This window comes from Nomascus leucogenys, chromosome 2 (assembly GCF_006542625.1).
Source record: "Nomascus leucogenys isolate Asia chromosome 2, Asia_NLE_v1, whole genome shotgun sequence".
NCBI lineage: Eukaryota > Metazoa > Chordata > Mammalia > Primates > Hylobatidae > Nomascus > Nomascus leucogenys.
In genome coordinates this window covers 150094974-150375849 of record NC_044382.1, presented here as the reverse complement: position 1 = coordinate 150375849, position 280876 = coordinate 150094974, and the positions used below count along the sequence as shown (strand labels likewise).

General features: G+C 50.0%; 9 protein-coding genes across 16 annotated transcripts in view; 5 read left to right on the top strand and 4 right to left on the bottom strand.

Annotated features, from left to right (window-relative positions):
• Positions 1 to 17428, top strand: part of KCNG4 (potassium voltage-gated channel modifier subfamily G member 4) — an 18709-nt gene extending 1281 nt beyond the window's left edge. The window contains exons 2-3 of the mRNA XM_003272491.2: positions 933 to 1728; positions 15557 to 17428. Of these exons, the coding sequence (XP_003272539.2) occupies positions 973 to 1728; positions 15557 to 16360 (1560 nt within the window). The 5' untranslated portion in view covers positions 933 to 972 and the 3' untranslated portion in view covers positions 16361 to 17428. The remainder of the gene's footprint in view (positions 1 to 932; positions 1729 to 15556) is intronic.
• Positions 17429 to 39341: 21913 nt separating this feature from the next.
• Positions 39342 to 45315, bottom strand: ADAD2 (adenosine deaminase domain containing 2). Of its 2 annotated transcripts, XM_003272489.4 has the most exons (11): positions 44839 to 45247; positions 42244 to 42486; positions 41909 to 42049; positions 41511 to 41558; positions 41297 to 41422; positions 41051 to 41231; positions 40800 to 40967; positions 40453 to 40682; positions 40128 to 40371; positions 39731 to 39851; positions 39532 to 39636 (listed from the first exon to the last, which is right to left on the bottom strand). In XM_003272489.4, the coding sequence occupies exons 1-11, from the start codon at positions 45245 to 45247 to the stop codon at positions 39532 to 39534; spliced, it is 2016 nt and encodes a 671-aa protein (XP_003272537.3). The 2 variants fall into 2 exon arrangements, with proteins under 2 accessions (XP_003272536.2, XP_003272537.3); XM_003272488.4 differs by lacking the exon at positions 42244 to 42486 and having other exon boundaries at positions 39342 to 39636; positions 41051 to 41201; positions 44839 to 45315.
• Positions 45316 to 49220: 3905 nt separating this feature from the next.
• Positions 49221 to 58483, top strand: TAF1C (TATA-box binding protein associated factor, RNA polymerase I subunit C). Of its 4 annotated transcripts, none has more exons than XM_030819411.1 (15): positions 49221 to 49390; positions 51233 to 51442; positions 52515 to 52596; positions 52786 to 52883; positions 52965 to 53049; positions 53144 to 53217; positions 53846 to 54084; positions 54233 to 54349; positions 54433 to 54550; positions 54633 to 54704; positions 54878 to 55013; positions 55155 to 55298; positions 55997 to 56171; positions 56258 to 56395; positions 56491 to 58483. In XM_030819411.1, the coding sequence occupies exons 4-15, from the start codon at positions 52870 to 52872 to the stop codon at positions 57399 to 57401; spliced, it is 2223 nt and encodes a 740-aa protein (XP_030675271.1). In that variant the 5' UTR covers positions 49221 to 49390; positions 51233 to 51442; positions 52515 to 52596; positions 52786 to 52869; the 3' UTR covers positions 57402 to 58483. The 4 variants fall into 4 exon arrangements, with proteins under 4 accessions (XP_030675271.1, XP_030675269.1, XP_030675270.1 ...); XM_030819409.1 differs by having other exon boundaries at positions 52960 to 53049; XM_030819410.1 differs by having other exon boundaries at positions 49235 to 49390; positions 51394 to 51442; positions 52960 to 53049.
• Positions 57584 to 90807, bottom strand: DNAAF1 (dynein axonemal assembly factor 1). The gene is made up of 13 exons (XM_030819413.1): positions 90586 to 90807; positions 87023 to 87158; positions 85822 to 85913; positions 81392 to 81613; positions 80445 to 80611; positions 76219 to 76340; positions 70389 to 70555; positions 66296 to 66490; positions 65837 to 66139; positions 63819 to 63934; positions 61480 to 61533; positions 60044 to 60410; positions 57584 to 58614 (listed from the first exon to the last, which is right to left on the bottom strand). Exons 1-13 carry the CDS (start codon positions 90707 to 90709, stop codon positions 58586 to 58588), a joined length of 2094 nt encoding a protein of 697 aa, XP_030675273.1. The 5' UTR covers positions 90710 to 90807; the 3' UTR covers positions 57584 to 58585.
• Positions 90808 to 90954: 147 nt separating this feature from the next.
• On the top strand, positions 90955 to 112407 carry HSDL1 (hydroxysteroid dehydrogenase like 1). Its single transcript, XM_030819408.1, has 6 exons — positions 90955 to 91070; positions 100384 to 100445; positions 103616 to 103841; positions 104509 to 104954; positions 105165 to 105392; positions 109948 to 112407. The coding sequence occupies exons 3-6, from the start codon at positions 103622 to 103624 to the stop codon at positions 110044 to 110046; spliced, it is 993 nt and encodes a 330-aa protein (XP_030675268.1). The 5' UTR covers positions 90955 to 91070; positions 100384 to 100445; positions 103616 to 103621; the 3' UTR covers positions 110047 to 112407.
• Positions 112408 to 117704: 5297 nt separating this feature from the next.
• On the top strand, positions 117705 to 181738 carry MBTPS1 (membrane bound transcription factor peptidase, site 1). Its single transcript, XM_003272484.4, has 23 exons — positions 117705 to 117912; positions 132430 to 132916; positions 135496 to 135753; positions 139030 to 139233; positions 140976 to 141086; positions 141500 to 141609; positions 142948 to 143064; positions 143852 to 143919; positions 147344 to 147446; positions 149694 to 149845; positions 152922 to 153083; positions 160365 to 160509; positions 163742 to 163930; positions 164480 to 164652; positions 166100 to 166215; positions 166731 to 166887; positions 168262 to 168386; positions 169110 to 169187; positions 171454 to 171594; positions 174090 to 174221; positions 175466 to 175592; positions 179339 to 179469; positions 180853 to 181738. The coding sequence occupies exons 2-23, from the start codon at positions 132754 to 132756 to the stop codon at positions 181047 to 181049; spliced, it is 3159 nt and encodes a 1052-aa protein (XP_003272532.1). The 5' UTR covers positions 117705 to 117912; positions 132430 to 132753; the 3' UTR covers positions 181050 to 181738.
• A 9964-nt stretch (positions 181739 to 191702) lies between these two features.
• On the top strand, positions 191703 to 224403 carry SLC38A8 (solute carrier family 38 member 8). Its single transcript, XM_030819407.1, has 10 exons — positions 191703 to 191891; positions 197002 to 197200; positions 200426 to 200567; positions 201866 to 201967; positions 204322 to 204379; positions 210978 to 211092; positions 216681 to 216828; positions 217240 to 217448; positions 220808 to 220859; positions 224012 to 224403. The coding sequence occupies exons 1-10, from the start codon at positions 191703 to 191705 to the stop codon at positions 224103 to 224105; spliced, it is 1308 nt and encodes a 435-aa protein (XP_030675267.1). The 3' UTR covers positions 224106 to 224403.
• Positions 224404 to 231094: 6691 nt separating this feature from the next.
• NECAB2 (N-terminal EF-hand calcium binding protein 2) lies at positions 231095 to 265024 on the bottom strand. Of its 4 annotated transcripts, none has more exons than XM_030819403.1 (13): positions 264807 to 265024; positions 261486 to 261510; positions 255583 to 255691; positions 253281 to 253306; positions 253018 to 253115; positions 243265 to 243401; positions 239475 to 239593; positions 239204 to 239283; positions 236584 to 236637; positions 235532 to 235644; positions 233069 to 233146; positions 231959 to 232050; positions 231095 to 231541 (listed from the first exon to the last, which is right to left on the bottom strand). In XM_030819403.1, the coding sequence occupies exons 1-13, from the start codon at positions 265005 to 265007 to the stop codon at positions 231513 to 231515; spliced, it is 1161 nt and encodes a 386-aa protein (XP_030675263.1). In that variant the 5' UTR covers positions 265008 to 265024; the 3' UTR covers positions 231095 to 231512. The 4 variants fall into 4 exon arrangements, with proteins under 4 accessions (XP_030675263.1, XP_030675264.1, XP_030675265.1 ...); XM_030819404.1 differs by lacking the exon at positions 264807 to 265024 and adding an exon at positions 261902 to 262538; XM_030819405.1 differs by lacking the exon at positions 264807 to 265024 and adding an exon at positions 261908 to 262538.
• A 2442-nt stretch (positions 265025 to 267466) lies between these two features.
• Positions 267467 to 280495, bottom strand: OSGIN1 (oxidative stress induced growth inhibitor 1). The gene is made up of 6 exons (XM_030819400.1): positions 280354 to 280495; positions 275984 to 276082; positions 274337 to 274473; positions 272975 to 273166; positions 272663 to 272754; positions 267467 to 268738 (listed from the first exon to the last, which is right to left on the bottom strand). Exons 2-6 carry the CDS (start codon positions 276048 to 276050, stop codon positions 267793 to 267795), a joined length of 1434 nt encoding a protein of 477 aa, XP_030675260.1. The 5' UTR covers positions 276051 to 276082; positions 280354 to 280495; the 3' UTR covers positions 267467 to 267792.
• Positions 280496 to 280876: the final 381 nt, after the last annotated feature.

The window sequence follows — 280876 nt, the reverse complement described above, 5'->3', positions numbered from 1 at the left end:
TCCTCCATCCCCTTAGCAAAGGCCTCCCCAAATGAGGAAGCAACCAAGAGGGATTAAGCGAGACTGGTGGAGCTCCTCCTGAGACCTAGATGCTGAGATGCTTGCTAAGGACAGTCACATTCCTGGTCTGCTCGAACCTTTAATAACAGACCCTCGCCGAACCTCCCTGGTGTCAGGTGCTTGCTAAACAGTAGGTAAGACACGCAAGCATTCCACGCATCAGTCTCCTTATCTATAAAGTGGAGCTCTTATGTCTACCTCATGAGGTTGTTGAGGTGAGTTAGGGGAAGCCAGGCATGTCAGAAGCATCTAAAAGTGTTATTAATACACACTTTCTTGTATATTACTGCATATAACCCTTGCCATGCCCTATGATGTGGGCACTCAAACTGCCCCAGTCATACGGATAAAGCAAAGGACTCAGAGACACTGAGTTACCCACCTGTGCTGGCAGTCCATGAGGGGTCGGTCCCTGCCAGTGAACTTGAGAGCCTACATTCTTAAGCTCTATTTTTAAGCGCCTGTATCTTGCTAAATTAGTATGAGTCTTGTCATTTGAATGAATGATGCTGAGATCAGAGAGGTTAAGCCACAAACCTGAGACCACAGAACCCAGAAGTGGCACCACTCTGACTTGTCCAGCTCACGACTGAATTACTCAAGTCCCCATCCACGCAACGTCTGTTCTGGAGACATCCTTCTGAGATGTCAGTAGATGTTCCACCAGGGAAGGGTTTTGTTCACTGATGTATCTCAAGCACGTAGTAGGTGCCCAATAAATATGTCTTGAACTAAAGGTTAAAGGAACAAGCCATGCAGATGCAGTCACAGGAAAGCACATGCAAGAATATCTGCAGTCGTGACATCCAGGACTCTTTGCCCCAAGACTGACTTCCCTTCCTTTTTCTTGCTCTTTGTCCTTTGGGTGTCAGACTGGTAAACCCAGCGCTTCCCACCTGGCGGTCTTCAGCAATGCCCATGCCTGCCAGAGAACGGAGCCTGCATCCCAGACACCACCACTATGGTTCCCACAGCCCTTGGAGTGAGCTCCTGTCCAGCCCCATGGAGACGCCGTCCATCAAGGGCCTTTACTACCGGAGGGTGCGGAAGGTGGGTGCCCTGGGCGCCTCCCCGGTGGACCTGAAGAAGGAGATCCTGATCAACGTGGGGGGCAGGAGGTATCTCCTCCCCTGGAGCACACTGGACCAGTTCCCTCTGAGCCGCCTGAGCAAACTCAGGCTCTGTCGGAGCTACGAGGAGATCACGCAGCTCTGCGATGATTACGACGAGGACAGCCAGGAGTTCTTCTTCGACAGGAGCCCCAGCGCCTTCGGGGTGATCGTGAGCTTCCTGGCGGCCGGGAAGCTGGTGCTCCTGCAGGAGATGTGCGCGCTGTCCTTCCAGGAGGAGCTGGCCTACTGGGGCATCGAGGAGGCCCACCTGGAGAGGTGCTGCCTGCGGAAGCTGCTGAGGAAGCTAGAGGAGCTGGAGGAGCTGGCCAAGCTGCACAGGGAGGAGGTACTGAGGCAGCAGAGGGAGACCCGCCGCCCTGCCTCGCACTCCTCCCGCTGGGGCCTCTGCATGAACCGGCTGCGCGAGATGGTGGAAAACCCGCAGTCCGGGCTGCCCGGGAAGGTCTTCGCTTGCCTCTCCATCCTCTTCGTGGCCACCACGGCCGTCAGCCTGTGTGTCAGCACCATGCCCGACCTCAGGGCAGAGGAGGACCAGGTGAGTGGCCTCTGATGGGACCCACAGCTCCATCCCGCAGGGTGCCTGGGCAGAGATGTCTTTTAGGGGCCCACGAAAATGCCTTCAGGTCTTAAAATAAGAAGAAAAAAATGAATATTATCCAACGTGGGTTATATTCGTTATTAGGCCATCAGTCATAAAAGATAATTTTTCATCTTTTTTTTTTTGGAGTCCTACAAATGCAAAAGTGCCTAAGGCTCACCATGAAAGTCATTATGTGGCCCTCAGCCATGCATGGACACAGTGGGCCAGACAGACTCAGTGTCACCTCTCCCGGCTCTCCCGATTCTGTGACTACAGGCAAATCACTCCACCTCCTCTCTGAGGCTGTCTCCCCCTCTGTGAAATGGGTAACATCACCTCGAAGGTTTACTCACCCAGTGAACTCAACATGTGTTTACTGAATAGCACTCTGTGCTAAGCCTTAGAGCAGGTCAAAAACATAAAATCCCTGCCTTCTTGAGCTGACATTCTCCTGGGCATCCCCACTCCATTTTCAGATGAGGAAACTGAGGCACAGGCCATTTATTTTCCTCGGAGCTCCACGGTAAAGACACCAATGATGCAAAGGTCCCCGGCCTCAGTTTCCCTGCAGTGCTCAGTGTCTGGGCCAGTATCACTGGTTGGGAAACTCACAGATGAGCTGATTTGTAAGTCGCTCTGCCCCAGGAGGCCAGAGCAAAAAGTGTTGCTTGCCCACACCTTCATCCCCTTTGCAGGGAGTTACCGGAGACCCTGAGACACCCTCCCTCCCCCCGGGGGCCAGATGGTCTGAGAAGCGAAATAAGAACCTAGCACTTGGTTGAGAGGGTTATTGGAAAGCTTCAAACAGAGAACTAGATTGTTTCCTGATTTAAAAAATCACTCCTCTCCAGCACCGAGCTCCCCCAGGGCTGCCCGTCATCTTAAGGTTTGGAGCTTACCTTGTAATCAACAGAGAGAGAAAGTAAACACATACATAAGATTGTGCTTGCTCTATTTGGCTCATAACAGTTGCCAGCCCACCTAAGTTCTTTTCACTTAAAGATATGTCCCAGGGCAAGACAACAGGATCAGAGAACTTGCCAGATAGAAAGGACTTAAATGGAGAACAGCCCATGCCTCACAGACAGCAGGATCCCAGTACATATGGGTTGAATAAAATGTGTCTTGTCCAACCTACAAAAGTTTGGCCCTAAAAAACCCCACAAAATATTTGGACCTTTAAACAGCTTGCTTTCCCATGGAGAAGACGATAACGCCAATCACAGGCATTTTTTCATTCTACAGCATAAAAGCATGTGATTTAAGAGCCTGCTTTGTTTCACCAGGAAATAAATATTTATGTGTGTGACTTACCGCAGTATCACAAAGATTGAGACAAAAACAAGTGGACCTTCCGTACCCCATTTCACTACCCATTTCTTAAGGGTGCCCTGATCCCAGTTAATAAAGAAAGGCCCCTGGATGCCCACAAGCCTGTTCCTCTTAGACCTTTCCAGAGAGGGGAGAAACTGTGTAGGAGCCAGGATTTCGGTTGTGCAGAGGGCCAAGATCTTTTCAAAACCTAATGCTTTGAAAATTACGCAGGGTATGAACCCAGGCCCGGCTTGACAGTGACTCGGGAAATCAAATTAGAGGGGAGAGGCGGGCCTGCAGACCTGTGCAGCCGAAGTTTCAGCCAAGGATCAGGGAGCCAAGTCTCCTCCTGGGACAAGAGAGATTTATGCCCGGGCCCAGCCACAATAGCTTTATGCTTTCTCCTTAGTGAAAGCGCCTTTGTGTGCGTGCCCAGAGACAGGCTGAGGTGCTGCCTGGAGAGTGTCTGTGTTCCTGTTTAGATAATAATTCAGAGAGCAGGGAGGCTGAGGATGGAGCAGTCTTTGTTCTCCCAAGACGGTGACCTTACATTTACGTGAAAGGATGATGGCCTCTTCCTGGACACGCGTGCTTTGTATTCCTTATTTGCCCTCAGGGAATGTCAGTCTGAGAGGGACCAGCTGCTTCTGGGGACAGGCAGTGGCCGTTGAGTGTGGGGCCTGTGTCCTGTAAATTGATCCTGATAGCATCCATGCTGAAGAATTAATGTCACGATGGGTGGGGGAGCAGACCCCAGGGCTATCACCCACAGAACTCTTCCATCAGAAACAGAAACAATGGATGGACATTTGCTGTAAGCAGTTTTCTGTTTTTCTGCCTTCTCATAGCAATGTCTCTTGGCGTAAACCTGATAGTGGGGTAAAAGATCTGTGCCAGAGATTGCAAGTTACAATGGAGGCTGGGTGCAGTGGCTCACGCCTGTAAGCTCAGCACTCTGGGAGGCCAAGGCTGGTGGATCTCCTGAGGTCAGGAGTTCGAGACCAGCCTGGCCAACATGGTAAAACTCCATCTCTACTAAAAAACACAAAAAAATTAGCCAGGTGTGGTGGCATGTGCCTGTAATCCCAGCTACTTGGGAGGCTGAGGCAGGAAAATCACTTGAACCCTCAGGCAGAGGTTGCAGTGAGCCAAGATTGTGCCACCGCACTCCAGCCTAGGCAACAAGAGCAAAACTCCATCTCAAAAAAAAATTACAATGGAGAAGGGAAGAGGCAGTGTAGACAGGAAGGACCAAGCCATTACCTGAGCTCTTCTAAGGGGCACCAGATTTTAAAATTCTGGATTTCCCAGGGGGACTCTTCCCCAAAAGGATGAAAGAACCATTGCCTCCTAACTGCCGCTCATGAAGCTGGCATTTCACACCATGGACTGATTTCATCCCTGTGGCAGCAAGGGTAAGTGAATACCACTTCTACCCCCATTTTACAGATGAGGAAACTGAGGCTCAGAGAGGTTTTATCACTTTCTTAAGCTCACAGTAAGTGGCAGAGCTAAGATTTGAACTCACCTCTGATTGGCTCTAAAATCCGACCCCCTATGACTGCACAACACTGATACTATCTTTCTTTCCTTTCCTTTTCTTTTGTTTTCTTCCTACCTTCCTTTTCTTTTTCCTCCCTTCTTTCCTTCTCTTTCTTTCTCTCTTTTTCTAAATTTGAGACAGTGTCTCACTTTATCACCAAGCGAGTGTGCAGTGGCATGATCTTGGCAGCTCACTGCAGCCTGCGTCTCCTGGGCTCAAGTGATCCTCCCACCTCAGCCCCCCAAGTAGCTGGGACTACAGGTGTGTGTCACCACACCCACCTAATTTTTTGTAAAGACAAGGTTTCCCCATGTTGCCCAGGTTGGTCTCAAACTCCTGAGTTCAAGCAATCTGCCTGCCTTGGCCTCTCAAAGTGCCAGGATTACAAGTATAAACCACCGTGCCCGGCCCTAACTTTCAATTCTGGGCCACTTCGCCTCTAGTCTAGAACCTCGGCATCGGGGGCACTTTGTGCTTCTGAGGCAGCCAGAATTTGTCAAACAGCTCTCAGGCCAGCATGATGGTGCGAAGGCCAGAAGCCCTGGGTTTCAATCTTGGCCTCAGCCATGACTAACCCAGTGAACTTGGGAAAGTCACTTAACCTCCTTGAGCCTCAGTTTCCTCCTCTATGAAATGGGGGTGCTCTAAGCACTTCCCTCAAGGGGTCATGTGGTGCATAAAGCAGCTGGGACAGTGCCGACACACAGAGGTGCTCAGCGAACATCTGTCATACTGATTGTCATTCATTCATTCATTCGGTAGTAGTTAACAGGAAACCAAACATTCATCCTTTACCGTCCTTCAACAACAGTCATTGACTGCCTACTGAAGTCCATTCTTCTGGGTGCTGGAGAGAAGACAAATTTCTTATTTCCTTGGAGCTTAGATTCTGAGCAGCCCTGCTCTTTTTTTTTTTTTTTTTGACAGGGTGTCACTCTGTCTCCACCCAGGCTGGAGTACAGTGGCACAATCTCAGCTCACTGCAGCCTCCGCCTCGCGGGTTCAAGCGATCCTCCCACCTCAGCCTCCTGAGTAGCTGGGACCACAGGCAGGCATCATCACGCCTGGCTAATTTTTGTACATTTTGTAAAGATGGATTTCACCATGTTGGCCAGGCTGGTCTCAAACTCCTGAGCTCAAGTGATTCTCCCACCTCGGCCTCCCAAAGCGTTGGGATTACAGGCATGAGTCACTGCACCCCAGCCCCCTGCTTCATTTTTGAGTTGACATTTACATAACATGAAATTGAGCACCTTAAACGGAACAATTTAGTGGCATTTAGTACAATCACAATCTTCTGCAGCCACCATCACCTCTATCTAGTTCCAAAGCTTTTTCTCAGCATTCCAAAAGAAAACCCTGTCCCAACTAGGCAGTCTCTCCTCCTTCCTCTCCCGCCAGCCCCTGGCAACCACCCATCTGCCTTCTATCTCCATGAATTAGCCTATTGTGGACATTTCATAGAAATGGAATCATGCCAGGTGTGGCCTTCTGTGACTGGCTTCCTGCTCCAGCATCAAGTCTTCAAGGTCCATGCACTGAGCCATGTGTCAGATGTTCGTTCCTCTTCATGGCTGAATACTATTCCACTGTATGTATATGCCACTATTGGTTTATCCATCCAGCGCTGATGACCTGCTTCATCTTGATAGCTGAACATAGAAAGACACACTCCAAAGACCGACCCCCACCTCCGAGGAACAAGATGGATTTGAGACATGAAGCCAGGATTCTGTTCCCACGGCTGCCACACAGACCCCTTTGAATAGGCAGGATTTGAGATCTAGTCCTGACGCTTTTTTTTTTTTTTTTTTTTTGAGATGGAGTTTTGCTTTTGTCACCCAGGCTAGAGCGCAGTGGTGTGATCTCAGCTCACTGCAACCTCCACCTCCCGGATTCAAGCAATTTTCCTGCCTCAGCTTCCCAAGTAGCTGGGATTATAGGCACCCAACACCATCCCCAGCTAATTTTTGTATTTTTTAGTAGAGATGAGGTTTCACCATGTTGCCCAGGCCTGTCTCGAACTCCTGACCTCAGGTGATCCGCCCGCCTCTGCCTCCCAAAGTGCTGAGATTATAAGCTTGAGCCACCACACCCAACCCTGACTCTTGCTTGAATGCACTGGGAGATCCAGGGCAGGTCACATCTGCCCCTGGACCTCAACCTCCTGCTGGTAAAATGATGGTCTGGACTTGTCATTTTACAGGCTGACTGGTCCCTAATGTCCTTCCAGCCCTGGGCACCTGCAGCCTCCTGTCCTGGTCTATTTGCTGCAGTTTCCCAGGTTCTTTCTTTCCCTCTGCCTTCATTGTCCTCCCTGCCATTCATCCCTCGCACCCTCTCCATGTGGCTTCAGCCCAGGCCTGGCAGCTCTGCCTTTCCCTCCCTCCTGGCAGCCTGAACAGCACTGGCCACCTGCAGTGGACCGTCTTTCTTCCTCTTTCGTGCTACTAAGACATCCCAACCACAGCAGACAGTATCAGGTCGTGGAAAGGGCCAGCATCTTTAATCTGCTCATCCTGGGTTGAGTCCCAGCTCTCCCACTCCTGGCTCTGCCCTTGGACAAGTCCTTTTCTTTCTCTGTGCCTCTATTTCCTCACCCAGCAAAGAGGACAATCATAATACTATTCAAAGGGTGGTGCTGAGGACTGAATGAGAGCCTGTATATCAGGGGCCAGCACACAGTGGACGCTTGTTGTTTTGCTCCCCCTTGGGGCTGGGCTCACACCCCTGCACCTGCTCTGCTGCTCTGCTCACCAGCCTCCCTCCCTGGCTCCCTTCAACCTGAATAGCAATGGCCAAGTCAGGGGCCGGTGGCTCAAATATCCTCTCCATCCCCTTCCAGTGTCTGCCCCCATTCCTCCTCTGTTCCAGCTTTCAGTGCGTCTTTTCTGAGGGCCTACCCTGGCTGGAGACCCGGTGGGAGAAGTAGGGGAACTCGCCACGATCAGGACCAGCCCTGCCAGCCTTCCCACAGTTCTCCTCCCACCTTGGGTGCTACTCCTGCCCCATAGCATTGCCTGGGGCTTTCAGGGATATTGTCAAAGGGACACGCACACCCTATGGCGACCGAGTAAAGTGCCCTTGGTGATGTCTCTGCAGAACCATGGTGGGGTTAGGGAGCAGAACCGCGCGGGCTCTTTGGTCCTCGCCTTCCCTCTCATCCTGGACTGTAGACATTTCAGTGTCTTACTAAGGTGGAGGGCTGGGGAAGGAAGGCACAGAGAGAGGTTTGTTTGTTTGTTTTGAGACAGAGTCTTGCTCTGTCACCCAGGCTGGAGTGCAGTGGCACAATATCAACTTACTGCAACCTCTGCCTCCTGAGTTCAAGCAATTCTCCTGCCTCAGCCTCCTGAGTAGCTGGAACTACAGGCACCTGCCACCATGCCAGCTAATATTTGTATTTGTAGTAGAGACGGGGTTTCACCATGTTGGCCAGGCTGGTTTCAAACTCCTGACCTCAGGTGATCCACTAGCCTTCGCCTCCCAAAGTGCTGGGATTATAGACATGAGCCACTGTGCCTGGCCCACAGAGATTTTTCAAAGACCAGGCGGGACTCTTGGGGCCCCCTCCCCGGGATGCAGCTCACCTTTCGGGCTACCATTTCCACCTCCCTGCCTCCTCACCCTTTAGTAAGAGGCCCCGTACGAGAGCCAGCTCCTGCCTCCTCCTGTGTCTCTTTCTCGGACCATGAATCAGCTTCCTAAAGAACTGGCCTGCTCTCTGGAGCTTCTCTGTGCTCGGTGGCATTTGGTAATTGCTCTAGCTAACTTATCCTAGTTTTGTTGCTTTTGGTTTTTTTCCTACAGCTGTGTCTCTCTCTATGTCCCGGCCAAGAAGCAATATTCCCTGTTTCCTGGCCCGGGGCCTCCCTGATGCTCTGCAGGTGACACTGTTTCCCCTGCCTCCGCACATTCCCCCCACCTCTGCGGGTCCAACTCCCAGCCCCCCGCAAATGCCCCGTGCAGACGCCGCCACTCACACTCATTCACGAGTCGTTCAGGAAGGGCCCCCACAGGCCAGGCCTGTGCTGGACACTGGGAGAGTCCCTAGGTCTCTCCTTCGGTGACTGCTGAGGGGACACCAGCACAGAGGCGATGGGATGGCGGCCCGCCCTGCCCACACCAGGAGAACCACTGTGAGATTCAGAGTCAGTGGATACTTCTTAGACCTCTGCTGGGCTCCTGGCCCTGTGCTGGTCACCCTGTTTCCTAATTTAATCCTCACCACTATCCCATTCTACAGATCAGAAAACTGGGCCTCAAGAAGTTATGTAACTTGCCTGACAGCAGCTAAGCTAGTAATGCTCCCTCAGTGGCAGCTGCTTTTTTTTTTTTTTTCTTTTTTTTGAGACAGGGTCTTGCTCTGTTGCCCAGGCTGGAGTGCAGTAGTACAATCTCAGCTCTCCTCCAACCTCCTGGGTTCAAATGATTCTCCTGCCTCAGCCTCCCGAGTAACTGGGATTATAGGCGTGCACCACCACACCTGTCTAATTTTTGTGTTTTTAGTAGAGACAGGGTTTCCCTACATTGGCCAGGCTGGTCTCAAACTCCCTTGTCGCAAGTGATCTGCCCACTTTAGCCTCCCGAAGTGCTGGGATTACAGGCGTGAGCCACCATGCCCAGCCCAGTGGCAGCTGCTTTCTAAAAAGAATTTGCTGGAACCTCTAGAAGAGAAGTCAGCCATCCAACCCGCCCAAGGTGAAGGCCATGGAGAGCCCATGATGGATCAGCTGCAGGGCCTGAACCGGAGGGCAACAGCGGGAGAGGACTGAGCAGGAAGAGAAGCAGCGTAGATTGGGGAAGCTCCTACACTGCAGCATCCCTGAGCAGGTCTCCTCCGTGCCCACAATTGCCCTGTGAGATGAGAGTGACCTTCCCCATTTCACAGAAGGGAAGACACCTTCAGAGAGATGACTCATGGGCCAGGTCCCACGGTGGCGCTGACCCCGTCTGGTTGGTTCCAGCATTCTCAGAGCCCTTGTGTCCCAGGGTTGGGAAGGGGGGACAGCTGCTAGAAGGAGTGGGCAGGGAGTGGGGGGCGGAACCTGGGGAAGAGGGATTGCGGCTCAGGGTGACTAGTGCCTGGGGGGAGGCCCATGGGAGTGGAATAAAGGAGGGGAGGGTAGCGGAGGGCACAGCTGGCTGAGAGAAAAGTGGTTAAAGGAGTGGGCAGAGGAGTGAGTCAGCACATCCAGGCCCCAGGAGAGCCTCAGAGGAAACAGCTCAGGGCCTCAGGCCAGGGCCAGAGGCACAAATGGTGAACTCACAGCAGGAGCAAAGGGAGGGAGGGATGCCGAGCTGCGGAATGGACCAGCCGTGACTAAGGAGCTGCAGAAGTGACAGGTGGCCACGTTCCCAAGTGGGACTGGCAGGATTTTGCTGGAAGGGACAGAGCGGGATGAGGAAGTCTCCAAGGTCAAGACTGTGGGCCCTGAGCCCCTCCCAGATGGAGCTTCCAGAACTGGCCCTCATTGCACCTGCAGAGCCCCCAGGGCAGCGGCTTTGCCCTCAGGAAGCCCCGCTCTGCTGCTGCGTGAAACAGGTGCGGGCCAGGCTGCGGGATCCCCACTACTCCCACTTCCTGCCTCCCCCAGGAGTGTTCAGCCAGCTCAGACTCAGACTATAACTCCCATACCACAGTACTGGCCCTTTTAAAGTGCACCATTCAGTGATGTTTAGGATCATCACGGAGCTGTGCAGCCATCACTGCTACCTTCCTCCTCCATCCAGCCCCGGACACCCACCCCTCTGCTTTCTGTCTCTGTGGCTTCGCCTGCTCTGGACATCTCACATAAATAGAATCATCCAACACGTGGTGTCTGTGTCTGGCTTCTTTCACTCAGCATCGTGTTTTCAAGGTGCATCCATGTTGTAGCATGATTTAGCCCTTCATTCCTTTTCACAGCTGACTACTATTCCATTGTATGGATAGGCCGCATTTTATGTATTCACTCATCAGTTTATGGATGTTTAAGTTGTCCCTACTTTGGAGCTATTATAGGCTTTTGTGTACAAGTTTTTTTGGGTTTTGTTTTGTTTTGTTTTTTTCTGAGACAGAGTCTAGCTCTGTCGCCCAGGCTGCAGTGCAGTGGCACAATCTTGGCTCCCTGCAACCTCCACCTCCTGAGTTCAAGTGATTCTCCTGCCTCAGCCTCCCGAGTAGCTAGGATTACAGGCACCTGCCACCATGCCTGGCTAATTTTTGTATTTTTAGTAGAGATGGGGTTTTACCGTGGTGGCCAGGCTAGTTTTAAACTCCTGACCCCAGGTGATCCACATGCCTCAGCCTCCCAAAGTGCCAGGATTACAGGGGTGAGCCACCACACCCGGCCTGTGTACAAGTTTGTGTGTGGACATGTGCTTTCATTTGTCTGAGCTATACACCTAGGAGTGCAACAGCTGGGTTGCATGGTAACTCTGTTTAACCTTTGAGGACCTGCCAAACTGTTTCCACTGCCACTGCCCCATTTTACCTCCATCCCACCAGCAGTGATGGGTTCCAGTTTCTCCACAATCTCACCGACACTTGGCTGTTGTCTGTCTTTATGATTCTAGCCATCCTAGTGGATGTCAAATTGTCTCTTATTGTAGTTTTGATTATCCTTCATTTTTGTTTTTTAACTTTTCATCGTGGAGAACTTCAGACATTTACAAAGTAAATAGAATAATATAAGGAACCTCTGGGAAACCGTGACTCCATCATGACTCAGCTACACACAATGGTCAATATTCTGCCCCCCCCCTTTTTTTTTTTTTTTTTGAGATGGAGTCTCGCTCTATCGCCCAGGCTGCAGTGCAGTGGTGCAATCTCGGCTCACTGCAACCTCCGCCTCCCAGGTTCAAGCGATTCTCCTGCCTCAGCCTCCCAAGTAGCTGGGATTACAGGCATGTGTCACCATGCCTGGCTAATTTTTGTATTTTTAGTAGAGACAAGGTTTCAGCATATTGGTCAGTCTGGTCTCGAACTCCTGACCTCAAGTGATCCACCTGCCTTGCCCTCCCAAAGTGCTGGGATTACAGGCGTGAGCCATTGTGCCCAGCCAATATTCTGCCATTCTTGTTTCCTCTCTTTCCTCCCCCTCTCCACCTCAAATCATTTATCATCATTTGTTACTATTTTTCTTTTACAGTTGTACAGGTAAAATGTACATGCAATGAAATGCACAAATCTTAGGTGTAGAATTTAATAAACGGATACACCCGTGTCAGCCTCTCCCCTGTGAGTATAGAATATTTCTGCGATCGCAGAAAGCTCCCTCGTGGCCCTTCACAGGCCATCCCTTCACTACCCAGAGGCAGCCACTGTTCTGATCGCTTTGTGCACCCTAGATGAGGCTGCCTGTTCTCGAGCGTCCTGCAAATGGAAACACATACCCGGCTTGCTTTGCTCTACCTCATGCCTGTGGGATTCATCCGTGTTGTTTCATCTTTCACACCCTGGGCCTTCTCCGGGCCGACACTTGCTCTTCTTCATTGCAGGAAGGAGCCAGAACACCCCTCGCTCTGCCTGTGACAAGGGCTAGGAATAGGGTGACCAACCATCCGGGTGTGCCCAGGGCCCAGGGGGTTCCTAGGACCTGGAACTTTCTGGGTTTAAGCACAGAACTTCCACAAATGGAGAAAGGAGAACTTTTTTCTTTCCTTCTTTCCCCGTTTTTCTTTTCTTTGAATGTTTGCTAAGCTGGGAATTATTTCCTCTGCCCACACTCCATAAACACCCCCTGCCCCAATGCTGCCATTTCTGAGGGACCAGTGCTGGGAGGCTGGATTTAGGATGCACAGCAGAGCCTGATGCAGGTGCAGTGACGTGGCAGAGCAGAGCCCTTGCTGCAGTCCAGAGAGGTGGCCAGAGGGCCAGGCCAGGGGAGGGGAGGAGCCGGTGTGCATGGCTTGAATGTCCAAACGCCAGCCCCACAGGCAGGAGGAGGACCCAGCAGAGCCTTCTCGGCCTCTCAGGAGTCACCTTCCTGAGCTATCTGGTCATCGGTGTGGAAAAGTTATTCCCAGGCTATAAGTATTTTAAGCCTAGGGAGAAACTCCCAGGATGTCTGCAAAGAAAGAAACCTTGTAGGTAGAATATAGCTCAGAGTCTGAAAACCTTCCCGGTGCCTCAGAATGAATAGGGGAGTTGCCAAAACATAGATTCCCAGGCCCACCCTAAGGTTTGGATTTTACGACGGGGGCCCAAGAATCTGCGTTTACAACAACCACCCTGTGGGCTTCTGGTGCCCGGGTTTCCAAATCAGCTTTCAGAAATACCAATTCTGTTCCAAACTCTGCATTGGAAACTGAAGCACAGAGAGGGCCAGTGGCCGCTGCAAAGTCACACAGCAAGTTCGTAGCAGGGCTGGGGAATCAGAACCCAAAACTTCTGAGCCCTTCAGGATCCTGAAGCAAACCTTGGGGAGTCATGGCAAAGACCTCTCAGTGGGTTGGAGAATCCCTCATCTTCCTGTAATACCCAGCAATAGGAAGAAGTCATTGCCACCCTTACACTGACCAGGCAGACTGTGGTCCATGACCAATGTATGATTGTGTTAAAATGGCTACAGTGCATCCTGTGCCTGCTAGGTACACGGTCCTGTTAATGGCCTTATATGCATAATTTCCATTAATCATGACAGCCCTTCAGAGGTTAGCCAACTGTAAGTCCAGAGGAGACAAGTGATTTGCCCAAGTAAGCAGAAGAGATGGGATTTGAAACTGTGCTAGGCTCTGAGAGTATTGTAACTAGACAAGCAGACATGGTTTCTGGGGGGCTTGAAGGCTGGTAGGGCACAGAAAGTTCCTGATTCTCCAATCTTGCTAAAAACTTGCTGTGTGGCTTTGCAGTGGCCACTGCCCCTCTCTGTGCTTCAGTTTCCAAAGAAGAGGCTGGAACACTCTGGACTTCACCCCTTGGCAGTGCTGCCTCTGCCTCCCACCCCTGCAATAGTCCACACAGAAGTCCAGCCAGAAAGGTGCCCTGCCCTGGAAAGGCAAATAGAACCTGGCATTGTTCAGTCTGTTTCTCTTTCTCCAGCAGCCAGGCATAAAGAACATTTCAATTTATGATTTCTGTGGGCACTGGAAATAATTTCTTTTTCCACTTCAGAGCATTTTAATCCAAAGAAAACTGTGGTTGTCAACATCTTGCCTTTTACACAGAGAAGTTGCTTCAGCCATTCATCCATTCATCCATCAAGTATACGTATGTGTGTGTGTGTGTGTGTGTGTGTGTAAAATATTTATAGCAAAGCTTTCTACCCTGGCTCCACATTTGAATTATCCATGGGGGTTCTGGAAAATTCTACTGCTCAGCTCACACCTAGATTAATTAAATTAGAATCTTGGGAGGACCCTGCCCAAGCAACAGAATGTTTCAAGAAACCCGTAGGTGATTCCAACACGCAGCCAAGGTTGAGAACCACACACTAGAACAGTGCCTGTCAAACTTCAATTTGCATGAGTCACCTGGAGATCTTAACTGCAGAATACGATTCCGTGGGATGGGGTGGGGCCTGAGATGCTGTGTTTCTAACAAGCTCCTCAGGGAGGCTGATGCTTTTGGCTCAAGGTCCACACTCTGAGTGGCAGAAGGGCTGGTGGAACTACCCTGAACTACTGGGGAGGAAGAACAAAATACAGAACGCAGAATGGCACCCACCCAGCTGAAACGGCTGAGCTGGAATCCCCCATGTCAAAGGCAGCAATCACACATCCCAAGGGCTGTCTTGGGGATTCGGGAACACTCTCTGCCCCACTAACCTTCAAGCTATCAGAAACGATATCTGTTTGTCTAGTCACAGAATGCCCAGGGGTTAGCACCGTGCCTGGCACAAAGTGGGTCCTCCATACATTTCTGTTGGCTAAGCGAAGGAGGGGTGGCAAACAACAAAGTTACAGAATAGCCAACAGTGGCTAAGAGACCCTGGTACCACCTCCCATGTATGTGAGCTCAGGCAAGTCACTTCACTGCTGTGACCAACTTCCTGGGCTGTCAAATGGGGTCACGCTGCCTGCTCACAACATTGCTATGTGGCTTGAGTAACAGCAGGAGAGCAGTGCATGATCCCCCAAAGTACTTAACGTTATTAAGGTAGAGGCTGGCAGCTATAACAAAGAGACCCCAAACTAGAATAGTTTTAAACCACATTTCTCTCTTGTGCAATAGTCCCAAGGTGAGGGAGGTAGGCGAGTATAGACAACTCTTATTCCAGATTCTCTCGCCTTGATGTTCCCTCCTCCCGTGGGGCGCTGGTCCAGTCCTCTCTTCTAAGCTGGGTTGCAGACCCATCTGTGCTGTCCCTGCTCACAGGAAGGATGGAAAGAGTGTGCAAGAGTCAGACCTGGCCGGGCGTGGTGGCTCACGCTTGTAATCCCAGCACTTTGGGAGGCCGAGGCGGGCGGATCACGAGGTCAGGAGATCGAGACCACGGTGAAACCCCGTCTCTACTAAAAATACAAAAAATTAGCCGGGCGTGGTGGCGGGCGCCTGTAGTCCCAGCTACTCGGAGAGGCTGAGGCAGGAGAATGGCGTGAACCCGGGAGGCGGAGCTTGCAGTGAGCCGAGATTGCGCCACTGCACTCCAGCCTGGGCGACAGAGCGAGACTCCATCTCAAAAAAAAAAAAAAAAAAAAGAGTGAGATCCAGAGGTGGTTTGCATCACTTCTGTTTCCAGTACAGAGGTGAGGACTTAGTCATATTTTGCCACACCTAGCGGCAAAGGAAGCCACAAAGAACGGTCTCTGACCTGGCCGATCTGCTGTGTACCCAGCCACAGCTGGAAAACTGTGTAAAAGGAGGTTCTGGTGGACGACTAAGTTTACAGCCCAAAGCTCATGGGCATAAGGTTACAGCACAAGGCTCAAAGTTTTCCCCCGATTTCCAGCGCTGTTGCAGGTCCTCTCTCTACCCCGCATTGCTGCCTCTTCTCCCTGCAGGGCGAATGCTCTCGGAAGTGCTACTATATTTTCATCGTGGAGACCGTCTGCGTGGCCTGGTTCTCCCTGGAGTTCTGCCTGCGGTTCGTCCAGGCCCAAGACAAGTGTCAGTTCTTCCAGGGGCCCCTGAACATCATCGACATCCTGGCCATCTCCCCATACTACGTGTCGCTGGCGGTGTCTGAGGAGCCCCCGGAGGATGGCGACAGGCCGAGCGGGAGCTCCTACCTGGAGAAGGTGGGGCTGGTCCTGCGTGTGCTGCGGGCGCTGCGCATCCTCTACGTGATGCGCCTGGCTCGCCACTCGCTGGGGCTGCGGACGCTGGGGCTCACCGTGCGCCGCTGCACACGTGAGTTTGGCCTGCTCCTTCTCTTCCTGGCCGTGGCCGTCACCCTCTTCTCCCCTTTGGTCTACGTGGCCGAGAAGGAGTCTGGGCGGGTGCTGGAGTTCACCAGCATCCCCGCCTCTTATTGGTGGGCCATCATCTCCATGACAACGGTGGGCTATGGGGACATGGTGCCCCGCAGCGTGCCAGGCCAGATGGTGGCCCTCAGCAGCATCCTGAGTGGGATCCTCATCATGGCCTTCCCGGCCACGTCCATCTTCCACACCTTCTCCCACTCCTACCTGGAGCTCAAGAAGGAGCAGGAGCAGCTTCAGGCCCGCCTCCGCCACCTCCAAAACACTGGTCCAGCTAGTGAATGTGAACTCCTGGACCCCCAAGTGGCCAGTGAACACGAGCTCATGAATGACGTCAACGACCTAATCCTGGAGGGCTCGGCCTTGCCTGTCATGCACATGTAACTCAGCAGCCCCCGTGACTACATGGTAACCTCAACCCATCACCCTGCCTGAAACACACTCAAGGGTACCCCGCATAGACCACCTAGTGGTGTTTCTAGAGCCCGGGGAGGACTCCCAAAGCTGGAGGGGCATAAGGCCACAGAGGCTGTGTGTCTGTGATCCTTGTCCCTCGGGGCCCCGATGTCCCAGGCTGACTGTGTCCAGCCTGCTTGCCTTGTCCTCTCTCTGCCCATCTACTGAGCACGTCCAATCTTGCTGGAGTAGCTCAGTCTCCTTTCGTTCTCTTTTCCTTCCCAGCAGAGGCTCTAACATCCCAGGCTGGGTTCTGGATGCCCGTAGAACTGGTAACCATTGGTATTTGCATAGTGAGCCTACAGAATTTCATGATTTCTCTAAGACCCTCTTTCCTGGGCCATGCCACCACTGGAAATCAAAGGTCCAGTCACTGCAAACCCCTCTAATCAGATCTCCCCACCCAACCTTTCCACGGGTTGCAGAAGGAGCAATATGTTCTCCTTCCACTCACCACCACCAGTGGTATTTCCCTAATGCTGCTGCCTCCTGCCGGCTCTGAACACTTGTAGCTAAGAAGGCAGAATCAGCCTTTTTGCAATAAATCCCATGTTGAGGCTGATGCCCGCAAGCCTGCCATCCCTTACCTGAAGCTCAAGAAGGAGCAGGCATCCCCAGGCACGCCTGGGATCTGGGACGTGGGACCTGGGACCTGGGCAGAAACTCCACTTGCCAGCACAGCCAGGCTCTCCTTGGCCACCTGGACTCTTGGTGTGGTGTTCTCCAGTTATCCAGTCCTTAGCCTTGACAAACTATTTTGGGGTCCACGTTGTCCCTTGAGAGGATTGTTCCCGCTGCTGGTTCCTCCCACACTGCAGGGGACCTTGGCTTTTCATCCACAGCTGAGCCCCCATGGACTCAGTGTAGCTTTAGCACAGAAACAAGGGGAATTGTAGTCACTGCCACTTGCTGGCTTCCCAGACTACTCTTCTCCAGGGAAGGATAGACATTCTTAGCTCACATTTCAATGTATTTATTTGTCCATTCATCTGTGAACAGTCTGTCCTTTGCATCCAGGGGAGGAGGCAGATGGAGGTCTGAGTCACTGGAGATAAAGCAGCATATTCTGAGAGCAGGCAGGAAGGAGCAATGACTTCCAAGCCGTGGGCTCCCAAAGGCCTCACAGAGACGTGGGCAGGGCTGGAGAGTAGAGGTGTATTTTGGGAGCTGAAGCTGAACAGGTGGGTTGGGATGAGAAGGCGTGGGCCTTGAATGCTTTATGGAGGGTAGAGTGATGTGCACAGGCTGTGGGTTAGGGAGATGATGAGGCTGGATTGGGCGTGAGAAGCCCAGTTTGGGATGAGGAGCCATTGAGCCATTCAGGCAAGACAGCCCTCCCTCCTTCACGGGTTTAATCCTACAAGATTCTGTCAAATCCTGGCTTCTCCCAGCAGGACACACCTTGGAGACATCCTGATGGCACTTCCTCACAGTGGCATGGCCTGCACAGGAGTTTGCTGTTGGCTGCAGGACTCCTGAAGAAAGTGCACAAGATCCAAACAGGTGACAGTGAAGTGGTTTGGGCCCTGCCACTCTGATGTCGTGTACGTATGAGAGTGGTCAGCATTTTACCACTGGTAACAAATTCCTTGCTGTTCATTCATTCTGCTAGTTTTTTGCGATTTCCTGCTGTGTGCCAGGCATAGTCCTCCGCCGATGGCAATGCCAGACAGCAGCGTGGCAGAGGGCTCTGACCCAGGAAGCACCCTGCACTAGCATCTAGTGTCCAGGGAGCCTTGGCCTCCTGCGGAGCCCGCCTTTCCTTGGAGTCCTCCAGGTGTCCCCCACGCTGATACGGGCACATGTCCCCATTCTTTTAGACCCCAATCTTTCCCAAGCTGACATGTCACCAGGTGACATAGTGGTCCAGTGGCCATGACACAAGGAAATCCCCTGCACCCTATAAAATCCCCAGCCTGGATGGCCACTCCACTCCACAAAGTGACAGGCAGATTCCCATAAGCGTTGGGTAGAAATTCCATGTCACAGGCACCTTGGACAGTAGCCATAGAAGTGTTTCTGTTCCAGACTAACATTTTATTTATTATTTATTTATTTATTTATTTACTGACAGTCTCACGCTGTCCACCAGGCTGGAGTGCAGTGGCTTGATCTCAGCTCACTGCAACCTCTGCCTCCCGGGTTCAAGCAATTCTCCTGCCTCAGCCTCCCAAATAGCTGGGATTACAGGCACCCACCACCACTCCCAGCTAATTTGATATTTTTAGTACAGACAAGGTTTCACCATGTGGCCGGGCTGGTCTTGAACTCCTGATGTCAGGTGATCCGCCTGCCTCGGCCTCCCAAAGTGCTGGAATTACAGGCACGAGCCACCGCGCCCCAGCCCAGACTAAGCTTTTTTTTTTTTTTTTTTTGAGACAGAGTCTTGCTCTGTCGCCCAGGCTGGAGTACAGTGGCTCAATCTCGGCTCACTGCAAGCTCCGCCTTCCGGGTTCACGTCATTCTCCTGCCTCAGCCTCCGGAGTAGCTGGGACTACAGGCGCCACTACCACACCCAGCTAATTTTTTGTATTTTTAGTAGAGACGGAGTTTCACCGTGTTAGCCAGAATGGTCTCCATCTCCTGACCTCGTGATCCGCCGCCTCAGCCTCCCAAAGTGCTGGGATTACGGGCATGACACACCTTGCCCAACCCTGACTAACATTTTAGTAACTACTCTTAGGCAAAACAGTAAAAGGACAAAGTCTCCCACTTACTCTCTTTCTGGGGGCTAGCTGGCTTGGGCGCTGGCTGAAACCCAGTGTCTTCATTCCCTGTGTGACCTCGGGCAGGCCCCTCCCCCCTCAGTCAGCTGCAGGCAGGTATTGGACTAGATCTGTGGTTTTCTGACCTGGGTTCCACAAAGCAAGCTCAGGGACTGTTCTGTGGATGAAGACCAGCAGCAAAGCAGGCAGAGCTCTGCCCCCTGGGGCAAAACATTTGCAATTAATGACGCTGAAAAGAACGTGCGAATCCCCAGTCTCCTCTCCTTCCAGTCAGTGTCCAGCCCAGCCCTTTGAACTGGGTGGTAAGCTCATTCTGGAACCAGAGACAAAGCCTAAACAGCCGCTGGAAGGTCCGGGACCCACATCAGCCCCCACATCTGCCCTGCCTTCTCATTGAACACATTTTTTGTGCTGCATGCCTGGTGCAAAACTTCTTAATGACAGCTCTGCCCATCCCTGTAACTGGCTTCTACCCAGGCATGTCCCTTCTCTGCTTCACCTACCAGGCCTCTTCACCAAAGTGTGCCAGCACTAAAAGAAACATTTAAAATCAAAATTAGGTGAAGCACCACCAGCATTATGAGATTCTATAGTGTCTTAATGTTCACCCAGTTGAGATTCTCTGCTAAATTAGACATGGAAAATTGGAATTGATTGCTCGCATGTGGGGCTTAATTAAACGTTCTATTTTTTCTCCCTGGTAATGTCCCAGGAGATGGGTCTAAATTGTTTTAGTCTAGCCTTGACAAACCGCCTTTCCTTCATGCTGAGTGAATGGGGTGGAAGTGACAAGCAAGTTACCAGGCAGTTTCTTCACCCCTGTTGGCTGAAAGGTCCCTTATGTTACCCAGAAGCGCTTGTTTTCTCTGAGGCCAGTGGGCATGACTGTAGCCAAAGGTGGACATCTTCCAGCTGAAGGCAAAGAGAAAACAGCCCTTACGGCAAGCCATTTTCGTGTTGTGTTGTTGATGTGGTTGCCAGAGGTAACTGGGAAACTTTGACTCAGCGTGTCCTAGCCAGACAGAGTTGAGCCCAAGAAGTGAGCTGGGGAAGGATGAGTTAATTCTTCAATGGCATGAAAGGGATGCAAGACTATATTGGGGACCCATTGACTCTATTTTGATGGCTTTAGGACTTTAGAATATGGTAACTGGGAGTCCCGTTGGAAGACAGTCAATCCGAGCAGGGAGTTTCCACGAGGGACCTGTGCACCTCTGCAGATGATGTGCATTTCACAGTGCAAAGTGTCCAGTGATTCCATCGGATTCTCAAGGGAATCAATGACCGCTCCAGGAGGGTAACAAATTCTTAAGTAAATCAACTCCCTCATTTTAAAATGGAGATATTAAGCCTGGCGCAGTGGCTCATGCCTGTAATCGCAACACTGTGGGAGGCCAAGGGGGACAGATTACTTGAGCCAAGGAGCACAAGACCAGCCTGGGCAACATGGCAAAACCAAATCTCCACAAAAAAATACAAACATTAGCAGGGTGTGGTGGCGCATGCCTGTAGTCCCAGCTACTCAGGAGGCTGAGGTGGGAGGATTACCTGAGCCTGGGAGGTCGAGGCTGCAGTGAGTTATGATGGCACCACTGCACTCCAGCCTGGGCGATGGAGTGAGACCCTGTCTCAAAAAAAAAAAAAAAAGATGGAGAGATTAAGGCTCAGAGAGGGAGGGCCACCAACCCAAGGCCACGCAGCCAGTTCATCTAGTTAGATCCAAGTATCCCAATTTCCAGCAGAACACTCTGTCATGCTGCTGCTCTTAGGCTCATCTAAAACAGCGTCCAAGCCCTCAAAGAAAAGATTCAAGATGAGATTGTAACAACACTTTGCCATGTTGTCCTGAGCAGACGTCTTGGTGTGTCCCAGGTAGTTTGTGTAACACAAAGTTACACAAATCAATTTCACCAGACTTTCGTTTTCTCATTTATCCCAGGGAAAGTTTAGATGAGAGGATTAAAGTCCTTCCCAGTTTGGACAGTCTATGACTCTGGGAAGTAGGGTTCATTGCCATAGTTGATACTATGGAGACGGGCAGATAAGAACACGGAGAGAGGTGACAAAGAAAAACAGACTCTGTCCCTTGACTATCCACAAAATTGCTCCCTTGGCCAAAATTGGCAAGTAGTCCAAGTTTCAATGTAAGTTCACTAAGATCTCTTTCCACCACCCGCCCACCGCATCAGGGCACCTCACCCACCGTGAGGCCTCATTCTGGAAGCGCCTGGCTACCTGGCTGCACACACTCAGCGGCCTGCCTTCCTCCAGCAGCGTATTAAACTCCCTGCCTCCTCTTCCTCACAGTGACATGCTAACCCTGAGGATCACCTAATGAAAGATTACTAGTCGCCAAGCAATTGATTTTTTAACATTTTACTTGCATAATATGTCAAACCCACAAAAAAGTTGCAAGAACAAAAATAGCGCATAAAACACCTGAACACCACTTTTTTTTTTGCATTTTGTCCATCTGCTTTCTCCTTTGCTTCATTTATATTTTTGTCATATCTACATGGTATTGTTAATAATATGTTTATTGAACAATTTGAAAGTAAGTTCCCCACATCGTGGCCCTCTGCTTTCTAGGTGCACCTTTATTTTTGATTAATTGATTGATTGATTTTTTTTTTGAGACAGGATCTTGCTCTGTTGCCCAGGCTGGAGTGCAGTGGCACAATCTTAACTCACTGCAGACTTGACCTCCTGGGCTCAAGTAATCCTCCCACCTTAGTCTCCCGAGTAGCTGAGACCACAGGTATGCACCACCGTGCCTGGCTAATTTTTTTATTTTTTCTAGAAATGGGGTCTCACTATGTTGCCCAGGCTGACCTCAAACTCCTGGGCTCAAACAATCCTCCTGCCTCAACCTCCCAAAGTGTTGAGATTACAGGTGTGAGCCCACCATGACCAGCCTAGATGTCACTTTAGAATGTGGTGACCAGAAGGCTTAGCAGAAGACTCTCAGCCCGAGGAGTCTTAGCTGAGAGTTTCCATGAGGTTCCAGAGGTCTATGAACCTCTGGGGGTTAGGTGCACTTTGAAGTGTTAAGTGTCCAACAATTTCATCAGATTCTCAAAGGAATGCTTGACTCCTCTCCCTGCCCCTGCAAAAGGGTAGGAAGCTCTCAAGTAAACCAGTTGCCTCAGTTTAGGATGGAAAGCCCAAGGAGACCCTAAATACATTAGTGTATAGATCCTTAGAAGGAGATTCTTACAGAACCACAGTTCAGTTCTCAACTTCAGCACAATTAACTTCCATGCACTACTTTAATCTAATCTACTGTCAGTTCCAATTTTGTCGGCTGACCTAACAATATCCTTTACGCCCTTTTTTCCTCCAGTACAGGGTCCAGCCTAGGGTGGGATATACCAGATATATGTACGGATCCTATCTCTTTAGTCTCCTGTAATCTGGACCATTTCCCCAGCTTTTGACTTAGATGGCATTGAAATCATGACTTGAATATAGCATGCACACAAGGACGCTCATTTTGTGTTTGTCCGCTGTCTCCTGGTGCTTTGAGGCCATGCATTCCTGGCCAGGACATTACATAAGTGAGGCTGTGTCCCTCTCAGGGCACTGTGTCTGGGAGTGCCATGTCCTAGTCGTTTATTTAGGAGATGAGCCCAAGAGTATTGGGGAAGTGACCCCAGGACATGCTCGCAGGGCAGTGGAGATTGAGGGGAGGAAAGGGGGTCTGGGGGAGTGCCAGGCTGGCCTAATGACATTCAAATAAAAAATGAAATTATTGTTGTGCCTGCCCCACTCCAGCAGGCAGATAGAATGTGACAGCAGGCTAGGTATGTGCCAGCCACCCAGACTACCTCTGAGGAGGACAGCATGTTCCCCTTGCAGATGAACAAGTCCCCAAGGCTCAGAGCACATCACCTCTCTCCAGCTGTGACAAGGAGGGGAACTTCCGTTGTCCCTCCGGACCCTGGCCAGCTTAGGCACGACCTGCCTCACACATTCTAATAGCTAAAAGGACCTTACTGGTCACCGGCTCCATCCTGCCCATTTTACAGGTGTGGCTGTGGAGGCCCAGGGAGGAGGCATAATTTGGCAAGCTACACAGCCAGGGGTGGCCATGCCAAGACTCAAAACCCAGGCTCTGAACACCTAGCCTGGTGTTCTCAGCAGTGTGCCACCCAACCCCCGCCCAGCGCCAGCCTCTATCCAATGCTGAGGTCTGTACTTGACGTCTAACCAAGGGGCACCTACAGGAATCTAATGTGAGTTAAAAATAAAACAAAGGGAAGCCGCTGTCCCCGCAGGCCCTATGGCCTCCTTGTCGTCCGCAGCTGTCCGTTCTGAGGCGGACTTTGCTGAGTTGGGCAGAGCGCAGCCCTGCCTCCAGGGCAGCCTACTTCCAGATGACACGTGGAGAGCCGCAGAGTCAGTGGCTCAGCTGCTGCGCGGCTTTCATAACTCACCTTTGCCATAAGGGGAACAAAGCCGAGGGGAACACTGGGGTCCGTGTGATGTGACTTGGAATGAATTCAGGTGCCCTGAGCTAAAATTAGCCAATCTTGCAGCTTCCAAAGGCTTCCATTTTACTTGGCCAATGACCAGCCTGAAATAAGATCCCGTTTGGGAAGTTCAGAGCTTCACTTTTCACCTTCTTAAGCATTCAGGGCCCCCACCTCCCTCCAAATCTCAGAGAAACATTAAACGATATTAAGAAGTGATGCTGTGGCATGTCTGGTGTACTGGGGTGGGGCCACTCATGAGGCCTGCTGGGGTTGACTTTGAGGATGTGAGAGATTCTCCCTGGAAAGCGGGTAGCAGGGGCCAGGTATCATTCACCTCAGCCCACCACGAAGACTTGAGTCAAAAGTTGGGCCTATAGGCCGAGCATAGTGGCTCACGCCTGTAATCCCAGCACTTTGGGCGGCCGAGGCGGGCGGATCACGCGGTCAGGAGATCAAGACCATCCTGGCCAACATGGTGAAACTCTGTCTCTACTAAAAATAAAAAAGAATTAACCGAGTGTGGTGGTGGGCACCTGTAGTCCCAGCTACTCAGGAGGCGGAGGCAGGAGAATTACTTGAATGCGGGAGGCGGAGGTTGCAGTGAGCCGAGATCACACCACTGCACTCCAGCCTGGTGACAGAGCAATACCCTGTCTCAAAAAAAAAAACAAAAACAAACAAACAAACAAAAAAGTTGGGCCTAGAATCGTAGCACTTCAGGAGGCCAAGGCAGGAGGATTGCCTGGGCCCAGGAGTTCGAGACCAGCCCGGGCAACACAGCAAGACCCCCTCTCTACAAAAAAAAAAAAGTTATTTCTAATTAGTTGGGCACAGTGGTGCCCAGCTATACCTGCAGGCCCTGTGGCCTCCTTGTCATAGTCCTAGCTACTTGAGAATGAGGTGGGAGGATCACTTGAGCCCAGGAGTTTGAAGCTGTAGTGAGCAGTGATCAAGCCACTGCACTCCAATCTGGATGACAGAAAGAGACCTTGTCTCAAACAACAAAAAAAAAGGTTGGTGGGGCAATGGTTGGTTTCTGGGGTAGTATCTCTTAAGTACCCACCATGCGCCAGATATTCTCACACTTCGGAGACCATAGTGAGAAAGACAGATGCCTGTGTGGATCTCGGGTGGCAGATGGAGGGGAGGTAGGAAGGCAGGGCACAAATACATAAAATAGGCAATGGCTGGATGCAGTGACTTGCACCTGTAAGCACTTTAGGAGGCCGAGGCAGGAAGATCACGTTAGCCCAGGAGTTGGAAACCCACCTGGGCAACATAGCAAGACTCATCTCTATTTTTAAAGATCTTTTTTTTTATTTTAAAAAAGTCCATCAACAAGAAAAGTGGCCAGGCACAGTGGTTCACGCCTGTAATCTCAGCACTTTGGAAGGTCGAGGACAGATCACAAGGTCAGGAGTTCAAGACCAGCGTGGCCAACATGGTGAAACCCCGTCTCTACTAAAGATGCAAAAATTAGCTGGGCATAGTGGCGTGCACCTGTAATCCCAGCTACTTAGGAGGCTGAGGCAGGAGAAACGTTTCTTGAGCCCGGGAGGTGGAGGTTGCAGTGAGCTGAGATCACACCATTGCACTCTAGCCTGGGTGACAGGGCGAGACTCTGTCTCAAAAAAAAAAAAAAAAAAAGACAAGCACGACTTGTGACAAGTCCTAGGAAGAAAGGAGGCCAAGTGATTACGCAGAGTCAACATATGTGGGGGCACGGGGTTGCCACATTCGCACAGGCTCCTGAGGAGGTGCTTCTTGGTTCTCCCAGATCTTGGAGTTCCCCGAGAGGCAGACCCTGGGGCAAGGATTTGAGTGCAGGCATTTCACCTGAAGATGATCCCAGGAAACACTAGTAGGGGAGAGGGGACTGAGCCAGGTCTATTAGTCTGTTCTCACATGAGACATACCTGCTAATGAAGACATACCTGAGACTGGGTAATTTATAAAGGAAAGAGGTTTAATTGACTCACAGTTCAGCATGGCTGGGGAAGCCTCAGGAAACTTACAATCATAGCAGAAGGGGAAGCAAACACATCGTTCTTCCCACGGAGGCAGCAAGGAGAAGTGCCAAGCAAAAGGGGGAAAAGCCTCTTATAAACCCATCAGATCTCGTGAGAACTCACTGTCATGAGAATAGCATGAAGGTAACTGCCCCCATGATTCAATTACCTCCCACCAGGTCCCTCCCACAACACATAGGGATTGTGGGGACTATAATTCAAGATACGATTTGGGTGGGAACATAGCCAAACTGTGTCAACAGGGCAAGGAAGGCAGTCAGGACACAAGGGGTGTGATCAACCCTGTAGACCACATGGGTAAATACAGTTCAAGCTCCTGTGGGGACTCTGGGAGGCAGAATACACAGGAGAAATGCCAAGGGCTTGTCGCACAAAAGTAAATTTCACTCTCATACAAGACTCCCATTCCCATGTCCAAGGGTAATAGCACTGAGAACTTTCTTTCTAAAATGCACCTGTAAATATCACTTAGGAATGATTTCTTTCCAAGTTGAAGAAACTCTATTCAGACTTCATTAAACAAACAAATGAACAAACAAACAAAAGAATTATTGGCTCTTGTAACTGAACATCCACATGGGAGTTCAGGTGTGGTTTAATCCAGGAGTTCAGCCAATGTCATCAATGTCAAACAAGCGAGCTTAGATTTGCATCTTTCCCCTGCTTCCCTGGGTGTGTCAGCTTCACCCCCAGTTTGTCTTCATGGCCAGAAGATCACTGCACAAGCCCCAAGTCTCACACTCTCACTCCACAAAGACTTCTGGGAAGAGAAAGTCTCTTTTTCCAATAATTCCAAGCATGTGATTTTGGCCTTATTGGTTCTGCAGTGGGTTGCAAATACATCCTTGAACCAACCACTGTTGCTACACTGATTGATTTCTGGGAGTCAGGGTTCACCCTGGAGTAGGAAACAGGTTCAATCCCACCTAAACCCTGTGGTTAAGAGTGGAGAGGGTGAGGCTGGGCATGGTGGCTCATGCCTGTAATCCCAGCACTTTGGGAGGCTTCGGTGGGCGGATCCCCTGAGGTCAGGAGTTCGAGACCAGCCTGGCCAACATGGTAAAACTCCAATTGTACTAAAAATACAAAAATTAGCCGGGCATGGTGTTTCACGCCTGTAATCCCAGCTACTTGGGAGGCTGAGGTGGGAGAATCGCTTGAGCCTGGGAAGCAGAGGTTGCAGTGAGCCGAGATTGCACCACTGCACTCCAGTCCAGGTGACAGAGCGAGACTCTGTCTCAAAAAAAAAAAAAAAAAGAGAGAAATGCAGAGGGTGAAGTTTCCCAGTGGAAAATCGGGACATTATCCCAAAAGAGAGGGAAACGTGCAGGGCAGCAACCCGGGGCGATGATCACAGAATCTGTGGAGCATTGGTGGCATATTGGGTCCTGTCTCATGGCTTCACAAGCATCACTGGGCTTCCTACCAGCAACCGTCTGAGGAAGGTACTATTATCCCCACTTTACAGATGAAGAAAGAGACACAGGCAGTTTAGGTAACTATCCCAAGGTCACATGGCTGTCAGTGATGGGTTCAGGATTCAAACCCAGCCTGTCTGGCCCCACACTCCCCGCTCTTAACCTCTACTTCCTACTCCCTCTCAGAACCCCCCACCTCATCCACCTATACTCTCCAGTGGGTTCTTTGGGGTTCTGTCTCTCGCTACAAAAATGATGTTAAGATTGGCCAGGCACGGTGGCTCATGCCTAACCCCAGCAGGCAGGCAAATCACCTGAAATCAGGAGTTCAAGACCAGCCTGGCTAACATGGTGAAACCCCATCTCCACTACAAATAGAAAAATTAGCCAGGCATGGTAGCGCACACCTGTAATCCCAGCTTGGGAGGCTGAGGCAGGAGAATTGGTTGAATCTGGGAGACAGAGGTTGCAGTGAGCCGAGATTCCGCCACTGCACCCCAGCCTGGGTAAGTGATTCAGACTGTCTCAAAAAAAAAAAAAAAAAAAAAAAAAAAAAGAAGCCACCAGCCCAAAGGCATTGAAAACTTCTATCCACTCTAAAGGTTGCACGCAGATGTTTATAGCAGCTTTCTACATAATTGCCAAACTTGGGAACAACCAGGATGTCCTTCGGTCGGTGATGGATTTAAAAACTGTGGCACATCCAGACAGTGGAATATTACTCAGCAATAAAAAGAAATAAGCTATCAAGCCTGAGAAGACATGGAGGAAACATAAATGTGTTAAAAGATAAACTTGGGCACGTTAAAATTTTCATGTGTGTGTTTGAGGAGACAATGATTCAGGAATCGGGCATTTCCAGACCCCAGGTGGCTCAGGGCTCTGCCCAGGGGGCGTTGTGGGTAGGAAACTTTTTTAGAGATGTACATAGAAGTAAAAAAAGAAAATATTTGATTGGCTAAAGCGGAAAGTCCTTACTTAGAGGTTACTTGGAGGCATCTGATTGGTAAAAGCTCCAGTTAGAGGTTAATTGGTGGTTTCTGATTAGTTAGGCCAACGTTTCATTTTACTATTTCCATTGAGTCAGGGTTTGGTTTGCTTATGTAGGAACCCCAAGCACTGGAGCTGACTCGGCCTAATGGCCTCACAATTAATTATTTTGACAAATGTGTTTTACCAAGTGAAAGAAGCCACTCTGAAAAGTCCACCTACTGTACGATTCCAACTACAGGGCATTCTGGAAAAGGCAAAACTATGGCAACAGAAAAAAGGTCAGTGTTGGGCCGGGCACAGTGGCTCGCACCTATAATCCCAGCACTTTGGGAGGCCAAGGCAGCCGGATCACCTGAGGTCGGGAGTTTAAGACCAGCCTGGCCAACATGGTGAAAACCCATCTCTACTAAAAATACAAAAATTAGCTGGGTGTGGTGTGTGCCTGTAATCCCAGCTACTCAGGAGGCTGAAGCAGGAGGATCACTTGAACCTGGGAGGCGGAGGATGCAGTGAGCGAGACTCTGTCTCAAAAAAACAAAAGGTCAGCGTTGCCAGGGGTTGGTAGGAGGAAGGATGCATAGGCAGAGCACAGAGGGTTTTAGGCAGCGGAACCACTCTGCAGGCCACTATAATGGTGGGTGTATGTCTGTATGCATTTATCCAAACCCCTAGAAGGTACAACACCAGGAGTGAACCGAGTCTCTGGGTAACAATGATATGTCAGTGTAGGTTTATGGATTGTGACAGATGTACCACCATGGTAAGGGCGTATATGGGAAATCTCTATACCTGCCTGTCAATTTTGCTGTGGACCTAACACTGCTCCTATAAAGTCTTTTTAAAAAATGACCAATCTCTGAGAGTCTGCCATGCATAAAGCCCCAACACAAGACCTTGCACACCTTATTTCATTTCATCCACAAAGCAATTCTTCAAGGGAGGCCCTCATTTTACAAATGAGAAAATCAAGGCACAAAATGTTCCATTGATAGTAGAGAAAAGTCAGGATTCAAACTCATGTTTACTGGTTCCAGGGCCCGTCCTCTTGTTATCAAACTGCACTGCTGTATTAGTCTGTTTTCACATTGCTGATAAAGGCATACCCGAGACTAGGTAATTTATAAAGAAAAAGAGGCTTCATGGACTCACAGTTCCACGTGGTTGGGGAGGCCTCACTATCATGGCGGAAGGCAAAAGGTACATCTTACGTGGCAGCAGGCGAGAGAGAATGAGAACCAAGTGAAAGGGGAAACCCCTTATAAAACCATCAGATCTGATGAGACTTATTCACTACCACGAGAACAGTATGGGGGAAACCGCCCCCGTGATTCAATTATCTCCCACCAGGTCCCTCCCACAACACGTGGGAATTATGGGAGCTATAATTCAAGATGAGATTTGGGTGGGGACACAGCCAAACTGTATCATCTGCTATACACTGTGAGGCTGTTCTCTTCCCTTCCTGGTGGCAGAGACTGCAGTGGGTTTGCCAATACCTGATTCTTCTTCCTCTGTGCCATCCGCTGGGCCACAGTTCCAGCCTCCCTGCAGGTTGGGGTTCTGGTCAGTGGGGTGTGCGGAAAGGGCACAGGGCACTGCCAGGTCTGGCAGCAAACATCTTTTGCATGACCCTCTGCCCTCTTCCTCCCCTCCACACGCCTCAGCTCAATGTAGAAGATCCCTCCAAATGCTCCAAAGCCGTAAGGCAGAGGTCAGCAAACTACCTCCCATCTGCAACCTGTTTTTGTAAATACATCTTTCTTGAAACACAGCCAGGCTCTTCATTTGGGCATTATCTCTGGCTGTGTTTGTGCTCCATTGGCAGAGCTGAGCAGTCACAACTTAGAGTCTATGGCCTGCACTGCAAGCTGAAAATCTTTCTTCTCTGGTCCTTTACAGAAACATCTGTGGGCCTGCCCTAAGGGAGGAGGGCTGCCAGAGGAAGGCGGCAGCCCCGCTGCTGATGCCCTGCGCTGGTAGGTTGCCTGAGCAAGACGACTCCTGTAGGAAGTCCCTGAAACTGTGGGCTGTCTGTTCCAGCAGCTGGTGCACCCTGACTAGCACGACCCTGCATGTCATGGATAAAGAGCTCACGTCCCACAGACGCTCCAGGTGCTCCCAAACCAAGGGTTGGGCTGATTATTTCTCGTGGCCCAATAACAAGATGCAGATGAACTGGGAGAGAAGGGAATTTTTATTTCTGTCACGGGTCACAGGGAGAAGGCCTGGAAATTATCACCCTACCAACTCAAAATTACAGTTTCCAGAGCTTATATACCTTCTAAGCCATATGTTTTCCTGTAAGTATGCATTCATCTAAAGACATAAGTGATTAACTTCTTTTAATTTATGACTAAGATCTGAGTTCTGAACCTCTTCCTCTGCAGCCTCAGTAAATTTACTTAACCTAAATGGGTCCAGGTGCTGGGGTGATTACCCTTATCTTTCCTGCTAAATCATGGAGGTTTGGGTAGGTCATTTAGTCCCCAGGAAGCCTTGTTTGTGGAGGCCTGGGAAGCTTCTTCAGACCCACAGTAAGACTTCTTTGAATCTAAATGGGTCCCGTTAAGAAGTCCTTCATGATCCTGTCATGCTTCAAGGCCCAGGAAAGGCCCAGGCAAAGCTCTTGGTGGGCTTTTGTGACATTCCAGCCTTTGCAGAAGGGCACTGGCTCTCTCAGCTTTTACTATTTCACTGAACCGCTCGGTCAGTGCTGAAACTGTTGTTACGGAGGCCTGCGTGAGTGACACCTGGCCTGCCACACCGAAGCATCCAGACCAGCACTGGCTTCTGACCCTGGTGGGGGTGAGGAGTCTGGGCTTTCCAGCTGCCTTGGCCGGCCCTGCTGCTCTGCCGTTCTGGGAGGGAGAATCTGCTCCCAAAGCGCATTAGCAAATACTCACAGGGAGAAACACGCACTCAGACCCAGTCGCCACCTCACCCTGCCATCCACGTTTGATGTCTTCTCAGCCAACACCTCCTCTGTTATGCAGTGAAACATCTCCTTTTCGTAGTGACCTTGGGAATCATTGTTCAGCTGTATGCGTGTGTCCTAAAGCCTTCTCCCTTCAGGGCCCGACGCGCAGGAGGTGTGCTGTGAATGTGAGTGCCCATCCCTTCCCTGGAGCGGTCCCCGCTTCCCTCATCTTGCCAAGTGCCACTGTGCACCAGCCCCGTGGTCAGCACCAGGGACAAGGCAGTGAACAGAGGAAAGGACACAGTCTCGCTCACAAGGAGTGTTTGGCCCCTGCCTTCCTACCTACCTGCCTAGGAAGCCTCACACCCGCTCTTGCGTGCTGGATACTTGTGTTTGAGTTGGAGACCCTGGGGTCTTTGGAAAATAAATGAGCTAACTCCAGGGTCCCTGGGAGAGTGTCAGGACTAGCTGGCACGAGGACTCCAGACTGGGAAGAGGATACTGGGCATGGGTGAGGCCGCAGAAAGTGGCTGGGGTGCCAGACTGTGGCCGCTGGGCTGTGGCATTCCCGGCACTGTCGGCTGCTGTTGCTCTCAAATGTATTCTGCGTTCATTCACCCGGAGTCTTCACTGTGCCAGACACGGTTCCAGGCCCTGGGTGGTCCAGCCAGGAACAGAAGAGACAAGTAACCATGAGGAAGAAAGCAGGGACATGTGGGGGTTGCTAAGCAGAGGTTGCAATTTTGCAAAGGGTGACCCTGGAAAGCCTCACTGTGCCATGACATTGGAGAATTCCTGGAGGAGGGAGGGCAGTGAGGTGTGGGGGCCTCTGGAGGACACACTTTGGGGAAGGAGGAACAGCACATGCAAAGGTTCAGAGGCAGGAACATACTTGATCATGGCAGCCATTGTGTCTGGAGTAGAGAAAGTGACAGAGCAGAGTAACGAGATGAGGTCAGGGCAGGAGGGGATAGAGGGTGGCACCCCCCAGGGTGACACTGGGCATGCGACCTGGGTCCATGCAGCCAGAAGGCTCCCTTGCCATGGCCAGGCCTCTCTCTGGGGTCCAGCAGGGTAGGGCCTGGCAGTCCTTCCCAGCACCCTGTGAGAAAGACCACTGACCCTGCCAACACCATTCCCCAGCACCGCGCACTGTCCTGTTAGTAATGAAACATGCGGAGCTGCAGTTAGACTCATTTCTCAGCCACCTCTGTGGTGAGGTATGGCCTGTGACTAAGTCTGGACCACCAGGAAAGTGAGCAGGGGGATGAGGAACCTGTGGGTCAGCTATAAGAGGAGGCCACTTCTCAAGGTGAGGGCAGCGGACACCCGTCCAGTCCCGGGCCGTCTACTCCAAACTGCCTTGCGGGGAATAAACTCCTATGAGAGCCGCAGCACCTGGCTTTTGTTGCCATAGCGTCCGAGCATGCACCCAAGGCAGGCACAAGGACATCAGGAAGATCAGGTCTTTTTTCAATTTGAGACCGTCTCACTCACTCTTTTGCCCAGGCTGGAGTGCAGTGGTGTGATCCTGGCTCACTGCAACCTCCGTCTCTCAAGTTCAGGTAATTCTCCTTCCTCAGCCCCCAAGTAGCTGGGACTAAAGGGACATGCCACCACACTCGGCTAATTTTTATACTTTTAGTAGAGATGGGGTTTCGCCACGTTGGCCAGGCTGGTCTCACGTGATCTGCCCGCCTCGGCCTCCCAAAAGTGCTAGGATTACACGCATGAGCCACCACGCCTGGCCAAGTTCAGGTCTTTCAAGATAGCAATGCGTGGTAGTAGAAACCCTGGCTTTCAAGAAAATGGAATTTTAAGTTGTTTTACATAACCACTTTACTGAGATATAATTAACATACCATTCACCCAAGTGTACAAATCAATGGTTTGTTGTTGTTCGAGATGGAGTCTCACTCTGTTGCCCAGGCTGGAGTGCGGTGGCACCATCTCAGTTCACTGCAACCTCCACATCCTGGGTTCAAGTGATTCTCCTGCCTTAGCCTCCTGAGTAACTGGGATTATAGACACCTGCCACCACGCCCAGCTAATTTTTGTTTTTGTTTGTTTTGTTTTGAGATGGAATCTCGCTCTGTCACCAGTTTCGAGTGCAGTGGTGCAATCTCAGTTCACTGCAACCTCCACCTCCTGGGTTCAAGCGATTCTCCTGCCTCAGCCTCCCAAGTAGCTGGGATTACAGGTGCACGCCACCACACCCAGCCAATTTTTGTAATTTTAGTAGAGATGGTGTTTTACCTTGCTGGCCAAGATGGTCTCGATCTCTTGACCTCACGGTCCACCCGCCTTGGCCTCCCAAAGTGCTGGGATTACAGGTGTGAGCCACCACACCCAGATTGTTTGTTTGTTTTTTGAGACAGAGTCTTGCTCTGTCACCCAGGCTGGAGTGCAGTGGTGCAATCTTGGCTCACTGCAACCTCTGCCTCTCGGGTTCAAGCTATTCTTCTGCCTCAGCCTCCTGAGTAGCTGGGACTACAGGCATGTGCCACCACACCTGGCTAGTTTTTTTGTATTTTTAGTAGAGATGGGGTTTCCCCATATTGGCCAGGCTGGTCTCGAACTCCTGACCTTGTGGTCCGCCTGCCTTGGCCTCTGGGATTACAGGTGTGAGCCACCACGCCAGGCCAATTTTTGTATTTTTTAGTAGAGACGGGGTTTCTCCATGTTGGTCTGGCTAGTCTGGAACTCCATCCAGGTCAATGGTTTTTGCGTATTCAGAGAGTTGTGCAGCCATCACCATGTTCAATTTTAGAACATTTTTCATTACTCTAAAAAGAAATCCCACATCCATTAGCAGACACACACACACACCATTCCTCCATTCCCCCCACACCTAGGCCACCACAAATCTGTCTACTCTGAATATTGTAGGTAAATGAAATCATCTAATACATCGCCTTTTGTGTCTGGCTTTCTTCACTCAGCATGAAGTTTCCAAGGTTGACCCATGTTGTAGCATGTGTCACTATTTCACTCCTTTTATGACTGGATAGTTCCCATGATATGGATGAACCTCATCTCCTTTATCCGTTCATCAGTCGATGGCACTTGAATTGTTTCCATTTGAGGGCTATTATGAATAGTGCTTCTGTGAACTCTGGTGTATAGATCTGTGAGTGGACATATATTTTGTTCTCTTGGGTTTACACCTAAGAGCGGAATGGCTGGGTCACATATTAACTATGTTTGATCATTTGAAAAACTGCCTAAGTGTTCCGCAGAGGGTGCAGCATTTTCCATTCCCACTAGCAGTGCACGAAGATTCTAATTTCTCCATATCTTTACCAACACTTGCTATTATCTGCCTTTTTTATTATAGCCATCCTAGTGGGGGTAAAGTGATACCGCATTTTATTTAAAAGAGGATGTCACTTTGTCATCCAGGCTGGAGTACAGGGTAACAGAATCATAGCTCACCGCAGCCTCGACCCCCTGGGCTCAAGTGATCCTCCTGCCTCAGCCTCTCGTGTAGCTGGGACCACATGTGCACACCAACACCCCCGGCTGTCATTTGCATGGTGATGTGCATTTCCCTGATGGCTAATGGTGCTGAGCATCTTTGCATGTGTTTTTTGCCATTTGAGTATCTTCTTAGTTAATATTATTTGTTTTTGAGATGGAATTCTGCTCGTTACCCAGGCTGGAGTGCACACAGTCTCGGCTCGCTGCAACCTCTGCCTCCCGGGTTCAAGCGATTATCCTGCCTCAGCCTCCCGAGTAGCTGGGATTACAGGCACCTGCCACCATGCCGGGCTAATTTTTTCCTGTATCTTTAGTAGAGATGGGGTTTCACCAAGTTGGCCAGGCTGGTCTCAAACTCCTGGCCTCAGGTGATCCACCTGCCTTGTCCTCCCAAAGTGCTGGGGTTACACACCCGAGCCACCATGCCTGGCCTCAGTATCTTCTTTGGAGAAATGTCCATTCATATCCTTTGCCTATTCATTGGGTTGAATTTATTACTGAGCTGTAAGAGTTCTTTATATATTGTAGGTATATGCCCCTTATCAGATAAATGATTTGCAAGTATATCCTCCCATTCTGTGAGTTTTCTTTTCACGTTGTTGATGATACCCTTTGAAACACTAAGGTTTTTATTTCGATGGAGTCCCAATTTTTCTATTTTTTCATTTATCATGATGCTTTTGATGACATATCTAAGAAAGTTTTGCCTAACTCAAGGTCATAAAATTTTACTATTATGTTTTCTTCTGAGAGTTTTGCAGTTTTGGCTCTTGAGTTAGGTGTGTGTTCCAATTTGAGTTAATGTTTGTGTGTGGCACAGAGGGAAGGGTACTTCATCCTGCTGCCTCTGGATATCCAGGAAAATGGACATAAAAAACATCTTTTAGGCCGGGCACGGTGGCTTATGCCTATATTCCCAGCACTTTGGGAGGCCGAGGCGGATGGACCACTTGTGGCCAGGAGTTTGAGACCAGCCTGGCCTACATGGTGAAAACCCATCTCTACTAAAAATACAAAAATTAGCCAGATACGGTGGCAGGCACCTGTAGTCCCAGCTACTCAGTAGGCTGAGGTGGGAGAATCACTTGAACCCGGGAGGCTGAGATTGCAGTGAGACAAGATCGTTCCATTGCACTCCAGCCTGGGCTACAGATAGATAGATAAATCTCAAATATATGTATCTTTTAAAACAAAAAGGTAATTTCACCACTAAACGATGAGGCAGGGTAACAATGTGCTTTCCTCTAGACTCTCACTAACTTTCCTCTAGGTCCTCACTGACTGCTCCAGGGCATAGGAAAAGGGCTCAGAGCACAATAGAAATTTTCAAAGTGTCTTCAGGGTTTTGAGGACAGGGTTTCTGGTCTCTCTATATAGGGGTGGGTTACACTCCTGCCAGTGATCCTCTAATTAACTAATTTTCCATTCAGTGCTTGTTTGTTGGGCACCTTCTATGTGGGAGACCCCACAGGACGAGATGGAGAGAAATGCACAAGGCCCCGTGCTGGGAGCTGATGGCATACAGGCCTGAAGACAGTGACTGCTGAGGGCTGCCGAGAGAGCCACGAACAGTGCCAGGCGCGCTTCCCACCTCATCTCACCATGGCCCTGCAGGCTGCATGTCTGTGATCCTGTCTCAGTTGGCAAGTGGGGAAGCTGAGGACTGGGGAGGCAGAGCGGCGCCTTGGCCTCCCAGAGACTTCCCAGGTCCACGCTTCCACTCAGCACACTCTGTCCCGGAGTGAAGACAACACACAGGTCAGCACGGAACAGAGAGTGCCCTGAGCTGCAGGAGGAAGGACGGAGTGACGGGATGGCACTCAGAGGAGGCAGAACTTGTGCCAAGTGAAATTACATCACTTCCCAATTCAAATATGCTACTGTTGGCAAAACTTACACCCAGAGGAGATACAGCCAACTGGACATTAACAGATCCGCATTTCAAAAGTAGCTTTCATCATCACCCCGCAGTAATGAACAAGCTGAGTCCAAAGAACTGAGCGACTCTGATGTCATGAAAAGACTGTCTTGGGAGGAAAGCATTGGACAAGCAGATTTATGCAATGTGAGGACAAATATTACTTATTTGGTGGAACACAACAGAGTTAATGTCGATTTGAATAACTTGTTTACCCAGTGATTATGTGATTAATGAACACCAAAAGGCTCATTGCCTCAAACTGAAGTTTGAAATGGCTGGTATATTTCCAGATTTGGTTGTAGTTACTACTGCAGTACAAAAAGTAAATCAATTTAAGTTATGTCCTGGGGAAAGCAATGTGTAACACACAGGCTAATAGGCTTGGGTGTTTTTAAACCCCCCGCTCCATCCCTGAAAGAAAAGAGCCATGAGAAATCATTATTTCAAGGTTGGCCTGAGAAGTGTTTTTTGTTTGTTTTTTGTTTTTTTAAAAAAGCAAAAACTAAAGGTAAAAATCCTTTCTTCTCAAACAAGAAATCGGTGCTTTCCTGGCTTTCCAGGCCCCGTGGACCCTTCCGGCTGGTGCAAATGCCCCTCTCTGTAGTCCTCCTCCCTCAGCAAGGGCTCACCTCCTGTCCTTTGCACGTGTGAATTGCAGCTCCTCCTGCCTCAGCTCCCCTCTCCGGCCCTCCCGCCTGCCATTTTCCCGGCCTGATGCCCCCAGCTCCAGCCTCGCCTCCCCGCAGCCTGCCAGCCTGCAGCTCTTCCCTGTAATAGCACTGGGCATCCTCCTGACCTCCTGCAGCAGTCGGGAAACAGCAGAGCACAGAACGCGAGGGAACCTTAGGAAGGATATCACCTAGTCCTTGTTTTATAAATGAGCAAACTGGGGCTCAGAGAGGTTCAGAGTTTCATCTAAGGTCATGTAAGGAAATCCAGCTGCAGCCCTGGGTGGTGACTGCAATTGAAGGGCTTGGAAGCCTGGCAGCCTGCACATTACCCCAGCTCCAGCCCACCTCAGGTGCTGGAGGCTCTTGTAGAAGTTACCTAAGTGCACCTTGCCAGTTTCCTCACCTGTACACTGAGGCAATGATTGCATCTATCATGGTGAGCTGTGGGAGGTTAAAACAGAACAGATACGCCACGCATCAGGCCGGGGCCTGCTGGAGCTATCTGATCTGTCCACTGGTGCTGTTTCCTCTACCCCACCTCCCTCAGATTCTCCCATGTCATCGTCACTGTGGGGAAAGGAGACAGCATGAGCCCAGTGAAAGCAGAGGGACAGCCCAGGCCCGCGGATGGGCAGGCTGGCCAGGAACACACCCCTGAGACCAGCCCTCTGATTATTTCTCAAGATGAGTCAACCCACATGCACGGAGGTTGAGTGGCTGGCCATGGCCACGGCCACACACACACACCCAGTGGCAGAGACAAAAGGGGGTTGGAGGGAGAGGACCCAATCTCACGACTTCAACATCAGGCCTGGCCCTGAGTGACAGCTCTGGAGGGAGCTGTCTGCATTGGTCAGGGTTCTCCAGAGAAACAGAACCAACAGGATATATAGAGATGTATTGCAAGGCATTGATTCACATGATACGGAGTCTAAGCAGTCCCACCATTTGCTGTGTGAGTGCTGGGGGCCCAGGTGGTGGTGTTCTAGTCCAAACTCGAAGGCCTGAGAACTGGGAGAACCAATGGCGTGAGTCCTGGTCCAAGTCTGAAGGCCAGAGACCCAGGAGTTGTGATGTCCCAGCTCAAGGGGAGAGAGTGAATTCACCTTCCTCTGCTTGCTTGTTCTTTGCAGGCCCTCAGTGGATTGGATGGTGCCTACCCGCATTGGGGAGCGCAATCTTCTTACTCAGCCCAATGATCAGATGTTAATCCCTTCCAGAGACACCCCACAGACACCTAGAAATAATGCATTACCAGCCATCTGCGCATCCCCTGGCCCAGTCAAGTTGACACAAAATTAACCATCACACCATCTTTGATCAGTGTCCCAAGGCCCACATGGGAGAGCAGCCTGTGGTTCTGAACCCTGCAACTGCTGGGGATGCAGGGAGGGAGTCACAGGGTGGGGGTCACAGGGCTGGCCATGGTCCTCTACCATCCCTGGCCCCAGGTCCCTGGACTTCAAAGCTGTTGTGCTCTTGGCTCAACGGATATAGTGCCCATGCTGGAGAGGCTCCAGGTGTGTGTGCATGTGTGGGTGTGCACGTGCGCGCACATGCTTTTAGTGTTACCATCTTCTCTCCCCGTCCAGAGTCAACAGAGTGCCTGCTTGCCATGTGGGCTTACTATGCTACCCTGGGGGGAAAGGAGAGAGAACTGCCGAGCCCACACCGGGCAGGAGCACTGTCCCTCTCCACGGTGGAAGACGCAGGCTCTAGCAGTCCAATGCCTCGCCCAGGTCAAACAGCCGGGCAGCCCAGGGAAAGGACTGATGCTGCTCATGCCCTCCCCGCGCCCTTCAACATGGGGCTGCCCAGACCCCCACAGCACCCTCGACGGCCAGGGCAGCTGAAGCTCTGACCAGGGAAGGGTGTTCTCTGCCGCTCCCACACATCCTGGGGGCCCAGAAAGGTAAGGATTTGGAGGCCCAATAGTGGCCAGAGAACCAAATAAAATGCTCACACCCCCAAGCAGCCTGCCCTCCCGCCCTTTCCAACACCCACCACCCGTGGCCCCAGTGGTCTCCTCCAGCACACAGGCTGGAAAACAGGAGGAACCAGGGGAGGTCATCTCCCCTCCTAAACCTGCCTCCAGCCCTGTGAACAGGGGCTCTGGTGACAATTCAGTGGCTCAGTGAGAGGATCCAGGTGGGAACCCAGTGAACACAGGGCTTCCCAAAGGAGGAGTGAGGGGCTCTCCCCGCAAACAAAGGGCCCCTGGCCGCCCCAACACACACACACACACACACACACACAGAGCCAACTACACACACAGGGACCAGAAATACTTCTTTATTCAAGCCCAAACGTGCAGCAGCAGCTTCCCAACCACAGGAGGCCCCTCCTTCCCTCCAGCCCCAGTTTCACCCTGCACAACCCATGTTCTCCCCACAACCCTCCTCAGATAGGGCACTCCCCCAGCAGGGGTACAGCTTGGCTCCGGGACCTTGGTCCCGCCGAGGCCGGCTTCAGTTTCTGAATTTGCCCACCAGTGGCTTCGAGGGCCAAGCCCCCAGGCCCTCCTGGTTCAGGAGGAGAGACAGCTGCCGGCGAGCCTCCCGGTAGGGCCCAGCCTAGGGCGGGAGATGAGAGGTGGGGTGAGAGGGGTACCTGCATGGGGCAGGGACTGCAGGGCTGGAGAGGGACCGGGACTTGGGGGGGACCGACCTTGGCAGCCTCGTAGGTCTTCAAGGCCAGGAGGTAGGGCTTCCCCACAGCCCTGGCCGCCTGGTGAAAGGCCCGGAGAAAGGAGGCCTTGCAGAGACGGGAGGGAGGCCCCAGGGTGGCACTGGATGAAGAGAGGATGCCACTGAGATCAGAGAGATACAAGCTGGACCAGCAGGCCTGCTACACACCTCACACTACCTCCTCTCACACTGTGACAATGTCACAGGAGTCACAGGGCAGGCAGAGGTGTGGCCACCACTGCAGAGCTAGTAAGGGGTTGAGCCAAGGGGTTGAGCTACCGGGTTGCGCTGGGATTAGACTGAGGTGAGGAAGCTCATGCATGGAGCCCTCCATCACCAGGACCCCTCCTCAGCCCGGCCCCAGGGGCCCGTCTTACTTGGCCTTCACACGCCCGGTGGCCACATCCACAACCTCGATGCCAGGGTCCCCCAGGCTCCAGTTGAGGCTCAGGCCATGGCAGGTGTCAGGGATGGGTTCGGAAGGGGCCACCGGGGGCCCTGCAAACAGGTGCAGGGCAGTCCGGATGTAGGGAGGTGGCAGGCATGGCCCCAGGACACTGTCCAGGCAGGGCCGGGTGTGGATGGCCCTGCTCAGAGTCGGAGGGTCGTGGCATGAGTCAGCTGCAGGGCAGAAGGGACAGGACAAGGTGAGTGACCTCCGTGCCCTCCCTTCTCACCCCCCAGCCCTTGCCACGTGCTCACCCAGGATGAGGCTGGTGCTGTAGAGTGGGGACACCAGGTGGGCCAGCAGGGCACCACCCAGCCCCAGCACGGCCCAGCGTGCCAGCTTGTCGCTGGCTGAGAGGCAGCCCACGTGGGTGTCACAGAGCGACGGCGCCACGTAGCACACAGGCTTCAGCTGCCCGAGCATGTGGGCCTGCAGGCGCATGGGCGGGCTGTGCGGGAGGCCACCTTCCGAGGTGGGGGGCAGGCTGTGGGCCGGGAGGGGACAGACACCAGCGTCACGGCCGCTCTTCTGACCCTGGCCCCCACCCAGCAGCCCAACCAAGGGAGCCCCATCCCCCGCCTGCCCCAGGTGCCCTGCATACTAGATGTCACGGGCCGCGCCCTTGGGGGTGTTGCTGATGTAGAGGTGTAGGAAGATTCGGGGCTTGAGGGTGAATGGGGGTCCGGGCCCCGGCTGGGGGACCAGCACGGACTGCTCCTTGCCCTTGGGGCCCCCTTGTGTGGCCAGCAGGAGCTGCCGGAACAAGAACCTAGGAGTGACAGGCAGAGGGCGGTTGGGAAGACCTTGTCCTGGCGAAGGCTGCTGTCAGGCGCCCATCCCACTGCCCCTCACCTCAGCAGGGCCCTGCGGGCGATGACCAGGCCATGGCAGTCGTGGAGCTGCTGGCCTGAGAACTCCAGCCAGCCAGCACAGCAGCTGCTGCCGGTGCCCAGGGCCACCAGCTTATAGATCTCCTTCACGTGGCCCCTGGCACCCAGGATCTCTGTGCAGGAAGGGGCAGAGACAGCCCAGCCTAAGGCAAGGAGCTTCAGGGGGCCCTTCCCAGGGGGCCAGGGCCGGGGCTGGGGCAATCCCTACCCCTTTCCAGGATGACTCCAGCCACGGTCCCCTTACAGGCCCAGTATGGCGAGCGCTCGTCCAACAGGAGGTCAAAGCCGGCGCTCACCAACGCTGCGCAGCGCTGCTCATGGGTCAGGATATTCTCTGCGCCAGGGCGAGAGAGTGCAGGTAGAAGGGGGGCCCACGCCTCTCCCCTCGACACTACAGCCTGGGTCCGCGAGAGCTCACCTACCTACGCTTAGCGGGGCCAGTGGAGGCCGGCTGGAGGTCTGCGCGGACTCTGGAAGAGGCAAGGAGGGCAGGCTGGTGTGGGTGCCAAGGCCCACTCTCCATCCCTCAGGAAGCCAAGGAGGCGGGGAGAGGAAGTTTTCATCTTCCAGACACAGGACATTCCACGAGCTGCTCTTCTAGCAGTCCCCACCCCCAGTGTCCCCAGAGGACATGAAAGCAGGGACCGGCACATGTCCCCCGCCCCAGCTCCCTGCAGGTGATGTCCTGATGCTCAGATGGTTCATGCAGCAACCCACCTCCTGCTCACACGCACAGTCACTTCAGCCTCCCCACAAGACTGCCGGCCTCAGGCCTCTTGTCCCCAGCTGCGGCTCAGCTGCCTGGCCCTCCCTCCATTACCTGGGTTCTCCAGCTGACTCCGGATGTAGCAGAGGGCAGAGAGCGCGGCCTGCTGTTTGGCCTCTGTTTTGCTGTTGGCAGTGCCTGCAGGGCAGACCACCCCATCCAATTCCACGCTCACAGAGAAGGGGAAGCAGGGACCTGGGGAAGGAGCCAGGTGAGGAAGGAGCCCGCTGGCCTTTGCCCCGTGACAGGTACCACCTCTGCCTCCTCCTGACACCTGACATCGAGGACGGGCCAGAATAATGAGACCCTGACCGCCCTTCCCTTCCTCCACCGGGCTCCATCGCCACCCCATGCAGCACACATCCTTGGGTGCCTCTGCAGGCTGTGACCCATCGCCGACTCAACCAAGTCCTCAGCCAACTCCTCCACAACAGGGATGCATGACTCCATTTCACAGATGAGCAGAAACGGCAGGCGGTTTGCCCAAGTTGTGTCAGGACCCAAATCCAGGTCCCCTCCCCAGAGCCCACACCACCCTGTTCTCAGGAGGAAGGCTCTGAGCACTCCCACCTGCCAAAGACACATTGGTTTCAATTCCTCTCCTCCAGGGGCTCTATATTTGAACACTTTTTCTATGAAACAGTATCATTTTGGATGTTATTTATAACACAAAAGAGAGATGAAAAATCTGGAACTGGGATCACATGGTCAAAGGTGCAGGGTTATTTAATTTCACAGTACTTGCTGCTAAATTGTTTCTCCCAAGGACTGCCCCTCTGGGGATTTCCCTTTTGGAAGGGAACCCGTTTCAGCATTCCTCACTAGCACTGAGATCTGTCTGCTCTAAACGGGCATCAAAACCAGCAACCACAGACAGACGTGGAAGGGATGCTGGCCTTAGAAAACCAGCACATGGCTGCCATCCTAACAGCGACTGATTCTGGGGAGAACCATCAAAGCATGATTTTCTAACACCACAAGTGACAATGTTATGGGGACAGGATATCTACATGATCTCCAAATGCCTCCCCTGGATGACTACTCAGCACAAAGGAGAAAGTGAAGACACCTGGTAGACGCCACCCTAGTCAAATCCCCACAGCTCCCATCGCCAGGGGACAAACCAAGATCACACACCTCCTGGTGAGATGCGTGGCCAAGGACTCGACTTCACTTCAATAACACATCACCTGAACTCGGTTCTGAGGAAACAGACAAACCCAAGCTGAAGGACATTTGCAAAACTACCGGCCCTTACTCTTCAAAGACATCAAAGTTGTGAAAGACAAAGACAGCAACTGTTTCAGGTAAGAGATTAAAGAGGCGTGGCAGCTAACTGTAACGCCACACTGGGGTGGGAAACAATGGCCATGAGGTCATTACTGGGACAACTGGCAAAATTTGAATGTGAATAGAAATTAGAAGATGGTATTATATCAATGTTAAATTTCCAGGATTTGATAACTGTATTGTAGTTACATAAGAGATGCCCTTGTTTTTAAGAAATATACATGAGGCCGGGCACAGTGGCTCACTCCTGTAATCCCAGCACTTTTTGGGGCTGAGGACAGGAATTCAAGACCAGCATGTCCAACATGGTGAAACCCCATCTCTACTAAAACACAAAAAAATTAGCTGGGCATGGTGGCACAAGTCTGTAATTCCAGCTACTCAGGAGGCTGAGGCACAAGAATCGTTGAAATTTGAAAGGCAGAGGTTGCAGTGAGTTGAGATCTCACCACTGCACTCCAACTGGGTGACAGAGCAAGACTCTGTCTCAAAGAAAAAAAAAAAAGAGGGCTGGGCAAGGTGGCTCACGCCTATAATCCCAGCACTTTGGGAGGCCAAGGCGGGCAGATCAACTGAGGTCAGGAGTTTGAGACTAGCCTGGCCAACATGGTGAAACGCCATCTCTACTAAAAATACAAAAATGAATTAGCCAGGCTTGGTGTGGACACCTGTAATCCCAGCTACTCGGGAGGCTGAGGTAGGAGAATCGCTTGAACTCGGGAGGCAGAGGTTGCAGTGGGCTGAGATCATGCCATTGCACTCCAGCCTGGGCCACAAGAGTGAAACTCCATCTCAAAAAGAAAGAAAAAAGAAAAACAAACAAAAAAACGTGAATGTATTTACAGGTAAGGAGCATAATGTCTGCAATTAACTTTTAAATTAAAACTCTGGGCCAAGTGTGGTGGCTCAGCCTGTAATCTCAGCACTTTGGAGGCCCAGGAGGGCGGATAGCTTGAGCCCGGGACTTCAAGAACAATCTTGGCAACATGGTAAAACCACATAATCTCTACAAAAAAAATACAAACATTAGCCAGGTGTAGTGGAGTCCACTTGTAGTCCCAGCTCCTCGGGAGGCTGAGGCGGGAGTATCACTTGAGCCTAGGAGGCGGAGGCTGCAGTGAGGCAAGCTTGTTCCACCGCACTCCAGTCTGGGCAACAGAGTAAGACCCTGTCTCAAAAAAAATCCAAAACACAAAACAAAACAACCACTCTGAGTTAAGGGATTTGAGGGGTATGTACTGAAGAAGAGGAAATAACGGTTTACCTCTGCATCATGTACACGGTATTCATTACCCTTACTAAACTGTGCTTAATAACGTCTTTAAGTCAGGAGAGTGGCTTCCATTCCGGTATCTCCAGTGCTAGCATGGCAACTTAAATTGCATGTTAAGTGGCTCTAAAAACGTATGCAGAAATACCAGGGGGCCTTAACCTCCCTGGAAGTCGGGTGGGAAGAACGTTCACCTGCCATGACCCTTTCACAGTTGAGCATCTGGTGTGGCTGGTGATCCTTGGAGATCGCTGCTCACAGCAGGGTCCACCCCAAGGTCCCAAGCTCAGGCCAGGTCCTGCTCTGGCGGTGTCTCTGAGCATAGGGACTAAAGTCCACCTTCCCCAGACCCCCTCCCCACGTCCTAGGACCCACTCTCCGTGGCTCTGCCCTCTGGCACACCCACGCCCCGGCCCGGCCTCACCTGGTGGCTGATCCTCCCGGAAGAGCAGGAAGATGCCCAGGCTGGCCGCGTACTCCGTGAGCAAGGACACGGCCTGGCTGGCAGGTGGGTCTTTGAGCAGCAGGCTCAGCCTTGCGGGGGGCACAGGGACCCTCGGGGCCCTCCCCATCTGTTCTCCCAAGTTTTCCCATGCCCGGGCTGCCCCCGGTTCCCTGCCTCCGGCCCCTGCCTCAGGCCCAATGTCCCTCAGCACCGAGACCTGGGGCCACCCGCCCTCCGCGTGGTCCATCGCGGGCGCGGGCTCCCAGGCACCTTGGGCCCGGGCGGGTAGCGGTCGCCAGGGGCGGGGCTCCGGGCTGATCGGCAATGATGCAGCCAGGCGCGGCTTCCTGCCACTGCCGTCGGCAGCGCCCTTAGAAGCCGAAGCCATGGCCACCAACGAAGATCTGAGGCGCTGGGCCCTATCTCCCGCTGCTCTCGCCCTTTCACACGCGCAGGGCGGGTGCCTTCACGTGGGGAGCACGCGGATAAAGCGTGGTGAGCTCCACCCCTGCCATACCGCTGGCCAATGAGAGCCCTTAGAACTGTGATGGACAGTACATCCTGCCAATGGGAAGGCCAGTCTCCCAACTGCGGCAGCTTGGATGCTTATGGCTGAGACCAACGTCCCATGGCCTGGACGGAAGTTCCGGCGGGTGGGTGAGGGGTTGCTCTAGCAGCTTCTTCTTTAACCGTGGGTGGTCCCGGAGCCTGGAAGGCGCGGGAGGAGTATCTGGAGCCCTCAGGTCCAGTTTCACACTCTAGCTCCTGTCCTAGGCCCCTAGGCACCTCCACATCAGAGGCTGCTCAGCTGCTTGACTGGCTGAGCCTGGAGACTTCAACACAGGAATTAGGGATTCACACTGTCAGCAGGATCGTTGGATATAAAATTTAACTGCAGGCCTTTCTGAAGCCAAACATAAGTGTTCTCAGGCCAAGAATTAGCCATTTGATGCAAAATGTAGCCAGGCATGGTGGTGCACACCTGTAGTCCCAGCTACTCAGGAGACTGAGGCAGGAGAACGGCTTGAACCTGGGAGGGGGAGGCTGCAGTGAGCTGAGATTGCGCCACTGCACTCCAGCCTGGGCAAGAGAGCGAGACTCCGCCTCAAAAAATACATAAATAAAATTTTTTTAAAAAATAGCCATGCGATACTCTGCCTTTTTCCCCCCAAGAAGGGATTTTGAGTCGATTCATACAAATATGACAAGATAACAATTGTTTAAAGTGAGGAGCTACAGATCAAGAGACATAGGAAAAATAAGATGAAGACAGGGATGAAGACAATTTACACGAGGCTTACTGTGATGCAACGCATATTTGCTTGAAGGAGGCTGGAAGTTTAACGGAGTCTTACAGTAGCCACTAACTTGGGAAAGCATGACCAGTGTAAGATTCGTCACAGTGCTTGCTGCTGCTGCTGCTGCTGAAGCTGGGCGTGGCAGCGCTCTCCAGGATTGTGACAGTGAGGATGCTGGGTATCTGAGGACCAGGTAGTGGAGTCCTCCCAGAACCTTTGACTTGGAAGAAGCAGGTGTGGTGGGCTGGGTAGTCAGCCTCCCCAACATGTCAAGGATTGACATCAGGAAGAACAATTCCATTTTGTGTGTGTGTGCAGCCCAGAGAGTGGGATGAGGCCCAGGAGAGTGAAGGGACACCACAGCAGATGTCCAGAAATGGACTGAGGGCTGCACATATCCACAGAGAGGCTTCCACAAAGCCATCAAACCCAGTAACGACCCAAACGCTCACCAAGAGGAGGTTGTGTGAACAAATCAGTGATATCTTCACACAATGGAACATGACTCAGTAATTTAAAAAGGAACCAACAGCTGCGTGCACAACACAGGTGAATCTATTAGGCACATGGCATGGAAGAAGCTAGACACATCCTCTCCATGATTCCACTTATGTAAAGTTCTTGAACTGGCAAAACTAATCTATGGTGATAAGAGTCCAAATAGTGGTTCCCTCTTGAAGAAAGTATTGACTGGAAAGTGGCACCAGGGAATTTTCTTTTTAGAAAAAAATTTTGTAGAGATGGGGGTTTTGCTCTGTTGACCAGTCTGGTCTTGAACTCCTGGACTCAAGCAACCCTCCCACCTTGGCCTCCCAAAGTGCTTTACTGCATGTTAAGTATATGTCAGTTGCAAAAGCAAATTGATAATGGCTTATTCAGAGGACGGAGGGAAGGAAGAAATGGAATTGGCCTCCCAGTGCCAAAGCTGGATAGGTGTTTTATAAGGGTAATGTAGAATATTAGTGTGGTAGGCAAAATAATGGTTCCCCCAAAGATGTCTACAGCCTAATCCCCAGAACCTATGAGTATATTATTTGGCAAGGGGGCATTAAGGTTGCAGGTCTAAGTAAGGTTGCTAATCAGCTGGCTTTAAAATAGGGCTCACACCTGTAACCCCAGCACTTTGGGAGGCTGAGGTGGGAGGGTAATTTGAGTCCAGGAGTTTGAGACCAACCTGGGCAACATGATGATATCCCATCTCTACAAAAACTACAAAAATTAGGCCGGGCGTGGTGGCTCACGCCTGTAATCCCAGCACTTTGGGAGGCCAAGGCGGGTGGATCACATGGTCAGGAGTTCAAGACCAGCCTGGCCAATATGGTGAAATCCCCTCCCTACTACAAATACAAAAATTAGCTGGGTGTGGTGGCAGATGCCTGTAGTCTCAGCTACTTGGGAGGCTGAGGCAGGAGAATCGTTTGAACCTGGAAGGTGGAGGTTGTAGTGAGCCAAGATCACACCACTGCACTCCAGCCTGGGTGACAAGAGTGAAACTCTGTCTCAAAAAAAAAAAAAAAAAGAAAATTAGCCAGGCATGGTGGTGCTTGCCTGTAATCCCAGCTACTTGAGAGAATGAGGTGGGAGAATCATCTCAGCCTGGGAAGTTGAGGCTGCAGTGAGCCATGATGGTACCACTGCACCCTAGCCTGGGCGACAGAGTGAGACCCTGTCTCAAAAAAATAAAATAAATAAAATAGGGAGATTATCCTGGATTACCTGGGCGGGCCCACTATAATTACATGGGTCCGTCCATGGGAAAGAGGGAGAGAGAAGAGTCAAAACCAGAGAGATGGCCTCATAAGAAGAATCCGACTGGCATTGCTGGCTTTGAAGATGGAAAGAGGTCATGAGCCAAGAAACGCAGGCAGGTTCCAGAAGCCAGAAAACGTAAGACAGGGGACTCTTCCTTAGAGCCTCCCAAAAGGAACACAGCCCTGCTGACACTTTTAGTCCAGGTAAAGACTTCCAGATAAAAACAATATAGGCCAGGTGCGGTGGCTCATCCTGTAATCCCAGCACTTTGGGAGGCCTAGGCAGGCAGATCACTTGAGGTCAGGAGTTCAAGACTCAGCCTGACCAACATGGTGAAACCCCGTCTCTACTAAAAATACAAAAATTAGCCGGGCATGGTGGCACAGGCCTGTAATCCCAGCTACTCAGGAGGCTGAGGCAGAAGAATTGCTTGAATCCAAGAGGCGGAGGTTGCAGTGAGCGGAGATCGCGCCATTGCACTCTAGCCTCCATCTCAAAAAAATAAAGATATAGATGACAGCTGAGAATTTGGAAATTGATTCTTTAAAGCAATGGTTATCAAAGTATGGCCCCTGGACCAGCATCATCCAGGAACTTGCTAGAAACGCAGACTCTTGGGCCACATCCCAGATCTACTGAATCAGCAACTCGGGGGGCAGCGGTAGGGTGGAGCCTAGCAAACTTGTAACAAGCCCCCCTGGTGTTTCTAAGGCTCACTCAAGTTTGAGAAGTACTATGTTAGGATAACGGTAAGGTAAGGTTTATGACTGGACAGTGGTTCTTGAAGCATGGCCCCCAGATAAGCAGTATCAGCATCACCTGGGAACTTAGGCAAATTATCAGGCCCCACCCCAGACTCACCGAATTGGAGACTGTGTTTTAACAAGCCCCCCAGGTGCTACTGCTGACGCACACTAGCTAGAGTAAGAGGACCACTGCCTAAAGCTCTCCCTGCCTGACCACCCCTGGAAAAGCTTCACTCTCAGGAGGTATTTGTACCCTTATTTGTGAAGCCTGCTTCTTGGGATTTAAGGACAATCAGTAGAATACCTACTGACTAATACAGGTCTGGCTTATAGTAGGTGTTCTCTGGGAGTTCGTTAAATGATTAATTTAATACAACTCTGAAGAAATTGGTGGAGTAGATGTGGGATTCGAACGTAAGTCCAGACGATCTCCACTATTGAGACTCCAGGGAGCTTTATTTCCGCTGCGCACGCGCCGCCTGCACGCCCGTTCCCTCTCCTCCCGGGAGGGGGCGCGCCAGGACCCTAACAGACCTGGCTGGGAGGTGGGACTTCCTGCCTCCCCAGGAGGCACTTCCGGTCCAAACCGGAAGACCGTGAGTAGCGGCGGCGGGGCTGACCCATCCTGAGTGCCAAAGCTGGGCTTCTACTTGAGATTTTCCTCGTGGTGCCACGGTCCGGCGAGCATCACGCCGAGACCCATTTTCCAGACGACCACGACGAGGCCGGGGTCACGTAAGTGCATGCATGCGCCCCCTCCCTGGACTGGGCGTGTTCGAGAGGAGTGGACCCGCAGTTGTAGGAGGGGAGGGACTCCCCCAATCCCCAGTTCCCGCGGCAGGCTGACGTTTCGCAGTCCCCGGCCTGTCGTTAGTGCGGACCCGACTGAGTTCTGTAGCCTTGGAGGTCTAAAGGGTCCTGGAGAGCCAGCAGCGAGGGTGGGAAGCCGGCCGGGGAAGTCGAGGCTGCCTTGTCTGAGGGCTTTTGTAGGGTCGTGCTCTCCACCAGCGCCGTCCGCCTGCCTAGGATCGTTTCAGGCTATGGGGTTCCAAGAGAAAATATTTTTGTTTCTATTTTATTTTTGAAATAGAGCCTTGCTCTGTCAACCAGGCTGGAGTGCCGTGGCATGATCTTGGCTCACTGCAACCTCTGCCTCCCAGATTCAAGCGATTCTCGTGCCCAGCCTCCTCGGTAGCTGCGATTACAGGGGTACACCACCACGCCCGGCTAATTTTTGTATTTTTAGTAGAGACAGGGTTTCACTGTATTGGCCGGGCTGGTCTCAAACTTCTGGCCTCAAGTGATCCGCCCGCCTTGGCCTCCCAAAGTGGTGGGATTACAGGCAGGAGCCACCGCACCCGGCCAAAGGGAAAAGATTTTTGTTTAGCGAGACTCTAATGCTAACGTTTGCATTTCGGTGCATGCGAGAGCCAAGTGGTTCAGAGCTCTGCCTCTGAATCGGATGGGAATCAAGTCATGGCTGTGGCAGCTAAGAGCTGTTGGACTAAAGTTCTTGCTGAGCCTTTGTTTCCTGAATTCCGTAACAGGGACAGCGATAGAAGATTGCAGCCTTTAGCATGCGCCTGGCAGATAGATGCTGGCGCATGGTCAGTGAGCGCTGCTGTTATTTTTGCCCCTGTTATTTTTGTTAATTAAAAAGGAGGAATGCTATGGCTGCTCATACTTCTAGAGGACTGCATTTACCAAAGCCTTGTGATATAATTTTTTTTTTCTTGAGATGGAGTTTCGCTCTTGTTGCCCAGGCTGCAGTGCAATGGCGCGATCTCAGCTCACCGCAACCTCCGCTTTCCGGCTTCAAGGAATTCTCCTGCCTCAGCCTCCCGAGTAGCTAGGATTACAGGCATGCGTCACCACGCCCGGCTAATTTTGTATTTTTAGTAGAGACCGGGTTTCTCCACATTGGTCAGGCAAGTCTCGAACTCCCGACATCAGGTGATCTACCCCCCTCGGCCTCCCAAAGTGCTAGGATTACCGGCATGAGCCACCGCGCCCGGACCCTTGTGATAGAAATTTATTTTTATTCAACCCATAGTGCATTTTTCTGGGAGGCACTGTGCTTGACAGTAGGAAGATGATGCTGAGATGTAGTCCCTGGCTGTGGAGTAACTCGAGCGTCTTGGGGGTGTAGTCTGTAAATGTATGATGACGGTACTTACCAGCTGTGAGAGAGGCTGCCCCTTGCCGTCTATCTGACTCCATCTGCACCGCTCTCCACCTCACTCACTCTGGCTGCCTCGTTTTCTCACACACTTCACTGCTCTAGGATTTTCACAGTTGTTGACCGTTTGGCCTGGAACCCTCTTCCCAGTTGCCTACGTGGTTCTCTCCTTCACTAGGTTCAGGCTGTGCTCAAAGGCCACCTTCTCCACCAGGCTTTTCCTGGCTGGCTTTGCTGAAACCACGCCCTCAGCCCATTACTAGATCCCCTTCTCCTGGACGGGTGGTTGGCTTTAATACAGTTCTCATTACTGCTTGGCCTTGGGCTACATATTTGTTTTTTGTTATCTGCTTCCTCAAAGAACATATGCTTCCCATAGTGCACTTTTCACTCCTCAGGAACTCTGGTGCCCCTTACCAGCTTCCAGTCTCTCGAGGTGGCCAGTGTGGTGCTTGATCCTTGTTTCCAGGATGGACTTCCCCGGTTCCCTCCGCCCTGCGTTGTTTATGACTGGCCCCCTTGGTCTGAGCGACGTCCCTGACCTCTCTTTCATGTGCAGCTGGCAAGACTCGCTGACTCTGCCAGAGGCCCAGCCCCAGAACTCAGAGGTGAGGATGGAGGCAGGGGCCCTGACAGCTCCAGGGGCATCCCTTCCCTGGGTCCCCCATCTCACATTCACACCAGTTGACAAGGCCACAGAGTAGTGGCATTCACACGAGTCTGCTGTGACACAGGCTGTGCCACGTTTTCTGGGGTACATGGGCTACCCTGCCATCCCTAGACGGATGCCCCCACTATGCCGGGTCCCTTATGAGACCCTGAGAATGCTGCCTGAATCAGTCAGTTGACCCCTCCCTTCCTGGAAGGGAGAGCTGAGTTGAGCGAGAATAAACAAGTGCACTTTATCCAATGGATAAGGTGTTTACAAAATGTGATCAGAGGTTGGAATGAAACCAGAAGGATGCTGAAACAGCACAGGAGGATTGGGAGAGGGGAGGATAGACCTGCCAGGGTTTCTGGTGCCTCTGGAGGGACACCGGCCCTTTACTTGGAATCCTCAGCCACCTAGTTCCCCTTGGAAACACCCTGTCTAGGAATGAAGCCTGGCAGAGGCAAGTGAGTGAGCAAATAAAAAGAGAGACAGTGGAGCAGAGGCTTGGGGAACGGGGGTCAGGGATGGCCTCCTTACGAGGGAAGGTCTGGCGTCAAATTGGGGCTCCTCTGGGAGTCTGGTTTGCTAGCTCTTTTGTCCCCTGAATGTTTGAGCTGAAACATCTCAGGCCAGCCCAGCAAAGGGAGGTGGAGCCGCCTGCCGGGCTCCCAGAGTGACTGCAAGGTCTCCTGAATGGAAGTGAGGTTAAGTGGGATGTGGACCAGCCACTGGTGGCATGAGGGGCTTCCTTCTTTGAGAGCCAGCACGGGTGGAGGTCGGAAACACGAGTTCTGGGGTCAGGCTGCCAGGGTTCACATCCCAGCTCTTCTCTTGACTGGCTGTGTCATCTGGGGCAGGTGGCAGTGTGCCTCAGTTTCTTCATCAGTAAAATGTCAATGCCAGTCATCCCAGCTTCGCAGGATTGTCGTGAGGATTGGATGAGTTGATAAAAGATGAATGCCTGCGCACAGCCTGGCCCAGGGAAGGCACCCATCATGATACTATCCTTGTGATTGTCCTCCCTTCAGAATCGGGCACTGCATGTGACCAAGGACCTGCTGTGGGAGCCGGCAACCCCTGGGCCTCTCCCTATGCTGCCTCCCCTCATCGGTAAGGGTCTCATTCCCCCGGGCTCACTCCACACTGCTCCCCCTATTCTTCCCGCTTCTCCCACTCCTGAGACCTTCCTCTCCCTGCTAAGCCTGTGCCCGCTCAGGGCCCTTGGATACCTCCAGTCACCCAGGGCATCTGGCCGCACTCCCGTGCCCTCCCCAGCCCTTTCTGTAACCTCCTTCTCAGATCCCTGGGACCCTGGCCTGACTGCCCGGGACCTGCTTTTCCGCGGAGGGTACCGGTATCGGAGGCGGCCCCGAGTCGTGCTGGATGTTACTGAGCAGGTGAGTGGGCCCATGGGGGACAGTGCTGCGTAGCCTGGAGGCTGTGCTTAGCGACCTGGCCTCCTCCTCTTCGCAGATCAGCCGGTTCCTCTGGGATCATGGAGACGTGGCCTTTGCACCCCTGGGGAAGCTGATGCTGGAGAATTTCAAGCTGGAGGGAGCAGGGGTGAGTGGCCCGTGACACCAGGGGTAGGGACTCCCTGCTCTCCTTCAGGGGTGAACTCAAGGGTGTGTGAGCTTGACAAGGCCTTTCCATGCAGAGCCGCACTAAGAAGAAGACAGTGGTCTGTGTGAAGAAGCTGCTCCAGGACCTCGGTGGACACCAGCCCTGGGGGCAAGTGGCTAATGAGAAAGGAGATGGATAGGCATAGCTGGTGGTGGGGATGTAGGAGGTGCTAGGATGCACATCCAGCTTTCCGTCATACCCACTTCCCCCCTGCTCCATGCGGTCTGAGCTGTACTTTCTTATACCAGACTTCCAACTCCAAATCATCTCAGGGGAAAGCAGATTTACATTTGTGGACTTCAGGCACGGCTGCATCCAGATGTTGAAATAATGTTCATAGAGCTGTGTCTCTCTTTACTCTCTCGTCCACTTGCCTCTCCCTGCACAGTTCCTAGACAGGCTGTCTCTAGGTAGCAGCAAGATGGCTTATGATCTAAGGAAAGAGCCAGTGTCCTTCCTGAGGCACCAGAAGTCCCAGAAAGGACTTTGGTTGGCTTGGCTTGGGTCTCACACCCATCTGTGAACCAGTCACTGTGGCGAGGGCAATGGAATATTGTTGGTGGCCAGGTCTGGGTCACACGATTGCTTCCGGGGCATGGGAACAGGATGGGGTGGTTTCCCAAAGGAAGAAATTCTAGGGAAATAAATGTGTCCACTGCACTTGGTCTCCTTGGGATGGGACCTGTCCTCCCCTGAGTGCCACTGAGTGATCCTCCTAATGTTCTCTGGTCCCCAGGTGTCCCTGGGCTTACCTCAGCAACCGACAGCGCCGCTTCTCTATCCTCGGGGGCCCCATCCTGGGCACATCAGTGGCGAGCCACTTGGCAGAGCTGCTGCACGAGGAGCTGGTGCTGCGGTGGGAGCAGCTGCTTCTGGATGAGGCCTGCACTGGGGGCGCGCTGGCTTGGGTGCCTGGAAGGACACCCCAGTTCGGGCAGCTGGTCTACCCTGCTGGAGGCGCCCTGGACAGGCTGCGTATCCTTTCTTGCGAGACGGGAGATTCCAGTGGGCTCCCCTCTGGCAGAGGAGGTGCTCTTGGCGTGGTCCAGAGAAGGGCATGAATTTGGGGGGAGCGGTTTGCAGTGACCATAGCTCGTGCACTGATCCTTAGTGAGAGGCCCAGATTTCCAAGAGGTCGTTCTGACCCCAGGTGACAATCCCCAATTCCTTGGGAACCCTGGACGCATCCAGCTCCAGGGACCTGTCCGGCAGGTGGTGACATGCACCGTCCAGGGAGAAAGTAAGGCCCTTACACACTTTCCTCCCTCACTGGCTGCCCTGCTACCTGACCCCTGACCCCTGACCCTTTCCATCCCTCCTCAGCTCTGCTGGCCGTCCGGTCTGACTACCACTGTGCCGTGTGGAAGTTTGGTAAACAGTGGCAGCCAACCCTTCTGCAGGCAATGCAGGTGGAGAAAGGGGCCACAGGGATCAGCCTCAGGTGAGGGGGAGTCAGGTTGGTCAGTGAGGAAGGGCTGGGGGCAGGGGTAGCAGCCCGATGTGAATGCATTCCTGCCCTGTAGCCCTCATCTGCCCGGGGAGCTCGCCATCTGCAGCCGCTCAGGAGCTGTCTGCCTGTGGAGCCCCGAGGACGGGTATTGCCGCTTCCTGTGAAACCCCCACCCTAACAAACTGAACTCTGCCCTGTTCAGCATGTCACGACCCTTGAGCCCCTTCCACATCAGCCTGTCCCCCCGCCCATGGCTTGCCTGTCCCCCCGCCCATGGCTTGCCTGTCCCCCCGCCCATGGCTTGCCTGTCTCCCCAAGGCTGCAGCAAATCTACAAGGACCCTGAGACCCTTGTGTTCCGGGACTCCTCTTCCTGGCGTTGGGCAGACTTCACTGCCCACCCTCGGGTGCTGACTGTGGGTGACCGCACTGGAGTGAAGATGCTTGACACTCAGGTATGGGGTGGCAGCGGGAGACCTGCCCCGACTGCAGGAGCGGCCGCAGAGTGGTGAGTCCCAGGCTGGCTGCGGCCTGGGTGAGGACAGCGTCACGGGCCTGGGACTGTGGGGAGGGCTGACCCTGTGTTTCTCTTCCAGGGCCCGCCGGGCTGTGGTCTGTTGCTTTTTCGTTTGGGGGCAGAGGCTTCGTGCCAGAAAGGGGAACGTGTCCTGCTCACCCAGTACCTGGGGCACTCCAGCCCCAAATGCCTCCCCCCTACTCTCCATCTCGTCTGTACGCAGGTAAGTGGCACACAACACCGCCCCGCCCCACCTCTGCTCTGTCTCAGATGGTCACTAGAGGCTGCTGCTTACCAGCGGCTCTGCTGGGTCCAGACAACCACCCAGCAAACCAAACTCAACCCTGGATAAATCTGTGGCCCAAACACGCAGTGGATCCCACAGCTGGTGCTAACAGGCAGGTGGGGAAGCTCTCCCAGGGCCTCCCCTTAGTAGGGCTTCGAGGTGCAGCCAGGGGTGGAGCAGGGGAGGAGGGGCCTCAGGGTGGCGCTTCCATGCAGAGCTGGACAGTTTCTGCGGTGCAGGAGGTGGGGGCTCTGAGGAAGCAGGTTTGTCCTCCACCCACCCTCCTGGGGACGTTCGTAGGTGTGCCTCGAGCACAGGCTCCGGGGTCAAGAGAGTGGGGGTGGCTTCGGGAAGGCCGGGCAGGTTTCTGCTGGCAAGGCTCCCCCACACCTCTTCTGAGCGCTCCTTTCCCACTTCTTATGTCTGTCCGCTGGGCTGTTGGTCAGAATTGGTGAAGGAAGCGGCACCTGTTCAGGGCTGGCAGGTGCGGTCTAAGAGGCACGTGGAGGCTGATGGGAGATGCTGCTGCCCCTCAGGGCTCTGCACTCACCCAGAGAGCCACATGAGGCCTGGAGGGCCACTGCTCAGCTCAGCTCCCAAGTTCGGCCACATCCCCCTTCTTTCTCGGGCCCCAGTTCTCTCTCTACCTAGTGGACGAGCGCCTTCCCCTGGTACCGATGCTGAAGTGGAACCATGGCCTCCCCTCCCCGCTCCTGCTGGCCCAACCGCTGCCTCCGCCCCGGCCCAGCTGCGTGCAGCCCCTGCTCCTCGGAGGCCAGGGTGGGCAGCTGCAGCTGTTGCACCTGGCAGGTGAGGGTCCAGGCCAGGGTGGGCGGCATGTGGGAGATGGGGCGGTCGGGGCCTGTATAGGGCCTCAGCTGTCTGTCCTTCCTCAGGAGAAGGGGCGTCAGTGCCCCGCCTGGCAGGCCCCCCCCAGTCTCTTCCTTCCAGGACCGACTCCCTCCCTGCATTTCCTCTGCTGGAGCCTAAGATCCAGTGGCGGCTGCAGGAGCGCCTGAAAGCACCGACCATAGGTCTGCTGGGGCAGGGGAGCGAGCTTGGGGGGCGCGGTGGAAAACATCCCCTCCCCGCGCTAGGCCCTGGACTTCATTGTCATTCCCCTCGCCAGGTCTGGCTGCCGTCGTCCCGCCCGTGCCCTCGGCGCCCACACCAGGCCTGGTGCTCTTCCAGCTCTCAGCGGCGGGAGATGTCTTCTACCAGCAGCTCCGCCCCCAGGTGGACTCCAGCCTCCGCAGAGATGCCGGGCCTCCCGGCGACACCCAACCTGACTGCCATGCCCCCACAGCTTCCTGGACCTCCCAGGACACTGCCGGCTGCAGCCAGTGGCTGAAGGCCCTGCTCAAAGTGCCCCTGGCTCCTCCTGTGTGGACGGCACCCACCTTCACCCACCGCCAGCTGCTGGGCATTACGGAGCTGCGGAGGGAGGAAGAGGAAGGGCAGCGGCTGGGTGTGCTCCGCAGGGCCATGGCCCAAGGGCGGCTCCTGCTGCAGAGAGACCTGGGCTCCCTCCCTTCGGCAGAGCCACCCCCTGCACCCGAGTCAGGCCCAGAGGACAAGCTCAGTGAGCGCCTGGGGGAAGCCTGGGCAGGCCGAGGGGCTGCCTGGTGGGAGAGGCAGCAGGGCAGGACCTCAGGGCCCGGGAGACAGAGCAGGCGGCCCAAGCGCCGGACCCAGCTGTCCAGCACCTTTTCGCTCAGTGGCCATGTGGACCCCTCAGAGGACACCAGCCCCCCTCACAGCCCTGAGTGGCCACCTGCTGATGCTCTGCCCCTTTCCCCTGTGACCCCGCCCTCCCAGGAGTTGACTCCGAATGTGTGTGTCCAGGGCATCCCATCAGAGCGGCGGCAGATGCTCCGTGACTACATGGCCAAGCTCCCACCCCAAAGGGACACCCCAGGGTGTGCCGCCACACCCCCCTCCTCCCAGGCCTCCAGCGTCCGGGCCACTCGCTCCCAGCAGCACACACCCGTCCTCTCTGGCTCTCAGCCCCTCCGGAAGAAGCCTCGAATGGGCTTCTGATGACACAAGGTGGGCTGCCCTCAAGCCCCAGAGAGCCCCTCATCCTTCCTCCGGGACCAGATGTGCCTTCCACAGTTGAAACTTGAGAAGCAGAGCTCGCCACCTTCTGGAGGCCACTGTGATGATGAGCCAAGCAGTTTGGAGCCAAGTTGAAGGGACAGGGCAACAAAATACAATAGTAGTTTCTTTTGTATTTTGTATATTCGCCTGAAGATCATCCCGAAAGGCAGGTTGGAGGTGCTGACGGGCCTGTGTTGCTGGGATTCTAGTCTGTGCCGGGAGGCAGGTCTCCGCTGCGCCTCAGCTGTGGGGGCCTCAGGCAGGTCCCTCAGTTCTCACGCCTTCCTGTCTGGTGAAATGGGGGCCAGTAGTGCTGGCTCCTTGTGTTTGGTGAGGGTGGAGTGAGGCTCCTGCAGAGCCGCTGATGAGGTGGGCACAGCGGCGGTCGGCAGCTGCTGTTTTGGGTTGCTTTGTCAATGTCTGCCCCAGTCTGATGTTTTGTACAGGGAGATGCCTTGGATCCAGGTTCAGGGATTAAATAAACTTGTCAGCTGAAGATGAATTGGAATGGTCACACTTTTTAGGCTGGACAGCGTCCCGCCACAGCTACTATCTGACACTGAGCTCATGCACAGAGATGATGGCTGATGTTCCTTCTCCCTCGGGACATGGGTCTGGCACCTGTGGGCTCTCAGTAGTGCCCTCTGAGCAGAGGATCATGGTCACGTCAGTTTGGAAGAATTCTCTGTTGTGCCTCACAGACTCCCCCCTTTCTTTCCTCCCCTTCTTATTTTGATGTCTAAAGCATCAAGTCCCTCTTCCTCAGAGTTTCTCTAGCTGCAATGGAAGATTCTGTTTTCCTGTGGGGAAAATACTCACTTGAGATTTTGCAGGGACCCAGGTCTGTCTGGTTTCTGATGACACAATAAGAGAAAGGTCTTTTTTCAGGGTGGCTAGTGAAAGGAATTGCATATGCCTCACACAAACAGGAGTTAGCCCAATCATACACTGACTCACACGGGTGTTAAAATGTTTATCATGCCTAAAGGAGACATTTATAATTAAACCATTTATGCTACATACAACTGGGGAAAACTATGATGCTTTCGGCGCTGGGAATGCAGTGAGGTCCCACGTAGGCAGAGCTGGGCTGGGCGGGGCTGGGCAACTCCAACACACGTCTCTTAGGGTGTGGCGGCGCTCTCAGTCGGCACTGTGGAAGGAAGGGTGACCGGGGCTTTCTCCCTGTTACTGTGACTCCAAGGACAGGGGGGCAGCCTTGGGTTTCAGTCCAGGTCAAATTCAGTGTCCTCGACTGGGCGTGGGGGCTCACACCTGTAATCTCAGCACTTTGGGAGGCCGAGGCAAACAGATCACCTGAGGTCAGGAGTTCGAGACCAGCCTGGTCAACATGGTGAAACCCTATGTCTACTAAAAATACAAAGATCAGCCCGGCGTGGTGGCAGGCGCCTGTAATGCCAGCTACTGGGGAGGCTGAGGCAGGAAAATCCCTTGACGGGTGCCTGTAATCCCAGCTACTTCAGAGGCTGAGGCAGGAGAATTGCTTGAACCTAGGAGGCAGAGGTTGCAGTGAGCCAAGATCACATCACTACATTCCAGCCTAGGCCACAGTGCGAGACTGTCTCAAACAAAACAAACAAAAACAAATTATTCAGTGTCCTCCAGGCCTGCCCCCACCGGAGGCTCCACAGGCTCCAGCTCAGACTGCACTTTTCTGTGCTGGTTCCTAGAGTGAAAGAGAAGGTCACTCAATGTGCCCGGGAAATGCACTCAGGCCCCTCCCTGCTTCCTGCCTGCAAGTCTGGAGTCAGCCAGGCAGCTGTCTACAGAAAAAAGCCTGGCCACTGATGCGTGCTGGATGAGAGTCGCATGGTCTGGGCTCCACACAGCCCCCAATTTGGGAGTGCACCTGAAGGCAGGTGCTGAATGAAAAAACAGCCCCAGCTTGCTTCTTCTCAGCACTAACCAGCTGTTCCCCAAAACCGCTTCTGCCAGGCGCCAGCCTGCAGTATGAGGGGTGGTCCCGGTACATTCAGCGTGTTTTTCTGGGTCTTCTGCAGCCAGGCCTCTGGCCGCCGTCCCTGCCTGGTGCCCCTTTGCCTTCCCCGCCTTGAAGGCCACTAGGACTGGCCTGTGATTCACCAGGGCCTGGGTCTCTGTGGAGCAGCCACGCCCTTGTGCAGCTGTCGCCTCCCTTGCCCCACACTCCCCAGCAGTGGTGTCGGTGGTCCCCTCCAAAAGCCTTGGTCTAGAAAGGCTGAGGCCAGGGATGGTGAGGAGGGGGTGGAAATGCAGGGTCCTTAGGCCCCCCGCCCCAGGAGATCTGCATGACCACAGGGGCCTTGTGACCCCCACACACAGTCAGACTCGGCTGCCCAAGAGCAGGCTGGCTCGGCGGCTTTCTGGCCCAGGCTGGCTACCAGCAAGTGGCAGCTTCAGAGCCGTGAACTCAGGAATGGTTCCGGAACTCAGGAACTTTAGAGGATCTGCGTGGTCTGTCCTGGGTGACCCCTCCAGGAACATGAAAGCTCAGAGTAAGGCTGAGTGACTGCCCTGCCCCACCCATCCCAGGCCGGGGAGCCAACGCTGTCTCCACTGTGCTCTCGGCCCCACGCTCTTACCCGGAGAAGAGGCTACAAGGAAGCCGCTGTCCCTGTCTCTGCTGGAAGTGAGTGATGCAGCATCTCTTTGGCAGGTGGGGGGCATCAGTGGCTGGCCAGAGGCGTCCTCATCGCTGAGCTCCTCGATCAGCGGTCTTGGGGACTTGATGTCTTGTTTTTGGATTTCCCAGGCCCTCTTAGCTTCTTTTTTAAAGATGTCTGTGAAGGGCACCCGAACCTTCTTTGAGGTGTCTTTAGAGACTGCAAATATATTTGACGGAGTATCTGTGGGCAGGTTTTCCAGCACAGGGAGTGACATGTAGTCCAGTTCAAGGTCACTGTCATCACTCAAGCTCGAGATGACCTCAATCTTCGGAAGGCACATACTCTATTTACAGAAGAAAAGATGTGTTTGAAAGTTTCTGTTTTCACAACAGAATCGCTCTACAATGCACCATGCCAGTTCTGCTTTTTTACCCAATGTCACAAACTATTCTGTTGCCACAACCAAGAAAGGCCCAAGGGAACACAGGACTCTGAAAGTTAGGCCTGGGGGTGGCCACTTCCTGGGCACAGCTCATGTCTATGCCCTTCTCTCTGGCCTCTGCTCCCCCAGCCACTCCTGGTACCTGAGAGGGCACACCCGTGAGCCCTGGGCTCTGCTTGCCATGCCCCTGAACCCGGCTTCCTTCACAGACTCTCTAGGACTTAGCTCCTTGGACAGCAGCCCCCCCACAGTAACTGTGTCTGTTTTCTTTGCTGCTGAGCTCATGCACAGAGATGACGGCTGATGCCTCCTTCTACCTCAGGGTACAGATCTGGTACGTGTGGGCTCCTGATAATGCCACGAATAGCCTCTGGGCGGACAAGGGTCACGTCACTCTGAGAGAATTCCCCGTCGTGCCTTACAGACTCACCCCTTTCTTTCCTCTCTCCTGTTTTCATTTCCTTCCCTCTACCTGTAGCTATATTCAGACAGACACTCATAGGATGGCCATAGAGATACATCTTAACGACAGAAAGTACTTTCAGGTGACTATGCACTGTACTCAGCTGTTACAAACCAGCAATCGATTCTCAAGTGGTTAATCATAAAATCTTGAAGAAATGAACAAGAACAAATAGCATTTCCTTCAGCAAGCTGAAAATATGGGAGATGTGGGCTGGGTGCGGTGGCTCATGCCTATAATCCCAGCTACTTGGGAGGCTGAGACAGGAGAGTTGCAGTGAGGAGGTGGAGGTTGCAGTGAGCCAAGAACATACTGTTGCACTCCAGCCTGGGTGACAGAGCCAGACTCTGCCTGAAAAAAAAAAAAAAAGAAAAAGAGAATATGGGGGATTCAATGCTTTATGCACAGGGAACATTTTACTTTCAAGTTTAGGAGAGAGACTGTAAATGACAAGAATGAAGGTGGAATTAAGCCGACTGTGGGAAAATGGTTACTAATGACCTTAACCTGGTCTTCCAGAGCTGTGCCTGTTTCATCATCATCTTCCAAGTCAGGTAGGTCCTGAAAGAGCAAGTGAGCCGCATATCACCAGGGAGGCACGCTCGCTGTCAACGTTCTGATGGGCATCATAAAGGCAAACACGCAGTCAACCCAGCCTTAGTTACAGTTACTCAAATCACTCAGGTGACTCCCCTGCCTGTTGCCCACCAAAAGGAACTCTAGATACACACAAAGCAAGCATTGCCACCTTAGGCGTCTGGATCTAATAAATGAAAGGGAACTTGCAAGGTGTGACGTGTTTAAAGAATTTCCACATCTTTTTTCTGCTTTTTTATGGAGACACAGCCAGTTCATCTTGGGGGAAATAATGGGACCCAAACCAAATGCACCTCTGTACAAACTAGTCTGAAAACTCTATGTGGCATAAAAGTAATATATTTTGTACCTCCCCAAAACTGGTAGGACTTTTTTGTTTTGTATTGTGGGTGTTTGTTTGGTATCTTTGTCCAAACAACCAGTGCGTGGTTGGGGAGGCAGCATAGTGCACGGTTGGATGCAAGAACTGGAGCCATGGTGCCTGGGTTGTTACTCCCCCAACACCATTTTCTAGCTGTGTGGCTTTGGGCAAGTTACCTAACCTCTCTGTTTCTCATTTTCCTCATCTGGGAAACTGGGATGATAATAGTAAGTACCGCTTAGAGGTGTAGGAAGGGTTACATCAATCAATACAAGTCATGCTTAGAATGGTGTCACACATATAATAAGAAACCAATTAATATTAGCTATTAGTGTTGTAGTTATCTATATGGTCAGTTCTCAAATGTGAGAGATAAATTGCCCAATTATGTTTCTTTCTCTTTCTTTTTTTTGAGACGGAGTCTTGCTGTGTTGCCCAGGCTGGAGTGCAGTGGTGAGATCTTGGCTCACTGCAACCTCCGCCTCCCCGGTTCAAGCAGTTCTCCTGCCTCAGCCTGCTGAGTAGCTGGGATTATAGGCACCTGCCACCACGCCCAGCTAATTTTATTTATTTTTTATTTTTTTGTATTTTTAGTAGGGATGGGGTTTCACCATGTTGGCCAGGCTAGTCTCAAACTCCTGACTTCATGTGATCCACCCACTTTGGCCTCCCAAAGTGCTGGGATTACAGGTGTAAACCACCACACCTGGCCTTTGTTTCTTTTTTTACATAGCTCCAGAAAACTGGAAACCCACTATGAATTCTGACCGTGATCACTTTAACTCTTTTTTTTTTTTTTTTTGAGATGGAGTCTCGCTCTGTCACCCAGGTTGGAGTGCAGTGGCATGATCTCAGCTCACTGCAAGCTCCGCCTCCCGGGTTCCTGCCATTCTCCTGCCTCAGCCTCCCGAGTAGCTGGGACTACAGGCGCCTGTCACCACGCCTGGCTAATTTTTTTCTATTTTTAGTAGAGACGGGTTTTCACCATGTTAGCCAGGTTGGTCTCGATCTCCTGACCTCGTGATCCACCCACCTCAGCCTCCCAAAGTGCTGGGATTACAGGCGTAAGCCACCGTGCCTGGCTGATCACTTTAACTCCTACTGGGCCATGTGAAATTCTGAGGTTTGGACATTAGAAACACCAGTTTAGAAGAAGTTTAGCAAGAAAGTGGGCAGGGGGCCACCTCTCCAAGGTATGAGGTCAGAGGTACCCAGAAATGCCTCTCCTATTCGTGCCCCATCAAAGGACAGTTCTTGGGGGGTTGTGACACAATGTGTGAATTCCCATGGTACCATTCTTGTGGGCCTAAGCATTTGAGACTGTCATCAAAATGGGAAGAGCTTCAGGGAAGAGTGACAGGCAAGGCTGCGATCAAACATTCACCCAAGGGGATGGGACACTGAACTGTCACACCTCCATGAGCCAGAAGGCCAGTGAGAGCCTGAGCTACCTGCTGGGCGGTGTCCAAGGAGGAGGGAAAAGATACAATGTATAATGATACAATGTAATTGATGATACAATGTAACTCTCACCACAAATTTGGATAAGGCAACTAGTCAGAACTGCTTAGCAAGATAGCTTCTTTGGCAAAAACGAATCAAGTTTGGTAGACATGGTTCAAGGGTAGCGATTTGGGTCAGGGCTCCCCAAACTTGAGCATGCATGTGCACTAATCACCTAGGGAAGTGCATTAAAGTTGGATTCTGATCAGTGGGCCTGGGGTGAGGACTGGGAGTCTGCATTTCTAACCAGTGCCCCAGCAATGCCAGGCCTGCCAGCCCAAGGACCACACGTGGGGTATCAAGGGTCTCCAAAGTTTGCATCTGATTACCTATTTTACTAACAGTAAAACTGATACTAATCTCCAAGATTAAATACTTCACGTACATCAATGCAGAATGTCTCCTTTGTCTCCAGTCTAATGGTTTCTAAATCTTCCGTTCTCGTTCCATCAAGTTCCGTAACGAATACACCCTCAGTGGCCGAAGCCTGGGGAGTCGGCTCTGAAGAGCAACAACAAGTCTTGGAGTTAGTTTAACACACAGCCGGCAGATGGACGAGCCTACGGTGAAGATGGGCGCCCAAGGGCCGGGCTCAGTGGCTCACGCCTATAATCCCAACACTTTGGGGGGCCAAGGTGGGCGGATCACGAGGTCAGAAGTTCGAGTCCAGCCCGGCCAACACAGTGAAACCCCCCGTCTCTATTAAAAATGCAAAAATTAGCCAGGTGTGGTGGTGGGCACCTGTAGTCCCAGCTACTTGGGAGGCTGAGGCAGGAGAATCGCTTGAACCCGGGAGGGGGAGGTTGCAATGAGCCAAGATTCCATCACTGCACTCCAGCCTGGGTGACAGAGTGAGACTCCATCTCAAGAAAAAAAAAAAAAAAACAACAACAAAAGACAAAAACCCTCTTCAGGGCCCAAAGGCCAGCCTCCATGACAAACACCGCAGCTCAAGACAGGCTTCTGTCTGCTGGAAAAAGAACGGAATGGCTGCGCCTTTCTGTAATCTGGAGGCGAATCCCATGAGATGAAGAGCACCGGCCAGGAGTCAAAGCAGCAGCTGCAGGAATCTTGGAAACGGCAGCCGACTGCAGGGTGACAAGGGATGCCAGCAGGGGCGACTAGCTCAGAGATGGAGGGGCAGGCTTCACAGGCCACCACCTGCCTGTCCCTCAGCCAGGCACACGCCCCTCCTGCTGCACCAGTTTCAGGGCTTGTGCAGTTTCATAACTGCAAGATCGCCTGAGGACTGTGGCATCGCGAGAAGCCCCTTCCTCATCCAGGCCCCTTTTCCTTTTTATTTACTTATTTTTATTTTGTTGATATAGGGTCTCACTCTGTCACCCCGGCTGGAGTACAGTGGTGCGATCTCAGCTCACTGCAGCCTCGACCTCCCCTACCCTACCCCTCCCACCTCAGCTCCCAAGTAGCTGGGACTACAAGTGGTCACCACTATGCCCAGCTAATTTATTGTTCTTTGTAGAGGCTTGGGGGTTGCGGGGAACGGGGCTTCTCACTATGTTGGCCAGGCTGGTCTCGAACTCCTGGCCTCAAGCAATCCGCCTGCCTCAGCCTCCCACAGTGCTGGGATTACATGCGTGAGCCACCTCGCAGGGCCTGCCCCTACTCTTCCCCCGGGCTGTATCCTTGGGTCCTGTGCTCTGATCCGTCCATTGCTCTCGGGGCTTCGTTTACGTCAGAGATGAATGGCCTACCTTTCACCACTAAAAAGTTACCGTTTCGCCATGTCAATAAGTACTGGATTTTGATGACTTAATTTTTGAAAAAAGTAAAATAGCTCGTTGATAACTTTTATATTGATTCCAGGTTAACATGATTATATTTTTTATATATTGCATTAAATCAAATATGTCATTAATAGTTTTACTGTTTCTTTTTACTTTTTAAATTTTAATTAATTAATTTTTTTGAGGGAGGGTCTCACTCTGTCACCCAGGCTGGAGTGCAGTGGCGCAATCTTGGCTCACTGCAGCCTCAACCTCTGGGGCTCAAGCAATCCTCTTGCCTCAGCCTCCTGAGTAGCTGGGACTACAGGGGCACACCACCATTCCCAGCTAATTTTTGTAGTTTTGGTAGGGATGAGGTCTCACTATGTTTCCGAGGCTGGTCTGAAACTCCTGGCCTCAATCAGTCCTTCTGCCTTGGCCTCCCAAATTTCCTTTTACTTTTTTAAATAGAGCTATTAGAGAATCTAGTAGTGGCTCCTGTTCCATTTCTGTTGGGCAGCCCTGTTCCAGATAACAAGATAACTAGTGTCCATTATCTTCTAGAAACAGCAATACAGAAGAAGTGAAACTCAGGCCCCAGGTCCCAGAGACGCGAGTCAAAGGCTGGGGCTCCCTGAGATGCGTGTGTGTCTGTGTGTGTCTCCGCTCACATTACCTTCTCTGGCAGCTCCCAGGGGCAGCAGTGGCGGGGCCTCAGCTGGGACGGTCCCCTCCGGCTCTCGATCTCCATCCTCTCCTTTAACCTCCACAGGCGGCGACAGTAGCAGGGTCTCAGCTGGGAGGGTCCCCTCTGGCTCTCCACCTCCATCCTCTCCTTGAGCCTCTACAGGCAGTGACAGTAGCAGGGTCTCAGCTGGGAGGGTCCCCTCTGGCTCTTGATCTCCATCGTCTCCTTTAACCTCCACAGGCAGCGACAGTAGCAGGGTCTCAGCTGGGAGGGTACCCTCTGGCTCTCCACCTCCATCCTCTCCTTGAGCCTCTACAGGCGGTGACAGTAGCAGGGTCTCAGCTGGGAGGGTCCCCTCCGGCTCTTGATCTCCACCTTCTCCTTTAACCTCCACAGGTGGCGGGGGTGGTGGGACCTCCGCTGGGAGGGTCCCCTCTGGCTCTCGACCTCCATCCTCTCCTTTAGCCTCCACAGGCGGCTCCTCTCCACTTGGCTTTTCTGGGTAGAGCTCGTCCTTGGCCTCAAAGCTTTCCTTAACAAATAGCTCCATCTTCTGCCTTGTTTCTCTGTCCCCAGGAGCCTCCTCCTTGCCTTCCGCACTGGCGGGCACGTTCTCACCATCATCTGAAGATGTCATCTCCCCTAATGGCAGAAAAGGCAAAGGTGAATGTGGGAGTGTCCTGGGAGGACAAGGGTGTTTGTGCATACATCAAGGGCTCACAGCAAACTTCTGAGACCAGGGAAAAGGTCAAGAACACAGTTAAAAAAGTGTCCTTGAGGGGCTGGGCACGGTGGCTCGCACCTGTAATCCCAGCACTTTGGGAGGCCAAGGAGGGTGGATCACTTGAGGCCAGTTCAAAACCAGGCTGGCCAACATGACAAAACCCCATCTCCGCTAAAAATACAAAAAATTAGCCAGATGTGGTGGCAAGTGCCTGTAGTCCCAGCTACTCAAGAGACTGAGGCAGGAGAATCGCTTGAACCTGGGAGATGGAGGCTGCAGTGGGCCAAGATCACACCACTGCACTCCAGCATGGGAGATAGAGCGAGACTCTGTCTCCAAAAAAAATAGTAAATAAATAAGGAACATAGTTTAAAAAGTGTTCTTGAGGGGCTGGGCATGGTAGCTCATGCTTGTAATCCCAGCATTTTGGGAGGCCCAGGCAGGTGGATCATTTGACGTCAGGAGTTCAAGACCAGCCTGACAGACATGGTGAAACCTCATCTCTACTAAAAAAAAAAAAAAATACAAAAAAAACAAAAAAAAAAAATAATAGTTGGGCGGGGTGGTGGCACATGCCTATAATCCCAGCTACTAGAGAAACTGAGGCAAGAGAAGCGCTTGAACCCAGGAGACAGAGGTTGCAGTGAGTCACCGCATTCCAGTCTGGGTGACGGAGTGAGACTCTGTCAAAAAAAAAAAAAAAGAATTATCCTTGAGGGATGTTCATTAGTGTTATTTATAATGGATAATAATGGGAGCCAAATGCCCACGGAAGGCACTGCCGAGCACAGCCCTTTAATGGAACAGGTCACAGCCATCAAGAAAACAGAACGCAGGAAGTTCTTAGGAGATGCACGCTGAAGCACTGGGGGTTTAACGGCTGTGACGTTTGCCTTTATCTTCAAATGGTTCAGGGGAAAAGCAAAGAGTGTGTGTGTGTGTGTATGTGTGTGTGGCAAATGTGTAGCAAATTATGAAAAACCACAGAATGTATTAATAAATGCAGACATACGGCTATCCGTTTTACTATTCTTTCAGCTTTTCTGAAAATTTTTAACATTTCAAAACAAAAAGTTGGGAAAAGACAAAATATATGTAATAAGAAAAAGTCTATTGGATGGAAAACAGTTATAGTATGCTAATTCAAAAGACTAGACAGGAAGCAATGTATTTCTGCCATTTTTATATAAAAATGCATGTGTGGCCAGGTGCAGTGGCTCACGTCTGTAATCCCAGCAGTTTGGGAGGCCGATGCGGGAGGATTGCTTGAGGCCAGGAGTTCGAGACCAGCTTGGCCAACATAGCAAGGCCCTGTCTCTAAAAAAAAAATAAAAATATTAGTCAAAGATGTTCACACCTTAATCTTAGAATATGAATATGTTACCTTAGACAGACAAAGGGACTGTGCAGATGTGATTAGGATCTAGAACCCTGAGATCAGGAAATTGTCCTGGGTTATCCAGGCAGGCTCAAAAGAATCACAAGAGCCCTCAGAATAGGGAGGCAGGAGTGTGAGAGCCAGAACGAGGCTGGAAGATGCCACACTGCTGGCGTGGAAGTTGGAAGAAGGGGCCACGAGCCAGGAAATGCAGGCGGCCTCTACGAGGTGAGAAAGGCAAGGAAGCGGGTTCTCCCCTGGGGCCCCCAGAAGGAGCACAACCCTGAGACACCTCGATTTTAGCTTAGTGAAACCCATTTTGGGCTTCTGACCCACAGAACTGCAATAAGGAACAGATTTGTGTTTTTTTGTTTTTTTTTTTTTTGAAATGGAGTTTTGCTCTTGTCGCCCAGGCTGGAGTGCGATGGCGCAATCTCGGCTCGCCGCAACCTCCGCCTCCTAGGTTCAAGCAAGTCTCCTGCCTCAGCCTCCCAAGCAGCTGGGATTATAGGCATGTGCCACCACGCCCAGCTAATTTTTTCTATTTTTAGAGACGGGGTTTCTCCATGTTGTTCAGGCTGGTCTCCAACTCCTTACCTCAGGTGATCCACCCGCCTCAGCAGCCCAAAGTGCTGGCATTACAGGCGTGAGCCACTGCGCCCAGCCAGATTTGTATTCTTTTAAGCCACTAATTTTGTGGTAATTTGTTGTGGCAGCTGTGAAATTACAAGATCCATAGATCTCTGAAACAGAGCTTCTAAAACCCCTGTAGATGGGGTGCTAGGAGGCTCTTCTGTTCTAAGATTTGGTCTTCAACCCCAGTTCCTGCCACAGAGCTCCTAAGACCTTCATCCAGAGTGACAGGCACATCTTCTGTTCGAATGGGGCGGCTCTTGGGGGTGGGGTGGCTTCTGGAGCAGAGAGACCAAGCCATGATGAGAGGCTTGGAGCTTTCAGCCCCACCCTCGTCCTTCAGAGAGGGCTGAGGGGCTGGAAATGGAGTTAATCACCCATCATGCCCACGTGCTGAAGCTTCTGGAAAACCCCGTGAACTGCGGGGTTCAGAGAGCTTCCAAGTTGCTGAACACTGGAGGTACCTGGAGTGGGCTGTGGCCAGAGAGGGTATGAAACTCTGCCCCTTCCCACAGGCCCTTCCGTAAGCTCCACTTCATCTTGCTATTCATCTGCATTCCTTATTTTATCCTTTATTAATATAATAACCTAGAAAATATAAGTGTTCTCTGGAGTTCTGTGAGCCATCATAGCAAATTATCAAACCCAAAGAGAGGGTCATGGGAACCCTAATTTTATAGCCATTCTGTTAGAAGTCCAGGCGACACCCTGAGACTCGCAGTTGGCATTGGAAGTGGAGAGCAATCTTGCAGGACTGTTGCCCATCACTTGTGGGGTTAGTGTCAGGATGGAAATGAATTGTAGGACACCCGGCTGGTGTCAGACAATTGGTGGGTATGGGGACACCCTGCACATTTCGTGACCACAGTGTGCTGAGTGTTGAGAGTGTGGTAGAAGAAAACAACCTATTTGAGTCTTCCTACTTTCAGCAGCCACAGAAAACTAATACATCATTTATTTTGAAAAACTGTTTCAATCAGTAAAAGTGGTTTGAAACAGCTCATCACTGTTCGAGGTTCTCGCTAGTGCTGGCAGGTGGGTGAGGCCAAGTGCAGATAGATCTGCAGGTTGTGAGGAAATGGTTTTAAAAAAATCCCTGGCCAGGTGCAGCAGCTCCCACCTATAATCCCAGCACTTTGGGAAGCCAAGGTGGGTGAAGCACTTGAGCCCAGGAGTTTGAGACCAGCCTGGGCAACATAGTAAGACCCCATCTCTACAGAAAAAAATTTTTTTAAATTAGCTAAGCATGGTGGTGCACACCTGTAGTCCCAGCCACTTAGGAAGCTGAGGTGAGAGGATCACCTAAGTTGGAGGCTGCAGTGAGCCAAGACTGTGCCACTGCACTCTAGCCTGGGCAACACAGTAAGATCCTGTCCCCACCAAAAAAAAAAAAAGAAAAAAGAAAATCCAAGGCTGGGCACAGTGGCTCACGCCTGTAATCCCAGCACTTTGGGAAGCCAAGGCAGGCAAATCACTTGAAGCCAGGAGTTCAAGACGAGCCTGGACAACATGGTGAAACCCCATCTCTACTAAAAATACAAAAATTAGCCAGGCATGGTGGTATGTGCTTGTAATCCCGGCTCTGGGGAGGCTGAGGCACGAGAATTGCTTGAACCCGGGAGACAGAAGTTGCAGTAGCCAAGATCATGCTGCTGCACTCCAACCTCGCAACCTCAGCAACAGAGCGAGACTCTGCCTAAAAAAAAAAAAAAAAAATTTCCCAAGATTAAAGACTGGGTTTGACAGCTTAGACTCACCTAATCTCAAAGGAACTCTGGGGCTGTTGTCATTGGCTGAGCACATACCTCTCTCTTGACTCTCTCTCTGTCTTCTCCTCTCCTCTGCCCGCCGCTTGATCATGGCCAAGGCTTCAATGCTGTCCGTGATCTTCTTCCGCTCCCTGCTTTCCCACTGCTGTCTCTCCTCCTTTTCAGCTGCGTACCCTCCCCTAGCCCAGGCCTCCGCACAAGCTCTGTTTACAAAGAAACATAAATAGGGGAGGTGAACTGCAAACATACACTGTCTGATCAACTTGCTCATTTTCTTCAAAATCAAAGCAAAGTGAGCATCAGACATGTGACTGCAAGGATAAAAGTTCCACATGTAAATTTTATTATTTAAGGTGGAATGGTCTGCACAACCTTCTTAGATATGCCACCAAAAGCACAAGTGACAAGAGGAAAAATTGAGAAATCGGACTCCATCAAAATTAAAAATTGTTGTCCTGCAGAGGATACCATAAACAAAGTATTATTTAAAAAACCAGCAGGGCACAGTGGCTCATGCCTGTAATCCTAGCACTTTGGAGGCCAAAGTTGGAGGATCACTTGAGCCCAGGAGTTCAAGATCACCCTGGGCAACATAGTGAAACCCTGTCTCTACCAAAAAAAAGCAAAAAGACAACTCAAAGAATGTGAGAAGATATTGCAAATCATACATTTGATAAGGGTCTTGTACCTGGAAAATATAAATAAGCCTCAACTCATTAATAAAAAGATGACACAATTTCAAAATGAGCAAACTTCTAAAAAATGAAAAGGCAGGCTACAGACTAGGAGAAAATATTTGCAAAAAAAGATAACTGGGAAAGGGCTTGGATCCAAAACATACAAAGAACTTTTAAAATTCAAAGATAAGGAAACAACCCAATAAAAAACTGGGCAAACGATCAGGATACCTCACCAAAAAAGATATACAGATGGCAAATAAGCCTGTGAAAAGATGCTCCACATCACGTATCCTCGGGGAAATGCCAATTAGAACAATAAGATAACATGATATGGCTATAAGATGGCTAAAATCCAAAACACTGGCAACGCTGTGCTAACGAGGATGTGGAGTGCCGGGAACGCTCCCCTGTTCCTGGTGGGAATGCAAAATGGTACAGCCACTTTGAAAAATGGTGTGGCGGATTCCTACAGGACTAAAAATACTCTCACCATATGATCCAGCAATTGTGCTCCTAAGTATTTACCCAAATGAGTTGAAGACTTATGTCCACACGCAAACCTGCACATGGACGTTTACAGCAGTTTTATTCTAATTGGCAAAAACTAGAAGTGACCAAGATGTCTTTTAGTAGGTGAATGGATAAACAAACTCTGGCACACCCAGACGGCGGAATATCACTCAGCAATGAAAAGAAACAACCTGTCAAACCACACAAAGTCATGGGAGAAGCCTAACTTCCTTGCTAATTGAAAGAAGCCAGTCCATAAAGGCTTTATGCTGTATGATTCCAGCTATGTGACTTTCTAGATAAGACAAAACCATGGAGACAGCAAAAAGATCAGTGTTGCCAGGAGTTGGGGCTGAGGAGGTAGGAGGGATGAACAAGCAGAGCACAGAGGGTTTGAGGGCAGTAAAACTATTCTGTGAGATACTGTGATGGGGGATACATGACATGATACCTTTGTCCAAACCCATACAATGTGCGACACCAAGTGTGAGCCCTAAAGAAATGATGGACTTCAGTCAATAATAAGGTATCAGCATTGGTTGATCACTTGTCACAAACGTACCACACGAATGTAAGACGTTACAAATAGGAGAAACAGTGAGGGTAGGTGGTATATGGAAACTCTGTCTACTTTCTGCTCAATTTTTCAGTAAATCTAAAACTGCTCTGAAAATAAAGTCTAGGCCAGGTGCAGTGGCTCATGCCTGTAATCTCAGCACTCTGGGAGGCCAAGGTGGGCAGACTGCTTGAGCCCAGGAGTTCCAGGCCAGCCTGGGCAACATGGCAAGACCCCGTCTCTACAAAAAGCACAAAAACTAGCCAGGCATGTTGGTGCACACCTGCAGTCCCAGCTACTCAGGAGGCTGAGAGGTGGGAGGGTTGCTTGAGCCCAGGAGGTCAAGGCTGCAGTGAATCATGACTGCACCACTACACTCCAGCCTGGGTGACAGAGCGAAACGCTGTCTCAAAAAAAAAAAAAAGAAAAAAAAGAAAAGAAGCCTATTAATTTTTAAAAAATCAGCAAAGAAACCGAACAGGCATTTCTCCAAAGAGGATATAAAAACTGACAGTAAGTACATGAAACATGCTCAACATCATCTACCAGGGAAAAGCAGATGGAAACCACAATGAGACACCACTTCATACCATCCAGGGGATGAGAAATAAGAAGACAGGGCCGGGCACGGTGGCTCACGCCTGTAATCCCAGCACTTCGGGAGGCCTAGGCAGGTGGATCACGAGGTCAAGAGATTGAGACTATCCTGGCCAACATGGTGAAACCCCTTATCTACTAAAAATAGAAAAATTAGCTGGGCGTGGTGGCGGTTGCCTGTAATCCCAGCTACTAGGGAGGCTGAGGCAGGAGAATCACTTGAACCTGGGAGGCAGAGGTTGCAGTGAGCTGAGATCTCACCACTGCACTCCAGCCTGGGTGACAGGGTGTGACTCCGACTTAAAAAAAAAAAAAAAAAAAAAAAAAGAGAGAGAGAGAAAGGCAACCAGAAGTGTTGGTGAGGATATGGGAAAATTGGAACCCTCCTACACTGCTGATGGGGATGTAAAATGGTGCAGCTACTTTGGAAAACCAGGTGCTGTCTCCTCAAAAATTAAACATGAAGTCCCTGTATGACCCAGAAATTTCACTCCTAGATACATACCCAGGAGAAGACAACAGCTGTCCACACAAAAACTTCATTGTTCACAACAGGCAAAAAGTGAAAACAACCCTAATTTCTGAAAGTTGATGGACTAATACAATGTAGTGTGTCAAAATGCAGTATCCTTTGGCAATAAAAAGGAATGAAGTACTGGATGGAACACGCTGCATCGCAGATGAACCCTGACAACATGACGCTGAGTGAAAGAAACAAAAGGCCACATGGTGGGTGACTCCATTTATATGAAATGTCCAGAACGGGCAAATCAACAGAGAGGGAAAGCAGAGGAGCGGCTGCCAAGGCCTTCAGGGAGGGAGAAACAGGGGGTTGGCTGCTAATGGGGATGGTGTTTCCTTTTTTGTTGTTGTTGTTGTTTTGAGACACTCTCGCACTGTCACCCAGGCTGGAGTGCAGCGGCGTGATCTCGACTCACTGCAACCTCCACCTCCCAGGTTCAAGTGATTCTCTTGCCTCAGCCTCCCAAGTAGCTGGCACTACAGGCACCCACCACCACGCCCGGCTAATTTTTGTATTTTTAGTAGAGATGAGGTTTCACCATGTTGGCCAGGATGGTCTCCATCTCTTGACCTCGTGATCCGCCCGCCCCGGCCCCCCAACGTGCTGGGATTACAGGCGTGAGCCACCACATCCAGCCACATTGTACACTTTAAATACGTAAACTGTATGGTATGTGAATTATGCCTCAACAAAGTTGTTATTTGAAAAACAAAGTCTGGTGGTTTAAAAACAGGAGGCTTACCTGAAGAAGCAGATCGCTGCTGTAAAATCAAAGGTACAGGTGTTTGGAAATAGTCGGACAGGGTGTTGCTAAGCATACTATAGCAGAGAAAGACCATGAGTCACTGAGACAGAATATGCCAAGGAGAATAAACCATGTTCCAGTCCATTTACCACACAGTGAGAAAACTTCAGACCCTTTTATCTCAGAGCAGACAGCCAGCAAAGGCCTATCTGTTGCCTGCTAAGTGCCAGGCACCGTTCTAGAGGCTGGGGACCCAGCAGTGAATGTAAGAGCTGATTTCTGTTAGAGTAGCCCTTTTAGTCGGGGAAGACAGATCCTAAACAAAGAAATGAGTATATGTCAGAGACTGATGTGTCCTAAGAGGAAATTAAGTCAGGCCGAAGAGACATCAAGTGGAGAAGGTACTATTTAGATAGGTCATGGAGAGTGCTCTAATAAAATGACAGGTGAGCAGATACCTGCTGCATCCTAGATGACAGCAGGTGCCCAGTGTCAAACAGTTAGTCAGTGGTTGGATTAAGGCTCAACGCCAGGAGTGTGGTAGCTCATGCCTGTGAGGCTTTGGGAGGCCAAGGCAGGAGGATCACTTGAGGCCAGAAATTTGAGACCGGCCTTGGCAACATAGTGAGACCCCCATCTCTACAAAAAACTTAAAAATTAGCTGGGTTTGGTGGTGCACGCCTGTAATCGCAGTTACTTGGGAGGCTTGTGTGAACCCAGGAGTTGGAGGCTGCAGTGATCGCGCCACTGCACTCCTGCCTGGGTGACAGAGTGCAACCCTGTCTCTAAAAAAAGACTCAAGCCAGGTTAATCTGACTCCTGAGCTGGAGTCTTGGGCTATGGTGTAAAGGGCGGTGGCTCCTATTGCTAACATCCATGTTACTTTCCTCAGCATGGCCCCGGGGGTGGGAGCGGAATCTTCAGTGGCAGCTGTTCCCAGTGGTTCACTCCTAGAAGCCCAGCACCTGCTCCGAGTCCCGCATGTTGCTCACAGGCACTCACAAGGACCCTGTGGCCACAGTATTCTCATCCCCACGCTGCAGATGAGGAACGTGCGCCCAGGGAGGTTAGGGAGCTCCCCAAGGTTGTAATGTAGCTCGTGGCTGCAGAGCTGGCTTGGGAGTCAGGCCCCTGCACACTGGCTGCTCTCCCTGTCCTTACCACCCCCAGGCCTGGGACCCAGGGAGCTGGGTCAATTTCTGTTGAACCTCCCAGGAGCAGGTCTTCTAGTTTTCTTTTTTTTTTCTTTTTTTTTGAGACGGAGTCTCGCTCTGTCGCCCAGCCTGGAGTGCACCGGCGCGATCTCAGCTCACTGCAAGCTCCGCCTCCCGGGTTTATGCCATTCTCCTCCTCAGCCTCCCGAGTAGCTGGGATTACAGACGTGAGCCACAACGCCCCGCCCTGGTTTGCTTCCCTGGCTAAAGTGGAAGCTCTATTTGAAATATTTGTTAGTTTGATTTAAATTTGTGAGTTTAAAAACACATTACAAGCTAGATTTATTTTAAATGTTGTATAATGCAAAATTCAGATTGTACTTCTCGTCAAGTAGCCCATATGACTGACATTTTATTCTAATTAGAATTACCAAATTGATCTAAATTTAAAAGTAAGTTAAAAACACAGATAAAAGCAGTGACGATAAACATGGCAGTCCAGGGTACGATGTTCCTAATATGAAAGAAGCTCTTACAAATCGGTAAGAAAAGCACTTCAGGAAGAAACTTGGAAAAAGTCACCGACAGAATATTCATAAAGGAGGAAATATAAGTGTCCAATAACAATGAAAAAAATGCCCAACTTCATCAATTATCCAAAAATGGCAATTTAAAACAATGGGGTACTATCTTCACCCATCAACTAACTTGGCAAAGATTTCTTTTCATGGTTATGTTATGTGAGGTTGTAAATTGGTACAAACTCTCTGGAAAACAACTAGAAAATATTTGTAAGAGTTTTCACAAAGTCCGAAACCACTTTCTTCAATGCAGTGATACTACTCGAAAAATTCCATTCCAAGGAACTCATCAGCAAAGAGGTAAACGACTGATACAAAGATACTTATCAAAGGAATATAAAAATCTATGAACAAGTGCTCAGATTCCCATTATAGTTAATTATGTAGCCATCAAGCCTATTTCCAAAGAACATTTTTGATATGTGAAATTGCTCAAGAATCAGAAATTTAAAAAGTTTAATATTAAGCATGGTCAACTACTAAATATTAAAATGTGATCAGAAGGCTTTTCTCTTCTTACCTGTCCTTTGGAAACACTGGTCTATCATCCAGGTATGTTAAGTGCTTTAGTCGTACAGTGACTGTCCTTCTATAATTAGGAATGTGTCTGATAACCGGGTTTCCCATCAAATTCAGTACACACTGCAAGAAGACAAGCAGAACCAAAATGATTACTGAAAGATGCGACTGAATTATTTTATATGTGCTGTGCACTAAGAATAAATGAACAAAATCTATTTTTTGAGCAAAATAGAAGCGCCAGTATCCCGTCCTGGTGAATTGATGGGAGAAATTGGAAGGTTTCCATCGCTCTCACACTATCAGAGCTGTCTAGATCATCCAGCAGCCCTTTCTTCCCCTTGAACTTCAGATCTTAGATCTCATTGTCCCTCCAGAACAATATTGGAAAACATTTCCTGAGACTTTTTCTGAGTGCAGTTGATTATATTAGTTTTGCTACCCAACCTCTTTTACTGAAATGAATCTCTGCCTAATTGATTGTTTTCTTTTCTTCCCAGCCAGGATCCATTTCACAAAAACGCAGACAGCCGCTAGACAGAGAAGCAGCAGTGACTAAGGGAAAGGATGGGGAGTGCCCGCTTACCCCTGCTGAGTGCCGCAGGATGGAGGGCCCTTCTCCCTCAGCTTACAGCTCTCCTTGCTGTCACTTAGGATCAGGGAGGAGGAAGGGGTTCAGCAATCCGACCTGCCATCCTCCCCCATCTTTAAATACTGTTGCCTCCTCTACTGCCTTAAGAAACTCAAAGAAGTTTAATGTTTAGGGGGGCTGGGTGCGGTGGCTCACTCCTGTAATCCCAGCACTTTGGGAGGCTGAGGTGGGTGGTTCACTTGAGGTCAGGGGTTTGAGACCAGCCTGGCCAACATGGTGAAACCCCATCTCTACTAAAAATACAAAAATTAGCCGGGCGTGGTGGTGAGCACCTGTAATCCCGGCTACACACAGGTCTGAGGCAGAAGAATCACTTGAACCCAGGAGGTGGAGGCTGTAGTGAGCCGAGATTATGCCACTGCCTAATCTCAAAAAAAAAAAAAAAAGAGAAGAAAAGAAAAAAAAGAAGTTGGACGCTTAAGGCAGCATGAGGGTGAACCATTTCAAAATCTGTTTGCCTAAACTGATGGAATATTTTTCATATCTAAAGTGTTTCTTTGCTGAAGATATCATAAATGAGTTTAGCATTTCCCAAACTTCATTCTTATGCTGTCTTTACCATTCTTGCTCCATTTTCAAGTGACTTACTCTGCACAGGGTGGGGTGGTGAGAGCAATACACCCAGGCAGCAATAAAGGGGTACACAGTGTGGGGAGGATTTAAAAGCAGTCATGAAACAACTATTAATACAAAGCAACCTGCTTTCATTCTGGGCTAAACTGTGTCCTAATCAAAATTCACATGTTAAAGTCCGAACCCTCAGCACCTCAGAATGTGACTGTATTTGGAGATAAGACTTTCAAAGCCGTGATGAAGTTGAAACGAGCCCATTAGGGTGGGCCCTAATCCAATCTGACCAGTGTCCTTAGAAGAAGAGAGTAGGACACAGAGAACACACAGCACAGAGGGAGGGACCGTGTGAGGACCGAGGGAGAAGACCTACCAGCCAAGGAGAAGCCTCAGGATAACCCAGCCCTGCCCATACCTTGCTCTTGACTCTCTGTCTCCAGAATTATGAGAAAATACATTTCTTTTTTTTTGAGACGGAAAGTCTTGCTCTGTTGCCCAGGCTGGAGTGCAGTGGTGCAATCTCGGCTCACTGCAAGCTCTGTCTCCTGGGTTCATGCCATTCTCCTGCCTCAGCCTCCTGAGTAGCTGGGACTACAGGCGCCCGCCACCGTGTCCAGCTAATTTTTTGTACTTTTAGTAGAGATGGGGTTTCACCGTGTTAGCCAGGATGGTCTGGGTCTCCTGACCTCGTGATCTACCCCCCTTGGCCTCCCAAAGTGCTGGGATTACAGGCGTGAGTCACCACGCCCCGGCATCAGAAAATAAATTTCTATTGGTTAAGCCACCTGGTACTTACGGCAACCCCAGCCAAAACAAAAACGAACAAACGGGGGGATTATAATATAATAGAGCTTTCTATTCTCACCATGCGCTGCAGTTCTAAACTAGTCTTTTGATAGTACACGCTACAGATTGTTCCTGAACTTGATTTGCTTCCAGTTGACTCACTTTTCTCCTTGTTTATCAATGCCCTAAGCGGTACACAATAAACTCAAGGGTTTTGTGTGCTAGTTTTAGTATTATTTTTCCTAGTACACACGACAACACATAGACGCTAAGAAGCAAGGAAGCCATCCAAGGCTACTAGAGAGGACTCAAAAGGACATGGGAAGCAACTTGAAGGGTTCTCAAGCCCAAAGGATGGGAATTTGCTTTTTTTTTTTTGAGACAGTGTCACATTCTGTCTGGAGTGCAGTGGCCAGATCTCGGCTCACTGCAATGCCTCCTGGGTTCAAGCAATTCTCATGCCTCAGCCTCCCAAGCAGCTGAGATGGCAGACGTGAACCACCATGCCCAGCTAATTTTTGTATTGTTAGTAGGGATGGGGTTTTGCCATGTTGACCAGGCTGGTCTCAAACTCCTGTCCTCAAGTGATCTGCCCACCTGGGCCTCCCAGAGTGCTGGGATTACAGGTGTGGGCCACTGTACCTCACCTGGATGGGAAAATTTGAACATGAAAAATTAAAGTGATAGCAAGAGTTAAATCATGTCAAATACTGTATATATAAATGTACACATTCATAATGATACTGAAAAAAAGACAGGTTTCATTGCCACCATGAGAGGTTGCTAGGGTCTCAATTCATTTTACCGAAAATTGATACTTAACCAGCCCAAGCAATATGGCAAAACCCCGTCTCTACAAAAAATATAAAAATTAGCCGGATGTGGTGGTGCGCACCTGTGCTCCCAGCTACTTGGGAGGCTAAGGTGGGAGGATCACTTGAGCCTGGAAGGTTGAGCCATGATTATACCAGTGCACTCCAGCCTGGGTGATAGAGCAAGACCCTGTCTCAAAAAAAAAAGAAAGAAAGAAAGAAGAGAGAGAGAGAGAGAGGGAGAGATAGAGAGAGAGAGAGAGAGAGAAAAGAAAGAAAGAAAGGGAAAGGAAAGAAAAGAAAAGAAAGGAAAGGAAAAGAAAAGAAAAGAAAAGAAAAGAAAAGAAAAGAAAAATGATAAATAAAAGGGCCAAACATTGATCCTGGCCTTTTCTGCATGAACTGCATGAACTACTAGTTGGTGAATGAAAGCTCTTTGTAGAAGTGTAGAAGCATTCTAGCTAACAGATGCTGAGAGAGTGAGAGAACTGGAAAGTTGTCGTTGTGTGAATCCTCATTAAATAATTGATCTAGGCAATGTTCATCAGTGACTGCTAAAATAACTGAGAGAAGGACTGACATGGAACTTCATAATGGCTGGACCAGGCTGACAACATCTGAACCCACTAGTGGATCTCAAAACAACAAAAGGAGAAGCAAGCAGGCATCGCACGCTCCCTGATGTGAGGAGCCGGCAGTGGAAGGACCTGGCACACCTCAAGGTGAAATATTGAGCCTGGATACCATCCAGCCTCTGGCTCCAATATCATTTTACAGGAAATACCAGGGCCAGCAGAACATGTTGAGTGGCACCACAAGGATGCAGTCAGCTAAATCCAGAATGTGGGTAACACCAGACAGAGGACCTGGTTTCCTTGAAAAATTAATTGAGTGGTGGCTGGGTGCGATGGCTCATGCCTGTAATCTCAGCACTTTGGGAGGTTGAGGTGGGTGGATCACTTAAGGTCAGGAATTCAAGACCAGCCTGGATAACACGATGAAACCCTGAATCTACTAAGAATAGAAAAATTAGCTGGGTGTGGTGGCAGGCACCTGAAATCCCAGCTACCCGGGATGCTGAGGCAGGAGAACTCCTTGAACCCGGAGGCAGATGTTGCAGTGGGCAGAGTTCGTGCCACAGCACTCTAACCTGAGCAACAAGAGTGAGACTCCATCTCAAAAAAAAACAGTCCTTATCTGTTAGAGGTACACACTGAACTATTTGTGGGTAAAATAATACGACATCTGGCATTTCAGATACTCCAGCTAAAAACACAAAGGGGAAAAGTGTGAAAAAGGGAAGGAAGGCAGGAAGGAGAGGAAAGACAAAAAAGACTTGATATTTGATAAAAATAATAGAAGCGGTTTCCTGTGGTGCTTTTTCATTGTTTTTGTTTTTGTTTTTACCAAATCGGGCATGCTTTCCAGAATGCTCAGGATCTCTGGGTCGCTCAGCCTGTTGTGCGAAAGGTCAAGGACAGAAAGCCTCAAACACTCTTGTAGATGCTGAATGTCCTCCACGGTCTCCAGGTGATTGTGGGCCATCTGCAGCGTGTTCAGGACTGGGAGGAAGGCTGGAAGGTAAGGCCAGCAGAAGTCAAAAACAAAGGCATAAAAATGCTTCTAGGGCCAGGCGCAGTGGTTCATACCTCTAATCCCAGCACTTTGGGAGGCTAAGGCAGGAGAATCTTTTGAGCCCAGGAGGTTTGAAACCAGCCTGGGCAACATAGTGAGACCCCATGTCTACAAAAAGTAGAAAAACTTGCCAGGTCTCGTGGCACATGCCTGTGCTCTCAGCTACCTGGGAGGCTGACGTGGGAGGATCGCTTGAGACCAGGAGGTCAAGGCTGCAGTGAGCTATAACTGCACCACTGCATTTCAGCCTGGGTGACAGTGCAAGACCCCATCTCAAAAAGAAGCAAAGCGAAACAAAACCAAAAACACTTCTTGGCTGCGCACGGTGGCTCACGCCTGTAATCCCAGCACTTTGAGACACCGAGGCGTGCAGATCACGAGGTCAGGAGATCGACACCATCCTGGCTAACACGGTGAAACCGTCTCTACTAAAACTACAAAAAATTAGCTGGGTGTGGTGGTGGGCGCCTGTAGTCCCAGCTACTCAGGAGGCTGAGGCAGGAGAATGGCGTGAACCCGGGAGGTGGAACTTGCAGTGAGCCGAGATGGCACCACTGCACTCCAGCCTGGGCAACATAGCAAGACTCCGTCTCAAAAAAAAAAAAAAAAAAAAAAAAAAAAAAACACTTCTTGCCCGTAATGTAAAATCTTAGAGCCTCCCTCAGGGGAAAGTGATGGACATATGGCAAATAGACACACTGCTTGCTGGGTACCCTTACAGAGGTTTTCAATGGTCTTGATGTAATTGTTACTGAGGTTAAGAGTATTCAGTTTCTGCAAAGGTTCCAAGTTCTCAATTTTATGGAGCAAGTTCATTTGCAAGAAGAGGCAACGCAACTCGGTTTGGGCCTCCAGGTTTTCGATTTTCTGTATTCCGTTGCTCTGCAGCCAGAGACAGCGCAGCCCTGTGTACTCTTCCAGGTTCTCAATGCGATCAAAACCTAACAAGAAGGAAGCACGTGGGAATTAAGCTCCTACTCACAGGACAGAGGGGTCATGGTTACCATTGTTTTTGCCTACTATTATGGGCTGAATGCCTGTGTCCCTTCCAAATTTATACATTGAAATCCTAACCCCTAATGTGACGGTATTAGGAGGTGGGACTTTTGGGAGGTGATAAGGTCATGAGAGAAGAACCCTCAGGAATGGGATTGGCCTCATAAATGAGGCTCCAGAGAGCTCCTTTGCCATCTTCACCCCATGAGGATACAGCAAGAAAGTGCCATCTGAGAATAAAAAAGCAGGCTTTCACCAGTCACCAAATCTGCCAGTACCTTGACCTTGGACTTCCCAGCCTCCAGAACTGTGAGAAATACATTTTTGTTGTTTACAAGCCACCCAGGCTATGGTATCTTATTACAGCAGCTCAAAATGGACTAAGACACCTGCCTAACTGGCATCCACACCTCCTTCCTCCAGTAACAACTTTTCTTGGAGGAACTATCCTTTTCCTAATATCACCTGATGGCTCTCTGGGCAGCCTATCAGAGTCATGGTGACTCATTCGGCGGTGGCCACACTTAGCCAAGCAAGACCAACTTTGATGAATCCTAGGGGGTCTTGCTGAAAAGACTGGTAGTCTTTCTGCTGGAATCACCCACCTGGGAGGGTGGAGCCTACTGCTGCCTTCATGGTGGGGAGTGGGTGGAGGTGGTGGTGCAGTGGGGGTAACCCTGCCATGAAAATGTCCCCACCAGGCCTGACCCTAGTGCAAACTGTGGGCCTTGTTTTGTTCTCTTTTTCAGTTTTATGAGCCAAATTTAGAGTTAGGAAAACAAATCTTTTAGCTTCCTTTAGTAACTCATCATCGATGTGTAATTCATGCCTTTACCTACTATTACCAACACTTTTTAAATTTCTTTAATTTGTTGCCTGAATAAGTTTTTATTAAAAAACTTTAATATCAGTGGTGAGCAAAATAAAAAGAAGTGCACCCATGTTCCTGCCAACAGATAATCTGTTTTCATTTTTCTCTCTCGCCTTCCAAGCTTACTATAAGCATATGTAATATTTAAAATAGTTATAGAATATACTTAAACATAGGCGTTGTACAGATAGACTTTTCAAAATCCTATATTTTCCACAAAAATTTTGATTATTTTATTTCTTCAAGTTTTATTTTAAGTTGATGGGTTCCTGTGCCATATGTGCTGGTTTGTGGCATAGGTAAATGTGTGCCATGTGGTTTGCTGCATAGGTCATCCCATCACCTAGGTACTAAGCCCAGCATCCATTAGCTATTCTTCCTGATGCTCTCCCTTCTCGCAAACCCTCTCCACAAAAATTTTTACAGCAGGAAATATTTGTCATGCTGCTCCAAGGTCTTTATGCTGTAGTCAGTATCTATAAAAGATAGGAACTTTTTTTTTTTTTGTCTTTAACATAGCCACAACACCATTGTGATGTCTAAACAACTGTTCCTCAAAGTCATCAAACAGCCAGTAACTGGTCACATTTCTTTGTTGTCTTTTTTTCCAAACTGTTTACTGTCTGAATCAACATACAAATAAGGTCCAAACCTTGTAATTAGTGGATGTCTCTTAAGTCACTTTTTTTTTTGAGACAGAGTCTGGCTCTGTCGCCCAGGCTGGAGTGCAATCGCACAATTTCGGCTCACTGCAACCTACACCTCCTGGGTTCAAGCGATTCTCCTGCCTCAGCCTCCTGAGTAGCTGGGATTACAGGCACCCGCTGTCACACCTGGCTAATTTTTGTATTTTTAGTAGAGATGGGGTTTCACCGTGTTGGCCAGGTTGGTCTCGAACTCCTTACCTCAGATGATCTGCCTTGGCCTCCCAAAGTGCTGGGATTACAGGTGTGAGCCACCGCGCCTGGCCAACTTTTTTTTTTTTTTTGAGACAGAATTGTGCTCTGTCGCCTAGGCTGGAGTGCAGTGGCACAATCTTGGCTCACTGCAACCCGCCTCCTGGGTTCAAGTGATTCTCCTGCCTCAGCCTCCCAAGTAACTAGGATTACAGGCATGCACCACCACATCTGGCTAATTTCTTTTTGTATTTTTAGTAGAGATGGGGTTTCACCGTGTTGGCCAGACTGGTCTCAAACTCCTAATCTGCCTGCCTCGGCCTCCCACATTGCTGAGATCAAAGGCATGAACCACCATGCTGGGCCTTAAGTCACTTTTAACCTAGAGTGTTTGTGTGTGTGTCTCTCTCTCTTTCCTCCATTGCAATTTTTTGTTGAAGAAACTGGATTATTTGTCCTCTTGGGTTTCTGTCATGCAGGTTTTTCTCCCTGGTTTTTGCTCTAGCTCTCAACCCATCTCCTCCCTCTTTGCTGTTCAAGCCATTTCCAACTCGCTGCTCGCCCATGGATCCCACCATCACTGTAACCCCCTGGCTAAAGTCTCCCTAAGATCCTAACTGCTACATGCTATTGTCAGTCCTCTTAGCCCTTGACCATTCCCAGGCATCTGGCCCATGGGCCCTGCGCCCCTTTCCCAGCTTCCTCCTCAGGCTTTCTGGATCACCCTCCTAGTGTCAATGCCTTCATGTTAGCGACCCAGTAAGACAGGAGTGGATCCTGACACCAACAGCATACAATGGAGTGATGAAGTGTCACCTCCACTTTTGTCTTGGCCTTGCTTCCTTTCTTGGGTAACTTGCTGTGAGGGAAGCCAGCTGCCATGGCGAGGCTCATGTGGTGAGAAATGAAGGCCTCTGGCTGACAGCTATGAGGGTCTGAGGCCTAGAGCCTGGAAGTGGATTCTCCAGCCCCTGTCAAGCCATCAAATGAGTGAGGCTGTGCTGACAGTCTGGCTACAGCCTCATGAGAGACCCTGAGCCAGAATTGCCCAGCTAATGACTCCCGAGTTCCAGGCCCTCAGAAACTGGGTGAGATCATGAGTTGAAGTTGCTAAGTTTCAGGGCAGTTAATTATGTAGCAATAGATAATTAATATGGGCACCTCTCTCTCCTAGCTCTTCTACCTCTCTGTCTCTACTCAGTCAAACTTACTGGTTCCTTTTTCCTTCTCGCCTCTTAAGTATCATTCCCCCGGCAGTCTGTCCTCCTACATCATCTTACTCACTGCTATACTTGGAGGCTGGGTGGGGAATTTTGGAATGGGCAAAAGTGGAGGTGAGGAGACCCATAGGAGTCGTTCCGACCCCTTAAGGCATTTGTGATCCTGGATCCCTTTGGGCGTCTCCCTAGCATGGCACTGGCCTCATAATACCCGCTCCCATCCCCCCAACACACCAAAGGCACCTTTGCCGGTTCCCTCTGTGCATTTTCAGCACTGAGCAGTGCTGGGCACACAGTAGACTCTCGGCAAGCAGCTACTGAAGAAACAAATGAACAATGAGAGGACTGATGAGCAAGCTGGTCACCCCATCGGCACAGACTGGAAGCCCTCAGGCTGGGAAAAGCCCTATGAACCTGAGCTTCCACTGATACGTGATACTGCCTTCAACCCTGGCTCCTGCTCATGCCTCTCCATTCTAAGAGGCACCCAAATATCCTCATCATTTGTTTCCCACATCAAGCTGCAATCCTTCCCAACGTATACCTCCCAACCCCACAGTACTTACAAACTAACTTTCTGGTATGAAAAATTAAAGTCCTGGCTGCGTGCAGTGGCTCACACTTGTAAGCCCAGCACTTTGGGAGGCTGAGGCAGCTGGATCGACTGAGCTCAGGAGTTTGAGACCAGAATGGGGAACGTGGCAAAACCCCGCCTTTACTAAAAATAACAAAATTAGCAAGGCGTGGTGGTGGGCACCTGTAACCCAGCTACTCAGGAGGCTGAGGTAGGAGAATTGCTTGAACCTGGAGACAGAGGTTGCAGTGAGCAGAGATTGCACCACTGCACTTCAGCTTGGGCAACAGAGCAAGACCCATCTCAAAAAAAAAAAAAAAAAAGAAAGGAAAAAAAAATCCTTAGGAAACAACAATAAAAGATAATGTGTTTCCTTGGTATTCCCATAGCCAGTGGATCCTTTGTAAACTGGTCAGGCAAGACTTTTTCTTGAAATAAATGTTATTCCTTTTCCATAAATCTTCACTAAACTTTGAAATTTCCTGCTTAGATACATTCTGAGAACTAAAGATGATCCCTGCAAGTAATTTTTTATACCGCTAGACAGAATCTTTCCACCTGACGTGAAGCACTTCCTCTCTTAGGTCCTTACCTTTAAAGTGTAAATACAGTGTATCATTCAATGCTGGGGTAATATAAAGCTTGTGCTGCTTGCAGAGTTTTTGCAGGGAACTTTTAGTCATTCTGTTAAAATGGAAAATATGAATAAGCTTATTGCAAATTGTCAGCTGTAAAATATATTCTCACAGTTCTTTACCACATCCATTCCTGCCCAAAATTCTATAACATCCTATATCCCTGATACCTATTTTAAGTTCTTCTTTTTCTCTTTCTCCGTTTCTTTTTCTTCTTCTTTTTTGTATAGATCTTAGGGCCTCATCCAATATTATTTTCAGCATTTTTTTTTGAGACGGAGTCTCACTTTATTGCCCAGGCTGGAGTGTAATGACACAATCTCAGCTCACTGCAACCTTGGCCTCTGAGGTTCAAGCGATTCTCCCGCCTCAGCCTCCCGAGTAGCTGGGATTACGGGCATGCACCACCACGCCTGGCTAATTTTTGTATTTTTAGTAGAGAGGGGGTTTCACCACGTTGGTCAGGCTGGTCTTGAGCTCCTGACCTCAGGTGATCCACCCACCTCGGCCTCCCAAAGTACTGAGATTACAGGCAAGAGCCACATGGTTGGCCTATTTTCAGCATTCTTAAAAATTGCAATGTATGTTCTTTTTTTTTTTTTTTTTTTTGAGATGGAGTCTCACTCTGTCACCCGGGCTGGAGTGCAGTGGTATGATCTCGGCTCACTGCAACCTTCGCCTCCCAGGTTCAAGGGATCCTCCTGCCTCAGCCTCCCGAGTAGCTGGGATTACAGGCGCCCGCCAATATGCCCAGCTAATTTTTTGTATTTTTAGTAGAGATGGGGTTTCACCATATTGTCCAGGCCCGTCTCGAACTCCTGACCTTGTGATTCGCCTGCCTCAGCTTCCCAAAGTGCTGGGATTACAGGCATGAGCCACTGCGCCTGGCCTAAAAATTGCATTGTATGTTCTAATAAAAATACTTTAAATGGTGTCATCAGGAACTACTGCTGTTCCTCTCTGCAGGTCTAGCATTAAAGTTTAATAGAATGTGCGCTCAGCTGTGTGGCAGAGGCAGTGCCATCCTCACTCCATTCTCAGATACCAGGCAGGCAATTCAATCTCTACCAGCCTCTATTTCCTTAAGCGTACAAGGGGGTGATTACGCCATCTACCTTACTCCATAAATGTGCACTAATTAGGAGTATGCCCACATACCTGGGGCCCTGATCTTCCCTGTCTTCTCTTGGGTGTGCGAAGTGACCACCTGACCCATTATCACCACTCTGTTTCTGCTGGCTTTGGTAGGATGTGTCAGAAGAACCCACACATATTTCCTTAGGATCATTAATTTCTGTAAAATAAAAGAGATCAGGTCTGTAGAGACCAATATATATACCAAAAAATATCTCCCAACTTCAGCTTGGTTAATGACCATCCACTTTTAGTATAGAACACCAGTATTCTGTATTGGCTGAGTATAGTGGCTCAGGCCTGTAATCCCAGCTCTTTGGGAGGCTGAGGCAGGTAGATTGCTTGAGCCCAGGTGTTTGAGACAAGCCTGAGCAACATGGCAAAACCCCAGATGTAGTGGTGCGTGCCTGTAGTCCCAGCTACTTGTGGGGCTGAGGCAGGTTGATCACTCGAGCTTGGGAAGTCAAGGCTGCAGTGAGCTGTGTTGACACCACTGCACTCCAGCCTGGGCAACAAAGTGAGACCCCGTCTCACCAAAAAAAAAAAAAGAGCGAGCGAGCGAGCGAGAGAGAGAGAGAACAGTAATCTTTAAATGTGTAACAATTTTTAAAGCACTGGCAAAGACTATGTAAATTTCAGTTCTAGGTAGATCCTCTATAAAAACTCTTGTACGGGTGCACAAGAAAACATGGACAAAGAGATTTGTTTCTGCATTTTTTATAAAAGCCAAAAACTGTTAACAACGTAAATGTCCATCCATAGGGGCTGGTTACATAAAACAATGACTTGCTTTTCTGCCTTTGAGAAGAACGCAGTAGGACTACATCTATCCATAGGGATAATTCTCAGAAACGTATATGGAGTAAAAAAGGCAAGTTTCACAAAAAGCACAGGATACCATATATAAATTAAAAATATGCAAACCAATGCTATATACTGTTTCAGGGCATACATGTATAGAGAAATGCTTGCAAGAATCCATATACAATTCTGGACAAGGGAGGAAAGGAATGGGAATAGAAATGGGGTGGGGTACGGGGGACAAAAGGAACACCAACCTTATGTGAAATGTTTTATTTCTTTTTTTTTTTTTTTGGAGACCGTCTTGGTCTATCCCCCAGGTTGGAGTGCAGTGGCAGGATCTCAGCTCACTGCAACCTCCGCCTCCCGGGTGCAAGCGATTCTCATGCCTCAGCCTCCCAAGTAGCTAGGATTACCGGTGCCTGTCACCATGCCCAGATAATTTTTTTGTATTTTTAGTAGAGTCGGGGTTTCCCCATGTTGGCCAGGCTGGCCTCGAACTCCTGACCTCAGGTGACCCGCCCGCCTTGGCCTTCCAAAGTGCTGGAATTACAGGCGTGAACCACTGTGCCCAGCCTTATTTATTTTTATTTATTTTTTTGGGGGGGGGCTTATTTCTTTAATTAAAAGACTTCAAGTAAATATGATAAAATGTTACTCATTTTCAGTTATTGCTGACAAAACATGAGTATTTGTTTTAGTGTTCTTTGTTCTTTTGTCTTTTAAAAAATTTCTCAAGCCAGGTGTAGTGGAGCAAGCCTGTAGTCCAAGCTACTCAGGAGGCTGAGGTAGGAAGATCTAGCCTGGGTAACATAGTGAGATTCCATCCCTTAAAAAAAAAATCATCAAAAGGAAAATCACATGAAAAGAAACAAAAATAGTGAGAATATCTTTGATAAAAATAACATAAGCACATTCAAATGAATAATTTTTGTAAAGGTCATTCAAAATTGGCCAGTTCAACTGCACTTAACTTTAAGAGCTGTTGTCTGCTGCTTTCTTTGTGTGGTCTATTGAACAAGACTAAAGGCTGTGTGTGTGGGGACGGGTTCTTAAACTCATCAATTTTGCATAGAATGCCCAGCCACAGGAAGCAACAGATAAATGTCTGTGGAAAAAATAAAGAATATGCGCTCAATATATAAATATTGATATGTAATTAACAAGAGCTACCATTTAATAATGGCCCACTATATGCTGGGACATTTAATTATAATTCTCTCCATATACTCCTGTATAATTATCCCAGCTTACAGATGAGGAGACTAAGGCTCCGAGAAGTTAAGCTCTGGACAAACAGCCATAAAGCTGGCCAGCTTTATGCTGAGCCTCAAACTGAACCCAGTGTCAATGGCTCCAAGACCAGTGTCTTTCCACTGAGCAATGCTAGTTCCCTATAGCTCCTCATACAAGGTTCATCTGGACAGTTGATGCTTAAGATATATTTGTTGCCTGGAACACAAATCAGCTGGTTTATTTGTTGCCTGGGTTCAGAAACTGGAACACAAATCAAGTGGTTTTTAAGTCTAATCACTAAAAGGTTTCCTTTAGGGCACCAAGTCCATTGGGAGCAGAAGCTGAAGCCAGCCTGCCTTCCTTTTTTTTTTTTTTTCTGAGACGGAGCCTTGCTCCATTGCCCAGGCTGGGGTGCAGTGGTGTGATCTTGGCTCACTGCAGCCTCAGCCTCCCACTTGGCTCGCTGCAACCTCTGCCTCCCGGGTTCAGGGAATTCTTCTGCCTTAGCCTCCCAAGTAACTGGTATTACAGGAGCACGTCACCATGCCCTGCTAATTTTTGTGTTTTTAGCAAAGACAGGGTTTCGATATGTTGGCCAGACTGGTCTCGAACTCCTGACCTTAGGTGACCCACCTGCCTCTGCCTCCCAAAGTGCTGGGATTACAGGCGTGAGCCACTGCGCCTGGCCATGAAGGTTATCTTTCAAGTCCATTCTGGCAAACTTTGGTGAGGGGATCACACACTGACTCCAGAACCAGCAACTCTTCATTTGTACTCCCTACCCTAGGTCAGGCACTGGACTAGACTCCAAATTCAATCAGGATGTCTTGCCCTCACACAACATGCAGTCTGGAGGGGTAGAAAGCCTTTGATCTTACATAGTGATAGCAATAAAGGGACACACTTAAAGCATCACAGTTGGGAGTAGGGAGAATGGCCTGGTGGGTAAGGGCTGGGGGTCTGGAGACCCAGAATGTCTGGGCCTGAGTCTGGTGGGTTTTGTTTGTTTGTTTGTTTGAGACGGAGTCTCCCACTGTTGCCCGGGCTGGAGTGCAATGGTGAGATCTTGACTCACTGCAACCTCCGCCTCCCGGGTTCAAGCGATTCTCCTGCCTCAGCCTCCCAAGTAGCTGAGACTACAGGCTCCCGCCACCACGCCCAGCTCATTTTTTGTATTTTTAGTAGAGACAGGGTTTCACTATGTTGGCCAGGCTGGTCTGGAACTCCTGACTGACCTGATGATGATCCGCCCGCCTCGGCCTCCCAAAGTGCTGGAATTACAAGAGTGAGCCACCGCGCCCGGCCGAGTCTGTTCTGTCACTGACTAGCCGAGGGTTATCTGTTTGGTGCAAGTTTTTTAACCTCTTAAGTATCTGTTTCCTCTTCAGTACGAAATGGCGAGAGAAGCCCCTAGTGCAGAGCGTTGTTTGCTACCATTATTATTATTGTTATTTGGCTGTGAAGATAGGATACGTGGTGTGGGAAGGGGGCTGGAGCGCCTAGACGTGTCGGCCCCTCGCCCACCGCCCTCCCTTGGGGGCAGTCGGCACCATCCTTGCAGCCCCCTCGGCCTGCGCTCCCGTGGTCACCTGCAGACTCCTCCACGCCGGGCTCCTGCGCGCAATCCAGCTCTGCTGCACCACCTGCCGCAGGCTCCGAGGGCTCAGGGTGCATGTTTACTTCGGCGACACCGAACGCCCCGCAGCTTTTGGGGGACCCAGGTTCGCGTCGGACGTCGCTACGGCCCCGGCCCAGCCAGAGACTCCCCTCTTTCCTTCTTCGCCCAGCCGCTGGCGCCCTTGTCTTTGCAGCCCAACGCTTCCCCGGTCGCCAAGGCAACCGCCGCGCATGCGCACTCGGGGCTGGCCAGCGCGCTGGGGCGCAGGGGGTGGGGGCGGGTCTCAGACGGCTCCGCCCCCGGCGCGTGCGCGGGTCACGTGAGGGCGCGGCGCGGCAGCAGCTGCGGCGGCTGAGACGGGGGCGGCGGCCGCGCGGGTCTGGCGGGACCGGTTTGGAGGGCTTTGCCGCCCTGCAGGTACTACGGCCCCCGCGCCCTGGGCGCCCTCTCGCGGCCCTTCCGCCCCAGACGCCTCCTCTTTCCCCTCAGCGCCAGCGGCTGCTCGGCCTGACCCCTCTGAGCTCTCACCACGCCCCCCAGGCCCGGGGCCCCCTCCGCGGTATCCGGCCCCGAAGCCCCTTGGCGCCCCTGACCCCAGGAAATCTTTGTCCCTCCCTCCCGTGGGACTCCTTCCTTCAGACCAAACACCCCCAGCCCCGCCCCTTCACATCTCAGAGCCCCCCCTTCCCCCGGCTCCATCCTCACGCCCCCCGCCGCGGCGCTGCACCCCTGTAGTTTCCCTTCCCCCGGGCCTTGCCCCCCGAACCCCATTGTCGCCGGCGCGTGCCCTGCCCTCCCTGCAGCCCCTCACCCGGCTCCTCCCCCGAGCGGCCCCAGCAATCGCCTCCTTTGTCGGTGCTTCTTTATTCTCCTTTCTAAACGATTTGGTTTGAGTTGTTGTTGCCGTGTTTTTCTAAAATGGAAATATGCAGCGGTCGTGGGTTCAGCCAGGATTTCCCAGTTTGCTCGTGTTGACTGGGCCTTGCCAGGTGCTGGAGGGGAAGGGCTGGGAAGACGAACCAGGCAGGTCCCTGTTCTGAACGTGCCACCCAGACGCAGCCCCAGAAACCAGATCCCTGCAGCGCCCCTGGGCGATCCCAGCAGGATGTGTACAGGTGACTGCGAGGCAGTCGGGGAGTCTCACAGTGGGCTCCCTGGCCAGGACTCTGCGCCTTGCTACACCTCCATCTGAATTGCAGGTAGCCCCTCTCTGAGTTGTGGGATTTTGGGTGTGCTACTTTACATCTGTAAACCACAATTTCCCATCTATAAACGGGAGAGTTTGACTGCGCTTTATAAGGTTAATGAGAGAATAAAGTGAGACAATAGGAATAAAGCACTTAGCAGAGCCTTTTGCATAAAGTGAGCTCTCAATTTTACTCTGACCGCCACAGATACCCAGTAGCTAACATCAAACACAATAATTGTGGCTAATAGCTTAGGTCTGTTGAACACTCATGGACCGGCGCTGTTCTGATTGCTTTCTATGGACCACCTCATTTTATTCCTCTTGTAGTTCTTAGGCAAGAACTGTTACCGCTTTGGTAAGAGGTGATGTGAGCAACGTGCAGAGGCAAAGTAACTTCATTCAGGACACACAGCTCTTAAATGGAGAGCTGGATTCCAACCCAGGCAGGCTCCTTTCAGAGTGTGTGTGTGTGTGATTGATTGATTGATTGATTGAGACAGTCTGGCTCTGTCGCCCGGGCTGTAGTGCCTGCCATGTCAGCTCCTGCTACCTCCGCCCCCCAACCCCCACCCCGGGCCCAAGTGATTCTTGTGCCTCAGTCTTCCGAGTAGCTGGGATTACAGGCACGTTCTACCACACCCAGCTAATTTTTTTTTTTTTTTTTTAATTAGAGACGGAGTTTCGCTGTGTTGGTCAGGGTAGTCTTGAACTCCTGGCCTCAAGTGATCTGCCCACCTTGGCCTCCCAAATTTCTGGGATTACAGACATGAGCCACTGTACCCGGCTTTTAATCACTGCAGGAATATTCCAGGGGAAGAGAGTTGAACAAATTGGTGCTACTCGTTTTTAAAGTAGGTTTTTAAAAATCGAAATGAAATACACATGACATAAAATTTATCGTTTTAGCCATTTTACAGTGTATAACTCAGTAGTTCTTGCTATAGTCACAATGCTATGCAACCATCACCAGTAACTAATTCCAGAACATTTAATCACCTACAAAAGAAACCCCAACCCTATTAACAGTCATACCTTTCTTCTCCCCCTGTCCCTCAGCAGCCCTAATTTATCTTCTATCTCTATGGATTTGCCTACGCTGAACATTTCATACAAGTGGAAACATACAACATACGGCCTTTTGTATTTGGTTTCTGTCCTTTAGCATAATGTTTTAAAAGTTTATCCATGTTGTAGTATGTATCAGTACTTCATGCTTTTTTATGGCTGAATAATACTACTTTGTGTGGATAACACCACATTTTGCTTATTCATTCTTTTGTTGATGGACATTTTGTTTGTTTCTGCCTTCTGGCAGTTGTGAGTAGGCCACTGTGAACATGCAAGTAGGAGTTTTTATGTGAGCAAAAGTTTCTAATGATCTTGGGTATCTGCCTAGGAGTGGGGTACTCTGAATATTTTAATTCCTATTGCATAAATACAGACATGACAGTGAAGAGTATTGGATCTTGGATGAGAATCCAGGTTTCTAATTCCATGTTGCTGCTCTTTAGGCTCAGCTTCATTGTGCGTCTAGCCCTATACCAAAAATGGGCAGTGAAGGTAAAGGCATCCCAAAAAGTCATGATACACCAATGCTAACTTTGTCAAAGTGCTGACGCAGAGTATGAAAAAGTTCTTAAGTTTTTTTCTCAAGAGTGAAATTTGAGCTTTGAACACAAAGCAGTATTGGATTCTGTTTATTAAATAAAATTGTCTACAGCAGCATGTTAGGTGCTGAGGAGGAATATTAAAAATGTGTGAGATCCGGCCCCAGTACTTGGGGAGGCCAAAGTGGGCGGATCACAAGGTCAGGAGTTCAAGACCAGCCTGGCCAATATGGTGAAACCCCATCTCTACTAAAATAAAAAATAAAAAATAAATAAAAAAAATTAGCCAGGCGTGGTGGCACATGCCTGTAGTCCCAGTTACTTGGGAGGCTGCGGCAGAAGAATCGCTTGAACTTGGAAGGCGGAGGTTGCAGTGAGCTAAGATCGCGCCATTGTATTCCAGCCTGGGTGACAGAGCGAGACTGTCTCAAAAAAAAAAGATGTGTGAGATCCCAGCCTCACACCATCACAAAACGCCAGGAGGATTAAAGACTTAAACTGAAAAAGCGAAAGTGTAAAATTTCTAGAAAATAATTCAAAAAAATTTCTTCGTGACCTGAGGCTAAGGAGGGATTTCTGAAATAAAACAAACCCTAAAGCAGAAAGATTGATACATTTGTCTATTTCAAAATTAACACATTCAGCTGGGTGCAGTGGCTCCCACCTGTAATCCCAGCACTTTTGGAGGCCAAGGCAGGTGAATGGTTTGAGCTTACCAGTTGGAGACCAGCCTGGGCAACATGACGAAACCCCATCTCTAAAAAAAAAAAAAAAAAAAAAAAAAAATTAACTGGGCTTGGTGGTACATGCCTGTGTCCCAGCTACTTGAGATGCTGAGGTGGGAGCATGGTTTGAGCCTGGAAGGCGGAGGTTGCAGTGAGCTGTGATCATGCCACTGCACATCAGCCTGGGCAATAGAGCCAGACCTTGTGTCAGTAATAATAATAACACATTTAGTTCATCAAAGACACTATAATGAGACACAAAACATACAGAGAGCTAGTATCTAGAATATTTAAAGAATTCTTACAATTCTGAGAGAAAAAAAGGAAAGGAAAAAAGATAGGAACGGGCATTTCATAGATTACAAAACACAGAAAGCACATACATATAAAAAGGACTGCAGTCTTATTAGTAACCAGGGAAATGTTAATTAAAACCATAATGAGATACCATTTCACAGCCACCCTGTTGGCAGAAGGTGAAGCTTTGGACGCTACCAGCCAGTGACACTGAGGAGTGGCACGAACCTGCTGCTGGCGGGAGTGTGAGTGGGTTCTGCCGCTTTGCAAAAGCATTTGGCAGTGGAATGCATGTGGCCCAGCAGTTAAACCATTGGCAAATCCCTTTGCGAACTCTTGCACAGGTGTGCAGGAGATGGGGACAAGTGCTCCCTGCAGCACTGTTCCTAACTGTAAATTCAAAACCAGCAGAAACAGTGCACATGCCTAGCACCAGCAGCAGGGGGACTTGTGTATTGTGGTGTATCTGAACCAGCAACAGGGGGATCTGTGAACTGCGGTGCATCAGAACCATGAGATAACTGTGCAGCTGCAGAGGAGGATGGACTGCAGCTGCAGGGGCATGGATGAGTCTCGGGAATAATGTTGAGTGAAAGAAATAAGTCACCAAAGGGTCCATGCGGTGTGGTTCCTTTATGTGAGGTTCAAAACCAGGCGAAACTTAGCGGTACTCTTACTGTTTCAGAATACATGCTTGGGGTATACAGTTGTTTTGTTAAAAGAGTCAGGGAGTGACTACCCCAGAATTTAGGAGAGAGGCTGCCTCCAGGATAGAGGAGGGGCTGTAATCAGAGGAACAGCATAAAGGACTTCCACGACACTGGTTTTGTTAAGTAGGCTGGTGGCTAAGTGGCTGTTTTATTATTCTTTGAACTGTGCATAATAAGTTTTACATACTTTTGTATATATTTAAACATTTTTGCTAGGCGCGGTGGCTCACACCTGTCATCCCAGCACTTTGGGAGGCCGAGGTGGGTGGATCACTTGAGGTCAGGAGTTCAAGACTAGCCTGACCAACATGATGAAACCCCATCTCTACTAAAAATACAAAAATTAGCTGGGCCTGGTGTCCGGCACCTGTAGTCCCATCTACTCGGGAGGCTGAGGCGGGAGAATCGCTTGAACCCAGGAGGCGGAGGTTGCAGTGAGCAGAAATTGCACCATTGCACTCCAGGCTGGAAGACAGAACAAGACTCTGTCTAAAAACAAAAATTTCTTTTAGTTACAGAAAAATTTGTTTTCTATACATCTCCTGCCCTCCAGAGGCCTATGCTCTCCTTGGACAACCAAGAAACCAAGATATAAGCAAGTTGAGTGTTTAAATAGAATCCAAAGCAGTGTGTGCTAAGTGCCACATGGGTAAGAGAGGTGGAGAGGAATTCAGAGGTGGGGGCAGTGCCACGGTCTGGGAAGGGAAGGGAAGGGACAGGAAGGGAAGTTTCTCCCCAGGGCTGACATGTTGTTGGTGCTTGTCAGGAATTGATTGAACTGAGGAGAAGGCATGGGACTTGAAAGGTCAGGAAGAACAGAGCATTTGGAGTACTGAGTACAAGACAGATTCACAGTCTGAAAAAAAGTAACATTTCTTTGAAAAAATGTTTTCAATTAAAACAGCCATAGCCTTGGAGCGTTACTGAAATGCTGGACAATCCCAGCTGGTGAGGAGGAGGACCGAAGGTCTACCCTGGTCAGTCGAAGATGGCAGGAATCTCTGAGACTTTCTGGCTCCTGAATACACATAGTGGTTTTGGCTTAAGGGAGGTTGCAGAGTTTTCAGCTTGTGTCTTCGCTGTCCTGAAAGCTGAACTGACTGTTCATCCATCCCTTCCTCCCACTATTTATCCTTATCCCCCTGTGGCTGATGTAACAAATTGCCACAAAGGTAGTGGCTTAAATGACACGGATGTCTCTTCCTTCTGGAGATGGGACTCTGAAATCATTCTGACTGGGCTAAAGTCAAGGTGTCAGCAGGGCTGCGTTCCTCTGGAGGCTCCAGGGGAGAATCCTTCTCCTTGCCTCTGCCAGCTTCTAGAGGCCGCCCCCAGTCCTTCACTGGTGACCCACCCCTCTCTCCGTAATCGAAACCAGCAGCACAGAGCACCCTCAACTCGAGCTCTCTCTGACCTCTCCCTCAGCACAGAGCACCCTCAACTCGAGCTCTCCCTGACCTCTCCCTCTGTAGTCGCATTGCTGTCTGTCTTTGATCTTCCTGCCCCCCTTACAAGGACACATGATGACATTGGACCCACCCTCCCCAGCTCAGAGTCCTTAAGTCAGTCACATCTACAGAGTCCCTTTCGCCACATAAGGTAACGTATTTACAGGGTCTGGGGATTAGGCTATAGATGTCCCTGGAGGCCATTACTGTGCCCACCACACTGTCGTTCGCTAATGCTTTGATTGTCTTTTTTTCCATCCCGCTTGCTTTGTCTTCTTTAAAACCCTGGCCCGTCTGCCTTATGTTCTTTTGCCACCCGCCCCACTTCACACGCATTTGGATAGCTTGGTGATGTCCATGTTTCACCCAAGACTTTCCTCCCGGAACTCTTGGTCCATGAAGGTTTTTGTATTTGATTTGATTGCCCTTTACACTGCTAGATGGAGTCCCCTTCACTGTGGAGTGGGATCATGTTACAGGCCACAGCGGTGGTGCTTTGAAGAGGTGACTTTGCTCCTTGCAGTTTTGACCATAATTATGCCATGACGCTTTTGTAGTTGTAACGTTTCCTGTAGGTTTTTGATGACCCTTGCCCTGTAGAAGTAGAAAGTGCTTAAAAGATAATAGGGAATTGCTCTTCTTTTTCTAGTTTGGGGACAGTTCTGGTTTGTTTTGTTCACAGATGTTTTAGTTTTCTGCACAGATGAGAAAAGAAAGCTTAAAATTTGTTTTAAATTATTTTATATTTTTCCAACTTCATCGAAGTATAATTGACAAATAAAATTATATAAATTTAAGGTGTACAACATGATTTGATATATGTATACTTTGTGAAATGATCACCACAACCAAATTAGTTAACACATTCATCACCTCAGTTACTTTTTTATTTCTTTATGGTGAGAACACCTGAAATCTACCCTCTAAGCAGATTTTAAGCCTACAGTTCGATATTACTCACTACGGTCACTGTACTGTACATTAGATCTCCAGACGTATGCATTTTATAATTGAAAGTTTGTACCCCTTTGACTGAAACTTCCCAGCCATGCCCCCACCTCTAGCAACCACCATTCTACTCTCTGTTTAAGAAAATAAACTTTAGAATAACTTTTTGCAGGTAGATTGTACAGGAATCAGAATCTTACTGTGTTTTAGTATTGCTTTCCACACCAAGGGTTTCTCTAGGTTGTAGGCTGCCTTAGTTGGTTTTGAGCTGCTATAACAAAATACCATGAACTGGGTGGCTTGGAAACAGCAAACACTTTTCGCAGTTTGGGAGGCTGAATTGTCCAAGATCAAGGTGGTGGAGCCCTCATTATCTCATCGACTCCCAAAGGCCCTCCCTTCTAAACCATCACCTGGGGGGTTAAGATTCAAGACAAGAATTAGGGAGTGGGGCTGAACTCTCAGACCATAGCACAGGTTAATAGCTCTCACTAATCAAGCCACAAAACAGTAACTAGTCAGATACCTAAAGCAACTTTGACGAGGTTCGATGTCTACATATGCCTTAGTGGACTTCCAGGCTTAAATGTGTGATAAATTCCTTTGAAAGTTTCCGTGAGAGGCTATGAGCTTTTGAAAATTGGTGGCTTTGGGGAAAGTACTGATTTCTTTTGTTATGAGAAAAATGTTATTTTCCGTCATGTACAGAAGAGTGGGGAAGCAGATCGAGAGGAGGGAATGAGTTTTAATTTCCAATTCTCTAACATTTTTGGCCCATCAGGGTGTGAGCGAATGTGTGAAGTGTCTGGCGAGGGAAAACTCAGCAGAGGCCACAGAGCCTTTGCTGTCCATGTGGCCCTCCTTCATCCCCAGCTGGGTGACCAGGGCTCAGGAGCCCCGCTCCTCCCCTGCTGCGTTACCTTCCCAAACAAGCCCCACCAGCTCCCTCCCTTGGTGCTCAAGGAGGAGGTCCATGCACTCCAGTCTGGCGTGAAGGCATCTCCAGTCTGCCTCTCCCAGTCTCCTTCACACCTGTGCGCCTGCACACATGGGGCATCACACAGGACAGGACAGCCTGTGCTGTCCACGCGGGGGACTTCCTAGTGTTTCCTGAGTGAGCCAGACCCTTGACGGTGCCGAGCCTTTCTCCGTGGGCCTGGGCCCAGGAGGCCCCTTCCCTCCTCTCTGCCCAGAAATTCTGCTCACACTTCAAGACCCATTTCATCCTGGTGGCGCCCTTCCCACCTCACGTTGCAGTTGCTCGGTTTATCTTTCTCTGACTTCTGTGTATACTGGGTGGCATGGAGTCCTGATTTATTCATGATGGTGTCCTCAGTCTCTGACGCTTTGTATTTTTCATTGCTGTTCTAGAAGTTTGGTTTTCCATGTAGATCTCGAGAGACTGTAGGACCAGTGACTGTGTGTGTTTAGGCCTCTTCGTTGTGTTGTTTATTATCCATTCCTAAATTGGCATTTGAATGTATCAGTCTTCTGTGGGTTTTGTGGATGTGAGTCAGATCTCTTTGTCTTGACTGCCTCTAAGGAATGAAAAACTTGGGTTTCTGTCCATCAAGGCTGAGGACCAGACCTTGAATGCCATCAACCCCCGATGCTCTGTGATTTTTAAAATATATATAGCAACAATCATATTAACACACGATTAAGGTACTTGCGCATGATGGCGCTCCCCTGACAAGAGGTGAGGGGTGTCTAGTGGGGGCGTTGAGAAGCTGGGCCGTCATGGGCTTGAAGCCCCTCAGCCCCAGGTTCCTGTACTCACCTCTGCAGTGGGTGCATCTCCTCTGCTGGCCTGAGTGGGAGGTCCCTAGTGGGTTTAGCACACAAGCTTTTATTTCTGTAAAGGATTAAAGGAATTTGTGGATGGTCCATTCCTGAGCTGGGGGCTGAGCGCTGGACAGGAAAAGACTGCCTGTGAGCTGCAGCCAGAGACATGGTAGTGTTGAGCTTCTTTGTGCCAGGAATTGTGGACGGTGCTGGAGAAACAGAGAGGAGTAGAATTTGGCCTCTGCCCTGGAGGACTGTAGCCTGCTGGGGTGGTCAGAGACAGAGCAGTTGCAAGGCAGTGTGTGTGGTGGAGGAGAGGGAAAATGTGGACCAGGGGTTTCCTTTCATTTCCTCCTTAAAGCACCTGACCCACTCACAGCCTAGGGGGGCTGCCCCCAAACACTGTAGCACGCCTTCCTCCCTGCCACCCTGCCAGGAGATTAGACAGGTGGTGGACACCTGAACTAAGGTGGGCCAGCCAGAATCCCTGCCAGGAATTTGGAAAGAGAGGCCAGGGCAGCCTGTGGCAATGTGGATGTTCCAGGGAACGCTGCAGGTGGAGCTGAAGAAGGGCTGCAGAGTGAGGCAGCGGGAGGCCCAGGTGAAACCCAGACAGGCACCAGGCAGAGAAAGGCACCGAGGGCAGCTGTGGCTGCTCTCTTCCCCGACGCAGGCCTGGTGCCCGGGTGGTGTTTCCCCAAGGACCTCTGGGATTGGAATGGGCTTTTGTCCCATTTGATGAAATGTTCCCTAAGAAAAAAGGCATAGGAAAAGGGGGGCACCCTCCAGCTGTGCCTGAGGACACGTGGACTGTGCCCCCAGCAGACGCCAGGCGCTTATTCTGAGAGGAGGGTACTTGGCGCTTAGTACATGGTTTGCTGCCTGTACAGAGATTCATGGCGTAAGAATTTTTGTGTTTTCTTAATTTTTGAGCACTTGGATGTTAGTTTAATACAAAGTTTTCCCAGCTGACCTATGAGGAAAAGGAAAGGCATTTGTTTCTTGTTGGTTTTATTCACAGATTGACCTTAAGAGAAGGACAGAGCCGCATACTGCTGACAGCCCAGAACTGGCAGAGAGAAGGTAAGAGACCCCAGGGCAGGGAACGACCACAGCAGAAAAACTGGGGTCCCCTTTGTGGTCAGGTGCCTTTTGCTAGACATTTACTTCAAAAAGGTTCAGATTCTTGAAAAAAATCGGGCTTAAGGAGGAAGCTTCCATCTGTCTGGGTTCCCTCCATAAGGCATGCCTGACCTCCTTTTTGTAGTGAGAGCCTTACTCTATATGCTTGGAGCACCTGATTTCCCCACAAATACTGCTTTGGCTACAACCCATTGACCTTGATATGTAGTGTCTATTATTTCTTTCTTTCCTCTTTTTTTTTTTTCTTCTTTTTTGAGACAGAGTGTCCCTCTGTCATCCAGGCTGGAGTGCAGTGGCATGATCTCCACTCACTGCAAGCTCTGCCTCCCTGGTTCACGCCATTCTCCTGCCTCAGCCTCCCGAGTAGCTGGGACTACAGGTGCCCACCACCACGCCCTGCTAATTTTTTGTATTTTTAGTAGAGACGGGGTTTCACCGTGTTAGCCAGGATGGTTTTGATCTGCTGACCTCGTGATCCGCCCGTCTCGGCCTCCCAAAGTGCTGGGATTACAGGCGTAAGCCACCGTGGCTGGCCTGTAATGTCTATTTTTTCATTGAAAACACTGTTTTAACAGCCTGGATGTATGCCTACCTGATATTAGAAGAATAAACTTAATATTCCAAGTGTCTAGGTTTCTTTAGTCATAGCTTGTTATTCCCAATTTTATTACGTTTTGCTTGAGAGGTCCTGGTACATACAGGTAATTACATACAGGTAATTACATAGAGGTAATTGTTTTTGCATTTACTTTCCTCATGGCCTTGTGTTTGATCAGTTAAGACAAAAGGCACACACACGTTTTATGAGTTATTTCCGGAACTCACAATTTTGGATGGTCTAACATAGAATCTCGGTTGTTTTTGTTTGTTCGTTTTTTGGGGTTTTTTTTGAGATGGAGTCTAACTCTGTCACCCAAGCTGGAGTGCAGTGGTGCAATCTTGGCTCACTGTTACCTCCGCCTGCTTGATTCAAGTGATTGTCCTTCCTCAGCCACCCAAGCTGGGCATTCACCACCACACCCGGCTAATTTTTGTATTTTTAATAGAGATTGGGTTTCACCATGTTGGCCAGGCTGGTCTTGAACTCCTGACCTCAAGTGATCTGCCCACCTTGGCCTCCCAAAGTGCTGGGATTATAGGCATGAGCCACTGCCCCCGGCCGAGGAAAACATTTTTTAAACTTAATGCCACATTAGCTTAATTTGGTAACTTAATATAGTAGCAATATCAACTTAATATGGTACCAGTATGAAACTTTCTTTTTTTGAGAGATTGTTTCCTTATTGTAGGGCATTTAGGAATCCTACTGCTTCTCCGTTTCTTCAGTTTTCAGTCATATTTCTTGTGTATATTTTGTTGATTTGTAATTCACACTACACATTTATATATATTCATCAGTTTTAAAATTTTTTTATATGCCTTTTATCACAATATGGTAACATTCTTGTATGTGTTCCATTTCAGTGGTTCATTTGTTTTCTTCTGCTTGGTTCCTTTTTTACTCTGCAAAACTTGGTTGAGCTCAGATTACACTGCAGTGGAGTAGGAGGGAATTCACCCATTCTTTCTCAAACTTAGGCTAATTTATGCAGCTATTGTTGGGTATTTTCTTAGTTTCCAGACTTTTTTTTTTTTTCTGTTTTAAAGGGATTTCTTCAAAAGTGGCCACCCCCGGAAGTTTTATATTTCTTTTTCTTTTGGGTTAAAATCATGTTCTTTTTAGAATATAAGCTGTATCCTTGAGTTTGTGTATATCTGAGTTCCCTGTAATTTAAGTGTAGTCTATTGCAGTTGTTTTGATATTTTTTCTTTCTCAGGATGCACACAGTTGGTTTAGCCTGATATGAAGTCCACTCACTTGGTCTGTGGCCCAGGCCCCACATGCCTGGCCTTTGTCCATTTCTGCAGGGTTATCTCTGATTGCAGGCACACACCTACCAGATTATGTGGCATTTTACATTATTTTGTTAAATGTCTGTGTCTTCACCTAGGGACGGTCATTTAGTTCATCTGTGAATCCTTTGAATCACGGTACGTAGAACATAGTGGGTGCTTAGTATATACTTGCTATGTGGACACTCAACAGAGTTGTGTTGGACTTTTCTTTACTCAAATGTAAGAGAGCAGGCAACTTAATGGTTACACATTAAGTTAGAAGATAGAGGAGTGCTCGCTCTATTGTCATTTGAGAAGCCAGTTTTCCAAGCTTGGAGGGTATCTCTTTAAAAAAAAATTTTTTTTTTTTAATTGATGTAAAGGTTTTTGAAAGCTGAGTTTTGTTTCCAGTGGATTGTAAGCTTTTGAGGCCAAGGCCATGTGTTAGTGCCACCTCTGTTTCATCTCCTTTGTCCCTACACAGGTAGTAGGTCCTCCGTACTTGCTGATTATGAATAAAGCAAAGAAATACATGTACCTCTGCTGTATGAATTAGAAGCTTTGTGTTTATTATTGTTAGACTAGGAGCATCTTTCAGGCACAGAGCATATTGTGTTTATCTCTGTAGCCACAGCATGTAGTATAGTACCTGAATTTTAGTGGGAATTTGGTAACTTCTGGTAGTTATGTTGATTAGTCTCCTTGGAAGAAAGTAACTTTATAAGCTTCAGATGTTAAATGGTGAGGTCATAAATTGACTGAATCTCCAGGTGTGGTGGCTCACACCTGTAATCCCAGCAATTTGGGAGGCCAAGGGTGGCGGAACACCTGAGGTCAGGAGTTCGAAACCATCGTGGCCAACATGGTGAAACCCCCGTCTCTACTAAAAATAAAAAATTAGCCAGGTGTAGTGGCACGTGCCTGTAGTCGCAGCTACTTGGGAGGCTGAGGCAGTAGAACCGCTTGAACCTGGGAGATGGAGGTTGCAGTGAGTCAAGATCGCACCACTGCACTCCAGCCTGGACAACAGAGTGAGACTCTGTCAGATAGACAGATAGATAGATAGATAGATAGATAGACTGAAACAATGCGCCACATGCATTTGAAAAGTTATTGTTATTTGAACGTACAATTGACAAGATCTGATGCCCTCAGCTGTATGTCTTCACTCAGACTGTGTATGTTCCTTTAATTTATTAACCAAAGAGGCTCTCTCTGTTTCCCTCTCCCTGCAGGTTGCCATGGCTGCTGTTGACAGTTTCTACCTCTTGTACAGGGAAATCGCCAGGTCTTGCAATTGCTATATGGAAGCTCTAGCTTTGGTTGGAGCCTGGTATACGGCCAGAAAAAGCATCACTGTCATCTGTGACTTTTACAGCCTGATCAGGCTGCATTTTATCCCCCGCCTGGGGAGCAGAGCAGACTTGATCAAGCAGTATGGAAGATGGGCCGTTGTCAGTGGTAACCTACTTTATAATCAAAATAATCTTTTCTATGAAGTCGGATGCATTATTCAAGGAGCTATTGAATTTAATGTGGTGTTTTTATGGGAACATACTGATAAAAAAAAATAAAACTTACGGCTCCTGCCATGATTATGTTCACATTTTCTTACTGCTCTCATCTTAGGGAGAACTTGCCTCATGATTGGTATCCTTCCTATTCTACTCTCTCCTGTTCCCAGGCCTCCTCCAGACCCACTTCCTACTACTTGCTTTTCCTTTTTGTTCTCTGTTTTAAAATTGTCTTAAAACTGTCACCACTTTCAGAAATGCTTCACCTATTTTGAATTTCATTTTAATTTATGAAGATTTCCCAGAAAAGCACCTCCTACCTCTCATTCAGGCCAGATGGTAGTTTGAAAACAAATTCCTACTGTGTCTCCTAATCAATGTGGTAAATGTAAAATAACTCCCTGTCCGTGTGTCAGGATGTCTGGAAGAGTGTTTAGCACGTGCCCTTCACATTCCTGATTCAGCAACAGTGTCCTTGACTCGTAGATACTAGCACCGACTTGATTTCTAGTGTGAATTTATCTCTGACTAAACCTGACCGGGGGTACTGCGGGTCCATTTTAAGGGTCACACGGTGAAATGTGCATGCTCACTTTTCCTGACTTGCATCCTAGGTGCAACAGATGGGATTGGAAAAGCCTACGCTGAAGAGTTAGCAAGCCGAGGTCTCAATATCATCCTGATTAGTCGGAACGAGGAGAAGTTGCAGATTGTTGCTAAAGGCATAGCCGACACGTACAAAGTAGAAACTGATATTATAGTTGCGGACTTCAGCAGCGGCCGTGAGATCTACCTTCCAATTCGAGAAGCCCTGAAGGACAAAGACATTGGCATCTTGGTAAATAACGTGGGTGTGTTTTATCCCTACCCGCAGTATTTCACTCAGCTCTCCGAGGACAAGCTCTGGGACATCATAAATGTGAACATTGCTGCCGCTAGTTTGATGGTCCATGTCGTGTTACCGGGAATGGTGGAGAGAAAGAAAGGTGCCATCGTCACGATCTCTTCTGGCTCCTGCTGCAAACCCACTCCTCAGCTGGCTGCATTTTCTGCTTCTAAGGTCAGATATTACTTACTGGAAGATGAAATCCTAATGCCACAGAACATTTATTAACAATTGTTTGGTGTGATTTGTTGAACTCTTTGTCGGCAACTCGCATTTGCTTATCCTGTATTTTTTCCTGAATTGATAATAAGCAAGTCTTTTTTTCTCCTGAATTTTCAAGTTCACCCAGAATTAAAAGTCTTTTCCTCTCCTCTGTCTCAACAGGCTTATTTAGACCACTTCAGCAGAGCCTTGCAGTATGAATATGCCTCTAAAGGAATCTTTGTACAGAGTCTAATCCCTTTCTATGTAGCCACCAGCATGACAGCACCCAGCAGCTTTCTGCACAGGTGCCCATGGTTGGTGCCTTCGCCAAAAGTCTATGCACATCATGCTGTTTCTACTCTTGGGATTTCCAAAAGGACCACAGGATACTGGTCCCATTCTATTCAGGTAGGAGTGTGTTTCAGGTCTCATAATTAGACTAATGCATCATGAACCTATCTCAGTGATACAGAGAAATCTGATTAAAGCCTAAGATGAGAATTGTAAATTCTGACTCTTAAGCCTGACACTTAATAATTTTGGTTAAGACACTAAATTTTCTTTTTTGGCTTTTTTTTTTTTGTTTTTTTTTGTTTTTTTTGAGACGGAGTCTGGCTCTGTCTTCCAGGCTGGAGTACAGTGGTGCGATCTCGGCTCACTGCAAGCTCTGCCTCCCAGGTTCGTGCCATTCTCCTGCCTCAGCGTCCCGAGTAGCTGGGACTACAGGTGCCCGCCGCCACGCCCGGCTAATTTTTTTTATTTTTAGTAGAGACGGGGTTTCACCATGTTAGCCAGGATGGTCTCGATCTCCTGACCTCGTGATCCGCCCGCCTCAGCCTCCCAAAGTGCTGGGATTACAGGCGTGAGCCACTGTGCCTGACCAAAGACACTAAATTTTCTTTTGTGAGATTATTACATTAAGAATTTTCAAAAGTTTAATCTTTGTGGTACCTTAAAGTGAAATATACTACTTTGGCCAGGGTGTGGTGACTCACATCTGTAATCCCAGCACTTTGGGAGGCTGAGGTGGGTGGATCACCTAAGGTCAGGAGGTCGAGACCAGCCTGGCCAATATGGTGAAACCCTGTCTCTACTAAAAATACAAAAATTAGCTAGGCTTAGTGGTGTGTGCCTGTAGTCCCAGCTACTTGGGAGGCTGAGGCAGGAGAATCGCTTGAACCTGGGAGGCAGAGGTTTGCAGTGAGCCAAGATCACCCTACTGCACTCCAGCCCAGGCGACAGAGCAAGGCTCTGTTGCCAAAAAAAAAAAAAAAAAATATGCTGTTGTGAGTGGATGTTAGGACTATAAAAATACTAAGTATTTACATGGGAATTTCAAAGTAAAAGATTCTAGTACTGCTTGAGGGTTACCTCTCAGTGAAAAATATAATCCAAAAAAACCACAAAACCACAAGATAGGGCTATATTTCATGCCACCATTTTATCAAATAATATCTCCATATAGTCTTAGACTAATTTTTTCAAGAAGCATAGAATTTTTATTTTAAGCTTATTGTTTAGGCGTGACAAAGGATTGGTACCTTTTAGTACTTTAGAAAGTAACTTTCTTAGATATTTGAAATCGTGATCGTAAGTATTAATATGAGAATGCATAATTATTTATTACAATATATTTGAGTTCCTTTATCTGGTGTAGTAAAGAGACGTGCCCTAGTTTAGAATTTTTGTTTGTTTGTTTGAGATAGAGTTCTGCTGTTGTTGCCTAGGCTGGAGTGTAATGGTGCGATCTTGGCTCACTGCAACCTCCACCTCTTGGGTTCAAGCGATTCTCCTGCCTCAGCCTCCGGAGTAGCTGGGATTACAGGTGCGTGTCACCACGCCTGGCTAATTTTTGTATTTTTAGTAGAGACGGAGTTTCACCATGTTGGTCAGGCTGGTCTCGAACTCCTGACCTCAGGTGATCCACCCGCCTCAGCCTCCCAAAGTGCTGGGATTACAAGCGTGAGCTGGCCAGGCACGGTGGCTGAAGCCTGTAATCCCAGCACTTTGGGAGGCCGAGGCCTGCGGATCACGAGGTCAGGAGATCGAGACCATCCTGACTAACACCGTGAAACCCCGTCTTTATTAAAAATACAAAAAAATTAGCTGGGCATGGTGGTGGGCGCCTGTAGTCCCAGCTACTCAGGAGGCTCAGGCAGGAGAATGGCGTGAACCCAGGAGGCAGAGCTTACAATGAGCTGAGATCGCACCACTGCGCTCCAGCCTGGGCAACAGAGCAAGACTCCATCTCACAAAAAGAAAAAAAAAAAAAAAAAAATACAAGTGTGAGCCACCGCACCTGGTCCGAATTTTTTTTTTTTTTTTAAATATTCAGAGTTTTCTTAATTACCAAACAGATATTTTTGGGACTATTTGCATAAAGAGTATTGGATTTACCACTACCAAATAAACATATAAGTATATCAACAGTTAATTATTACTTTTATGAAAAGTGAGAGATTAATAAGAAGCAGTTTTGGTCAGGCGTGGTGGTGGCTCACGTCTCTAATCCCAGCAGTTTGGGAGGCTGAGGCTGGTGAATCACCTGAGGTCAGGAGTTCGAGACCAGCCTTGCCAACATGGTGAAACCCCATCTCTACTAAAAATCCAAAAATTAACTGGTCATGGTGGTGCATGCCTGTAGTCCCAGCTACCTGGGAGTCTGAGGCAGGAGAATCGCTTGAACCCAGGAGGCGGAGGTGGCAGTGAGCCGATCACGCCACTGTACTCCAGCCTGGGTGACAGAGCTAGACTCTATCTCAAAAAAAAAAAAAGAAGCAGTTTTATTTAAGTAGTTATTTCCAGGTCCTTTAATTACTTGAGAAAAGCAGAGAAACCTAAAAAGTAGTCTTAGAAGTCACTGGCCATAAAATTTTTTTAGAAATAAAGGTATGATGAGGATCGGGTTTAGATGCAGTAGATATTTTGACTGCGTTTATAAACACGAACATTTTACTCAAAATTAAATTTTGTTTACATTGATAAACTTTCCTTGAGAATGTATTTTTCTGCCAAGAAATTCTGTTAAGCTGATTTAATTCCTGGAGTAGTTTTCCGTATAAAGTTGTTAAAACTTTCTGTTTTCATTTTGTGTTACTCAAATTATTTTCAACACTATCATTTTTTATTTCCAATTTTACATCAAAGATTTGATTCATCCTTTGTTGTTTTGTCCGTGGCATATTTCTCTGGTAGCTTTTGCTGCTGTGATTTTGTTCAGAGAGTGCGTGAGTGTGTGTGTATGTGTGTGTGGGTGTGGGTGTGTCTTCCCTGGAGAGTAACCTGTGTCCGTTTATTGACAAGAGGATTGAATGACCTCTGTTATCATTCATCAGTTCAGTTCAAGACTAGAATGTCAGTATTTGCCAAGGGCCTGTGTGTCTCTTCTCTTTCATATACACAGTATTAGAACTTCCATTCGGTTCTGAACAAATCTGTTAGAGGAGTGTGGGCTTTCTCCACCTCAGCACTGTTGGCATTGAGAGCGGATAATTCCTTGTCATGGGGAGCGTCCTGTGTATTCTGGGATGTTGAACAGCGTCCTGGGCCTCCACCCACTAGATACCAGTAGCATCCACTCCCAGTGTGACAACCAAATATGTTTTCAGACATTGCCCTATGTCTGCTGCTCGCGCAAAGGCCCTGAGTGAGACCCTGAAGCAGAGCAACATCAGCAGGACTCCCTCCTCTGGTCCCGTGAGCCCCCCTCATCATAGGTCAAGATACCATTCCAAGGTCCTGGTGTTTCTGACCTGTTTTCTTGTTGAACTTTGTTCCATACTATCCCTCAAGCCCCAGTTTCCTCATAGAGTACTAACCATGTATGCGTCTGTCTGTTCCAACTGATTTATTCCTATAATGATTTTGTGGTGTGTTTTTGTTTTCTTTTGTTTTGTTTTTGAGACAGAGTCTCGCTCTGTTGCCCAGGCTGGAGTGCAGTGGCGCGATCTCGGCTCACTGCAAGCTCCGCCTCCCAAGTTCACACCATTCTCCTGCCTCAGCCTCCCAAGTAGCTGGGACTACGGGCTCCTGCCACCACACCTGGCTAATTTTTTGTATTTTTAGTAGAGATGGGGTTTCACCCTGTTAGCCAAGATGGTCTCGATCTCCTGAGCTCGTGATCCCCCCTCCTCGGTCTCCCAAAGTGTTGGGATTACAGGCATGAGCCACTGCGCCCGGCTGATTTTGTGGTTCTCAACCAGTGAACATTCTGTTCATATCACATTAAGTAAAGATAGAATTGTATTTACATGCAGGACAGTCCAGCCTCATTACAGAAAGTAGAGTAGGTGCGTAGTGGTCGTGTTTCTATTCCATGTAGAATCTAGGGTAAGATCTTAGGCAAAAATAGGTATTCAATACAGTAGTGCCTGGGAGCTTTTTCCTTTGTTGTATTTAATGTGATTGGTGGGTATTTGTTGTGACTTGTGGGTATTTGTTGTGACTGATGGGTATTTGTTGTGATTGATTGGTGGGTATTTGTTGTGACTTGTGGGTATTTGTTGTGACTGATGGGTATTTTTTGTGATTGATTGGTGGGTATTTGTTGTGACTGATGGGTATTTGTTGTGATTGGTGGGTATTTGTTGTGATTGGTGGGTATTTGTTATGATTGACTGGTGGGTATTTGTTGTGATTGAAGGATATTTGTTGTGACTGGTGGGTATTTGTTGTGATTGATTGCTGGGTATTGTGATTGATTGGTGGGTATTTGTTGTGATTGGTGGGTATTTGTTATGATTGACTGGTGGGTATTTGTTGTGATTGAAGGATATTTGTTGTGACTGGTGGGTATTTGTTGTGATTGATTGGTGGGTATTGTGATTGATTGGTGGGTATTTGTTGTGATTGATTGGTGGGTATTTGTTGTGATTGGTGGGTTTCATGTGCTGGTCTGTGTACTTGTTCCTTCAGTGTTGATTGTGGCTTCTAACCTTACAACCTTTTTCTCTTTCATTTTTAGTTTCTTTTTGCACAGTATATGCCTGAATGGCTCTGGGTGTGGGGAGCAAATATTCTCAACCGTTCACTACGTAAGGAGGCCTTATCCTGCACAGCCTGAGTCTGGATGGCCACTTGAGAAGTTTTGCCAACTCCTGGGAACCTCGGTATTCTGACATTTGGAAAAACACATTTAATTTATCTCCTGTGTTTTATTGCTGATTATTCAGCATACTGTTGATTCGTCATTTGCAAAGCAGACATAATACTGTCAGAGTGCTGTGAAAAACCTCAAGGGTATGTGGATGGCACAGGATCAATAATGCCTGAGGCTGTTTGAAGACATCTACATTTCAGTGCTTTTTCCCTAAACTGTTCAAAGTTACACTTTTCTGTTGTTCTAGAGCCACAGCAGTCTAATACTGAAATATAATGTGATTTGTCAGCTCTTATAATTTCAGGTATTGTTTTTTAAGGGAAATTGACCATTTCACTAGAGGAGTTGTGCTGGTTTTTAAATGTGCATCAAGAAAGACTACTGAAAAGTATTATTTTATAACTAAGATTGCTTGTACTGTTAGGAAAAATCTGTGTGTATTGTATAGCTCTAGCTGTTTGACTGTCTGTAATGAAAATGCTGCACTTCAACTGGTGTTTCATTAGAGAACCATGTGTGTGCGTGTGTGTGTGTGGTGTCTTTGAGCAACTTTATTTATGGTTACCATACTTTTAAAATGATTTTTTGTCAGGATGACTTAATGTGGAATCTTATAGGGTATGAAAACAATCTAGATTATTCCTTTTCATCCTAAATAAGCTTACCAAATTTCATGCTGTTGGTTTGCCATGAATAATATTACTTCCTACATTATATTTTTGTTTGTTTTTTCAAATCTGCTGTGGAATGATCTTATTCCTAGATGTGGATATGTAAGAGAAACCTGCAGTCATCTTTTGATTTATAAGGCAATTCTTGTGGATAAATAGTGATTTCTCAGCCTCTGACCCATTTTATAACTGAAATTTAGCCCTTTAGAGCTTGTTATATCTGGTTTTCCTACATTTTTCTATGTAATATTATTCCATTCCAGTAGCATTATTGATAGAAATAATAAGTATTTATGGAATAGTAAAATATGGACAAATTATTTGTGTGACATATCTGTCAAAATAAGTTAGAAGCTTATTCTTGGTTTGTGTAATGAATTTATGTATTGTAGTGAATACCTTTATTGGTGTGAAGATAATTATGCACAGACCCTCACAATATGCGTTAACATTGAAACTTATGAAATGTCTTTAGTTTGGGTCGTATAAAGCCAACCATTTTTGAGGACCATGTACCTAGTGCTTTGAAAACTGTAAGTCACTATATGAATATGACAATATGTGCACATTTAAAATTCAGAGCTCGGCATTGTGATACTGATGGAGAAGCTAGTAGATTGGTTAAAAGTCTGGACTTCTGTGGCATTTTTTTCGTGATGTGATAATCTATCATAAGCAGACCTAAGCACAGTTTTATGGACACAATTTTGCCCATGACATTGCCTACAGGATTTCCAGATGTGACTTGCACTCAGAAGATTAGTGGTCAACTTCAGAAGCTCTTCCACGCTTAGATCATGTCTTCAGAACTTAGATGTGAAAGTCTATACACTGGGAGATGCTGTGAGCCCCAAGGTTTTGATGGAGTTAGCTTGGAATCCTCGACTTCATGCCACATTGACGTGAACTTTGATGTATAATAAGCAGCAGAAACTTCATGTGAGAATATTGTCAGGTAGTTATATGTAAGGTTACGTGGTCCTGTAATGTCTTAGACTGATAAATTAGGTATGGAATCAGAATCAGTGTTATGTGATGAGAATAGGTGAACACACCTTGTCAGTGATGATGTAAAATTCTCTCCTTGGCAGGACATGGGCAAACATGCTGATTGGTGCAAATGTGGTGCAGAGCTGTCCATAGCTGCAGTGAAAGATGAAGAGCAAGACCTTCTCTAGGTTTTCTAGCTTTCATTAAATGTATTTTTTTCCCCAGAGCTAATATGAAAGTTGATTGGACCACTGTGGATAGGGTCTCATTAAGAATGTGGGAAATACGGTCCGAGCGCGGTGGCTCATGCCTGTAATCCCAGCAGTTTGGAAGGCCAAAGCAGGTGGATTGCTTGATCCCAGGAGTTTGAGACCAGCCTGGGCAACACTTCCTGTCTCTACAAAAAATACAAAAATTAGCCAGGCATGGTGGTGCATGCCTGTAGTCTCAGCTACTTGGGAGGCTGAGGCAGGAGAATTTTTTGAGCCCGGGATGCGGAGGTTGAAGTGAACCAAGATCATGCCACTGCACTCCAGCCTTGAGATGGAGTGAGACCCTGTCTCAAAAACAAAAAACAAAAAACATGGGAAATATGAACCTTTGAAAGTTAATCTGTGAATTGAAAGTTTAACAATAAAAGTAGTTGTTTCTGTTTCCTTTGGAAGAGTTTTGTTCCAGATGTTTGTAATTTGGTTGTAATTTGGAATGAGAGAATTTTTTTTTCCTTAGGAGTGATTGCAAGAAATTAACTTTTGAACAACAGTGGTCATAACTGATTAAAAGCTGACACATCGGTAACAAAATTGTTTATAACTATGTGCCTAGTCTTTGGAAGCTACTGGGTTGACTTCTGGATCTCTTTCTCTTGGTAGGTTGAGTAAGGTGAGGATTGATTTGATCATGGAATTGGGCTGTGTGTGGAGATCATTGGTGATTTTTTTCCATGAGCCATTTCAGTCCTCAAGCTAGATTGTAATGGATTCAAAAAAGAGTGGGAAGAAGAAAGAAAGGAGGAGAATAGATAGAGACAGCTCCTGGGAGACTTTCCTGTGTTTTCCTAACCGCAATTACTTAAAATCTAATCACATTTGGGAACCAGAGGGTTAGGTGGTTATGTCCTCAAAACCTATTCCAGTCAATCTATGTCTCAGTCTTAGTATTGGCTTGTGTGTTATTTATCTTTTTAAAGATTCATATATGTTTAATGAGTATAAAGCCAAGCACAGGACAGTCGTGAATTCAGTAGAAATATTCTCTGTAATTCCTGGCCGGGTGCAGTGGCTCACGCCTGTAATACCAGCACTTTGTGAAGCCAAGGCGGGCAGATTATGAGGTCAGGAGTTTGAGACCAGCCTGACCAACGTGGTGAAACCCCGTCTCTACTAAAAATACTAAAATTAGCCAGGCGTGGTGGTGCGCCCCTGTAATGCCAGCTGCTCAGGAGGCTGAGGCAGGAAAATCACTTGAACCCGGGAGGCGGAGGTTGCAGTGAGCCGAGATCGTGCCATGACACTCCAGCCTGGGAGACAGAGCAAAACTTTGTCTCAAAAGAAAAAAAAAAAGAAATATTCTGTGTAATTCCTATGGTGAGACTGAAAGGGAAGGGAGGTGGCTCTAGAACCCACTCTGGAACACGCACAAATAGAACTTCCACTTCCACAGCAAGTCCCCTGCGAGGGCAATGTGCTCTGCCCAGCCCCGCACAGTGCCAGTGTTGAGTGCGGGATGATGGTGCTGCAGGTATGGAGCCAGGTGCTCCAGGGGGAGGGGGTGGGCAGGCTCATGGCCTTCACGTGGCGTGACGTTCACACCGTTCTTCAGTAAGTGTTTGCTCAGGTGGTTGTGGAAATACTTAGCGGGGTGACCTCCATCAGTGAATTGGATGGGAATTCACAGTGGGGCAGGACTTGTGTCATCATGCTTTGTGGACAGTTGTTTCCCCTCAGTTACCTATGGTCAATGAAGGTCCAAAAATATTCAATGGAAAATTCCATAAATAGTTCATAAGTTTTAAATTGCACACAGTTCTGAGTAGCGTGATGAAATCTCGCACCATCCCACTCCCTCCTGCCTGGGATGGGAATTCTTCCCATGTCCACAGCTTGTGTTCAGGTAACCCTTATTTTACTTCATAATGTCCCCAAAGCCCAAGAGTAGTGATGCTGGCGCTATGGATATACCAAGAAGCTGTAAAGTGCTCTTAAGTGAAAAGGTAAAACTTCTCCACTATATAAGGAAAGAAAAACATTGTATGCTGAAGTTGCTGAGATCTACAGTAAGACGAATCTTCATGACATTGGGAAGAAGGAAAAAGAAATTCATGCTAGTTTTGCTGTCGGTCCTCAAGCTGCCAAAGTTCCAGCCATGGTGAGTCCAAGACCATCCACCGGAGGTCTTGGAACATGTCCCCTCGGATAAGGGAGCACTACCGTAGGTACTGCAGGCTGTCACGGTGTTGTCGAGGATAAGGCACGTGTGCCACTGTTGTCACACAGCTGATACCCTAGGCTGTGCTTGTTGGAACAGTTTACCTGTGCACTGACCCAGAAGCTGGGGATGCAGGTGGCATCCTCAGCCTCCTCTTGCTTCACCAGCCCGTGCTGTGTAGCTGCTGCAGCATGTCACCACAGTGGCATTGACCTATTCCCTAAGCCACCGTTTCCTCTTTTTCCTGGGGCTGCTCAGGCAGCGGTTCTCCATGCCTTGAGGATCACAAGAAGCTTGCAGTTGCGAGGGTCCAGGCTGCTGGCAGGGATTGAGAACCTCGGTGCGATGGGAGGCAGATGATGGGGAGATGGGCGGCGCTGGAGCCAGATGTGAAAAACCCGTGATTCAGCAGCTTCTCAGGGGTTTGGGAGTGCTGTCGGGTTTTAATTATCTTCTGGACGAGGGAGGTGGCCACGGGGTGGCTGTGCTTGGGAACACTGTGTGTGTTCTTGACCAGAGGTAGGTCTCTTAGACAAGAGGTTTCAAAAGGTGGTTTGCCCACTAACAAGGTGTGTGTGATGTACCCAAGGGACCACACATCCACCTTGAAACGGTGCCCTTTCTTTCCCAGCACCCTGGGAGTTATGTATGTAATCAGGAGTCCCACCCAGGGTCTTCCTCTGCCTTTCGTCATGTTCGACTTTGGTTGCCCGTCCAGATCTTCCCGTGTTCACCTCCAGGTCATCATTCAGGAAGACGGGGTACAGCTTGAGGTCTCGGTGAATAATCCAGTTTTAGGCAGGTGCCGACAACCAAGGATGATCTACTGTGGGCAGTAGCGCCCTCGGGCTCAGTGCTCTCCCCTTGTGCAACTCCATGAGAGGTCTCAGATGGCAGAGCTCCAGCACCAGGAGCATGAGTTGTCCTTGAAAAAGCCACGGACACCTGAGATGTGCTGGTGGGCGAGGCTGCAGTGAGTATAGTGAGAGGCTGGAGACGTCTCCAGGGACGTCTCCTCTCGGTGCAGATTGAGCAGCAGTGACTCAGGTGCGATCTTGCCCGAGAACACCTCCTTGGCGTTTGCCTCCAAGATTTTGATGCTCTCAGCAAAGCCACCCTTGCCAAAAAAGCAGCCTGCCTGTAGTGCCGCCGGCAGGTTTACTAGGACCTCCAAGATCTCTGCAGAGTGGCTGCTGGGACCCCAGGAGCCACAACTCCAGGGAGGCTTTCCCAGGGTCGGCTAGTGCCTGTGCCATCAGCTATTACTCTTTAAAATAACATTTCATTTGAATAAAGATTTACCTTCCCATGGAATTACAGATGCTTTATTCTGTATGTGAAGCACAAGTTTAGGAAGTTATTTTAGAACCAGAGTGGTGGGAATCCACCAGTGGTAGACCAGGATCCTGTAGCTCAGGCTGTCTTGGTAGCTCTCCAAGTAACTTTTCTCTCCCACAGACCAGTCCCCTCAGTGTATAGGCATTCTCTGGAACTGGTGATGGTGGTATTCTCTCCCCTTCTGTGGGGCCTCACTGTCACATGATGGATGTCTGCAATCACTATTCCACCCCAGTTTCCAACTGTAGGGCCAGGTATTCAATGGCATAGTGACTAAAAGGCTGTTCAGAGAACCCTGACCAAGATTAATTTACCCAAAGTTGGAACAGAAGGACACAGTCAAGTTTAAGATCAAATGCTTTCTGTAGTGGCAGAAGGGAGTGCCTAACTTTGACGTTTGCAAGTGCAAAAAGAGGCACGGGTTCTCCAAAAGTTCAGAAAATCGTATGAGATCTGAGTCAGGAAAGGATTCAAGAATCCACCACCACGTATTGAATCATATAGGAGCCGAGCACTTCATGCGTATGCTTTTTGTTTTTCAGACAAGGTCTTGTCCTGTTGCCCAGGCTGGAGTGCAGTGGCACAGTCGTGGCTCACTGCAGCCTCGACCTCCTGGGATCAGGCAATCCTCCCACCTCAGCCTCCCTAGTAGCTGGGACTGCAGGTGCACACCACCACACCTCGTAAAAACAAAACCAAACACAACTGTAGAGACATGTCTCTGTTGCCCAGAATAGTCTCAAACTCCTGGGCTCAAGTGATCCTCCCACCACAGCCTCCCAAAGTGTTGAGATTACAGGTGTAAGCCACTGCGCTAGGCCTTATGTGTGTACTTAATTTAACCTTCATCCTTTAAGGTAGCTATTAGTACCCCTATTTTTTAAAAAAAATTATTCATTTTTAAGGCAGAGTCTGGCTCTGTCGCCCAGGCTGGAGTGCAGTGGTACGATCTCAGCTCCCTGCAACCTCCGCCTCCCAGGTTCAAGCGATTCTCTGCCTCAGCCTCCTGAGTTGCTGGGATTACAGTCACGCGCTACCACATTCAGTTAAGTTTTTATATTTTTGATAGAGACGGGGGTTTCACCATGTTGACCAGGCTGGTCTCAAACTTCCGATCTCAAGTGATCCGCCTGTCTCGGCCTCCCCAAGTGCTGGGCTTACAGGCAAGAGCCACCCCGCCTGGCTAGTACCCCTATTTTTGTAATGAAGAAGCTGAGGTACAAAGAGGTTAAACAACTTGCTCAGAATTACCAAGTAGAAGCCTGAGATGGGGTATGGTAATTTATGATTCTACATTTATCCACCATATTAAGTCAACTGTGTTAAATCATGTTGAAGGAAGATGGTGCGCTGTGATCTGTAATACTGGTGCAGTTCAGCATTACTGTGGTGCAGTGTCAAGTTCCAAAAGACACAAAACTGTCTGATCGGCCTGTAGCGCATCACCGCCCACCAGCAGTACCTGAAGACGCTTTCAGTCCCCTGCTAGTGCCCGTAGGAGTCCGGGCCGGTCCATTTACATTGAAGAAGAGCTGATCCCAGCACCTAAGTTACCCAGACATCTTTTAGGCGGCAAGCTTTTCAGACAGTTTAACACATTTATTCTTGTTTTTAAAAAAAGGGCAAACACGTGGCGTTACAAAGGTCCTCCGTTTCGCACGCACCGGTGTCCCGGCAGCGCGCTGCGCTTCGGGAGGCCCAGTCTGTCTTCCCGCGGGGCCAGGGGTGAGGAGGTCAGGCAGGCGGGATTTGGGGTTTCCCGTGTTCCGGACCGGACACTTCGCCATCTTAACGAGCTACCGCCTGGGTTAAGGGGCACCCAGGGCAGGTGCCCGGCCGGGGGTGAGGTGGCCGAGCCGCCGGTGCCTGGACGTGGACCCCAGCAGGGAGGGTCCGCGCGGAAAGCGAGCTCTCCACGGGTCCATGACAGCAGGCCCGCGGGGGCACGGAGCCTGCGCCAGGCAGTCTTTCTAGATCCTGGCCCAGCTCGGCTGCTTTCGCGCCCGGGCTCCTTTTCCAAGTCCGGGATCCTAGAGCGACGCGCAGCGCAGACCAGGGCTTCCCCCGGCGCGTTCTCGCCGTCTGGATAGTCGCTGGCCACGCCCCTCCGCTTCCACCCTGCCACCGGCCCCTGGCCGCAAATGTCGCGAGACCTTCTTCCGTCCTCCCGGCGTGGTTCCGCGGCTCACAGCATCCAGAGCGCGCACGCAAGCCCCAGGAGCGCGGGACACACAGGGCACGCTGGGTCGGCGGAACTGAGGCTTCCAGCTGTGGGCCTCCCTGGCCCGGTTGCCCAGTCTCGCGAGAGTTGGGAGTAAACAGCCCCGAATGGAGTGCCCAGGCGTGTTCGCCGCGGAGGCGCCGTTATCCCGGGCCTGCCGGCCCTGAGCTCCAGGCGGCGCAGGTACGTCAGCCGCCCGCGCGCGGCCTCCCCGACCCGCTTCGCCTAGCAGAGGCGGCCCGCTCGCTCAGGTGTGCCGGTTGCGTCCGAGGCCCCGAGGCGAGGGCTGACAGGGCCGGGCCGGGTCGGAGGAGGTGGGCGCGGGGCCTCCGGCGCTTGTTTGGACACAGCGTGCCTGTCCCGCTGCCCTGCAGGGGTCTGCGCGCTCCGGCGGCTTGTTCCGTTGCGTGGTTTTCTTTACGTGAAATGAGCATTCACCGAGTGAAACAATACGCCCTGCTCTGGCCCCGAGCCTCCAAACAGACTCAGTTATAGGTGCGCTTCCGGGGCAGTGCTGGCGTCAGGTTTAAAAGACCTCGATTCTTTGCCTTATCTCGGTCTGTGCATATTGCGCCGCTGGTTTTTGGAAATGCAGGGATTCTGTTCGGCGAACTCCCAGATCCAGATTGCCTTTTAAACCTATAGCTTCTTAAAAATCTTGCCTCGCCTTGGCATGGTTGAGCTACCTTAGACCGTTGTGGATCGTATTTTTATTAAGATGTTTACCTTTCTTATTGGGTTGAGCCCCTGAGAATCTTGGCCTATTTGTTTACACAAATTAAGTTATTAGATTCCGATTGACGCTTCGAAATGACTTGGAGTGAAATAAGACCTGAGTTGATTGTGGAGACTCGTCCTTTAGTCTTAAGTGTGTAGCTAAGCCCTCCTAACGTCAGGGTCTCCGATTGTATGTGTACGAAAAGAAGGGTTTGCAGAAGAGAAGTAATTCCTCTCATTTTTTTTTTCAATCTGGAAAATCCGCTTTTATTATTTATACTTTTTTTAATGTAAGAGCTTTGAAGTAGAATTTACATACCATAAAATCCACCTGTTTTAAGTGTACTATTCATTGGTTTTTAGTAAATTTCCAGCTGCACAGTCACCACCAAATCCACTTTTAGAACATTTCCGTTACCCCAAGAGCTCTGATGCCCAGTTGTAGTTAATACCCATTTCCAAGCCCCGCCACAGGCAACCTTTCATCTACTTTGTCTTTCTAGATTTGCCTTTAATGACTATTTCGTATATTCAGATGGAAACATATGATATGCGGCCTTTTGTGTCAGGCTTCTTTCACTTAGCATGTTTTCACAGTTCATCCATGTTGTAACATGAATCAGGATTTCATTCCTTTTGTGACCAAATAATATTCAGTTGTATGGCTATACCACATTTTGTTTAAGCATTTATGCAGAACACTTTTGGCAAATAAAAGTTTATTTTATGCTCTAATGTGTGATGCAGATGACAGCAAAACTGTTGATTGGGAATGGGAGCTGGGAACTGACCCAGACACGTGTCAAACGACTGCACTCCCCAGGTACCCCGTATAATCTAGAGTTGGTCCTTTCTATATAAAAAGGGAAAATTCCAATGCAGAGGTTGCGGAACCTTTGAAGCACCTAGGGATGAAGTGGGAGCTCTTCTAGTCAGGAGGTTAACAAGAACTAGGAAGACTGGGCCGGGCGCGGTGGCTCACGCCTGTAATCCCACACTTTGGGAGGCCGAGGCGGGCGGATCACGAGGTCAGGTGTTCAAGACCAGCCTGGCCAATGTGGTGAAACCCCGTCTCTCTGAAAATACAAAAATTAGCTGGGCGCAATGGCAGGCCCCTGTAATCCCAGCTACTCGGGAGGCTGAGACAGGAGAATCGCTTGAATCCAGGCGGCAGAGGTTGTAGTGAGCCAAGATCATGCCACTGCACTCCAGCCTGGGCGACAGAGTGAGACTACGTCTCAAAAAAACAAACAAAAAACTTGGAAAGGCTACGGTGAACTGTACATTGTTGCCATCAGTGCTGCAGAAATCTGCTTGAGGAAACGCTTTATTTATTTATTTTTATTTTTTTGAGACAGAGTCTCACTCTGTCATCCAGGCTGGAGTGCAGTGGCGGATCTCTGCTCACTGCAACTTCTGCCTCCCGGGTTCAAGCGATCCTCCTGCCTCAGCCTCCCGAGTAGCCGGGACTACAGGTGCCCGCCACCATGCCTGGCTAATTTTTGTATTTTTAGTAGAGACGGGTTTTTACCATGTTGGTCAGGCTGGTTTCAGACTCCTTGACCTCGTGATCCGCCCGCATCGGCCTCCCAAAGTACTGGGATTACAGGCGTGAGCTACCGCGCCCAGCTGAGGAAATGCATTTTAAAGTAAAATAAGGAAGTTAGAAGTTTGGAGGTGCCCTATCTGTGGCCAGCTAATACTCGATGACTAAGGGGTAAGACTAAAAGGAGACAAGAGTGACGTGTGTGAAATAGTAGGCAGTGAAGACACCACAAACCAAGGTTTCTCACTCTTGAATGTAGTGATACATTGGGATGAATTTTTTTTCTTTTTAATACAAGACCACCTGATGGATAGAGTGCCAGAATAAATGGTTTCATCGGATGTAAGAATACAGCAGAACATACGTTTGTCGACGGCGTGGTGTCTCACGCCTGTAATCCCAGCACTTTGGGAGGCTGAGGCAGGCAGATCACGAGGTCAGGAGATGGAGACTATCCTGGCTAACACAGTGAAACCCCGTCTCTAAAATACAAAAAATTAGCCGGGCGTGGTGGCGGGCGCCTGTAGTCCCAGCTACTTGGGAGGCTGAGGCAGGAGAATCGCTTGAACCCTGGAGGCAGAGGTTGCAGTGAGCTGAGGTGGCACCATTGCACTCCACCCTGGCGGCAGAGCGAGACTCCATCTCAAAAAAAAAAGAAAAAAAAAAAGCGAAGACACCTTTGTTTTACCATAGTTTGGTCTGGCATGACTTAATTGTTAGCCTGTTAAACAATGGTAATACAGCCAAGTATGGAATTAGTTCTGAAGGTGGTAGTTTTTCAGTCGACTTTTAATTGGACTGGATAGTAACCTTTCGTGGTCTAAACACAATTCAGTCTCCTTTGGAGCTATTTTAGTAAACTAGTTTATTACAAAGCAAGGCATAGCTGCATAATTAGATGATTATCAGGTGATAGAAGTCATTTTCACTCACCTGAATTATGTTCTGATTGTTTTTAAAGAGATAATTTCAGATGTATTTTAGTTATGCCCAGAATTATAATCTTTGCGATATTCTTTCGTTGTGAAAATTCTAAGTGGGAGACTCCAAGAGCTGCAAAGAATGCTAGCCACCACCTAGGCCAGTTGCTTGCGCAAGTAATGCATTTCTTCTACTGAGTCGCCCTTCTGCACAAATCCCGTTAAGTACTATTTTCTATTTATATAATTTGAACGGTGTCTTTTTCAGTTAGTAGTTGATATCAAAAATTTTTAATTATACATGTGTTAGAGGTGTAATCATTCTCATGAAAAATCCATAGGTATAGGACTACCATCTTTTAAGGTTATGGCTGTATATGGAAAGATAACCAGGTCTTCTGCATAAAGAATTTATAAAAATTAAATCCAGTTAACATTTAGTGGATCCAGTAACAGCCCTATGTAGGCTCTCTAAGTTAAGTGATATTACAAATGATAATAAGCCTTTCAGAATGAACTAGCCAGAAGTTTAATATTTTCAAAGGCTATCTTTTCCTTAGGCTGGAAAGTAGCTGTAGACAGATCTTTGAGAACAATTTGTAGGAGATAGATCCCTTTAAGCTCTAGTATATATACAAATAAAATTAAATCTAGCATATATATTTGAATTTTTGTGCCACTGTCTTACCAGAAAGTATGATTTATTCTTTTTTTTTTTTTTTTTTTTTTTTGAGATGGCATGTCATTCTGTCTCCCAGGCTGGAGTGCAGTGGCTCGATCTCAGCTCCCTGCAACCTCTGTCTCCCAGGTTCAAGCGATTCTCCCACCTCAACCTCCTGAGTAGCTGGGATTACAGGTGTGTGCCACCACACCCAGCTAATTTTTGTATTTTTAGTAGAGATGGGGTTTCACCATGTTGAACTCCTGACCTCAGGTGATCTGCCCGCCTCGGCCAGCCTCCCACGGTGCTGGGGTTATAGCTTTGAGCCACCGAGCCCAGCCTATTCTTTTTTTTTGAGACCGAGTCTCTCTCTGTTGTCCAGGCTGGAGTGCAGTGGCCTGATCTCAGTTCCCTGCAAGCTCCGCCTCCTAGGTTCACGCCATTCTCCTGCCTCAGCCTCCCGGGTGTCTGGGATGACAGGAGCCCGCCACCACGCCCGGCTAATTTTTTTGTATTTTTTAGTGGAGATGGGGTTTCACTGTGTTAGCCAGGATGGTCTCGATCTCCTGTCCTAGTGATCCGCCTGCCTCAGCCTCCCAAAGTGCCGGGATTACGGGCGTGAACCAATTTATTTGAAAAGTTTTATTGAAATACTTAAATATGTCTTATCAAAGTATAAAAGTAACATATGCTCCCTATAAACATAAATAAATTAAAGCAGAAATTAACTATCCGTAATCATACAATTGAAAGGTAGAACCACTGTAACCATTTTGGTATGTGTCTTTCAGTGGTTTTTTTTTGTTGTTGTTGTTTCCATTTGAGACAGAGTCTCCGTTGCCCAGGCTAGAAAGTAGTGGCTTTATCTCCGCCCACTGCAACCTCCACCTCCTTGGTTCAAGCGATTCTCCTGCCTCAGCCTCCTGAGTAGCTGGGATTACAGGCATGTGTCACCATGCTCAGCTAATTTTTTGTATTTTTAGTAGAGACAGGGTTTTGCTATGTTGGCCAGGCTGGTCTTGAACTCCTGACCTCAAGTGGTCCGCCTGCCTCGGCTTCCCAAAGTGTTGGGATTATAGGAATGAGCCACCGCACACAGCTGCATTTTTTTTTTGTTTTTTTTTTGCTCATAGACACATTTTAAAATTAAAATGTAAAATAAAATTTGGATTATATGGTGCATGAACTGTTTTACTTAACACTTCGTTAGCATTTCCCCATATTTCTGTTGTAACAAATGACCACAAACAGTGGCCTAGAACAACATGAATTTACTGTCTCACAGTTCTGGATATCAGAAGTCCAGAATCCGTCTCACTGAGCTCAAGTCAAAGTTTCAGCAGGGCTGTCTCCTTCCGGAGGCTCTGTGGAGAGAATCAGTTTCCTTTTGTTTTTCAGTTTCTACAGGCCACCTGCGTTCCTTGGCTCCTGACTTCTTCCTCAAATTATCTCAACCTCTTGATTGCTTTCTTTTTTCTTTTTCTTCTTTTTTTTTTTTTTTTTGAGATGGAGTCTCTCTCTGTCGCCCAGTCTGGAGTGCAATGGCGTAGTCTTGGCTCACCGCAACCTCTGCCTCCCGGGTTCAAGTGATTCTCCTGCCTCAGCCTTCCGGGTAGCTAGGATTATAGGCACCCACCACCATGCCTAGCTAATTTTTGTATTTTTAGTAGAGACGGGGTTTCACCATGTTGGCCAGGCTGGTCTCGAACACCTGACCTCAGGGGATCTGCCCGCCTTGGCCTCCCACAGTGCTGTGATTACAGGCGTGAGCCACTGTGCCCAGCCAGCCTGTTGCTTTCATCGTCACATCTATTACTGTCTATTACTCGCCTGCCTCTCTCTTATAGAGACCCTTGTAATGACACCTGGCCCACCTAGGTCATCGAGGATACTGTCTCAGTGCCTTCATTTAGTCACAGCTGCAAAGTCCTTTTGGCCTATATGCTTTTGTGTATAAAGTAACATTCCCAGGTTCTAGGAATTAGGATGTGGGCATCTTTGTGGCGACCATTGTTCAGCCTGCTGCAGGAGGAGCATTTGAAATTGCTGCATGGCCTTCTGTGGTATGCATGAACCGTAATTATTTAGCCAGTCTCTTTGTTTATGCACATTCAGATGGCCTCCAGCTTTTCCCGCTCATAATCTTGCAGTGTGTATCTTTGGACATAAAGCCTTATGTGCGTCCAGATTCATACTTCTTGCATTGAATCCCTAGGGGAGATTTTAGAAAAGCAGGTGACCTGCCTCTGAAGAGTGTGGCCTCTGGAGCTAGACTGACCACCTGAGCTCCCAGCCCAGCTGTCCTACTTGCTGGTGTTGTGGCCCCAGGCAAGTTGCTTAGCTGCTCTGGGCCTCAGTTCTCATCTGAAAATGGGGGTGGTAACGGGTTGTTGGGAGGACTAAATGAGTTAATATTTGCAGACTACTTAGAATGGCACCTGCTACATCGTAAATGCTCAGTGAGTGTTAGTTTTTCTCATTTTGGATTTGTTAGACGAAAAGTTTTTAATGTTCATTTTTAAGCATTTTAATACATATGTGAAAATTGCCATTCTAAAAGGTTGAGTTTTTTTTTTTTAATATTCACCAGCAACATATGGGAGTACTTATTTTATTGGATTTGTTAACTTAATAAACATAATTTTTATTCTACAGGGGGTGCCTGAGTTTTTTCTGTCAGAATGTTACTTGATTTGTTTAATGTAAATCATAGAAACACAGGTTAATGTTAGCAGAAATTTACCATGAATCTTTTCAGGAATTCTGTCAATTTCCTAGAATGAGATATGCTTTTAGTTTCCCTTTAACTAGCTCAGTCCCATCTTTGGATGTCCTCCTGCATAACAATTGATGAGTGTAAATCTATCTGACATGGCGTGTGGTCTGGTTATGTATGCAGTGATCAGCACGGACTGAGTCTGAATAAGAGGCTTAGAATGCCCCCATCACCACATTTAAAATACCCCAGCCTCATGCGTCCCTGGCAGGTGAGCCTAAATAACTTATTTTTTCTGCCTGTTTTGGAAACAGGCTGATCCTAACAGGAAGGTTGCACGAACAGTATGAAACCATTTTTTCTCTAAAGCATTTGAGAGTAAGTTGCAGACCTGATACTCCATTATCCCCCGGTATTTCAGTGGGTGTATCTTCCAAGCAAGGACCTTCATACATAATCATGGCACAGTTGTCAAAATCAGGAAATTAGTCTTGATACATCACTACCATCAGATCCACGGGCAGGCTTACCTGGGTTTTGCCAGTTGTCCCTGAGTGACTGTTACAGCAGATGGATCCAGTTTGGATTCATGAGTTGCATTGTCTCTGAAGTCTCCTTCAATCCGGGGCAGTAGCTCAGTCATTCTTGCCTTTCATCCCCTTGGTGCTTAGAAAAATTCTAGGCCAGTTGATTTTGTAGAATGTCGCTCAATTTGGGTTGGTCTGATGTTTCTCTTGAATTGATTTCAGGTTGTGCATCTTTGTCAGGAACCTCCCAGAAGTGATGCTGGCTCTTCTCAGTGCATCTGCTCTCGTAGACCTGGCTCCATTTGTCCCATTGCTGCTTCCCTGGGACAACTTGGTGGAGCTTCTCCACTGTAAAATGACTTTTCCCCTTTGAAAAGAGAGATTTTGTTGGTAGTTAGGCATTTCGAGATGATGTAAATATCTAATTCTTCTTCAAACTTTATGTCATTGTGGACTCCTGTTTTCTTGTTTTATTCCACAGGTTGGGATCTGTTATGTTCATTATGTATTGTGATGCTTAGATTGTCCCGGATTTTGTTAGTGGGGGCCCCTCCAAACTGGCTTCCGTGTTCCTTGGACACTTCCCCATCATTCTGTGAGCCTTTCCTCATTGAGTAACACTGTTCCAAACCCATCTTGTTCTTACCCTACCCAGCCTGGAACTAGCTCTTTGTCCAAAGAGCCTGAGTTCTTTTAGTGGAGAGTGATATTTAGAACCAGTTGTGGGCACTAGGTGGGCTCCTTGCTGTTGGGATTTCACTGCTGCCACACCCTTTTGGAGATAGCTAGGAAACGTATGTAGCATGTACATGTGCACTTAGATTTCTTTCTTTCTACATCTGCTAGTCTGTGTACTGAAAACCTTAAATTCAGACCAGCATTTATCATTTTGTTCGGATACTGAATGGTTCATTTGTTTTTCTCTCTTTCATATTTCTAACTTCCTTCTCTGACAGTAAGAAAGCTGCATCCCATTTTATGTAAAATATTTATTTGATGAAACAGTTTTACCTTCACTGCTGTCACCCCATCGCCTGCATGGTGCCTTCTTTACTTGCCAGGCTCTGACCCCCTCACCTGGGACCTCTCTCTTCACATACCTTCCTCACTCCGCTCAGACTCTAAGACACCGTGGTGGGCTTCTGCCGTTCTCCCATGAACACTTGCCTTCTTGTCTTCAGCAGAATTCTTCAGAAGGGGAGGAAGAAAAGGCAGAGTTAGCACTCTTTTTAGAAAGTGCTTTTCTTGGGCCAGGTGCGGTGGTTCACGCCTGTAATCCCAACACTTTGGGAGGCCGAGGGCGGGTGGTAGATCACCTGAGGTCAGGAGGTCGAGACCAGCCTGGCCAACATGGCAAAACCCTGTCTCTACTAAAAGTACAAAAATCAGCTGGGTGTGGTGGCAGGCGCCTGTAAGCCCAGCTACTTGGGAGGCTGAGGCAGGAGAATCGCTTGAACCGGGAGGTGGGGGTTGCACTGAGCAGAGATCGTCTCCATCTAAAAAGAAGAAAAAAGTGCTTTTCCTTAGGTGTGTGTGTCTGTATCTGTGTGTGCATGCTCTGTCTGCCTGTCCTGCTGCTGCTTGCCTGCTTACCTCTCTGTGGTGAGCCCGTCTTGGGAAGTGTGCCCGTTGGGTTTGCATTATATAGTGAGAATCAGGAGGGACCATTCGTCACAGCTGAATAGATGTATTAGACCCTGGAAAGTGCAGTCTGTGCTTGCAAAGGCTCACTGACTTGTCTAGTGAGTCAGTGGGGACAAGATCTTTTTAGGCCCAGGCCAGACATAGTGGCTCACGCCTGTAATCCCAGCATTCGGAGAGGCTGAGGCAGGAAGATCTCTTGAGCCCGGGAGTTTGAGACCAGCCTGGGCAACATGATGAGACCCCATCTCTAAAAAAAAAAAAAAAAATTAGCTGGGCATAGTGGCGCTATTGTAGTCCCAGCAACTTGGTAGGCTGAGGTGGGAGGATCACTTGAGCCTCAGACGTTGAGGCTGCAGTGAACCGTGATGGTGGCACTGCCCTCCAGCCTGCGTGACCAAGTGGGACCCTGTCTCAAAAAAAAAAAAAAAAAAAAATAGGCCCAGGAGTTCGGGGGTTGGTAATAAGCTCAGCCTTGGGAACCCCAGTCCGTCTGCCATCATTTACTGGTCTCTTGCGCCTATTATGGCATTTTTGTTTTTCTTAAAGGAAATTTACATTTTGAAGCCATCTTATTCTAGGATCGGGAAGCTATAGAAACCTCAGGATCTGTTGCTGTATTTTTTGAGCCGTAAATCCTTTGAAATACTGTCTTGTCAGAGCCTGGATTTTAGCTCACCTTTTAGGAACACAAGCAGGTCCACGAGATCCAAACACAGCAAGGGGTTATCTCCTTGTCCCTGTCATTTCCAGCCTCATCATTCATCCCCATGAGATTTTTACACTTAAAGGCACCTTCCTTCCAGCTGCTGGTGGTTTGGTGACTAGAGCAGGTGGGCTGGAGTTGACAGGCTTGGTAAAGTGCAGTCTGGCTGCCAGGCTCACCAGCCCATGAGTGTAGCCCTTTTCTGGAAGGGGCCAGTTACTAAGCTAGTGGTCTCTGTCTCCTCAGCTTGCCCACCTTCCTTTTGCAAATTATTTCCCACTGATTTTGGTTTCCTTCTGACCTTCCTGTGCCCTCGGTTTTTTGCCATCTCTGAAAGAAAAGGTACTGGATTGCCCGGGATTCTGCCCTAAGCCGTGCCCTCAACCCTGAGGCTCATTGTAAATTGAAAATGCTCAGAGCTCAGCTCCTGCTGGTGTCTCCCAAGCCAGCTTTCCTACTGTCTTCCCAGTCTTAGTTAGGGGCAGGCTCCACTGGTCCAGTCGGGCGACCAGCCTTGGTGTTGCCTTGAATCCTCACTTGTGTGCCCCCCACATCTGGTGGACAGCACATCTGTCACTTCTACCTTCAGATCTGTGATGTCATCGCCTCTTATCACCTCCCCTGCCTGCCCTGGTCCAAACCAGCATCTTCTCTCCTTTGGTTCTTTTGTACAGAAGTCCTCCAGATGCTCCCTGCCTCGGCCTGTGCCCCATTCCACACTGAAGCCAGAGCAGTCAGGCTAAAACACAAGCCACATGTACTCGGGACTGCCCCACGCTTTCTCTTCCCAGTCAGAATCAAAGCTGAAGTCCTTTCTGTGACCTGCAGGCCTTCCCTGGGCTGTCTCCGCGGTTTCCTCGGATTTCATCTTCGGCTTTCCCTTGCTTCACGCTGGCCTCTTTGTCTTTCTTTCCTCACACACACCAGGAATGGTCCTTGCCCCAGGGCCTTTTCACTTCCTTTCCCACTGCCCGGATCCTCTTTCCCCAGACCCTTGGCCAGCTTCCCACATCCTTCAGGCCTTCACTGAAAAGGCCCCTTCTCAGCAGCTGCTGTAGGCAGCCCTGGAGCAGAAAGCCAGCCCTCTACTGACTTGTCATATTCCTTTTCTTTGTTTTTTCTTATTTATTTATTTGTTATTATTATTTTGAGCTGGAATTTTGCTCTTGTTGCCCAGGCTGGAGCGTAGTGGCGCGATCCTGACTCACTGCAACCTCTGCCTCCTGGGTTCAAGTGATTCTCCTGCCTGAGCCTCCTGAGTAGCTGGGACTACAGGCACCTGTCGCTACGCAGGACTAATTTTTTTGTTTTTAGTAGAGATTGGGCTTCTCCATGTTGGCCAGGATGGTCTCGAACTCCTGGCCTCCGGTAATCCACCTGCCTTGACCTCCCAAAGTGCCGGGATTACAGATGTGACTACGGATGTGTGTTTTTTCTCCTTCCCAAATGTAGTTTTTATCACCAGCTAAATACTATATGTTTTACTTGTCTTAGTTACGGTCTGTCTCCCTGCACTGGAAGGTAAGAGGTCAGAGATTTCTATGGTATTTTGTTCGTTACTCTATCCCTACTCCTAGAACGGTGCCTGGCTTTTAGTATTTCTCACTAAATAAGTTGGATGGGTGAACACAGAAGCTCAGCAGTCTCATCCTTTGGCTGTGTTTTATCTCTGTGCTGTTCACTGCCATTGGATGGAAGAGGTCCGTTTTTCCAGTTGTTGGCTGGGGTGTACCTGCTTGAGGTCCTCTCCTCCCCCCTCATCTTTCAGCCTCTCCAGATGGACACCACCTTGCCTCCCTCCTCAGGCTGGGTGGTGCTGATCCTTGTGCACATCCCTGTCTTCCTGTGTTTCCAGCGTTGCCACGCTTGGGATGCTCTGCTCCTCCCTCCCTCACGCCCATCTTTCAGTCCTACTGAGCTCAGATTCTTCCAGAGCTGCTGCAGTGCCCCCTCCCCAGCAGAAGCCACCTCATCACAGCCCAGAGAGAACTGTGTGTCAGTTCAGCATCTGTGGCCCTGGATGGCTGCCTCTCCTTTGGCATTTTCATTTCCTGCATTTTATTTAGTTGTCCTTAAATTTAACTAGATCACACTTGGAATATTGTGCCCTGACTAGCTAATAATCCATGTTTGTTCTGTAGTACCTGATAGTATCTTAACTTGATAAGTACTCTAAAATTGCCTGATCTAATGAATGAGTTAAGGTAAAATGTCTTATGATAATAATTGCCTTCTCTGTTTTCCAAAAACCCCACATTTATTATTATTTTTAATTTGGGGAAGAACTGATTACCTTAGAGTTTTTTTTCATTTATTTATTTTTTATTTTTTTTGAGACAGAGTCACCCAGGCGGGACTGCTGCAGTGTCCCAGTCTCAGCTCACTGCAACCTCTGCCTTCTGGGTTGAAACGATTATCCTGCCTCAGCCTCCTGAGTAGTTGGGATTACAGGCATGCACCACAATGCCCAACTAATTTTTGTTTTTTGTTTTGTTTTGTTTTTAGTAGATATGGGGTTTCACCATGTTGGCCAGGCTGGTCTCCAACGCCTAGGCTCAAGTGATCCGCCTGCCTCAGCCTCCCAAAGTGGAATCACACCCGGGATTACAGGTGTGAGCCACCCCACCTGGACTTTTTTTCATTTGAAAGCCCCCAAACCCTTCCTTTCCATTTCTTTTAAAGGCAAGTACCTGCCTAAGCTGTAAGAGAACATCAGCCTCCTGTTCTGCATGGGCTGTGTTAAAATTTCCTACCTAAGAGTCTTTACCTTTGAGTGAATTATTTTAAAACAGGTTGAATTAAAGTTGATTTAACCCAGTTAGGTCTAAGATTTTCTCACTGCTCTTACTTACTTATATTTGTGTTATATGGAGCCCACATGTGTCATAGATTCTTTAGCTTGAGGCAGAAAAGTTTTAAGAGGCTTTTTTGTTTGTTTGTTTGTTTTTTAAGTGGAGACAGAGTCTCACTGTGTCACCTAGGCTGGAATGTAGTGGTGTGCTCTTGGCCCACTGCAACCCTCCAGGCTCAAGCGATCTTCCTTAGTAGCTGGGGCTATAGGTGTGCCACCATGCCTAGCTAATTTTTAATATTTTTTTTGTAGAGACGGGGTTTCCCCACATTGCCCAGGCTGGTCTCAAACCCCTGGGTTCAAATGATTGTTCCTTCCTTTTTAACAACAACAACAAAAAACCTGCCTTGAGTGAGGAACCCATTTAATAAATATCTTTTAAATATATGTTCATTTACTGTGATATGAAAACTGTTATTACTGGCTTTTATCTTCTTTGCCCAGTAGTCTTTAATTAAGCTAGATACATGCTTCATGTCATCATTTTCTTTGGTACTCCATTGCTGGATGTATCAAGCGTAAAGAAACTTAAGAAGTAGGGGCTTACTCCTGAGTAAACTTCTGTCAAACCTGCTTTTCTGATCTTTCTGTTTGGCTCTTTGTTTTTGCTCTTGCAGTTGGCATTCTCATTGTTGTTCTTGTTGAGGTGGATGTAACTGCTTTAAACTTTCACTCATCTCCGATGAGTTCCATTCCCCTTAGTTGCCAGTGCCGGTGCCAGAGATAGGCTTGTTTTTCAGGATCAGTTGTTAGTGCAGCAGTGAAAGTCCCTCTTTAGTAAATGTAAAAACGTTTTTTGGATATTTTAACCCCTCACAGTACTTTATCAATGATTTTCTACTTGTAGAAGCACATATTGATAGTTCCAGAGACCAAAAACTCAGAAGCACCAGTTTCTGCCGAAGAATGAGTTTTACAGCTTGAAGTACCTTTCCTAATAGATGACTAACTCCTTGTCCTTAATGTTTTCTTTTTAAAAACAAGTAGTGGGCGGACATGGTGGCTCACGCTTGTAATCTCAACACTTTGGAAGGCCAAGGTGGCTGGATCACCTGAGTTTGAGACCAGCCTGGACAAAATGCTGAGACCCCTTCTCTATATTAAAATCCAAAAATTAGCTGGGTGTGGTGATGCATGCCTGTAGTCCTAGCTACTCGGGAGGCTGAGGCGGGAGGATCGCTTGAGTCCGGGAAGTTGAGGCTGCAGTGAACTGTGCAGAGATTGCGCCACCTACTCCAGCCTGGGTGTCAGAGTGAGACCCTTCCTCAAAAAAAAGATAAATAAAATAATAATAATAAAATCCTAAGTAGCACTGGAAGGCCTCTCTTGCTTCATTTACCCATCCCCCACCCTGCTGGATTATTTATGCCCCAGGTATGGTCTGTGCAACTGTTTTTCTGGGTGTGCTACAGCCAGCATTGTTCCTTACTATTGCTCTGTTTTCATTGTGAAGAACGGCAGTTTTTCTTACAATTCAGATGTTTTGGAAGATATTTTTGCCCATGCGTAATTTAATATTCAGATGACGTTTCGCTTTAGCAGTAGCTTCCCTCACAAACTGTCCTCTCATGTCACTCCAGTAAAGAGATAATCTGGTTTTATAACATATTTAGCAGGTTACTTTTCTTTAAGTGTGAGGTTTCAGGTAAAATAAATTTCAGGACAGTAAACCCTTTTATGCTCTTTTCATAGAATTGGTAGAAAATATTTCAAAATCTGTCATTTAAGCATAGTGTTTCTTAAAGAAGATGTTAAATATCACTGATATGGAAATTACTTTGCTGTTAGGTATTAATGTTACAGCAGAAAGTAAGGATGTATACCAAGCTTTTGCCTGAAAATTGGATGAAATTTGTGGGAAGTAAAAGTGCCAACTGGGGAAATGCTCTGGGGGTTGCGTTGCAAATGATAGGAAATACAGAATGTGAAACAGAATAAAGGATCATCCTGATTCCTTCTTCTCTTTGGTAGAATGCTCAGGTCCAGTGTGCTTAATAACTTTCCGTGTTATTTTGTTATCCTTAGTTTTTTCCATTTTTCTCATTTATTTTATTGTTTTATTTTTGAAGATGCCTAAAAAAATTTTTCCCATGAAAGCAGTGAGTAATAAGTAAATAAAAGTGAAATAATATGTTTCATGGTTGTATAGCACATTAATTTGTCTTAAAACCAGGATATCTCTTTCATCCTCTTATTTATTTTATTATTTTAGACATAGGATCTCACTTTGTTGCTCAGGCCGGACTCAAACTCCTGGGCTCAAGTGATCCACCTCAGCCTCCCAAGTAGCTGATCTACGGGCACCTGCCACCTTGCCTGGCTGACCCACTTGTTTAAATTATAAATACATCTAAATCATACCTGTGTATGTCAGTTTGCTACTAATGTCTGTGTGCACTGTTTTTTGTTTCATAGATTGGCTCACAGTGGTTGATTGATCAACCCCGTTGGACGTTGGTTCTGTGGTACAAATGGAATATAGGACTCAGTCATCACGGCCTGAGTGAGAGAAGCCTTATTTCCAAGATGGAGAAGAAGCGGAGAAAGAAATGAAAGCCTCTCTTCAGGCTGAACCACAAAAGGCCATGGGATTTAACTTTTATTTACGTTGGACAAGACTGTAATATGGCTGATCAGTAATGTTGCAGCTTTTAGTCGAAACAAAAATTCACTTCTAATCAAGAAGAAAAAAGTGTGATTTGAATGTATGCAATTTTATGATCATATTCGCTTGTGACCATGAAGCTTGTCAACATCTGGCTGCTTCTGCTAGTGGTTTTGCTCTCTGGGAAGAAACATCTGGGCGACAGACTGGAAAAGAAATCTTTTGAAAAGGCCCCATGCCCTGGCTGTTCCCACCTGACTTTGAAGGTGGAATTCTCATCAACAGTTGTGGAATATGGTAATGATGTTGTCTTAAATATTAGGACCTCCCATCCTATTTTTTTCAAGATTAGCTATTGCTGAAGAACATGTTCCTCTTTTCTTTTTTTTTTTTTTTTTTTGAGACGGAGCCTCGCTCTGTCGCCCAGGCTGGAGTGCAGTGGCGCAATCTCGGCTCACTGTAAGCTCCGCCTCCCGGGTTCACGCCATTCTCCTGCCCCAGCCTCCGAGTAGCTGGGACTACAGGCACCCGCCACCACGCCCGGCTAATTTTTTGTATTTTTTTTAGTAGAGACGGGGTTTCACCGTGGTCTCGATCTCCTGACCTCGTGATCCGCCCGCCTCGGCCTCCCAAAGTGCTGGGATTACAAGCGTGAGCCACCATGCCCGGCCATGTTCCTCTTTTCTACAGTAAATTTCTTTCTTTTTTTTTTTTTTTTTTTGAGACGGAGTCTCACTCTGTCGCCCAGGCTGGAGTAAAGTGGCATGATCTCGGCACACTGTAACCTCTGCCTCCTGGGTTCAAGCAATTCTCATGCCTCAGCCTCCCAAGTAGCTGGGATTATAAGCGCCTGCCACTGTGCCTGGCTAATTTTTTGTTTTGTTTTGTTTTTGAGATGGAGTCTCACTCTCTTGCCCAGGCTGGAATGGAATGGTGCGATCTTGGTTCACTGCAACTTCCACCTCCCGGGTTCAAGCAGTTCTCCTGCCTCAGCCTCCCGAGCAGCTGGGACTACAGGCACCCGCCACAACTCCCAGCTAATTTTTTCTATTTTTAGTAGAGATGGGGTTTCACCGTGTTGGCCAGGCTGGTCTCGAACTCCTGACCTCGTGATCCGTCCACCTTGGCCTCCCAGAGTGTTGGGACTGTAGGCATGAGCCATTGTACCCAGCCTTTTTTTTTTTTTGTATTTTTAGTAGAGACGGGGTTTCAGCATGTTGGCCAGGCTGGTCTTGAACTCCTGACCTCAAGTGATCACCCTCCTTGGCCTCCCAAAGTGCTGGGATTACAGGCATGAGCCACTGCGCCTGGGCTTCTGTAGTAAATTTCCAGTGGGCTGAGTGCACAGCACATGAATGCTAACTTTGCTTAAGTTTGTTTTCCCGGTAGAGTAAGCTTATATGATAAAACGAAATTGACAGGAACTGTGTACCTACACCTTTTTTTTTTTTTCTTTTGGAGACAGAGTTTTGCTTTTGTTGCCCAGGCTGGAGTGCAGTGGCGCCATCTCAGCTCATTGCAGCCTTGGCCTCCCAGGCACAAGTGATCTCCCACTTCAGCCTCCTGAGTAGCTGGGACTACAGGCACCTGCCACCATGCCCAGCTAATTTTTTTATTTTTGTTTTTCTTTTTTTTTTTGAGATGGAGATTCACTCTTGTTGCCCAGGCTGGAGTGCAATGGCACCATCTCAGCTCACCGCAACCTCCACCTCCCAGGTTCAAGCGATTCTCCTGCCTCAGGCTCCCCAGTAGCTGGGATTACAGGCATGTGCCACCACGCCCGGCTAATTTTGTATTTTTAGTAGAGACTGCGTTTCTCCATGTTGGTCAGGCTGGTCTTGCACTCCTGACCTCAGGTGATCCTCCTGCCTTGGCCTCCCAAAGTGCTGGGATTACAGGCATGAGCCACTGTGCCCAGCCTGCGCAGCTAATTTTTTTATTTTTTGTTTCGCCATGTTGCCCAGGCTAGTCTTAAACTCCTGAGCTCAAGCAATCCACCCACTTCGACCTCCCAGAGTGCTAGGATTACAGACATGAGCCACTGTGCCCAGCCTACACCTTGATTCTTTGGAACAGATGCCATTGTAGTTGGTGAAGGTGGGGAACTGGGAGGTGCTGAATGTTTACGTTCTAAAGTTTGAGTGACCAGATGTGAAGAACTGAGCAAATAGTCTCACATAATCCACTCTGGAATTTTGTTACTGTTTTCATTTTAAGAAACACTAACTGAGCATTCAGTTCTCTGAATTTGTTTTTCCTACTTGAAAAAAATTATATACATTTCTTTGTTGTGTATTCAAACTTCTGTATTTGCTTTTTAAAAAAATATCACGGGTATCTGGTTTTGAATGCTGTATTCTGTGTGGCTAGGTGATTCATACAGATCCTTTTTTTTTTTTTTTTTTTTTTTTTTTTTTTTGAGATGGAGGCTTGCTCTGTCACCAGGCAGGGGTGCAGTGGCGCGATCTGCAACCACTGCCTCACAGGTTCAAGTGATTCTCCTGCCTTAGCCTTTCAGGATTACAGGCGCCCACCACCACACCCAGCTAATTTTTTGTATTTTTAGTGGAGATGGGGTTTCACTAGGTTGGCCAAGCTGGTCTCAAACTCCTCACCTCGTAATCTGCCCACTTCAGCCTCCCAAAGTGCTGGGATTACAGGCGTGAGCCACCGCGCCCGGCCCCAAATGGATCATTTTTCCTCAAAGCTCTGCAGACAGCTGTTTAGGTACTTAAACTGGTCTTTGTGTTTTCCTCTCGTCTGCTGTGGGCTTTAAGATAATTTTTCTTTGGCCAGATTTTAGATTAGATACAATATAGTATATGTTCTAATGTATGTGCATACATCTTATTTTTGTTTGTGGTGATTGGTTTCAGAATATATTGTGGCTTTCAATGGATACTTTACAGCCAAAGCTAGAAATTCATTTATTTCAAGTGCCCTGAAGAGCAGTGAAGTAGACAATTGGAGAATTATACCTCGAAACAATCCATCCAGTGACTACCCTAGTGATTTTGAGGTGATTCAGATAAAAGAAAAACAGAAAGCGGGGCTGCTAACACTTGAAGATCATCCAAACATCAAACGGGTCACGCCGCAACGAAAAGTCTTTCGTTCCCTCAAGTATGCTGAATGTGAGTATTGTGACTGTAGGCAAATTTCTATCTCTGCTGTTTACTTTGAAAATCTCAAACTGCAGAGTAGTTGAAAAATAGTACGGTAAGTATCTGCATCCTTCCATCTAGTTTGCTAATTGTGAACATTTTCCTGGTAGGAATTTTTTAGTTTAGTTTTGTTTAGTGCACAGGGTTGGTGTTGGGGGTGGAATTTTTTTTAAAAAGAGACTTCATGCTGTTCTGGTAGAAGAAAATCTGAGGGTTTGCAGTAGTAGATGGTAGTGATCTTTGTTTCTGTTGGAAGTGATTTTCGCCAGCTTCGTCTCAAAGCCTTCAGACTTCAAGGCTGCGGCCGTCTTCTTGTGCTGAAAGATGCGTCCTTGTGTCTGCTTCTTTCTTGCATTTTGCTTCTCTCAGTGTGTGTTTTCTTTTTTCTTTTCCTTTTTATTTATTTATTTTTTTGAGACGGAGTTTCGCTCTTGTTGCCCAGGCTGGAGTGCAGTGGCGGGACCTCGGCTCACCGCAACCTCCACCTCCCAGGTTCAAGCGATTGTCCTGCCTTAGCCTCCCGAGTAGCTAGGATTACAGGCATGCACTACCATGCCCGGCTAATTTTGTATTTTTAGTAGATACGGGGTTTCTCCATGTTAGTCGGGCTGGTCTTGAACTTCTGATCTCAGGTGATCCACCTGCCTCAGCCTCCCAAAGTGCTGGGATTACAGGCGTGAGCCACCGCGCCCAGCCCCATTTTTAAAGGCACTCTTGCAAAACATGTTTTCCTGGGGTTTCGTTTTGTTTTTGTCAAAGCCTCCTGACCAGGAATGGTCATGCATCAGCTGGGTTTGTTTAAGGCATCAGCTGTGCAGGTGTGAGGATGGAAGGAATTTGGCTTTTCCTTTTCTTCTCCAGGGCTTAGTCTTTCCTACTTCATTCCAATTGGGCTTGTCAAAACAGAGTTTAGCCTCAAATAATAAATTGCAAATTTATTAAATGATATTTTCCAAAGATATGTATTACCAAAGGAAAAGCGTTTTTTTTCCTGTTTATCTTAAATCAGGTTAACAAATTGCTAGTTCTGTTATTATTTACAATCATTTCTTTCATCAGAAGGAAGAAAAAATTAAAATTTTACTCTTCTTTGTCTATCATATTTTAGGCCTAAGAGCCTCTGAGGTTTTGCTGCATTTAACACACAGACACACGAAGAGAAGTTTAATATTCATAGTAAAACCAGGTGTAAACTTTAGGCGTTTGACTTTTTCAGAGCCTTTTCTGCTACTCCAGATGTTATGTATTATTCTCCTTAAAAAGCAGTAACACCTCCAAATAATCCAGGAAGATAAAAGAGAGTCAAACTTGATACAGTTAGCCAAATGTATACATTGTGGTATTCTACTTGACTTTATTTTTACTTCAGTTATATCTTAAAGAGCTCTAGAATGCTTTAGGAGACACGGAGTTGCCTAATTTTAGCACAAGAATCCTAGACTCTCTGGAGATGGGATTCCCTTGGACACCATCTCCACTGTGTGTGTTCCGGGTGCTTGACACCCCTGTGAGGGGAGACTTGCCCACTGTGTGCCCATGCCCCTTGAAGTTAGCTGTGACCTTCAGCAGTAAGCACCTTTTCCATCTTGAAGCTTCAGTTTTTCTCATTCATAAAATGGAGATGATATCCCCTACCTTGTGGGGCTGTCATGAAGATAACATGAAATAATGCATATGAAGAAAGCTTAGATTGTCACGGGGCTGTCATGAAGATAACATGAAATAATGCGTATGAAGAAAGCTTAGTAGAGTGTTCAGGATGTTGTGAGTAACCAAATGTTAACGATTTCTATGGGTCTTATTCATAGAAGGTTTTGCTTTATTTTGGGCTGACACCATTCTCACTCTGGATCCCACCCATTTGGTTCTATCGCATGGGCCGTAAGACAAAGCCTACCTGTTTTCTACATGACAGGAGTTAAAGATATGATGAAGATAGCTGTCTTTTTGATATTTGAAGATACCCATGGTGTGTCCCTTTTGGCAATTTTTTCTCTCCAGGCTAATCGCCAGTTCTTGCCATGGTTACTCAGCTGACTTGATTTCAAGTCCCCTCATCATTTTAAGTGTTTTCCTTTGAATGTACTAATTTTTCTAAATTGTTCGAAAGCTGTGAAGCTCTGAACTGAGTATAATACTGGAGGTGGAGTCTGGCCTGTGCAGGGTCAAGCAGAGTAGGCCCGTTCCTGGTGTCAGTGTTGCTCTTCAGTCAGTACCTGCAGCATTGTGCCATGCTGTTGACTTAAAGATCAGACTCAGCACAGGAATTTCAGTTAAGAACCATTTCAGTTGGACTGTGCAAATATTTATTTACCAGAATTGGCATGACTGTATATGTTTCCAGGTCCCTGTACTTACATGGGTGTAGGTTGGTAAGGCTAGAATAAAAATGACAATGATTTGCTTTAGAAAGGAACTGTATTAGTATTACAGATTTTCTCTTCTTAAAACTGATTTGAAATATGACTTGCTCATTATAACATGGTCTTTGAAAGGTAAAGGGAAAACCCTTAGGCCATTTCTGTGGTGCTGCCTTTTTCCTCCGCTTTTTAAAAATAAAGAGACTTACAGATAGTAAAATTCGTCCTTTTTAGAGTACAATTTGGCAAGTTTTGGCAAAAGTATACCATCAAATATCCACCAACAAAATCAAGATATGGAGTAATTCCATCACCCTCAGAAATTCACCGTCTCTGACTCCTTTGTAGTTCTTCTGTTTTTTTGAAAGGTGAAATTCTAGCAGATAAGAATATTGGGAATATTGAGCAATATACGGTTTTTTTTAAGTCCTGTTGATATGTGATGGCTTTTGCCTGCCCAAGAAATCTAGTGAAACTTATAGTAAAAATAAAACTCCATGAATGCTTAGGGTCATTTTCTTTAACTTTTCCCCCTTCTGTTTCAGTGAGAACAAGTTGCTGATGAAAAATCAGGTTTTTCTTTAGTTTTAATATCACAATTAGCTTTTTAAAATTATTGTTATTTAATTTAATCAGTCTTTCTCTGCCTTACCTTGGTTAGAAAATTTCAAGTAGAGAACTATTTGGGAATAATATGACAGCTAAATAACGTCCCATAGTTATAATTGCATTGAGACTGTCCTTCTAGAAAAAGAAGATAATCCCACTTTCTCTCAAACAGAGTGGCAAATGGTAATCCTCGCTGTGTTTAGTTTAGTTTTGCCTGGCGGATATGGTGTAGTTCGTTTTGCTCTTCTGTTCTGACCTTTCTCTCCCTTGCCTGTAGCTGACCCCACAGTACCCTGCAATGAAACCCGGTGGAGCCAGAAGTGGCAATCATCACGTCCCCTGCGAAGAGCCAGCCTCTCCCTGGGCTCCGGCTTCTGGCATGCTACGGGAAGGCATTCGAGCAGACGGCTGCTGAGAGCCATCCCGCGCCAGGTTGCGCAGACACTGCAGGCAGACGTGCTCTGGCAGATGGGATATACAGGTGTGTGCTATTTCCCAGGGAAGGCATGGAAAGTCCAGACATGCAAGAATTCCATGTTCGGGACTGCGTAGTGCTAAAGCCCTGCAGCCTTCCACATCCAGCCTTCTTACTATTTGTTTAGCTGGAGGTAGCCAAGTACTCCTTGTCTTTGACTCCTGTTATGCCAGGCATTTGTTTCTGTGGCTTTTCTAATTGTCACCATTTGTGTCTTATTTTTGTTAGCATTTCTGAGGTTAGAAGGGAAGGCTGTGGAGCGCTTCTCTCCTATTGACACATACACAAACGAGCACAGCACTGCCAGCCGCTGGCGCTGACCGACAGGCCTGCAGAGGTCTGTCACTTCTCGGGGAAAGATGGTCCCTGATCTGGGCAATTCCATGGAAATTAGTTTATGGCTTGAGTTTGGTGCCCTGAATGCAGAGTGACTAAGTAATTGACTATCACACCTGCTGATGATTTGTTTCAGAACAGGAAGCAGTGTTAATGATCATGTCCTGTGAAATAAAATTCAGAACAATAAGGATTTTTCCCTTGCTGATTCATCATGACAAAACATTCATGTTTTATCTAATGTGAAGATTTTTACCTTGACTTCTACACGTAAGCCAGTTTCACCTGCTCCCAGGACATCGCGGTTTGCTTAGGTGCCTTTCGTATCTCCTTGGCTTAGGGACCCTTACCTCTCCTTTGATCTGCTTGGTGTCCTGCCCTCCAAAATATCTGAGATACTTCACCTTTTAATACCTGGTGGACTGGCATTTCATTAAAATGTGCGTCTCCCCATGGTTTTACCTTTTTAGAGTGAGAACTCCTTGACAAAACAAATATTCTAGTCATCGGAAGTAATTTTTTATTCCCCCCAAACCAAATGGTTTCTGATTTTCTGTGTGCATTTTTTAAAAGTAGCATTCATTTTTATATTTATCTCAGTTTAATAGATTATTTAACATAGTATTGATATGTACACAGCCCTTTTGCCAGAAAGACATCACCCTCTTTATGTTGGTTAGCTGTTAAGTCATATAGGTATTCTATATTTTTTTTCTAGATGCTTTCTAGAATTTTTGGTCAGAGAGGCCAGTTGTATTTCACATTGGTGTTGATGGCTTTGGCCAGTATCTGGAATAGACTTACTATTATAGAAAAGTGCCTGCTGCAGTGATTTTCCTTATGTGTGATTAGCTGCATGTGGTGTTAATTGTTCCTTGTGGCAGAGTTTGCTGTGTTATAAAAGAGCAGCAATGAATAAATTGCTGTCCCTGTTGGGAATAAGAATGCTTCCCCCTTTTCCCATTTTCTGTGTCCCGCTCCTTGGGTGTGTGGTTTGTGAGTGTTTTGCAGGGCCTCTGAGAAGGTTGGAGGTGGAGACCTGTGATAAATTGCCAGAAGGGGAGTATCAGTAGGTGCCAGCCTGGAGCCTTAAGAAGCCCGCTAGGAGTGGAAGGGGTGGTTCCATCCTGAGTGCTGGTGGCAGTTGAGGAGGGTCTAGAAGGATTTTCTGCTTATCCTTAAATCTTATTTGGCGGCAGTTGATGGCATTGCTGCTGCTGTCCTCTTTTCTTAGCCTTGGCTCAGCCAGCTGACCCTGGGAGCAGCTGACCTAACTTGTTTGTTCTGAGCAGCTTTGGCCTTCCACAATATGTCATTTTCTGTGGGTCCCAGGAAGGAATGTATTTTATAGGCAAAATCCAAAAAGATGATTTCTTCAAACATGATTGTGTTTGCTTTCTTTTACGAATAAGGTGCTAATGTAAGAGTTGCTGTTTTTGACACTGGGCTGAGCGAGAAGCATCCCCACTTCAAAAATGTGAAGGAGAGAACCAACTGGACCAACGAGCGAACGCTGGACGATGGTGAGTCTCAGCGGCAGTGAGAATGTGGTCGTGTGATCGATTGAGAGTGTGTTTAGTGCATGATTCCACAGTCTGTCCAGCAATTATTCAGACAAGCCCAGGTTGTTATTGTGCTTTTTGTTGTGGCAGAAACTGCTCTGAATACCTCATAGGATGTCGGGAAGTAGCACTTCAGGAGAGAGTGGGGATGCCTGCTGTGGGGGCAGCTCCTTGTCCGGGAGAGCGTGGAGTGGCTAGACCTGGAAGGGGTGCTTGTGCCAGTGACGTCCAAGGGGATCGTAGTGCAGCAGCAGAGGCCCTCCTCTGTCCAGCACTTGGAAATGGAAAGCTGTGGAACTCATGGCCTGGAATGTTGCGTCCTGGCACTTGCTATTCAGTGTATTTTATGGGATTGTTTTCTTTATGGACTACAGGGTTGGGCCATGGCACATTCGTGGCAGGTGTGATAGCCAGCATGAGGGAGTGCCAAGGATTCGCTCCAGATGCAGAACTTCACATTTTCAGGGTCTTTACCAATAATCAGGTAGGTGTTTTGAGGACTCCTGAAACTTGAGGAATTCATACTGAAATGTAAAAAGCAGAATCACTGGCCTGTACACACTTGTGTAAAAGGAGTGCACGTCAGTGACGCTGAGCCATTCATACCACAGCATGCATGCTCAGTTTACTGTTCCTCTGCCTCCTGGGTGGCTCCGCCCTTCTCCCACCAACCACTGTGTCAACCTAAGTTGAACCCTGAAGACCCTGCCGAGGCTACTACTTACGACGATTCTTTGATTTCCCTTGTTTCTTCTCTACCTCCAGGCTTCCCCAGGCCTCTGTGCCCTGGGTCGGTTGTCTGCATGATAGAATAGAACAGTTACACATAGAATAAGTGTGCTTGCCTCCCTGATTGGGTTCCTACCACCTTGAGCTGTTTTATTTACCTTTATGTCCCGACACCTGGCATTGTGTTGGGTAATGTGAGTTTACAAGCCTTGTTCCTTCACTCTTCATTTGGAAACTGTAGAAAAGGGAGAGGGTCCTAGTATTTGTTTCTTTTTTCATTACTTATTTTTTAAGGTTAATTTTTGAATAGGTAATGCATAGCTCAGAAAGGTCAGAAGGTAACACAGTGAGACCCCCACCCCGTCCCCATCCAGCAGGTTCTTTCCTCACTTGCCGGTGTCTCCTGTGTGATGATGTTCCTTTCTTATACCTCCTCCTAGAATTTCTTTGGTGTATATAAGAAAATATAAATACATGGTCTTTTAAAAACCTTTAAAAACATAATCTTAATCATTACATTGCTTCTCTTCCTATGGTAAACTTAATTTTATATTTTTAAAAAAAGCAACAGCTGAAGGTGATCCACAAAGTGATGAAGCTTTTGTAAGGAGCATAGGAGCCCTTGAACATCAGAGGACTAATACTATGAAATAACTGTTACTGCTGCCATTTGTCCTTCAGTCTGTTTAGGAATGAAGAAGATTAGATAGATGAGTTGAACTATTCCAAAATGCTTAACTTAATGGAAGTGCCTTGGTTTAAGTCCTTTTGTAGGAGAGGGGCAGTTGGGAGCATGGGTGTTATCTAGGAAGGCATTCTTTGTGTAGAGAGCTGTGCATTTCACCTAGAGAGATAGGCCACCTGCAGAACACAGCTGCCTCTTCCTTAGGTTCAGCTCCAAGGACTTAGATCTTCTAGGTGTTGTATTTTACTCTCCAGAGCATTATGCGTACTCAGGATTTATTTCTGGTTTTAAGTTAAAAAAATATTAGGAGAAATACTTTGTGATTTTAAGAGCCTTAGAAATAAAAACTGTCCTAGCACTTTAAAACTTGATTGAAACACTAAGCAGACTGTTTTACTATTTAACTAGGTATCTTACACATCTTGGTTTTTGGACGCCTTCAACTATGCCATCTTAAAGAAGATTGACGTGTTAAACCTCAGCATCGGCGGCCCGGACTTCATGGATCATCCCTTTGTTGACAAGGTTTGTGGAGTCACTGCACACAGGGTTTGGGTGACAGCTCCTGCTCTTTCGCAACCCAACTTTGCATCATATCTAGTGTGTTGGTGGCTTTTCATCCAGGTGGTGACAGCTTTGTGAGAACAGATGGCTAGTGAGCTTCAGTGATTTGCATGTCATAAATTGAGTGGGTTAGAGGCCTCAGAGTAGGTGTTTATAAGGAGCACGTGGTGCCTTGCTGATTTTTTTTTTTTTTTTTTTTTTGAGATGGAGTTTTATTCTTGTTGGCCAGGCTGGAGTACAATGGCACAGTCTTGGCTCACTGCAACCTCCGCCTCCCAGGTTCAAGGAGTTCTCCTGCCTCAGCCTCCCAAGTAGTGGGATTACGGGTGCACACCACCATGCCCGGCTAATTTTTCTATTTTTAGTAGAGATGGGGTTTCACCATGTTTGCCAGGGTGGTCTCCAACTCTTGACCTCAGGTGATCCACCCACCTCAGCCTTTCAAAGTGCTGGGATTACAGGCGTGAGCCACCATGCCTTGCCAATTCTTTCTTACCCAAACATGCAATTTGTGTTTTCCTGAAAGTGACTAGAAAGTCAGCATCTGCTCTGTGCACTGCGTGCTTCTCCATCCCGGGTGGTATTCTCTAAAAATGCAAGTTGCCAGCACATCCGCCTTTATAATGGTCCAGTGCTGCTTTTTTTAGAACTGTTTTTAGGCGTTGTGTATGGCTTTTTTTTTTTTTTTTTTTTGACCCTTACATGTTAAGAGTGGTATACTTTCATTAAATAAATGCTCCTTTTGTAGGTGTGGGAATTAACAGCTAACAATGTAATCATGGTTTCTGCTATTGGCAATGACGGACCCCTTTATGGGTAAGTAGCCCCAGGAGGGATGACCTTGGGGATTTTTTCCCCCTTAAATAACTGAAAAATTGTTACCTGTTTGCGTATCCACCTATGGTTACCTGTTTATGTCTGTCTAAAACTTTGTCTTAAGGATAAGTTTTCCTCATGTAAAAAAATACTATAGGATGTATGATGAACACCCAGGTACTCACCACTCACCTCAGCAGTTGTCACCTCAAGGCCAGTCTTCCTTCTATTTATATATTTTTAAAATTTTGTTACAAATAGTAATTTAGAGGCCTAAAGTTTTTATTCTAACTACTTTTTTTCCCCAAAATCAATCAGAAAACTGAATCTATTAGGGATTCTGCAGTGTTGATGAGATCTGTTTGCAAAGCATCCGGGTAAAGAGGCAAACAGAAGAGGTTTCTGCCTCTCTGAAAGAGCACGTGCGAGCACAGTCACACTCATTCACAGGGGAAGTGCTGGCGGGCCTAACGGCAACATGGCCGGTGCTTTGGGAGTTGATGAGAGGGATCATTTAGGAGAGAGGCAGGGAGGACAGTGTCACAGGGGGGCCTTTGTGCTAAACTTAAGCAGCATGAGATGTGAAACATTTGCCACTGAATCCCAGCCAGTACACTGCTGTCTGGTTAGAGGTCTCAGTTTTCTTTCCACCAGCAGCTTCGTTTTATTCTCTAGATAATGTTTATAAGTCATTTCCTGTGCTCAAAGTTTCTGTAGGATGCTTTACGCAAATCCAGGGCATAAGACAAGGTGAAGCTATGTGAAGTTCATGTTTGTTTATCAGAAAACGCGAGTATTGGCATTCATAGGATTCTAGCCTAATAGTTGAGTAAATGATCCTGAACCTTGTTAGAGGTCCAGGGTTCTGGATTTTGCTGTTGCATCAGTGATATGTATCATGAGCCATAGATGTAAGTGGCACGAACATACCCTCGCTATAGCTCTGCCATGACAAGCACCAGTTATTAAGTCATCTCGTCAGGTTTTCTGGTCTCCCTTTTAAATGTTCCTCCCATTTCTGATGTCCCCACTCAAGGCTGGCACTCATCAGTTCAGAGTCACCAGGTGTCAGTGTTTCCTAGCCTGTTTTCCTATCTTGAGTCTTTTCCCACCTCAGGTCTTCCAGCATGAACATGGGTGAAACTAGGTGTGGAAGCAGACAGGTCCGACCTGCCACTTAACGGCTGAGGCACCGTCACTTCTCTGAGCCTCAGCTCCCTCACCTGTCATGGGAGCAGAGGGCAGCCTGCACGGTGCCTATGAGGCTGAAATCAGACAGCAGGGGGAGAGCACCGTGAATGCTGATGATGCTCTGTGAATGGCAGCTGCTCATTTTCTTTTTTGTGTGTATTTCTACTGTTCAAACATATATTCTAGCAGTTTTCTAATCAAGAATCTGCAGCGGATTATTATTGCCTAATAGATGAAATCCACATTTTTCTTTTGTTTTTCAAGGTCTTCAGTATTCTAGGCTGAATTGCAAACTTTTTCTGTAAAGGGTCAGATAATAAATATTTTAGGCGTTGTTGTGTGAGAGCAGCTGTGGGTGATATATGTGTAAATGAACGTGACTGTGTTCCAGGAATGCTGTATTTGCAAAAACAGATGTGGGCCTGGTTTGGCCCGTGGGCCGTAGTTGGCCAACTCCAGCCAGAATCTCAGTTCACCTTGATCTTCCACTTCCCCACATACACCTGCCTGGAATGAGTGTCCTTCTGTTTCTTTCACATCTTCCGCACCCCATCACTCTGCCCATCCTCCTGGCCACACCTGTCTGGATTCCCAGCTCTTTCGCATGCTGTTTGGACTGCTTTGTCACACCCTGGCTGCTGTTCTGAAACCCTGTGGCTTTTGTGGGTGGTTGCACTGGATAGCTTCTTATCAGAGTTGTGAGTTTATAGTGTGTTGAAGGAGCAGAGCCTTGCCAGGAAGGCCGCATCTCCATCTTGTGTGTACCCTCATGCTGCCTCACACAGACCTGGCCACCTGCTGGCTGTTGAAGTGACGGGACGTGGCATGTGATCACGGCAGCCCAGCTTGTGGCGGGTGTGGTTTTTCTGCTTGGGCATCTGGTGGGACTGCTCCCAGGGCTGGTCTGAGGACAGTAACATGCATACGTCAGCTCCTCTGGGAGTGAGGCACACATCCTCTGGTCCCCTTTGCTGTGGTCTCCTTCTCTTGGTCCTGTGCCCTTGGTGCTCCTAGACTTTGTGGTGCCAGCGAGCCTGCAGCCTCAGCTCCCTCCTTTTCAATACCAGTAATGATTTCTTGATGCATTCCCTTATTTTTTAAGGGTTTAAAATACACTAAGCATTATAGGGATTAGCAGGTACAGGAGGGTGGGAACGTGGTATTTTTTTAGTCACCTTCAGTGGGAGTTTCTGTCAGTGACTTCTGTACCAGCCTCTGCTCCTTGAGTTCCTGGGAATGTGTAAACATCTAGCATCAGTCATCAGAAAATCATTATTCGTTCCTCTGAATGACCAGCTGGTAGGATATTGGTGGCCAGTGGGCTGAGAAGGCAGTACCACTTTGTCTTGGTGTGTTGGGAATTGTCGGTTAAAAACACACTCTAGGAGGAGAACTTCATGCTGCTATTATCTCTTAACCCACATGGAATCAGTTGTATGTAGTTCTTGAATTGTCAAAGAGTTCATTTTTTTGGTAGTGGAGCCATAATAAAGCTTAGCAATGCAGTTTTATAACTGAGTATCTCATATTTTCAAATAGTTCATCTTTATCTTGACTTTGCTGTTTACACATTTTTGCCATTATTTATTTCACTATAATTATTTTGCAGATCTAGTGCACTTAAGGTATTGGAGAGACTCTAAGAAGCTCAAGATTACAGAGTAATGATAGTCCTTCCACGGTTCCCTATGAGGAGGGTAGAACACCACCACAGGTCAATCGAAAACTTACCACTTCCTGACCTTGGCAGATGCAAATGTGTGGTTATGGTTTCTTCCCAGAGAAGTGTATGATTTTGCTGGGGAGTTAAGATGAATGTACTGGGAACAATTTGAAAGTGACGTGAGAATGTGTCATTAGGTGATAAATTGTGATCATGCTAAGTGTTGTGAAGTTCAAGGCAAGTACAGATGCTTAAGGCTTGGATTGCTGGAGGGAAAACGTGAGCCTTGAGCCCCAGTGTGCCAAGCTGACAGGGGGAGAAGAAAGGAGGGGCGTTCCAGGTGAGAGGGCGTAATTTGAGCACAGCATGAATGTGGCAGGGTCATGCTTTTCACAGGACAGCCGTGAGGAGCTGCACACATCTTCCCAAAGAAGAAGCTCATACAGTCTTAGATTGTTCTGGGAGTATTCGCCCTGGTTTGAATCATCCATTTTAAATTATTTCTCTTGTTTTTTTCTTTTTCTTTTTTTTTTTTTTTTTTTTTTTTTTTTTTTTTTGGTCTCAATATAGCACTCTGAATAACCCTGCTGATCAAATGGATGTGATTGGAGTAGGCGGCATTGACTTTGAAGATAACATCGCCCGCTTTTCTTCAAGGGGAATGACTACCTGGGTACGCTCTTCTTTGCTAAATAATTGTATTTAGCTGGACAAACTACTGTGGCTAGTGGCACCAGTTGTTGATGAGCCTTGGGGTGTATTTGTAAGTGCACAGACACCCTCACATTCACATGTGAATAGCCAGGGCTGTGAGTGCCTGCCCAGCCATGAGGACGACAGATCTGGCCCCTTCAGCATCTGCCGCTTAACTCTGGCAAGTCCACAACTGCTGTGATGAGCACGGGCTGATTCTAAGTGGTGTTTCCCAGTTTCACTTTTTAACTGATTTCTGAGGAACTCACCTTTAGGTGAACTGGGTTCCTGCCCATTTGCCCTATCTAGTAGTGGTAAGCAGTCCTCCTCAGTGGTAGGTGAGATGATTTTTTTTGTGGGGGTGCCTTAAGAAGTTGGAGAAGCCATTGAGAACAGCTTAATATCAACTCTGCTAACACAGAAACAATTGTATTTAGCTGGACAAATTCAAAATAACTGCTACAGTTAATTATTCAGCTGTTTGGGGTTTAATTATGCAGCAAATTCACCCACCTTTACCTGTCAAAGTTTGATGAAGAATTAGATGCTCGTGCAGAACAGCAGTTGGGTACCTTTGCCCTCCCTGTGGCTGAGGGGAGCACCTGCCCTTCTCATTCTTCAGGGTCAGAGCATCTCTTGGTGTTTAACTTCACGTGCCACACTCGGAGGCCTCAGATAAGTCCCTAGAAAGATTCCCAACTGCCTGGGAACACTGTGGGCCTCGTCCACACTGCAGCACTTTACAGGATAGCCTTCTGCCTGAGCCTTTGTACTGTGACAGCGTCAGCCCCCAGCGTCCCTGCTACTCAGCCCCACCAGGGGTCCCTGCCCCCCACACTCATGTGCCTCTTCCTGGAGCTGACCCATTGGCTGGGGACCACTCTCTCATGTGACAGTCTGTCCAGGGTAGGCTGCGTGTCCTCCCGTCCACGCTCCCTCAGCATGTTCCTTGTGCTGCCGGATACTAGGAAATTGCATCCGCCACTTTGTCCCCAGCTCCCCGTGTAAACACTCTCACCAAACCGTGATGAGATGTCACCTGCTTTGTCCCCAGCTCCCCGTGTAAACGCCTTCACTGAACCGTGATGAGATGTCACCCACTTTGTCCCCAGCTCCCTGTGTAAACGCTTTCACCGAACCTTGATGAGATGTCACGTCCATGGCCTTCATCACCAGCCAGCTTTTTAATGGCATTTGAGAAATGTCCCTCCATCATCACAGCTGCAGTGGAGGATGCCTTCACTCGGTGTCCCAGTATGTGCATCCACGGTCCCTGGCCTTCCCTTCAAATTGGTCTCCTGTTTTCTGACAGAATATGAGATCCTATTCTAATTCTCGTTTTGCCCCAATTCTTAAGCAGCTTAAGCGAGTACTTATTAAAACTTTATCCCAAGTTAGTCGTGTGGTTATCTTGTTCCTTCTCAATGGTTTCTTATTTCCTCTTTTACAGCCATTTGAAACATCCGCTCATACCATGTACTTTTTTCCTTGTAAAGAAACATGTTTGGGTTTTTTTATATTTTAATTTTCTAATTTTTCTAACATATTTCTAATTTTAACTTATCTAGAGATAAAGCAGTTTCCAGTTTCTGGGCTTGATTGATAAGCCAGTGTCCACTTCTAGTCTGGCATGTCAGCAAAATTAAAATACTTATCTTTTAATTGCTTTATGCCTTTGCCATTTTTCTGGTTGTTATAAAATATATTTTAAAAATTTTACTTTCTACATTATCATTTAAGCTTATTTTCTGTATTGTAGTGAATTTCTTTGTTTTTTTCTCTTTTTTGGGGGGGCGCGGCTGAGGGGGACAGGGTCTCACTCTGTTGCCCAGGCTGGAGTGCATTGGCACAATCACAGCTCACTGCATCCTTGACCTCCCCGGGCTCAGGTGATCCTCCTGAGTAGCCAGGACTACAGGCTTGTGCCGCTACATCTAGCTAATTTTTGTATTTTTTGTGGAGATGGGGTTCTTGCTGTGTAGCCCAGGCTGGTCTGGAACTCCGGGACTCAAGGACTCCAGCTGCCTTGGCCTCCCAGAGTGTTGGGATTACAGGTGTGAGCCCTGCGCCTGGCCTGGAGTGAATTTCAGACTAAAACCAATACCTTCCTAAAGTTATACTGTTTTTAACTAACCCATATCTCTGTTCTGATTTGATTCACTTAATGATTGCATGTAGCTGTATGCCAATGTGCAAGATGTGGAAACCAAGCTACTTTTATTCATAGGAGCTACCAGGAGGCTACGGTCGTGTGAAACCTGACATTGTTACCTATGGTGCTGGCGTGCGGGGTTCCGGCGTGAAAGGGGGATGCCGGGCCCTCTCAGGGACCAGTGTTGCTTCTCCAGTGGTTGCAGGCGCTGTCACCTTGTTAGTGAGGTGAGTGCTGCCCCTCAGAGACCAGTAGCTCCCACATCAGGACAGGAGCACTTGGTGCCAGTAGAGCAGGAGTCGTGTCTTGCTTCTGCCCTGACTTGGGTTTGAGAGCTTAGGCCCTTCACAGCCTTGCTCTGTCTCTCCTTCTTCATCTCTGCAAAGAGGTAGGAGTCACTTCTTTTTTAGATAGATGACATGAATGTGAACACACTTTATAAGCGCAAGTAAACAAAGTGCTGATAGGCAAAATACCTGTTTCTTTATGTTTGTGTTCTGTTTTCTAATACCCATTTATGTGCTAGAACTGTGATTTTTATATCCAAGCAAGCATATATATCAGGCAAGGAACAAATAGTAAGATATTTCCCTGCCATATATCCTCCGTTTCCTTAGGGATTCACTTAAAAATAAAAAATCCTACTGCGTATATGTAAGATATACAACATGATGTTATGGAATACATATAGATAGTAAAAAGGTTACTGTAGTGAAACGAATTAACACATCCGTCTTCTCACAGTGTTACCCACTTGTTGTTTTTGTGAAGGGAACTCACCTTTTAATGTTCTCTATAGCTAAGGATGTCAAACCCACCAGGGACTGACAGTCACCCCTGTGCTTTGTTTCACTGAATCTCATGCAGTTGGAATGGAGCTTAGTGACTGGCCCTTAATCTTGCAGATAATGAAACTGTAAGAAAGTTCTCAAGGAGGCCGGGTGCGGTGGCTCACACCTGTAATCCCAGCACTTTGGGAGGCTGAGGCAACAGGTCACCTGAGGTCAGGAGTTCAAGACCAGCCTGATCAACATGGTGAAACCCTGTCTCTACTATAAATTACAAAAGTTAGCCAGGTGTGGTGGTGGGCGGCTGTAATCCCAGCTACTCGGGAGATTGAGGCAGGAAAATTGCTTGAACCCAGGAGGAGGAGGTTGTAGTGAACTGAGATCACACCACTGCACTCCATCCTGGGTGACAGAGCAACACTCTGTCTCAATGAGCCGATCAATCAGTAAAGTTCTCTAAGCGCGTAGACCAGAGTTGATGTTCACATGCTCTCACTTTCATCGGAGGCCCTTGTTTCCTTACTCTCAGTTGTAAGAAGATGTCTTTGGGGCTGGCATTTATCTTGTCACTGTATTTTCCCCAAAAATAAATTGGGGAATAAAACTTCTTCTATCTAGATGAAGTTTTAGTTGAGTATTGTGATACACAAAACTCTGCGTATTTGGAAGTTATTCTATGCTAATTTAAAAATTAATATGGGCAAATAGTATTAAATGTCTTTATGTTTTAAATTATCTTTAAGTAAATTGAATATTGATTTCAGCTTCTAATGCCAGATATTATTTTGTTAGTAATCCTTAATAAAGCTAGATATTGGGCTGGTTGTGGTAGCTCACACCTGTAATCCCAGCACTTTGGGAGGCCAAGGCAAGAGGATTGTTTGAGGCTAGTAGTTTGAGAGCAGCTGGGGCAACATAGACCCCATCTCTACCAAAAAAAGGGGTAGATATCCATCTCTTTCCCCCTTTCTCTGTTCTTCCCTTACAGTTTGGAGCCAAATTCTTGAGAATGTTAACATTGGCCAGACTGGCCTTTGGAGAATAACCATGTGCTTGCTGGATACACTGTCTTCTCTTCCAGTTGTTTTCCTCTCTCCAGTGTTACATTAAGTGAGGAACAGAGTGGAGGGAAGGTGGATAGTGGGCTACCTGGCCTACTTGCACGCTTGTATTTGCCAGGTGGAAAGAATTCAGTTAGGGCTGCTGCTTCTAATCTTGTTGATTCTGGAAACAGAAAATACTGGTTCATTTCTCCTACACGCCATGATTGTTAGCAGGAAGTGAGGGCTCTGCCTTCACCGTTGAGCCCGTCAGCTCTCTGCTGTTGAGTAAGCAGGCGGCTGGGGGGTTGTTCCTTTTCCCAGAAGCTTCTTTAAGTACAGATACTTTCAGCAACAAGGAAGCCTTTCAATCTCATGATCTCACTGCAGCAGATAAAACTGCCATTGTGATCATTCAGAAACACCTCTGTGTGTGACAGTCGCTTATAATGGAAGCCAAGCAGCAGTGGCGGGCCTCCTGAGCTCCAGCCTGATGATGCTGTGAAAGGCAGTGGAACGCGACCCTTGAGTTCACTTTATAGGCAGGAAGAGGAGGAAGATTGTTGACCCGTAGCTTTGAGCAGTTCTTTTCTTCTGTCATTAAGAATTGATTCTACTTTATCTCGTCTTCTTATGTCAGATTTCCCATTTAGAAAACCTGCCTAGACTCCAAGACCAACCACCATCATATACAAATATTTAGGAACTTAGGAGAGTAAGTTTTCCTTTTTTGCGTACTGATATTCCCCCCTCACTTTTAGGAATTAAAATTGACTTGTATTTATAATACATAGATACACAAAAATGGATGTTTTAACGCTAGTATCACCAGGCTAAGTTCCTAGCCAGGTCGCACTGTGTGTTAAAGTTTGTTGAGATGCATTCTCACGGTGAAACTGAAGGTGGCCTTAGGTCTATGTCGTTCTGAAAGGCATCATCCGTCACGGCGGCTCATCCCAGCCGAGCCTCCCAATCTGGAAACAAAAAGGCAAGGATTGGCCTTGGAGGCGGTGGTCCTCACTCAGACCTGCGCCTCCTGCCAATCCTGTGTCATGGCCCCTCCCCAGGATCTCAGTGTGCTCCTCCTCCTCCCAGCCAGGCCGTGTCCCATGGCGTCTTCTTCCTGCAACCAGCAGGCTTCCTGTCCCCTGAGGAGTCAGTACCTGCTACACATTTGTGCCTTCTGCAGCCTATGTGGTTTTTTAGTTGAATTATCAGAAAAATATGTTACTGATGCATTTAGCATAAATGGCCCTAGCCCATGGGTCTCGTAGAAGGTTGCGGAGCAGTCAGTCCTGGAGTGAATACAGAAATGAGTGCGCACTCATTCTCTCATGCAGGCTGTGCCAGACAAGCACCCGTTAGATACGAAATGACTGCAGGCCTCTTATGTGCACGTTTGTAGGTTAGGTTTTAGTGGTCCAATTCTCATTCTTTTACTGAGTGAATAAGCAAATGCTTGTTTTTTCCTCCAGCACAGTCCAGAAGCGTGAGCTGGTGAATCCTGCCAGTATGAAGCAGGCCCTGATTGCATCAGCCCGGAGGCTCCCCGGGGTCAACATGTTTGAGCAAGGCCACGGCAAGCTCGATCTGCTCAGAGCCTATCAGATCCTCAACAGCTACAAGCCACAGGCAAGGTCAGTGCACCGCCCTGCCAATGGGCCTTTCTCTCCTTCACTGGGCTCTGGGCGAATTTTCCCTCTGCACAAAATACAAGCCTCAAAACAAAAAAATGATGACTAAGCACAGAATTCTCGGGGTGCTCGGAGAGGTTTTGCTGCTGCTTCTACCAGGGTACTGCTGGCAGAACTGGTAGCTACTGTCGACTTACTGATGTTATCTTTAATATAAATGGTTAAAAGTAATGATTTCTGAGTGGTTTTTTCTGCTTTTGTTGTTTACTTTTTTAGATTCTTGAAATAATCTTAGGTTTATAGAAATTTTGCAGAAATAGGAGAGAGTTGTCATGCAAGGTTGCCCAGTTTCCCCTAATGCCACCATTTCAGATGACTGGAGTACAGCTGTTAAAACTAACATACAAACCCTGACACGGTGCTGTAATTCACCTGCAGACCACTTACATCTCGCCAGCTCCCGTGGTGCTCCCGTCTGGCCTGGGCCCTGCTTTGCTTTCACCCTTATTTTGAAATGATTTTAGATTTACAGCAAAGTGTCACAAATAGTTCATGAGAACCCCTGAGTCCTTCACCCAGCTTTCCCTAACCTTAATATCTTCCATAACCTCAGTATGAGCGTCAGAGCCTGGAAATGACTCTTGGTGTAGCACTGCTGACCACAGCATGAGCCTCAGAGTCTGGAAATGAACCTTGGTGTAGCACTGCTGACTGACCTGCAGGCTTCACGCAGATTCCGCCCATTGTCCCGCAGGTCCCTTCTCTGGGATCCAGTCCAGGATCCCATCTTGGATTTCATTGTCCTGTCTTCTTAGTTTCCTCCAATCACAGACGGTTCCTCCGTTTTCATTCATCTTATTATTGGTGGCGTTCATTTTCATCATTTGATTAATGTGGTCTGTCAGTCTGGGTCCTCGAAGAAGCAGACGCCAAGCTCAGATTAGATGTTCAAAAGATTTGTGGGGGGTGAGGGCCTCTGAAGGATAAAGGGAAGGGTGTGGGAATAGGCAAGAACTGCATTGCTGATCTGACACCGAAAAGTTAGGAGGACTGGGGAGGAAGAGGCTCGCACAGGCCTGAAAAAATTTTGGCTGATGGGAAATCCTTGAACCAGATTGCCTGTTGGAGGAGTCCTGTGTCCCCCAGGAATGGGCCTGCCCTAGTGCCTCCGCTGTGCTTAGTCATTGGCTGGGAGCAGCCCCAGGGGAAGCGTGGCCTTGGCACAGACATGTGAGGACCTGAGGGCAGCAGCTGCAAGTGTCACCCAGCAGTGTCCTGCAGAGGAGACCTGAGCTCCTGGCCCTGTGGGGCCAGAGGTGGTGCCTGCCAGGTGTCTCCACTGTGCAGCCCGTGTTTCCTTTGTGACTTCTCAGTGTCTTGTGGGGACGTGTTTTGAGATGGTCTTGTTTCTTCACATACTTCTACTCACTCATGTTAGCATGCCTTGATGGTTCTTGCCTTTGGTGATTACTGCTGAGAACTTTGACACGTGATGATATTCTTTTTCCTTCATTCCATTTGCATTTATTAATTGGAACTCTCCTGGAAGGAAGAGCTGTCCTTTCTGTCCAATTTATTTATTCAATTCTTTGTATCAATATGTACACACAGATATTTATTTTACTCTGTGGATTGTAATTAATGTCATCATTTAGTTGGTTGTTCAAATTGTCCCCGAGTTGGCTGTTGGGAACTCCATGTAGTTGGCTTATGTGTGTTTTCAGCATGTGTCCAGCCTTTTCTGAGCACTTTCTGTCTTCTTGGCAGCACAGGATGTCCTGTCATGCACTTCTGTGCTCTAGCCTTGGTATCAGTTCTGTCTCCAAGCAGCTCTTTTCTGATGGCCTCTTCTAAAGAAATCAAGACCTGGGCACTCGGGGTGCTCAAAGCTGCTGTGCTCACAGTGGTTACTGCGCTCTTCAGACAGAGCTAGGCAATGTACGGACACGTGCACAGACACACACGCTTGCTTCTGTATCTGCCTGTCTGTGTATGTACTGGAAACATGAGTTCATGCCACCTCCAGATTCCATCCAGTATCTCAGTGTTCATTCCAGCCTTTCCCTATCCTTGTTTCTATTTATTTATTTATTTGTTTACGATTTACAGAGATGGTCATGTTACGTCTGTTTCTAACTCCATTCTCCAACAGTGAGAAGCCTGGCTCTCATTATCCACAATATGTTGGCTGATTTGCTTGGTCGTGGTGTGTATGTACTGAGCAGCTTTGGAACGGCTAGCCCATGTCCTTGTGAATGTTTTGAATGTAGTATTTGTGATAGTGCGTCATTATCTTTGGCCCTACAGAATATAGTTATAGTGGTTTTTTTCAGTTACTTAGGTTAATTTTTTCCTTGGTGTCTTTTTAATACAGTTGGACTCATTTATTCATATTTGTATTCCTTTTTAGATTTCCCCCACATCCTGGTTGATTATAACTTGTTATTGGGTGTGTGAAACATTACTGTGGTTCTAAGGATGTGTTAGTTTGTTCTTGCATTGCTATAAAAAAAATACCCGAGATTGGGTAATTTACAAAGAAAAGAGGTTCAATTGGCTCCTGGTTCTGCAGGCTGTACAGGAAGCACAGTGCCAGCACCTGCTTCTGGGGAGGACTCAGGGAGCTTCCAATCATGGCAGAAGGTGAAGGGGAGCCAGCACATCACATGGCAAGAGAGGGAGCAAGAGAGCGGGGAGGTCCCAGACTTTTAAACACCCAGATCTTGCCTGAGCTGAGCGAGAACTCAGTTATCACCAAAGGGATGGTGCTAAAGCACCCATGAGGGATCGGCCCCCATGATCCAGTCATCTCCCACCAGGCCCACCTCCAACATTGGGGATTACAAGTCAGCATGAGATTTGGAGAGGAAAGCATCCAAACCATGTCAGTTCCCACTCGCCCGTTCTTTCTACCAGGCTTCCACACATGCCTTAGGTAACCATCACATCACGTTTGGGTTTATCCTTTGCCCCGCCCCCACCACCCCACAAATGAGCACATACATAGAAGGATAGCATCGCTGTGGATATTGTTTTGGATTCTGCTTTTTTCACTTAACGTCCTGGAAATCTCTCCACGTCAGTGCATAGAGATTCTCCTCGTTTTTCACAACTGTATCCTGGGAATGTACAATTGTTTTAGCCACTACTTGTCTGCCTATGGGCTTTTAAGTTGTTTCCAGTATTTTGTAATTATAAACTTGCAATGAATAACCTCAGGCCTGTGTGTCTTAGTTTTGTTGGAGGTGTTCCTTCAGGGTAAATTCCTAAAAATTTACCCTGCTCAGCATTGAGAGCATCCGGTAGCTCTGTTAGGTAAGGTGGCACTGCTGGTCCAGGTCGAGAGTGTCCGGTAGCTCTGTTAGGTAAGGTGGAACTGCTGGTTTGGGTTGAGAGCGTCAGGTAACTGTTAGGTAAGGTGGCACTGCTAGTCTGGGTTGAGAGCATCAGGTAACTGTTAGGTAAGGTGGCACTGCTGTTCCAGGTGGAGAACGTCCGGTAGCTCTGTTAGGTAAGGTAGCATTGCTGGTCAGCGTTGAGAGCATCAGGTAGCTCTGTTAGGCATTGCTTTGTTTCTTTGCAGAAGGGTTGTGGCTGTTTGTGTTGGCGTGAGCAGTGTGCGTGAGTGCCGGTTTCCCCAGAGCCTCACTGACAGTGTTCTGTCGTACTTGCTACTTTTTACAAATCTGGTAAGAAATAGTATTTCAGTATTGTTTAATTTGTGTTTCTCTATGTATGAGTGAGTTTGAACACCTAAGTCTATAAGAGCTTTTTTTTTTTTTTACCCTTCTTGTGAATTGTCTGTTCATTTCTTTTTCAATGGGGTTTTTGGTCCCTTTTTAGAGTTCTCGATATATTAGGGTTAGTAACCCTCTGTCAGGGATGCATGTTGCAGATTTTTCTGCCACTTTGTCAGTTGTCTTTTGACTTAGTGTAAAGTGTTTTTGCCATGCAGTTGTTTTTTAATAGTCACATTTGTTACTTTTCAGCTGATGCCTCTGTATTTTGAGTTCTTAGAAAGTCTTTTTCTGCACTGAGGGAGGTAAAAGAGAAATTCACCCGTGTTTTCTTCTAATACTTGTTTGCTTTCTTTTATTTACTTGAAATTTCTTGATCCATTTGGAGTTTATTTTTGTGTATTGTTTAGAGGTAGGGATCTAATTTTTTCTTTTGCCAAATGGCCACCCATTTGTTAAAGCTCTTGTGATTAAGAAGTCCGTCCTTGGCCGGGCGCGGTGGCTCACGCCTGTAATCCCAGCACTTTGGGAGGCCGAGGCGGGCGGATCACGAGGTCAGGAGATCGAGACTATCCTGGCTAAGACAGTGAAACCCCGTCTCTACTAAAAATACAAAAAAGTAGCCGGGTGTGCTGGCAGGCGCCTGTAGTCCCAGCTACTCGGAGAGGCTGAGGCAGGAGAATGGCGTGAACCCGGGAGGCGGAGCTTGCAGTGAGCCGAGATTGCGCTACTGCACTCCAGCCTGGGCGACAGAGCGAGACTCTGTCTCGAAAAAAAAAAAAAAAAGTCCATCTTTGCCCCAGTGATTTGAGATACTGTCTTTATTATGTACTAAGTTTTCATGTGTATTAGGTCTATCCCTGAGCTTTCCATTCTGTTCCACTGGTCTGTCTGTCCATGTACTGGTACCACACTGTTTTGATTATAAAGACTTTATAGCATGTTTTAATGTCTGTTAGTGCTAGTTCCCCTTGTAATTTTTTTTTTTTTTTTTTTGGTGTTTTCTTGTGTATTCTTTTCTTTCTTTCTTCCTTCCTTTTCTATTCTTTTTTTTTTTTTTTTTTTTTTTTTTGTTGTGGCAGGGTCTTGCTCTGTGGATCAGGCTGGAGTGCAGTTGCATGATCTCAGCTCACTGTAACCTCTGTCCTCTGGGCTCAGGTGTTTCTCCCGTCTCAGCCTCCCAAGTAGGTGGACTGCAGGTACATGCCCCCATGCCCAGATAATTTTTCTATTTTTAGTAGAGACAGGGTTTCGCCATGTTGCCCAGGCTGGTCTTCAACTCTTGGGCTCAAGCCATCCTCCTGCCTCAGCCTCCAAAGTGCTGGGATGACACGCGTGAGTCACTGCACCCAGCCCTTCTTAGATATTCTTGCATGTTTGTTTTCTTCATATGAATTTTCATATCAACTTAATTCTGTGAAAGAAGTTGGTTGGAATTTTTGTTGCAATTGCATCAAATTTTAAATGAACTTAGAAGTAATATTTTTACAATGCTGTTATTTTGTCTAAGAGCAAAGGATGTGTTTCCGTTTGCTCAAGTCTTGTGTGTCATCCAGGAGGTTTTACAGTTGTCTTCATATGGGTTTTACACATTTCTTGGTAAGTTTAAGTATTTAATCTTTTTGTTGCTGCTGTAGATGGGGCTTTCTCTTCTTGTATATTCTCTAACTGGTCGATTTCATTTCTGTATGTTAATTTTATATCCTGCTACCTATCTGAATTATTGTTTGAGTTAGTTTTATTATTGCTTCTCTAGGGTTTTCCAGGGATACTAACCTACCATATGGAAATAAAGATAGTTTTACGTCTTCCTTACCAATTCTTAAGGCTTCATTGATTATTTTCTGTCTAGTTGCATGGGCTGGTATCTCTAGCACAGTGTTGAACAGCAGTGGAGAGAGTGGCTATCCTTGTGTTGTTCCTAATCTTAATGGAAATGCCTCGTGTGTTTCTCTGTTAAGTAAGATGCTGGATTTATCCCTAAGGTGTGTATATCTATCTATATTTTTTTTATTGTGGTAGATTATCTGTCTAGTGCTGTTATTTTGGGTGTTTTCATCGGGACTGTTTATTGAATTTTGTATGCGTTTTCAGCATCTAGAAAGGTAATCATATGAATACTTTAGACCTATTAATATATATGGTTTATGATATTAATGAGTTTCCCAATATTGAACCAATCTGAAATAAATCCCACTGGTTGTGCTATGTTGTTTTCTTAATATGATGTTGAATTCTGTTTGCTAATAATGATTTCCTAGTTAAATCTGTTGAATTAGTCGTCGAATTAAACTGATTACAGAGCACAGTTACCAGCAAAGTTTACAAACACATTTCAGGTAGAACAGATACTTTTGCTGATGCATACAATTGTAGTCACATGGCCAGTCCATTCGGGATTTTTAAAACTAGGTGGTACCTATTTCCTTTTCTTTTTCTTTTTTTTGTGAACTTTAGACTTGTGAAGGTGTTATCTGTTTAGATAACTTAACTGTGATATGTGTTGATTATAGCTGCCTGTGAAAGTCACAGGATCCCTAAAGATGTTCCATTTGGTTTCTTATATAGCAATACAGTTGGCCCAGATACATCTTTGTTATTACAAACTAATAAAAAGTACTCCTTATACCATAGTTGCTGTTTGAGAAAGGCTGGCATCCCCTGTAATGAGGTGAAGCAGTTGCGCAGAGCCGCGTGCCCACTGCACGTGGGTGCAGCTTGAGAAGCTGGATCCACGTATGCCTGGTGCTCTCAGGGAGGCCGTCGTGGGTTGCGTCTTGTCTGAAACATTTGTCTGTTGCCTGTCTTTTCACCTGTTCGGGTGTAGCTGACACTCCTGCTGCACTAGGAGTGATGTGAACGCCACACAAACTCAGTTCAGATAAGGGGAAACCATGAAACCAACATAATTGCCAGAGCACTTGTGTCAGCACTTCTGACACCTGTATGTCAGGGTCCCCAGCACCTCTCCCAGGCTTGGTGCTTTAGGGCTCATGGGACTCAGCTTGTGGTCATACGCCCAGCTAAGATTCATTATAGTGGCACAGCAAAGATGCATAGTGGCTCTGTAAGGGAAAAAGATGCCTCACACGGAGAGAGTCTGGAGAAATCCAGGCGCGGCTTCCTAAGCTCTCCCCTCTCCTGCCAGGCGGGGTCTCACAGAGCTGGCCCCTTTCCCAGCAGCAAGCTGCATTGACATGTGTACGTGTTTGTGCCCAGGGAAGCGCTCTAGAGACTCAAGTCCAAGTTTCCATTAGGGCTGGTCACGTACTCATTCTCTGTCAGTGACAACTCCCAAAGCTCCAGACTTGGAAAAGCAGAGGTGTCCCTGCACATCACACTGTCTGTATAGACAGCAGGCTGGCACAGAGGCGTTATGTGTGCGGGAGCATTCCAGAGCCAAGTTCCCAGATGCCAGCCTAGGGCAGCCCTGTAAGCAAGCCCTTCTGAAGCTAGGTCTGCTTTGTTAACTCTGTCTTGTACAGTTGTGTTGCTTTATTGTAGTTTTCTCATATGATCTACTCTAACACTGTATTCTTTATTTCAGTTTGAGCCCCAGCTACATAGATCTGACTGAGTGTCCCTACATGTGGCCCTACTGCTCCCAGCCCATCTACTATGGAGGAATGCCGACAGTTGTTAATGTCACCATCCTCAACGGCATGGGAGTCACAGGAAGAATTGTAGATAAGGTGAAACTTCTCTCTGACTTGGTCTCTGACTTGATGGTGAACTTAGACACAGCCCAGACCTTTAGGCCGTAGTTATTTCTGCTGAGGTTAAAAAAAGGAAAAGTTCCAGGCCGAGGAGAGAGGATCACTTGAGCCCAGGACTTTAAGACCAGCCTGAGCAACAAAGTGAGACCTGTCTCTACAAATAATAAAGAAATTAGCCAGGGATGGTGGTGCGTGCCTGTGGTCCCAGATACACAGGAGGCTGATGTGGGAGGATCACTTGAGTCTAGGAGGTTGAGGCTGCAGTGAGCCAAGATCATGCCATTGTACTCCAGCCTGGATGACAGAGCAAGACCCTGGCTGGGGAAAAAAAAAAAAAAAAGGAAATAGCCCTGTCTAGGCTACCAGGACTATTGGAAGTAGTGATTTGTTATATCCTGAGTCTGTTACAGAATAAGTCAGGGTATAAATTAATGAAACCAATTTTACTTTTTTGCTTTGGCATCTTGAGTTTGGCTCCTGAGTCAGCTAATTACATTTGATTTTTCATCTATACAATTTTGCAGCTATAATTAAAGGCCCAGTTGTAGTATTTCATTCTTTTTTTTTTTTTTGAGACAGAGTTTCACTCTTGTTGCCCAGGCTGGAGGGCAATGGCACAATCTCGGCTCTCTGCAACCTCTGCCTCCTGGGTTCAAGCGATTCTACTGACTCAGCCTCCCAGGTATCTGGGATTACAGGTGCCTGCCACCACGTCTGGCTAATTTTTTGCATTTTTAGTAGAGACAGGGTTTCACCATTTTGGCCAGGCCGGTCTCGAATTCCTGACCTCAGGTGATCCACCTACCTCAGCCTCCCAGAGTCCTGGGATTACAGGACATATGCATGGCACCAGTATACTTCTTAATGGTTGTTTATATAGAAATAGTACATTATAATTTGTTTACTATTTTCCTTTGAACTGTTCGGTAGTTTTCAATTATCAACATTTCACTGAATATTTTTGCATGTATGGTTTTCTTTTATTTTGAATTATTTCCTTAACATAAACTCCCTGGATTTGCTCCCTGAATCAAAGGGTGTGAACAGTCAAGGATGGCTCTTGGCACGTCCTACCAAATTCTGTCCAGTAGAGTTATGTCAGCTTAGACTGCTGCCAGTGGGGTTCAGGAGAACATGGCTCCACCAGATCTTCACTGGGTGATTTGCCTTTTTTTTTTTTTTTTTTTTTTTTTTTGAGACGGAGTCTTGCTCTCTCTCAGGCTGGAGTGCAGTGGCACGATCTCGGCTCACTGCAAGCTCTGTCTCCCGGGTTCACGCCATTCTCCTGCCTCAGCCTCCCGAGTAGCTGGGACTACAGGCGCCTGCCACCACCCCTGGCTAATTTTTTGTATTTTTAGTAGAGACGGGGTTTCACCGTGTTAGCCAGGATGGTCTCGATCTCCCGACCTCGTGCTCCTCCCGCCTTGCCCTCCCAAAGTGCTGGAATTACAGGTGTGAGCCACCGCGCCTGACCTGATCTGCCTTTTAAAGTGTTTTTATTCCATTAGTGTTTTAAAAAATTGAGATAAAATCCACGTATCATGAAATTCACCCTTTTAGGTCGCACAGTTTGGTGAGTTTTAGTATATTCACAAGGTTGTGCCAACATCTCCTTCAGGAACATTCCCTAAAAGAAACCTTATACGTATTATCAGCCACTCCTTCTTCCTTCCACCAGCCTTTGGCAAACAGCCTGCTTTCTGTCTCTGTAGGCTTGCCTGTTCTGGACTTCTCACATCAATGGAATCCTATAGCATCTGTCATTTTGTGCCCGGCTTCCTTCCCTCAGCCTCAGGTTTTCACGGTTTGTCCATGCCGTAGCGCTGTCAGTGCCGCGCTGCTTCCTACGTTGGAGTAGTGCTCCACTGGGCGGGTCGGCCACATGGCGTTTCTCCGTTCATCTGTTGCTGGGCGTTTGGCTGTTTTAGGTGGTACATCTTTCAGCTTTCAGCTTAGAGGGGGGTAAAACGGGTGCCTTGTGGAATGTGCACTTCACTTCTTTGTGGGGTGGATATCTTTGGTTGTGTTTACGAATTGTATTTCCTCTTGTATGAGTTACACATTCATTTTGTTGGCCCATTTTTCTCCTGGAATTGGGATTTTCTCTATCAATCCTAACAAGATAGTCCTGTCATAGAGAAATTCACCGTTGCTGTGTTTTCAGCAAACTGTTCCTCCAGGTGGTTCTCCTTTCCCTTTAATATTACTTACTGTGGTGGGGATTTTTTTCCACTGTAAAAGTTTTACATTTCATGTAGTTGAATTTTTATGTTTTATGACTTTTATTGTTTTGCAGATGAGAAACATCCTTCCAGAGATATAATAAAATTTCCATCTTATTTTTCTACTAAGTTTTATGTATATGATTGTTAAATATTTAATTGTTTCATCTATGTTAATTTGATATGTGTTACGAGAGATGGGCGAAAGTTTTTCACTTGCGAACCAGTGGCTCTAAGAGCATTTTCTAAAAATCTCTTTTCTTCCTCTTTATTTGGGACACCGTATCCTACAGATATTTTTCTTTTTCATGCTTTTTTCTTAACACACTGGCCTACTTGGGAAGTAAGCTCTGGCTGTGTGGATTGTGAGGGAAATGAGTAATTAGATTCGTCTGAAATACTGGTTAGTTGCAAGCTCTCAGTGATGTCTCTTCCAGATGGCCTTTGCTCATGCTTCCCTTTCTGCTTTTCTCCCACCTGGAGGGTAGAAGGGTGGTCATCTCGCAGCTGAGCCAGCCCTCCCTCCAGCCACCTGTTCCCAGCTTCAGAATGTGACTCGGGACAGCTGGTGTCCCTGTCATGTTACTACTTTCAATTAATGGGATTTTTTAAAGCATACAACTAATTGGGAAATAACCTTAAATCTGAGAGTTTTCATCTATGTAAGTTCTCTCAGTCAGATAAAGTTCTTCATTAAGGAACTTTTGTCAAAAGTTCCCCTGTTTTACAATAGAAAAAAAAATGTCTCCATAAAATTGGAGGCTGTCAGAAGTAGCGGTTCTAGACTTTTCTAGTGGTATGTTCGAGACAGTACATAGGCTGCTTTGGTTGTAGTTACTTAGTATCTGTGTATAAATTTTATTTTTCCCTATTTAATGAAATATTTCTCAGAACCAGTTTTGGTAAGAATTGAGTTTTTCTGGTTTCCACGTGTTTTCTCTTGGAGCTTTTCCCTTTAGCCTTTGTCTGATTTCTTTTTCCTGCAGCCTGACTGGCAGCCCTATTTGCCACAGAACGGAGACAACATTGAAGTCGCCTTCTCCTACTCCTCAGTCTTATGGCCTTGGTCGGGCTACCTGGCCATCTCCATTTCTGTGACCAAGAAAGCGGCTTCCTGGGAAGGCATTGCTCAGGGCCATGTCATGATCACTGTGGCTTCCCCAGCAGAGACAGAGGTAAGGATATGTGGGAAAGTGGCTTGTTTTCTTAGCTGTTTGACATCACCTTTCAGGGAGGGACAGGCCAAATGCCTGGGGTCTCCAGTGGAAGTACAGGTGACAGATAGGCTTAGCCTTGATGGCCACAATTGATGCTTCCAGGGCCTCCGGAGCAGCTGGAGTTTGAAGAAGTGGCTCAGTCAGTGAGTGCTAGCGCTTGCTGTTCTGTGGCCACACAACAGCAGAGAAGACTGTTGTCTACCAAATTTCAAGCTCAAAAGGAGTGCACCAAAAATATACATTCTCTAAAAGGAAATGCAGTGTTAATTCTAGGAGGCCGTAGTAGTTTTTATTAATAGAATATGCCTTACATTTTAACTCTTAAACTCTTTAAGTGTTTGAATGGACTTAGTTGTGATACATGAATCTTTCGTCACACGTTTGTTATTGGAAATTCTTGTGTTCAAATTATTTAGGTTAAATTGATAAATAGAAATGATGTTTTTAAACCTGAAAGTTTCTTTCTGGGCAATGAGGGCATTTCAAGTTTCTTTTTTTTTTTTTTAGTCAAAAAATGGTGCAGAACAGACTTCAACAGTAAAGCTCCCCATTAAGGTGAAGATAATTCCTACTCCCCCGCGAAGCAAGAGAGTTCTCTGGGATCAGTACCACAACCTCCGCTATCCACCTGGCTATTTCCCCAGGGATAATTTAAGGATGAAGAATGACCCTTTAGACTGGTAAGCACCTCACAGGATGCACTTCACCTTTCCAGCCTCCGTGTGGGAGGAGGCACCACTCTTCCTGCAGCTCTTGGAAAGGAGATGTTGCTCAGCTTCTCGTGGAGCCTGGACTGTGGTGACGCTGAGATGTTCGGGCTTTTACCATGCACTTGGGGCAGCCTGACTTCTCTTTTGAAACTTTCAAATGTATGATTGTGCAGTAAAAAGCTTGAAGTTCTCTTTAACTGTTCTCTTTTCCTTCCTTCTCCCATTGAGCCGGTCAGCAAAGCCATCAGTCTTACCCTCAAACTACATCCTGGGTCCTTCCATGTCTGGCCTTCTCCCCTCTCCCATCCTAGTCCATGCCGTTGTCATCTCTTGCCTGGACGGCATAAGTAGCTCCCGAGTGCCGCTGCTGTTGCTGTTGTTGCCCTAAGTTCCACTCCTCTTGTGGCAACCTTGGTAATCTTCTTAAAACATAAATTCTAACACAGTTTGCCTCAAGCTCTCCACTGACTGCCTATTCTAACTTCCTCACCTGGCCAAGCCCCCTGGTGTGACCCATGCAGCCCTTCAGAATCTGGCACTGCTTCTCCCCCATTCCCCATACCCCCTCTCCCTGTGCCTATTCCCTGCAGGGCAGCTGGGCTGACTTTCTCTTGGTCCATTAGCCAAGCTCATTTCTGCTTTCACGTTTGGACTAAGTTTGAACGCCATGCTGAAAGTAGGGGAAGGGGAAGCATTGAAAGATGTGACCAGGATAGTTACAGAGTCAGACTTGCCTTTTAAAATAAGATGTCCCTGGCAGCCAGATTGGAGGGGCTAAGACCAGAGACGGGTAGACAGGAAGTGGTGGGAAGTTCATAGACCAAGGAGAGCCTGTGGGCCTGCAGAAGAGCACCTGGAGTCCGTGCTGCTGAGGAGTAGGGTGCTGCGGGGCTGGGAGGTGAAAATGAGGTGACCCTAGAGGGTGTATACAGTGTCCCATAGGAAAGTGAGCACATTTGGGAGGGACGGGGATGGAAAGTTGACCAGTGGCAGTGATATCAGTTAGCTGTGCCGCTGTCTTAGCACCGTGGCCCTGCGTATCTTGTTCCAGCATCCCTGCACTCCTGCGGCCGTTTGCTAAGCTCTTCTGTCAGACACAGATGGTTGCCAGCAATTTACATGAACACCACTGCTATAGTGATGGTCCAGTACCCTTTAAACATGTCTTTGGCCATTTCTTCTGGTCATTTTGTCTCTTTCATGCACCTGCTAGGCACATGGTTTCTTCTTCTCAGCCGTTTCCGTGTGTCCAGAGCACACAGGTCTCCTAAGCTGATGCCTGTGCCAGTGGCCAGCCATCCAAGCCTTCTCTGTGGGCCATGGCATGGTGCTCCTGCAGAGGTGGCCCTGTGGCCAGATTTGCCTTTATTGCCAGTAAAGATTGATCATTTTAATGACGTGGCCTATTGTTTTTCAGGAATGGTGATCACATCCACACCAATTTCAGGGATATGTACCAGCATCTGAGAAGCATGGGCTACTTTGTAGAGGTCCTTGGGGCCCCCTTCACATGTTTTGATGCCAGTCAGTATGGTAAGTGGCGATGCTGTGCTAGCCAGATGGTCTTTCCGCCCACTTTGGATGTTTGTTAAATGTTTGAGAAGTGAATCCCAGTTTTCAGTGATAGCTACCAAGGGAGTATGCACCGTGGGCCCCACAGCTGGGTGAGCCTGGGGCGAGGTTCTGAAACAGGTGGTCGTGGGTGTGACACTCAGCTGAAATACAAGACAGACTGATTGGAGACAGGGACATTCATACGCTTTTTTCTTCAAGTTGAAAGCAGCTCTGCCGTATATTTTGCCCCTTCTCAAGTGAATGAAGATCTTTATCCTGAGCACACAAGTGAAATGAGATCACAGATAGTCGCTGTGTATTGCTGGGCCCTGGTCCTCTACTTTTTAGTCCCTTTTAAAGTGGTACAGGGTGGCACAAACCAGACTCTTAGGTGTCAGTAACCTGAGGCATGTATCTGGTGACACTGTTTCTGCAGTGGTGGTGTCCTGTCATTCAGAGGTGACAGTTCGCAGCCTTGGTTCTTTGTTCATCAGGCACTTTGCTGATGGTGGACAGTGAGGAGGAGTACTTCCCCGAAGAGATCGCCAAGCTCCGGAGGGACGTGGACAACGGCCTCTCGCTCGTCATCTTCAGTGACTGGTACAACACTTCAGTTATGAGAAAAGTGAAGTTTTATGATGAAAACACAAGGTACTGTTGACATGCATTGGTATTTGGATAAAAAATGTGACTTTTGGGGAATTGAATTCTACCCAGCAAATACTTAAGTGATGATTTGACCTGTTGGTGGTCTTTCCAGTTAGCACAGACACGTTCAGAGAGCTTGATTTGAAAAAAAGCCCTTTCGACTGAGCGCGGTGGCTGACGCCTATAATCCCAGCACTTTGGACGGCTGAGTTGGGCAGATCAGTTGAACCTGGGAGGCCAAGGCTGCAGTGAGCTGAGATCAAACCACTGTACTCCAGCCTGGGTGTCAGAGAGACCCTATCTCAAAGAGAAAAAATAAAACACAAAAAAGAAAATAGTCCTTTATACAGTAGAGAGGTTCTTGAAAATTGCTCGGCCGGGCGCGGTGGCTCACGCTTGTAATCCCAGCACTTTGGGAGGCCGAGGCGGGCGGATCACGAGGTCAGGAGATCGAGACCACGGTGAAACCCCGCCTCTACTAAAAATACAAAAAATTAGCTGGGCGTGGTGGCGGGCGCCTGTAGTCCCAGCTACTCGGAGGGGCTGAGGCAGGAGAATGGCATGAACCTGGGAGGCGGAGCTTGCAGTGAGCCGAGAGTGTGCCACTGCACCCCAGCCTGGGCGACAGAGCGAGACTCCATCTCAAAAAAAATAAAAAATAAAAAAAAGAAAATTGCTCATAAAGTAAGATGTTTATTGACTGTGAGTACTGTTAATAATATAGAGGTTTCATTGTCTTTCCTTGTTAATCTTAGATATGAGATACTTCAGCTTTAAACTTCTGTTTAATTCTTTTTCACTCGCACTCTGTTACTGAGTATATATAAATTTAAATGCACCAAAGGAACTGTTGCTTAAAGAATATTTCGAGTAAATTATTGTATATTTAGATATTGTATATTTACAATAATTAATTTACTTATCTTTGTAGTAATTAATTTACTTATCTTTGTAGTAATTAATTTACTCAAAGGGAATAGTGTCCTCCCCTTAATTGGGATCAAGGACTCCCAATGTATTATAAACATAATCACCTTTATGTTTCGAATGGGTTTCTTTACAGTCTGTGACTGAACGTTTCTGTGCTTCTTTCTCATCTCCTTTTCCTTCACTGAGCCTTGCTAGGTCTGGTCCATTTTGGTAAAGTACTGATTTTGATTTCATAAAATAAATTTTGCTTTAATTAATTCTGCACATCAGCCGAAGCACTTAAATTTGCAGTTTTACCCAAACCCATACAGTTGGTTTCAGTTGAAGCCTTAGTGTGGAAGGAGTGGATTGTGGCAGGAGAAATTGAGTTTTGTCACAGAGACTAAATAACTGTGTACGGAGTGTCTTCATTCCCTGTTCCCTGTGTGTCTGTTACTACCTCCCCAGGCAGTGGTGGATGCCGGATACCGGAGGAGCTAACATACCAGCTCTGAATGAGCTGCTGTCCGTGTGGAACATGGGGTTCAGCGATGGCCTGTATGAAGGGGAGTTCACCCTGGCCAACCATGACAGTAAGGCTCTGTTTCCCGAGGGCATGGTCTTAGGCGTGAGAGCAGAAGCTCTACACCTCTGAAGTCTATCTAGATTTCTTGAGAAAGAGAATGATGATCCCTCAGTTAGCTGGAGTCTGTGGAAAGAACTCATCAGTATTTTCAAAAGTGCATTTGTGAGGCTCTAGTTTTGTCCAGATTTTTTTTTAAATGAAAATATGTAGCCGTTCCTAATTTTAGTGCCCCCTGTTAGAGTCTTTATGTAATAGTCCCAAATAGGAACTACCTCACAGCTTCTTAATTATTTACAAAGTGCTATTCATGAAATAACTTTGTGTTTCTCGTGTAGGAAGTTTCCCCACAGATAAGGTTTTGGTAGTTGGTTTTGAGAACAACGTCTTAAGCATTCTTACTACCCATTCTGCAGGTCTGGACAGCTTGTTTTGAGCCTTTAACTGCTGTGAATTATAACATCTGTGCAGAAACCTAATGTTAATAGTATTTTTCTTTGAATTACAAAATGTATTCAGAAACCTGATGTTAGTAGTGTTTTTTACTGGAATTTTGAGGAGATTACTTGTACTTTATGTGTGACAAGGCAATAGCAGCTCCTCCCTCAAGATTAAAAACAATTTAAAAAAATACATAGCATCTGAAGAATGTATTTTGGATAAACGAGTAGCTATTATTTATTAAAGCGTTCGGCATTCCTGCGTTCCCTTGACTTTGAACACTCTTTCCTAGTGTATTATGCGTCAGGGTGCAGCATCGCGAAGTTTCCAGAAGATGGCGTCGTGATAACACAGACTTTCAAGGACCAAGGTAAAGGATGCCATTCATGGGCCTTCTGCTGCTTCTTTCTCTCTCTCCGTTTTCCCCCGCTTCTCTCTCTCTCTCTCTCTCTCTCTCATCTCTGTCTCTCTTTAATAAAAGCTTTATTGCATATAATTTACATACCGTAACAGTTGCCCTTTTAAAGTGTACAATTCGGTGGTTTTTAGTGTATTTTCAAAATTGTGGAACCATCACCATTGTCTACTTCCAGAACAATTTTATCACCCCAGTAAGAAATCCCATGCCCATTTGACGTTTTGGCTTCTTTTAAAATTTATTGCAATATTACTTGAATGGTACCCACCACTTTGGGAGGCTGAGACAGGCAGATCACGAGGTCAGGAGATCGAGACCATCCTGGCTAACACAGTGAAACCCCGTCTTTACCAAAAATATAAAAATTTAGCCAGGCGTGATGGCACGCACCTGTATTCGCAGCTACTCAGGAGGCTGAGGCAGGAGAATCGCTTGAACCTTGGAGGCAGAGGTTGCAGTGATCCAAGATCATGCCACTGCACTCCAGCCTGGGCGACAGAGGGAGACCATCTCAAAAAAAAAAAAAAAAAAAAAAAACTACCTTCAAGGTTACTTGATGAATTTTTTTGTTACCCTTTATAAATTGTTCTGCTTCTGTGATTGCCAGATTACCAAGGTTTTAGAAAAATGAAAATGTTCAAGATTCATTTTTGTCATGCAAATTGATACTGTGTATTTCAGAATGAGAGGCCCCCTCCCTTGTAAAGTTGCCATCTTCTGTACGTGGAAGTTAAGGATAGTTTTGTTAGTTGAAAACGATGAAAAAAGAGGATTTCTCTCCTTATCTACTTGCAACTGGAATATAGAATTTATTTTTATATTACCTGGAAGGAATTTTTTTCTTTTATCAAAAGCAAGGTTGATCAGTAACTGGATCTGTGTTTAATAGGGTTATATTTCACCTTTAGGCACATACTGATTGTTTTTACAGTTACTTGGCCATGGGTTAGTGATTCTTTCTAAAAGCATTTCTCATAGACAGTATCACTTCAGGTCCTAGCTATAAACAATGGATCACAGCGGTGGTCTCATTGGCTTGTACCCTCTGGGAGATCCTTGTTTTTGGTTGGTGGGTGGGGAGAATCAGAAGTAGATTTAAGGATACGTGCTTTCTTTTGGCGTTCTACTACAGTGTGAAAGTGAAATTTTTTAAAGGGGCATTTTATTCCCATAAAGACTTTAAGTTGAATAATCTTTTGGGTACAAAATAAGAATTTGAAAATAGGAATTTGGGTTATGCCTGATCAGAAAAGACCCTGGTGGCAGAAATAAAAACTCCCATCAAATACCACAAGGCAAATGGTGGTGAGTGTGTTCCAGTTTTTCGTGACTGCTTCCCTCTTCCAAAGAAAAGCGTATTTTGTCTTTTACTCAGCTCCTAGTAGGATTCCTGCACAGAGAGCAGGGAATGTCACGTTTATAGAGCTACAGACATTTCAGATATTATCAACACAGACAATACTAGGTTCTGATGAAGACGTACATCATGTTCTAGTGCAGAGGAAAGCAATTGAATTAGGGGCAGAGACTCCTAGATTATCTGGTGGTGCCACTGATGATGCTGCCTGTGGCATTTATACATTTTTGACTTCTTGATTTGTTACAAATTTTAAATTATGTCATCTGGGCAAAGATAGGAGGCTGTGCTGTTGGAACATGTGTCTTTGTGAAATTAATGTAACTGATGTCTTAAACCTAAATTTAAAATATGTGGACATACTTTTAAAAATTAGTTACATTTGTCCTAGCTTTTCATAATAAAACATGAAACCTGGGTAGTAGTATATATGACTGTATTCATAGAGAAACCTGTGTGTTTAGCAAGAGCTGCTGGCTGCCCTTTGTGTAGGTGTCTGAAAACATAGGCCTTTCAGGATAATAAGAGGGGACAAAATTTAGGGTTTTTTTTTAAGAGAGAAAGAGGCAGCACCTTTGCAATTGTAAATATTAGGTACTGCCATGGCAAGTAAAAATGAAAGTGGATAGATACGGAAATACACACAAAGTGAATTTTGCTAAAACAAATTAATGGCACTTAAGACATTTCCATTCTAACAGGCTTATTCTTAAGGCTTTTCTATTCTAAAAATTTGCAGTGTTTTAATTGAATATTAGATTTTGTAAATGTGGTTTATTTGTCACGTGGATGAAGTCTCAGGAAATAACTCACTGCTCAGTGGAAACTCTCATGGCTGTTGTTTTTGTTGTGTTGTTTCAGGGTTGGAGGTTTTAAAGCAGGAAACAGCAGTTGTTGAAAACGTCCCCATTTTGGGACTTTATCAGATTCCAGCTGAGGGTGGAGGCCGGATTGTACTGTATGGGGACTCCAATTGCTTGGACGACAGTCACCGACAGAAGGGTAGGAAAAACGCAAATGGGCTTAGTGACTTCAGCACTCAGATCCTTTCTTCCCTTTGTTTCTGGAAAGGCGCCCGTGAGATGCTGGCAGATCAGCTGACATCTGTTCACTTGAGCCAGGGTCAGCTGGAGACGTTGCAGTCGGTTTGATTGCTTGGATTATTTTGATAGGTGTCTGAGTCTGCACACATTTAATAAGCAAAACAAAGCTACTTGTTCGGGCAATGATGCCTCTTCTCCATCTTCACCTTCCTGAGGCCAGTGGAGGCGGGACCCCCGCGTTCTGGTGGAGAGCCCCTTCCCTGACTTCCTTGGGGCCTGCCCCTCCCAGGCTTCCTACCCCATGCTGCCTGTACTTTGTGGGCACTGCCACGTGGGGGCGCCCTTCTCTGGTCTGACCCACTCTTTTCCTGGAGGGCTGGCTCTTGGCTGTCCTTCCAGACCGAGAATTCGGGCATTTCTGAGCCTTTATCAGTGAAGAGCATTTGTTATCTTGAGGCATGAAGGGGAGGCAAATGGGCACACCAGTCCTCTTCCCTCCGCCTCTTTGTCAGTCTCTCGATGCATCCTTTGGATTTGGGGGCTTGAGGTTGGGCACAGACTATTTTTTTCATTTTGTAAAGGGGAAAAAGTGGTGAAAGTGCTCCATGTTTTACCTGGTAAGATGATAACAACACCAGGCCTGAAAGGCAACCTTCTCATGCACTATGACCACTGGGGAACTCGAGGCAGAGGGCGGGTGGTGAGTGACAAGAACGAGGCCCTGACAGCGTGCACTGAGAGGTGTGTGTGTGCCCCTCTGTTTCAGGCTGAAGTTGACTACATTCCTGGCATTTATGTAAATCCCTAGACTGGGATGGGTCTTTTTAAAAATCAAAAATGGGCCGGGCACGGTGGCTCACACCTGTGATCCCAGCACTTTGTAGGCCGAGGTGAGTGGATCACGAGGTCAGGAGTTCGTGACCAGCCTGGCCAACACAGTGAAACCGCGTCTCTACTAAAAATACAAAAATTAGCCAGGGGTGGTGGCGTGCACCTGTAATCCCAGCTACTTGGGAGGCTGAGGTGGGAGAGTTGCTTGAACCCGGGAGGCGGAGGTTGCAGTGAGCCAAGATCGTGTCACTGCACTCCAGCCTGGGTGACAGAGCAAGACACTGTTTAAAAATAATAATAATAAAATAAAAAAAAAATTAAAAGTGAGGGTTAAAGTCACAGTTAAAGGAGATTAATGTTTTATTTCCACAGAGATTTTAAGACCTGAGATCTCCTGGTAAGAGTCTTTATTAAATTGTAAATGCCTGAGAGGATGGTCCTAGGCCTTCAATTTAAAATGGCAGCTTTTTTAATCTTTCAGGGGCATTAAGCACTTGACCAGAAGTGCCCTTTAATGACAGGAAAGTACTTAATGGCATTTTTCTCACATGGATCTTGTCTAGTCCAGGTTGATGGTGATGGGACTTGAAGGGGCAGACACAGGAGAAACGAGATGGAAACAGAAGCTCCAGGTTTCAATACCGGGTTGTGCCTTCGCCCTCAGAAAGGATCCTTTGGGAACGGGAGCTGTTGCTAGCCCAGTGCCTTGACTCTGAGGTGTCCCTGAAAACAAATTGCCCTTTCTGTGCTGTCACACTTCCAGTGGTCAGGGCCCTGCCGACTCGAAGCCCAGCTGAAGTGAACAGATGCTCCATGGGTGTTGGGCCTTGCCTCCACCCCCTGGGGTGTCAGTACAGTTCCTTCTCCCCAGGAGAGCCTCTGGGACGCAGCAGGAGCCATGGCCCTCCGTTCTTCTCTCCCTGTTGCCCCTGAGCCCCCGCTCTCAGGCCCTTCTTTTTTCAGTGGGTGTCACATGGTCTCACTGTCTCTGAATGAGCTCCATTCTGCCCCCGTCCATGAGGAGCTGAGTGTTGCACTCAGGTGGTTGGTGCAGCCTGGTGGACAGTCGTGCTGACCACCTGGAGCCCTGGGGCACTGGGAGTGGAGCCCTGGTCAGGTCATGGCTATGTGTGCTGATCTGGCTGGGCTGGGCCACTGAGAATGCATGTCTTATGAGAATAGGGGAATCTGGAACGTGTTGGATTTACTTTGACCTAAACTCGTGACTTCTGAACTCCCATTTCCCCGTCTTCTGGGGACTAACTTAAAAAAAAATTCCTTTAGAGGTTTGTTTTTAAAAGCTAAATTCCGGGCCACGTGTGGTGGCTCATACCTATAATCCCAGCACTTTGGGAGGCTGAGGCAAGAAGATCACTTGAGCCTAGGAGTTTGAGACCAGCCAGACCCATTTCTGCAAAAAAGAAAAAATTAGCCAGGCATGGTGTCATGTGCCTGCAGTCTCAGCTACTTGGGAGGCTGAGGCAGGAGGATCACTTGAGCTCAGGAGCTCAAGGCTGCAGTGAGCTATGATTGTGCCACTGCACTGGGTGACAAGAGCGTGACTCTGTCTGGAAAAAAAAAAAAAAAAAAAGGAATTCCTAAACAGGCTTGTTGACTTTGCAGACTGCTTTTGGCTTCTGGATGCCCTCCTCCAGTACACATCGTATGGGGTGACACCTCCTAGCCTCAGTCACTCTGGGAACCGCCAGCGCCCTCCCAGTGGAGCAGGCTCAGTCACTCCAGAGAGGATGGAAGGTGAGTGGATGGGCAGGATGCCTTGGGGAGGGAATTGCATCCAGCTGAACATGATGCTACTTCAGCCAGTGGCTGTGCCTGCCAGCAAGTGGGGCCAGTTTGTGTGCGCCGCTGAGCAGTTTTCGTAATGGCTGCGGGTAGACCAGCACTCAGCGGATCTAACCTGCCGAGAGGCCATCCTTAGTCCCCAGAGGGCCATGATCGAGGACCCAGTGTGCAGCTGCTTTCCCACGCGCACCCCAACCCTCACGCCCCTCCAGGTGTGTTTACTGTCCTGCTCTCACAGGTGAGAACAGTGGCTCCTACAGCTCTTCAGGAAGAATCACCAACATTCTAGAGCACTTGCCAGGTCCCAGGCAGCAGGCTGGGATGCTCACCTCTCAGTAATCCTGTGAAAAGAGATATTATTATTCCCAGTTTCCAGATGAGGAAATGAGAGCTGAGAGAAATTAGTTAACTGCCTGAGATCCCCCGGGCAGTACGTGGTCGTGGAGCCTCAACTCCCGTCTGGGGCCTGTGCTAGTGCCGTGGGGCCCCCAGCTGCTTGGCACTTAGTGGGGTGGGTATCAGTGCCTGTAAGTCCCTGCTGTGCTGGTCCTTACAGCGCTGCCCCTGGAAGGCTCATGGGGGCCACAGGCGTCATTTAAAATTTTCCAGGAGCTGCGTTTAAAAAGTAAAAAGAAACACAGATGAAACTATTTTAATAACATACCTGAGCCCAAGACATGAAGAATATTAGAATTTAAACACATGATACCTTATTTCAGTTGCTCAATAGCTACATGTGGTTGGCAGCTACAGTGTTCAATGGTGCAGATCTAAGAAATAGAAAGAATTTTGAAAATGCAGAGTGGTTTTTTATTTGGCCAGAGAATTAAATATTTTAGAAGAGAACTATTTTTTCCATGAAACCAGTCTGTAGCTAATATTCCGCAGGTGTAGCCTTGCGTGTGTCAGTGGTGGTCAGCAACGGTTGACCAGCCAGTGCCGTGCACACATCTGCCCATCTTCAAGGGAACGGTTCTGATGTTCTCACCCTCCTTCAGTAATGGAAACACACATTGTCCGGGAGGAACCACTCAGGCGTGGCTCCTGCAGCTCATGGAGGATAGCTTAATAGAGCACAGGGGCTCTGTGCTCTGTTGTGGGAAAGCAGACAAACTCATAATAAAGCCCTCTTTTTTCCTTTGCATTTTAATAATAGAGATGATTTTCTTTTTTGTTGATATTGCTGCTAACCACAGGAAACCATCTTCATCGGTACTCCAAGGTTCTGGAGGCCCATTTGGGAGACCCAAAACCTCGGCCTCTGCCAGCCTGTCCACATTTGTCTTGGGCCAAACCACAGCCTTTAAACGAGACGGCGCCCAGGTTAGTGTCCGCCTGTGCCCTTCCACTCTTTCCACGGGGCTTGTGAGTCATTGCTTTTCTTATAGGAGAGAATGGAATTTTACTGACATCACTATGGAATTGTCAGATCTTCAAGCTTGTCATTTGCGACAGTTATTTGGTGAACCTCGTATTGGCGTTTGGAAACAGGCTCTTTGGTGGTATCCTGCATAAAAAGTGCTTTGGATAATTAGCACTTTGTTACATTGGGTTAATTCTTTTCTAAAAAGCTGTGATCCAACAGAGTGATTTCATGTGATCTGGAGCTCTGAGTCCTGTGGTTGGGGAGTTGAGAGCTGCCGGCTGCAGTGTGTTCCCTGTTTGAGACATTGATGATAAGATACAGATAGTTCCCTTCTTCTGTCATCCCCGGGGGCCGCGGTTGCAGCCTGTCCAAGAAGAGCATGCTTCTGTGTCATTACGTCCTGTGCTGACTGTGACTGGGGGTGAAAGCACCCGCCTCCGATGACAGGCTGTGACCTCTGCTGCTGTCACTGCACTCCTGTGTGCAGTGCCGCCTGGATCCCTTCTCCAGCTCACTGTCTAACTCGGCTTCTTCATTTGCATCGTTTCCTTTCCGTACCCAGTGTTTGAGGTGGCCCTGCTGTTTCCCTCTGTGGCTAGGACCAGCTCGGTGTGGCTGGTCCCCTTTTTCTCCAGATCCCACCCCCTTACTTTTTCTGTGACGTCCCTGGCCTAAACAGGACAATATAAGAAGAAAGGGGGAGCTTCTCCTGAGAAAGGGGATGAAGCCAGGGACAGTTGTCAGAGCTGTGCCCCTGGCCGGGCAGGCACACCTCCCACCCCATCAAGCAGGAGTCTTGCCCTCTGAGCCCCCCTGGCCGCCTGGTACCCAGCCCCTCTTCCCGGCCCCTCAGGCAGGAGGCTACCCTCTAGACAGGCCCCCTGCCTGCCTTCTTTTCCTCCAGTGATGGTATGGGGCCAGGGACAGAGGCCACCCTCCGTCCTATAAGGTGAAGAGGAGAGTGCCCATGTGAAGGTGGCGAGGCTGCCTTCCGCCTTTACTCCTCATCATAAACCGAAAGTGCTAAACACACCACGCACTGACCATATGTCTTCATTTCGAATATGCTTAATAGAACACAGGAAAATGGTAGAATCATCACATTGTCTCATCAGTAGCTTTCTTCGTGAACCTTAATTACTGGGTACTTTCCATTCCAGTTCACATCTCATCATTTAAAAATTTCTGATAAGCTTCCATTTTTGCATCTTATTTATTTATAACCTCCTCTTAGCCTAGCATTCAAACCAGAGTTTATATTCCAGCCATGGTCAGCAATTCATACTCAGTGAACAGTGTTAGCTGAAGTTCCAGAAACCCAATTATTCTCCACAGTGTTGTTTTCAGGACTTGAAGCAGATAACAATATCCTTTCTATCCTTGGCTATCTACCTGTTCACATCAAATAATCCATCACATACTGAACCGGCCCATCCAGCACGTTGATAATGGACAGCTCCTGGAATTTGATTTTCACAATCACTCAGTAATTCCTTCTTCTCAGTACGCTGCTGGGTTTTACATTTATCTTGCTTTTCACATCTTGTTGAAAATTATTCTCGGTCCCCAGAGACCTAGATCGACGCATATTCTGAGTCTCTAAAAGAGATTTGAGACCAGGAGATAGCTCCAGATGCTGTCAGCCCAGTGCCAGGGGCAGGTTTCCATCTGTGAAGTGGAGAGGTGCTTTGGGCTTCTCTGTTGGCATCAGGTGCCCATACCTAGGGCAGCTATGGAAGTGTCAGCGTCCTCCCTGAGAGGAACCCCTGCTCCGGTGGCTCCTCAGTCCTTCCGTCAGTATGCTGTAAAGCAGTCACATGCTAATGGGTGTGGACTGTTAAACCATGACTGCTCCACTAGGAAGTGCCATCGCCAAAGAATTAGATTCTGGAACAGGATGTCACCGTTAGAATGGAAATACAGCGGCCGGGCGTGGTGGCTCACGCTTGTAATCCCCGCACTTTCAGACGCCGAGGCGGGCGGATCCCGAGGTCAGGAGATCAAGACCACGGTGAAACCCCGTCTCTACTAAAAATACAAAAAAATTAGCCGGGTGTGGTGGCGGGCGCCTGTAGTCCCAGCTACGCGGAGAGGCTGAGGCAGGAGAATGGCGTGAACCCGGGAGGCGGAGCTTGCAGTGAGCCGAGATTGCGCCACTGCACTCCAGCCTGGGCGACAGAGCGAGACTCCGTCTCAAAAAAAAAAAAAAGAATGGAAATATAGCCCATATATATTCAGCTACAAAGTCATAAAGCCTAAATATCATTGATTCCGTAACTTAACACTGTCAGTTTAATTTTCAGACTGATTAAACCTGAAGTGTAAAATTAAATCCTGTAAAATAGGACGGGTTATAATGAGTGCTCATTGGCATTCAGGCAGTTGCCGAGCTGGGAGTACCGAGTGGGAGTCTCTGTCTTGCCTGCCTGAGAAGCCTCTACTCAGACCAGCCCTTGCCTGCCAGCTTGGCCTTGACTTTCTGCCTAATTGCTGATAGGACTGGACGTCTTTGCTTTCACTTGCCCAAAGTGAAAGAGACAGGCCGACAGTTTCCAAATGAGTAACCGAAAAATAGAGAATTTTTAATTTGCAAACTTACTGTATTCTTCCCCCTCACTTAAGCCAGAGTAGTGTTTTTCCCATCGCGCTCTTCGCTCTAGCTCCGGTGTCTTCCCAAGCTCTGTGCTGCTGTTGCCAGCATATCAGCCTCTCTCTGTTCTTTGGGTCTAAATTGCACTGGCCTGAAAAGTTTTTCAGATCCCAGAGTTAATAATGATACTGTGCACCGCAGAGTACAGAAAACGCACACGTTCATTTGATCATCCCCCGCCTGCAGGCAAGGCAGATGGGGACCCCACGTTTTGCTGCTCAGACTCTCCCCCATTGTTGGTTCCTTGTATGTTTCGTATTCTCCCTGGAGACAGTGGTTTCTTCAGAGACAAAGATGCTGTCTGGTTCCCAGCACCAGTTTGCCCACTCCATAATATGCCGTGGTTGTGGAGTCACCATTGCCTCCGACTCTCCAGGCCTTAGGGAGCGGACCTCGATAGCCCCAGGCTCGTGTCCACTCAGCAGGCTCAGCTCCTCCCGCCCACAGGCTCCTTCCAGGGCCTCGCTTGGAGTGTCCTCCCGAGGCGCTTGGTTATGTTTCCAGCTTTATGCAAAAACAGGCTCCTGCTGGTCATATTGTAAACTCAGTAGAATCTCATGAACAGGCCGGGCGCGGTGGCTGACGCGTGTTATCCCAGCACTTTGGGAGGCTGAGGCGGGTGGATCACGAGGTCAGGAGATCAAGACCACGGTGAAACCCCGTCTCTACTAAAAATACAAAAAATTAGCTGGGCATGGTGGCGGGCGCCTGTAGTCCCAGCTACTCAGGAGGCTGAGGCAGGAGAATGGCGTGAACCCGGGAGGCGGAGCTTATAGTGAGCCGAGATCGTGCCACTGCACCCCAGCCTGGGCGACAGAGCAAGACCACGTCTCAAAAAAAAAAAAGAATCTCATAAACAGGGACTTGATTTTGATCTTTCTCTCTCGGGACGTGGAAACGGCCACCACAGTTGCTGTCAGTGGCATTTAGGTGGCCGTGGACGCAAATAGCTTTCACATCTCCCTATAGATCACTTTGTTGGGTTTCAGTTGAGCTTCCTAGACTAGTACAATGGCTTATTTTTTTTGTTTGTTTTAATCCGTTTTCCTGAAGTAACCTTTGGAAACATCAGAAGCTACTCTCCATCGACCTGGACAAAGTGGTGTTACCCAACTTTCGATCGAATCGCCCTCAAGTGAGGCCCTTGTCCCCTGGAGAGAGCGGCGCCTGGGACATTCCTGGAGGTGCGTTCTTGGGTGCTTTGTGATTGTGCTCAGTCATCCTGTATTTTGTTCAAAGGAGTCTCCCTCCCTCCCCCAGGAGGCAGGCCAGACTGTCCGTGTCTCTGCCTTCCTGGGAGCCATAGTGGCCTTGGCTCTTGGCTTCTTTTGTGGCACAAACCAGCACGACCGAGAGCAGGCCTGAGAGATTAAGAGATTGTTGTTTCCCTTAGAAAATGCTACCTAGATTTTCACACTTGAATTTATTTTACAACGGCCGGGTGATCTACTTAAACATGTTCAAAGTAACTTGCATGCTCTTTAGGGAAGTTCTGCCAGCCACCTATTATGTCCCTCACAGATCGACTGTCTGCTGGTTTGGGTCCCAGCCAATGGCAGCAGCCACCCTGGGTCCCCGCCCTCAGCCCAGAAGGCCCCTTCAGTTTTCTGCCCTGCCCCCCTGGGAGGGACGTGACTGAGGTGGGGTGTGTCCGTTAGGTGGTCTCATCCTGTCTGTCTCTCCAAGGATCCTGACTGGCTACATAGACTGCCTGGGGCGGGTTCTTCTCTGCTATCCAAGGGAGTTGATACCAGGTCTTTCTAGCCGAGCCCGGGCAGTTCTTTTGCTCTAGAGTCCCCTGTACTCTTCCAAAGAGTTTACAGCTACCAGGGGAGTTTCTCTGGGTTCTAGGAATTGTCCAGAAGTGGGATCAGGAAGGGGCACTCCTGTCCATGCAATCCAGCCCTGGACACCGCGTGGTGGTGCCAGGGTCCTGAGGGCCTTGCGCATAGGTCACGGGGTGCGCTGAGGGTAAATTCCAGAGCCCTTGGCATTGTCCAATCGTATTGACATTTGGAACCAGGGGTCCTCTGATGGCCTGTCCTGGTTTTCAGCCACACGTCCCCTCTATGGAGGGCTTTCCCCAAAGGTGGGGCACAGCCAGGGGTGCTTCTTCCACTACGCCCCCTTTCTCCTCCTCCCACTCAGCTGGAACCATAGGCCCCTCCTTTTCCCCTGGATAGAGACGTGCCCATCTTCCCTTGTGTTTAGAGAAACACAGAGCGCCTCTGGGCCTCCCTTCGGTAGGTTGTGACAGAAGCATAGCTGGGCCTGATCATCCGTCTGTGGGGAGCCCAGGGAGGAAGGGCAGCAGAGATCCCACCGAGCCCTCCACCCCCACAGGAAGTGGCTTCGCGGACTGGGAATGTGGCTGCTCTTTGCTCTCATCCATTCTTTATTAATGGCCTGGGTTACTTTAGCTAAGGCTTAAAAATGATGTATGCCCTGCAAGCCTAGCTAGCAAAATTAGCTCGCATTTAGCTTCTGATGAATCCAGCTGTCATAGAAAAAGCCTGTCATGGTAGCTCTGTGGCGTTCCTGCCCGTTCACTGGCTGTGCCCTTGCAGGGATCATGCCTGGCCGCTACAACCAGGAGGTGGGCCAGACCATTCCTGTCTTCGCTTTCCTGGGAGCCATGGTGGTCCTGGCCTTCTTTGTGGTACAAATCAACAAGGCCAAGAGCAGGCCGAAGCGGAGGAAGCCCAGGGTGAAGCGCCCACAACTCATGCAGCAGGTTCACCCGCCAAAGACCCCTTCGGTGTGACCGGCAGCCTGGCTGACCGTGAGGGCCGGAGAGAGCCTTCACGGATGGCGCTGGTGGGTGAGCCGAGCCATGGTGGCGGCTGGTTTAAAAGGGATCCAGTTTCCAGCTGTAGGTTTGTTAGAGTCTGTTCTGCATGGGCCTGCCCTCCTGTGATGGGCAGAGGCTCCTGGTACATCGAGAAGAATCCTGTGGGTCCCGTCAGGAGGGACTTAGTGGCTCTGCCGCCAGTGAGACTTCCCACCGGGCAGCTGTGCGCACCAAAGACTCGGGGGAACGTGGAAAGGCTGTCTGGGGTCTTCTGACTGCAGGGGAAGGATGTACTTTCCAAACAAATGATACAACCCTGACCAAGCTAAAATAAGCTTGTTAAAGGCTATTTTCTATATTTATTGTTGGGAAAAGTCACTTTAAAGACTTGTGCTATTTGGAAGCAAAGCTATTTTTTTTGTCAGTGGAATGCAGTTTTTTTTACTATTTCATCATGAGGAACAACATAGATTCCGTGATCTTTTTAATGACAGTACAGACTGAGATTTGAAGGAAACATGCACAAATCTGTGAAACATAGACCTTCGCTTTATTTTTGTAAGTATCACCTGTCACCATGTTTTGTAATTTGAGGTCTTGATTTCACCATTGTCGGTGAAGAAAATTTTCAATAAATATGTATTACCCATCTGAAGCTTAAAGATACTGTGTAACGGACTCTTTTCACTTGTCCCATTTCTCTTTGATGACGGTCTGGAATGGGTTCTGAATCAACCTGCTAATTTGTGTTTACTGAGACATAATTCAGATAACATTCTCCACTTTATAGTGTAGAGCTCAGTGGTTTTTGGTGTATTCACAAGGCTGTGCAGGTTCTGGAACACTTCCATCACCCCAGAGAAAAACCCCTCTCCCCCCAGCAGTCACCCGTGTTCATCACCTGCCCCCAGGCTGCCAGCGGCCGGGCCGCTCTGTGGATCGGCCTGTTCTGGACATGTCCTTTCAGTGGGATCGCACAGTACGGGGTCCTTGGCGTCTAGCTCTTTTCACTTCGTGTCGTGTTTTCAGGATTCATTGACCAGCGCTGTAGCAGGTATCAAGACTCACTCCTGCTTGTGGCTGAGCAGTGTCCTGTGGTGTGGCTAGAGCGGTTGTGTTTCTGTCTTCCTCAGCTGGTGGACATTTGTGGTGTTCCCACTTTTTGGCCATTGTGAACAGCGCTGCTCTGAGTATTTGTGTATGGGGTTTGTGCGAACATAGTTTTTTTTTTTTTTTTTTTTTTCTGTTGGGAGTGTACCTAGGTGTGAAATACCACTTTGTGTTTAAGTTTTTGAGGAGTTGCCAGACTTTTTTTCTAAAGCCACTGCACCATCTTGCATTCCTGCCAGCAGCGTGCGAGAGCCCCCCTTTCTCCACATCCTCGTCAGTACCTGCAGTTCCCCGTCTTATAAATGCTAGCCATCCTGGTGGGTGTGCAGCACTATCTCACTGCAGCTTTCACTTGCACCTCCCTGAAGACTAACGACGTTGAGTGTCTCTTCATGTGTCTGTTGCCCATTTGTCTGTCTTCTTTGGAGAAATGTCTGTTCAGAGCCTTTGTCCACATTTTAATTGGGTTGTCTTTTTATTGAATTGTAGGAGTTCTTAGGCGAGTTCCTTATCAGTGATGGAACTTGCAGATATTGTCTGTTGTTCTTTGGGCTGTCCTTTCACTCTCTTGATGCCATCCTTTGAAATAGAAAAGGTTTTCATCTTGAAGTCCATTTTTGCTGTTTTTTTTCTTTGGTTGCTTGTGTATCAGGGGTCATATCTGAGAAAGCATTGCCTGATCCCAGGTAGCCTGTTAACCGTTGATCCCCACCTGAACAGGGTGTTGTATGCTGACTGGCCGAGCAACAGCCCGCACAGCAAAGGTGAGGGTGACTGGGAAGGAGGGCAGAGGCTGTGCGGGGACTGATAAGGGTGCTGCTGAGGTCACGGGCAAAAAACATGCCGGCCCACTCAGGGAAGGAGCCGCCGGGCCGACTGTCCCTTGCGATTCTTTTCGTCCCCGGCAGGTCACGTGCTCACCTTGCGGCTCTCACTGCACTCTGCCCACATTGCTTCGAGAATCCAAATATGTTGCTGAGGTCCCGTGAGGCATTCCTTCCTATCCCAAGGGTGTAGGGCCTCACAGGCAGCTGGAGGGCTGCAAGCATCTGGCACTCAGGAGCCCTGCTGTCCTTAGCAGGTGGCTGTGGCTCTGAGCCACTCTCCTTATCCACATGGGGGTCTTGCATGCTGTTGGGCTGTGGAGCCTCTCGTCTCACAGGTCTCTCCAGGTGCAGGCTGCTCACCGTCTGGGGCTCAGGACCATAAAGGACAGGGTTATGGTAAAGGTTTTGCCTCGAACCAGGAGGCGAGGACCCTTTCTGTCCAGTTGCCAGAATGGTGTCATGAGGAGCTGTGTGCCAGGCATGCTGTGCTAGTTATAACATGTGTTTTTGTTTCATTCCCCACACACTGTAAGGTGGGCATCACTGGACCCATCACACAGGTAAAACAGAAGCCCGGGGATCGCTCATCACCTTGCCCAGTCATACAACTAGAAGCCAAGGCAGAATTTGAACTCGGGTTGCCCTCAGTTCCAAAACCTGTGTACTTAACCCGTGTTCTCTCCTGCTGGTGTCTGTGTGATGTCCCATGTCTGTCTGTCTCTCTCTAAAGGGACAGCGACTCATCAGGAGGATACCCAGATGCTGGGGGGCCTTGGGACAGAGTCTGGGAGGATTGAGTGAAGGAGCGGGTGAGGGTGAGCCTGGAGAGAGAACGCCGTGGTGGAGAGTTTATGTCGAAAGGGGATTAGGTCTCCGGGAGGAAGCGGATCCATGTGGTCTGCTGAGGTGGCTGAGTCTGGCATTCAGATGTGCCACCCAACAGAAGAGGCCCTGGAGGGATGCCCCCTTTGCTGGGTGGCAGCCGTGGGATGCTGGGGTCTGCCTTGGAGGTCCTGGAGAGGATGTCATGGCCCTGGCCCTAGACTCAAGCTGCCTGGGTCCAGTTCAGCCCGGCCACTCCTGCTGTGGGCCCTAGCCAGGGGCCTTCACTCCACTGACTGCTGTGTGTTGGGTACGTGGTGTCACCCAGGCCATGTGCTTAGCCATGTGCCTGACAGCCAGTGCCGGTGTCAGCCATTACAGGGACACACGTGCCTGGAGGTTGAGGCCACATTCTGTCACCTAGGCCCACTCGTGGTCCTGGGCTGGGCCAAGCCCCCCTTCAAAAGGATTCCTTTTTGCCCCTGGCATGGGCTCTCATTGTCCTAGTGAACAGCTACATCTTTTTAACAAGCCAGAAAAGGCCAGCTGGCAGTGGCCCTGCCTGTAATCCCAACACGGGGTGGCCGAAGCAAGAGGATCACTTGAGGCCAGCCTGACCAACGTAAGCAAGACTCTGTCTCTAAAAAACAAAAAACAAAAGACCAACCAGCCACAACCACAGATACACCTGGGGTTCACCGGGGGCCTAGGGACCATGAGAGGGGCCAGATGTCATCCTTCGCCCTGGCTCTCTCTGGAGACTCAGGCAGTGGCCCCGACTGCAGGAACCTTTGAGATGAGATGTAAATCGTGCCTCCCCCTTTGGCCCCCTCCCCTGTACAGGACACTCAAGTCTAGATCTTTCTTTGCACACACACTTGTCCGTTCCGTGCAGAACGTGTCCCACATACGATGGCTCCAAGGAGACCTTCCGGGAAAGGGTGGGTGAGCCTGGCCCACAGGGACGGCCCTGAGACCTGCTGAGCCCTCGTCTCTGTGCCTCAGGCCAACGGTTCGTGGGCATGATCCCGCCCAGGGCTCTCAGAGCCATTTCTCGGGAGAAAACCCAGGTCTGGCCTGGGCATGAGCTCTGAAGCCCTCAGCGCCAGGCTGCCTCCCTCCCACGGCGGGCGCAGGGTGCTGCCTACTGGAAGTAACGGGAGGGTTAACTTAGATTTTGCTTTCACAGGACAAAAAATATAGAGTCAAGGATATGCAAAAAGTTTGTCTCCCTTTTTATATACAAATTAGATAGACGTTTCTAGAGAAATATTGAAATTCTTCATTTAAAAAAAAATGGCTGGCGCCACCCCCTTAATTGGATATTAACTCACGGAATAATGGTGTCGTTTGCTGGTAACAAGAAGGCATTGCAGGTGAGTGTCCTAGAAATACAGATCCCTGGCCTCACCCCAGCTTGACTAGATCATCTGTTCCTTGGGAAGGGACTAGGAATCTCTTATAAAAGCTCCCAAGAGCAAACAACTACTGGAACTGTGACCCAGCAATCCCTAAGCCTATATGCAAGAGAACTGAAAACAAGGTGTTCAAAGAAAAACGTCTGTGTAGAAGTTCACACCTGCACTATTCACAGTAGCCAGAAGACGGGGCCAGCCCACACGTCTAGCAGTGATGGCCACATGGACAAAGGTGGTCTCTCCATGCCATTGAACATGGCCATAAAGAGAAACGAAGTTCTCACACGTGCTCCCACGTGGGGGAACCCCAGGAACATGCTGATTAAAAGAAGCCAGACACAAAAGGCCACGTCATGTGTGATGAAGTCTGCACAGTAAACAGTTCACAAAAACAGGGAGTCGATTCGTGGTTGCCAGGAGCTGGGGGGAAGGGATCTTCCTTTGGGGCTGCTGAAAATGTTCTGGAATTAGATAGTGGTGATACTGGCACAACATTGTGAGTACTTAAAGCCACTGGACTGCACACTTTAAAATGGTAAGCCCCAGAATGGAGTTTAAAAAAAGTGAATTTGATGTCATGTTAACTCTTAACACGCCCTCGGGAGCCCTGGCTTAGAACCTGGGAGAAGTTCTTCTGCCCTTCCGACCCCCAGTGTCAGTGTGGACCCAAGGGGTCAGAACTCCCTGGATGAAGACCCTGTGGGCTCAGCCCTGGCACCACGTCCTCCTCCCTGCCCTCTGCCCCCAGCCCTGTGTTGGCTGCTGACCACCCCCCACTGCACCCCCAGTGTTTCCTCCATTGGACACAGTGGCAGGAGGAGAGTGAGCCTAAAGGATGCTTCCTTTCCCTCCCACAGTTCACCCGTTTACTGCTTTACCCAGAGCAGGTCTTCTGACTACAGCTCTGGAGAAGCAGCCGCCAGGTGGGGACCGTGGGATGTGACAAGGCCTGTGGCCTGTGGCTGTGTCCCCTGAGGGATCCAGCCTCTGCTGCTGGGCCCAGGGGGAGCCCACCAGCCTGTCCTCTCAGAACTGCCCAAGGATCGGAATTCAGGATGCTGGTGTATGTGGGTCCTGTTGCTACCTGGACAAACTACCACAAATTTAGTGGCTTAAAACATACTTATGCTCCTATGGTTCCAGAGATTGGAAGTGCAAATTCAGGCTCACTGGCATAAAATCAAGGTGTTGGCAGGCCGGTTCCTTCCTAAAGCCTTGGGTGAGAACCCATTTCCCTGCCTTTCCCAGCATCCAGTGGCCCCCCTCTGTCTTCCACGCACACCCATCTAGCCTCTGCTGCTGTCTCCACACCACTGTCTCCTCTCTGACCTCTGGCCCCTCCTGCATCCGTGTTAGAAGGACCCTAATTACATGTAGAGCACACCTGGATAGCTCAGGGTCCCCTCCCCACAAGGTCCCCGATCTCATCTGTGAAGCCCCTTTTGCCATGTGGGGTAACATACAAGGCCTGGAGGTTTGGATGAGGACATCGTTGAGGCCATCATTTCACCGACCACAAGCAGTTTCTCTATCCCTATGACATGTGTCTCCCATCCGAGGATTTTTGGTCCCTGGTAATTGCTGCAGCTGGGGCCCCTCCCACCATCTGAGAAGGTGGAGGCCGGCTCTACTCCGACATAAGGGGGTTGCTGCGCCACTTACTAAGCAGACTTCGGGGACCAGGCCTAGGGCTGACAGTTTCGGAGAAAGGAGGGGCTTCAGTCTCGGGCACAGCAAGGTCAGCAGGAGGCCCTAAGAATTGGGTTCTCTGCTCTCACAGCATGGTAGACCCTCCTAGGAGAGCTTCGTAGAAATTCTGACTGCCCATAATCCCAGCACTTTGGGAGGCCAAGGCGGACCGATTACCTGAGGTCCGGGGTTCGAGACCAGCCTGGCCGACATGGTGAAACCACATCTCTACTAAAAATACAAAAATTAGCTGGGCGTGGTGGTGCACGTCTGTAATCCCAGCTACTTGGGAGGCTGAGGCAGGAGAACGGCTTGAACCTGGGAGGCAGAGGCTGCGGTGAGCCGAGATCGTGCCACTGCATTCCAGCCTGGGCAACAGAGTGAGACTCTTGTCTCAAAAAAAAAAAAAAAAAAAAAATTCTGACGCCTAGAGCTGCCCCAGGCCAGTTTAATGTGCAGTTTTGCGGGTGGGCCTGGCATCGGTAGTGTAAAAAGTCCCAAGGTGGTTCTTGTGTAGCTAAGGTTCAGGATACTGTTCTAGAAGCTCCGAATTGGGCCCTGGTGAAAACGGATATTTGGATAATGGAATATGGCACACACTTCTGTTCCAACCTCAGCAGCTGCCACGTGCCACTCGGACGCTGTGCACACCTTCTGCGGGCCCCTCCTGACAGCCCTGGAGAGCAGGCGCTTGTGTCCTCCCATTTCGCAGGTGACTCGAGTGAGGCTCACGCCTGAGACCCCAGAGCCAGGGTGACGATACTGTGTGCTGCAGCCGGCTAGCTCCTGAGGCCTACCCTCATCTGTTCTCTGGAATTTTCTGGGGTTTTGTTGTTGTTGTTCTTGGTTTTTTGTTTTTTGTTTTTTGAGATGGAGTTTCGCTCTTGTCGCCCAGGCTAGAGTGCAATGGCACGATCTCGGCTCACTGCAACCTCCACCTCCCGGGTTCAGGTGATTCTCCTGCTTCAGCCTCCTGAGTAGCTGGGTTACAGATGCCTGCCAGCATGCCCAGCTAATATTTGTAGTTTTAGTAGAGACAGGAGGTTTGCCATGTTGGCCAGGCTGGCCTCGAACTCCTGATCTCAGGTGATCTGCCCGCCTCTGTGTGAGCCACCGGGCCTCTCCAAAATTTTCTAACAGACATGAGCAGAAAGATCTCGGAAACGATCAGAGGCCACTTTGTTGTGAAAGTTCCTAAGCCTGTGACCTGACACGGACTCTGGGGAAGGAAGGGAGGGGTCCTCAGGCGCTCCTTTGGTGAGCTGGGTCCCCACAGCACAGGGGAGAGAGGCCGCCCCGGGCTGGGCGCTCCTGTGCTGGGTGCAGTGTGGGCCACGGCTGAGAGCGTCCACACGGGCACCTCTGTGTGGCCTCCTCGTGCTCCTGCCGCACTGGAGCCAGTATCAGGTCTGGGTGGGCTGGGCCGACTAAGCAGAGGGGTGGCCGCCCACCCGCCTGCCCGCCTGCCTGCCGGCTGCAGATGCAGCCCAGCAGGGCGCCCCTCCACAGCTCGGGAAAGGTCACTCAGCCCTGCGATGCCGGCAGAGAGTGGATATCAAAGCCCCTCCGAATTAAGAGGTTTTCCCCATTGCTTGGAATTTCACAGCCCAATGGCCAATTTCTAAGTCATGCACGTTAATGGGCCGCTAATGAGGGACCCACCGGCAGGGACAGGGAAGTCTTCCCCCAGCCCCTGAGTGGAGATTAAGGACTACAAAGCCCCCAGCCGCTGATGAAGGGCCCTTTATCTCCTTTCTGAGGAGGCTGGATTTGGGGGGACGCAGGAATGACTTGGCCTGTTTGGCAGGCCTGGGAGAGCTGTGTGAATACGGCGTGTGGTCCCCGCCCTCTGCCACCCTGGGTACTGCACGGGCCCTGCCTGCAGTGTCACCCGCAGCCCCCTTCTTCCCTGCTGTGTCCAGTGCCATCTCCACATGGTTTAGTGACCCTCCAGTGAGTGGGACACAAGAGTTTGTAAGCCTTTTCCCAGCTCAGCGCTGACCTAGGTCTCTATCCCAGGGAACCCCAGTCCCCTGGGGCCCTTCCCGGGAGCATTGGCTCATGCACCTGCCACTGGGAGTCTCTGCTTCCCAGAACATCCTCCCAGCCCTTCACCAGTGGTGCACAGATGTCCCCTCAGCCCCCACACCTTCTCCAGGAAGCCCCTCCAGATTCACCTCCATTCTTGGGTCTGGTAGTCCAGTCCTCCCATTGGGCTAGGGTGGCGTGTCTCTTCTTGCGCTCCCCACGGGACCGTCCCCTTCTCTGGAGGAGCCTTCTCTTTCACCTTCGAGCTCCAGTGCCTGCATACAGTAGGCACTCAGTGTTTGTTGAATGACTGATGAGAACTCAAAACAGATCTCAGATGTGAGCGGTGTAGTGGGCTGAATGGTGGCCCCCAGTAGACATAATTATGCCATGCCCTGGAGCCTGACTGTTACCTTATTTGGAAAAAGGGTCTTTGCAGATATAATTAATGATCTCGAGATGGGATCATCTTGGATTATCTGGGTGGGCCTTCCTGAAAAGAGAAGACACAGAGGAGAAAGCTTGGGAAGATGATGCTAGCAGAGACGGCAGCAATGCAGTCACAAGCCAGGGAGCGCCTGAGCCCCCAGGAGCTGGAAGAGGCAGGAAGGATCCGCCCTCCATGGCCTCCAGAGGCAGCATGTCCCCGTTTATACCTTGACCAACTTCTGACCTCCAAGACCATGACAGAATAACTTTCTGTTGTTCTAAGCCCCTGAGTCTGTGTTGGCAGCCTCAGGAGCCTAACACAGGGGAACAATCAAACGACGTTCCCTTTCCTCTCTTTTGTGGCCTCTGTGTATTCATTCATTCATTCTCTCACACACTCACTCATTCAGGCACTGTCAGAGTCCTTGTGGGGCAGAAGGCCGTGTGACATTGCAGCCTCTGAAAGGAGCCTGACTCAAGAGTGAATCGCAGCCTTGTTGTTTGCCAGCTGTGATGCTCTGAGCCACGTGCTCCACCTGCCTGAGCCCAGTTCCTGCTTGATGCAGGGTGGGAGTTGGGGGGAACAGTGGGGATACCCGCCCGGGAATTTGCGTGAACTTATCCAGGCTGGGTTCTCATCAGCACATTTATGCAGCAGTGGCGTGAATGCCATCCGCATCATTGGCCAGCGTGGAGCTCCGGGACTGCAATCCCGGCTCCCTTTCACTTGCCCCTGCTGAGAAGCCAGCCACTGACTCTGCTGGTTGGGCGTTTATGGAGCAGCCATTGTGTGAGCCACAGAGTTTGGAACCTGCCTGCTCATCAGGAGGTAACAGGAGTCGGGGGTTGAGACTGTTAGAAACCACATCGAAAAGAAGGCTTTGGGGGTGATCTGGTGTGGGACAGATAAGGACTGATTAGATGCAACGAGGGGAGGGGTTCTGGGCATTGAGGATATTTAACTGACAGCAGTGCTTCTCAGCGAGGGACCGAACCAGCAGCATTGGAGTCACCTGGGAACCGGTTAGAAAGGCAGGTGCCCAGACCCCGCCCCGGAGACACTCAGTCAGAAACACGGGCTGGGGTCTGGGGGTCTGTGTTTGAACAAACCCTCCAGTGGATTCTGAAGCAAAGTGGAGTTTGAGAATGCGGGTGAGAGGGAGCTGGGGGTTCCAGGAATAAACAGTCAAATTCCAGATCTGACCTGCATGTGCCAGCATTTTCCGGAATGGGGCTGTCTCCGATATTCTGTCCCGTTAGCTGACCACGTATCAGTTTGGAGAGATCAAGCGTGGCCTAGGGACCAGCAGCCGCCGCCTCCCCCAAGCTTTCAACAAGGCCCGCAGGTGACTCGTGTGCGTGGGATTAGCTCTGAGGCGCACCTGCTGGAGTTGGGTGAAGTAAGTAAAGGAAACCACCTTGGGGGCAGCACCTGCAGACGGTGGAGCCTGTTCTGCAGACGAGGAGGCTGGGCTCGGTGCGCTTTTCAAAAAGCCCCCTCCCTTGGGCTGGAGGCCTTGGAGAGGCATCTGAGGATGGAGGTGCTGCAGAAGCTGCCATGAGATCATGGTATCTGCTCCCCTGCCCCATGTTGCTCCCAGCCGAGCTCCCTGTCACCCTCCAGAGCAGCTGAGAAAGCTCCACCCCCAGAGCCGGGCCTGCAGGGGGCTGGGGAGAGGCAGGAGTCTTAAGCCTTCCTTGCTCAGGTCAGAAGTCTCAAAAGCTGCAAATTCTTGGGACCCATGGCCCTGACCACTTGTTGCTGTCCTCTTAGGTGTAGAGGGGCCTGACCCTGACACATAATCGCTAGGGCTCCTTTAATTAATGACTCAACCACCCCTGGCCAAGCTAGAATCTTCTTTCTCCCACTCCTCTGGCCCCAAGAAATGCAACTGAGCCACCTGGAGTGAGCCCGAGCCCCATCCCCAACAGCCGAAGACGGTCCGGCACCTTAAAAGTTGGATTTGGTGGTAAGCCTCAGGGACTGGGGTTCTGTACAGAAGTTTGGCTGGAAGCAAAGGAGGTGGATGGGAATGGGGGGAGAGAGAATTGATGGGAATGAGGAAGGTTGGGGGTTTGGGGGAAGAGAGAGGGAGGGGGAAGGGGTGAGGTTGCCTTGGGGTCTAGTGGGAGAGCAGGAGTGAGAATAATGTGGGTAGGGAATGGGAGATGAAGGGGGACTAGAAGTCGTGGGAAGATGCATGCAGCACTCTTTGGAAAGGGGGAGCTGACGCCAAGGAACTTAGGGAGGGAAGAAAGTGTGAAGACTCTGCTTTCTCTCCACCCCTCTGCCGCCTCTAGCCATGGAGGGACAGACCCCAGGAAGCAGAGGCCTTCCAGAAAAGCCTCACCCTGCCACAGCTGCTGCCACTCTGTCCTCGATGGGCGCTGTCTTCATCCTCATGAAGTCAGCGCTGGGAGCTGGCCTGCTCAACTTCCCCTGGGCCTTCTCCAAAGCGGGCGGAGTGGTCCCTGCCTTCCTGGTGGAGCTGGTAAGTTCCCGGGAAGTGAGTCCTGGGGACGGGTACGAGGTGACTTTGGCTTTTCTGGGTGGGGTTCTCCGTATTGCTTCTGCGGAGTCGCATGTCCTGTAAGCTATAGCTTCGGGGTTTTATTTTCTATCCCGCTCAGCTAATGAGGGAAGAAGATAATCCCACTGTGGCCCTGGGACGAGAATATCTCCTGTGGGCACTGGTGATGTCTGATCCACAGCTCCCGGGATGGAGCTAGAGGCATTGTAGCTCTGTCTGTGAAGGGGGCATTTCACCTGGGAAGGAGCCTTTCTGGGAGCCCTGCCTGGCCAGCTGCTCTTTCTTGCCTGCTGGTCTCAGCTCAAAAACTAAAGCTGGGCCGGGCGCGGTGGCTCGTGCCTATAATTGCAGCCCTTTGGGAGGCCAAGGTGGACGGATCACTTGAGGTCAGGAGTTTGAGACCAGCCTGGCCAATATGGTGAAACCCTGTCTCTACTGAAAATACAAAACTTAGCCGGGTGTGGTGGCAGGTGCCTGTAATCCAAGTTACTCAGGAGGCGGAGTCAGGAGAATCACTTGAACCTGGGAGGCGGAGGTTGCAGAGCTGAGATTGTGCCACTGCACTCCAGCCTGGGCGACGGAGTGAGACTCTGTCTCAAACACACAAAAACAAAGCTGGACTCCTGTGTGCAGATGGAGCCTAAAACTGGTGTGACACCCCCACACCCCCAACGCAGAGCCGGGCTGGCCGTGCTTGGTGTGGGTTGTTCTGCTCTCCTGCCTGCCCGGTGCAGAGCCGGGATGCCCTTCTGGGGAAGCGCGGACGCTGCGCTCTTCTCTTTGCTGCGGGAGAAGCACTCATGAGCACAGCTTTATTTTCTAAGATCCTCTTCCCCTGGCTGATGGAATGAATTGCTACATTTTGTGGTAAGCTCTTTGGCTGGCTTTATCTCACACATTTTATGGCAGCTGGTGGGTAATGGCTGGGTTCCAACCGTTTGTGTGCCCTGCGGCTCTTTGGGTCTGTTTGGAAACTGCAGTGTCGGGTGTAACCCATGCCACCCCTGGCGTTGGCCGAGCTCCTGCCCCGTGCCTGGCCTAGGATGGACGAGGCAGTGCGGTCCCTGTCCTCATGGAGCTTTGTTCTAATGGGAAGTCAGACAAGATGCATGTCATGAGCTTCAGATGGTGGATCATGCCGGGAGGGTCATGTGTCTCTGGGGATGGGGGGTTGATATGACACGGCGTGGTCCGAAGCCTCTCAGAGGAGGTGACCTTTGCGCTGGGCCCAACTGGAAATGGTAAGAGCTTCCTGAGGTGCGTGTGAGGGGGCGGCGTGCTTGTGTTTAGACTAGTGTGTCAGGAAGGCTGTCGTTACAGCAGTGAGGGAGGAGCCCCGTCTCAAGCCACAGAGGCAGGTGGGGTTTGGGGGTAGGGTTGTGGCCAATCCCCGGGGCAGCAGGAATGGCCATGAGCCAGAGGCGGGGGGGATCCTTGTTCCACGAGCACCGTGCAAGCATTTCATGCAGATCTTGCTGAAATGCAGATGCTGGCCCTGCAGGGCTGGGTGGGCCTGAGACCACATTTGTGAGTTGCTTCTGGGGAAAGAGCTATTTTGTTTTGCTTAGGATGAGTTCCAGATCCCTTCGCTCGGCAGACGAGGAGAAGGGAACCCGGACTTGAATAAAAGGAAAGTCATGACAGAGCAGAGGAGCCAGTCTGGGTCTTGACAAGCTCCTGGTGCGCCACCCCAAGTGGTTCCTTTAGCCTCCAGGGCTGCAGGGGAGATGGAGGTGGGGCTGGGGTGTTGTCACTGTGAATGACGGAAGATTTGCGGGAGGCTGCTATCCTCCACTTAGCTGGGGAGGCTTCTGCATGGGGAGCGTTTAAATGTGAAGTCAGTGGGCAGAGGTTGGAAGCCTGACTCGTTAGGGTTGGCGGTTTAGTAACATTTGATGAAAACAGTCTAGGGCTCTACCACCCTGAACGCACCTGATCTCATCTGATCTTGGGAGCTAAGCAGGGTCGGACGTGATTAGTACTTGGATGGGAGACATTTGATGAAAACGGGCAAACCCCCTCTTGGGAGCTGTGGAAGGGCTGGGTCTGGCATGGCGGCCGGGGGTCCTTGCAGTTCTGCTGCCCAGAGGCTCACTCCCTCTTGTGGTGACCCTGTCCTCCAGGGATGGCTCACTGATGAGGCCTCCTTGCCCCCACACCTTCCCCTGCCCTTTTCGTTTGTTTGTTTGTTTTGTGAGGGTCTCACTCTGTTGCCCAGGCTGGAGTGCAATGGTGTGATCTCGGCTCACTGCAACCTCCACCTCCTGGGTTCAAGCGATTCTCCTGCCCAGCCTCCCTCCCAAGTAGCTGGGACTACAGGCATGTGCTATCACACCCGGCTAGTTTTTTGTGTTTTTAGTAGAGATGGGGTTTCATTGTGTTGGCCAGGATGGTCTCGATCTCCTGACCTCAGGTGATCCACCCTTCTTGGCCTCCCAAAGTGCTGGGATTACAGGCGTGAGCCCCCATACCCAGCCCCCCTGCCTTTCAGTCACAGATGTTTTCTGAGTGTCTGCATTTGTCAGGCCCTTCTCTGGGGCAAAATAGAAAAAAAGGATACTGCCCAGTCTTCACGGAGCTTAGAGCCTGGGTGAGAGGGCATTGGAGAAATCCCTCAATATTTTACAATTGCACGTGTCTGTTTCCTGGGGCTGGTATAACATATTACCACAAAACAGAGGGCTTAAAACACTGGAAATGTATTGTCTCACAGTTCTGGAGGTCAGGAGTCTGACATGAAGGTGTCAGCAGGGCTTTGCTCCCTCCAAAGGCTCTTGGAGTTCCTGGTGGCTCCAGGTGCTCCTTGGTTTTATGGCCTCAGGACTCCAATCTCTGCCTCCTTCTCTTCTGTCTCTACAAGGACACACCTCATTGGGTTGAGGGCCCACCAGATCCAAGATGACCTCACCTCAGGATCCTTAATGATGTAGGCAAAACCCTTTTTCACTTCATTACGTTTTGCTTGTGGACATCTGCAAAAACTGTTTCCAATAAGTCACATTCACAGGGTCTAGGCATTAGATGTGGAATGCTCCACCACCATGCTCGGCTAATTGTGATCTATTCAGACAATGGCCTGTTAACAAAAAACAGAAGCTGCCTGTGCACACGATACGGATCGATCACACATGCTTGGTGGAGTGGGAGGAGCCGGGAATTACACAAAGGTGGAACATACTAGACCAGTGGTTTCTTCTGGGGATGGGAAGGAGACAGAAGTGGGACCTGTGGGACCATCCAGGGTGTGGCGATGTTCCGCCTGTGGGTAGCGGTTTGGCTGGCACATGTGCATTGTGCATCTTGCAGCAATACACTTAAGACTTTGAGCATTTTATATGTAAATATTTGCCCCACAAGAGAAAAGGCCTGTGAACGAACAAATATCAAGCTCTAATGCATGGTAGGCACACCAGAGTATTCCAGGAGATGCACACTGGGATCTGCAACTTGCTTCAAAATGCTAATCCATTAAGATGGATGGAAGGCCGCACAGAGGCATGGGTGGAAGGGTAGGGAAGTCAAAGCGAGTACAGCAACCTGTCATGGGGGAGTCAGGTGGCTGCCCACAGGGGTGTTCACTGTAACATTCTTGCAACTTTCCTGTACATCTGAATTTTTTTTTTTTTTTTTTTTTTTTTTTTTTGAGATGAGGCTCCCTCTGGGGCCGAGGCTGCAGTGCAGTGGCACGATATCGGCTTACTGCAACTTCTGCCTCTTGGGTTCAAGTGATTCTCCTGCCTCCGCCTCCCAAGTAGCTGGAATTACAGGCACCCGCCACCACGCCTGGCTAATTTTTGTATTTTTAGTAGAGACGGGGTTTCACCATATTGGGCAGCCTGGTCTCAAACTCCCCACCTCAGGTGATCCACCCACCTTGGCCTCCCGAAGTGCTGGGATTACAGGCGTGAGCCATAGCACCTGGCTTGAACATTTTTTATAATACATTTTGGAAAAAGATTTAAAAATACAGAAAACAATTAGCTGGGTGTGGTGGTGTGTGCCTGTAGTCCCAGCTACTCAGAAGGTTGAGGCAGGAGAATTGTTTGAACCTGGCAGGTGGAGGTTGCGGTGAGCCGAGGTCATGCCGTGGCACTCCAGCGTGGGTGACAGAGCTAGACTCTGTCTCCAAAAAAAAAAAAAAAATTTAAGCTGAAACAGAGAGAACACCATTTCTTTTCTTGTTTTTCCTTTCTTTTCTTTCTTTTTTTTTGGAGGCAGTCTTTCTCTATGCCCCAGGCTGGAGTACAGTGGCGCAATTTTCGCTCACCGCAACCTCCGCCTCCCAGGTTCAAGAGATTCTGCTGCCTCAGCCTCATACGTAGCTGGGACTACAGGCACTTGCCACCATGCTTGGCTAATTTTCATATTTTTAGTAGGGGCAGGTTTTCTCCATGTTGGCCAAGATGGTCTCAAACTCCTGACCTCAGGTGAACCACCCACCTCGGTCTCCAAAAGTGCTGGGATTACAGGCGTGAGCCGCTGTGCCAAGCCGGAACACCATTTCTTGAGCACTCACGTGCTGAGATGAGTATGTCACAGGCCTTGTTCAGTCCTTACGTGTCATAGCACCCCTGCAAGGCGGGCAGTGCTGCCCCCATTTCACAGATGGAAAAGCAGAGGTTGCCATCCTGCCTCATGTCACACAGCAGGTGAGCGGTCGTTAGAACCTGATCCCAGCTGTGCCCGCTCCACCTCGGGTTCCAAGCCACCACACCTACTGCCTCTCCACCCACAGCCCAGGAGATTTCAGGAGAGTAGCTTAAACTCTGGGTTTCTGATGTGTCGTTTATCGCACTGGAGCAGGATGGTGTCAGATTCCCAGGTTGACTGCCTGGAGCCAGTGAGGCTGCCAGAGTGCGCCTGCACTGCAGCCCCGATTTCGGGATAGGTGGGGTGGGGTGGGGGTGTGTGCAGTGACAGAGCTGGTAGACTGCCAACCCCATGCTGGTGGCAGCCCTGGCCTCTGTGGACAAGAAGCCATGTGGAGAGTGTGCCCGCGGGGTGGGTGGCTGGCTGGGGGTGGGTGGGCTGTGGGCACAACCCAGTTCCAGGTCCTGCTCCTGCTCCGTAGGTCTCCTTGGTATTCTTGCTCAGCGGGCTGGTCATCCTGGGCTATGCTGCTGCTGTCAGTGGCCAGGCCACCTACCAGGGTGTGGTCAGGGGGCTGTGTGGCCCCGCCATCGGGAAGCTGTGTGAGGCCTGCTTTCTCGTCAACCTGCTCATGATCTCCGTGGCCTTCCTCAGGGTGATCGGGGACCAGCTGGAGAAGCGTAAGTACCTCCGTGGGACTCGGGATGGCCCAGGGTGCTGGACCTCTAATGATCTCTTGGAGTTTCCAGTTGAGCAGGACGTGGGGCCTTGGCCTGGGCCCTGAGGGACAGCAGAGGCTGAAATCACACTCTTGTTCCTAATATGGTGGGGAAGAGAGGCTCAGAATGGATAGTCACCAGTGGGGTGAGAGTCATGGGCACACAAGAGCATGAGAGAGGTTGTGGCTGCAATTGAGATGTCCAGTGGAGATAACTCATTTCACAAATGAGGAAATGGACCCAGCAGCAAGCAGCTCCTTCTGAGAGAGAACCAGTGACACCTTAAGCTTTGGAATGGCTATGGCTCTGAGCCGTCATGCAACCTTGGCCTCTAGTTCCCGACTAAGACTTTCCCTCTAAGCACTGCTTTAGCTGCATCTTAACAATTTTTGCATGTCCTATTTTCATTTTCATTTGACTCATTTCTCATGAATGGAAAATTTAAAATATTCGCCCATTTTCACTGTGGTTTCTTTGACTCATGAGATGTTTAGAATTGTGTTTAATTGCCAATTATTGGAGAGTTCTTTAGATTCCTTCATGGTTTCGCCCTTAATTTGCATCATGGTCAGGGAATGTGTATCATTTCTGTCTTTTGAGATCCACTGAGACTTGCTCTGTAGTCCAGCACATGGTCTGTCTTGGAGAACATTTTGTGTGCTCTGCAGAGAATGTGTACTCTGCAGTTGCTGGGTACAGTGTGCTGGCAATGTCCGTTAGGTCAAGGTGGTCAACAGCTGTGTTCAGATCGTCATTGCAACCATATTAATATTTAGGTCCAGTTATTCTATTCCTAAGAGAAAGATGTTAAAGGATGTTAAAATCGCCAGCTGTGATTGCAGATTAGCCTATTCTGTCACGCTTCATGCCTCATGGTCTTTGAAACTCTAGGTATATCCTTTTATTATGAAATATTCTTTATCTCTGGCATTAATTTGTCTTCTCTACCATTAATAGAGCCACTCTAGCGTCCTTAAGACTAGTGTTTGTGTAGAAGTTCTCTTATCATTCTTTTACTTTGAATCTAACTGTGACTTGGGGTTTTTTTTTTATGTGTTTATATGTCCTTTTTGCAACACCAGCCTGAGAATGGCTTGGGATTTTAAAATGCATTTCCTGTAGGCAGCATATGGTCGGGTCTTGCTTTTTTACCCAACTTGACAGTCTCAGATTTCCTGTTGGAATGTTTAGACTTTTAATTGGAATGTGATTGTTGATAGGGTGAAAATAGTCTACCATTTTGCCATGTGTGTGTTCTGTGTGTCTCTTGACCCATGAAGCAAAAGGCCCCTGACTGGGGGGTATTGAGATTGAAGGTTGCTATGTCTTGGTAAACACTATCTTATACCAAAAAGTAGTGAGATTGGCGTATCTGAACCTCTTAATGGGTAAGCGGGCACAAAAACGTCTGGCCCCGCCCCACCAGCGGCTGGTAGAGTTCGTCTGTAGTTTCAGCTCCAGTGAACTGGTAGTGTTGCTGTGTTAAGAAGGATTCTGAGACTCACTGGGAGCAGAGCCCCCTGACTAGTCAGAGGACGGATGAGGATATGGGCCACCCCAGGTGTGGGTGGATTGACTGTGGTGGAGAGAGCGTTCTTGTGCCTATCTGGTTAGACATTTGGGGATGCCTCTCTGCAGGGAAGGCCAAGCTTCTGAGAGGGAGTGCTGGATAGAGGTTGGAGTGCTTGGGGGAGTCATGGCATGAGGTACAAATGGCCATGTCTTTGGTGCCAAAGATCTCAAGCACTCCGGAACGCTGGATTTAGGAAGGAGCTGGTACAGTCCTGCTGTTGGCCTCGAGGATCCTGGCTGTGGGAGGTCCAGATGCAGACAAAGGGCCTGCGCCATCCCACACCGCCTGGAGGTCTAAAACCCACCCACGATCTGCGTGCAGTCCTGGGGTGTGTGCAGTCCGTTGGCATCTCTGGCCCTCCCATGTGGATGCTGCTGTGACCACCTGCTTGTGGAACTTCCCCTTCATCATTTCGTACACTTGAGCTATTCTCACATGCATTCATTTTTTCACACGGCTCCCCTTGTTGAGTGAGAACAAAGAAGCATTTAAGACACCTCAGTGCCAACGAACCCCTGAAGGAGTAAAGATAGCTCAAGCTCCACAGCCTCCCACCTCCAGTGGTCACAGGGGCCACCTCACCTGCCCAGGTGGTTCCCAGTGGCTCCTACCTCCAGCCACCCTCCCACTCTTCTCTGCTTTCCCCTCCCCCATATGTCTTGCCTCTTACATGGGTTCCAAATAATTCATCCCACTGTGGCACAATAAAAATGGCCCTACATTCTTTGGTGTTCTTTCCATGGAGAGGTTAGTGGGGCTTGTGTCCCTTGCCTTTGAATTAGATGTGCCTGGATGGCTTTGTCCAGCAGTGTGTGGTAAATGGGACACTGTGCCCATTCTGGGTCTGGCCTTGAAGAGGACAGGCAGTTTCTGCCTCTGAATCTGGGATCCCCCAGCTGCCATGGAAGAAGTTGGAGGTGCCTGTTAGAAGGCCCATGTGGAGAGACTCCCAGAGTGCAGGGAAGGCCCAGGTGTGCCCACCAGGCACTAGGTGTTGGGGGGAGCCATCAAGGGCACTCCAGACCAGCCCCACTGCCAGCCAGAGACCCCCAAGCAACCTCAGCCAATCCTATATGGAGGAGGATTGGCCGGCCCAGCCCTGGACTCACTCTCTACCTACAATCCATGACTTGTAACAAAGTGATTCTAAGCCACTGCATTTGGGGTCATGTGTTCTGCTGCAACCATGAGGACCCACAACGCTGATGCACAGCAGCCTGTTGCTGACTGCACAGTGGCCAAAAATCAACTTCAGGCCCCCATTTGACCCCAGATACTATGGGTTTCTGAGCGACACCAAAAGTCTTCCACCAGAATGTAAGGGGCACGAGGGCAGATGGCTTGTCTGGTCATCACCGCATCTTGGGCCTTAGAGCAGTGCTGGGCTTGGGGAAGGAGCCCAGCCAATGTCTGTTGAATGAATCCATGTGTCAGAGTTTGTTCCTGCGTGGGGCATGTGACCTGTCTCCATCTCACTTGTCATCCAATCCGTGGGCTCCTGGGGCTGACTGAGGGCGGATGTCCAACCCCAGCCAGGGTTGAAGGGCCAGAGGGGAGCCTAGAACCCACGGTATTTGTAGTCTGTGGCTCAGCTCTCCCCGTGTCTCTGGCAGTGTGTGACACCCTCCTGTCTGGCAACCCGTCCGCCCCGCAGCTGTGGTACGCAGACCAGCGCTTCACCCTGCCCCTGCTCTCCGCGCTGGTCATCCTGCCCCTGTCTGCCCCGCGGGAGATTGCCTTCCAGAAATACACAAGGTAAGGGCTGGGGATGCTGCCCAGTGGGGACCCCCACCTTGCTGAGTGTTTGTGTCAGGGTTTCTGTCCATCTGGGGTTGGAGGAGCTGGGGGATTGGCCTTCACATTTGGAGAAGGGGAAAACAAAAAAAAAAATTATATAAGTAAAATGTATGCATGATGCAAAACACAGACGAGCCTAAAGAAGAAAATGACCTGTAACAACGTCAGTGCTACTCAGTTTATTTGATTGTTGGATTTTTTGCACATGGCTGCAGAGAGAGGCGCCTCCCCACCACACACACCTACCCACACCCACACATGCACACCCATCCACACCCACACATGCACCCCCACCCACATATGCACCCCCACCCACATATGCACCCCCACCCCCGCACGCCCCCCTGCCCGTGCACGCACACGTGTGCACACACACACAGGTTGTTTTTTTGTGGCTAAGGGTCTGTATTCTTTGGAAGAAATAAAGCTTGGCAACAGTATCCATCTCCCTCTGCTGCCTGCCTTTTCCCTGTTGTGTATGAACAATAGACATTGTATAGAAACAGCAGGCAGCAAACCAGAGCCTCCCCCAGGCCTCTGCCCTGCAAGGCTCTTGTGCCACTCAGACCAAGCCAGGAGGGGGCTTGTCCCTTCTCAAGCGTGAGCGAGCCTGCTGGCGTCCTGCCTTAGGCGTCACGTTGAGTGGCTGATTAACTTTTGCTGGTGGGAAGGAAACAATATTACAGCTACCATCCCCAAGGGCACCGGGTGCCATTAAGAATTCTACACATTTGGGCTGGGCGTCACACCTGTAATTCCAGCACTTTGGGAGGCCAAGGCAGGCAGATCACGAGGTCAGTAGTTCGAAACCAGCCTGACCAACATGGTGAAACCCCGTCTCTACTAAAAGTACAAAAATTAGCCAGGCGTGGTGGCAGACACCTGTAATTCCAGCTACTCGGAAGGCTGAGGCAGGAGAATTGCTTGAACCCGGGAGGCAAAGTTTGCAGTGAGCTGAGATTGCGCCACGGCACTCCAGCCTGGGCGATAGAGCGAGACTTCGTGTCAAAAAAAAAAAAAAAAAAAAAAAAAAAAAAGAAGAAAAAAAACAGCTCTGTACATCTGATCGCTTGACCCCAGAGCAGCCTTGCCCCACATGCTCCCTGTATAGATGAGGATGGTGAGGCAGAGGTGGACAGCTTGGCGAGCACCTCATTGTCAAGGGCGGAGCTGGGATTCACATCCCACTACTGTCCCCCGTGCATCAACCACGTGTCACCCACTGCGCAGCCCCTCACGCAGTCACTGTGTGTTAGCATCCTAGGCACTCTGGCTGCCTGTTACCTGGCCCTGGTCATCACCGTGCAGTACTACCTCTGGCCCCAGGGTCTCGTGCGTGAGTCCCGTCCTTCACTGAGGTAAGTCTGAGGGAACTGCTTCCGGCAGCCTCCGGGAGGAGGCACCGCAGGGGAGTCTGCGAGGGGCGTGTTGGAGGAGGAGCCTCTCGTGCTCACTGCAGAGCCTGGGCTCCTTCCTTGCAGTTCTTCCCGTCTCTGATGCGGTGAAGGCAAGGCAGCGCCACTCTCCTTCTGCTGCAGGGACCTGGCCGTGGCTAGTGATGACCGGGACAGGCCAAGGGATCCAAAACCACCAAAGGCTGCAGCGGCCTAGGGGTCATAGGCTGTTGCAGACTGGTCCCCACAGCGTGGAGGTACGGAACCTGGCAGCCAGCCAGCTGCATGTACCGGGGCAGGGGAACTGTGAGGAGGCCGGCGTGGCCAAGCCAGCCGGAGCAAGGGCAGAGAGCATGGGCGGGGATGTCGTATAGGGACTCAGAGCCACGGCGAGGAGTTTGGTTTTGCTCTGGATGAGTTGGGAGACTTGGCAGCGTTTTGAGTACAGCAGGGATATGACACGATGTTTTTAAAAAAGGGTCACTCTAGGTAGGGTGTGGTGGCTCATACTTGTAATCCCAGCACTTTGGGAGGCTAAGGCAGGTGGATCACTTGAGGTCAGGAGTTCAAAACCAACCTTGCCAACATGGTGAAACCCTGTCTCTACTTAAAAATACAAAATTTAGCCAGGTGTGGCGGTGGGCACCTGTAATCCCAGCTATTCAGGAGGCTGAGGCAGGAGAATTGCTTGAACCGGGAGGCAGAGGTTTCAGTGAGCTGAGATCATACCACTGCACTCCAGCCTGGGCAACAGAGCAAGACTCTGTCTTAAAAATAAACAAATAAATAAAAAGGCTCACCCTGGCTGTTCTGTGGTCCTTGGGAGCCAGGGGTAGCAACAGAGACGAAGTGGGAGGCTTCTGCCTAGATCCCATGTCCCAGACCTGGTGGCTTCAGGGGAGGCAATGAGGAATAGTCAGACTGGATATGCTTGAGATCGGATTTCCTAATGGCAGGGCTGGCTCGTGGGTGTGGGACCCCTACAGTCACCCAGGCCCCATGGTCAGTGTAACCTTCTGATGTCGCTGTCTTAAAATCCTTAATCATTGTCCAACAAGGGTGCCCACATGTTCCTCTTGCACCTGGCCCTGTGAATTCTGTGGCCAGTGCTGCTAGTGGGTTGGAAGGTGAGTAAGAGAAGAAAGTCAAGGTAACTTGGAGCTCTCGGCTTGAACAATGGGAAGGCTGGAGATGCTGTTTCCTGGATTAGAGAGGCCTGAGCAGGGCGGGTCCCTCGGAGCAGCTCAGGCTGGAACAGTGAAGGTGGAGCCGACCTGGAGACATCTAAGAGGGAAGTCAAGCAGCTGGGCAGGTTGGTGTGTCTGAAGTTCAGGGGGAGAGGTCCGGGCTGGCAGGAGAAACGTGGCTGACGTTGGCCCAGAGACGGCGTTCAAGGCTATGAGTGCTGAGATCTGTACGCTGAGCCGGTGGTACTCTAGCACGGGCAGGTCGAGGGGATGAGGAGGCCCTGGTAAAAACAGGAGGTGATGAGTTAGGATACGAGTGTCCGAGGGCTGCTGTGACAAGTGACCACATACTCGGTGGCTTAACAGAAATTTCTCTCACTTCTGGTGCCTAGAAGTCCAGAATCAAAGTGTGGTCATGCCATGCTCCCTCCAGAGGCTCCAGGGGTGGGTATTTCCTGCTTCTTCCCACTTCTTGGGGCCGCGGCGATCTGTGTTCCATTGCTGATAGACGCATCACTGGGTCTTGGCTTTCATCCTCACACCGTGTTCTGTCTGTCTGTTTTCCCTTCCAATAAGGGCAGCAGGCATTGGATTCAGGCTCACCGTAATCCACCATGACCTTCTCTTACTTTCAATAATTACACCCGCAAAGCCTGTCGATGCTGAGAACCAGGCGGGGATCCCAAGAGGCTGGACCTGGAGGTTCTCCCCATGCACACCTCTGTCTTCTTAGGTGGCTTGGACAGAGCTCAAACCATCCTTGTGCTATTTGGGATCAGTGGGTGGATGCTGTGGGTGCCCCTGCCCCCGCCAATTACCAAACCACACTGGGAGCCAGCAGCCTCCAATGGGGAAGTTGGGACTTCCTATTGCGGTTTCCCTGCCCAAATTGTGCCCACATGGAAAATGTCATGTTACCAAATGTCAGCAAAGATGTATTTAGAAAGTGCAGCATTTAGCCAGCATCCTTTTCCATTTCCAAAAGCCTGGTCATGGACAGTCATTAAAAATACATCTTGCAGCCATGCGCTGTTACATTTTCCCAGCATCCTTTAAAATTCACCCTTGCAGCTGCAGGTTGTTCCGGGTGTGACCCTTCTCTAATAAACTCCTGTTCTTGTCTGTTTACAGCCCTACCTCCTGGACCTCTGTTTTCAGTGTCTTCCCCACCATCTGCTTTGGGTTTCAGGTAATTTTAGCATCTGTGTTGAAGACTTTGGCGTTTGCAGAGGCTGTGGGTGACTCTGCTCCCTTGGGAAACCTTGGTTTCTCTGTCAGGGAGGTGTTTGAGGACTTCTCCTAGGATACAGTGGGCTCTCTGCCGCCCATCTGTGGTCCCCAGGCTGTCTTTCGAGACCATGAGGGTGGGTTGGTGTCTGGGCTCAGGGAGGTAGGAATTGCCTGGAACTTGGGAATCCAGCCCCCACGGATGGCCAAAAGCAGCACCATGTTTGTTGGGTCTCGGGTAGAGTGTGGGGACCGGAGACCTGTTCCTTCCTCTGCAGAACCCGCACAGGACTCCAGTCAGACCTGAGGCCTGGAGGCGTAAGGTACCCACTTAACTCTGGCAGGACACTTTTACCCAGGTGGACTCTGGGCCTTGGGCAGGAAAGATCCTGCCTCCTGAGGGGTACAGGGTAGAGGAGCTGGAAGGTGTACAGGTAGCTGATTAGAGAGGAGAAGGGGACAGAAATACAGAATTTTTAATGGAATGTCATGGGAGGGAGGACGGGGCTATATGTGTAGAATCGTGGCAGAGGGGCAGAGTCAAAGGGGTCTGCTTAAGGTGGTGGGGTTTGAAAGGGATCTTGAAGGATGTATGGGCAGCAGCCGGGTGACTGGGAGTGCAGCCCAGGTAGAGAGGACAGCACAGGTGGGCCACTGATGTGAGCGGGCCCCAGGCACAGCTGGAGAGAGACCTGCAGAGGGCTCTGTGGTACAGTGCTGCGGGGAAGGTGGTGGGGGAGGGGGGGCAGGGGAGGTGGCGGGCCTGGGCTCAGTCCTCTGCTTCTGGGCTGTCATGGGTTCTCCCAGTCTTCCTAGCAAGTGGAAGCAGACACTGCTCTTCCATTGCTTTTTGAGTTGGAGTCTCATTCTTGTTGCCCAGGCTGGAGTGCAGTGGATCTCAGCTCACTGCAACCTCCGCCTCCCGGGTTCCAGCAATTCTTCTGCCTCAGCCTCCTGAGTAGCTGGGACTATAGGCATGTGCCACCATGCCCGGCTAATTTTTTTTGGTATTTTTAGTACAGAGGGGGTTTCACTATGTTGGCCAGGCTGGTCTTGAACTCCTGACCTCAAGCGATCCCCCCGCCTCAGCCTCCCGGAGTGCTAGGATTATAGGCGTGAGCCGCCGTGCGTGGCCACATTGCTTATTTTAGGGAAGATTTGCCTCGATATCCTAAAAACAACCACGTATCCACTGCCTACCACCAGCACCAACAAAACCATTCCAAAGTAAAAATCAAGTCCACAGGGAGATGCTTCCGGGGTTTACCACCGGATCTCAGCTTTGTAGCCATTGAGCTCGTCTCTTCCCTTGACTGTCAGTGAGCTCTGCTTCTGTTCTTCACCTTGCCTTTTTCTTTGAGAACCCTTTTCAGGAAAAAAAAAAAAAAAATCCTGAAACATTTCCATTTCTCTTCCTCATAATAAGTCGGCATGCTGCTTCAGAGGCTCAGCAAGCTGCTTCCGTGGATTTCTCACATTGCTTCTTGCACGCCCAATATTTTGAAAGATCTAAAGAGCTGATTTTGCTGTCAACTGTTCGTGTGGACTGAGTTTAACAACCCCTCTCTGTGCCCAAGTGCCATATGGTGCAGCAGACCAACGCCGGGGCCGCCTGGCTGATGCTTGCAAGGGGTGCCCCTCACCTTTGCTTCCAGCCCTCACCTGATTCTCCTAGCAACGAGGCCTGGGCTGCGTTTCCAGGGACACGGGATGCCGAGATGAAGAGCTGGGAAGGACAGGAATTGAAGGAGTGGGAGTAGGGGCTCAGGCTAGAGGTGGGGGCTGCCAGGATCTGAAGCGGGGGAGAAAAAATGTAGGTGAAGGTGCTGGGCAAAGGGGGTGAGGCTGGAGAGGGCTGCAGGGAAGGGGATGGTCACATACTGTCATCAGGAACTCTGACCTGACTCAAACACAGCATCACCGCCCAAACACATTTGGCAATGGGGCACCCCAACCCCAGGCCTGTCCAGTCAGTGAGAGGGGCCTCAGGAACACAGGAACAGAGGGATTGTCCACTCCCAGCCAATGCGGCTACGCCGGGACTTCTAGTGTTTTTTTTTTTTTTTTTCTTTTGTGACAGACTCTCGCTCTGTCGCCCAGGCTGGAGTGCAGTGGTGTGATCTTGGCTGACTGCAACCTCTGCCTCCTGGGTTCAAGCGATTCTCTTGCCTCAGCCTCTCGAGTAGCTGGGATTACAGGCACCTGCCACCATGCCCAGCTAATTTTTGTATTTTTAGTAGAGATGGCGTTTCACCATGTTGGCCAGGCTGGTCTCAATCTCTTGATGTTTTGATCTGCCCACCTCAGCCTCCCAAAGTGGTGGGATTACAGGCGTGAGCCACTGTGCCTGGCTGGTTTTTGTGGTTTTAAAAAACATCTTTGAGATAGAATGCTTATATCACGCCGTTCACCCTTCTGAAGTGTACAATGCAATGGATTTTAGTCCATTCAGAGCTGTGTAACCATCACCACAGTCAATTGAGAGCCTTTCTGTTGCCCCTAGAAGAAACCCATCGCCGTCAGTCAGTCTCCACTCTTTACCCCTGCCCGCAGCTCTTGTACTTCCTGTCTCTGGATTTGCCTATGATGGCCATCTCCTAGGAAGGGAATCCCATTGTGGCCTTTTACGACAGGCTTCCCTACCCCGCCGTGTTGGTGAGATTCATCCATGTTGTAGCCACGCTATCTGTGGTCAAATAATATTCCATTGTGTGGATAAGCTGCACTTTGTCCCTGTGTCCTTTGATGGACATTTTTGGCCACTGTGTCGTCTTCCCGTCTCCTTCTGTCACCAAGCAACGAGTGTCTGCATGCTGCCACCACCTCCTGGGTACTGCCCACCCTCAGCAGGCCTGCTCTGCTTCCCCTTACAAAACCAGTAGATGCCAGGTGCAGTGGCTCATGCCTGTAATCCCAGGACTTTAAGAGGCCGAGGCAGATCACTTGAGGTCAGGAGTTGAAGACCAGCCTGGCCAACAGGGTAAAACCCCGTCTCTACTAAAAATAAAAAAATTAGCCAGGCATGGTGGCACAAGCCTGTAATCCCAGCTACTTGGGAGGCTGACTCAGAATCCTTTGAACCCGGGATGCAAAGGTTGCAGTGAGCGAAGATCATGTGACTGTACTGTAACCTGGGCTACACAGCGAAACTCCGTCTCAAAAAGAGAAAAAACACCAGTAGAAACCCAACTGGGGAGTCGAACAGGGAGAAAAGGAGGCACCCTCCTGCCCACCAGCGTTTCTGGCACTATTGACTGTCTTCTCCCTTATATTGGACTCAGCTGTGCCACTATATGCAGAGCTGCGGTTCGGGGACCCCCCCACCTCAGGGCACCTGCAGTGCCCCGAAGGCAGAGCCTGCGATGGGGCTGAGGTGCTGGTGCTCCTTTAGGAACAGGAAAGGGGTATCAGGGAGGTTCCCATTGTGGGCACTGGGGCTCCAGGACCACAGGGCTGACCTGAGTGTGTGGGGTGAGCCCCACAAGTGCTGTGGGGGTGCAGGAGGCAGAGGAGTTGATCCACAGGCTCCCAGAGGTGCTCAGTACCCCCTGCTGGCTGAGCCCTGCTGTAGGTCAGGAAAGCTGGGGGCAGAAAGCAGGGGTGCGCGGTGCCTGAGGTCAGTGCGTTAGCAGAAGGGGTGTGCTCAGCCGGGGCTGGAAGCTGGAGAGAGGAGGCCACTGTGCCCTCCTACATCTCCAGAATGTGTCCTGGGGGTGGGAGGACAGCTGTGCTGGGCTTGTTTCCTTGGCTTGGCTCACTTGCCCCGAGTAGGACTCGTGAGTGACAGAGCGGGGCTGGGTAGAGGGAGGCCTGGTGGCTGCTGGGTGGGTTCATGGGATGGGTAGGTGGGTAACCCCTGGAGTGTTCATTTAGCTGGGTGCAGGCTCCGATCCTGGCCCAGGCTCAGAGCCCTGAGCCGGGCAGATGTGGTCATTGTGTGCTTGAGAGATGCTGAGCAGACGAACCGAAAAGCCTGCTCATGTTGAGGACAGGGGCCGTGTGAGAGAGGAAAGCAGCCCACTCCAGAGGGCTCCCCAGGAGGGTGCAGAGGAGCTGGCTGGACTAGGAGAAAATCCAGCCAGAGGGACCAGCACAGGCAAAGGCCCTGAGGCAGGGAGGGGAGACCCAGCTGATCTGAGCTCCCTGCGTAGGGTGACCAGGAGCGAGGCCTTGGCACGTTTGGTTTCGACCGGGAGTGAGTGGGTGTGATGGTGGGAACCAGCCCCGGGAGCCTGGGAAGGATCCCGAACCCACCAGTGTGTCTGGACCGAGCAGCACCTCTCCACCCAGTGTGTCCAGACAGAGCAGCGCCTCCCTGCCCGGTGTGTCCGGACGGCGCGGAGCCTCCCCACCCAGCCCTGGCTGTACATCAGTGTTCTCTTGATTATTCATGAATCACCAGTGTCCACCACCCACTCAGGGAAATGAATCCATGTGATTCATGGGCTCTTGGTGTTGACTGTGTGATGTGCATTAAAAAAAATTCTTGCTGTGGTCTTGGTGGCACACGCCTGTAATCCTAGCACTTTGGGAGGCCGAGGTGGGAGGATCAACTTGAGGTCAGGAGTATGAGACCAGCCTGGACCACATGGTGAAACCCTGTCTCTACCAAAAATACAAAAAATTAGCTTGGCTCGCCTGTCATCCCAGCTCCTCAGGAGGCTGAGGCAGGAGAGTCGCTTGAGCCTGGCAGGCGGAGGTTGCGGTGAGCCAAGATCGTGCCACTTCGCTCCATTCTGGGTGACAGAGTGAGACTCTGCCTCCTGGGCTCGAGCAACTCTCCTGCCTTAGCCTCCCAAGCAGCTGGGATTACGGGCGTCACACCTGACTGATTTTTATACTTTTAGTAGAGGTGGGGTTGCACCGTGTTGGCCAGGGTGGTCTCGAACTCCAGACCTCAGGGGATCCACCCACCTCGGCATGCCAAAGTGCTGGGATTACAGGTGTGAGCCACCACTTCCTCCTGCATTTAAAATTCTTGTCCCATTTGGGCATGGTGGTTCACACCTGTAATCTCAGTACTTAGGGAGGCCAGGGCAGGAGGGTTGCTTGAGCTCAGGAGTTTGAGACCAGCCTTGACAATGTAGTAAGAACCCATCTCTACCAAAAAAAATTCTTACCCCAATATGGCGTGGCACATACACAGTATGTAGACTCTAAGTATGCGTGCACCCACGTGACACGGTCAAGCCCCCGGGAACCCCTTCATGACCTGTTTTGGTCAGTAGCACCCACCCTACCCAAACCACCATCCTGCTTCTAGCACCACAGAGGGGGGTTCACATGGGTTGTTTATACCCCCAGGGAACATTTGACCATGTCTGGAGACATTTTGGGTTGTCACAACTTGGGGGAGAGGGGCTGCTACTGGCATCTAGTAGGTCCCGGCCAGGGACACTGCACAACATCCCCACCCCAAACACACAGGGCAGCTGCCAGGAGTTAACCCACACCAGACTTCAATCGTGCCAAGGCTGAGAAACCCTGCTGTACAATCGTTCATCTTGTAACTTGGACTTCGTATCCATTAACAGAAATGTTCTCTGCTGTCCGGCTTTTCTTTTGAGACAGAGTCTCAGTCTGTCTTTCAGGCTGGAGTGCAGTGGCACCATCTTGGCTCACTGCACCCTCCGCCTCCCAGATTCCAGTGATTCACCTACCTCAGCCTCCTGAGTAGCTGCGATTACAGGTGCTTGTCACCATGCCTGGCTAATTTTTGTATTGTAAGTAGAGATGGGGTTTTGCCATGTTGGTCAGGCTGGTCTCAAACTCCTGACCTCAAGTGATTTGCCCCCTTCAGCCTCCCAAAGTGCTGGGATGACAGGTGTGAGCCACTGTGCCTGGCCCCTATCTGGCTTCTTGTGGTGTTCAGTATTCTGAGATTCTTCTGTGTTGAGGTGCATGGTTCTTTGTCAGAGCCACGTCATGTTCTGTGTGTCAGCATCCTGCCATTTACTTACACCCTCTGCTATTTGTGGGCATGTGGGTTCTGTTGGGAATAACACTCAAATTCTTAAGAAAATTGAACATTCAAAGGATTCTTAGCAAAGGAATTTTACTTTTGTGTAGAGGGGTGCTTTTTCTTAGTCAGAGCACACCTGAAGAAAGGGGTACAAGAGCCTTTATTCCTGATGCGAGTCGTGCCCCTCTACCCTTTTCCCATTGGCTGGGGTTGGGCCGCACAATTTAAACTAGTCTCGGTTGAATATTTGAACTATTTTTAGATAAGGTGGGCAGGTAAGGGAGAGAGGGGAAAGGGGAAGGGGGTGTTTGTAATGAGCTAGAGAGCTAGTTTTTTTTTTAAATAAGGAAAGGAATGTGAGCTGGTATTGATAATGCCTGGTACTGTGGTGTGTTTGGGCATGTAACAAAGGCAGAAAGGAAACATGAAAAAGGGGTTGGGGGGTGTATCGTGAATTAAAGAATAAAGGATTGATCAGGCTATTTGAAGAGAAACTTCATCAGATCCCACATTTCCCACCTTCTGGATATGAGTGCTTTTTTGCATCGCCTGTTCCAGGGGAAGCCAGCGTCCTGCTGAGCCGCCCTCTGTCTTGCAGTGTCACGAAGCTGCCATCTCCATCTACTGCAGCATGCGCAAACGGAGCCTCTCCCACTGGGCCCTGGTCTCTGTGCTGTCGTTGCTGGCCTGCTGCCTCATCTATTCCCTGACGGGTAAGGCCCTTCCCAGGCACCCCTGCAGAGGGTGGGGATTGACAGTAGAAACAAGAGTAACAGCGAGTATCTCTGTAGAGAGTTTACCACGTGCTGGGCTCAATACTTGATGTTTTGAGCATCTTGACTTATTTAATCCTTAGTGTCCATAGGAAAAGGCCTCATTTCATAGATGAGGAAGCTGAGGCTCAGATGGCCTCCAGAACTTGTTCAGGGTTTCACAGCTAGATGTGCAGCGCTGAGACCTGAACTCCAGCCTAGCCTTCTCCAAAGCCCCTGCTCTTACACACCACACCCCAGCCCTGCTGCCTGCTGTTCAAAGGCTATTGACTGCTGTCGGTCATTACACTGTAACATCTGGGTAGTGGTTTACAAAACGTTTGTGGGTGCAGTGGACTCAGGTGCTCACAAACTGTGTGTGGGAGGCAGAGGGTCTTTAAAGGTGATGAAAGTTTGGCTCAGAGAGGGGCTGTGATGCCCAGGATCATACAGCGTATTGGAAGCACAGACCCAGGTCCCTGGCACGGCTGGCTTCTGGTTGGCCACTTGACTCCAGTCTTTTTTTCATTCACCAATGTATACTCCAATCTAGGAGATTCTTGGGCTGCATTGAATCTGTGAGGCAGCCTTGGACTCCTGTGTGCTATGGTTTGAATATTTATCCTCTTTAAAACTCATGTTGAAATTTAATCCCTGATGTGGTAGCATTGAGAGGTGGGGCCTTCAAGAGGGGATTGGGGCATGAGGCCTCTGCCCTCATGAACGGATTAATCTATTCATGGATTAATGGATTAGTAGGTTATCATGGGAGTGGGGCTGGTGGCTTTATAAGAAGAAGAAGAGAGAGCCGAGCTCACACGCTCAGCCCCCTTGCCATGTGACACCCAGCGTGCCACTTAAGGGCTCTGCAAAGTCCCCCCCAGCAAGAAGGCTCTCATCAGATGTAGCCTCGATCCTGGACTTGTCAGTCTCCATAACAGTAAAAAAATAAATTTTCTTTCTTTATAAATTACTCAGTTTCAGGCATTCTGTTGTAACCAACAAAAAATAGACTAAGACAGAAAATTGGTATCGAGAGTGGGGTGTTGATGATTGACTACTTGGAACATGGAAGCAGCTTTGGAGCTGGTCAATGAGTGCAGGGTGGAAAAATTCAGAGGAGCAGGCTAGAAAAAGCCTAGATTCTGGTGAGGGCTTAGAGACAAGACTAGGGAACATTTGGAACTTCTTAGATACTGTAGTTAGTCATGGAAATATGGATAGTAAAGGCTATTCTGAGGAGGTTTCAGACGGAACTGAGGAACAAGGTTTTGGAAGCTGGAGTAAAGGACAAACCTGTTAGAAACTGGCAAATAATTTGGCTGAACCCTGTCCATGCCTGAGGGCTTTGTGGAAAGCTGAACTTGAAAGGGATGAACTGGCCAGGTGACGTGGCTCACCCCTGTCATCGCAGCTCTTTGGGAGGCTGAGGCGGGTGGATCACTTGATGTCAGGATTTTGAGACCAGCCTGTGCAACATGGTAAAACCCCATTTATATTAAAAATACCAAAAATTAGCTGGGCGTGGTGGTGGGCACCTGTCATCCCAGCTACTCGGGAGGTTGAAGCAGGAGAATCACTTGAACCTGGGAGGCGGAGGTTGCAGTGAGCCGAGATCGCGCCATTGCATCCAGCCTGGGCGACAAGAATGAGACTGTCTCCCCGCCCTCTGCCTTTCCCCGGAAAAAAGGATGAACTAGGGTATATGGCAGAAGACATACCCAAGTAGCAGAGCATTCAGGATGCTGCATGGCTACTCTTAGCTGCTCACATTATGGTGGAACAGGCAAAAAATGACTTGAAGATGGAACTGATCATCAAAAGAGAAGCAAAGCAGCAAGATCTGGAACTCTTTCAGCCTGGCCGTGTAGAGTGCAGCGCGTGTTCTGGATAGGAAACTAAGGTTGTGGCCCTGTGACCTTTTGCTAAGGAGATTAGTACGGAGAGAAAGGATTATCTAGAGAATGGAAGAAAGACCCTGAAGGCATTTCAGAGATCTTAGAGGCTGTCCCTCCCATCACAGGCTCAGAGGCCTCACGGGCAGGATGGTTTTGGGGACAGACCCAGGGTGCCTCAACAGGCTATCCTACGTGCCTTCATGTCTCTGCTCCCTGGACCCTGGCACAGAGTTCCTCGCTGCACCAGCCTTGGCTCAAGTGGCCCCTGATCTGGCTCATGCCGCAGTCCCAGAAGGTATAAGTGGTAAACCTTGGCAGGATCTGTGTGGCGCTAATTCTTCAGGGTGGCAGATAGAGCTACAGAAGCTTGGCAGCCTCCACGCAGATTTCAACAAAAGATGTTGTTCAGGCCAGGTGTGGTGGCTCATGCGTGTAATCCCAGCATTTTGGGAGGGTGAGGTGAAAGGACCGCTTGAGGCCAGGAGTTCGAGACCAGCCTGGCCAATGTAGTGAGACCCTGTCTCTACAAAAACATTTTTTAAATTAGCAGAACATGGTGTTGTGAGCCTGTAGTTCCAGCTGCTCAGGAGGCTGAGGAGGGAGGATCACTTGAGCCTTGGAGGTCAAGGCTGGAATGAGCTGTGATTGTGCCACCGCCCTCCAGCCTGGGTGACAGGGCAAGACCCTGTCTCAAAAAAAAAAAAAAAAAAAAAAAAAAGGATGTTGTGGAAACCGTAGGGGTGCAGGCAGAGGCTTCTCACAGCGGTGGAGCCAATCTAGAGAGCCCCCATCAGTGCAATGCCAAGTGGAAATGCAGGGTTGGAGCTACTGCAGAGATTCTCTGCCAGGGCAATGCCTAGTGGAGTCATGAGAGTGGGACTGTCACGGGGACTACAAACTGCGAAGTTACCAGCAATGTGCAACACCTGCCTGCAAAAGCTTCAAGCATGAGGTGCCAGCTCCTGTGAAGAGACATGTGGGCTGTACGCAGCAAAGCTGTAGGAGTGTGGTTGCCTCAGTGTGTCCAGGGGGTGGCACATTGTGTCAAAACAGATGATCCTCCAGCTTGAAGCTTGAGTGTCTGCTCTGCTGGGTTTCAGACTTGCTTAGAGCCTTTACCGCTTTTCTTTGGCCTTAGTCTCTCTTCTGGGATGAGAATGTTTCTTTTGCCTGCACTGCCGTTGTGTCCTGGAAGTAGATTGCTTTTGATTTCACAAGCTCACAGACCACACTCTGGACTTTGGACCTCTGAGTTGGTGCTGGAGAAAATGAAGACTTTGGAGCTGTGGGGTTGGAATAACCATGGGGTATTTATCTGTGAGAAGGATATGAGTTTTGGGGACCAGGGGCAGAATGCTGTGGTTTGATTCTTTGTCCCCTCCAAAACTCATGTTGAAATTAAATTGCCAGTATGGCAGTATTGAGAGGTGGGGCTTTTAAGAAGCCGTCGAGAGCGGTGCTCTCATGAACAGATTGATCCATTTGTGGTGAAGGGTTGAAGGACGTACCATCTGCCATTATGCCAAATTGGTACATTGATTATTTTGGGTTAAAAATATTGGAGGCCTGGTGTGGTGGCTCATGCTTGTAATCCCAGCACTGTGGTAGGCTGAGGCAGGCGGATCATGAGGTCAGGAGATCGAGACCGTCCTGGCTAACACAGTGAAACCCCGTTTCTACTAAAAACACAAAAATTTAGCTGAGCGTGGTGACACTTGCCTGTAATCCAGGCTACTCAGGAGGCTGAGGCAAGATAATCACTTGAACCTTGGAGGTGGAGGTTGTAGTGAGTCGAGATTGTGCCAACTGCAATCCAGCCTGGGTGACAGACTCCATCTCAAAAATAAATAAATAAATAAATAAAATAAATAAATAAATAATTGGAGAAATTGTAGTTTCAGAAAGGGCTAGCTGAGTTGACTCTTTCTGCAGGCATCAAGCCATAAAAATTCTTCTGGGAGGGGCCGCCTCCCCATACCAGGGTGAGAAAATAGTCCTCATCACTGGAAGCGGGATTTCTGGCTGCAATGGACCTGAATGAATCCACTTGCTGAACTAGCCTTAGCTTCCACTAGTTTTATACCCACCCCATATATCTCCTAGTGACTCCACTGCCCCGACCAAATCCCCTTTGTCTTGTCATTCCTTGTCAGATTTATTCTTTGTCTGAAAAGGATAAAAGCATCTCATTATGGCTGCTGCTTCAGACATCACTGTGTTAAGATCCCATTGAGAAGGAAAATTAATAAGATCTGTAGGCTTTTCTCCTGCTGATGTGATTGTCTGGTGTCGATTTTAGTTTCTAGGTCCAGTCTTACAGCCCATGTAAGAGGCAGGCATGGGGCAGGGGCTTAATGGATTAATGGGTTATGGGCATGGCACCGGTGGCTTTATAAGAAGAGGGAATGGGCTGGGCCAGGCCAGGCACGGTGGCTCATGCCTGTAATCCCAGCACTTTGGGAGGCCAAGGCGGGTGGATCACGAGGTCAGGAGATTGAGACCATCCTGGCTAACACGGTGAAACCCTGTCTGTACTAAAAATACAAAAATGTGCTGGGCTTCTGTGGTCCCAGCTACTCAGGAGGCTGAGGCAGGAGAATGGTGTGAACACAGGAGGCGGAGCTTGCAGTGAGCCGAGATCGCGCCACTGCATTCCAGCCTGGGTGACAGAGAGAGACTCTGTCTCAAAAAAAAAAAAAGGGGGGGGGGCGGGGAATGAGGGCTGAGTCAGAGCTCACCCTCCTTGCTATGCAATGCCCTGTGCCACCTCTGAAGACAGTCCCCATTGGCAAGAAGGCCCTCACCAGTGTGGGCACTCAATCTCGGACTTCTCAGCCTTCATAACTGTAGGAAGTAAGTTTCTTTTCTTTATGAGAGGCCCAGTTTCAGGTATTCTGTTTTAAGCAACAGAAAATGGACTAAGATACTGTGATTACTGAGGAAACTTGCTGGGTGACTCCTTCCCCAGCAGAGGAGGTCCCATCAGTCAGTAGTCCCTGGGTCAGACGGTGTGACTCGGTGATTTAGTGTCACCTCCACATGTTCCTGGTGCCAGGGCCATGGGACCTCTCAGAAAGGGCTTGCAGAGAAGCTGAAAGGGACAAGGCTCTTAGAGATAGATCTCTCAGGACAGGGCAGGCAACCCGGGGTGACAGAAGCAGTGTCACTCTGTTGGGGCAAAGGGACTGGCGCTCTAGTCCTCAGTCCACGAAAATTAGCTGTGTGATTCTAGGCATTCGTTGACGCCCTGGCTCTTGGTTTTCCCCATTTGGAAATGTGTGCACAGCTAGCTGCTTTCTTTAGATGTCGTAGGAGTGAGATGGACAGGGCATGGGAGGTGTGTTTGTATTTTTCAAAGTGCTCTGTGCTTGTAGTCAACACACGCACTATGGGTAAGCTCTGTGCACCAGCTCTGTGAGCGATTTGAAAGAAGGATAAGTGGCGGAATTGTCTGCAGGAGTTTTGAATCCGTGGAGCAGAGTCATGTGTAGGCTTAGGACAGGAAAGCTTTGGGTTATCCCTTCCAGAACTTGCTGTCAGCTCCTAAGGAAAATCTTAGGTGGTAAAGCCAGGCGCTATTCATCTGTTGGTGGACAAAGGGGCAGCATTTTCCTAATCCACTCTCTGGCTTTCATCCTTTCCCACCTTCAGGGGTTTATGGCTTCCTGACCTTTGGGACAGAAGTTTCTGCTGACGTCTTGATGTCTTACCCAGGCAATGACATGGTCATCATTGTGGCCCGGGTCCTTTTTGCTGTCTCCATCGTAACTGTCTACCCCATCGTGCTCTTCCTGGGGAGGTGAGGCCTGGTTCAGTGGGGGTACCGTTAAGCATGGTCTGCTGACATGTGTTGTGATTGTGCATGTGCCACGTGTGGGCTACACTGCTGTGGGACTACCATCGTCTCCAATTGTAGAGAGGAGGAAACAGGGACAGAGGATTTAGGTAGACTGCCCAAAGTCACCCCGTGAGTGTGTGTCCACAGCCAGGACTGGAACTCGAACCACATGCTTCATCCCCTGCCCCATGGGCTGCCTGATGGTGGCAGAACCCCTGAGGGTTGGCAAGGTCTCCTGGGGAATAAACACCTGAGTGTGGAACAGGAGCCCTGGCAGGTGTGGGGGGACTCCTGGAGGACTGGGGAGCAGCTGGCAGGTGGAGGCTGGCGCCCCTGGGATGCCCATGTGTCTGTGTTGGGTGTGGCCTCCAGGTCAGTGATGCAGGACTTCTGGAGGAGGAGCTGCTTCGGGGGATGGGGGCCCAGCGCCCTGGCCGACCCCTCAGGGCTGTGGATCCGGGTGCCGCTGACCGTCCTGTGGGTCACCGTGACGCTCGCCATGGCGCTGTTTATGCCCGACCTGAGTGAGATTGTCAGCATCATTGGAGGCATCAGTTCCTTCTTCATCTTCATCTTCCCAGGTGAGGCCCCTGCTTTCCAGGCTTTCTGCCCACTTGTTCTTCCCTGCTTATCTCTGTGGGGACTACCAGTTTTGGAGGTCAAGGTTCTGGAAGGTGGGAGCCATATATGGGTAGGATTAAGACCCCATGTAGCTGCCCTGTTTATTGAGCCAGGCACAGGGCTTGGGCTTTACATACCTTCCTTCACTCACTAAACATCTCATTAGCTCCTGATACAGTTTGGCTGTGTTCACACCCAAATCTCACCTTGAACTGTAATAATCCCCATCTGTGAAGGGCAGGGCAAGGTGGAGATGGTTGAATCATGGGGGTGGTTCCACGCATACTGTTCTCCTGGTAGTGAATAGGTCTCATGAGATCTGATGGTTTTATAAATGGGACTTCCCACGCACAAGCTCTCTTGCCTGCCACCACGTGAGACGTGACTTTGTTCCTTATCGCCTTTTGCCATGATTGTGAGGCCTCCCCAGCCTTGTGGAACTGTGAGTCCATTAAACCTCTTCTCTTTATAAATTACCTTGCCTCTGGTCAGGCACAGTGGCTCACGCGTGTAATCCCAGCACTTTGGGAAGCTGAGGCAGGCGGATCACCTGAGGTCGGGAGTTCGAGGCCAGCCTACTAAAAATACAAAGTTAGTCATCCGTGGTGGCGTATGCCTGTAATCCCAGCTACTCAGGAGGCTTAGGCAGGAGAATCACTTGAACCCGGGAGGTGGAGGTTGCAGTGGGCCAAGATCGCGCCACTGCACCCCAGCCTGGGCAACAAGAGTGAAACTCCATCTCAAACAAAACAAAACAAACCATTACCTAGTCCCTAGTGGGTCTTTATTATCAGCGTGAGAGCAGACTAATACAGCTCCCGATGGCCATTCTTGACGGAGAAACCTTTATTATCCCACTCCGTAGATGGGAAGACCGAGGCCCTGAACACCCCCAGGGGCCATAGCTAGTGTGCAGCAGGGCTGAGGGTCAATCATACAGCTCTGTCCATGCTACCACTGGTGCCTCCTGCTAAAGGATTTTGTTTTATTAAAAAAGAAAATCGTATATGTGGAAGTCACGTGGCTCAAGGCACCCCATGAATGTCTCCCTCCCCTCCTGCCTCCAGGCCCTGGAGGCAAACACCGTTTCTGCGAAGCATGGTTTCTTAGGAAACCTTCCCAAACAGCCCAAGCATTATCTGGGAAGAGGAAGCCAGCAAGGTGGGGGCTGGAGGGATGCTTCTTCCAGAGGAAAAGGGTACACTGTAGTGGTCCACTGGAGCCCAGAACAGAGACCCCAGCTCCACACTAGGGGGTGTGTTCTAGGGCCCCACGCACAGGAAGTGCTGAGTGCACAGTCGAGTCTCCCTCAGTGCGTGTTCTGTGAGTGGACCCTGTGATTCAGCCTTGAGAGGAACCATGTCAAGCAGACATCGAGCTTGGGGACCCTTAGCCAGGTATCCCCAACACCCTGATGCAGCCCTTATGTCAAACAGACAAGAAGTAGATGCCCGTTGGTGAAACTTACAGAAACCACGGGAGAGGCTCTTAGAGATCTTCCAAAACTCGAATGGGGGAATGAAACGAAATGAAACATTGTTCAGGGTCCCAGGTAAGTGGGTGGTGACAACTTTGTCAATAGCGCGGAGGTGGGGGGTATGGAAGAATTGAGGGCCACAGAGAAATGTTGGTTATCAATGAGGCCAGCTGATGTGTGGAATACAAAAAGTGGGTTCTTAGCAGGTGGTTGTCTTTGATGTAGTCCCTTGAGAATCTAACAGTACCTGCCCTAGCTCCTGTAAATTGGGGTCTACTGGGATTAATGGGTAAAGACTAGGGAAGTGAAGGGAGGGGAGGAAAACAGCCAGCCACTCTGCTCCTGGCTCTGCGCGGAGCAATCAGAGGTGAGGGGTGTGGCCATGTGGCTCCTCCCTCAGGTTCTGGGTGGAACTTTCAGAGAGGTGAGGGGTGTGGCCATGTGGCTTCTCCCTCGGGCTTAGGGTGGAGCTTTCACTGTTGAGGGTGTGGCTACACAGCTCCTCCCTCGACTGGGCAGGGCTTTCAGAGGTGAGGGGTGTGGCCATACAGCTGTTACTGCATGCTCTGGGCAGAGCTTTCATTGATGGGGGTGTGGCCACACGACTCCTCCCTCAGTTCTGGGCTGGGCTTTCAGAGGTGAGGGTGTGGCCACGTAGCTCCTCGCTTGGCTCTGGGCGACGCTTTTGGAGGTGAGGGGTGTGGCCACACAGCTCCTCCTTCAGGCTCTGGGCTGGGCGTTCAGAGGTGAGGGGTGTGGCCACATAGCTCCTCCCTCAGGCTCCGGAGGTTTTAGAGGTGAGGGGTGTGGCCATGCAGCTCCTCCCTCAGCTCTGGGCGGGCCTTTCAGAGATGAGAGTGTGGTCACAGACCTTCCCTCAGGCTCTGGGCGGGGCTTTCAGTGCTGAGGGTGTGGCCACACGGCTCGTCACTCAGGCTCTGGGTGGAGCTTCTCAGAGGTGAGGGTGTGGCCACGTGGCTCCTCCGTTTCACTCCCTGGTCTGGGCTGCTGGATTAAATTCTGATTCTGTGACCAGGTGGCCAGTTGTAGCACTGGCTATTTCCTGTGGTGGGAAGAACTGCCCAGGACAGGTTTGAGTTGAGAGAGGATCCTTTGGGAACTTTAGGCCAAGCTACATGGCCCTGAATCCTAGCAGACCTATTTAAAAAAAAAAAAAAAGAAAAAAGAGGCTGGGTGCGGTGGCTGACGCCTGTAATCCCAGCACTTTGGGAGGCCAAGGCGGGCAGATCACGAGGTCAAGAGATCAAGACCATCCTGGCCAACATGGTGAAACCCTGTCTCTACTAAAAACACAAAAATGAGCTGGGCGTGGTGGCACGCACCTGTAGTCCCAGCTACTCGGGAGGCTGAGGCACGAGAGTCACTTGAACCCAGGAGGTGGAGGTTGCAGTGAGCCGAGATGATGCCACTGCACTCCAGCCTGGCGGCAGAGTGAGACTCCATCCCAAAACAAAATAATGGTAGCTGCCAGTTGCCGAGCACTTCCCGGGTGTCAGGTATGGATTGTCACCATTTCCTCACCATGACCCTGCTGGGGAGGGCATGTTGTCAAGCTTGCCTGAAAGATGGGGCTCTGGGAAGCCGGTTCCTGCCAGACTTTTGGCTAAGTCACTAGGGCATGTTGAGCTGGGACTCCAGCCTTGTCCTTCCAGCCCCGTCCTTCCAGCTCCACTGCGTTGCCTCTCCAGGGGGCCAGAGCCAGGGGCACCTGTGGGCAGAGGCCTTGCTGGCCTCCTGGGTCCCTGAGGGCTTTTCCCGGGACCTCTTTGTTGCTTTGGGCTTGATAACGAAGAACTGGGGGTGACCCTGTCTTTTTTGCAGGTTTGTGCCTCGTCTGCGCAATGGGGGTCGAGCCTATAGGACCAAGAGTCAAGTAAGTGTCTCTAAGATGAGGTGGCAACCTGGGCGTGCCCCGGGTCAGAGTAAGAATGCTTCAGGGGACCCAGGAGGTCCTGCTTGCAATCCTCTGCATCTTGCAGATGAGAAACCTGCAAGCCACAGGAAGAGAGTCTCTGTCTACCCAGTATGAGGGCATCTGAGCCAGGACAGGAGCCCAGGCTAGTGACACTGGGTCCTGTAAGGGCCTTCCCTTCCACTCTGCGGGTCTGTGGTTGGGATTTCATGTAGATTCCAGCCTCTGGAAGCACCCAGTGGTGCATCTGTACCCTCCTTTGCTACCTGGCTCAGACCCAGGGTAGGATCAGGGTGCAGGCTGGGTTAGAAAGGCCCCATGGCCGGCCGGAAACCAGGACAACATGTTCCATCATCACAGTGGGTCGCTGTTCTGAGGCTCCTCTGCTAGGCACTGTGCTAGGTCCTTTTACACGTTCACCTCCTCACCATACGCGGATGTCTTCATCCTACAGATGAGGAGACGGGCCAGGAGGCTAGTGAGGACAGCTAGGATGCAACCCAGGCCCCTAGCTCCCAGGCCCCATGCTAACCCACCCGCCTGGCATACAATGCCGTTGAGACCAGATAATTTGGATCTTTCCTTTATTTGACAAATATTTATCCCTGAGCAGACCTGTGGATCAGACACAGCTGAGCCTCTGTACTTTGCCACTGAGCAGCTGAGTCTGACTCACGGAAGAGGACGATGTACGCATGAATGGTGTGCTCTTCTTCAGCCGCCCCTGGGTAGTCTGAGGGTCTGGGTGACTCCCTCCCATTCCATAGATGTGGAAACTGAGGCTGAGACAGGTAAAGAGATGATGTATTAGTTTTATGGGGTTATTGTAACAAATTATCGTAAATTGGGGCATGGTGGGGAGGCTTAAAGCAACAGTAATGAATTTTTTTCTTAGTTCTGGAGTCAGGAGTGTGAAATCCAGGTGCTGGCAAGGCTGGACTCTGAAGGCTCCTCAGCTTCTGGTGGCCGCAGGTGCTCCTTGGCCTGTGGCTACGTCACTCCGGTCTCTGCCTCTGTCTTTATCTAGCTTTCTCCCTGTGTCTCTGTGTCTCAAATATCCCTCTGCTTTTATTTATTTTATTTTTTGAGACAGTCTTGCTCTGTTGTTCAGGCTGGAGTGCAGTGGCATAATTGTGGCTCACTACAGCCTCAACCTCCTGGGCTCAAGCAATCCTCCTGCTTCAGCCTCCTGAGTAGCTGGGACCACAGACGCCCACCATCACACCTGGCTGCCCTTCTTTTATAAGGATACTTACCATCAGATTTAGGGTCCACCCTAAATCTAGGTTGCATCTTCTCTCAAGATCTTTTACGTAATTACTTTTGCAAAATCCAGTTTCTAGATAAGCTAGCAAGCACAGGTTCCAGGTAGACATGAATTTTGGGGACCACCCTTCACCCTACCACAGATAATGTTAAATGGCAGCAACTGTGAATTTGGGTCCCAGCTGTAGGTCTGTTCCCCTATAGCCCCCGTCCCTCTAGCCCCATTGAGCCCAAGCTTGGTTTTTGCAAAGGAGCAGGCCTGGCCCGGTTTCTTCTGGATTGAGAGCCATGTTTCTGGATGTTTCTAAACCTGCCTTGGATTTAGAACTAGCCTCCCAGTGTCTGGTAACCCACTAAGCTGCTCATTCCCTGGGGCGCTCTTCGGAGTCTTTATGCTTTTTGTTTTGTCCCTTGATCTGAGCTCGCAACAGTTTTTACTGATGAGCTTTCAAGATATTTTTATTGCTAAAACTGCTTTAGGTCCTTCTAATACATCAGCGCTGCTCCAGGAGTGCCGCAGCCCACAGGCACATTAGCCTCACAGTGCCCGGACAGATGAATGGATGTTTATGGCGCTGAACAGCCGTGCTGAGATGCTGCTCAGTTAGAAATGTTCCTTCCATGACAACCCAGCCTTCTGGCCTTTGTTAATGGGGCCAGAAATATCTCTGGTGGCCCTGCCATTTTGTGAAAATCTTGTTATCGCTCTGACCTCCTTGTCTACCCTGTCTACCCCATCTCTGGTTACATTACGAAGCTCACAAATGTGGCCTCGGTGGCTGCCAGTCCCAGCCACCTCTGCCTCCTGCGTCCTCCTCCCCTACCCCTCTGAGATGGTGTGTGAGTTAGAGCTTGCGTCTTCTCCTTCACTTTCATGGGGTTTCATCAGAGGCTGAGGAGCAGAAAGAGAGGGTGGGGGGAGTTCTCAAAGTAGTGTCTCCCCTCTCTCCGTGTCTTTTTCTTTTTTTTGAGATGGAGTCTTGCTTTGTCCTCCAGGCTGGAGTGCAGTGGTGCAATCTTGGCTCACTGCAACCTCCACCTCCCGGGTTCAAGCAATTCTCCTGCCTCAGCCTCTCACGTAGCTGGGAATACAAGTGCCTGCCATCAGGCCTGGCTAATTTTTTATTTTTATTTTTAATAGAGATGGAGTTTCACCATGTTGGCCAGGCTGGTCTTGAACTCATGACCTCAGGTGAATCCGCCCACCTCAGCCTCCCAAAGTGCTGGGATTATAGGCATGCACCACCATGCCCGGCCCCTGTGTCTTTTTATTTGATAAAATACTGGGGAGAAATGAGATTATGAAATAACAGGTGGGATCGGAGGGCTTTTAAAAATTGCCTGGGGCCAGGAATGGTGGCTCCCGTTTGTAATCCCAGTACTTTGGGAAGCTGAGGAGGGTGAATCACTTGAGGTCAGCAGTTCAAGACCAGCCTAGCAAACTTGGTGAAACTCCATCTCTACTAAAAATACAAAAATTGGCCTAGTGTCATCGTGCGCGCCTGTAGTCCCAGTTACTTGGGAGGCTGAGGCAGGAGAATTGCTTGAACCCGGGAGGTGGAGGTTGCAGTGAGCCGAGATCATGCCAGTGCATTCCAGCCTAGGCAACAGAATGAGACTCCACCTCAAAAAAAAAAAAAAAAAAAAAAAAAAAAAATTGCTTAGGTATTTTGCTTCCCATTATCTTGGAAGCCTATCCCTACAGGTAACTGGGAATATTCTGAATTTTTCTTTTTTCCAAATTGAAGACTCCATACTGGGCTGTACGTAGGGAATTTTTTACGTGTGTGTGGTTTATTTGTGCAAAACTCCAGAAAAGATATGACTTGGGTTTATTGGCTTGGCAGGTGCTGCCTGGAGGTCTGGGGAGTGGTCTCTGTGGTGGTTGGCACCTTCATCTTTGGGCAGAGCACGGTGGCAGCGGTCTGGGAGATGTTCTGATGGGCAGCCAGCGCCGGGCAGGAAGGGGCCTTCCGGGGACTGACCCTACGTGGTTCCGTGTGCAGCCAGGAAACCGATGTCATTTCTTTTCATCATAAAGATGCTGGAGAGACTGATGCCTTCCGCCTCCTTGGGCTGCTCGTTGGGCTCTGCTGGTTCGAAGGGTTTCTGGTACAAAGGTGAGGAAAGTTCTTATGGCCGTGGGATAAATGACCATAACTGCATTCTGGTGGCTTAAAACAACAGACGCTTATTGCATCTCATCTCTGGAGGCCAGGAGTCTGAAATCACGTGTCATTAGGGCCGTGCTCCCTCTGTGGGCTCTAGGGGAGGCTCCCTCCTGCCTCTTCCCAGTTCTAGGGGTGGCCGACACCCCTTGGCTTGTGGCTGCCTCACTCCAGTGTCTGTTCTTGTCTTCGTGTGACTCTCCCCTGTGTAACCTCTGTGTCCGAATCTCTCTCTTAAAAAGATACCCATCATTAAGTGAGCTCCGCCCACCCCCATGCGTAGTATGATCTCATCTGAAGTTGACTGCATCTTGTATTAATTAGGACCCACAGAGATGCAATTTCCAAATAAGGTTATGTTCACAGGTTCCGGGGGTTCAACCTCAACTGATGTTTCTGGGAGACAAGATTCAATCCATAAAAGGGAGCTAGGGCTGAGGCCCAGATGACTGGCTTTGGAGTGTCAGGACCAAGGGTGTCAGGCAAGGATACTGCACAGGGGTGGGAAGCCCAGAAGGGAGTGGGAGGAGGCATGGCTGGCGATGGTGATGGACTCAAGCGGTCCTTTGGCCAGGGCGCAGGGAATGCCCGAATCCTGCCCTTGGCTGGGAGAGGCTCAAGGAGATGTATGCCTGGAACAGGCCACACCACCATGCACTTGGCCCATGCCCCACGGGGGGTGGATGACTCCAAGGAAACTGTGCTTTCCCTCCCACCAGCTGGAGCCAAAGAGCCTGGAAGCCAAGTGGACTGTTGGCTCTGTAGTTCTCCCTGGTGGCCTCCCCAGTTCTGGGACAAGGGGTCACACTGGCAGCAGAGAGCGAGAGGAGACGAGGTTTGCTTCCAGAGCCTGGGTAAAGAAAAGGAGGTAGCTGGGCGCAGTGGCTCACACCTGTAATCCCAGCACTTTGGGAGGCTGACACGGGCAGATCACTTGAGGTCAGGAGCTTGAGAACCAGCCTGGCCAACATGGTGAAACCCCGTCTCTACTGAAAATACAAAAAAATTAGCCGGGCATGGTGGGGGGCACCTGTAATCTCAGCTACTCGGGAGGCTGAGGCAGGAGTATCGTTTGAACCTGAGAGGTGGAGGTTGCAGCAAGCCGAGATTGTGCCACTGCCCTCCAGCCTGGGTGACAGAGCAATATGCCATCTCAACAACAATAACAAAAAAAAAAAAAAGGAGAGGCAGGCAGGGTATGGAGAGGCAGACAGGGACCCAGCTGCTCCTTTGCGTCCTACCTGGCATTGACCCTGCACAGGCCCCGGTTGCTAGATTCAATGCAGGCCACGCTTCTCTGCCTTGGGACATCCTCCTAGAAGCCAGCAGTGCCAGAGTCAGGGGAAGGTGGGACTGACATTTGAGGATGCCTTCCTCAGGGTAGGCAGTAGGCCAGGCTCTTCCTGCTGTCACGTCGTGTAATGCACGTGACCGTGCAAGGATGGCGGTGACAGGTCCACATTTATTTCAGTTTGTCCACATGCATGAATTTTCAAAATTGACATATAAGGTGTATACCACAAAGATTCACTTCTTTAAAGTGTACAATCTAGTGGTTTTTAGTGCACTCACAGAGCTGTGCAGCTGCCCCACTAATTGTAGTCCGTTTTCGTCACCCCCAGAAGAAACTCAGTGACCATTAGCAGTCACCCCCCATTTCTTCCTCCCTTGGCTCCCGGCAACTGTGCAGCTGCGCCCAGTCTCTGGGTTTGCCCGTTACGGGCATGCCCTCTGAACAGCCTGACATGTATGTGGGCCTTTGTGTCTGCCTCCTTGGACCTAGCATAATGTTTCTAGACGTGCCCATTTTACAGGTTAGGCAACTGAGGCTTGGAAAAATCCAGGCTGCGTGTTCTGAAGGTACAGAGATCAGATCAGAATTCATTTGGGGTTAAATTCTTTTCCTTCTCACTCTACATGCCACGCTGAGGAGACACCAGAGTCGGGGGGCCGGAGGTGGGAATAGGTGCCTGGCCCTGGGGCTCCAGTAGCCTGGCTGTTGGGGGATGGGAGAAGTGTGGCTGCAGGTGTAGACTCTGACCCTGTGGGGGTATTGGGAAGGTACCCAGGACTCTTCTTCAATGTCTGACCAACCCCACCATGACCTGTCACAGCCTATGTTCAAGGGCCACAGCATCTTCCCAGGCAAGGGCCTTGGGAATTGGGACACTTGTGGGCAGATTGCTCTATTTATTTTTTATTTTTTATTTTTTGATGGAGTCTCACTCTGTCTCCAGGCTGGAGTGCAGTGGCACGATCTCAGCTCACTGCAACCTCCTCCTCCTGGATTCAAGCAATTCTCCTGACTCAGCCTGGGATTACAGACACCTGCCACCATGCCTGGCTAAATTTTGTATTTTTAGTAGAGATGGGGTTTTGCCATGTTGGCCAGGCTGGTCTTGAGCTCCTGACCTCAGGTGATCCACCTACCTCAGCCTCCCAAAGCACTGGGATTACAGGTGTAAGCCAGTATGTCGGGCCTTTTTTTTTGGGGGGGGGAGGGGGGTGGTGGGGGAGAGGGTCTCACTGTGTTACTGAGGCTACATTGCAGGGGCACCATCACTGCTCACTGCAGCCTCCAACTCCCAGGCTCAAGTAATCCTCCTGCCTCAGCCTCCTGAGTAGCTGGGACCACAGGCATGCACCACCATGCCCAGCTAATTTTTGTGTATTTTTTTTTTTTGAGTCAGGGTCTTACTATGTTTGCCCAGCCTGGTCCCGAACTCCTGGCCTCAAGCAATCCTCCCACCTCGGCCTCCCAAAGTGTTGTAATTACAGGCGTGAGCCACTGCACTGAGCCCAGATTGCTGTATAATAGAGAATTTATCACCCTAGAGTGAGAGGTGAGGCTGAATAGTTGTCATTCATTTCTTATTTATACCTGCCTGCTTCCTAAAGGGCTCTGTGACCCTGGCCAGGAAGTCTGGGGCAGTGCCAGTACTATTTATGGAGAGTCCTGCGATAGCAAAGTGGCAGGGTGAGGGTCATGCCATCAAAGAAGGCTGTGTGTGAAGTGGCTTTGGAGTTGGACCGTTGGTTTTGAACGCTGGGTCTGCCCTTTGCTATCTCAAAGCCTTGGGAAGTGTGTGAACCTCTTTGCAGAATCAGTTTCCCTACCAGCAAAATGGAGCAGGCTTCCTGTGTACAAAGCAGGTCTCTTGTGAGGATTAAAGACGATGATGGATCCAGAGTAGCTGATGGGATACCTCACACACAACGGAGGCCCAAGCAATGCAGCTTTATTCCCAGAAGACCAAGGTCGTGATTGGCAAGGGGTACCTGAGTTTCCTGGGAGCCAAGGGGAAAAGGGAAGTATGAGGAGGTGAGGACTCATCCCAAAGCAGGAAAGCACCTCAGGAGGCAAGTGCACTGGCACTCAATGCTAACAGGTGATGGTGGGGCTTTTTGAGGGGTGACTGGATATCACTACTCAGGACAAAGGCTTCTATCTCGATTCTGTGACAGCTCGATGTGATCCTCCCATGACTGTCTGCAAATTATCATAATGCAAGGACACAGCTCATGCAATCACAGTGGTAGAAGCTGGGATGTCACCTTCCAGCCAGATGTCCTCAGGGGCCAGGTGACAGTGTGTAGGGCTTCCAGCACACGGGCTCTGGGGCTGGCAGATGATTTGACTCTGCCTGCCACTTAGCAGCTGTGTGGCCTCGGCAAAGCCTGTTCCTAGGGTGGTGACTGCAGGAAATCCCTGCCAGTGCTCTCCTCGGCCTCAGCACCCTTCCTCTGGGTGTTTTCCAGCCTTCCAGTTCAGACCTTTTTGTCCTTTTCCAAAATGAAGCTGTGGACAGCCCCTCCCTCCCAGGATGGCTGTGAGTCTGAGCTGAGGTCCTTGCAAAGCCCTCGACACAGAGCGTGTCCTGTTGCAGCACCTGGCCAAGGGTGACAGCTGTGTGTCAGTGGAGAGTCAGAAGTAACAGCTTTGAACATGGCCCGGTGATGCTTCGTAGTGCAAATGCCTTGTGCTCCTGCTCTGAGCATGGTAGGCTGCAGGGGAGACCTCTTTCCCTTGGCTCCGAGGCCCAGCCCAGGGCACTGCTGGCCCCAAGCGCCTCAGGAGGAGTTGCCCACCCACAGATGCCTCCCAGGGACAAGTGGCAGGTTTTGAACTGGGCCTGGTGAGTATGCAGCTCTACTGGCTAAGTACAGATGGTGAACTGTTTTTGAGAGTGATTTGAGATTGTTAAACATTGAAATGCAACTCACATAACGTAAAACTAGCCATCTTAAAGCATAGGATTCAGTGGCCTTTAGTATATTTGCAATGCTACGTCACCATCACTTCCCTCTAGTTCTAGAACATTCCATCCCGAGGAAAGCCCCCTGCCCGTGATCCGTCCCTCCCCTTTTCCTCTTCCCCATCCTAGAGGCAGCCACTCTGTGCTTTCTGCCTACGTGGATTTGCTTATTCTGGACGTCTCATGTAAGTGGAATATTAGACGCCGTCTGTTGTGTCTGCCTGCCATCACTCAGTGTGGGGTTTTCAAGTCACCGACGGCCCAGTCCTTCACTCCTGTTGATGACTGAATAATAAGCTGTTTGGAGAGACCGCATTTGTTCATGCCTTCATCGGCTGATGAATATTTGGATAGTTTCTACCTTGTGGCTATTGTGTATACTGCTGTTAGGAGTACATGGGCCAAGTGAGTGTTTGGATGCCTTTTTCTGTTTCAGGTAGAGTATATCCCTAGAAGTGGAAGTGCTGGGATACGGTACTTCTATGGGATACGGTACTTCGCCATTCGCATTTGGAGGAACCTGATTCTGATCTTAATGGGTTCATCTGAGGCTGTTGTTCCTCGTGGGTGGATGCTGTGTGGCGCAGGGGTTAGGCACAGAACTCTGGGTTTGGATCTGACTTGAGCCACTTACTTGCTGTGTGACGTCTGGTGAGTTGCTTGCCCTCTCTGTCTCTATCTCCTCACCTGCCAAGAGCAGGACAGCATAGGGAGCATGGAGGGAGATGGGCCGGCCAAGTGCTTGAGTGTGCCAGGCTGGGAAGTGTGAATTAAGTGGGAGCTCTTAGCGCTTTTAGGGTTGAAATATGTTCTAGTCAGAGCCCATCCCCGGCCAGTCAGGTTCTGAGGGGGCCCCCGAAGCCTTTCAGTGCACATGGGCTGCAATCAGCAGCGACACCACCCCCTGTGGAGGGCTGGGCAGATGTGACATGTGGGAGGGGAACAGGCCCGGCTAAAGGAGGTTCTTCAGTTGTACCCCAGAAAGCCTTAGCCCCTGAGAATGTTGTTGTTAAAATAGCTGAGCTGGTTGGAATACACCAGCCTTGTGGGTGGGGCAGCAGGAGCCTGTAAGTGACATTCTCGTGCACCAGGCAGTGAAGCCCCTGATCCTTCAAGGGTGGGGTCTTTTCCCCACTTTACAGGTGAGAAAACAGGCCGTGACAGGGTGGTATAGGGACATTCAGCTTGGAGACATACAGATGGTTCTTGAACCCCCTTTTCTTTTCCTACAAGCTCATGTCGTGTTTTGCTGGTTTTGCAGCAGCGGGCATCACACCCTGCAAGGAGGTGGCAGGACCCAAGGGGGAGGGACCTGCTTGAAAGCAGGGGTTTCAAAGCTCCTGGCAACCACAGGGGGCTGGACAGTGTGGGCAGGGACTTCGCTGGGTGGCGACAGTGTGAATAAACCACATGTGGCGCTGGCCAGCGCTGCAGGCTCTGTGCAGGAGGTAGAAAGGTGCCCATTCCGGGTCCTGCCCCTTCCCCCCCAGGGCTCCCACCTGTGCCCCGGCCCATGGTCTTGGCTCTGCCCTGTTTTAGGAGCGAGACCCACCATTCTCTTTGTCCTTTGAACTTTTGTGCGTGATTTGCTTTTTTTTTTTAGACAGTCTCACTCTGTTGCCGAGGGTACAGTTGTGTGATCTCGGCTCACTGCAATCTCCACCTCCTGGGTTCAAGCGATTCTCGTGCCTCGGATTACAGGCTTGTACCATCATCCCCGGCTTATTTTTATATTTTTAGTAGAGACGAGGTTTCACTGTGTTGGCTAGGATGGTTTCAAACTCTTGACCTGAGGTGTTCCACCAGCCTCGGCCTCCCAAAGTGCTGGGCTGACAGGTTGAGCCACTGCACTGGGCTGTGAGTGACTTCTTTCCTGCTAACCAGGACTAATAGGAAGAAGTTACAGAGCTTCCAGAAAAAGACTTAAGCATGATTTCCGTTTCATAGTCGGGGTCTCCTGCCGTGTTGAATGGCTAATGCACAGATGTGCCGGGAAGGATTCACCTGTCCCTGGAGCGTCCTGCCTGGTGAGACTGTCTGTGTTGGGCCACACTGCATGCTCTGTGCCAACCATGTGATTTATGGTGGGGTGTTGAACCATGAGGGGTCAGCCGTGTGTGCGTCACCGAACCCCAGTAAGGCTTGGGACTGCATCCCTGATTGGTGATGCCCTATCTGCATATTGAAGTTGGGAGGGTTCAGTGCTGTGTGCTTTTACTGGCGGCCCCGGGCCTGGCCCCTACTCCGGGAGCCTCTTTCTTTGCTGGATTTTGTCTGTCATCCACCCTGACTGTGACTTTGACAGTTGTGTCCAGTCCTTTTTGAATTATTGACCTGAGGGTGGGTGTGATGCTGAGCTCCTGAACAGGCATGAGCCTAGTTACCCAATACCGCAGGGAGCAACCACCTCCATTTTATGGTTCAGAAAACAGGCTGGGAGCACTTGAAGGTTCCCTGGCCCCCTGCTGTTGTGATCAACCAGGAAACAGACACAGAGCACACAGCCCTTCCCACCCAGGGTTTATTTGGCGCCTGGGCGGCTGCCTGGCTAGTTTGGGCACTACAGGGTCATGTCTCCTACCAAGTAGAAGAATGTCACTGAAGAGGGCAGGGGGTGATGAGTGTGGGTCATGCGTGGCCGTGTGAGGGGTGGGGGAGAGGGACCAGGAGGTGGGGGTGCTGGCTGCAGGAAGCCACCCCCTTCACCCACAACCTTAGGCTTCACCAGGACCTGGCAGCACAGACACTGCTCTGCTTTGTCAGGTGGGGGCAGGGGAGGCCTCCTTCACTTCACAGCAGGGACACACCTTCTTGTGGAGGATGGATTGAAAAGACGCTTCTGCACCAAAGTTTCTAGGAAACAGGGGATTTCCTTCACAAGCAGAAGGGGCTGGTGGGCTCCTCCATGGGCCGCTGGGAGGCTGTCAGTCCCGTCCCACCATGCACCAAGCAGCTAGAAGGAGAGACACGTTAGAGGGAAGGAGTACGAACGTGGGCAGCCTTGTAGCTGGTGGTGGTCTTGAAGGGCAGGTGGGGGGATGGCTTTGAGTCCTTGTGTGACACACAGGTCCTTGCTGGTCACACAGGTGCAAACCCCACACCTGGGAAGGGAAATTCAGTCTGGCTGGAAGTAGGGGGCCATGGAGGGGGTGCTCGGGTGCAGGCTCTGGCCGGCATACCTGTATGTGGGGCCACCTCAGGGCTGGTCCTCTCCTCTAGGACCCTCTTTGCACACCTGGCACTGGTGTCAGGAGCTTACAGTGGACCCACAGGAAGCAGGCAAGTCCCCGGGAGATATGGCGCAGCCTCTAGGCTCTTGCCCTTCTGTCTAGGCAGGTGGCCAATGCAGTTCCAGGCCTTTGCCCCCTACCTGGCACCGAGATCCTGGAGAGGGCCTCAGGCTGGCTCAGCGTGTCCACCTTGACGTGCCGGAACGCCTTACACACGGGGCTCTGCAGGTGCCTGTGACGCAGGGGCGTTAGTCAGGGGCGGCAGGAGTGCAGCTCCATGTGTGGATCCCCTATTAATCCTAGTTCTGCCCAAAATGGGGAGCTTATCAATAAGCACGGGGGGGGTCTTTGTACTCAGAGTGTGTGTGGGAAGGTGAGGGGGTACCCAGGGAGGCTGACTCTGGGGATCTCGGGAGTGGGCAGTGAGCTTCTCTTTTCCCTGTGAGCTATATATGGGCAGTGGGATCCCCCTACTCAGTGCACAGAGCCTGTACCTCCCCCTTTACCCTAGGAGGAGGAGTGGGGCCGTCTTCTGCCTGCGACCCATGATAACACGGAAGCTGGGAAGGGTTTAAGCCCTCGTTTTATGAGTCACTGAAGTACGGACAGGGAGGAGACACCCTCACTTCTCATGACAGCCCCTGTTCCCACAGGGGTCCTGAGTTTGTCAGCAAACCATGTTTACCAAGCAGGATATGGGGGTATGGGCTACCCCTAGGGCCTGCTTCCTGCCTGTGGGGTCTGGCGCATGAGAAATAGTCTCCACCCAGAGTGTGGAGGAACCTGTCCCAGATGTGCTCTGAGCAGACGACAGAGCCCTAACGCCCGTCAGAGCTGATGACACCCTAACCCTGTCTCCGTCCCTCGTACCAGGCACTCAGCTGGAGGGGAGGTTAGTCGCTGGAACAATTGATCACATGGGGACTGAGTTACCTTCTAGGTCAGGCCCTCAACTCTACAGGGTGGGAAAGAAGGCCGTGCCTCGCCCCTAGGGGTGTTCCAGGAGGACAAGGTGCTCTAGGGGCACAGAAGCAACCCTGGGGACAGCAGGAGAGCCCCGCTGAGTGTGGTGGGGGGTCTCACTACTCCACCGGGGTTTGCTGAGGCAAGCATGCCAGGACGTAGATGCCTCAGGAATCTGCTTACTGGACTCAGCATTACCTTCCCCTCCAAGAAGGTCTGGCTCTAGGAAGACAGCCCCGGCACCTCCCTCTGTCCCCCTCACCTGCTGTGGGGACCCAGCATCTCACCTCTTCCACGCCTCCTCTGTCTCCCAGAACTCATAGATGACAAAGGTGAAGCCATCCGAGAGCCTCAGGGCAGTGATGCTGCAACAGGAGACGGGCAGGGGGGAGGTTGGAGCTCAACTGAGGCCACCTCCGTGCTGCTCCCCTGGGGTGCCCTGAGGCCCCCCACTATACACAATGGCTACCTTCAACGTTTCTTCCTGTTTTGACCTCCATCGGGACTCGACAGGGTGACCCCAGCACAGGGAATAAGGCCTGGCTTCTTATAGTGGCCAATAGCTATCTGTTCAATGTAGTTTTTCTTTTGAGGCAGGGTCTCACTCTGTTGCCCAGGCTGGAGTGCAGTGGCACAATCACTTCAGCCTTCCAAGTAGGTGGGACTAGAGGTGTGCACCACTTGGACTAATTCAAAAAATGTCCTAGTAGAGATGGGGTCTTGCTATGTTCCCCATGCTGGTCTTGAACTCCTGGGATCAGGCAGTCTTTGCACCTTGGCTTCCAAAAGTGCCAGGATTGCAAACTTTAGCCACTGTGCCCAGCTGAAATGTCATGTTAAAATGTGAACATTTATTTAAACAAAACAAAACCAGTTGGCTGAAGGTGATGGTTCACACCTGTAATCCCAGAACTTTGCGAAGTCTTGGGGGGGGGGGTGTCGAGGCAGGTGGATTACTTGAGGCCAGGAGTTCAAGACCAGCCTAGCCAACATGGGGAAACCCTGTCTCTTAAAAAAAAAATAAATACAAAAACTTGCTGAGCCTGGTGGCATATGCCTGTAATCCCAGCGATGCAGGAGGCTGAGGCATGAGACTCACGTAAACCCTCTGGGGAGAGGTTGGGGAGAGATTGCAGTGAGCTGAGCTTCCACTCACACTCCTGCCTGGGCAATAAAGCAAGATTTGGTCTCAAAAAACAATAAAACCTTTTCTTTAAAAATCTAGCATCTTCCTCCTACTTGTCCTCTCATTTAATCCTTGCAACAACCCCACTGCACTGTACCTGACCTGATCAAAGGAGGCTGAGGGGAGGGGGTGTTGGACCACAGAGAAAGGGGCTGCAGGCAACTCCCTAGTTACTCTATGGGACCCAGGGGACAGCACTCACCTCATTTTAAAGGCACAGAGAATCTGTGCCACTCCGGGTTCCTCTCTGCAAGTGCACTACTATGAGGAAGCCCCAAGTGACCATAAAGGGGGGCTGAGAGCTGGGGGTGAGGGGCAACAGTGCTCATCCTGGAAGGAGGGGGCCAGGCTGGATTCCATCTTGGGGCAGACACACCTCTGGGCAGCTTTAGGTGCACCGTGCCTGGCAAATGGAATTGCACCTGGCTCTCCGGGCTTGCCGTCTCCAATTCAACAAACCAGAGCCCCTACGTCCACCTTGCCTCCTCTCCACAGTGCGATGGGGTGGCCCTACTTCACGCTGGGGCCTCCCACTTATTCAGGTAATTGAAAAAGATGAAGTCTGGCCCCTGCTCCTGTGCAGGCTGTCCTGGAGGGGAGTGGGTCCTGCCACCATCCTGGCTACTTAAGCATGGCCGCTTGTGGCCACCCCGGGTCTCGGCAACAGCTGCACTCCTGCCCAGGCTGCTCCTCCCCCGTGCTACAGGTCAGGCTGCTGTCACTCACACCTCAGTGCACGGGGGGCCCAGGAAAAACCCTCCCGAAGACCCTGTGCAGGACCGGGCCCGCCTGATTCACAGCCGTGCCCCCAGGCAACAGGGTGAATGAATGTGTGCTCTGGAGATGGAAGAAAGCCCTGGAAAGGGAGGGAGTTGGGCACAGCCTTGGTGTAGAAATGGGGGGCAGGGGGCCACTACCAGCAAGAACAAAGGGCTATTATCTTCTGCAGACCCCTCCGCTCTGGCCATGGCCACATGGCTGAGCTTTACCAAGGAGCTACATCAGCCTGGGGGTATGAATGGGAATTTGAAGGTAAGGCCACTTGCCCCGCCCTGGACATCTCGGCACATCGTGGGGAGGAGGAGAAGGGTGACTACCTCGCTTGGGCATTTCCCTTCAGCCTCACCGACTCTCCTTTTCTTCCTCGGTGGTTAACTGAGCACATGCTACATTCTGGGCCTGGTGTTAAGTGTGCAGCAAACCCTGTGAGAGCAACAGCTGACGGTGACTGAGCACAACGGGCACACCAGGCCCAGCTGGAGCCCTTCACACGTGAGATTCACACACTTGATTGCATATGCACTCATGATCACCCCAGCAAGGAGTCTTGTGGGTGGCCCTTTACAGATGAGTAAGCTGATGCCAGGGAGATGAAGGCGCCTGCCACATTTGCATGGCTGGGAGGAACCTCAGTGGAGACCTGAACCCAGTTCTTATACACCCACGTATTTGGGTCCCTGGGGTGCAATTTGTACTTAGGGGTAGGCCTACCCCTGCCCTGTTCCTCCACTGCCAGGCAGAGCTCCCTGCCACCATCCCACCCACGCCTCGGCAGCTCACTCACTGGAAGCAGTTCCTCACTCCAGTGGTCCCCCGCAGATACTGGCGCAGAGAGTCCAGAAACTCGCTCAGTTGCTCGGGGCACACGGCCATCTCCTGCCGGACCAGCTGCAGGTGCTGCCGGGCCACAGCAGGAGTCAATGTGGGGCTCCATGCCAGGCCTTCTCCCTAAAGACCCCATCCAGCCCCCATGACCTCCCTTCCTTGGTCAAAATAAAATAACCCTCCCCGACTTTTCATTCCTACCCATGAATGTATAAGAATGGACTACAAATGGGCTAAGAAAGGACTAGAACCTCAAGAGCCCAGTGCAGAAGTAGCCCCCATAAATGGGGAAAACAGACGAGGTTGTTTACAGAGGCCCCATCCATGTCCACAGCCGCCTGCACAGCCTCCAGGGCCCGAAACACAGCACATCCACTGACAAGAAAAACTCATAGTTGATGGACTCGGCATTTTCACATCACTGTCTGGCTGACCACTTTGCTCTAGGCCAAACTGTTTTCGGATCAAAGTCCAGGAGCCTCTGGGCTAGGTGCGGTGGCTCACGCCTGTAATCTCAGCACTTTAGGAGGCCAAGGCAGGCGGATCATGAGGTCAGGAGTTCGAGACCAGCCTGCCCAACATGGTGAAACCCTGTTGGTCTCTACTAAAAATACCAAAAAAATTAGCCAGGTGTGGGGGCACGCACCTGTAATCTCAGCTACTCAGGAGGCTGAGGCAGGAGAATCTCCTGAACCCAGGAGGCAAAGATTGCAGTGAGCCGACATCGCACCACTGCACTCCAGCCTGGGTGATAGAGCAAGACTCCATCGCCAAAAAAAAAAAAAAAAAAAAAAAGGCCCGCAGAGCCTCAAGAAATAGTCGCGCAGTCAGTTCAGTGCGGTGGCTCCTGGGCCAGGGCAGGGTCTGGGGGCCAAGTGCTGAGGCTACATCTCCCCTCATGGTGGTTCCAGGCAGGGAGAGGGGGGTCAGGGGCATTGAGCCACTTGGATCTTGGCAGTCCTGGCATGGGCAGGGATGTGGTCTCAGGAGAGAGGTGGGAGGGGGCCTCACCATGTTGGTGCCATCTCCATGTGACGGGCGCTGCTGCAGGTCGAACCATAGTGCCTGAAACAATCCAGCACACACTGACGCTAGACCCAGAGCCCCACTCCGCCCCGTGGGCCATGAGCTCTGGGAGCCCTAGGGCTGTTGGGAGCTCCCAGGGACCCGGCCCTGTTGCACAGGACTGGGAGACCAACCCTAGGAAGTGGCAGAGACTCCCTCTGGTCCTGGCCTCTGCAGACAATGGGAGGCAGAGAGGCCCAGGTCATCCACTGCAGAGGGCCTAAGGGGGACCTAGAACATGCTGCTGGGGTGAGGATGGCTTGAGAGAAGCAGCAATGGGGACGCCAGAGGCCCGAGTCCAAGATGCTGGGGTTTGCCACAATGATGAGCAACAGCCCTTAGATTCCCTGTAACTTACAATTCACCCCAAATCATAACCCCCAGCACCTCAGGGATCTAATGGGGTCACCTGTTCTCTCTGGCCTTCCCCAGGCTCTGAGCTAGATGGTTTACAAATACACAATCTTCCAGACTCCCCAGGGAAGGTGCTGCCCCACTGTAAGTTTGTCTCCAGGAACCACAGCTGCCTTGTTCACCCACGCCTGGTGCCTACACAGGGCCAAGCCCTCACAGATGATCAACAGTCACTGTGTCACGGCAGAGAACCCTGGCTCTGAAGGCACGAAAGCCATGTAAGCGTCAAAGCGTGGGTCTGAACCCAGTGTCTCTACCTGATGCACAGGCTCATGCTGCTGCTTCCTTTAGCTTGGGCACCCCACTAACCACCACCTCTGTGGCTATCTCTGTCCATCCTCAATGAGGACAGACCATCTATGGGAGTCACACAGGGCACAAGTAAAGCACACCCGCTAATAAGGAAAACAGCAGCAGGTGGATGAGTCTGTGCAGTCACCACCGTGACGTTCTAAATGAGCAAGGGACCTTGCACGCTCATTTTGCACTGAGCTCTGTAGTAGCTGATCCTGGCAACGGCACTGCCTTCTGGGGGCACACAGCATGAACACGCCTTGGTAAGTGGTGAAGGTGTACCTGGCAGGAACAAATCTGCTTCCATGGTTTTACAAGCATACGTGAGGGGTCCTGCGGGGCTGGGGCTGGAAGAGCCATAGGAGGATGAGGAGAGGCACTATGGCCCCCGTATCTGCCCCATTCTTCTCCCAGCCAGCTGCCCCTAGGGCCTCCATCCTTCCAGCCCAGAGGCAGCTCAGGTTGGCAGATGAAGGGCGGGGCCTGAAGCGAGGCCCGCATTGGCCCCTACTGACCGCCCGGGCCAATTAGAGGCTAGGAAGGAGGACCTGGTCCCACCCCGTCTCCAGGACGCCCAGGTACTCCGTGGTTACCAGCCAGCCTGGTTGTTAGGGCGACGGTGCTCTAAAAATAAGCTTCAAAGAGTGTCCCTCCCGAGGCGCCCGCTGAGTTGTTATGACAACCGGGCCACGGGGTCCCCTCCGAGCGGCTCCCGCAGCCGGCTTCAGGAAGGGGGTAACTCCACCTCAGCCTCATCCCTGCAGGAGGGAAGTTTGAGCTTCCTCCCTCGGACTTCGTTCCACGTCAGCCTGTCTCCCTCGGTGTGGGGAGCCCCTTGTTCCTGCCCCCATGAATTCCTCAGAACCCCCAAACTAAAAGTAGCAATACCCTTTACACAAAGGGTGTAAAAAAAATACACAAAAGTAGGAGAAACATAAAACCACCTCAATCCCAGGGTTCTGAGAGCTCAGTTACCTTGGCTGATGTGGGTATACGGGTGTGGTGCGTGCATGTGTAGGTTTGGGTAACAGAATGCCTCATAAGAATTGCTAACATTGCTAATATTAAATGCAACCTACAGCACCGGGCCCTGTGCTAAACCACTCAGACAGCATTTTGGTTCATGCTAACGACACCCCTATGAGGGAGGGGTCCCATGCCCCAGGTCATTTTCTTATCAGAGGAGGAATCTGGGCCTCAGAGAGGACAAGTCCCTGGCCCAGGGTCACACAGCTATGAAGTGGCACAACTAGAATTCTGACTGATACCTCAGCCCATCTGTCTGTAGGCCCTAAGACAAACTTTTCTTTCCACCAAATGGTCATATTGTGAGCACTCTATCCCGAGTCATGAAACATTCTCTGAAAATGTTTTCTGTAAGGGCTGTGCCATTTTCTATGACCTGTGGACGTCCCATATCACACTTAATACATTTGCTACTGCTGGTCACTTCCTTCCTTGTTTCAAAACTCTCCCGAGTCATCACGTCTCTCTCGTCCTGGGGCTGCCTTTTGGCCAATACCTGCTCTAGCCACTTCAGAGCAAGGTCTCCTTGAAGCTAGGGCCTTGCAACACGGGACCCTGCTGACCACCCTCTATTCCTGGAGCTGCTCCTGCTGCCTGCAGGCGTGCCCGACCCCCCAACACTGTCTCTCCCCAGGTGTCCCCGCTTGGGCCGGAACAACACGAGCATCCCCAGCGGTTTGATCCTTAGCTTCGTCCTCGGCAGCACCACGCCCCACCTGGGGGATCTTTTTCATGGTTCCCTGTCCCTTCTGCAGCCCAGACTTTCCAGGCCTAACTCTGCACTCCCTCAGGGGTTGGAAGGAGCAGAGGCGGGGTTCAGGCCAGGGCTTACTTTGCTCTCCAGCCTCCCAATCAGCTCTGCCAAGCGGCTGATCTGGGCTTCCAGACCCTCTTCCTTTGCATCCTCAGTGGCTGCGGTAGAAAAAGAGAAACACAGACTTCAGTGGTGGGCAGGGCGAAGGCTTTGGGGGGAAGCTGGAAACACCCAGCCCCTCCAGGGGCATCCAACTTGCTCCTCATATCCCCAGTCCCTGTCACAGGACTCTCAGAACTCCTCGGGTCCCCCGGCCGGTACCCCCACCAGGGCCCCCGCTTTCTCTCACCAGATGGAAGGCTCTTGCCTTGTTCCATAGCCATGAGCTTGTGGTTGGGGGCAGAGGCGGGAGTGGGGCTTCCATACCAGGTCTGTGCCACGTCGTGGGTGGGTTTGCTGTGGTTCTGTCTGCAGTTTGAATGGGAATACACACACACACACGATGACGGTGGCTTCAGGGCCCTTACCACTTCTAGCAGCTTCAACAGGCATTTTTAAGCACCGACAGTGGACTCACACATGCACAGAACTTGCATCATGGCCTTTGTTGTGACATAGGAAGAAATGAGGTTCTTAAGGCAGGTGACTCAGCCAGGGCCACACAGCTAGCTGGGCAGAGCTGGGATTTGAATTCAGCTCCATTCCAAGACCCCACGGCCCAAGCCTTTTCCCCAAGATATTCAGTTCCCGGGTGAGGCTGAGCCAGGTACCCACCCCTATCCTAACAGCTCAAAGCTTTAGGGCACCTGTAGAGCCCAAGCTGTGGAATGACCAAGTCCCCCTCCCTCCCTCATGATAAGCCCATTTAATGTTTGGTGCCCTCTGGGGTGGGGAACCTGGTTTCAAGACCCGCCTCCAACACATACACATAAAAGCGAGACCTAAAGAGATATTGACAGTCGAGATGTAACAGAACAGAAACTGTGATCCTGACCTGGGCCTGGCCCCATCTCCTGGGGCTGGACACCCCTCTCCTGGGCATTCTCCTGTGCATACACACCCCTGCGTGCCCTGACAGGCACATCTAGCCACAGGCACACACACACGTGCACACACACACACACGCACACACACACACACGCGTGCGCGCACACACACACACACACACTGCTCACCTTGCACTGTGCCCAGCACATAGCAGGGACTCAAAAATGCTCAGTGAATGACCAAACCCTCCCATGCAAAAGGATGCTGAAAAGCTCCCGGCAGACACACATACAGACAAACACTCCCCGCAAAAGACACACAGAGTGCCCTGTGCACGGCCCCAACACCCCCTTGATCTCTGTGCGTCACAGTCTTGGTGCCTTCTGGAATTTTCTCTCGTGAACCTTGAACACTCAGCCAGGCTCTCCCCCGTGTGGAGGGAGCAAACTCGACTCCCGCCTTGGGAGGGGAGAGGCTGGCAGAGTCTTCACGGTGTCAATCATGGCTCCTCTATAAACCAGCAGGAAATTAAATGTGTCCCTCAGACCATGACGGGTTGCTCAGGGCTGCTGGGTGGTAGGGTCTGAGCCAGTAGCCTCTGCTAGAGGTGACATCCTGGGAGACTGTCCTGGGGATGGGAAACAGGATTGTCCTGAGGGACCCACAGCCTAGAGCCAAACTAGCTGAGATTTGGGGAAGTTCGAGGGAGGGGCATGTGTGGAACACAGCTATCACGACAAGCTGTCCCGTGCAACACCCCCAAGTAAGGTCCCACTATGGGGGCAGGTGGGCATAACTGCTGACGCGTGATGGAGCTGGCCCAGTGCGGGAAGTCAGCCCTGAAAACCGTGCAGCCATAGTATCTGTTCTGCAGCAGGGGAAAAACGGCAAGTTTTTCCATCAAGATAGTAACAGGAAAACTAAAGGAAATCTCAGTGTCAGCTTTTTTCGCAGCAATGGCTGCTAATTCTAGGGCACCCAAGAATCACAAGACTGACCACATGTGCAGAGTTCTGGGCTCCGGTCCAGGGATTCTACCCAGTGAGTATGGCCAGGAGCCGGGGAATCTGTATTTTAATTTTCCCAGGTGATTCAGCAGCAAATGCGCAGATCAAACTCATCGGGAAACAGTGTCTCAGAGCGACCTTCACAGCCATATCTGATCAGGACCAGCTCTTCAACCAAAAAGAAACACACAATCAAACCCCAGTCCCCCAGCAAACCAACATCCTGGTCCTCAGGTACCTCTCTGCCTGGAAAATTGAGGGCTCAATCGAGCTTGGGTGCCAACACCTGGCTGTTTCCCTCATCTGTTTGCATTTTCTCTTTTTCTTCTGTGTCAAGCACATCAGCTGTTCCGGGAAGAACTGAGCAAAGAGGGGTTTGTCTCAACTTGAAACAGCAAACGGAGGTGGGGGGCGCTGCTCGTGGTCCCCAGGGGGCTGAGACTGCTGAGCCAGGAGAATGCCGCTCCACTCTAAATACCAGGTCACAGCCCTAAAACAGCATCCACCACCTAGGAGGGGACCCCAGATGCATTCCCATGGTTCCAAGCACACAAACAAGGCCTAACACAAGACCAAATACTGTGAGAAAGCCACTCTGCTTTCACGTCTCTTTCAGTCCTCCTGAGAAAGTCTCAACTTGCTACTACTGTCTTCAACACCTCTCTGGTTTCCCAGTCTCTCTTTTTAACAGAGAGGTGGCAAGCCTCAGGATTCAAGCTGGATCGTGAGCAATGACGGGTGCTTATTTTTACAGTTACTTCACTTACGGCATGTGATACACAGAGCACCGTTATAACCATATGCCAGTTCCTAAACTGCTTTCTAATTTTCAAAAGTGGGCTGGGGTGCGGTGGCTCCTGCCTGTAATCCCAGCCCTTTGGGAGACTGAGACAGCAGGATTGCTGAGACCAGGAGTTTGAGAACAGCCTGGCCAACATGGCGAGACCCCATCTCTACAAAAAAAAAAAAAAAAAATGCTGGGTGTGGTTGGACTACGTGCCTGTCGTCCCAGCTCCTTGGGAGGCTGAGGTGGGAGAGTTGCTTGAACCTGAGTTGGAGATTGCAGTGAGCCACAGTGGTGCCACTGTACTCCAGCCTGGGGGACACAGCGAGATCCTGTGTTGAAAAATAAAATAAGGCCAGGCTCCATGGCTCAAGCTGGCTATCCCAGCACTTGGAGGCCGAGGCGGGTGAATCACCCTCAAGACCAGGCTGGCCAACATGGTGAAACACCATCTCTACTGAAAATACAAAACTTAGCTGGGCATGTGGTGGCGGGCACCTGTAATCCCAGCTACTAGGGAGGCTGAGGCAGGAGAATCGCTTGAACCTGGGAGGTGGAGGTTGCAGTGAGCTGAGATCTCGCCAGTGCACTCCAGCCTGGGTGACAGAGCAAGACTCGGTCTCAAAAAAAAAAAAAAGAAAAGAAAAGAGAAAAGAAAATAGAAAAAGAAAAAAGAATGAATGAGAGAGAGAGAGAGAAAGAGAAAATAGGCTACCTGCGGTGGCTCACACCTGTAATCCCAGCACTTTGGGAGGCTAAGGCAGTTGGATCACGTGAGGCCAGGAGTTCAAGACCAGCCTGGCCAACATGACAAAACCCCGTCTCTACTAAAAATACCAAAATCAGCCAGGCACGGTGTTACACACCTGCAGTCCCAGCTACTCAGGAGGCTGAGGCATGAGAATTGCTTGAACCGAGAGAGGGAGAGGTTGTAGTGAGCCAAGATCACGCCACTGCACTCCTGGGCGACAGAGCGAAACTTATTGTCTAAAATAAAAAAAAATAAAAATAAAACGTGGGCCAAACAACAGAACAGTTCTGCATAAACAATAAGTAGTATGTGGATGCGACAAAACAAATTAGAGCCTGGGAAATGGTGTCTTCACTGTATTAATAAATATGTACACCAGGCATTCTCCTGAGCATTTACTATCTCATTCAATCCTTGCAGTGGCTGAGGTTTTAGGTATATAATTGTGCCTATATTACATAATGGAGCACCAAAGGCACAGAGAGCTGTGGCAACCTGCCCAAGGTCACCCAGCTCTTAGGTACACAGACACCCCCACCGAGCAGCAGGTGGGCACGTGTGCATGCACGGCATACCCCCGTGGGACCCTGCAGTTGTCTCAGAGACTCACCGGAGCTGGCTGGTCTGTTCCTCGATGGCCTCCACCGCACTCTCCACTGAGCTCAGCAGCGACTGGATCTGATTGGCCGTCTCCTTCAGGAGGAAGCGGGTCACAAACTGGTCCACATTGCTCCCACCCTCATATATCTGTGGAGGGAAGAGAAGAGGCACTGAGGGGAAAGGGGTGGGAGGGAAATTGGAGGTGGGGTCTAGCACAGGAGTCGGGGGAAGGCTGGTGCTGGTGAATTTACTTTGCAAAGGGAAGGGAGGACCCCACGGCCTCCTGGGGTCCACTCTTAAGAGGCTGTAGCGTTTCCAATGCAGAGGCTAGAGGTTTAGAGACCAAATTTGAACCCTGGCTTCACCACTTACTAGCTCTGTGACCTTCCCGAGTATCATGGGGTCACTGAAGTATCTATCTGACAAGGTTGCAGTAAAGATTAAACGGCAACATGTGTATAAAATGCTCTGCACAGGGCCTCCCGCCACACAGCAAAGACTCAATCAACAGTAGATGCTACAATATACATGACAGTGATGGCGGCAGTGATAGTGACTGGTGGTTTTGTTGTTGCTGTGACAAGGATAATGATCGGGCATGAAGAATCCACCACCTTCCCTCCCTCCTTCTTCCTCCCAGGAGGATTCCTAGGGCTCCTGGATCTCCAGGCTGCTACTAAGGAAAACGACAAAACGGAATCAAAAGCAGCTCAAGGGAGGAAAGTGCCCGGGGCTTAGTAATGAAAAGGAGGCGGCCAGAGAGGAGCCTGGGGGGAATCAGAGAAGAGTCTCAGCGGAGCTCTGGGGAAAAGACGGAAAAGAGAGTTTTCTCCAAGTTTTGCTCTGTGGTGTGGAACAGAATTTCCACCTCTGTCCGGAGATTCTGCAACGACATTTCTCAAGGCTTTTGGATACAGTGGAGATGCTTTGGGCTGCAAAGACTTCACAGCAGAACGGAGAAGGCTTATCCACGTCGCTCAAGGACGAGGTGATGAAAATGATGCTGTGTTGGGGGGTCCTGGGTCTCCCAAACCCTGCCCTGCGCCTTCCCAAGCCACGTGCCCCAGGCACCTTGGAATTCTGCCCAGTCCCTGGCAAGGCAAGGAAAAACAGGGCTCTCAAGGAAAGCAAATTACACCATCCATCACTCTGACTGGGAATTAATTAGCAATAATTGCACAATGGGAAACACGGCTGACAGACAGACTGAGAAACAGAGGAGGAGGAGGGGCACACGAGAAGACAGCTAAGGCATGGTGGAGGTGGGTGACCCACCCCGAGCCGACGGCCAGACCAGGGCCTGCTGGGGACAGACCCTGACAGAGTACACGGCCAAAAGTATGTCAGGTTCTTATAGCCTGGCAGGTTCCTGCAGCCGGATAAATGGCAATGACCAAAACCACACATGATCCAGTGATCAACAGACTCCAGACACGCAAATGGCCAAAAATGGACATGAAGACATAACTTGCTAAAATATTTAAACACAAAGAAAAAGGCTGCTAGAAGTGATGAGCAGAAAAATGGGCTGAAGTGTGTTAAAAGCACCCGGACCACTGACTGAAGATGTGGTCAGGGATCAGTAAGTGTTACTGGTTAGCTGAATTCCAAAGAAGACAAGTTATTTTCCAGGGAGTAAAAAATGAAGCTTTTCCTGATTTCTCTTCCACGACAATTCCCACACCTAAAGATACAATCCCAGATTTGACACAGGGATACACGTGCCTATTTGTTACATGAGTATATTACATAATGGTGGGGGGACTGAGCTTGCCGCAGACAGGAGACCAGCTCCATAGACTCCACAGGGAAAGGCTCAGGTGGAGAAATTCTGCATCCAGGGGACAAGTTACTCATTTGCAGAACAACTGGGAGATCTGCAGAAACCTGCAAATTTCTGCAATTTTACCAGATGAGCACCTTTTCTGCAAACAATGCTTAAGAACTTGTCCCAAGTTATCTGGGCTTGAATTAGAGAGAGTTCTTCATATGGGGAAGTTGTGTAAAGAATTAACAGCGATCACTCAAATTAAACATTCAGGTTACAGAAGTTAGGAAATAAAAACATGAACCACTAATAGTTTAATTTCAATATACTGGATTCAGTCAATAAAGCATAGGGGAAAAAAAAAGCCTAAAATCTTAAAAATTGTTTTTATTCCCAAAGGGAAAATAAAGTGTTTATTAGCTAAGTATAAAAATAGGATTAAGAATCTTAATAATAATGTATTTTTTTAAAGTAACTAATAAAGTGAAAACTAGGAATTCTACATTCCAAATCATAATCCATGATAGAAACAGGGTAGACCACCAAAAGGTAAAATGTAAAAGAGATGAAGAAAGCGTAAAAAAAGGGAAGAATAAAACACAACAGTCAGACCGAATAAAGCAATCACAATAAAAAAGGCAGCCCGAACTCCCTTATGTAAAGACACAGTCCGGCCAGGTGCAGTGGCTCACGCCTGTAATCCCAGCACTTTGGGAGGCCAAGGCGGGCAGATCACGAGGTCAGGAGATCGAGACCATCCTGGCTAACACAGTGAAACCCCATCTCTACTAAAAATACAAAAAATTAGCCGGGTGAGGTGGCGGGCGCCTGTAGTCCCAGCTACTCGGGAGGCTGAGGCAGGAGAATGGCGTGAACCCCCGGGGGTGGAGCCTGCAGTGAGCCGAGATCACGCCACTGCACCCCAGCCTGGGCGACAGCGAGACTCTGTCTGGGAAAAAAAAAAAAAAAGACACAGTCCTAGATCTGATTAAACAAGGTCCATCAGAAGTGCACCTAAACCAAAATGGCACAAAGGACTTATAAAGAAAAGCTTGTGTAAAGATTCAGTAACCAACTGTGATTGAATGAACAGGATAAGGTGCAGTATCACTATCAAGTTAGAATTTAAATGAGACAGTACAGCCCAAGAAAGGTAGGAATATAATGATAAAAGGCATGAAGTTATAACAAAGACGTGCCATTATTAAATCTTTATGTACTGACACAGTGATATAGCTATGGGGACTTCGATGCTTACAGCCATCTTATATAGCCATTTTGCTATATATCAAGGGCCATAAACTGCTCAGATTCTTTAACTCAGTAATTCCCCAACTCTGATAAAGTATCCTCAAGAAATAGTGCAAAATAGGGACAGCTATGTTCGCCACAAGGTATTAAATACATATTACTCATAATGCAAACACGTGGAAATAATCTCACATACCTAACAAAAGAGGAAAAATAAGTACATTCAAATATTTAAAATGATGCTTTTGAAGTGTTTTAATAGCATAGGGAACATGTTAAAATATTAGGTAAAAAGAGCAGGAAATAGATTTTTGTAGACAGATTATAAATTTAAGAAATACACATACAAAAGGCTAAAGGTAATAATCTAAAATGTTACCAGTGGTCAGGGATAGTGGGAATTAGAAGTGATTTGAATTTTATTTATACTTTACTCCCTAAATTTTGCATAACAACTACATACCATTATATAACAAAAATACTGTAACCAAAGTCTATATGCATCAAACAACATGGCTAAAAATATAGAAAGGAAAACCATTAGAAACACAAAGATTTAATAACAAAACACAATTTAGTACGAGAAATTAGCTAACCACTGTCCCACAGAACAGATACATTAGATAATAATAACGACGCAAAGGGCACTGTTAGAAAGAATAGTCAAAGTCTTTGAACTAGGCACAAACGACTCTTGGGTTTCTTGTTTTTCTAAGTTTACTATTTTTTCTAGTTTATCTAAGTCTTTCCTTATTCAGGAGCTACTTTGTTTTGTTTTCCAACATTGATTTATTTGAAAGATGGATCTGAAAACTTGTTAAAGGAGGGAAGCAGAGATTTCATGTTTTATTATTTTTATTTCAGATTCAGAGAGTACTTGTGCCTGTTTGTTACTCGGGTATGTCATGGTGGGGGTTGAGTTTCTAGTGTAGCCATCACCCACATACTGAACACTGTACCTATGAGGTAATGTTTCAACCCTAACCCCACTCCTACCCTGCCTGGAGCAACTTTTAAAACTCTGTGGATGTAGACCATTTATAATAATTCAAAGAGTTCTCTTCTGGCTGGGCATGGTGGATTATGCCTGTAATTCCAGCACTTTAACAGGCCAAGGTGGGAGACGATTGCTTGAGCCCGGGAGTTTGAGACTAGTCTAAGCAACATAGGGAAACCCTGTCTCTACCAAAAAAAAAAAAAAAAAAAAATTAGCCGGGGGTAGTGGCACCCACCTGTGTTCCCAGCTACTTGGAAGGCTGAGGTGGGAAGATCGCTTGGGTCTGGGAGGTTGAGGCTGCAGTGAGTAATGACTGTGCCGCTGTACTCCAGCCTTGGCAACACAACAAGACCCCGTCTTTATCTCTTCCACAGAAATGCACAGGAATTTTGTCCGGCACTCTCCACAGGGCAATTAGTTGTTGCCCTGGGATAGTGACCATTCATGCGTTTATTCACCAATTGATTTCGGAATTGCTATTTACCTGTGTAAAAATGCACAAGTTCTTTCGATTCTCCTTTGAGCCAGTTCCAACGTCTTACTGATTCTCACATTGAGTTAAAGAAAATCTTTGGGATGGGCGCAGTGGCTTATGCCTGTAATCCCAGCACTTTGGGAGACCGAGGCAGAACACCTGAGGTCAGGAGTTCAAGACCAGCCTGGCCAACAGGGTGAAAACCCGTCTCTACTAAAAACACAAAAATTAGCCGGGCGTGGTGGTGCATGAGTGTAATCCCAGCCACTCGGGAGGCTGAGGCTGAAGAATCGTTTTAACCCGGGAAGCAGAGGCTGCACTGAGCTGAGATCACGCCATTGCACTCCGGCCTGGGCAACGAGAGAGAAGCTCTGTATCCCCCCACCAAAAAAAGAAAGAAAAGAAAAAATATTTGATGTGTACATTTTAATACTTGCAGAAGAGACATAATTTTACCTTTAAAAAAGTGCCTCTTAGCAGCACATATTTCATAACAAAGAAAGGTTAGCTGTTTTCAAATCTGCTAATTCTGCAAGCACAATCCACATCATCTTAAGCATTCATGAGGTAGTTATAAAAACAAACACAAATGTAATGGAAAAATCTCAGTACATTAAAAAATAGAGTAGCAACCTTTCTGGTCATTCAGTTTTATCTTAATACAATGAACTGAAAAATAAATGAGAACATAACAGGCTGCTCAAAGAACAGAGAGGATGAAAACACTACACATTAACATCTGTGATTGCTATGGGAACACCGACAGTAATTTTTTTTTTTTTTTTTTCTGAGACAGAGACTCACTCTTGTTGCCCAGGCTGGAGTGCAGTGGGGCAATCTTGGCTCATTGCAACCTCCACCTACCGGGTTCAAGTGATTCTCCTGCCTCAGTCTCCCAAGTAGCTGGGATTACATGCACCTGCCACCATGCCCAGCTAATTTTTGTATTTTTAGTAGAGACGGGCTTTCATCATGTTGGCCAGGCTGGTCTTGAACTCCTGACTTCGTGATCCACCTGCCTCGGCCTCCCAAAGTGCTGGGATTACAGGCGTGAACCACCACACCTGGCAGTATTTTTTTTTTTTTTTTTTTTTGAGACAGAGATTTGCTCCTGTTGTCCTGGCTGGAGTGCAGTGGCGTGGTCTCCACTCACTGCAACCTCCACCTCCCAGGTTCAAGTGATTCTCCTGCCTCAGCCTCCCAAGTAGCTGGGGTTACAGGCACCTGCCACCACGCCCGGCTAATTTTTGTATTTTTAGTACAGACAGGGTTTCACCCTGTTGGCCATGCTGGTCTTGAACTCCTGACCTCAGGTGATCTGCCCGCCCTGGCCTCCCAAAGTGCTGGGATAACAGGCATGACCCACTGCACCCAGCCCCTATCAAAAGTAAATTTAAAAAATTTCAACATCAAAAAAAGTAAGCATTCCATTTCACAAATGAAAAAGAACAGCAAAAACAACAAACCTAAAGTTATAAGAGGGAGGAAATAATAATGATAGGAGCTATAAATAAATGAGAAAACATGTCATGAAATTTAAATAAATGTGCCAGGAGCTTGTTATTTGAAACAGCTAATTAAAACAGGCAAAACTGTCAAATAGAAGGTTTTAAAATGTAGAAAAATAGGAGAAACTTAAGATGTGACCTATAGCAGCACATTTTATTTTTTCATTTTTGAGAGACAGGGTTTCTCCTGTCGCCCAAGCTGGGGTGCAGCGGCATGCTGTGCCTCATCGCAGCCTCGACCTCCAAGGCTCCAGAGATCCTCCCACCTCAGCCTTCCAAGGAGGTGGGAAATACAGGCACATCCCACCATGCTCGGCTAATTTTGTTTTGTTTTGTTTTTGGTAGAAACCGGGTCCCACTATGTTGCCCAGGGTGGTCTTGAACTTCTGGGCTCAAGCGATCCTCCCGCCTCGGCCTCCCAAAGTGCTGGAATTACAGGCGTGAGCCACCGTGAGTGGCAGCAGATCTTTTATTGAACTTAATCTGCATTCAGTGCCTGCTTGTGTCAAACAATGTTTTAGATTTTTAAAAATAATCATAAAACATTCCATGTATGACTGATTGTAAAAAAGACTATGCCCAGGGCAGTTTTCTTTAAAAATATTCGGCCGGGTGCAGTGGCTCATGCCTGTAATCCCAGCACTTTGGGAGGACGAGGTGGGTGGATCACGAGGTCAGGAGATGGAGACCATCCTGACAACACGGTGAAACCCCGTCTCTACTAAAAATACAAAAAATTAGCCAGGCATGGTGACGGGCACCTGTAGTCCCAGCTACTCAGGAGGCTGAGGCAGGAAAATGGCCTGAACCCAGGAGGCGAAGCTTGCGGTGAGCCGGTATTGTGCCACTGCACTCCAGCCTGGGTGGCAGAGCAAGACTCTGTCATAAATAAATAAATAAATAAATAAATAAATAAATTTATATATATGTATTTTTTTACAATGGACAAGTGAAAAAGTTGACTAAAAGTAGGGATGACCTTAAAATAACTATGAAAATAATCCCCTCCCCTGTTTAACACCGAGACCCAAGAGTTATGGCTAAATTCTATTTTTATGTAGAAAAATGATTCTATGTTAGAGAAGCTGATTCATACACAGAACACATTCAAAACCACCTCACAAAATCATTCCCAAGCTATCATCCGATCTCCATTCCCAATAGAGACAGAGACAAAATTCTTGGCTCATGACAAGGACTCAGTAATGTGATAAAAGAATAATACACCAATTAGGGTTTATCACAGGAAGCGAAGGATTGTTCAATTTGAGGCAATCTAAAAATAGCATCCACCCCATCAATAGCTTAGGGGAAATAAAATCATATGATCATTTAAAAATACCAAAAGGCATTTGAAAAAATTCACTACCACCCTCCTAAGACAAAATGGAACAAAGAGAATGCAAAAATATTTCTCCAACCTGCTGATGAGGATTCTAAAATAAGAGCTGGTATTAATATGATAATCAGCAGAGAAGTACTAGAGATGCACTCGAAAATCAGGAGCCAAACAAGCATGCCTGGGCGTGCCCCACCACGATGTTTTAGAACATGAGGGAAATGCCACAGGATACACAGGGAAGCGAGAGGGGCACGTGTTAGAATGCGGAGACAAAGGCACTGTTAATAAATGATGCTAGGGCTTGACAAAAGCAAACAGCACATACGAGAAAAGCATTCAAAACAACCACCGACAAGCTGCATTTCTACAAACAAAAACCAGTTAGGAAATAGGCAAGCAAAACAAATGCCAATCACATCACACCTGTAATCCCAGCACTTTGGAGGCCGAGGTAGGCGGATCACCTGAGGTCAGGAGTTTGAGACCAGCCTGGCCAACACGGTGAAACCTCGTCTCTACTAAAAATAGAAAAATTACCCAGCAGTGGTGGCAGGCGCCTGTAGTCCCAGCTACTCGGGAGGCAGGAGAATCACTCAAACCCAGGAGGCAGAGGTTGCAGTGAGCCAACATTGTATCACTGCACTCCAGCCTGGACAACAGAGTGAGACTCTGTCTCAAAAAAAAAAAAAAAAAAGGAAAAAGAAAAGAAAAAAAAAGAAATGCCAATCACGGATGCAACAATCTATCATCACCACGACTGCCAAAAAAACCACCAAAGACCACCCCTGACATCATACGCATATGACTTCCAAGAGCAAGATCTTTAAAACCAGTCTAACTGGTATCAGTAGACACTGATGGAGAACTCTGTTATGTTCCTGAAAAGTCTGACTAAACACCAAGACGCAACCATGGATGTTATGAATGCCTCACAGCATGGCGAGGACATGGGCCCCTTCTAAGGTGAGAAAACCGAGGCTCAAGGAGGTGGTTTCCATTTCCCAGGGTCACCTGTGAGCATATGGTGACCTCACCCAACCTGTTTGGAGCAGAGGTGGGGTTGCCACCCTTGTCTGGGTGACTCAGAAGCCTGGGATCTTTCCACGCTACCTTCTAATCCACCGCCTGTACCTTGATACTTTGGGATATCAAACGATATTCTACAAAGATTAATACTTGAAAGGAGCAGGTCTTACAAGGTATTAAAATATACTCTAAAACAGCAAGACTCAAAACAGCATGATACTGGGACAGAAATGGAAATGTGGAATCGTGGAGGCCCAGAATGAGGCCCAACTATTTTTAGATATAGGGCAAAACAGAGACTCTCTAATACATGGCGGTCACTAACTGAGAAGCACAGGAAAATCGCACAGAATGGGTTGTAACATCTGGCTGAGCATACAGTAGGAGCGTACTGATACAAACCAGCAGATGTCTTTGCTCCGTGCTTGGTCCTGCATGCTCAATAGCTCAGAGGCCTTACTTCGCTCAATCTCTGAAGGACTTCATAATGCATAAGGTGGATGTCTCCATTTCACAGATGGAGAAACAGGCACAGAAAGGGAAATGACCAGCTCAGATCCTTCAGCCACGTTTGGCTGGCTTTATCAGCTAAGTTCCCCGACCTCAACTGGCAGACAGGGCTAGGCTTTTCTGGGCTCCCACAGCTCAGGGTGCTGCTGGCTGCTGCCTCAAGCACCTGTGTGTCCCTCACCCTTGCACGCTCCCAGTCCCCTCACCGTGGGCCTGGACCGGTGCGCCCAATGGCTGCTCTCCGCTCCTGGTTGACTGACTCTCCAGTTGCCTCCTGGGTGTGCCTGGAGTCTCATGCTGCACTCCCATGCCTCTTGCCAGGTCCCTGACTCAGTTTCCCCACTCATCCCAGCCAGCAGCTATGGCTGTCTGGCTGTGACTCTGTTGAGTTCACCTTTGTGAGCCTCTGTTTCCATAGCTGTGAGATAGTGGAGGTGACAGCAACCACCCACAGGGTTGCCGTGAGGATTAAACCAGGTGCTGAGCATTCAGAACCTGATATGGGGCCGGGTTCAGATGCATGAACCACCCCCCCCCCGCCCCACCCCGCCCCCGCTTCCAGTCTTGTAAGCCCGCCCTGGAGGGTACGACACCTGTCTGGGTACCCCTTAAGGGTACAGGGTGATTGCGGTCACCCTAAGACCCCAGCCCAGGAGCAGCCCTGACTCTGGGAAAATGCCTCCTGCTCCCAACCAGAGCCATTCACCAAGCCATTCCATTCCCTTCCCAGTTTATCGCAGCTGCTTCAAAGAGGCCCAGGCAAAGCCCACCCCTGAAATAGGCCTCCCTGGCGCCTGTCTTCAAAAATCCAGGCATCCTTAGGCAATGGCGGAACTGAAGCAGCACTGGAGCCCTGGACCCCAGGGGGCCACCTACACCCACTGACCTTCTTGGTATAGCCCATGGCCTTCAGGACAGAGTGATTCAAGGTCTCCAGGGAGGCCAGGACGTCCTCATAGTCACCCATGTGGTCCACAAAGTAATCTGGGGAAGGAAAGGCAAAGGTCAAGGGTCACAGGTCCTGCCCCTCCCACTCAGCACTCCTGCACCTCCCACCTGCGCTAACCCCAGCCTCCCCTGCCTCAGGCCCTTCTCATCCAGCCCCATCCCGGCATCCCCATCTTGGTCCCAGCATAGCCAGGCACCTACCACACAGCTCCTTGGTGTCCACATGGCTGCAGAGACAGACAAAGACAGACAGAGACAGAGAGGGGGTTAGCAGGCCTGACCCTGCACAGCCTGCGAAACACACATCCTGCCTGCTCTTTGCAGCCTGTGTGCTGGCCCCACAAGCCCCGCCTTACAGAAGAGGGTGCAGCAGGTAGGTGACACCCCTGCCCCTGAAGGCCCATGTCTGTCTGACCCCCCACACCACCCACCCTTGTTCTGTTTTCTCTGAGTCCGCTGACCCCATCATGAATAAATGACACCAAGGGAGGGCCAAGCCAGGGGCCAGGAAAGGGGTAAAAGGACAGAGGGAGGAGACCCACTGCTGTGACGGGCTGTCAACAAACCTCTCACCTGACCCACTGACCCGCCCCCAGGTGACCCTACCTGCCGGGTCCAGGAGTTCTTGGGGGTGTGGCAGACCCCTTCTTGTTCTCGTCCCAGCCCCTGGGTCCCACATCCCCATTCCTGCAGCCTGGAGAAGGGTCCTGTCCTTTCTTGGGGGAGCGGGCTGAGCGTGAGCCTATCCCCCATGGCAGTGAAGGAACATACACTGGCCCCAAGATCGGGGTGCAGTGCTGGGAACTATGGTGGTTCTGCAGCTTAGGAGCAGATTTAATAAGCTGGGGCCCTCTGGGACTGGCTAGAGATGGTCTGGATAAGGAGCTACTGCCAAGTCAATGTGCAAGGGAGCCAGGACGGTGGTGGCCCTTTCTGGGCCTAGGTCCCTCATTGTGCCCAGCTGAGCCCAGGCTCAGCAAGGCACATCTGGACAGAAGGCTTCTGTGGCCCAGTGAATCTGCACTCGGAGGCTTTGCATGCTCTGTCAGGAGGTGCCTCCAACCTCCATCTCATATTCAGAGTTCTGGCAAGTCCTGCAGAAAGCGACCCTATCATTCTGTTTTAATTGATGTTTCACAGATCTTTTTGATTGTTTGTACACTGTTTTGGGCACAAAGTCTATTTAGCATCCCAAGGAGCTAATGTTCGTGACTCACACCTTAGGGAATGTTGGGGAGATTAAACCTAAGGGTCTTTATAGAGTTTTGACCTTCCATAACCTCGAGTCCTCCCTGCACCCCCACCCACCCACACGTACTCTCACAGCTCCACTCTCAAACCAGTGCCTCCTCCTCCCTCCGCCTCCGCCCCCTCCTCTACCCTGCTGGCCCTAACACCAAAGGCCCTGAAAGAGAAGGTCTAAATCAATGGGCACCTGCCTGGCCCCTTCAAAGCACCCCAGGAAGCTGCAGTAACAGCGCAGAAATCTATCTGGCCCCAGAAAGAGTTCTCCATTCTGCGGTCTGCAGCCTGAAGCCATTTCTCTAAAGTGGCCTTTCCCACAGGATGGTGCCTGCTCCACTTACCATATCCCGTCCCCAGCCAGCGCCTCCCAGGACACTCTCAGCCCCAGCCTCTGGTCCAAGCCACCATTGTACTCTACCCCTCGCACACTGGTTTGGTGGTGGCTCCTTGTCCAGACCATCTCCAGCCTGTCTCAGAACCTCAACTTACCAAATGTGCTCTAAGCAGCCCTCCAGACACTTGGGTCCTCATCACGGGAGTAGGGCCTGAGAAAGGAGACCAGGGGGGGCTCTGACCCCTCCTGAAGCTGGGGCTGAGGAGAGGGATCAGAGCTCATCCTGTCTGGGGAATCCCAAGAAAAGGACAAGATTGGAGGTGAGGCTGGGAAGGATCAAGGGTAAGTGTGAGTAGAATCTGCATTTTCCACTTGATTTAGAGATGGGTGGGGCCAGAGTTTTCGGCTGATCCTCAGATGCAGGTTAGTGTTATGACTGGGCTGGAGAAAAGGTTTAATAAGGTATAATGGTAGATGTAGTGTTGAGTTAGGATTCGTGTTTGGTTTAACACAGGAGTCAGTGTTAGGGTGAGGTTCAACCTCACAGTTAATGTTGGGACTAGGAGGATGCACAGGCATTGGGGCTGGGGTGAGAACTGGCTGCTGGCTGAAGATGGGAGAAGGATGAAGCCATTGCCACCTTCCCATTTTCATAATCCCATGTCCACTGTGCAGAACCGGGAGTCTCTCCTTAGCTGGCCATATGCACTCCGAAGAGACACTTTCGATAGTAGCCAACGCAATATGAATCTGCACATGCTCCGATCACCCCAGGCAGTGAAGAGCTGACTTTTGGATTAGCAAATGTGGGGATTTTCAGTTCTCCTGCCCCTTACAGGGGACTAGGATTGGAGACTAGATGAAAAGATGCCTCCACCATGGCCCACACATGCCCCCGCTCTGCCAACCAGGACTGAGGCTCACTTGGTGTTGTCAGAATCAATCGTGTGAAAGAGATCCTCAAGTTCTTTTTCATTGAGGACGCCATCTGCAAAGAAGAGCTGGAATTCCTCCAAGGACAGCTTCCCATCATCTGCAAGGAAGGAAGCAGGGAAAGGAGCTGGTGTCTGCAGAGATAAGGCTGGTGGGGCCAGTGCATGCATGGCCCCCAAATCCAGGCAATGCCCTGACTGACGGAGCAACTCCAGCTCAGATAATCCCCATCCTCCCAGCTAATCCCCAAACTAAAAGACAAATTCCATTTTAGATAATCCCTACCCACCCAGCTAATTCCCACACTAACCAGTCAACTCCAGTACACAGAGAATCACTGCCTCATCCAGCTAATTCCCAGACCAATGCCTGTTTACAGATAATCCTCAGAACAACAGTAATGCAATAGCTAGCTTTCTTGGGCTCACTGTGCACTCAACATTTTCCATGCATTCAGTAAATATAGAGTATCTGCCCCCTGCCAGTGAATTTTCTCTCATTCAATTTAAATGGCCAGCTGGAGGCAGGTGCTATTTAAGATAACCCAGTGTGAGCAACGTGTCCCATGTCACACCATCGGTATGAAGTGGATCCAAAGCCCAGTAGCTGGATGAGCCACCACTCTACAGCTTCCAAACGCCAAGTGGTCTCCCCACATTCCCAACCCCAGTCCCAGCCCCTAAGCCCTGACTCAGCACTGTTCTTAGAATACAGAACAACCCTTTCTTCTCCGCCCCATCTATGTGGTAAACTTCAGGTCCTTCCCTGAGGCAACATGAGATGCCTGCCAATGGCTGGCATGAGATTCTCACTATTACCTCCTCTCCCAGGCCACAGATGCAGCCATCTAGATGCCAAGCCATGTGGGAAGGAGGTGCCAGGCCTGGAGGTGCCAACGCTCTGGCCAGAGGCTGTGCTTCTGAGGTGGATCTCCACAGAGTGGCCTCCACAGCTGACACATGTCACCTGTCCCACCCATCGCCTCACCTTTTCCCTTCACTTGCAGTTGCTCTGGGGACACTTTTGGCCCCACCAGGAAGGTCTTGTGGGTTTGGATCAGATTGGGCCACCAGGGGAGGTGGCTTGAGAAGAACATCAGGGACTCTGGGAGGTGGTCCCTAAGCTTCCACCCTCAGCTCCTTCCACCTGAACAGACCTGCTGGGCAAATGCCAGCAAGCTCATCCCCCACCTGCCCTGCAGCCACTTCCCCCTCCTCAAGGATCTGTTCCTCCTTAAGAGAAAGTATGTGAGGGGCATGGAGGTCAGTGAGAAGAGGGAGCCCGTGACAGTTCCTGGCCCCCAGCCTCTCTGCATAAACCCCTGGCATTACTTCCAGAGGATCTGCATTCAAAGCTGGGTGCTTGGGACAAGGGCCCTGAGAGTCCACAGGGCACCTTCCTGTGGATTAGAAAAAGACACTCCTTTCTCTGCGGAGAGGATGAGACTAGTGTCACCGCACATGTGTTGAAAATGGATTGCAGCCTGGATTTGAAACCCTCCACTTCCTCGGGTGGGTGCCCTCGTGCAGCGCACGACCTGCCTAACCTGACACGGCAGACGTACTTGGGTTGAGAATGAGTCATCTTTAAACTTTAAAGGCTCCAGTGCTTCTGTCTGTGTTCCCAGCAGCTCTGCTGGAGCTCAACACAGGGTGAGAGCGTAAGCTCAGCAGAGAGGGGTCCTCAGATCTTGCCACGGTTTCATGCCACCACTTTTCTCTTTAACCCCATAGAGCATAAAGTATCGAGGCTGGTAAAGAATATGAACACGTGTGCATGGGGGGCTAGGGCCAATATCCCAAGATGCCCCCAACATCGCAGCTCAGATTTCAAGGTTACAGTGGGAAGAATTTCTGACTTTCAAAGGAAAGGCCAAAAAAACCCCAATCCAACCACACCTGCACAAACCAAAGACCCAAAACCTAACAACGAAAAGTCCGCAAAGTCAACGGGATAAGTGAAATCGAAGTTGTGGCTTTCTGTGTTCCGTGACAGAGGACGCCTTCCGAGTGTCCTCGGCAAGACTGGAGATCAAACCTGGAATCCCGGCGTGGAGTCACGCCACATGCAGAGTTCTTTCCACGTGCTCACTCCTTTAGTCTTCCTAACACTCACAACACAGGCAGTACTATCACTTCCACTTTAGAGAGGGGTAAACTGAGGCACAGAGCCCTTAGGGTACTTGCCTAGGTCCTACAGCTAAAGCTTGAACCCAGGCCATCTGGCTGCCAAGTGCAGGCTCTCAACCTAATCCAGGGGTCGGATCTTGTGGCGAGATCGCCACCTACCCAGCAGGGGGTGGGTGCTGGCTCAGGCACCCCCACTTTGGGTGAGGGGCAGTCACCATGGGCATGACAGGGGTTGTGAGCCCCAATCCCAGCCTCCCTCTGGCTGCCTCATCTCCCCACGTGCCTGTCCAGGTACCTTGGGCCCCCTCACAGGGAGCGCAGGCAGACAGAGGCCAGCAAGGTGCCCCTCACAAAGCTTTCGGCTGACATTTATCCTCAACGCCTGACCACGGGTCTAATGAATCCACTAATGAGGAAAAAACACGCCCTACATAGGCCCCCGGTTCAATTAGACACGCCAAGCCGGCCGTTTGCAGGTGTCTTTGCTAATTAGCACGAACTCACTCTCTGTCTCCATGACCTTTCAAATGCCAAGAGCCTGTCAGCGTCCATGTCCCTGGAGGGAAATGCTGTCTGGCACTCAGCCCTCTGCCACCCCCTGGGTTTACGTCCCAGGCTGCCAGTCAGGCCCCTCATGCTAACCTTCCCATAGGGACTGGGCATCCGGTATCCATCTCAGCCAAACAAGTCTCTGTCACAGGAGCCACCCTGACAGGCCAGCCCTGAGCCTTTGTTCCTGTAATCTCTAACTCCTAAAGGCAGCCTTGGGGGGCGGGGGTCCTTTGAGTTTGCACCCCATCTCCCACTCCCGAGGCATCTCATCCATCCTTCTTGCGGACACCTGAGGCAGGGCTAGCATCAGCGTTGCGCAGCCCTGTGTGTGCTTGTGTGCCTATCGGCCTCCACATCTGCACCCCCGGCACACCTGTTCTCATCCCTGCACCCACGCCTCCCTGCACACCTGTTCCCATCCCTGTACCCATACCTCCCTGCAGACCTGTTCTCATTCCTGCATCCACACCTCCTTGACATCTATTCTCACCCCTACACTCATTCCTCTTTCCCCAGCCATTCTATTCCCACACACCACTCCCCTATCTATACCCACACCAAGTCCCATCCCCACTCCTACAACCTTTTAAGCTGCTGTGTTGAATCAGAACCTGCCTGCACCGCTGCCCCCCGACCATGTGAAGAATATCACGTGCCATCTCCGAGCCTTGTTTTTGTCATCTGGAGGGAGGGTGGGGGTTGATACTTCTTGTCTCAGTAGGATCACAGTGAAGATTAAAGGAAAAAGCGCATTCAAGTCCTGGTGCATAATAGACATTCAGTAACTGCTGGCAGCCTCAACCACCCCAAATTCCCTGCTGAGCACAGAGGAATCAAACCCCTCTGGACAAGCCACGCCTGCGGACTCCCATTTCCCAGGCATTTGAGGCAGAGCAGCTGGGACTTATTGATATCTTTAATGAGCCAAGCCAGCAGAGCAACTCTCTATCCTCAGACAGCCCTCTGACGTGGCTGCTGTAATTATTCCCATTTACAGATAAGAAAACTGAGGCTGGAGAATGTGGTGACTTGCCTGAGGCCAGAGCTGGTACGCGCCTGAGCCAGGACTTAAGCCCAGGCAGTCAGGCTCTGGCACCTGGGAAGCTCTTGCTGGAACCCGCATCTCACAACCACATTCACCCTGGTGACAGCCCCCAGTGGTCACACAGTGGTGGCTGGGAAGACGCAAACCCCAAGGAGAAGGAACCGGCTCAGCCTTTGAGGGGGCGGCAGTAAGGAAACTGAGGGTCCCACAGCTGTGCTCAGGGGGTGGACACATGGCCTCTGATGGGGGGAGCCTGCAGCAAGGACAGAACCCCATCTGTGCCTCAGGGGGCCAGGCACCACCCGCCCATGTGTGTACACTGCAATGGCTCCTGCAGAGCTGCACACACAGGAAGCCACACATGCACACTAACTGCACACACACTCTGGATGTATAGTCATGGCTAGAGGCCCACACATGCTCTGCACACAAACTACACACGTACACAAACTGCACACACACTCAGGATGTACAGCCATGACTAGAGGCCCACACTGGACACACGCATTGCCAACAGTCGCATGCTGCTTAGTCACCGAGACACGCACAGCCACGCTCCCACCAACAAACACATCCGCCAAGTCTACAGACATTTACCGAGGACCTACTGTGTGCTGGGTATCAGGCCCAGGACAAGGGACAAACCCAAATCCCTACCTCTCAACCTGCTGGAGGACCAGGCCAGCACACAGGCAATGACGCTGAGGGCTCCAGCGACCCCATCTCAGGGACAGCCCCCTGATTTCCCCTGGCTCATCTCCAAGGCTTTTCAGGCCATGATACTACGGCTGTTTTTCCAGAGCCACTTCATCTCCCTACGTCCCTCTTATTCCTCCTCTGCTCCGTATGGAATCACTGCTGATGGTCCTTCTTCCCCAGAGGCCTGGGAGTGGTCACCATCACCCCCAGGGATGCAGGAGGCCAGGGTGGGAGACTCGTCGGAACTGATTCCGGCCCAGGCCTGTGCACCTGCCCTCCCACTCCGTCCAACGCCTCCAACTCCACCCTGCAACCACCACCCTGGGTGGGAGCCATCAACAGGAACTCCCAGGGATGAGGCGGGTGCTGGGGGCCAAGGCCAGAGCTGCCATCCTCAACTCCAGCTTGTGCAGGAGAGGAACCGGGGCCAGAGGCGTTGGGGACCAAGGGCCCTGGGGCAGGTCACAGGGTGTCTGTTGCCTGCTCTTACCCTGCCACAGGCTTGATACTTGATGTGGATTTTCTCAATGAATGAACACACCGGGAGCACGCGATTCTCTTTAAAAACATTTGTCACCCACACTGCCTCTCTGGCTTTTCCCCAAAACCCAAAGAAGGAGGCAGGGCAAGTGTTACTACCCCACTTTACCCACGGGAAAACCAAGGCCCAGAGAGGAGGGAATCTGTCTTGGTTAAAGTCCACAGCGAGTTGCGTTGCAACTGTAATAATGACTATGGCATTTGTAAGAAGTTGCTTTTTGTCAGCCGAGGCTCAGCTGGGCCTTCCTAAACGTGCTTATTCTCAAGGCCTGGGCTCCTTCTGCAAGTGGGGCCCCTGCAAGGAGTCGGGAAAAGTGGAGTGCTATGAATTCCGTGGCCACAACAAGGCGCTGCTCCCATTTTTGAAGAGGCCGAGAGAGAAAGGGAAAAGGGCCTGGGTCTTCAGGAGAGCTTCCACTTCTTTCATGCAGCTGGGCAACCCTGGGGCAAATTGCTTAACCTCTCTGGGCTGCTGTGGTGTCAACAGAGGCAAGCGCACTGACTGCTCAGGTTGCTACGACGAAGAATTGCACCAAGGCTTGTAAAGGGCCTAGCGTGAGGCTGGGGGCTTCCCTAGTGGGGGCTGGGGGTTTCTAGGCCCCAGCCTGGGCTCCTCTGGTCCAGCCCAGCTAGGAAAAGGCCTAAAGTACACCCAGCACTTGCCACCACCAGCCATTGTTCTTGGCATCACAGACATGACTCACTGAGCTCCTGAGTGGAGGTGTCCCTACTAAGTAGGCCCTACTAGGATTCCCATTTTACAGATGTGGAGACCAAGAGCAGCAGAAGGATTTGGCCTTCTAACTTCAGACCCCTGCACTCCAAACCTTCAGGCTCAAGGTTGCGCTTGTTCCTATCCCTGATCCCTTCCCCATGAAGCAGGAGGACAGAAGGAGCAGGGCAGCGGTCAGCCTGGAAGGGAAACTCACCATTTTTGTCCGCACGCCGGAAAATCTGCAGAAAAGAGAGGTTGAGTCAGCCCTGGGCCAGGGAGAGGCAAGCCCTTCCTGCGGCCTCTGACCGGATCCTGGGATCCTTCTCTTCTCCCAGGAGCAGCTTAAGGTCCTGGGAAGCTGAGCCCCCACTTCCCTCTCCCCCTCCCTGGGCTGGGATCCAGGGGGAACTGATGAGAGATGTTGCAGAGAGAGGCCCTCCCCTCGCCCATGTGGAAGCGGCTGCCAGTACCACCAGCCTGCTCCCTGCCACGCTGACACACACATGCATGCCCACAGCCATCCCTGCAGGTGTACGTCCACAGTCATCAGTCCACGAGGCTTCACCCACCGCCAAACGCTCAGGTGCACACAACCACACTCCGAATCAGTGTCCCAGGGAGCGCCACAACCTTTACCACTGCAGTCCTTCCAGAACCCCTGGTGTGTTTCCAGGGAGGTTGGGCTAAGTTCGACGAAGGTGTTTGCAAGGCCTGGTGACAATGCCAGCCACGGGCAGGACTGCGTTAATTTTGGGGTGCAGGAGGAGAAACAGGACCCCAAGAGTTCAGAAAAGCAGCCGCAGACGAGGTTCTGGCTGCATTAGGCAGGGATGGGTGGAGGGCGGCTCCAAGGCTGGCCTGAACCTACAGACCAGGTGCCTCCTTGTTCTGCCTTTCCAGTGACATCTGAATCCGTGTGACAGAGCCGCTCCCCTTTCCTCAAGGTCTGGCTGGCAGGTGCTGCTCGCCAGGCTGAGGCTCGAAGGCACCTTTCCGCCCCTTCCAACACTATCGCTTAGGAGAGCTTTCAAAACCTCCTCAGCCCAGGCCACGCCCCAGGTGACTGAATCAGCTGTTGTGAGGCCTACTCTGATTTCAGCATTTTTAAAGCCCCCCAGGCCCAATGTTGACACCTGTGCGCTAAGACCTTGCTATTCACAGGAGCTGTTTGGGTCCTGCAGGAGCTTGTTTGCAATGCAGGATGTTCCACCTACGCTGCACTGTAGTGGAGTCAGACCTTTCACTGTAACCAGTTCCTACCGGGACTGATTCACCAGCACTTTTTTTTGTTTGTTTGTTTTTTGAGATGGAGTCTCACTCTGTCACCCAGTCTGGAGTGCAGTGGCGCGATCTTGGCTCACTGCAACTTCTGCCTCCCAGGTTCAGGTAATTCTCCTGTCTCAGCCTCCCGAGTAGCTCGGACTACAGGCGCCCGCCACCACACCTGGCTAATTTTTGTATTTTTTAGTAGAGACGAGGTTTCACCTTGTTGGTCAGGCTGGTCTCGAACCCCTGACCTCAGGTGATCCACCTGCCTTGGCCTCCCAAAGTGCTGGGATTACAGGCGTGAGCCATGGCGCCCGGCCCACCAGCACTTTAAAGCCTGAGAAGGATCCCAGGGTCTGCGGTGGCCGCCACCCCAATCTCACTGGCCTGTTTTAGCAAGGAGGGTGCAGAGACCCAGAGAGAGGCAGCAACACGTGCACATTTCCCGACACCAAGGAGGGCTGCTGGGGCCAGGTCAGCCATGGAGGAGGAGGAGGTAATACTCACTCTGACCCTCCCACCCTCTGTCCTCACATTGGGGTAAAGGACAGATGCCCTCGCCCCCCATCCCTCCAAGCAACGAGAAAGGGGCACCCTTGGTCATTTCTAGGCACCTGGGCGGTGAGACTGAAGCACAGCTACGGGAGGGCCTCTCAAACATCACCCCTCCTCCTGGCTGAACCTCAGACCCCCAGGCCCTCCTCAGAGATCCAGCCTGGGCACCCCGCAGCCCTGTTCCTGACTGGGCAAGGCTCCTCAAAGCTGGGGTCCCTATCTGGGTGTCCCAGATCCCCCCGGAGGCCAGGCACCAGGCAGGTGCCGGCTCTGGGCAGGAATGCTGAACACATGAGTGACATGACAGGGCTGACACCCGGTAATGTCAGCCAGCTCCAGGAGTCTGCACGAGCACCTCCCGCCCCATCCCCGCTTATCACTCCTTTTGGCAGGTGAGGAGATGGAACCTCACAGCCCCCACCCTGACTGGGCAGGGCTTCCGTGCAGGGCAGCCTGGGGCTGCAGGACTCTGCCCAGGACTTTCAGTGGGAGCTCTGCGGGGCTCCTGAGGTGGGGGATAGTGTGGCTGCACAGTGTGTCTCTGGCTGTGTGTGCGTAAGCCACTGCGTGAGTGTGTGAATGTGTGCCTGTGAGTGTGGCACTCTAGAGCTCCCCCTGCTCTCTCCGGCCCTCCCAGTCCAGACCCCGCCAAGGGTTCCAGGAGCAGGAAAGAGGGGAGAGGAAGGGAAAGAATCCTCCCACTCGTAGGGAGCCGCGATACACGCGTGTACCCATCACACACACCCACCACTCTCCCAGAAACCCACCACACAGGCAGAAGCAGCCCCCGCCCCACCCCAGCAGGACCCTCGCTGAAACACGCAGTCAACACCCCCAGCAGCCTCCTCCACCTCCTCCTAGCGCTCTCTGCCGGGAGAAGTCCTCCTCCTCCGAGCCGCCCCCTGAAGATTCCTCCCTCCCGGGTGGGGCGGGTGGGAGGGTGAGGTGGGCTTCCTAGGGGTGGGTGGTTTGGGTCCCAGGGGAGTTAGGAGGGGTGAAGGGTGAGTCTGGTCCATGAAGAGGACCCAGCTCTCGGTAGGGTAGACGGGTGTGGAGAAGGGAACAGAGGACTTGGAATGGAAGGGGGCGGGGTGGGGAAGACCAGAGGGTACCGGCTCAGGGCTGATGGGCGATGGCTCTGGCTCTATGGAAAGGAGACGAGAAGACAGAAGGTGGGGAGGGGGCTTCACTTTTAAAGTGGCAGTAGCTGGGGCAAAAGGTCTTTGGGCGTGAGATGAACGGGAGCTCAGGATCTAGGGCGAAGAGAGGTGGGCTAGAGGTAGGGGTTGTTGGGGGCCTCAGAAAAGTATCGCTCCGGACAGGATCCGGGATGCACAGGAGACGGCTGGACGCGGCGAGGGGCTCCGGCCCCGCGGAGTAAAGGGTGGGGGATTGGCTTGGACAAAACTAGGGGGACAATGGCCGGATCCGGGGGCTCACGGGTCCCCACTGTGGGCAGGCAGGGACTCCGAGAAGCGCCGGTGGAGGGGCGGAGGATGGGGGGTCTCCCGGTCCAGGGAGAGGACTGGGCTGGAGACCGGCCTGGACGTGGCGGGGCTGGGGGCTCCCGCTCTCGCACGCGGAGGGGCCGAGGGTCTCCTGCCCGGGTAGGGAGGGCCTCGCGGGTCGCGGCGTCGGGGTCCGCCCGAGGGGCGGAAAGGGCTCCGGGTCCCAGCGGAGGCCACGGCGGGGGTCCCGGCCGGCGCGTACTCACGTCCAGGATGACGGCGGTGCCCCCGCGCGGCGAGGCTGGGCCGGGGTCCGCGGGGACGGCGGGGGCCAGCGGCTCCCGGGGCTCGCCCATCCTGGCGCCCACCCAGCGCAGCAGCCCGCCCAGCGCCCGGCCCTGCTGCGGCGGCTCCCGCAGCAGCCTGTGCGCGCCGGCCCTGCACAGGCGCGCCGCCCGCTCGCACATCGCGCCGCGCCCGCCGCCGCCGCCCGGAAGCCCGCCGACCCCCGCCCAGCCGCGGCCCGCCCCCGCGCGACCCCCTCCCAGCGCTGCCCGCGCTGCCCCGCCCTCTCTCCCGCTGCCCCCGCGGCCGCGGACACCGCGGGGACTGGCCGGCGCCGGGGGGCGGGCCGGCCGGACCCCGAGCCACGTGCCCGCTCCCCGCCGCCCCCACCCCCGCCGGCCGGGCGCGGGGCCTGAGGACTGCCCGCCGGGGCGAGGGGCGCGGGCGCAGCCACAGAGGGGGCTACCCGGAGGCGCGGGGTAGGTGGGGCCTGGGGGCGGGGCGGCGCCCCTGGGGTGTGCTTCCCAAAAGTCTCCTGCTGTCCCCGCTTCTAAAGTCCCCCCTCCCACTCGCGGCGCGCTGCAGGGGCCGAAGCGCGGGTGTCCAGCGAGCCCGGAGCGCCCTCTGCTGGCTCCAGCCCCGGGGAGCGGCGCCCACGCACCGCGGCCCCGCCACACCCGCGGGTGCCCACCCTTAACTCCCGCTGGCGTGCACGCCCCCTCAGGCCGCCCCCTTCGTTACAAAACGCCCAGAACCAGTCTTCGCCCCAGAACATCTTTCCTTCACACTCCATCCACCCATCCATCTATCCACCCACCCACCTGTCCGTCCATCCATCCATCCATCCGCCCGCCTACTCGTCCATCAATCCATCTATCCATCCATCCACCCACCCATCCTCCCATCCATCCATCCGGCCGGCCTACTGTCCGTCCATCCACCCACCCACACTCCCATCCATTCATCCATCCATCCACCCACCCACCCATCCTCCCTCCCTGGCATCCATCCATCCACCATCCATTCATCCATCCATCCATCCATCCATCCATCCACCCTCCCATCCATCCATCCATCCATCCATCCACCCTCCCATCCATCCATCCATCCATCCATCCATCCACCCTCCCATCCATCCATCCCATCCATCCATCCATCCATCCATCCATCCATCCATCCATCCACCCTCCCATCCATCCATCCATCCATCCATCCATCCATCCATCCATCCATCCATCCATCCATCCATCCATCCATCTCCATCCATCCATCTGTCCATCCACCCACCCACCCTCCCATCCATCCATCATTCACCCACCCACCCACCCTCCCATCCATCCATCCATCCACCCACCAACCCTCCCATCCATCCATCCATCCACCCACCATCCTCCCATCCATCCATCTATCCTCCCTCCCATCCATCCATCCATCCATCCATCCATCCTCCCCTCCCATCTATCCACCCACCCACCCACCCTCCCTCCTGCCCATCCATCCATGCACCCACCCACCATCCTCCCATTGATCCAACCATCCTCCCATCTATCATCCATCTACCCACCCACCCATCCTCCTATCCATCCATCCACCCATCCATTTAAAAGGTGAATTAAGGAGAGCCCACTAGGTGCCAGGCAGGTGCCCGAGCACTGAGTTCCAGCAATGGGCAAAACAGATGGTGTACTTGGTCTCCTGGAGCTCCTGGAGCTTACATCCAAGTGGGCAGAGCCAAACACTGAAATGATTCCACAAACAAATGAACAATTAAATCTGAACTGCTGGCAGGGTGCGGTGGCTCATGCCTGTAATACCAACACTTTGGGGAGACAAAGAGGGTGGTTATCACTTGAGGTCAGGAGTCCAAGACCAGCCTGGCCAACCTGGTGAAACCCCGTCTCTATTAAAAGTACAATAACTAGCTGGGCAAGGTGGCAGGCACCTGTAATCCCAGCTATTTGGGAGGCTGAGACAGGAGAATCATTTGAACCCAGAAGCAGAGGTTGTAGTGAACCAAGTGCCACTGCACTCCAGCCTGGGTGACAAAATGAGACTCTGTCTCAAAAAAAAAAAAAAAAAAAAGAAAGAAAAAAAAACTGAACTGCTATGAAAAGATAGCACCTTGGACCACGAAAGGAGTGTGTGCTGTGACGGCAGTGGAGGGGTTTGTGTCGGAAGAGGCTTCCTAGAGGAAATGATTCTTACGCTGAGACATCCCAAGCCAGAGGAGTTAAAGAAAGGCGGGAAAACGTCCTGGGCTGGGGACTCTCTGTGCAAAGGCCCTGGGGCAGGCAGAGACCTGGCCAGCAGGAGGGACTGAAAGGAGGCCGCATGGCAGAACAGAGAGGAGGGAGGCCTGGGACAGGCTGCGGAGGGGGCGGGGCTGCAGCGCCCTCCTGGACACCACTGCCTGCACACACCCGCCACTCCTGCCCCCAGGCTCGAGTACAGCTGCCCGCTCAACTGCGCCCACACTTGGGGCACCATCCTTTGTACCCCAAGGCCCCAGCCATGGACCTCATCCAGGACCACATCCCCCAGGACTCCTCCCACAATCCCCTTTCCTCCCTTCCCCCCAGCCCAGTGCAGGGTTCCGGGAATGCAGCTCCCTCCCTGAGCACAGAGTCCTCAGACGCATGAATGCAGGTGGGCACTGGCTTTATTTGGGACCTGCTTCTGGAAGGCGCAGGCCTGCAGGTCTCCTGGCTGGTTCCTCAGCTGGTCACACCAGCAGCTTTCCCCACAAATCCCAGGTCTAGGCCGACCCTGGCCTGCGGCCACTGTTACCACCTCAAACACTGGTCTAAGTCCAGGGCAGCTTGGGATCCCTACTCCTCTTGACCCCAAAGGCCAGCAACATGGGCTGACGCCCCTCCCTGGGGCATCTTTGGACGGGCCCTGCATCCAGCAGGGATGTGGTCATCTCTGTCCTCTCAGGGCCTGGGAGCCAGCAGGTCTGGCCGAGTGTTAGGGTGGCTTCCTGGTCTCCTTCCTTAGCAGGGAGCTGGCCACAGCCAGGGCGCCCCCCTGCACAAACCTCACGAAGTTGTCCCCGGCCAGCGGCCCCACGGCGTACAGGCCCTCCTGGCGGGTGCTCTGGTAGGTGAAGGGGTCCACGTCAATGGGGTTCCTCTTGGCGCTCAGCGGCTGGTCAGGATCCACTGCAAAGTCAGCCCCTGCCCCAGGCAGGAAGGAGAGGTCGGGGTGGGAGCCGATGAGGACCAGCACCAGGGAGACCCCAAACACCTTCTCGACACCCTCGAGATCCTGGAACACGGCCTGGCAGTCTTCCTTGAAGCACAGCAACCGGTGCCTGGGGAGGCTGCGGTAACCCTCGTAGGGGCTGGGCGACAGGATGGACTGCTCCCGCATCATCTGGTGCACCTTGTGGTACTCGGGGTACAGCATCTTGGGCAGCTGGTTGAACACCAGGCCGGGGTCGTCCACGGCCCGGCGGAAGGCGTGGATCACCGGAATGTTGTAGTGACGGGCGTAGAGGACCGCGTCGGCCGCTGACAGCCCCGCGCCAATGATGAGGACAGGGTCCGAGGCCGGGGTCACCGCACCCACCCTTGTGGCCACCTCCAGGGCAGACAGCTCATGGTGGACGAAGGGCAGGGCCTCCCCGGGGATGCCCAGCCGGGCCGGGCTGTCGAACGTGCCTGTGGCAAGGACCACGTTGCGGGCCCACAGCGAGAAGGGCTGCCGGGCCTGGTTCCTGGCCAGGAAGCCGCTCACCTGGAAGAGGGGGCTGCAGTCCTGGGCCCCACAGCTCCTGGGATCGGGGGTCCCCCACTCCACAGCTGTGACTACAGCACCGGACACAAAGTTATGCCCCAGACCCTTCTTGACCACGTAGTCCCTGTAGTAGTGGGCGATGTCCCCGGCCGTGGCCCGGCTGTTGCGAAGGCCTCTGTGGGGGAGGATGCAGGAGGCCAGAGTCAGACACTGTTAGGGGTTGGGGGGCTGGGTGGGACGGGAGATGTCCAGGGCGGTGTCAGGCCCTGGAGCTGGACTAGGCTGTAGCTGTGGGACTAGGCCAGGTAATTCAACCTCCCTAAGCCTCAATCTCCTCTCCTGTAAAATGGAGCTAACAAGGGTGCCTGCCTCAGGAGAGGTGGTGTAGGGTGGTGCAGGGCGGGGTGCAGAGTGCAGCCTCCAGAGCCACACTACCTGGCCTCGAATCCTGACTCTGCCATCAGGGAGCTGTGTCTGTTTCCCCAGTTTGCAAAATGAGGAAGATGATGGTGGCAGGACCTGTTTCGTGAGGTTGTGGAGAGGATTTGGTGAGCTGATAAAAACAAAGTGCTTAGGATGGAACCTGACTGGAAGTAAGTGCCATGTAGGGATAGGCCACCATGATTGTCACCTCAAAGGATTAAATATGGTATGATTCCATTTTTATAGAGTTCAGAAACAGGCAGAACTCATCTATGGAGATGGACGTCAACAGAGGGGTTACCTCCGGGGATGGGGAAGGGGGTCCTGATCAGAAAGGATATGGGGGCTTCTGGGAGGGGGTCTGCTTCTTCATTCTCTGTGCTTACCTTGAGAAATTTCATCAACCTGTACGCACAGGAGTTATGTACTTTTCTATATGTAGTCAATTAATTTTATTTTATTTTATTATTTTTTGAGACGGAGTCTCACTCTGCTGCCCAGGCTGGAGCGCCGTGGTGTGATCTCAGCTCACTGCAGCCCCTGCCTCCTTGGCCCAGGTGATTCTCGTGCCTCGGCCTCCTGAGTAGCTGGGACTACAGGTGTGCAGCACCACGCCTGGCTAATTTTTGTATTTTTATTAGAGATGGGGTTTTGCCATTTTGGCCAGGATGGTCTCGAACTCTTGACCTCAAATGATCCACCGGCCTTGGCCTCCCAAAGTGCTGGGATTACAGGCTTGCGCCACCGCACCCAGCCTATATGTAGTCAATTTAAAAGTTGATTTAAAGACTCCCACGTGACGCACTCACCGTCGTTCCCAGCCCACGCAGCAGCAGGGGGTATTTTATTATTATTGTTGTTGTTTTGATTGTCATTCTTTCCAGGGGCAGTGACTGCAGGCCCATTCTTATGGGGGTTGAATGACAGGCTTTAGCATCATCCTAGCACCTTCCTGTATCTCACTGTGTGACCTTAGATGAGTTAATTTACCCAGCTTGTGGGCTCATGGTTCAAGATGAACTCCCTTAGGGGAGAATCCTGTGCCACCTGCTGTCTGGCTACTTGTAGCAGGAGCTGACAATGGACCCCCAAGGCCGTGCCAGTCAACCCAGCGCAGCCCGTCTGCGACCCTGGAATTTATCTCTGTGGGCAGTCATTCTCCTTTTCTCAGTTTTTTTAAAGATTGTGATACAGAACGGTCCCAAGAGCATGTTCTGTGCAGTTATTTATAATGATGACACAATGGAAAGAATGAACACTCCAGGGCTGGCAGGGGCTGGGTAACCTTGGCAGCACCGTGAGGGCAGGGGGTGTGTCTGTAGCGGTTTTGTGCTCTGACGTCGAAGCTCAAGGCCTGGCACATAATAAGCATTCGGTGAAGATTTGCTGGACTGGGGACGCTCACTCGCCTTTGGGAATATCGTGAGGCGGTGTAAAAGGATGGTTTTGAACCCTGTGACTTCGCCACATGAAATGCTTGGGATAGAATGTGAAAATGCAAAAGGAGGCTATAAAAGGCTGTGCTTACAAGTGAAATGTAAGTTTCTGGCTGCCTACTAACACATAGCTACACAAACCTGGGTGTCTTCCTGCCAAACATGCAGAAGAGTCTTTGCATCAAAGAGACAGTGAGGCCTAGAGGGGGACGCCTGGAGGGCCTGCCGTTGGGGACACAGGCCTGGTCACAGCCCTGGGGGCGGAGGACGCAGGGCTTCCCGAGAGGCAGACTGCACCCAGGTATCTGCGCCGGGGCAGCTTCTCATTGAGTGGACGCACCCCAGGAGGAGCAGGGACTGGAACTGCTTTATTCAGTGATTGAAACTGTGAGAGGAAAATCAATCTTGGGGCCCCCAAATCACTAAGTTAAAGGAAAAGTCAAGCGGGGAACTGCCTAGGGCAAAGCTGCCTCCCATCCTACTCAAAGTCTTCCTTCTGCTCACTGAGATAAATGCACATCTGATTGCCTCTTTTGGAAAGGCTTATCAGAAACTCAAAGGAATGCAACCGTTTGTCTCTCACCTGTCTGATACCTGGAAACCGCCTCCCTGCTGGAGTTGTCCCACCTCTGGACGGAATCAATGTCCATCTTACATATAGTGATTGATGTCTCAAGTCTCCCTAACGTATACAGCCAGGCTGTGCCCCGACCACCTTGGGTACATGTTATCAGGACCTCCCGAGGCTGTGTCATGGCTGTGCGTCCTCACCCGCGGCAATTAAACTTCCTAAATTAGCCGGGCGTGGTGGCTCACGCCTGTAATCCCAGCACTTTGGGAGGCCGAGGTGGGCGGATCACGAGGTCAGGACATCGAGACCATCCTGGCTAACACAGTGAAACCTCTTCTCTACTAAAAATACAAAAAAAAATTAGCCGGGCATGGTGGTGGGTGCCTGTAGTCCCAGCTACTCGGGAAGCTGAGGCAGGAGAATGCCTTGAACCTGTGAGGCGGGGCTTGCAGTGAGCTGAAATCTCGCCACTGCACTCCAGCCTGGGCGACAGAGCGAGACTTCGTTAAAAACAAACAAACAAACAAACAAAACTTCCTAAATTAACTGAGACCCGTCTCAAATATTCAGGGTTCACAAACCATTTCTCTGGGGTGGCCATGATGGGGCAGGAAGCCAGATGGGGAGAAAATCCCCAGGAGTGAAAGGGCGGGGAGAAGTGTGGGTTTGGGGTGAGCCGTTTTCCTTCTCCATTTCCAATAACCTGCGTGACCTTAGGTGAGTTAATTTACCCAACGTGTGGGCTCATGGTTAAGGATGAAACTCACCTGTAGCAAAAGCAGTAAAAGAAAAAAGAAAGTCACCCTATTAGCTGACCTAGAAAGATTGTTCTAGGCCAGGCTCAGAATAGAGGGGCTGAAGGGAGACCACAAGGACTGGGGGACCTGGGCCAGAGGAACGGGGCAGGGCGTGGGGGTCAGGGGCCAGCTGTTACCCCCTCCTTCAAGGCTGGGGCACTAGGGGGAGGCCCAGTTGGGGGCCATGTGACAGGGTGGTCCGCCGCTTGCACGGGACAGGGGGTCCTCGGGCGAGCCCAGCTTTGCTGCTCACCCCATCTCATGTGGGGTGGACAAGTCCTTTCCCTATCTGAGCCTCAGTTTCCCCCCTGGAAGAAGAGGAAGACAGACCAGATGCATCCTGAAGCCCCTGTACCTCTGGCTCCTGGGCTCACTGTGGGGGGCCTGTGAAATCCCCCAAATCACTAAGCTAAAGGGAAAAGTCAAGCTGAGAACTGCTGAGGGCCAACCTGCCTCCCATTCCATTCAAAGTCACCCCTCTGCTCACTGAGATAGATGCGTATCTGATCGCCTCATTTGGAGAGGCTCATCAGAACCTCAAAAGAATGCAACTGTTTATCTCTCACCTACCTGTGACCTGGAAGCCCCCTCCCTGCTTCCTGCCTTTGCTTCAAGCTGGCCCACCTTTCCAGACCGAACCAGTGTACTTCTGACGAATATTGATTGATGTCTCATGTCTCCCTAAAATGTGTAAAACCAAGCTGTGCCCGATTACCTTGGGCACATGTCATTAGGACTTCCTGAGGCTGTCACAGGCGCGTCCTCAACCTTGGAAAAATAAACTTTCTACATTAACTGAGACCTGTCTCAGATTTTCTGGGTTCACAGGCCCAACCTTCCGTGTCCCCCAAGGCGTCCCGGGGCGGCCTCACCTTCGCTTCTTCTGCATCCAGTCCTTGACCTCCAGGTCCGGGAGCCCCATCCACTGGCCTTGGCTCAGGGTCACCATGGAGCCTTCGATGGACTGCAGGGAAAGGAACGCTTTGGTCCAGGCCTCTGCGCGCCTGCACCCATTTGGGGCTAGAGGGCATGGGAGGCCTTTGCTGGGGCTGGGTAGAGGGAGGAGGGAAAGGCAGGGTTGAGGGGTGGAGAATGAGGAAAGGGAGATGCCAGAGTCCCAGCCCCAGGTGGGGAGAACGGGGGAGAGAGCCCCCCACAAGGCATGCCCTCGCTGCCCCACTCACGTGCCAGGCTCCCCCGGGGAGGTTCCGGCCCAGGACCACATGGGGGATGGCGTGCTCCTTCTGGTGCTTCCAGGTGAGGACCGACTTCGTGTTTCCCCCAAAGTCTGTGTCTGGGCGCAGAAGGGCATCAAAGAGCAGGGCCACGGGGCTTTGGGATCGGCCTTCAAGGCCTTCGGACAGGTAGTCCAGGTCCTGGAGGGGGCATAGGTCAGAGGGGCTGCTGGAGGAGGGCGGGGTTGTCTTCCCAGAGCCTCAGGCTGGGCAGGAATGTGGGGACTGGGGCCGGGCCATTTCCCTGGCACCGGAGGGGCTCAGAGAGATGCGCATACTGAGGGCGGTTTGAAACTCTCATTTTGAGGTCTTCCCAGGAGGCCAAGGGCCCCAGAGTACAGACCAAATGGGCAAGCTTAGATGAGACTGGAGCGATTGCCTGGTCCTACATCCCTACCCTATTATCAGCGTGGTCAGATCAGCTTGGGAGGTGCTGCCTCTTAACAGCAGATAACAAAGACAGGCATATTAAAGGCTCTGACAAGTCCTGCAGCCATCATTTACCTGTTTAATTTTGCCGAACCCAGTGTGTCCCTGTTTTACTGGAGTGGGGACATTTTCCTCTGTATATTATACTGAGGAACTAGTATTCTATAGAGAGCACTTTGAAAAATGCTGATCTAGATCAAATGGTCAAGACCTATTTCCTCATCTCCAACTCAGGGGCGGGAAGGGACCAGGAGGATGTACGCTGCCTGACGAGGGAGGTCGACAAGGGGAGGTCGTGGAGGGGCACAGTGGAAGAAAAGGGGTACAGAGGGAGGATTTGCAAACCCTTGTGGGCAGGAGGTAGTGGGACTGAAATATCTGTGGTGGAATTTCTCAACCTTGGCCCCACTGACATTGGAGCCAGATCATTCTTTGTAGCTAGAACAAAGTCATCCAAATGTCAGTGGGGCCAAGGTTGAGAAACTCCACCGCAGATATTTCAGTCTCACCACCCTCGGTGTCCTGTGCAGTGTTGGACATTTGCCAGCATCCCTGGCCTCCACCCTGCCAGATTGGGTAGCACCGCCAGCCTGCCATGACACCCGAATTGTCTCCAGACATTGCCAGGTGCCCCCGGAGGAGAAAAATCATCCCCTTGTTGAGAACCACGGGTTTAGGGCACAGTGAGCCCTAGACCATGTGGCATCTGTGGGTCTCCAACTTCTCTTTCACGATCTCCGGGGCTGACTTTGTGGACTCTCGAATTCTGTGTTTAGTCTTGTTTCCAGCAAACACACACTTTTGTTTTTCCCTGGGAAAGCTGTGGTAGTTTTCCAAGGGCGGGTGTGTCCTACCCAGAGCTCTGGCCCCACACTGACCCACCTGGTCCAGGATGGAGACCCCCGGGGCCTCGGTGAGCTTCCTCTGCAGCAGGGGGTGTGGGTGGATGGCATCTGGCTTCACGTAGGGTGTGTAGCCGGAGAGCAGGTAGGACAGGCAGATACCAGAGGGGCCGTTACCTGGGGAGAGAGGGTGGAGGTTAAAGGGGGTGGCCTTTTCAGGTGGGGGACACTACTGTGGAGGGCTTTGATCTAGATGTGGTGCATTCATTCATTTATCCTTCATTCATAAAAATAAATATTTATTAAGCCCTTAGCCTGTGCCAGACACTGTGCCTAATAATAATTTTAAAAAGAAGGAATGAACAACTGCTGAGAGTTGACTACTTGCCAGGAATTGTACTGAGAGCTTTCACAACAGCCTCACAACAGCTTTAGCGAGGTAAGTGCCACTCTTTTCCTCCGTTGATACTTGAGGAAATGGGCACAGAGAGGTTAAGCTACTTGCCTGTGGTCACACGGCTGGAAGGTAGACGAGCCGGGATTAAAACCCAGACAGAGGGAACGTCTGACGACACGACTGAGATTCTGAGATTGCTAAGAACTAGGTCAGATGGATGAGTGAATGTAGCACAGATTGCTACGTGGCCTGGGGGCGAGCTTGAGTGGTGGGTGCTCGTGGGCGCTCAGGGGTGCTGAGCCACCTGTTGGGTCTGCTGCTTGCATGTCTGAAGAACTGCGCCGCCATCTGTGGCCCTTCCTGGGCAATTCACCAGGCACAGCCCTGTGATAGCACTTCTCTTTTTATCTGTCCTTTCCCCTCTTCTTATCTCGTCTGATTCGGAATATTACTCATATATAGGATACCAGGAGGAACCATATGAAATCACAGGCACCCATCTGCTTTTGCCTTACAGAAATGACCATCTCACGTGGCTCAATTGGACGCCTGCATACTGGGGGGTCATCTGTCCCCATTTTTGCAGACAGAGGACAGGAATCATAAGCCGCTGCTGTGTGTCCTCTCGTGTGGGCACCTGGCACAGTGCTGGGCGCAGGGCAGTCATGGGACCAGTGTGGGCTCAGGACCAGGCCTCCCTGCCCCACGCCGGGTCGCCTCCAGCTCGTGAGTGTGTTCTAGACCCCTGGGTTCTCGCAAGTGTGAAAGGGAATGACAGTTTATAAACTGCTAAGCCTAGCACTGGCCACATAGTAAACGCTCAATGGCTTAATTTAAAGACCACTGTAAAGAGGCCAGGCCTGGGCCAGGCATGATGGTTCACACCTATAATCCCAGCACTTTGGGAGGCTGAGGCAGGCAGATCACTTGAGGTCACGAGTTCGAGACCAGCCTGGCCGACATGGTGAAACCCCATCTCTACTAAAAATACAAAAGTTAGCTGGGCATGGTGGCTGGCACCTGTAATCCCAGCTACTTGGGAGGCTGAGGCAGGAGAATCGCTTGAGCCCAGGAGGCAGAGGTTGCAGTGAACCAAGATTGCACTACTGCACTCCAGCCTGGGTGACAGAGTGAGACTTTGTCTCAAAATAAACAAACAAACAAACAAAAAATAAACCCCAAATACAAAAAAAGAGGCCAGGGCTGGACTTGCCCAGCTCCTGCCCTCAGACCTGGGGGGTACCCGGAAGGCTCAGCGGAGCCCCTCCCTGGCTGGGGCCTGACACTCACCCACAATGATGACTGGGAGGGGCTCTGAGCTGCTGGCACCGAGGTGGTCCTTCCTGGAGGAGCTCATGGCTGGTGGGGGGCTTGGGGCTGGCAGCGGACCTGGAGTGGGGGAGAGGGGAAGGAAGAGTCCATTCGGGTGAGGCCGGGGTGTCCACAGAGCCACTTCACCTCCCAGCTAGGGTGGCCTCCTGTGGCCCTCAGGGTCTGTTCTGGGGTCCCCAGGAGGCGTATCTGACAGGACTCCCTTCTTGCTCTCACACAGCCTCTGCTCCAAACAAGCCGTCTGCCCCACCCCTCCCCAGTCATGCAGAATGTGCCCTCCCCTGCTCGGGCCTGGTCGCCCCAGGCAGCCACTGTCCCTCCAAGCCTCCCTCTACTCTCCCATCTCAATGGGGCAGTAACAGTCCCGGAAACTCATTATCTGTCTTCCCGAGAGGCCATTCCTGCCCAACCCAGGAACAAGCCCTGCCAGGCCCTTCTGTGGGGCCCAGTGTGGCCTGGTGGACTTTGGAGTCGTCAGCCAGCCCCGGCAAGTTGCTTCCTGTCCCATTCCTGGGCCTCTCTGGGTCTCAGTTTCCTCATCTGTAAAATGGAAGCAATGAGTCCCTACTTCCTAGGGTGGCTGAGGGACACAGTAGGATCACAGACGGGAAGCACCTGCCTGGAGTGAATTTGCCACAGGGAAAGGGCCAGTGCTGTGGCCTGCCCCAGGGGCTGGGCTGGACTTGGGGAAATGGAAGCAGTGGCCAGGTTTGGGGACGTGCTAGTGAACCTGCCATCTCTGGGGCAGCTGCGCCCTCTGCTGGCCGCAGGCCCAAATCGCTCAAAGGGACCCAAGCACTGGTCCTAAAGCTACCGGTGCCCAGAGGAGCATCAGACCTACCTTCTCCCCAACACCAGCTAGCAGCGGACACCAGCCTCACCGGAGGGCCACATGCTGCCATCCTGAGGCCCACAAGGCAACACCCTTGTGGGCACAGGGATGGTGAGCATTTGGCACTTACTCCGTACTGGGTATTTGACATGCTTTTTCTCATATCCGCGTCACAATGACCCTGTGCAGTCCTGGCCATATTCATGTCCCATTTCACAGATGTGTAAACGGGGCTCAGAGAGGTCACACAAGCTTCTCAGTGTCACACAGCTGGCTTTGAAACCCAGGGTTCACTGGTGCCAAGGCCCTGCCAGTGCCATCACCCACGCCACTCGGCCTGTCCCCCGTGGAGATCCAGGGCCCATCCAGGTGTCACACTCACAGGGGAAAGAGTGAGTGGGCACAGGGCTTGGACCACCCAGAGTGGCCAGGGGTGGGGGCCCAGGGTCACCTGCCTCCAGAATTCTTCCAGAGAAGGTGGGAGTCTGGATTTCTGTGTGAATGATCTGATTTGAAGAAGTGGGCAATGAATGAATACACAGTTCTGGAAGATCCTTAACAGGCCAACCAAACACTGCTGAGACCAGTGTGTGGCCTCTGATGTGTGCAGGGTGACAGAAGCCATCGTCCACCTCCAGGGAGGTCCCGAGGAGATGGATGAGACACTGCCGTACAGATGGGCCACTGAGAGGACCTATGTGTCGCCCCCACAGTGACAACAACTGACCTTCTTACAGCACTCTACAGTGTGCAAGGAGGTTGCATCTAAGCAGTAGCATCCAGCCCACTCAGCAGCCTTGAGAGGTGAGCCCTGTCACGTCTGTCTTGCAGGTGAGGAGAAGGAGGCTCCAAGGGGGAGGATGTGCCCAGCGGGGAAGGGGTCTGTCAGGGACCCCTCTGTCGGTGCTCTCTGCTCCCTTGAGCATAGCCTTTCTTGCCTCCGCTGGCGTGGGGGCCAGGGACAGCCACCATGTCCTGTCTAGGCAAGCCCGTGTGCCCAGCACCGAAGACCTCCTCCTCCCTTTCCAGAGAGAAGGAAGGTGACATCCTGCAGTCACCAGGGACCACATGGCCTCTTCATGCTCAGCTCCCTGCAAGACCCCAGGCTGCCTGCCTGGGCAGGGGATTTCAGGGTGACGCCGCCACCAATTATAATAATAGTAGTAGTCACAAGAACAACAAAGACAGCATGCGGCTGACATTTCCATACTTCTGTGGAGTGGGCTGGGTGCCAGGCATGATCTCAACACTTAATACACATTAACAAATTGAATCCTTATTTAATCGTTTTGTTGTAAGTACTCTGAGGGCCAGAGAGTTTCTCACCGCCCTTTATAGTTTGCAAGGCGGTTGAACCAGCTCTTGCAGGCTGGGCTGGATCAGAGCCTAGGCCGCCCTGCTCCAGAGCCTTCTCTGTGCCCCAAGTGCTGCAACAGCTCCTGCTGAGACCCCTCTGCCGGGTGGAACGTGCAGGGTCCGTTCCAGGGTCCCCCACTGCTCTGTCGCAGCGCTAGTGGCAGGCGAGGAGGCAGAGGGACAGCTGATGACCTGGTGTTCTGGCTGGGAAGGGATCATTTCTCATTGACCCTGGGTGCTGGGCATACCCAGAGGCCTTGGAGAACAGAACTGCGGGTCCCAGAGTGCTTTCTCTGGCTCGCTCCTGGTACCCTCGAATGGCTCCGGGCCTCTCAGTCTTCATCGTGGTCCCCGGGAACAGCAGCCACTGGGGAGCATGGGAACTCCTGGTAAAGGGCTTCCCCACATCACCTCCTTTGATCCTCCTAGCAACCCACTTTGCAGATGAGGAGACTGAGGCTAGGAGAGGTGAAGCCATGCCCTGAGGCTATAGAGCCGGTGGGTGATGGAACCAATATTTGATCCCCGTGGGCTGACACCCCCAGGCACCCCAGCCCCTTCACCAAACGAGTGAGCCAACCTGCTCCATCTGCCCCAGTGCGCCCGCCCTGGGCCATGCCCTGCCCCTCCTTTGTTGTTTTGGATTTTCCCACCACCCCAAGAAAGGCACTTGCAGGAGCCCCTGTTGGCCAATGAGGAAACAGAACTGGCTGCCCCTTCCCACCCTTTGCAGGCAGCAGAGGACACTGATTTACCACCACGGCTTTGGGGCTCCAAGTCCAGGGCTCCCTCCTGGGACTGTCCTCAGGCACTTGAACAGAAGCTTCTGGATGCCACATACCTGAGGTCACCGCCCAGGGGCTGGACCTGAGAAGTCACTTCCTGTGCAGAGTGACACAGGATGTCCCAAAGTCCAAAGTAGCTTGACGCTGTCACTCATAACCTCGGACAAATATGCTGCCAACTTACCAAAGAGCGTTCAAAAGTTTCATTTCAATTCCTTTTGTGCTTTTTAGTTTTATGGAGTTGGAAGAATCAATTTTTAATGTTATCTTTTTAAGTCCCTTTAATTGAAGATGGCAGATGTTGATGGAAAGAAGTTAACATTAAAAATTGATGTTTCAAATTTCACAAAGGCAAACAGGATAAAAGAAATGAAAACAGTTGCACCTTCGACTGACGTTTCTTTCAAGTGTGCAGCATTTGTACTTCTGAGGTTGTTAAAGCTGCAAACTGCTCTGAGACTCTGGGACACCTGTATGTCTGCATTTCTTTGGCACCTCTAGTGGCCATTTACTCATTTGCCTTTGAAGACACCCCAAGAGGTGGGTGTTCTTATCCCCATTGTGCAGAGGAAGAAACGCTGGTTAGGAGGAGTGGGCGTCTTGCCCCAGGTCACCTAGGAGGGTCCAAGACCACGGCCATGTGACAAATCTTAGTTCTGCCACGTCCCCTCCAGTAAAACAGCTGATTACAGGGAGACCAAGAAGGTGACATGAAGCCCTGGAGGGGCTAAAGTGTGAGGGGGTGGTCTGTCCACGCAAGTGGCACTTGCCATTTATCACAGATGAGCCCTCACCCCTGTGCCGCACACCTGGAGCCCAGGATCTCCCGCAGCTCCCCAGCCTCCGAGGGGCCGCCCTCCCAACCGCCACACTCTTGAGCCTCCTGAGAGAAGCTAAGTCGCTGGGACCTCCGGGGGTGAGGGCTGTTCATGGGCACCCACGGGCTCTGTCCCTCCTGAGCAGGAGAAGCAGAAACCCAGAGGGCACCCAGCCTGGCTGCCGACCCAGTGGCCTTGGAACAGCTGGGCAGCAAGCCCGGGCTGGCCACACCCCTCTTTCCTGCTAGCATCGGCGGTCACATGGGCCAGGGTACGCTGGGACTGTGGCCGCTTCAGCTGCTCGGCTGAGGGTACCAGGCACCTGGACAGGGACACAGCTGAGGATCTGGGAGGAACCTGGGGTAGGGGAGAATCCTGCTGGGCTCCAGAGAACCCAGGGGAGGGCCTCCACTCAGGACCACCCGGGATCCCTGCCTGGCGCCAGGGCTCTGTAGACCCTCCGGTCCAGCTGGGCTTGCCGCTGGTGCCTGGGATGTGCCTGATTCCCTGCCCTGGAACCTGGCCCCGGACACTCACCTGACAGGCAGTGGTGCAGGAGCCCGGTGAGCCCGGCCAAGCTGTGCACTAGGAGGGCCAGGGGATCACGGATCACAGAGTCCCCGGCGAGATCGGGACACCCATTACCCGGTGGGGATCCGAGAGGCTCTGAGAGGCCAGAGGGAAGCGAGGGTATTTCACGGGGAGGGAGGAGGCGGCGCAGGCAGTGGGCGGAGCCAGGAAAATCACTTTCATAAGCGTGAGTCAGCAGGGGCCCGTGATGAATGAACTCGCACACTGGGCGGGTGTCACGCTGCCTGCCTCATGGCCAGCCTTAAAGGGCCCCTGCTGGGCGGCCTGCCAGGGGGCCTAGGGTGGCGCTCCCTCCCAGCCACCTCCCCCTAGCCAGACCCCCATCCCTGGGGCTCAGTCTCTGGAGGAGGAACCAGTGACCTCTGAATGAGCCAGCCTGGCCTTTGCCATAAGGGAGGAGGAGATGGCTTTGTCCCGCACACAGTTAAAATAACAGTCCCTTTAAGTGGCGAAACCCCGTCCAGTTCCC

Coding starts and splice junctions, on each gene's coding strand:
- SLC38A8 (XM_030819407.1), top strand. CDS start 191,703: ATGGAGGGACAGACCCCAGGAAGCAGAGGCCTTCCAGAAAAGCCTCAC. Junction 201,968..204,321: donor GAGTCCCGTCCTTCACTGAG/GTAAGTCTGAGG, acceptor GTCTGTTTACAG/CCCTACCTCCTGGACCTCTG. Junction 204,380..210,977: donor CCATCTGCTTTGGGTTTCAG/GTAATTTTAGCA, acceptor TCTGTCTTGCAG/TGTCACGAAGCTGCCATCTC.
- OSGIN1 (XM_030819400.1), bottom strand. CDS start 276,050: ATGAGCTCCTCCAGGAAGGACCACCTCGGTGCCAGCAGCTCAGAGCCC. Junction 274,474..275,983: donor CCTCCCAGTCATCATTGTGG/GTGAGTGTCAGG, acceptor CTCTCTCCCCAG/GTAACGGCCCCTCTGGTATC. Junction 273,167..274,336: donor GGGTCTCCATCCTGGACCAG/GTGGGTCAGTGT, acceptor TGCCCCCTCCAG/GACCTGGACTACCTGTCCGA.
- MBTPS1 (XM_003272484.4), top strand. CDS start 132,754: ATGAAGCTTGTCAACATCTGGCTGCTTCTGCTAGTGGTTTTGCTCTCT. Junction 141,087..141,499: donor CGAGCGAACGCTGGACGATG/GTGAGTCTCAGC, acceptor TATGGACTACAG/GGTTGGGCCATGGCACATTC. Junction 164,653..166,099: donor AAGAATGACCCTTTAGACTG/GTAAGCACCTCA, acceptor ATTGTTTTTCAG/GAATGGTGATCACATCCACA.
- HSDL1 (XM_030819408.1), top strand. CDS start 103,622: ATGGCTGCTGTTGACAGTTTCTACCTCTTGTACAGGGAAATCGCCAGG. Junction 104,955..105,164: donor CTGCATTTTCTGCTTCTAAG/GTCAGATATTAC, acceptor CTGTCTCAACAG/GCTTATTTAGACCACTTCAG. Junction 105,393..109,947: donor ACTGGTCCCATTCTATTCAG/GTAGGAGTGTGT, acceptor TTTCATTTTTAG/TTTCTTTTTGCACAGTATAT.
- NECAB2 (XM_030819403.1), bottom strand. CDS start 265,007: ATGTGCGAGCGGGCGGCGCGCCTGTGCAGGGCCGGCGCGCACAGGCTG. Junction 253,116..253,280: donor GGACACCAAGGAGCTGTGTG/GTAGGTGCCTGG, acceptor TTCCTTCCCCAG/ATTACTTTGTGGACCACATG. Junction 235,645..236,583: donor ATGGAGATGGCACCAACATG/GTGAGGCCCCCT, acceptor GTGGCCCGGCAG/CACCTGCAGCTGGTCCGGCA.
- DNAAF1 (XM_030819413.1), bottom strand. CDS start 90,709: ATGCACCCTGAGCCCTCGGAGCCTGCGGCAGGTGGTGCAGCAGAGCTG. Junction 70,556..76,218: donor CCAGTGTTTCCAAAGGACAG/GTAAGAAGAGAA, acceptor CTTTGTAAACAG/AGCTTGTGCGGAGGCCTGGG. Junction 60,411..61,479: donor GCACAGCTCTGGAAGACCAG/GTTAAGGTCATT, acceptor TTCTGTAAATAG/AGTATGTGCCTTCCGAAGAT.
- TAF1C (XM_030819409.1), top strand. CDS start 51,305: ATGGACTTCCCCGGTTCCCTCCGCCCTGCGTTGTTTATGACTGGCCCC. Junction 53,050..53,143: donor TCAAGCTGGAGGGAGCAGGG/GTGAGTGGCCCG, acceptor CTTTCCATGCAG/AGCCGCACTAAGAAGAAGAC. Junction 55,014..55,154: donor TGAAGATGCTTGACACTCAG/GTATGGGGTGGC, acceptor TTTCTCTTCCAG/GGCCCGCCGGGCTGTGGTCT.
- ADAD2 (XM_003272489.4), bottom strand. CDS start 45,247: ATGGCTTCGGCTTCTAAGGGCGCTGCCGACGGCAGTGGCAGGAAGCCG. Junction 40,683..40,799: donor GGCGCGGCCCGTGACATCTA/GTATGCAGGGCA, acceptor CCCGGCCCACAG/CCTGCCCCCCACCTCGGAAG. Junction 39,852..40,127: donor ACCGGGCGTGTGAAGGCCAA/GTAAGACGGGCC, acceptor CTCTTCATCCAG/TGCCACCCTGGGGCCTCCCT.